This window comes from Aythya fuligula, chromosome Z (genome assembly GCF_009819795.1).
Source record: "Aythya fuligula isolate bAytFul2 chromosome Z, bAytFul2.pri, whole genome shotgun sequence".
In the NCBI taxonomy this organism is placed as follows: Eukaryota; Metazoa; Chordata; class Aves; order Anseriformes; family Anatidae; genus Aythya; species Aythya fuligula.
In genome coordinates this window covers 36,595,714-36,850,607 of record NC_045593.1, presented here as the reverse complement: position 1 = coordinate 36,850,607, position 254,894 = coordinate 36,595,714, and the positions used below count along the sequence as shown (strand labels likewise).

At 38.8% G+C, this 254,894-nt stretch overlaps 2 protein-coding genes across 4 annotated transcripts; one reads left to right on the top strand and one right to left on the bottom strand.

Annotated features, from left to right (window-relative positions):
* The first annotated feature begins 7,031 nt into the window (after positions 1-7,031).
* Positions 7,032-15,412, top strand: SAXO1 (stabilizer of axonemal microtubules 1). The gene is made up of 3 exons (XM_032205298.1): positions 7,032-7,201; positions 10,014-10,216; positions 14,466-15,412. Exons 1-3 carry the CDS (start codon positions 7,095-7,097, stop codon positions 15,410-15,412), a joined length of 1,257 nt encoding a protein of 418 aa, XP_032061189.1. The 5' UTR covers positions 7,032-7,094.
* A 12,537-nt stretch (positions 15,413-27,949) lies between these two features.
* On the bottom strand, positions 27,950-222,494 carry ADAMTSL1 (ADAMTS like 1). 3 transcript variants are annotated; one of them, XM_032206478.1, is made up of 30 exons: positions 222,092-222,494; positions 204,443-204,570; positions 188,209-188,254; positions 176,760-176,996; positions 159,473-159,599; positions 153,330-153,404; positions 150,204-150,361; positions 142,896-143,007; positions 141,053-141,191; positions 130,980-131,030; positions 127,825-128,029; positions 125,938-126,085; positions 121,732-121,816; positions 112,479-112,499; positions 111,323-111,624; positions 106,604-106,733; positions 85,397-85,607; positions 78,970-79,149; positions 76,765-76,918; positions 74,301-75,441; positions 67,392-67,519; positions 60,112-60,240; positions 53,573-53,752; positions 51,726-51,860; positions 40,478-40,678; positions 38,265-38,445; positions 33,621-33,828; positions 30,682-30,791; positions 29,266-29,486; positions 27,950-28,161 (listed from the first exon to the last, which is right to left on the bottom strand). In XM_032206478.1, exons 1-30 carry the CDS (start codon positions 222,146-222,148, stop codon positions 28,055-28,057), a joined length of 5,307 nt encoding a protein of 1,768 aa, XP_032062369.1. In that variant the 5' UTR covers positions 222,149-222,494; the 3' UTR covers positions 27,950-28,054. The 3 variants fall into 3 exon arrangements, with proteins under 3 accessions (XP_032062369.1, XP_032062371.1, XP_032062372.1); XM_032206480.1 differs by lacking the exon at positions 112,479-112,499; XM_032206481.1 differs by lacking the exon at positions 176,760-176,996.
* Between the last annotated feature and the right edge of the window lie 32,400 nt (positions 222,495-254,894).

Sequence of the window (254,894 nt, the reverse complement as noted above, 5' to 3'; positions counted from 1 at the left end):
TCGTCCATCTAATCTGATATCCTTAAATGTGGAGTGAGCAGCTACAGGGTAAAGCTACAAATATCCTTCTGCCTGTAGCATGAAAATGTGCACCAACCCATGACAACAAGTTACACCATCACTTGTGGAAAGAACTTTTATTTTCAGTTCTGAATGTTTTGCTTTCCAGACTTTTTATCGAACCTGTAATCAGCTTGCTGTGTGGGGTAAACAATGTTGTTTGATTTGTTTCTTTTTATTTGTCTTTTTAATGTATAGTTCCATTTTTTGGGGGGGATTTTTGGGGGGATTCTTTACTCAATCCTTTCTCCAGGCTTGCATATATTTTTTTATCTGCCTTTGAAACTGCCGTTAATCTGAAATAGTTTTTCTGAAATGGACTATCAGAACCACTTACCACAGATTATATATGATCATTGTCTTTTTTAATGTACTTCAAATTCTTGGCTTGCTTTTTTCTTGAGCATACAGAAGTTATGTTGGTGTTAGTTTTTGCTTAGAAAAACTGTGGCTAAAAATGTTTTCCAACAATGGAGCTGTCTGAGATGAAGGGAACCAGATACTGACTATTGACTTGGGAAGCAACAAAAATCTGCCATGCTCATTCGCAACATCTGTTTGGGACCTCATATATAACTTAAATAATAAATATTATTTATTGTTATACATACATTATGTCTATTATTGATATCAGTATTGTATCTGCCCTTTGCTAGGAAACCGACCTCAAAACCTTTGTTGTGCTAGGCATGGGAATAATGTAAGAGACGAAATAAAATTTAAGGAGGGACCATAATACCTTTATTTGTGTAGCCCCAAAGCCCAATAAATACAGGATTCCCATCACTAGAAAAACCTGCAGGCTCTGTATTAACTCTATGAGACCTCAGGACTTCACTAGAGTTTGAATTTCTCTTGGCTTGCCTGGGGCTTTGTTTTATTCTTTTTAACTTAACAGCAATTCTTCTAATGTCCAGGTGGCCATCACCTTATTTATTTTAGTTCTGCTTGTCTCTGCGCAATCATGTTCTATTGCCACAATTTTATATAGCTAGCGGTAACCTGTATTTCTGTGCATAATGCAAAGCTTATGACCCTATCATAGTAATGCAATGCAAGACAATACAGGCCTGGTGTGATAACAGAGGCCTTGAAAATGTAGACATGGGATATAGCACAGAGGTGTACATGTGTGGGGTGATATGAGAGAGGGAACAGGTAACGGCAGAACCAAAGACCCCATGGCTATAAACAATTAGACTTTTGTTGAGCTGAGAGTATCTTCTTCTGACTGCACAGACTGGTAGGTGAGTTACATGCTATTGCCTAGTTATCCACACTCTGCTAACATAGTTTCAGAACATATTATGTCTTCTCATACTTAACAAATTTGGTACAAGTCTGTCAAAAATGGTCTATAACAAGTGGGCTGAGTTTCAGCAGCAGCTTACACTTGCTGATGCACCTCAACTAGCTTAATCACAATACAAGTTACATCTTCTCCAGTTGTAAGCTGAGAGTGCTCTTTTTAGTCAAAAAAAAAAATCCTGATGCTTAACCTTAAGGAACACATGCCCATAGTATTTTCATATGATACAGTATTTCATCTGTATGAATGTTTCTGTCTTTGTCCCTATGTTTCTCCACAATGGCAAGGTCCTGATCATCTTATTTTCATATGGACAACACATCTGGAACCTTTTGCCTGGATGAAATTTCAGAGCAAGTGTGATTTATTACTGATGCTCTTTTGAATTCTTGGCTTTCTTGTTGTGGACTAGCAGGACATGTTGACATACAGTAATTTCATTTTTCTTCAAAGACAGTGCCTTCTCATGAGATCTGATGTCAGCTGGTGTAAAGTTTGTGTTTGGTGGTGCTGTTGGGAACTAACTGAACTACACAGAACACATTACTTGTTCATCTACAAAGCATAAGATCCAAATCTCAGACAGCTGTTGCTTTTGTGGTTGAGAGTGTAGCCTGGGGAATAAGAGGTGTAGGGTCATTTCCCACATCAAATGTATAAACTGCAGAATGTGAATTTTGTCACTTTTTTCCTACATAGATGTCCTTTATACTAATATTCTGATTTACATATACAATAATGTATATAACTGCTAATTTTATGCTGGAAATATGGACAGCACATTATATGGAATTAGAAGGCTCAGTTCTGCCAAATGGAAAATGTTTTCAGAATGTGTCCAAAACTTCAGCAGTGTAGGTTCCCTTGCTGGGAAATATTTGCTTGCAAGATATCATTGTCTGCTTCTAGGCTACTGGAAATCTAAATGGTTCAAAATGGAAATTCTCTAGCATTCTACCCCTCCAAGAGTCTGGTGTTCTTCCATAATTCTTAGTGGGCCTAAAAAACCTATGCATTTCCTTGTCATACTTGATTAAGAATACTGGCCAGGTTAACTCGATAGACCCCAATCAAGTAAAGAATAATTTGGACAAGTGAAAATCAGGGTACAATTAGCCAAAAAAAACACCAAAAACAATCAAAAAACAAAAAAACAAAACAAAAAAAAACAAACAAACAAAAAAAAACAACAAGCATCTAAACAGGCAAGCCTAAGAAATGTCAAAATCGAGGTCTCATCAGCATTTAGAAAAAGAGGTACAGTTTGACATATGCAGTACTAAAACAATAGTGACTATAAGGTAACATACCATTTTTTATGACTTGAGCTGTTTAGTTCCGACATTAGTGTGCCAACTTGCAGCAGACACATAACAGTGAATTCAGTACTGGAGAATTATGCAGTTCTTTTATAAATATTTATCATGCCAGAAGGAGTAGTAAAGTGTAGCAAAATGCAAGGTCTAGTGTTCTTCCATTTCTTTTATTTAATAGTTTTGCTCTGTTATTTACATTATTCTTCAGTAAAATATTTTCAATAATATCTCTCAGAATGCAGAAGTGAAGCTTTTATTATATCATATGTTGGTGGTGAGCTATTAATCGTGATCATATTCTGATTGTAGGCTTATAGAGTGTGTTAATCTAATATCTGTGGGCACACATTGTGATTTAGTGCAAAATAACAGAACACAGAAGATTCAGATTTGTGTTTCTGTCTAATTGTGAGAGGTTTATTTTTGGGAAAGTGTGTTTCTGAAGAGCTAGCTCTGAAAAATCTCCTTCTGTTGTTTTGTGCCTGAAAACAGAGAAAGGAGAAATGTACACATGAAGAGTGGGTGAATAGTTGAGGTATAAAGCACTGCCAGATCATTCAGGTCCCTGATGAAGGCTTAGCTTTATCACAAGGCAAACTACTTGGCACTCTAGGGCTGCTACTATCTGCAGGAGATGCTGTCCTTTTTTTTCCAATCCCGGGTTCTTCAGAAGACCCCTAGTGTTCACAGAACCAGATGTCTGTAAGGTGAAGAATATAGATTCAGCAAACTGTTCCCTTCCTACTTCTGTGTGGTCTTCTGGAGCTATCTGGGCTACCCACCCTTGCCATGTTGATCTGCAGGACCCCTCATGTCTCCTACTCCTAACAGGGCCGTTGGGTAGGCACAGGCCTCTGCCTTCGGTACGTGTCAGGATACAGGACCAAATGCTTGTGACAGAGAGCCTGTCTGACACAGGCAGGGGGAGGCACAGAACCTCTGCTCTGGAACACTTTGGGAGCTCAGTGTTGGAAGAGACCCTCTCCAAACCCTTGTGTGCAGGTGAGCTGTAATGGGATACTACCTGATGATGTTAATGAAGTGTCATTAATTCCTCATTTGCAAAGTGCTACTACAGGGCCATGGTGAACGAGGTGGTATAACTATTTCCTTCACCCTGTTTGAGTGAATTCTGTCATAAAAAGCTAACATAAGGGCCTCATCAACACATTCCAAAGCCAAACTTAAGACTAGCTTGCTGTGTTAGAGACTTTAAGAGAGCAGTGGGAAGAAAGTGCACTTAAGGGAAGTGTGAAGCCAACAGATTTGAAGCAGAAAGACTGGACAGATCATTTTCCCTTGGAGGATGAGGAATAATTCCTAGGAATGCTAAAAGACCACAGACGTGGCCAGAAAGTGTCAGTGCAGCCTATGCTTGGAAGGTTTTTGTCACAAAGTGTGTTTCAGGAATGTCATGTGGACAAGCAAGAGTAATCAGACATTGATTGACCCTCAGTTGCTCAACATCTGATTTAACAGTAATTTTGCTAAGTATAGAAGTTCTTTTAAATGGATAATTCAAATCTGGACTAGATGGAGCACTGGGAAACATACATTCAGAAGGGAACACTCTGACTTTGACAGGAATGATGTATGAGACATAAAACCAGAGGCCTCCTCTCACTGTGAGTCCCGTGGGCTTGTTCCTGAAGTCCTTAATCAGCAAAGTTCACATTGACTCCAGCAGGTTTAAATCAAACAAGAAAGGGACATAAACTGTTATGTCTCTGGGAAGAAATCTGAGGGTGAAATCCAAAGTCTGTCTTTGACAGGATGAGCCTTCTGCACGCTGCTCTGGCCTGGCCACAGCATGGAAAGAAGGAGGTCACCAGTGCTGGATGATCCATGGTGATATTTTAGTTACAGTCAGGAGTGAGCTTCTGCAGAAAATTTGCTAGTTCTTAGTGTCCTCATTCTGCTGCACATCCCAGTCTGAGCTCCATACAGAAAGAGAGATGACCTCTGGTAGAGCACTGGACTAGAGCTCATCTGGGATAAACCTACCCTGAAGTGTCTGTACAATGGATGCTGGGCCTTCAAAGCTTTTTTTGCTTCTATTAAGTTGCACAAATTGCTGGTCTACGGATACACAAATATTTTCTGTTCCACCCTTTGCTTGAGGCCACAACTGAGCCTGGTTATGGCTACACTGCTCTTTCTTTTGTTATGGAGAAGCATCCAGCATTGAGAGATCTTGATTCTGTAACAGGACTTATTCTTGCTATTGTAAACACCTGTAATGGTAGTGATCAGTAGAGAATAATACCGAATCTGTTTCAAGAAATGATAACTCCATAGTTTAGCTCTGCGAAGTCTCTGGAAAGCATCTGAGTTTTAACAAATCTAGCCTCATCATGTCTAGGTTAGAAGTCCGAACAGTAGCTCAGCTTTAATGTTATACAGTTCTGCAAAGAGGATTTTGTATACAAAAACATAATGCAGGAAATGCTGAAGACAATTAGTAGCAATCCTGTAATGAAAAACACAAACTTGTTTTATACACAGCCCTCTTTCATTCAAGAAGAAAACAAAAAATGTCACTTCCCTACCAGTTCTTTCAGTAACACAACCTTTGGAAAACGCTTGCACACTGGTAAATAATATGTTGCTCAGACAGGGTCCAGACTTCTCAATAGATAACTGCTTTGGACTAGGATGCAGTATTAATTAAGAAATTTGGTGAGCCCCCGAAATAAGTATGGTATGTTTTCAATGATTTAGATGATTTCCATGTTTCTAAGATTTACTCTCACTGAAAAAATAAAATGCATATGACTTTGGTTTTGTATAATTTAAGGGAGTAAGCATATATTAATCAACACTAATTTTAAGAATTTTTAGCTTCAAAAATAACTTTACCTCAGGGGGCCATACTGAGAAATTTATTGTTTACCATGTCAATTGGCCTGTATTGGCTCAAATCTGTAGATAAGTAGGAGGATGCAATGCTTTTTGTTGTTTTGAAAAAGTCACTTCAGGATAGCTTTCTGATCTCTAGGAGCTATAGTACTTCTATGTGCAAGTAGCAGTAGAAATTGACCCTCTCCCGGGAGAGCATACAGTGACGTCTAGTGTACACAGCTACATAAGTGAAAACAGACTGGAAAGCACCACAGCTTTAGTAGTGGTCATATGGCTTCATACGAGACCATTTCCAGAACTAATATACTTACTGTGGTGTAGAGGTTTTAGAAGCTTCAGCTGGCATAAACAATGATGTCCTCAAAGTCAACACCAGCAGTCAACAACATATGTAACTGCTTTGGGAATTAACAAATTACGTTTTCCGTATTTTAGGTGCTGTCCTCCAGAAAATCTTCACTAGAACCAAAGCGTGGATTGTTCTGTTCACCCTTCTGTTGATTCTCTTGTTCACGTGTCAGCCGTCATTCCCCTACCCTGACACCTTAAGTGTGCCACACTATGGCTTCTGCTTGCAGATGTGCCCTCTCACCAGCAGCAAGGCTTGTACTGGTGCATCACATTGGTGGTCTACGGGAGCTGATGGAACTACTTTAATCTGAAGGCTCTGGCTTACTACAGAAGTGGCATTTTCAGAAAAGAAAGGATTTTGTGAAGCATTGAAAGAACAGCAAATAGCAAAAATGTGATGAAATGATTCATATCATTATTTTCATCTTTAGAGCTGTTCTGTAAGTTTTCAGTAGCCTGATCATACATAGAAGGCGCATACATGTTTATCAAGGTACAAACATCTGCTCTCAGCATGTATGCTCAGAATTTCATAGGAGATACTTCCTTGGTATTGCTCCTGCTGATCTCAGAACAAATGTGACTAGTTATGGCAGGAGGACATCTAGATCATTATGGCTCATGTCTCTATTTTTCTGCATATGTGCCATTTAAATCCAGAGCAGAGGAGTGAATAGAGATTCCCAAACTGTCACCTTTTTTCTCACTTATCTACTCAAGTGAACTCAATAAGTGTACAGAGTAGGATAATAAATTAATGAGAAATTGAACAAAAGGAACATTAAATGGAGTTTCCAGTCCAGCACAATATGGAGTACTTGTCTCTATTTCAGATTATTATTTTTTCCTTCATCTAGGTGAACATGATTTTCTTAGACTCTTTTTGTTGGCTTCACTGACTTTTTGTGACTGCAGGCTATAGACTAAGACAGAAACAACCCATTTTTTGTGCAGGGTGTGATTTTGGACTTGGTATAACCAAAGATATAGCAGTCATTGCAATGCTCAGTTATCCACTGTTTCATAGTTGCACCCTACATCCAGGTTATAGAAGGTATTTTCAGTCAGCTGTCTAAAATGACCTGTGAGGCACTAAATCCCCTGTTATTTTTTTCCCTTGCAGATGCCACCATTGTCCACATCTGCCCACCAGGCCTTATGACAAGAGCGAGAAGCCATGTGTGCTATCGGAGTACATGGAGAAATATCCTCTTTATCCCTGCACACTTCCCAGAGACTCATTCAAACCAAAGAATGAGTACAAGATGGCACAGATACCCATGGAAGGCATCTCAACTACAAAGTATGAAAAGTAGTGAAAGAGAATGAGGGCTGTGTTTTAGAGAATGTGTGTTTTAGAGATGGGCAATAGAGAAAACAATGATTGCTTTCCACAAGGGGAACCCGAAGACAACAATGCTGGGGTTGTACAAGCACTGGTGGGGAGTGATGGATGTCTGAGGCCAGTAGTTGCAGTGGAGGGCAGTAGTTATTTTTCTTGCACTTCCAGGAGGTTGAGATGTGATCTGATTGAAGAAAACACAGGCCATAGCAGCACGGTCATGGCCCTGCTCTTTGCTCTCTTCCTGTTTTGGGAAGGCTTCTGGGAAAGAAGCTGAAATATTGCCTGGGAAACTACAGATGATATTTGAGGAGTATTTTTCTTTTGTTCTGTGCTTTGAGTGGCATTTTGTACACTGCAACCTGAGTGACTGGTTTGCAAGGACGTATGAATATGGTAAAGCGTGGTAAATTGAAGGGGGGTGTGGGTGTGCTCCTCAGGGTAGTCCCTATGTAGTGCTGGGCAGTTTTTCTTCTTGGCTATGCTGCAGCCCAATGCTGGTGTTCAGCAGAAATCCTCACACTTGCACTGTTGCCTGATGTTTGCTTTCTTTGCGCTCAGAGGCACAGTCACAAACAACCTCACAGTTGCCTTTGCTGAGCTGAGTATGAGACTAAGGAGATGCCAATGGCTATTAACAAACTCTTAACACCACCTGTACATCCTGATCCTGACAAGCTTTACGAACTCCTTCCCCTCTCTATACCTTCTTAAGTTTTGTCAAACTAAAACACAAATATTGCAGATGAAGGCCAAAATGTCTGACTTCCGCTCATATGTGGGATGCCTCTCTCTATGTTAGAGGTTTCAGCAGGGACTCAGAGGGCTTCAACGAGACTTTCTCACACATCATTTCTATGTATGCCTTCCACTTCCAGCTGAAGCAGCTAGATGTCTTTGTGTCTGCCCATACATCCTGGGCTCATTTTTATCCTCTCAAGGACAGTAAGGAGGGGCAGCCACCATGGAGTCAAGAAATCCTGGAAAATTCTTGGTCAATCAGCAAAACTACCCTTGCTCAGACAAGGATGTTGATTCCTGTAATAACTATTACTCCTGAAGCTTAATGAAAAGCTTTTGAAAAGAAGAAATTAATTCTACTTGCTTCTTTAGAGCATGCATTTTATCAAACAACTAAAACTCACGTTCCCTAGTAAGAGCAGAAAATGGAGCTTGAGCTGCTAGCCATTGGATTGCAAATCTTGTTGTCTTCTGGGCAGCACTCACAAGAAAAGACATCCACCTGAAAAGTACTAAGGCCTCATGTAAAGGTGTCACCATTTGTTAGATTTCTGCTAGGATCTCTACTTCTGTGTGATTAAACACCCCTCAGGCAGAGTGAATTGATGGAGTGAACCCTCTGCTGAACGTCAGATGTTACAGGGAAGCAGTAAGCCTCCTGGACAACGTTCAGAAGTTGTAGGCAGTACCATTTTTCACAGTGTCTTGGATGCAGGTTGCCACTGACTTACCAGCCCATCAATCTGTCCTCTGTCTGACCTCTCCACTGCAGGTTCTGTTGCAATGCAATGGACAGAGTGAGAGAAAGTTCTCTCGCTGCCAGGAAATCACATAGGTGAAGAATCACCTGCCTGTGGTACAGGCTTGGCTGCTTCAAAATTGGGTTTTATTGTGCTCTGTGAGTGGCTTGGGAAAGATCATGTCTGTTACTGAATCCTCCCTGCTACTGAGGTTGCTGCATGCCTGTGTAGTTTCTGTTTGCCTTTTCTTGTCCCCTTAAAAAAGAATACCAAGTGGCTACAACTTGTGTGATGTCTTTATGAGGAATTCTTGATACCCTTGGAATTATTTACTTTTGCATTTCTGTTTTTACCACTATAATTAAAAATTTGCTATGTGGATGTTCCTCCCTTCTGCTCCACGCAGTCTTTTGATAACCTTGTTCATTTCCTAAATTATGTGACTAACATGTTAAATTCAGAGCCCCAGACTCAAGAAGAATTGTTCCTGATGGAAAATGTAATGTTAATATCAGAATAGCTCCAGTACTGACTGTTTCTCCTGCCCAGCTGCAAAAGGGGTAAACAGATTAATATACCATCGGAATGTTATTCTGACACTAGAAACTGAACTCTCCGGTGCCAGGAAGCAGACTGTCTGCCCTATACAAGAGGATGTGGGTGGTGAAATAGGTTCAGGTCAGATGCTGATGTAATTTTCTTCTCCATCTTTTTTCTGTAATGTTTAGTTAAGTGACACTACCCCAGTATCTTCATATAGTTATTTTACAATGGTGCATGAGAAAAAGCTGCCTGTCTTGTTGAGGAAAGTTGAGTTGAAGAAAGAAACCACATTGTTTCTTTCCTCAACTGGTGTCTTGCTGTAAAAATGTTTTGTTGTTCTCTCTCCATCTGGGGTTAAACGGCTGTGCAATCCATTGTCTGAGAAGGCTGTTGTTCCATTTGTCATGCATAACAGATAGTCTGATGTAATTACTGGGCTTTATAAAAGGAATTATGTCTTCTGGTATACCTTCCCCGAAGAACAGAAATAGCTTTGAGTAAGACCATTAACCTTGCTGGGTGAAGAGAAGGGGGAATCTGTCCTGCATGAGCTTTTCCAGAGCTGCCCAAGTTCCTTTTTCAGAATCTGGATTTCCAAAAATGAAGGGCTAGTGTGTTTCATTAACTGCTTGTATCCTATCCAAACTTGCTTAGGTTGTGAAGGTAAGGGGAATTATTAATTTCTGCCTATGTCCAGAACCATATTTTTGTCCTTGATATGAAAGACATAATGAAATTATTATTCACAGGAGAGATTACATAGCTCATGAAGTGTTGCCACTGAAACTTAAAGAACCCAAAAAGCGTGTCAAGAGTGATGAGAGCATGGATTTGACCTCCACTTATAGACAAGATTATAACCCCCACCCTATCTGTCAAGTACTTCCTTGCCTCCCCCGTGAGATGAGAGACATCTCTGGTGCCAAGATGGACACAAAATCCACTTATGAAGGTATGTGCCTTTGCTTCTCATTTCAGGAGTTCACAAGTAGCTTTGTTTTTGAAGACAGATCAAATGCAACTGTAATTCCTTCTGTGCATATATACCAATGAGTTGGGTCTGCAGGAGCCACAAAAATTGTGAGGAATACCTTGTGGGGCTAAGCTGGTCCCCTATTAATGGAAACTTTGGGGTGTCTCTGAATTCACCGCCTGGCCATGTTTGGCTTGCCTACAGGCTCCCAGGTAGAAACAGGGCCATCTGAACTCCTGAATGTAAGTCCAGCAGTATTACCTTTAGGCTATACTGACTATACTCTTGGTGTACTGCATGGTTGAGCCACACAGTCAGTGGATCTGATACATCTAAAATGTGAAGAATTCAAGAGGTCTGAGCAGGTCATGAAACATGGGACCAGTTTTGTGTGTGCTTCAGGGTTAATATGTGGATATACGAGAGACATGTATGAGAATTATGGACATCCAGAAATTCCATGCAAATGTCCAAAGCACTCAAGCTCTCCTCTTGGTAAAACATGTGAACTATACCTTTATTTTTTAAGTAGCAGTAGCTTAGTGTAGGTGGTTTGGCTTTGTGGGGCCGTGTTCCTTCCTTTCCACCAGCATTACTTCCTTGTCTGCATGCACTGGAGGAAAGCTCTCAGTTACACTGTCACAGTAACTATTGGTTTTGGTAGAAGGACTTAAGGAGAAAATTAGAGTTGCCCCATTTTTGCACAGCAGCAAAATGTTGCTAGGCAGATAGCTAGTATAGCTGTATTTCTTACAATATTTTTAATGTCTTATTTTTATTGTGCTTTACAAATACGAAAACTTGTGATTGGTGCTGGCATTGAGATTTGTCCCACTGCACAGAAACAATTTTTCTCAAAACTCAAAATGATAAAGGAAGTAAGGAAACAAGAGGAATGTGAATGCGGTGCTAAGATCACCCAGCTGAAATGACTACAAGTTGGACTTAACTACAGCTGCATATTTGCAATGGCAGGAACTGGAATTTTTACATTAAGGATACAGGAAATACTGTCCATTTAGAATGACTTGCCTGGTGAAGACTATGACCCACAGGTGCAAAATACCCACATATACACAATTTTGAACATTTTGCTTTGCATAGGCTGTGTAACCAGATGGTATTCATTGGAATAACCTCACTGTGTGCAACAGAGGAAGGCTGCTTTGCACAAGCAGAGGATCTTTCATTCTTTATTTATGTATCTGTAACTATGTATCTGAACCAGATGTATCTTTTATCAATATTTAGGTCAATACCTTAACTGTTACTCCAGAACTCCAATAAAATGTAGCATATATACATTTGGTTATAATTTGCAGTATTTCAGAAAACACTGCAAATAGAAATCTTCATCCAAACCACCTGAAAGATCAAGTTGCATACTGAATTTGTTCACTTTTAAAGGCTCAGGTTCACAAAAAGAGTTTTCATTGTGCTATTCTCTAAGCACTCCTAGGTTTTACTTATCAACACTCCAAGTATGAAATTTTGTAACATGCTATTTCATTAATTATTGTAATTCAAATATTTAAGCAGATATTTAAAAGATGTACAAGTGCTGCTTTTTTGTTAAACTGCCTTTCCTACTGTATTGTCCGATTCCTTCCTACTACACGCACCACAAGTCAAATAACATTGTAAGTTTAAGATGTTGATATTGTATATCACAATTAATGTCAGATGACTTTGCAACTTGAGGTATCAAGAGTCTTATTTATTCTCAGATACACGCATGGCTGTTTCTGTTCATTTGCAGGTATGTAATCTAATTTTAGTGTTGTCTCACTTGTAGTGGGATGTGTGTAACCCTCCAATAACATATGGTTCATATACTCTGCTCCCTCCTGTACCCCCTAATGTTTTCAAGATTGTGCTACAAGGGAAACTATTAATATCTATGGGAGAAGAATTAGAGTTACAATAAAATTGTAACATATTTTGAAGGAGTAGTAGCACTGCTGGCTTACACTAAGTAACATAAATTCATAATGCGTATGAGGTCTCTGAATGTGTAGAGTTTGTAAATTTTTTAAAATTGAAGACAGATGGGCTAGCTTGTCATATTTTGAATATTTAAAAGCCATGCTTACATCCAAAACACACTGAGTATCTTCCAGCAAGGATGATGGGGGAACCTAAAAGGATTTTTGTAGCTCTTGATTGGCACCTTAATTGTCAGATCTCTGAACCAGTCCTTGTGCAGGCATGGGCTGAGTCTCATCAGCTGTCATTTTTTATCAGTGTATTAATACATTCCCTGTAATGTCACATTTGTATATGCTCTTGGTTCGCCCTGTTGGACCATCTCTCCAGGACAATAAAATGCCCTGGGCAGAGGCTCGAGATAAGGATCCCACCAGCGGGGCATTGCCTGGATGTCTCTTATTGCCCCAGCAGGAACATGAGCTTGAACACCCCTCAGGCTAGCAGAGCATGTAGCCTGGCCTTCAGTAGCACCAACAACAGCAGACAAGTATCTATGCTGGCACACATCACCATGTTCATAGATGTCTGTACTAATTAGCTGCACGAGGGCAGCCCTGCATGCAAGTGCAGGTTTCCATTGGGCCAGGCCTTCTCCTGTGGACTCAAATGGCTGTCTCCACCAAATCAGGCATGGGCTTCTGTGGGGGAAGGCTTTCGGATGTGGCATTCAAGAAATTCCCTGTGCTGCAGGCCTTGTCTCCCTTGCACAGGCATCCCTGCGGCTCTGTGTGCCTTGCAATGGGGCCTGGCTGCTGGCTGGGGGCAGCATGGCGCCTGTGGCTTCTCCTTGCTCTCCTGTGCCAAGGCAGAGCAGCTTGATTTAAACCAGAAGGACTTCAAATGGACATCTAATTGGGGGGGGGAAAGACTTTGTTTTTGGTAAACTTCATATTGTAATGAACATATCCTTTGTGTAATTGTGTTTGTGTAGTACTGTGGCCGCTATTCAGAAGGAATAACTCTGTTTGGATTGGAGAGTTCGAATATCCTGATACCTAATTGCATCATTTACTCTCTAGTACTTTGAAATCCAGACTTCCTTCCTGCGCAGAGTCAGCTGGAAGCTTATTTGCCTCATGACTCTCAATGTGGTTTGAAAGGAGAGAAAACTGGGGAAAAAAATAAAAAAATAAAAGAGACTTGGGTTAGCTCCAAGACTATTTAATTTCAACTTCCTACCAGTAACCATAATGCTCTCTAGGGGAAGTTGCACAAGATTACTAGGAAGGAAAAAAGAAGGGCTTGTGGCTGCTATACGGGTTTGAGAACTAGGCAGCTTTGCAACAAACTTCTAGTGTGAATGGGTGCAAATTTTTAAGTTTCACTGCTGCCTCACTTTGCCTGGTATCCTGATGAAGAAGGAAGATATTGGTGTCCCTAAACCATCTCCTAGAAATTTTCTTAGTCGTGAATTTAGATAGCAAGATTTCTGGAGTAGGAACCCTCTCTGTGATATGATACAATCCTTCAGATCAGTGCAGATGTGGCCTGCAAATTCTAGCAGTTTTGCTATAATTTGGAGATGAAGAGATAAGCTCCTTCTTGGTTCCTGCTTGTATTGAGAGCAGGAATGCCATACAGAGAAAGGCCAAGAGCAGAGGAACTGCCACAGAGCACAGCTTGCTGACACCAAGATCAACTGCAAAACCCTGTGCATTTAAGAAATCAGGTCATTCTCAGATGAGAAGGTGCAAAGAGGAAAGACAGCTCTGCAACTTGGCCTTCAGGGTGGAGTGGTGGACATCTGGTTTTCCTTGACCCAGAGATACTGGGTGAGACACCTCTATGGTCTCCTGCAGGCAAAGGCATACCCTGCCTGTGCTCTGAACCAGCCACAACATAGCTGCAGAAAATTAAAGGAAAGCATTCAAAGCCCTTGCCATGGTACTCCATGTTTGTGATTTCAGGTTGACTGAGCATGAGGACAGGATTCACAAAGTTACCTGCAGAAAATGTTTCTGCAAGACTTAGAACATTATCTGATTTTCTGAGATTGCATTTCACATCTCTGTAGGCAGGGGGTGGGCACAGCATTATTTTCATGAAACTTGTTGTCTCCTCTGTGTATTTGCTATATTTTTCCAGGGGTTAGCACATTGTTGTACAATGTTTTCTACTGTGACTTTTTCAGTAGGTTTCCAACTGGATATGTCAACATTACACCAGCAAATACTTATAGTTGAACAAGTACTTAGATAGTACTTACAAGTACTTATATAGGATACCTCTTACATTTCAGATGACTATGTGCTGTGGAATGAACCAAAGACAGAGATGATCAGACCAGACGATGGGTATCACCCATCAGAAGCAAAATTTGACCACAGAACTGTTGTCCAAGATGACTATCTCTACAGGGGACCGGTTGCCACTCAAAGCTTCAAACCTCTGAATCTGAATCAGAGAAGCAAGAATCCCTTTGAAAGTATGACAAATTACAGAGTGAATTACGTGCCACACCCTCTGGAGAAACGTTACATTCATCAGCATGAGAAATACAAGCCCAGTGAGGTCCCATTTGATGGCCTCACTACTCACAAAGTTTCTTACAAGGGGCTGCCTGCTAAGCCAGCCAAGCTGGCTAAACCATACCAGCCAAAGCCTCTCCATGATTGTCCATTTTCCTCTACAACTGAGTTTCAGGAAAAATACCAAGCTTGGCCACTTCATCCTATATTCACCAAAAAAACTGTTGAATATGTACCTCCAGTAGAGAAAATGGACCTTCATACCACCACTCAGTTACACTACAAACACCTAAATGGCAAGCCAGCCAAGATGTGCCGATCTCTGGCCCAGCTTAAGAAAAACACCGGGCCATTTGATAGCTCTTCTACAATGAAGGAAGATTATAAGCCCTGGGTATGCAAGAGAGTAAAGCCTATCACTCATGCTCCAGAGCTGACTTTTCCAGATGAACCAATGGATTGCTTGAGCACCTTTCGGACCCATTATCTGCCTCATCCTCTCACAGTTACAAAGAGCTACAAACCTGCATGGTCAGGCCCTAGGCCTCACACTCTGCTGGATGCAAAAACCATCTACACTACCAGCTACACACCAAAGGGCATTGTTAAATGCTTGGCTTCTTACAAAGACCCACCTGGATACACCTTTGAGGGAACCAACGCTGATGGTCACAAACTCTATATCCCTGCTTCTGAAGGTGAATGCTTGAAAGGTTGACACAAGAAAAGAGACTGGAAGTAGCCTTCTTGTGAATAGATTCAAAGCGCAGGGCCTCAGTGAGCTAAAAATGACAGCTTTATTATTATTATTATTATTATTATTATTATTATTATTATTATTATTATTATTTTGGCAATCTTCTTTAAAACCAATCATTGATTTTATATTTGAAAAAAAAAATAATACCCAAATATTGGCTTTTTCTGGGCCAATTGTATAAATAAAAAACATAAGACCCAAGGACACGACGTATGAATTCTTGTTTCTCTGTATTTTTATTTTTGTTTTCCCACCTAACTTCTGCTCTTTAACTGACAGAGATAACCCTTTCATGAGATACTAAGAGAGATCTCACAGTGGTGTATGCTATTATAGCAGGGGTTCAGCCACTTCCATGATGACAGTGGTATAACCATCTCTTCAGCTTGATTACATACTGTGGACTCACAGCTAAAAATAACAGTTGGCCAATAGGGTCTGAGACCTGGCTGTGTTCTTCACTTCCATCAAAAAGACATAATGCCAGATACTACTATCAGATAAAATCATAGGAGGTGGCACCTTCATTGTGTCACCATGCTGCCCAGAGCTAGGCTATCGGATGTGAGGTTGTCATTCCAAAGACAACACCTTAGCCTACAACTTGCAAAGTAGCCTGGCTCAGTCTTAGAATAGGACAGGTGTCAGGAGCTCCTTGCTGAAGGATGCAGTGAGGGTGCCATGAGTGTAACAAGCATAAAATTGCCATATGTTGTTACCTTTCACTCAGCAGCTGCAGTTGTATTATCTTTTGGAGAAGGTCAAGGTTAAACTCCTGATCAGAAATTTTCCTTTTCCACATGCTGGGTGCTGTTATCTAGACTTACAAATTTTACATTAGCACTGTGAATCTTACTGGTTTTAGTGCAATCTACTTTCCTAAATATTTTTCCCTCTTACTCCCGCCAGCTGTGGCTGTATTCTGAGTCATTAGCTCAAGAGCTAGGGAAAATTGTTGCATGCTGGAGAAAAGGCATGTCTTTTGCCACTCAAAGCGTTTGTATTCAGAGAGGAATGGAAGACAGTTTTCTGTATAAATGTATTTTAAAACTTCTGAAAAGCTTTGAAACGCTTTGGGATATAAGTCTTCCATAAATGCTTGCAAGCTAAAGCCAAACAAATTCCATCTAGGAATGTAAATGTTTAACCCTGAGGGTGGGAAGCCCCTGGAGCAATTACCCTGGAGACACAGTGGTTCTGCATCACTTGAAGTCTTTAAATCAGTTCTGGAGGCTTTTTCTAAATATATGGGCTAGTTCAATGACAACTTGTGGGATTGCAACAGGGGCAACTAGGCACTTCTCGGCCAGTTACACTATAAAAAGGGGCCAAACTTCATAGTCACTGATAGAAAAACACAGCGTTCAGAAATTCAAGATTCTGAAAAAATATTCACTCACCTGTACTGAGGTCATTACCTAGGGTATGTTCCGTATTTCTTTCAGCCCCTGCTGCCTTGGCAGCTGCCTTGAACCTTCCTGTCTTTAATGTAAGGCTTTGACAGGAAAATATTTTTTCTTCCCTATCTCTCTTTAGTTACTAATTTTCCTGATTTTATTCATCAACTTGAATTCTGTCTGTTCTGAAACAAAGTTTATCTGAAAGAAATAGATAGGCCTGTGACTGCAAAGGAGATTGATCATTGATTACCCCTGAAAGCTCCTTGACTGTTCTTTCAACTCCTTGATGTGAGACTGGCAGTGAATGAAGAGCTAGGCGCTAGGAGAGTCTTGTCTATCACAATTCTTTTTTTTCTTTTTTCTTTCTTTTTTTTTTTTTTTTTTCTTTTTCCCTGGGTGGAAGCTAATCTTATCAAAATGAACAGAAATGTAATATGTTACTTAGCATCAGTAATATCTGGATTTTGAACCTTAATAACAGAAGTCTTGATTTTGCAAATAGTGCACCAATTCACTGCAGTGTCAAGTAGACAGGACTGATTTAATTCCAAGACTTTCCTGGTATGTGAACACACATTTTTTTTTTTTCTTCTGACATGTAGCTGAAGTGTGTAAGAAATTTATTAAAACCATCATGTGATAACACTGAGGAATAAAATGAGTTCACTTAAGTGATGAAAGATATGGTTCCATAGAAATTAAAGCTGATTAAAGGTTGGGCTGCTAAAGTTTCACCTCCAGTTGCACATTTCTCCTGCTCTCTCTTATTCTGGCAACATTAACACTGAGTGCATGACCAGGAGATCATCCTGGCTGAAAGCAAGCCAGTGTTTTAATGGGGTTAAGACTTATTTATTTAATTTTCCCGAACCAATTCATCACACAGCTGCACAATTACCAGTGTTGATGCAGGAGGTCAGTGCAGGAAAAAATACCTGGCCCTGGGAGGCCAGGCTTAGCTTGGCTGTACTAGCTGTGGAAGTACACCACCATGCATTTATAATCTCTGAGAAGGGCTTCACCCAGTGCTATACAGATTGCCAGAGGCAGAACATGAATTGTCAGTGTCCCATACATTTCAGAATTATGAAGAAAGTGCCAAAAGATAAATGGTATGCTTCAGCAAGGACTGAGGATATTCATAGCACAGAGAGAAGCAATATTGATCATGGGCATGGTACTCCAGAGACAGGAGGCAGCTGGTCTTAATGTATTTCCACTGTGAAAGGAAAAAAAATGACCTTCCTGAGGCATGGAGAGAACTTCCCTGAGGGAGCCATGCTGTTTCAGCTGGAAAGAGCCATTTGGGCAGAGAACTTCGGAGTGGGCTCACTGCAATGGGAAGCTTCCACAGAGAAATTTTCTGAGGTACCACCAGCAGATTTTGCTTTTGGCTGATCCTGTTACAAATCCCACTTTCTCCCCATTCTCTGCCTCTTTCCCACACAGGAAACAGTAATTTGATGGTTTATGCTGTTCTCCTTGTTTTTGAGGGGAACTGCTGCTTTGGAGCAACCTGACTTTCTCCGTCTGGCTCTGTATCTGTCCCACATATGTTTTAGCCTGCATTCAGCATGGAAGGAAAAGGGTAACTATCAGAGAGGCAGCAGTGTATTTGGCTTTACATTCCTGGCTTTCTCCAGCTCACTAGTGCTGTGTTTGCTGGCTCGGAGAGCTGTCCTCAGCGAGGCTCCAGAGGAGGACCTGAACAGCAGGCCAAACACCACCACGTAGGGTCAAGAGTGTTGCTTTGCCCAGCCTGCAGGCCCATGCTCTGCTTTGCTCTCTGCTGAAGAAGAAAAGTGCCCATGGGATCCTGCCAGTGCACAGCTGTATTTCATTTGATGGGATTTGTATGTAGTGAGTTAACAGTGAGGTTTTTTTTTTTTTTTTTTTTTTTTTTTTTTTTTTGTTGTAATAAAATCACTAGATTATATGCTATTAGTTGAAAAATGACTCCATCGGTGTTTCAGGAGGTGAAGTATTTTAACAAGCATCCACCAACCTCATGGACTATTTATAACCAATAATTTATGCTTAAAAAAACAAACGAAACGAAACAAAATGAAACGAAACCAAATCAGCCCAACCCAACCAACCAACTAACCAAAAAACCCAGCCTGTTGGAATGGCGTGTGTGTGTGTGTGTGTGTGTGAGTGTGTGTGTGTGTGTGTGTAAATCTCCATGTTGCCCAAATCAAATTACTCCTCAGCCCAACCACTAAGCACTTCCTTAAAAGAAAAGAAACCTGCCCTGATCCTCACTTGCAGGATCCTCACTGTTAAAGAGTACTAGCAGGGAGTGGTTTCCCATGCCCATGTCATCCTAAGCATGTGTGCATAACTAAGTGCTTACTGTGCAGTTGCTCACATCCTGCCACTGCTTAAACAAACAGTATTTATATGTAGCCAGAGCACAACCCTCCAGTACCCCATTCCCTTTTAGCCACATAAAACTGCATACTTTTTATATTTTATTTTATTTTATTTTATTTTATTTTATTTTATTTTATTTTATTTTATTTTATTTTATTTTATTTTATTTTATTTTATTTATGTCTACACAAATCTAAAGCTTCTGGGCTTAGAGGCTTAAGGAACACTCTCATTTTTCCTTTTTTCCCTCTCTCCTAAGAGGCAAACAGATTGTTAGCAGGAAGAATAGGGAACTGCAATGTGAACAAGTGGTAGACTGTGTTTATAGTTCTGGTTTTACTTTGCAAACCAAAGTCATCCTGGTTTGCACAAACCTAGTTGTCACAGTTTCATAGACCTTACCCCTTGCTTGAGCCAGCTGAACTGCCTCCCTGTGCCTTCCTGGCTGCAGAGCACTTGATCTGCCTGCACAGAAGAGTCTCTTGCCTGGGCTCTGTGCAGTCCTGCCCACGACACTGCCCCCTGTACACTCAGGGACTGATCCTGATGCCTGGTCTTTTGGTTGCTTCATGGGAATTTGTGTGCCAGGGGAATTGTGGAAGCACTTTTCTGAAGAAGAACAGGCATTGCATGGTACCAGGGTTGCTTCTGTTATGTGAGCTTTGTGTTGATGCAGTGCCCACACTGACATCCTGTGCAGATGAGCCTGGCCTTTAGGAACATGACGTCTGACTTCCTCAAGAGCTTTGTCTCACTGACAAAGAGGCAGTCATTTTGAAGGGAGTGTGGACAATGATAGGATGGAACTTCTTGCAAAGAAGTGACATTTAGTAATTAAATCAGATCCTCAGAACTGCTCATTGGTCAGGGCCAGAGAGCTGCAGAGCTCTTTGGAGCTATGTAAACAGGTGAGGAGGCAGTGTGAAGCTCTTGTCACTTGGCAAAGTGAGATGCCAAGGAGAAATGGATGTGTGATGGGTGACAATGCTGCGTTGCTCCTTCCCATCTACTGTGCTTCCTGGGCTGATCAACAGTGTAATTCAAAGCAGCTAGCAGTCAAAATAACTTACATATGGTACAGACTGATACAGACTAAGGGAGGCATTAAAGGCATTTTCCTGTTTCTGTGTGTAAGCAGTGCATGCAGGTCTCCCAGCACATGCTCATCAGTCACAGTGCCAAAGGCAGGCACCAGGGCAAAACTGGAAAGTGTGAAAGGTGAAGAAACTCTGGTGAGTTTTCTGCAACAGAAATGAAATGAAATGCACTGGCAAGACTCTCATGTGAATGAATTACATCTGATTGTTTTTGTGGTTATATTTGGTGGCATTAGAAACAAATATTTCAACTTTCAAACTTTTATTTATTGCTTTATGCTGTCAGATATTTTCCACATCAGTGAGAGGACATATCATTTGCCATCAATATTTCTAGCAACAGTACTTACAAGTTGATTGCCTATGGTATTTTGGATTTTTATTTTTATTTTTAATTGATGAGAAAATGTTTTATGCTGTGTTAGGTGTTAGCCTTATTTCTCCATGCATAAAACCTTTTTAAGAGCACAAGCTGGTACACGAGCCCAGATCAGTGAGGAGCCACTGCTGATGGTCTGTTTAAAGTACATTCCATGAGTTTGTGCTCAATTTTGTCTTTTTTTTTTTTTTTTTTTTTTTTTAATTTGAAAAAAAATCTCTTCCAGATGGACCCTGCTGTAGTACTTCTCTAACACTAAGGCACTTGTCTATTCTCACCCTTGCTGCCTCTGGCATCCAAAATGAATTGGATGGCTGTCGTGTTAAGGGGTGTAGCTGATTAACCTTTACGGGCCCGGTCAGATTCAGGGTACTGAACCAGTCGGACATTCACCAAAAAGACATTAACCGTCTGGGGGTCCAGTCAGACATTCACCATCAACGCATTAACGGTCTGGGGGTCCGTTCAGACATTCACCAAAAACGCATTCACCGTCTGGGGGTCTGTTCAGACATTCACCAAAAACGCATTAACCATCTGGGGGTCCGTTCGGACATTCACCAAAAATGCATTAACCGCCTGGGGGTCTGGTTAGATTCAGAACACTGAACTATCACGGATAACCACCCTCACCCTCGTTGCACTTAATGAGAGTTATCACAATGCAATCAAGTATGGTTTATTACAGCAACAGATAATCAGGTTCTTTTGGATTGCCGGCGATAGTGACTGTCTGCAAAAGCAAGCTAGTATGCATAAAATACACAGGTGTTATAGGTGTTATAGGTGTTACAGATGTTACAGGTGTGCAGCCTGGAAATAAACGCGTTAAAAGGATCAAAGACTCTATAGAGGTTTATAAGCAAGTATTCAGATCTCACCCAAAGGCGTCCCAATGGGGGGGAAGAGAGGCTCAGCCCGTCGACTGATCCCAGGAGTCAGGAGGTCCTAAGGATGTTGTCCTCGGGATGGTACCTCCCCTGACGGTGGTATCTTCCCTAACATCCCCTTTCTCTTGGGCCAATTTATATTATTTTCTATCTTTTAGGTGGAGCTTGAGTGGCTCTAGTCAAGCATATCTTAGTTATGATTGGTGTAAAGTTTTCCCGTCTCCGTTTAAAGTAATAGGCTCCGAGAAATTCAGAGCGCATGCTCAGTGAGGGGTGGTCGCATCTTGGAGGCAGGTAGCTTTTGGGATGGAGGTGTGTTTTGGTATTATAATGATATTATAGTGAGCAAAAAGTACACTAGGGTACAGCATTTGTCAAAACATGACAGGTCTTTGGCTTAGGGTGGCAAAAAGTGCAGCTTTGTGCACAAGAACAATCGAGGCCCCACCTGATTACAGAGCCTAGCCGTGGTGTCTCCACTCCACTCTACGCTCCATGCTGTTCCTTAGGGCTAGCACACCAAGTTTCCCCAGCGCGATAGCATCTAAGGTTGGGAGCCTAGGGAACGCTCAGATAATGCAGCTATGCCCTACCCTGAAAGCCTCTTCAATGCTGTACCTTTTCCTTAAAAATGGGAATGTTAGTTTTATTTTCCTAGTTACTTCAGGCATTTACACCACAATGGCTTAGTACAGGCTGTTCCAGATTTCATAACCATACTGGCCAAAGAGAAGGGCTAGACTCTGTGGTTTCATTAAATTTTTAGTCTTAGTCTTCATCAGTGATCACTGAAAGAATGATAATGCTTAGCATCACATTTGCTTCTCAGAGTGACAGAAGCAGAATAAAATTTACTGTTGCATTGATGTCTCCATATGTGGGATTGAGAATGGGAGCAATTCAGTTTTATCTCAGTGAAAAGGCAGGGGAAGGCAGAAACATATAATAAGAGAAGATGCTGTAACTTTGCTTTTTTCCTTATAAATCTGGGTAGATAACATTTAGGTTGTGTATTATCAAACTTCATATCAAAATATATATTAAAAAAGTAAGAACCTTACAGCAAAATGTGATGAAAATAACTTGGTATATGCCTAGGTTTTAGATTGGATTTTTATCAACTGAAAACAGTTGGGTGGAGATGGTGAAAAGCAATGAGGGGGGAAATGATGATAAACCAAGATGCTTTTAGTGTGAGAAATATGTATGATCAATAGAAAAAGGATATCTGATTGTCTCTTCCCCTGCTCTTTTGCCAACGAAAGTATTAGACATTGTCTTTGTTTTAGTATCAACAAATAAAAACTGAGACAGTTAGTGTATAAGACCATTGCTATACTTACATATACTTTTAAACAAAAGCGTGAAGAAAAAGGTTAAATTGATTATTTCCATACTGTATTCCACAGCTGTTATGTAGGGCCATAGTAAGCATTAGTGACTCCATGCTTTCCATCTGTATACACTATGTGTGTATACACATGTGTATATACAGTATGTGTGAAAATCTGACATTCAAAACAGTTTGAAAACTTCGATGTTAAGAATCAGATAACTGAATGAATAAAGTTAATTTTATACAAACTAGCTGAAATAATTAGTGACTCACTGACAGTTATCATTAAGAACTTGGGAGGACTTTAATGGTCTTGAAAATCTGGAAGAGAGTTAGCACTTGGTTCACCTTTGTCTACAAATTGAGGTGTCAGATTACACTGACAAAGAATTAATCAAATTTATTTATGAATCAGTGTTTGGGCACAAAACAAATAATGTGATCATTAGCTTTTTGTTTAATAGGATAACTTGCAAGGAGGGTCAGAAGAAAGCAGTAGATACATCTTGGTAATAATGTTGACAAAGTCACATGCATCATTCTTTAAGCACACCATCCACTAGACTGTATTTCATTAGCCAAATTGGTACAGTAGGGGTCAGGAAACCTGTTTATAAAAAGCTGCAGCAGCTATTTCAGATGTTGATGTCACAGAGGCCACTATACTTCCTGTACTATTTCCAGGACTTTAAAGCTGGAAAAAAGACCATATTGAAGAGCTCTGCGGGTTATGCCATGCTGGTGACCTGACAGTACTTCCAATGGCAAAAACTAGGATTCAAGTCTTGCTAATGTTAATAGACTGGATAAGAAATGCAGTGCCTAGTACAGAGGAGTGCAAATACCAGGCACCAGATGGATACAAGCAACATGCAGTACAAGAAATGATGTATATCTTGTTAGCAGTTATACTGGACTATGAAGTGACCAAGCCAAATGTGAAACAGGAGTAGTCTTGATCTGAAGTGTGGCTGCAAAACATTCAAGACTGTTTTCCAGCTATTGGAGTGTGTACCCAAGTATAAGAACCCAAAATGAGAGAGGGTGCAGATAAAATAAAGAGATGGGAGGGGAAGAGTAGAGAGTCAGATTTTGGAGAGAAGCTGACAGAATGAGTTCATATAGAACACAAGATGGAAGAGGAAGGATTGGCCAAGTGTGAAAGAAGGGATCTTCTGATAGGTAGAAGTCAGCTAAAAAGAGCAACAAAAAAGTGTAAACTCTACCTACAGAGAAGTTAGCTTAAAAAGAACAAAACAAAACAAAACAAAAAGCAAAGCAAACAAACAAAACCTTAATTTACAGTTTGTATGATTACAGCCATATAGTAGGAAAAAAAAATCCAGCTAATGGCTACTTTGGAAAATTCTCCCTCATGGTTTCTATGGCTTTTAAAGGCATGCATGTAGACATACATGTCTGGAGTAGCTTAGTTGTGCTTACCTTGCCACAGAACAAGGGCCTGGAATGGGTCTCCTGTTGGGAACCTTTCAGCACTGCATTTGTCTGCTTGTTGCACAACTGTTTTTCTTTCTCAGTGAAAATTAGTAGGGAGAAACCTGGAAGCTTGCTTTGAAGGTTTTGAAGGCTTTTTGACTTGACTGGTAACTAGAGCCATATGCATGAAAAAAGAATAATTATTCTCTGGAGAACCTAAGCTGGTTTGCTGTTCATTTTATTATCAACGCCAGCTTTTATATTTGTTTTACTCAAAATGAATGACTGAGTTCCCATTACCTTCAGTGCAGTTGCTTGGAAGTTGCAGGGGTTGTCTTTGGCCTGCATCTGTGTGTGCATGTGCTTATATGAGGTATTCACCTGCAGTGTAGGGGTCTAAAAAGTGTAGGAGGGAACACCATACTGGGGAAACTGTCAGTAAATGACAGCAAAATCATCATTCCCTTTTAGAAGAGGCATTATAACATTTGTTCGAAAAGGGGCAACAGCAGAACCAGCTTCACATTCAAAACCTGATTTTGTCTTTGTTAAGAGAAATACTTTATTCATGTTTTCTTCCTTGTCATTCTGCTCATGAGTAGGATTCCTTCTATACACTTGATGCTTTAATGAGTTGCAAGTTCTGTTAATGAAAGTAGTGGGAACATATAAGAAAAGACTGAATAATAGGGGTAGTATGCATTGCTTCAGTCCAGGAGTTGCTGAGAAGAGTTATAAGATGTTTTTGATAGTTTCTGTGTACAAAAAAGGAATATACTTTTATGAGCCTATATACTTGCCATGAACTTAGGACCAGCAATGGCCTTATGCCTCTAGAAGAAAAACAGAGGCTAAAAAGAATAAAGCAAGGCAATTGAAGAGTTCAAACAGATCTCCGAGACAAGGCACAGAATCTTAATGACTGGAGACTTTTAAAAAGAAATTAAGACAGGGTTGATCCTGTCTTGGGGAAAGAGGATGATGGTGGATCATGTATGTTTCATGTAACAGCTGTTTGCTGCTGTGGTAATACAGAATAAGGACAGAGTACTTCAAAAGCTTTGCTACTTTGGCTTTTTTTAAAGATTAATAAACAACACATCAGACAGCAGTAGTTAACTAAGTATCCTGCATTACCTGTACAAAAAATATATATAAATACAAGTTTGCTTGTTTGTTTTCTTTTTAGAGAAGGAAAGTGTTATTTTGGAAAATATTCAGAAATCTTACTGAGATGTTGCCAAGTCACAATTCACAGAACAAACACGTGAAATTAGATTCACACTATGCCGAGATGACACAGTGGCTCCTCCAGATCTGATCCTTTTTGTTTATCCTCAGCATGGTTACATAGCTACCATTCAACACATGATCATCTGAATATGCTTAGCTATCAAACAAATGTAAATACTTCCCTGTGCTGCTTTTTGTTAACTACAGTACTAGAAATATCCACCACATTATTATTAGTATTATTGTTATTGTTATTATTGCTATTATTATTAAGGAATTGTCCTTCATTCCATGCATAACTATCATTTCACAAGTTAAAAATGCCACCCCTCCATCATGTCATATTTTATAAAGCACTCAGTGCACAGTGAAGCAGATCCTCAATTAAATGCAAGTGAAAAATACACTATTACCATTGATTTTAGAGGAACAAAATTCTGGGGAGATTTAAAAAAAAAAAATAGTTTTATCTCAACAAAATAATGTACAATTATTAATATTGCACTTTTTATACAAGAAATCCTAATAAATATACACAAAAGATATACATTTACATACATAGAAAGACATTCTTCTTTTTTTTTTTTTTTTTTTTAAATAAAAAGTTACACGGAAGCTTAGCAACACTATTTCTTGAAGACCCCTTCGTAGTGAGAGCATCCACTGCCAGATGTGTTTTGAAGCAACCAAACTGAAGACAGTTTAATGTCATGTATCTGACACTGACCTCAGAATTAGATTCCCAGTTTTGCTGAAAAGTCCACGTTATGGAATCTGTAACACAGCAGTACTCGAACAGCCTTTCATTAATGTACCACAAGGCCTGAGCCCCACTGGGGTGAAGCACAGCCAAACCTTTGATTTAGAGATGGTCTCAAGTCAAAGCCTCAGTTCCAGATAGATCTCCTTTAAATTTTTATAATGCTCAAACCTCCTACTTTGCAAATCCCTTCTAATTTTAAAGCCCTATTCAGAGCAGAGCAGGAATTGCCCAGGAACTAAAAGGATGAAGTACTTCAATGGATGAATAGTCACTGCAATTGGCTAGGGAGAAAGACTCACAGACAGCCTGCAATGTGTGATGTTTGAGGCTCACTTTTTAGATCATATTTTTAGGGTGTTAAACCCAGGCTTAAAAAATATGCTGTTTAGTAGTACCCATTTTCTTGTGGGAGGCAGCCAGAGAGGAGCAAACTTATCAAAATTTATTGGTGTTAGCCCTCTGGGACGGATGCTGAATCTATTCTGTTTCTACTGAGTAGGAACAAAGCCAAAGATATCAGAAATTTTTTCTACTACTTGACTGAAAGGCTTGGCTGTCAGGAGAGAAAATATTCATGTTAGCAGGAAAGGAAAACCCACTTCCTCAAATTTCTTACCCAAACCTCAGCTCTCAAAGAACCTGAACTCTGGGAACTAGTACTCCTATTTATTCCTATGAAGTGTTAGTAGGATGTAGTATGTGAAGCAGCTCTTGTTACCACAAATGATATTTTCCCTGTCTGTGTTATGCACAGGACAGCATTTGCAGGTTTGTGTTACAGTCTGTTAGTAGCAGATCATACTTTCTTTCCTTCTCCTAGATAATAGCTAACATCACCACCTCATCTCTGTGCTGAAGCAACCCTCCCAGTGCTGAGTCTCCCTCACAAATACACTCTGGGAACTTTTTCAGATGTCTTCTAGACTCACTCACATTACACAACATTGTTCAACTTTCTCAGACATGACTCTAGATCCTCAAAGATCAACAGCTATCTCTCACTGAGATCATTTGAAGGCCTGGGAGGCGAAGGAGAGAGGGGTGTAGAAAGGTATATAACCAATCTTGGTTGTAATAATAGGCTTATAAAGCAAAATCATATGCTTATATTCCCAAACTACTCTAAGATAAATGGTTGGTATACTGCACAGATGAATGTTTTGTTTAGTATTTTTTTTTTAATTATTTTTATTTATTTTTTATTTTTTTGCTTTGTTTTGTTTTGTTTTCTGCAAACCCTATGATCTGTCAAGCTGTTTGATTCTTTGATTCATGTTGTGGTGGTTCAATGTGATGCTAGGTTTACATTTTGATCCGCTTCCCCATCTATCTATTGGTGTATCCTCAAGTGTGTACAAACATTTTGGGGCAGCCCCACTCCTCTCAGGCCCTTTGCTGGTGGCATGGGATTCTTTGACTTTTTGTTATCTAACCTCATGATTATTTTGCTGCATTCTGTCTCCCAGATTTATAGGAGGGAAAACTTGTCAGGTCCCTTTACAACATCAATTTGTTAAAAGGTTTTCTTTTTCCTTTTTTTTTTTTTCCTTTTTTTTTTTTCTTTTAAAGGGAAATAAATAAATAAAATGAAAAAAAAATCCATTCCATTTATATTTTCTGTGAAAGTCCTTGCCTCAGTGAAGCAAAGGCTGTGATCCCCTTGTTCCTCCATTTTCATTGCATTTGTCTTCAAGCTTTTCCACAAGTCCCACAGCAGCGTGATTTGAACTGGGTGAGCTGGCAAAGTTTGAGTTGCTTCACTTTCTCACAGTACCTTGTGGTGTCTCTGCACTCCACTACCAAAGGAGAAAGAAAAAGGAGAAATGGTGATGAGGCAATGAAAGAAGGGCTTTTTTACCTAAGAACATTTCATTGTGTTGCTGAGAGAGGGGACAAAAACAGCTTTGTACTGGGAGGTCTCACAGCGAGCACGACCTTGTCTTGCTGCAGAGGTTGAGTGGGGACTTCGTGCAGCCAAAGGCTCAAAGGAGAACATGGTGGGCAGCCATTTCTTTCAGAGCATAAGGAGAGCATTTGAGAGAGCTTTTGAACCTTCTCCAGCACTCCTGTGTCATCTACTGGCATTCTAGGGAAGCTCTAGGGTTTCCTAACAGCTGTTACATTGAAGATGCAGTTGTAAATTAAATGGAAACTTCTCTAACAGAGTAGCTCAAAGGCACTTTGTCCAATCCCATGCATTTCAAAAGAGTGTGTGGGAGTGCCTCCACGGTTGACCAGGTGTTGTATTGTGCTTTTCAAATATGTGTCAAAGAACACAGCCCAGGGTGGAGATGTTTAGATACTTTAACCTATATTTCAAATTCCCTAGGACTTTGGTCCCTAGTATCATTCAGAAAGCTTTTGAGGCCTGCAGCCTCCTGCTTTTGAGTTGCAGGTTGGAAAACTGTCCAGTATCTCAGCCAGACCTTGTGTGCATTTTTTTATCTGATGGTGTCCCGCTTTCCATATTAAGGCTGCAAAAAGGGATCACCACAGGGCAGTTATACAGCTCATTGCAATAACATCTGTGTTTTTCTTCTTTTCTGTACCACTAATGGACAGTTGGACCACTTTACACGGTTAGCAAGGAGATACAATCCCAGTCAGCCCCACTCAACACCACTGCCAGCAAACTGCAGTGGGCACCTTGTCCCCTGTGTTGGGATGCTGAGGTTTGGACACTGCATTTTGCATCTGTTCAGGTTGGAGGATACCCAGAAAGTCCAGCTGTGATGCCAAGCACCACAGTTCTGGGAGATGGCTCTCTTTAGAGGACAGATAGGCCTCCCCCTGCCTCCTCCACCCCACTCTTCACATCCTCCCCTGTACTGGGTCTGGCTGGAATGTTAACTTTCCCTGCACACCACAAACCACCACATCCCCTCAGCTCAGGAACGTACTGTTCTCACAGGGCGTGATGTTGCAGCGCTGCCAGTTGGCTGGCCGTGGTCTCCAGGAGCAGTAGTGCTCCAGCATGGGCTTGTTGGTGCGGATATGCACGCAGTCGACGCGCCGGGACTGGAAGCCATAGTTTCCGCAGGTAGCCGTACAGACGGTCCACAGGCTGACTCTCCAGTGCACACCACAGATGTCAGTCCAGCAGTTCTGAGTGCTCAAAGGCCTACGAGCAGAAGGGAAAAGGGGCCCTGTCACTCACCATGCTGCACGAGAAGGAAGCGTGTGCCACTCTGGGCAGCATGCAAGCTCTGGGGACTGCAAACCTCACATGTTATGAATATAATTTGTTCAGAGCACTGTTTGGAACAAGTCTTCACTGGGAGCAAACACAGGCAAGCCTCATGCACTGAAAGGCAATCCTGTAACTACGCTCAGGGATCAGACCCTCAGGTGTTGCCAGCTGGTATAGCACAACTGGAGTTAAATGACAATTTGAACAATTTGAGGGTTTGACCTAAATACCACTTCCCATTAAATGCCAAACCAGAGCTTCATTGAAAAGATGTAATGAAAGAAGTTACAGCCAGTAAAACCCATCAGAGGTTTATTACTTGCTGATGTCTGTAATCAGTGGGAAACAAAGCCATTTCTTAGAAATCCTCCTTTACTCTTTAGCCCTCTCTTAGAAGTGAAGATCATAGAAGAACATTTGGTTCTCTTCTTTTCATCATAAAGACAATTAAAATACATGATGGGGTGCCAAAGAGCCTCTAGCAGTAATTTTCAGCCATGTTTAGGCTTGATTTACATGGCTAAATCTTATGGAAAATAAATGTTTTTATGATGTCAATAGTGGAGCTTATCTTTAGGAACACAAAAGCCGTGGAGTCCATTTTATCCAATGAGCACTTGTGTTTAATTGAGAGATAATTGAATATTTCAAATATATATATTTTTTCTAATTTATTTTTTAAATATTTTATTTTTTAAATATTTTAATTTTGTTATTTTAATATTGTTAATATTAATATTAAATATGTTAATATTAAAATTAAAATAATAATTTAATTGAGAGAAGTGAAGCTTTGGCGGTTCTTTCATTACCAGTAGAGCTGAGGTAACAAATGTGCCCTTGGTCTAGGAAGAAATAGCATGGCCTTTCAGTTAGGATTTGGCATGCCTAGAAGGCTCTTCTGTTGTTAGCTAGCGTGGTTTTTTTTTCGTTTTTTTTCCCCTCAAATGAATGAATACTGAAGTCTGGCCTTAAGCTTTCTGAGATTTATGCCACATAATTAAACAGGTTGCACTGTTCCTTTTTGTTACATACAGAAAACACATAAAATGTCAGTTAAATCACTAGTCCATTCAAAATCTATGTGAAAGACAGTGGATTCAGTTGTATGAGATTCCTGTCCTACCTTGGCAAGGTACTGCATTGATCAGATGACACAGAAGTCCCATCTTTGGTCTGGCAAAGTATCTGTCTGTGTTGTACAGCCAGTCGTGGTCCAATGCAAGGCCCATTACACTGTGAACACAGAAAAACACTTAAGGAGGTAAAAGGCAATGTTCCCCTCATATAAGACTGCTGGTGAAATAAAATGCATACTGCTATACAGTGACTATGAAGCTTTCAAGCGGTTCCTGCAGCTCTGCACACTTTAGAGGCTGAGCACGCAGTCATCTTTTGTCCCAACTCACTCTCCTCCAGCAATATTAAAACTATATTTCGGTATCTGCTCTGTAGATTTATTACCTTCTCCTCTTCAATAGTTCAATCTTAAATACATCTGTTAGGGCAAATAAAATACTCTCACATCATTAGCAAAGAGCCTATGATCCATACAGGAAATCTGAATACATTCATTTTACTGTGCATTTTGCAGCTTGAACTATCACAATTTATGGGTAAATTGTTAATAACCAAGAACATATTGAAACAAGGACATATTCCACTACAAATAACATTTTAAAAGCATTGCAGAACAAGAAATGAAACCTGCAAACACAGCAGATCTGCAAGTTTGCTCCAAAAATGAAGTTATCCTAACCAGTTCAAGTGTCTCAGCTGCACGCTTGCTGTTTAACTCTTCTAATCCTCTCCTTCGATTAAACTGCAATTAGTTATTGGTATGTAGCATGTGTTTGTGTTCTTTTAAAATTAAATCAAATGTTAGAAAGCAGATTGTTTATTAAGTATCTGGAAATTATATTCTGGAACAGACTGGGGATTTGTTAATGTGAAGAAGGAGGAAGTTTTGGCAGGACAGGGCTACTCTCTCTTCCACACTTCTATCTTTCTCCACTGCCCCTAGAAGCCCCATTTCACACTATCATGCACTCCTCACATAATGTTCACTTTCTGCTGCGATTTCTTCCCTTCCTGGTAATTGGAAGAGAGAAGAAAATGACTCTACTCTTTCCCATGTCCCTTGTTGAGCAAGGTAGGTGGAAATGTCATTCATTGGAATGTGTAGAACACTTCTGCATTACCTGTAGGACAGGCAGTCATCATCAGCAATCTTGAGTGACTGCTTTCAAAACATTACGTGATACATAGCAGAGCTCAAATAGTCCACGAAATGCCACTAATATTAAATGGAAGGTGGAAGGGAAAGAAAAAGAATTAGTTCTGGAGGAACGGGGAGGGTAAGTCATCTGTTTTTCTCTGTTCTTTGGGAAAGCTAGTCACTGCACCTAGGCAATGTGGACCTGATGGCCTATTCAGAGTATCCGATGATACTACTCAGACAGTAATTGAGACACAGAGCCACTGATCCAGTGGTACATTCCTAATTGTAATTAGATAGCAGGTAGTCTCCTGGCTTAGAGACTGAGCTGTATAGGCCCATGTGGGACATCATTTTTTTAAGTAGAAGAAATACTATATCATAATGCATGGAGGTCAGGTGCAACAAATGAATTCAGATCTCTTTGATCATGTTGGCTGAGTATGGTGTCATGGGGAACTGGATAAACCATAATGATCTAAAAGCAAGAATGAGGCAATTGTTTTTTTTGAAAGGATAATCCAGTCCTTACCTGGAATTCCACAGGGACTGAAAATTGGACAGTTTGTTTCCTTCATAAAGAAGGATATTTCCATGCTTACTCATAAATGTAATACAATAACTGGCTTCTCTTTCATGAGAGAAATTTCCAAAATACACAAGCAAGAGTTTAATGAAGATGTCTTCAACTAGTGAACAAAAATAAGTTCTAGTCGCTGAAGATTTTTTTTTCTAACAACATCATAAGAAAACAGATGAGGCATACTGTATTGTGCATGATACTCTAAGCAAACACAGAAAGCATGTGGGTATTAATAACAAACTATTTTGTTACTTTAACCTCTAACACAATGAGATAGCATAATATGAGATAACTCTCTCTCGTTCATTGTGGTATGGTATAACCCTACATGAGAGTCACCACTTCGGAGATCTATGGACTAAAATGTACAAGTTTCTACCCCTCAGTCTGGACTGTCATGGATTCATTGACCTTCACATATGTCTCAGTCATGCTGGAGTGGAGAGAAAAGGGAGGATAGTAATGACTGGTTCTAGGTTATAATTGAATGGGTGTTGGTGAGTATCTTTTCAAGAAATCTCAGCTCACAGGAAAAACAAACAAAACAAATATAAAAAACAAAACAACACAACAACAACAACAAAAACAAACGAACAAAAAGACAAAAACAAAACAAAGCAAGCTCTTCTCTGGATTCCCACGACAAGGGGATTTAACTCCAAATACTTGGAACATTTGGTATTTATGTAAAGAAACTTTTTAACATATGATCATTTTATGAAGCTGTAAGGAGAGAATTTGAAGATCTGAAAAACAGCATGAAGTAATCTGAAGGTGCTTGTATCCTCCTATTCTGCGTTTCATTGTGAAGCTAATCAAGAAGGCTCATAGTTTATGAGGTTCTGAGGCAACATCAGAAACATTTTAAAACTGTATTGTTATACAAAAACCCCAAACCTATCACGACCATCAGTCCTGAATCCTGACAGGCAAAAATGAGACATACTCCATGGGTGTTAAGGGCAATTTTAGACATAGAGAACGCTATTTCCCAGACTTGTAACCTGTCATTATAATGAAGATCTGCAGACATTTCTACTGTGGACAAAGAGGGGTCTGCAGTGGAAGTCCTATTCAAAAGCAGTTCTGGGGACTGCAGGAAGCTACAGAAACCCAAATATGCAGTGCATCAAAACTGGAGTTCAAAGAGCTGAGCAAATTAGTTGCCTTCTCAAAACCATGCAGACCATAGCCTCTCATCTTCTGTCAGCTTTCCTCACCCCACACTATGAGGCTGTTTTCAGACTGCTGGCATGCTTCTTACCTGGCCCCAGGAGGAGGCCACCCACTCGACACAGGGTTGCTTGTTACAGTTCTGAGTGTCCACGGGGCGCTTGGACACCTGGACACAAGTCTCGTTTGACATCGGGACAGAGCTGCCTTTTGCTGTCAGTCGCTGACATGTCACTCTCCGCGTCTGGATGCCTCCACCGCAGCTCCGCGTGCATGGAGACCATGAAGTTACCATCCATCTGTCAGAGAAAGGCAAGGAAGTCAGGGAGCACATACATGCTGTGAGTGCGCTACCTGAGGTATCATCAGTGCCAACCAGAGTTTATGTGTTGGCTCAGAGAAAGGCAGCAATAGCTTGGTTCATTTGGGCCAAGACCCTGGAAAGTGCTGAGTGCCTCAGCCTCCTATATTAGTCACTGAAAACTTCTTATAGGATGAAAGCTGGGAAAATATTATATTTTTTATCTAAGTATCTCTCTGACAGTTCTTTGGGACCAGAATAATTTTTATTTTTGCCCTTACAGTTGTTTTTTAAAAGCCTGGTAAATATTTCTAGCCCAGTCACAGGGCTTGGACATGGCTGCTCTCACACCACTATGCCACAGGAGCCTTAATCACAGGCAACAATAAGAGTCCCAGCAATGGGTCACAGGGCTTGATCACAGGTTACAGTCACAGGCTGCAGTCCATTTTCAGTCCTCAGCAGAGAAAACTGTCCACATAAAGCTGATAGAGTAGCTTTGAGGGCACTTTGAACTCGCTGCTGACAGAGGAACCAAGAATCTGCTAATATGTGTCAGTCCCTGCCTGCTGTTACCTCCCTCACAGCTGGGATAATATAGTAAAGCCTGATGGTTGCTCAGGGATGGAGTTTGTGAATGGACAGCACAGAGACAAAGAACACATTTTTTCTTTCCTCTTGAGCTTGGACTGTGCATTTAATTGCTGAGGGTCTAATCCCATATGCTCTGGGGTTTAATAAAAGACCTGTAACAACAAAAAATAATTGTCCAGGCCCAAAATCTTACCAAGATGGACAGTACATCTTGCCTATTTAAAGCTGATTAGGTGAAACACCCATGCAGTTGGATTTGGGAAGGAGATATTGGTAGGAACAGGAAGAACACAACTGATTAGTAGTTTCCTGAAGAGACTTATGGTTGTCAGCAGTTTGCTTCATTAAGTTTCAGGATACACAGCAGGAGCTGTGTAATATTGGGGGTGGGGGTGGGGGTGGGAAATAGTGCCTATCTCATCCCTCAATGACAGTGTTTCTGGTTACTTTGCAAAATAGGCAATAGGTGTTCTCAAGCCCCATGGAGAGGCATCCATTACTACTCTTCAGTTTCTGCAGGTGATTAATTCCTGTGGTCACAGAAACAAGCATATAAACAGACACATTCCTGACAAAGAAAACAAAGACACAACTTTTTTTTTTTTTTTTTCTTTTTTTTTTTCTTACAGTTGAACACATCTCCCTCATAAAGCTCTGCCCTGCATTTCAATCAACTTTTATTTCCAAGCATACATCTCAACAGTTTCTCAGGACCTGAGAGAGAAGTGTGGGTGGCGGTACTGTTCAGGAAAGGGATAAAAAGACATAAACCATTCCCATGGAATTTATGGCCATCACTGTAGGCAAACTACTGTTAATGAGTGCATTTCATATTTCATCAAATCTCTTTTGGTTTTCTTCTTATGACTCAGCCTGCAACTCAGAAAATAGTTGCCTGCAAAAATGGGTAAGAATATATTAAGAAAAGATAATTAAACAGGACCTTGCCATATACCCAAGACACAACTGTAGTGGTAAATCTGGCTCGTTATTTCTCATCAGGTTGCTTAGCACCTCTCCTCGCATCAGATTAGACTCTTTTAATATAAGTGCCAGTCCCAAATCACCCTGTTGAATGAGGGAAATTGTACTAAATTTCTCTTGAGATCCTGACTACCTTGTGTTTTCTTACTCAAGAACACCATGTCCACAATGGACATAAGGTAGTGGAGGGAATAAAAAATCCAGAAAAATACAGAAAAACACTTACACACATCTCAGCTAAGGAGCCACTGGATTAGAGAATGGGGGCATTTTTAACACGGACAGAGTATAACACTAATTGGGCTCTCTGGATAGACACTGGGATGTATTCTTTTTTAGACCAATGGGTGGCAAAGGAGGAAAGTGTGTTCTGCAGGGAGAAAGCTGCAGAACAAGGGAAAGACCTTAATGTAGTCAGAAGTCTTTCAAGCTGTCATGATTCCACTGTGTTTATCAGTAATAGAAAGCAAAAGATTACAGGGGCACTTAAACTGAGACAGTCTGTAAAAGGAGGCAGACCTCTGTCTGACCCCCTTCATGCCCACAAAGTCCAATGGGATGTGCTAATTTTACAAAAGACATTTCCGCTCTGTGAAGGGAATTCAGTTTTACATCTGCAGCTGCATTTCTGCCTGTTTTGACATTCAGGAAGCTCAGGAACTCATATAAGAAACAAAGAAACAAAACCTACTAAGTAAAGTAGCTGCTAAGTCTAGCTTCTTTGTCTGTTCTGCTGTTGGAATCAAGTCTTATGACGCTACGTGGAATACAAAAAAACATATGACCCTGCAGTTCTTGGTTGATGAAACTCCTGTGTGTACAGCGCTGTGTACAGGATAGGCACCAAATTTACAACCAACACAGCCTAGAATTACCCAAGAAAACTCAGCCCATAGAAGTGTATGGGATGAGATGAGCTATGTGTGAGGATGCTGAGAGAGCTTGTCCATGTCCCTTCAAGGCTGCTTGCTATCATTATTGAAAGGTTATGGATACTAGAGAGGCCCCTGACAATTGGAGAAACAGAAGCATTGCCACCATCTTCAAAAAAGGATGTAGGGATGACGTACATGTATAGGGAACTGGTCAGCCTTACTGGGGTGCCTGGGAAAATCCAGAAGCTAGTCCTTGTGGTTTGTGTTTTTGTGCAAAAGCAGATGACTGTGAACAGTCTGCCCAGACTGATCAAAGGTAAGTCATGTCTGATGTACCTGATTGACTTCTGTGATAAAATGACCATATCTGATGAAAAAGTGAGGGACATGGAAAATATTTACTTGTCTCCATCAATAGTCTAATATCCAAGCTGTGATCTGGATAGGTTGACATGGGTTGAGTGAAAAATGTGTTTGATGATGAGGCTCATAGGGTGGTGATGAATTGTTTTTACTCTGCCTGAAGGCTGTTAACAAACAGGGTGTTACGGGGCTCAGCATTTGTCCCTGTTCATGTTCTTGTTGGGTCACTTCTGTCAAGCTCCCCTTGATGGCAGCTGCAACCTTGGGCATACTGAGAGTTTCCCTCAAGTTTTGTGCCCTGCCTAGATGAAGCCCTGAGCAGCCTGGCCTGAGCTCAGCCAGCCCATGGAAGCCTGTGATTCTACTTGGCCATGATGGGCATTATTAATGAGTCATAAAAGGAAAAGCAGAAAAGGTAGACTTAAGCAGAAAATATAGACTTCTTGGACAAGTTTTCCTGTAATTCAAGATGTTTCTCCATCATCCAAAATGACAAGTACCAACAAATGTCTGGAAAATACTTTTCAGCCTTGATGTACCATATTTCTTGTGCTGTATTTTGATCAGTTGTGAAACAATGCTGAAAACTGATAATCAAAAGCACTGATCTTCTGGGGAGCTTTGGCTTCTGGGGAGCTTTGGCTCTGGGAGCTTTGGTTCAGATTTGAAATTTGCAGCTTAGACCTCTCTGTAACTTTGATTTGCATATTATTATTATTTTTATTATTATTATTATTATTATCAGCCACCATATTGTTAATCACACACAAAACTCAGAGAAAAACTGTACAGTGCTGGCCCTAAGACATGATGTCTTTTCAGAGTGAGTTGATGTGAACTCTAGGACAAGCATCTTTTCTAACTAGTCAGTTACTGGGACAACTTTATTTTGAAGGGTCCAGATTATTACTTCTGGAGCTTACTTTCTTCTGTTCACTTTCCAGTCATTGCTATTGTATGTGGAGAGTATTGAATTTATATTAATAAACCACAAAGATACTAGATCAGTGCTTTTTCTCTAATGAGGATCTGGCCTTGAAATGTCTGAAAATCTGCTAGTTCTTAATCGGAGGTAGGAAGACAAGTACATTGTGTTCTTTTACTTTACAGTTTCAACATACAGTAAATACTGTCTGAAGGCCCCATTTAGGGTGAAATCTTTCCTTTCATGAAGTACAGCATTGTGCTCCCTCTCCCCATGTAACATCAGCCCCCAGTGAAGTTTACGAGTTTGAAGAACTGGTGAGGCTTGAAATGGAAATGAAAATTTTCTACCTCATTGTAAAAATGCTGATTATTCCCACTGTCAGGGAAGAATTCAAAAGTACCATGAAGCTGTGACCTTAGCTGATAAAGAGTAAGCAGTAACTCTTCCATCCATTTCTAACATAACTACTGAAGGAGTAAACACTGTCCGTACCATTTACTGTCAACATTTTCCAGAAATCTTGCTACTAATTCCCAACTGTCAAGGCTAAGCACTAAAAAGTTCCCTTTTAGCCATGACTTTTCCCCAGACAGGCAGTGGCAGGGCTACAATGGCATGCACTCCAGCACCAAGAACTTTACAAGTGCACTTTAAAAGCATATATGACATTTTAACATGGTAAGGACAAACCGTGAAGGGCAGTCTCTCCTGTTGCATGCAATGGGCTTTAGGGATGGCTTGGGCTTCTCTTTGCAGTGGGATATGTTGACTTCAGACCCATCCAGTAAGCATCTGAGCTGGGGCAGCTGCACCCCTTTGTGGCCACAGGAAGCAGAACAAGCCATCAGCTTGTCCACTGACCACTGGTATTCTGCCAAAAAAACATGGGAGGGACACATTAACACTTAAAAACTGTCAGCAGGAGACTAACTCTCTTTTGTAACCATTCCGTTCCTCCTCCTCCCCTCCCTCCCCCCCCCTTTTTTTTTTATGTTCTCAGAAGCATCAGACATGGAAATCGAATGACGCTGTAGCACAGTTCAGTGATGCCAAATGACAGGTACATGGGGCATCAGAAATCCTTGCATTTATGTAAACTTGGATAATTCATTGAGCCTATTAGCTGTCTGTGAATTAGTCAGAAACTTCAGAAGGCCATTGGGAGAATGAGACCAGCAGGTACCATGGCAAGCATGTAAGCTCCTGGTATGCAGGCACTGCAGAAAGCCTCGCAGCTGGTATTTGTGGTAAACATATCTCTAATTTAAAAGATAAGAAAGTAGTATGTGTGTGAAAATAACTACCTTCTCAAAGACTTGTTAAAAAATACAAAAAAAGGAATTTTACAGTGACAAAGCAGTATGGAGCATCATTAAAAGTAATATAAGAATGATTTCATAGAATATTAAGCTCTTCAGATTTTTTTTCCTTAAATGATATTTTTAGTTCCCAGTGATTTCTTCCTATTCAGTCAGATTTTTTTTTTTTTATTTAATTTATTTAATTAATTATTATTATCAATATTATTATTATTTTGCATTGGTTCATGAAAAAGGTGTTATTAATCCTTCTGGCGATACATCCTTTATACACTTTTCAGAAGTGTATAAATTCACTTTTTAAGGTCCCTAGATAGTTCATAAAGCTTGATCAGAGTTCTTGACCTTTGATAAAAATCAAACTCGTGTAGTCTGACTAACTCCCAAGAAGCCCCCTGGTTCGTTCATTCCAGTTGATTTTGTCAAGTCATTTCATACTATGAACATTTATTACAATGCAATTCAGTGGATGCAATTACAGAGGTCAGTAAATTTTTCATATTCCTCTTTGCAAATCTACTCTTAAAACATATTTTAAACGAACTTTTAAACTCAAATAACAAAATAGTGATGGGAAAACATGGCACCTGCAAAGAAGACACAATTTGGCCTTGCCTTTCACTTTTGTGAGAGCTTTGAGACTGAGATAGAACTGAAGGCACATGCTCAGTGTATTGCCAAGCATTAAAAAGACCCATCCATTTTCACTTGTCATGTGAAGGACTTTCTGAGTCTTCTAGAAAGCCCTTAGACTCCCTCATTGAAAAGTTTGGATCACCCCAAAGTAGGAGAATGAAAGGAAAGAATGGGCTTATAATCTGTTTTAACATCTTAAAGGTACACTTACAAATTCAGAGCTATGTATTCAAAAACACAATATACATTTTCATTCTTAACCATTTATAATTGCAAAGGGGTATGATTTAGTGAAGGACATTTCTTACCATGTAGATTACAGAGATCATTCATTCTGAAAGTGAATGAAGGAGTTGCAACACATTTTAAGTTTTATTGCAAAAATTAAGAAAAAGTTAAATTATTTTCCACTCCACCACCGACAACTGCAGAAATGAAAGATGCATATCCTTTTCCAACCCATCCACACTGCTCTGTTCAGTGACTTTGTCACCGTCACTTTATTTCTAGGATAAAAATAACAGTGACAGCAGTTTTACAAGCAAAGGGTTTTCAAGCAAGAAGAGACTGTGTAACAATAACTTGAGAAGATTAACAGCAGGTTTTCTAATTTTAAAGGTTTGATCTGTGGAAAACCTGTCTCAAATTTCTAGTTGACACAGCAGCTATAAGTATAGCTTGAATTATCAAGGTGTGCTACATGCTCAGCAGGCCAGAAACATCAGATGTCGTTTTGGAAAAGTGACACTGCGGGTGAAACCTAAGACATTGCAAGTTATTTGCTAGGCCTGAAAATCTGTATCTATGGTGGTAAAACATCAAAACACCTATTTCCTGCTGTGCTTCACAGCCCTGGATTCAGAGACAAGAAATACAGGATAAGAAAAGCAATGCAGGGAAGTCAATGCCAAGAGCTTCATGGGGGAGAAGGACTGAAACCAGAGTTACCTTGAATTGTCAGGGAAGTATTTTGTATGAGTGAGCCAGCCTCATTCTGAGCAAGACAGCTGAATTCACCTTCAGGAGCATCACTAATGTTGAATATCTGAAGAACTCGTCCTGCTGCCAGGAGGTGATGCCTCAGACTGAGAGGCTTGCCGGAGTAAAGCCAGGTGATGTTTGGGGTTGGATGGCCATCCACAGCACAACCTGAAAATAAGGATATGAAATAAACCTGCTGAGTATTGAACTTGTTGTAAAATTATGTGCTCTGAAGAGAGCAAAATTAAAGGAAAAAAACACTTCAATTCATTTTTTTCCTAATTTTCTCATAAGGAAAAATACAAATATTGTAGTAGTGAGTACCTTCTCATCAGCTTAAAAAACAAAAAGAGACAAACAAACAAAAAAAGCAAAACAACATCTCCAAAAAGCCAGTTAATCAGCGATATGAAAATCTCAGATCAGTTTAGAAATATTTATATCAAGCTTTCTAAGGTTCCCATTAATTTAAATCATTCTCATTTCAGTATTCGGGAAAGTGGCAGATGAAGTTACACACCTAGCATAAGCTCAACAAATATTTTTGAGCAAGCAGTACGAACAGAACTTGCCCTCCAACTCCTCTATTTTAGCCACAGGACCACCTTTCTCTCTCTCTCTCTCTCTCTCTCTCTCTCTTTTTTTTTTTCCTTTTTTTTTTTTTTTAATTGTAGTGTTTTAAACATTAGAAGTTTTATTTACACAAAAGTTATCACATTTTTTTTCATACAATTTTCATTAAAAATGTTGAGAAAACAAAGACAGAATTCAGCTTTTAGAGGTTGTTTATCTCGGTGATGAGCAATTCTTCAATCCAAACCAACCAAACCAAGCAACTAAAGAAAATTGGCAAATCTGTAGCATCATTTGGGAGTGCATACTGATCATCAGATAAACTAATGAGGTTTCATGGTGAATTCTTTGCCTTTTGAGCTAATGGAATGGGTGTATCTGTAAGTTATTGTTTCCTGTAGTCCTCCTACCAGCTGCACACTTTGCTGGCTTCAGTGATGAACTGTACACAGCAGAAATTTTGTGAGACTTGATAATGGAAAGATAGATGTGTATCAGAGGACAGATAGATAAGTTACCTTGTGTATTTCCTGGGGGAAAAAGAAAGAAATGGACAATTGCCATGATGTAAACCATCTGCATCGACTTCAGGGATGGAGAACCAGAAAAGCCATGCTGAAGGGAATCTGTACATTATTTGGACTGCTTGAAAATTATGCTCGTCCTGCACCTCCAGCATCTCTCTGATACATAAAAGGTCTGGCTAAGTTTCTAGGGGTGCAGTCTACACTGGTTGTTAGCTTGTGGTACAGCAGCTTTATGCTGTTCTGTTCATAATACTTATGTATAATGAATCTCTTTTGTCCTTTTGTCTCTGCAGTGAGGACCCTTTCTACCCTTGTTTTGACCTTAGTCACTACCCTTCAGTAACACTAGGAACTGGGCTGCAGTATTCTTTACTTATTTGCCTTTTGGCACTGATCATACCTCCACGTACACTAACTCTGTAGCAGAAGATGCTGCCTTGCACATGAGAATCAAAGTTTGCTTGCTCATACAAACGAGAAGAATTCATTCAAGGTGGAAAAAGCCAGTGGTGACTGACCCATGCATGGCATGTCACAGATGCTGAGAGACAGATCCAGGGGCTGCAGAGGGGGTCTTCACAGTACCTACGTCTACGTCTCAGGCTGTCTGCCACTCAGAAGGATGAATAGTGGGCCTCTCACCAGTACACTAGCCACACGTGGCTCTGTTCCTCATGCCCTGCCTGCAAGCTCTGTGAGGCAAGGCATTGGTTAGACAAAACTTCCCTTTTGGGCTGGTTCACTCTTTATGAAATACATATTAGTGAGTGCAAAGATTCCCCAGCAGAAGGCACATAGGGTACACATTAGCCTGTGCAGTTGCAATGGTAATGTTTTACTGTCAGAAGTCAGGTTAATACAGCTAAATCTCAAAAAAGAAACAAATAAAGAAAAAAAAAAATGAGATGAAAAAGGGAGAATGAGAGACTGCTCATTGCTCACAGAGATCACTTCACTTCCTGTGTTCCCCTTTTATTTATAAGGGTGAAGAGTCTTTGCTTTTTCTTTCAATTTCCTTGGCAAAGTCTAATGTAGTTTTATCCTTGGCAGCTCTCTTCCTAACATTACATTTCCACTGCATTTGCTTCATTTTACCTTACGCCTTTTGTCCTTTCTAAGTACTGATGTTTTTTCCTTCTCTTGTTCTGAGAAACAACTTACCCAGTTTCCACGAGATATTCATTCTCCACTAAATGAGAGATGTGAAAGGTATCAGCCCAAATGGTTTAAGGTTGTGTGAGTTAAAAGCAATAGAAAACAAAGCAATACTCAGGAAATGGACAAACAGTAAGTGGCCGTATTATTTTTCCCTACAGTATTCTAATTTTTTATAGTTTGCTCAACTTGTAAGATAATTGAAGCGGTTTTCACAAGTCAGCATATAGCCATGACAACTGAAAAAGACATGCTGTGAATTCAGTTTTACTGTTGGCATTTGCAAACGGTTTGAGCAGGATAAATGAAGAAAGCAGAAAGGTCAGTTTGACATTAAATGCAGAGGACCTGAAATTGATTTCAGTGTGCAACTAGTTCTAGTTCATGCCTGTTTTTCTTTTAAAAATTTTATTGCCAAGCAGACCCATATAATCTTCCTGTTACTATTTCACTGGTCTTGGATACTATTTATTCTTTCAAAATGTGTAAATAGAATACTAGCTAAAGGATCAGCCAGCAATTAACAATACGGGGGGGGGAGGGGGGGGATGAGGGAGAGGGGAGAACAAATTCTGTTCCCTCAGTATGTTTTACCAGTAAGTAATTATTACATTTTTTTCACATTTAACAATAAAACTTTACTAACACCTAAGAGACTCATATGTAATGGATACTCCTTATTTGTCTATGCAGAACAAGAATCATTCACATTTCACAAGTGACATTTTCTATGTTTCCCACATTTAGGGATGCATAAGCTATGGGATAATGTTTTATTCATATTAAGTGAGAACCACAGTACAATAAAAAAAAATATCTTCCATTAATACCCATTTTAAATCTCCCAGGAAAAATTTAAATGCAACTTAATGCAGATTAACAACACATATTCTCTACTTCCTTCCATTCCTGTGGACACTGATGGCTTTATCCTTCCAAAGCTCAACACTCAACATCTGCCCCTATAATAAAACAAACAGCCTGAGGAGGAAAAACTGGCTTTATTTCCAAACAGCCCAGCTATTGAAGAGTGCTAGTATGTCAAGACACCTAGAGAGATGGGGAGGAGAATTTTTTTTGGGACTAGTTCTGAGCAGTGGAAGTTGTAGCATGAGAGGGACCTTCTTCAGTTCTTACCTAGAGAAAGAAAATACTGCCTTCACCCTTCCTTTCAAAGTCTGCCATGACTCTGAACTCATTCAAAGCCAGAATGAGTCACAGATGTGCAAAATTTGGACAAACAAACAAAAACCTAATACCAATTGCATCTTTTAGCAGGAATTATGTTAATATTTCAAGGTTAATATTATGTTAATATTTCAAGGAATTATGTTAATATTTCTTAACAAGGGTGTATTTGGAAAAGGAAGATCAATGTTTCACAATTCTAATAATTTCTCGAGAGGAAAGAGCAAATGTAAAGTGTAGAAGAAATTGAAGTCCCCATTATATATTTGTGACTTTCATTGTAGGACTTTAGCCACAGAAAGACTCTGGGCTACTGCACAAAGAACAAAATATGTAGCATGCATACTCCCATTGCTCACCCACACACTTGAATGACAGAGACAAAGAAATGTGAATGCTGTTGACTCTAGAATTCCTTTTAGCAGGCTGCTAACTTAAGTCAGCAGAATTGCATGACAAAAATGGCAAATAAGTTATGCACTAACCTAAACACAGTTTGTAAAAGAAGGAAAAAATACAAAGCTGTGTTTCAGAATTATACCTATTCTTTTAAGAATAGATTTTTGTCATGCATTTGCATTTGTCTGACAAATAGTTCTGCAATTTAATTAGAGAAAAAGAGAGAAATTTGTTTCCCTCCTGTATCTAACATAAAGGGCAAAATTTGATGGGAGTATTGGAAAAGGTTCTTCATGGAGTGGGTGGTTGGGCACTGGAACATATTTCACAGGGAAATGGTCATGGCACCGAGTCTGCTGGAGTTCAAGAACTGTTAGGACAATGCTCTCATACATACGGTTTAATTTTTAGGTAGTCCTGTGTGGAGCCAGGAGTTGGACTCAATAATCCGTGTATGTCCCTTCCAACTTGGGATATTGCATGATTGTATGAAATTTTAAGCAAATGCAGGTAAGGTAAGATTACGTCTGAAAGTCTTACAATCCCTAAGCAAAATCTGTTTGCTGAAGTGGCAAAACTAAGAGACAAGCCTTTACACTTCTTCTTAAATAGTAAAGATTTGTTCATATAGTAAGCAGAAAGTGTAAATTTAAACTGACATTGTTAATTCTGGTTGTTATGAAAATTGTTATGAAACATAATTCTCAATGCTTTCATGCAGTGTATAAAATAAAACTCACAAAGGGTAATGCGATCCTGCAAACCCCCAGAAGAAAGGGTCAAGGTTAATGTAAGTATAACCTTTGTTTTTAATAACTTAAAGAAATCCAAATGAACAAGAATTTATGCTAGACAAGGAAAGACATGTATTTAGGAATTCTTGAAACATGCTAATTCAATTAATGACAGTAGAATTAAAAAAAAAAAAAAAAAAAGGTATTAGGTATTTTAAATAACTATTTAAGGCTCCAACGAGCAGTTGAAACTTACTATATTAAATATATGACATGGCTTTTAAACTGTTTTCAAAACACCTAAACTAGTTACCCAATGCCACACATGTTGATGTTATTAGATATCATTTACATAGCATTTTAAATCTACACCATATTCAACAAAACCTGAGATAGGCCCATTCCTTGCCTCAGAGAAGCTGTAAAAATGTTCCCAAATATACGTGTTGAGCCCATTAAAAAAGCAAGGGAACTTTCAGACTTCAGTAAAAGAGCTTGTTTTCTAATAAGAACTCTGAAAATTATAATCCTACACACTAATAATCTTGTATGACTAAGAATTGGGATGAAAATAATTAGGAATGGTAAAAATAAAAATAAATAGAAATTATGAAAACAGTGCCTACAAGAATGGACACAATGCTGAATAACTTAGATAACTTTGGTGGGCTTATTCAGTGCATGGCAAAGACTGAAATGAATATACTTCAGATTAACATTTTGCTCCACTGATGCTACTGCTCCAAGTTAACTGCACAAATATACTTGTGGGTGAAAAACAGCACTCGGTCAGGTGGAGCATGCACTGAGCAGTAGTGCAGCTCTAGAAGTCTGACAAGGAGACAGAGCAAGAGCTAGCACAAAACATGATTAGCAGCCCAAGCTGCGAAGGCCAGTGCTGCTGGAGAAACCTTTCTGTATTTATTAAGCTGATATAAACTTGCTGCATTCTGAGACTTCATCAGCTCAGGAAACTTCCTGTGGTGCAAGGAAAATAACAAACACAGAGCAGAGGAGGTGGGGGCCAGATCGCTGCAGGGCAGCAAGGGCTGCCTGCTCCAGAGGGGACTGTAACTTTTGTCTGATTAACAAGTGCTTTAACAGTTTAGGGGAGGTCTTGAGAACCAACACGGAAGGAGAGAGTGTTTCAGAATTGAGAATGGATAAGCCCTTTAGTCTACAGGTTAGGAATCCCATGGTGTTTGAAACTCTCTTAACACTTACTCTAGAGCAAAGCTTAAGTTGTGCAAAAGGCACAAGAATGTTTTATGTGAAGGAGTTGGCAGATTGACAGGTAAGACTGGGATACCTGTGGTGAGTCTCATCACCCTAGCTCTCAACAGAGTATGCCTTAGTGGGTATTTTAGAACAGAATCTAGGCCACTGCTCCTGGAAAAGCCATGAGCTGCAGCTTTTGCCACAAAACCAGAATTATACAGATATTTCCCATGAAGCCAGTGATACTATTTTACGTGGCAGTATTTTGGACCACTGCTGGATCAGTGGTTCTCATATTGGCTCATTCATGGTGCCAAACTGAAGCAGCAGGGTGTCTTGAGGACCTTGTTCTTTTAACTCTGCTTTCAGAGCTCTGCAGCAGCAGGACCAGAGCATGACTGCCTGAAGAACAAACACTATATCAGCATGGTCAAAGTGTTTGACCAGGCAGACATGGTTTACATACCATACACACTGTGAACTGTACACAGTAGTCATGTTCAAATGAAAATCTACACTTTTCAACAAAAGGCTAGTAGTGTAGTCTGATGCAGAAGGAAGATACAGCAATGCTATGTGAACCTTACGTAACTTTTAGAATGGAAAAGAATGTGACAGTCTCTGACTAGGGAACTGGAAATAATTATCATGGCACACCTATGATACTCATTTTAATTTTATCCTTACAGAGATGTAACTTATATGGGAATTCTCAAAGTGTGATGAGGCAGCGTTTCCATGGAGACAAAAATGGAAGGGGATGGAAAACAAAATTAACTGGACAGATTATCTCATGGATGCACCTGGTACTTTATCCTCAACACAGTGGAAATATTATTAACGTAATATAAAGTTTCCCCAAAAAACATTCTTTAACATTAGAACTACTTTTCTAACGTGGTGTCCAAGTTATTACAGAGCGAGAGGAGATGGGAAAAATGATGTTGTAGCAAAATAACTTCCTAGATGGTCAAGATTTTATCTGACTCCTACTGCACAATTTCTGCAGTTGCCTCATTCCTTAGGGGAGCACAAACACTGGTTTAATCATAATTACTCATGAGTTATATATTTACTGACTTTTTGCACAGATTGTAAGTTACTTCTACAGTAGAAGAAATACTAAGGTATTTCTACATCCCATTTCCAACTGCAGCACTAATTCACAAGAACTAGGGAAATTTAGAAGAGGCTTATGAGCCTTATGAGAGAGGAAAGGGAAAAGGGAACCAAGGAAAATTTCTGAAGTTTCAAACAGATAGTCTTCCTTGAGTATACCATGAAACATGGCTACAGATCCATACTGGTGGGTTCAGTCATGTTCATCAGGTTCATTTATTACTTTTCATAGTGATTTCAAATAAATAACAGTTTTATGTTTACAAATTCTGTCTCAAAGCAAGACACATAGCAACAAATTGCAGCACTAACTTTTTTCTGTTCTACTTAGAGAGTTTGATTGTGATCATGGCATTAGTTTGAACTTCTTCTTCTCATAAAGTAGACAGCTGCATAGCACTTGACTCACAGCAAAACACCCCAGAAAATATTAAAAAGTTTTAGGTCAATTCTTCTGTTCAGTGCCACACCAAGACTCTCAAATATGCAGAGAGGCAAATACTAGCCAAAGGTTTGTACAGGTCCTCTAGACTGAAAACCCAGTCTAGGGCTCGGCTCTTGGTTCTTGGTTCTTGGTTCTAGGGCTTGAACGTCAGGGCTTGGTTCTAATGCAGTTGCCCTTTTCAGAGAAAGTCATTTATTCACACTAAAAATATGGCCATTGAAGGCAAGGTGGCTACAAAAATGCTTTCACACTCTGCTTTCTGAGGTCTCTTCTGGACATTTAAGTGGCTCTACTGGAAAATAAGGGGAGTATACTATAGCTGGTAAAAGGAAAATGAGAGGGAAATACTGCTGCTGATAACTGGAATCCAAACTTGATATGGAACAACAATATATTTTTTTAATTTTTTATTTATTTTTTATTTATTTATTTTTTTTAGTTGACTGAACTTTTCTGGTCATAAAACTTAGATGATACACTTTATCATCTAACTTTACAGTTATTTTTAGTATCTCCTACCTATATGGATTTATTTCCTCGTAAGGGGGTGTCGAGAGGCAGGAGACCTTTTCTCCATTAACACCAGTGACAGGACCCGTGGGAACGGGATTAAGCTGAGGCAGGGGAAATTTAGGCTTGACGTCAGGAGGGGGTTCTTCACAGAGAGGGTGGTTGCACACTGGAACAGGCTCCCCAGGGAAGTGGTCACTGCACCGAGCCTGTCTGAATTTAAGAAGAGATTGGACTGTGCACTTAGTCACATGGTCTGAACTTTTGGGTAGACCTGTGCGGTGTCAAGAGTTGGACTTGATGATCCTTAAGGGTCCCTTCCAACTCAGGATATTCTATGATTCTATGATTCTATGATTCTATGATTTATTTATTAAGTTATTTATTAGTATATAGATACAGATGTAAGCATAGCCTGGAAAGATGAAAATTCAGAGTCCTAAGCTGGGGATGACATTATGGAAAATATGATAACTACACAGTCACAATACTGGAAGAGCTGACTGGATCAGTATCTTTCCATGTCTTCATCCTCATAATGTCTCTGTAAGGTAGAGAAATGGTGTTTATCCTATTTAGAGTTGCAAAAGCACAGCTCAAATTCCAAGGAGACTAGAGCAGGAAATAAAAAGGGTATGAAAAGCATTTTTCAAATAAATGCCCTGACTTTTTCTAATAGGGTTAGTCACATCTCCAGATTCACTAGAATAGCCATAGTGCTCCAGTACTTGTACCAGTTTCATTTCATCCAAAGCATAAAACCAGAATAAAGGCCAAGAATTTGCATAATGATGGTATCTTCCATTTTGATTTAAAAAATTAGAAAGCTGTTATATATATATATATATTTTGATCAAAATATGAACATCTCATCAATGTATAGTAAGCCTTAAAAGTATGCATTGCAGCTATACATAACAGATAGCCTAACTTCCATTCTTACAAGTCTAATATTTCTGAGTTGCTTTTTTTTTTTCTTTTTAGAGACATTACTTAAGCCTTGCACTGTGCCAAGTAAGAGTTACATGTACTTTTCATTTCACGTCCTAGCTATTTTACATATTTATGCTTCACTTTCTTTCTAAATTCATGAGCTTGTCTTGCATTCTCTCCCTCCCTCCCTCCCTCCCTCCCTCCCTCCCTCCTTTCCTTCCTTCCTTCCTCCCTCCCTCCCTCCCTCCCTTCCTTCCTTCCTTCCTTCCTTCCTTCCTTCCTTCCTTCCTTCCTTCCTTCCTTCCTTCCTTCCTTCCTTCCTTCCTTCCTTCCTCCCTTCCTTCCTTCCTTCCTTCCTTCTCCCTTTTTATTTGGTATTAATTTGCCTTTATCTCAACTACAAGTTTTTTTTTTTTTTAACTGATTATCTCCCCCATCCCACTGTTGTAGTGGGAGAGTGGGTGAACAACTGTGTGATCCTTAGCTGCTTGCAGGGTTACACCACAACTTCCAGAGGTCTGTGATAAACTCGCCCACTATACTGGAAGGCTGTGGGGAGACTAAGTATGGGAGAAAACACAGAATCTGTAACTGCGATTTATACTGATATGAGTACACTATAATCTAGATGTAGATTTAAAAATAGGTGACTTGAGTCTTATTTTTTTCAGTAATGGTTCTCTTTGTGAATGAAACCAGATTCTTTAGGACAGCTACAGACAATGTATTCAGGCAATGTATGTATACTTTCTATATTTGTTTTGATGATATTACTTGACAAAGCACACAATTTGTAAATCTGTAGCTTACAAATTGATTCCTAGCCCATCCCATGCTGATTTTTTCATTGGGAAAAATCTCTCAGGAGCTTTCCTCGGGTTTTAGTAATGTAGGCCTCAAACTCAGGTCAGTAAAACTTGAGTGAAGTGGAGGGAGTTGTGTCAAGAAGGAATCTGCTTTGTTATTTTGCTATTGAGATTCATAGAGATTTTTACCCCTGAAGTGGAAGGGCAAAGTACAGGGCAACATGGTCAAATAAAATTAGTTTAGAGGTTATACACAGGCAGGGAAGAACACCCTTTTCTATTTGATTGCTATTTTCAAACAGTCAAATATCCCTGCAACATAAATACCTCTCTCTGGAAAAGTGAGAGGAAATGGATGAAACATGAGCATGACCCAGTCTTAACAATAGTGAATACAATAAAACCTACTCAAAATGATTTATTTGATACTAATAAATACCTTCAGATATTCCCCACAACAAGGGCTATTTCACTGCAGTTTTTGTGCAAGCAGAAATGTAATCCAGAGCTGCATGCTGAAAGCTATTGCAAATGTACACAGATGTTAACACTAGGGTAAAGTAAACACTGCAAAACTAAAAACGTAAATAGATAGCCCCCATTGTGAAAAGAAAGTCCTAAAATTGCTAGTAAATGTTAAAAATAATGGAAAATACAGAGACCAGAACTTTAAACAACCAGACAGCTACAGACCCTTCAATGAAAGTTTCAGATTCTTACCTCTGAAAAGGTAAAAGATTGTTCTGAAACTGCAAAACCTGGTGAGATTTCTCCATATGCAATACCAAGAATGTTGGAGAAGCTGTTTGCCTATCTGAGCCTGATAGTAATTAGAAGCTGAAGATCAGTGTGAAAAAATGAAATTTAAAATAAACATGCCCTGAACTTTAAAAAAGGGTAAGATTCTCTTTGTAGACAAATCACGTTCACAGATATGAGAAGAGTTTGCAGCCTCTAACAGAACTTGGACTGTAGAAAAGAGAAAGCTATATGGAAGGCAGAATAAAATAGTGAAGACAGGGATAACATTTAATTGGAGATTATTTCCTTATATTGCTTTCTGCACACATTGGTTGTGTGATATAACAAAGAAAAGTGAAATGAACAGGATTAAAAGAAACCTTGTAAGAGAAAAAGCAAGGCTAGAGGGATAGGGAAAACAAGAAACTGCCTTGGAGAAGGATTACATACAATATGGATTAGCAGACATATGGGAAGACTAGAACACAAATGCAGAAGAAATAGAAAAACATATCCATAAGCATTTCTTCTCTTAGATCAACTGACTCGCCAGTTTTCCATGTCTTGTGTTGAAAGACATTGCCAGCCTTTTAGGTCACAGATTGCTTATTACAGGGTGTTATGAAGTGTGGCACAATGGAGACCTTTGCCTACAGCATTGGGGTGTAACACTAATAAGAGGACTATTTTTTTCTTTCTTTCTTAATGAATAAAAAAGAGTTTCCAAGTTCTGAAAACAATTTAACAATTATTATGATGGCCAAAAGACTGTTCCAGTGCTCTGTGTGTAGATAATGTAAGCCTGTAATGTAAAGAAACCTCTTTAATCTAAAAAAAAATAAAAAAATCATAAGACACTTGACTTACCTATGAGAGCAGAGCTCCCTGGACTGATGGCCATTTTTGTTCCTGAAGGAGAAGTCAGCACTGAAGGAAGTCTGGTCCCAGTGCTGAAAAGCACTGCTGTGAAGTCTTCTAGGTGAGGAACGGGTCGCGGAGGCTCTAGTAACAGATTGGGAAACTGAAGTGATTAGCAATACTATAGCAGAAAATACCTCAGGGACTTAAAAAAACCACACCACTACCTGCTACTGCGTTACTGGCCATGCTGCAACATTATAATTTCAAAGGGGCACTCTAAGCAGCTTCAGGAAATTACTAAAGGTGTGCTTTATTTGATATTAGGTAAGACACTAGAGGAAGTATTAAAATAACATCTAGATAAGTATGACTACAAAATAAAAGAAATTATGTCTGAAGGCTACCATGGCATTATAGGTTGATCATTTTTTATGTACTGAAAGTATGTGGTATCAAGAGATAAAGGGCAAATTTATACAGCATAGCAGCCTAATCAAATGTCCATGGCAGTCACTCGAAAACTTTTCACGTCTGCTACAGACTGAATCATGCCATGATTAAATATGGTTATAACCCTGTCAAATCTTGTGGTATACTTAGGCAGAGCTACAAAGGACTAAGAGCTCAAAGAGCTCAAGAGGATCAGTCTACACTGAGAACTGCATGATTTAGTCCTTTATAACAGTAAAACTATTTAAAAAAAAGATTGCATTGCCTATCATTCCCAATTCTTTTTGTTGTGGAAATTATAGAATATTTGATTTAAGTGAATGGTGGCCTCATCACTTTTCGATAAGATCACAGCACAAACCGAGCAATATTTCTGCTGCTCAGCATATTCAACACCAGAAGTACATGGATGCTTGTACTATTTATTTCCACCAAGAAACTAAAAATGTGATTTGCCTAAAAGAAAAAGCTTATATAACCCACAGTAACTTTGAATCTTTAAAAAATAAGCCATTTTTAGAGGTCAGAAAAGCATCTAAAAATCTTGTGGGAGTTCTGATGTACAGCCTGAAACCCAGCTGATATTTATTGCAGATTTTTTTTCAACTCAGTTTCTAGAGCCAGTCGGGATTCATAGGGGAATCATGTGAATGCTGTTAGAATGCTGTGAAACTGTAAGAAATCTCACTTTAAAACTTCCTCTGGAAGCTCTATCATCCATAAGACCTATGCTCACTCCAGTAATGAAAAATGAGAGCTGTAGTGGCTGCTTTAGTGATTTTGTACCAATAGCATGGACTAGGTTTCAAAATTTGACACTTCACTATCAAATGTACTAAAGCATTTACATAGTCTGGTTGGATCATTCATCTTCCAGGCAGGGAGAAATAATAGAGGTGAGTTGCTCAGAAAGGAAAACCCTTTCCCACAGGTAACACTTCCACCCATATTTCACAACTGACATTGTCTTTTTAAATCACCCAGACAGGCTTTCTGCCTGTTATTTGGAAACCCAAGAAAAAGTAAACTTCACCGAACTTGGGAAGTGTTTTTTTGAAAGTGCACTGTGTTTATGCACCTGCTTGATATGAAATGGGTCAGTACCACACAGCCATGTACCAGGAAGACTGCCAAGCAGAAGCAGAGCACTTCACAGGGAAAAAAATGGCATCAATCTCATCTCAAGAGAGCCACTTTAAGAAATTGTTAATAAATGTTTTTCTTAGCCAGTAGGTCTGAAAGAGTGAAATTGGATATGTCAAGACTGGGAGGGGCTGTCCCTGGGTTCAAACATTTTGTCTGTATGTCATTCACTCTCTCCATGTTCTCTGACTAATTCTGAAGGCTAATTGTGCCATCGGCCATATTCCTGTGGCTTCAAATGAAAAATACCCTGAACTTACCAAGAACAAACAGCTGGGAGCTTTCAGTTACCTCCCCACGAAGATTGGCTGCCTTGCAGGAGTATAAACCCTGATCTGCCAGAGAAACATTCGCAATTAGCAGCAACCCATCATGCAGGTGGTGAGCAGAGGATAGCTTCACCTTATTTTTAAACCAAGTAACTTCTGCTTCAGGAACACCTGGAAAAACATTGACAACATATAACACACGTAAGATATAGTAGTTGCTGAACAGTGTCACAGTAGCTGCAGACAAAATGTTTAAGACAGAAAAATTAAAACAAGCTTTTAACATGACTTTCAAGTAACATTTTTTTTTTTTTTTTTTCAGTTCAGAACTGTTAAGTCAACTCCTTCAGACTGTCTACCTTGTATTTCTTAGATACCTCTGAGGCAAAGCAGAATTAAAATGCAACTGAAGTCTTCCTTTTTATACCCTAAGGTTGTACAAGAGAACAGTGAAATCATCACTCTTAAGAGCAAGTCTATATGGGATCAGAATGATGGTTAACCTAGTTTAGTATGCTGTCTCCAGCAGCAGTCATAAGCTGGTGCCTCAGGAAGAGTAAGAAAAAGACAAACATATACAATGCTTCCTGCTAACACTCTCCCAGCATCCTCCCATGTTCAGCTTAGGAACTTCCTAAGCCAGAAGTAGTTTCTGTGCATTTAGGAAGCCTCCATGGATTTCCTTTCTATGAATTCATCCAATCTTATTTTCTGAATGTAGGCAAATAATTGGCATTTACATCTTCAGAAAAGCAGTTTCACTGATCTAGCCAGGAGTGTTCATACAACACGTTGTTATAGATTCATAACCCACTACAGGAGAAATTGCTTCCTTTCATGTGCTTTGATCTAAGGTCCCTCTCTGTTTGGTGCCCTCTTGTAGAAAGAGGCTCTCATCTGTAGCTATCAAGACTGCTGCTCTTGCAGTAAAGAGCATTTCCTTGATATACTGATATTTAGTTCAATTTAAATGCGTGTTGTATCAGGCAATTCAGTGTCACTGACTACTAAACCATTGGTTTATGTGAACAGTACTGGAAGCTTTAATAGATGGGATAGATCTATGGAGTTGTGCCTGGGAGAAACAGTTACTATGTGCTACTGTAAAGAGCAGTACATACCTAATCCTGGTAACTGACGGAGTGTACAATATCCCAGTTGCTGTATCCTCTGTAAGTGGGTACCAGTTAACCACTTTTGCATGAATGTCCAGTTTCCTTGTGTTTAAAGGAATGTTTTTGGGCAACTATTCTTAAGCATGTGTTTCTCACCTAAATCTTTCCCTGACTTATTTCACAGCAACATGTTCCTCTGCCCACTGCCACTACTTCATGAGTTGTATATCCACATTATAAAAGAAAAGCCACTCTATTTGTCTGTTTTGTGATCCTGTCACTAGAAATACCTCTGGCTGTGCTCACTAAGAATGACCACCCATTTGTCTGTATTTATAGTGACTGGTTGATTGTAGTTTCCTCACTAAGCATGTGCAGATGGAAGTGGGAAAGGGTTTTCCCTATTCTTCCACATCAAAGTATTTTGCCCTTTTTTTCCACCTCTTCCAGAATTACCTGTTGACTTTGCCAAGACATCTGGAATGAGTACATCTGAGCTTGGCAGCCAGGAAGGTCTGTGAGGGCAGAGAGTCTTATCCACATTCATAAATTAGAAGAAAATAGTCTGTAAAAGACTGTAAGATTTTTCTCATGTTTGGTAGTTAGTAATACATACTAATCTGAAACCTTCATGGCATACTGAGAGTACCAATTGTTTTTGTCTGTGATGCTGTTTTCCAAATGCTTACCTTTGCTTATGTTTCCATACCTCAACTTTTTTTTTTCTTTTTTCTTAAAGCATGGGTTATTGGCCTGTTTTTGAACTCCCAGCTGGGACATGACCTGTACACAGCTCTCCATCTGGCTGCTACTCTTTGACCTGTGTGGCATGGGTGGGCCGACCACCACTTAAAAGCTCACTTTGATTTTTTCCAGATTATCCAGGCAGAGTCCTCAAGGGAGTTCCAACAACCACAGGATAGCAAACAACCCCAACCCTTAAGTTTTTCAAGCCTGTGTGTTTATTGTGGTTCCTTTGCAAGGAAAGGAAGTATGAGAGGTGAGTTCTGGAGAGATGAGAGAAAATGGAGACTTTTCCAGTTCTGTAGTCCCTGAGATTGTACACACACATACCAGAACTTTTCCTCTCAGTGTCACACTAGTCAAGGGATGATCAGTTCTTTCTTGCAGTTTAAATTAGTTACAGTGCACAGATTTTCATATTATGGCTATTGTCCTACTTAGGCATGGAAGCAATAGGTACCTCAGAAATAAACAATAATAGGCTTATAAAATTATAAAACTGAGATTTCTTCCATTCCCAGTAAGGTTCTTCTTTCTTTCCTTTGAATAGGAAGACATGGGTAGAGCTTTCAAGTTCTTCTTGACAATAGGTCAGTGGAAACAGTGTGAGAATAGGGGGGATGAGGAATGCTGAGAGAAGTAAAGAATTAGGTGAAGGGGTAATGAAAACTGAGGATCTCGTATAATCTCAGTTCCCAGGAACAGGGACTTAAAATTAATAAATACAGACAGGCAGACAGAAAAATAATTTGCTCATTGCAGAGAGCTGCTCTTAGAAGCTTACTCCAGGAAGGTAGGTTCTTCTTGTATTCACTTCACTAGAAGAACCAACAAGGAGTTGTTGTTGGTTTATTACAGCAAGGTAAGGTTCACTGTATTTGTGTTCAGTCTATGAAAGCATTATACCTGCAAGATGTCCAGCATCCCTACAAAACCATTTCTCTGGCTGCTAGTTTAAAAAGGGACTTCTTCCTCTGCCTTTTATGTGAAGTTTCTACTCTAAAATGAGATGTTTTGAAACCAAACCTTACAGCTTTTCCTACAGCTTGTCTTAGGGAAGATAATAAGTGTTGTATGTGTCAGGGAGCAACAGACTCATTTTCTATTATGCTTTGACCTTTACTGACACATATAGACCTAAAGTATTTCAAGACAAAAATAGGAGGCAGACAGCACAGGCATGAGCAAATGCATTATTGCACAGCATTGCCACAAGGGGTAGCAAGAGCATTTCAATCAGTTTTGTTGGATAATGGTGAATGAGAGAGGACAGAAGGCTGAATGTGTTCGCTTTGCAGAAACAATCACAGAGACTGAAAGTCTGAGAACTGCCAGCTGGAAACAAACCTCACTTTGCTGGGCAGACAAAACTTTAGGCAGTGAATAGTTACTCAATATTTATTTTTCTTCAGCTTTCCCCTCCATCACTGTGCAGGCATCTATCACAACAAAGGTTACCTTTGCTTGTATGTAACAAGCAGAACTGTGCGCACCAATCAAGATGATTTTGCTAAAACAGGAGTTTTTCGGGAAAGGAAGCATAACAATGCAAGAATCTAGCAGTGATTACTTGTTTTCTGTGCCACAATATTCTGACATATATCAGAATCTGGCACAGTTGAGGAACAAATGAGTCACAAAGCAAGGCAAGAACTAGAAAACTGCAACCTCCAGCATACAGATGAAACACAGAAGAAAGAAATGCTTAGGACAGCTGAAAAATCTGATATCAGAAGGAGAAGGATACACAAGGAAAGAGACATAGGGAAGGATGGTTATGTATTTTAAGTCACTCTTTCAAATCTATTCTGATTCAACAGTGGTTAATGGTACATGACACTTTGCAGACAGGGGCCTCTGTTAGAAGTTTTATGCCTTAAAGGATACCATGGAGAAATGCTCTATGAATCAGATTTTTAATATAGATTCCTCCTTTCACATCTAATTGCATTGCCAATAACAACCTGGGCCTTGCTGATCAAATCTTCTAATCCTAATGTATCCTAATGAATATCTCCATACTTTAAGTGTTGAAGTCAACAAAAACCTTCCTAGTGTTACTGATGTGATCCAAATTGCTCCCACATCCCATTTGGAAGTGAAAGTGCCTAGAGCATTCGAATTGCCCACACGAAAAAGTCTGTTTGCTTTCTTAAAATTGGAGAAGATTCTCTAGCTGGAAGCCATAGGCTCTGCAGAGTTGCCAAGTGATTCTGGAAGGGAGTTTCTTTAGGCTCAGTTTTGGAGAAGTCTGGGCTTGACCACAATTTCCTATGTTTTAAAAATATCCTTTCACCTCCATAGACAGAATAGCAAAGTCATGTCAAGTTAAATGAGACTGATTTTTCAAGCTTGAAGAAAAGCACAGCACCTTTTTCCTCAAGAATTAAGTCTGAGATAATTCATATCAGAGGCCAATTAAACTGTAATATACTCAGATGATTCTGCCTTCCCTTGACTTACAAGTAACATCTTTACATTTCAGTCCTGAACACAGACTTTAACAATACTTATGCTTTTCATAAGTTAAATAGCAATATAAAATTATTTCCTAAGGTCTGGAAATTTCATTCTCTCTTCTTTTTAAGGAACCTTCTTCAGGCTTATCAACACCTGTTGGCAGCAAGTGTATATTTCCGTCCCTTGCCCACAAGAGCAGCGTTAGAAAATGTAACTGACCCTTACATTTAGTATTTATCATATAAGTACTTATTCTGCTGTCCTGCTGACTCTGTAGCTCTACAGAGATTGTCAAGTTGAACTACCTGACCACTTCAGGGCTAACCAAAAGTTAAATCGTGTTATTGAGGGCATTACCCAAATGCCTCTTGGCCACTGACAGGTACAGGGCATCAACTATCTCTCTAGGAAGTCTGGTCCACTAGAGACATACCATCACAGTTAAACATTTTTCCTAATGTCCAGTCTGAATCTCCCATGGCGCACCTATGTGCTGCTCTCTTGCATTGTGTCATGGTCTCTGTCCCTGGTTATCAGAGAGAAAAGACTGACAAAAAGTTCTTTATATATAAACTATCATCATGAATCATACTGATGGCTATTGATATACTGATGACTAGGAATTATGTTAATTGTTAAAAAACTAGATACACAACAGGAAGACAGGAAACACAGGTTCTATTCTTAGCTTTGACATGAACACCCTGACTTTGAGGAAGCCAGCTAACCTCTTCCACTTTGTATGTGTGGGAATATATATGGGCTTAATGACCATAACGTTTCTATCTACTTCTTCCTTGAAAAGCATTGAGTATCAGTCTGGTTGCAATAAAAGTGTGAAGAGTGGACAACAGGATTGTTGCACTTATTCCTTCGTGAACCTCTAGATATTGTACTTTTCTTTCATTAATCGCACTGAGAATAATTAATACGTTGATATCCCAGCCTAGTGTTTGCACAGCTATCATGCACGCTTTGCTAGAGAGATGACCAAGTAGTGCAAACTTGATAGGGGTGTGGTTGGCAGCACTTGAACAAGGAAAACTCACAACCATTGTGTTTAAAGTGAGCAGGAAGTTTAAGGAAAGAGGGACATTTCTATGTTTGTAGTGCAGATGCTTATTTGCAATCATCTGAAGTAGCTGCTAGAGATAAGAAGCTAAAGCAAGAGACTTCCTACAAGCCTCCACAGATATTTGTGTAACACTTAAAACGGCTCACTTTGGGTTTTGCAAGCCACTCCCTTCTCCTCCTTTCCCCTCTCTACTATGCATGAAAGTTTAATGAAAGTTTAGGTTGGATATTAGGAAAAACTTCTTTACCGAAAGGGTTGTTAGGCATTGGAATGGGCTGCCCAGGGAAGTGGTTAAGTCACCATCCCTGGAGGTCTTGTAGAGCTTAGTGATGTGGTTTAGTGGAGGACTGGTTAGTGTTAGGTCAGAGGTTGGACTAGGTGATCTTGGAGGTCTCTTCCAACCTAGGCAATTCTGTGATTCTGTGAATAAAAGATCTGTCCTTGTTTCTTTAGAGATTTCCCATCTCTCGCTCTCTCTTTCTCCACCTTTTCATCCCAATACCATTACCACTAACAGGTCAAGACAGCTACAGACAGGTAAGGTCAGTCTTTTTTGGTCACCATTGAAAAGAGGCAAACTGCCATTCTAATAGTGAGGGGCATTCAGTCTCTGGTTGGAAAAAGTTTCAGGGAAAAGCCTGTTTCAGTGGGATTACTCTGAATTCTTGCACTCTAAATTGAAGGAAAACCAAAACAAAACAAATCAGGAAAGGACTATATTATTATGTCCTTCACTTGAAAAAAAAAAAAAGAAGGAATTTGGCAAGAAAAGAAGTAGCTAACTGAAATGTACTTGGAGAGTCCCATCGCTGAGGAAATGAGTCAGATCATGCTTCTATATTCTCACCTTACACCCCCAACAATTGAGTTGTATCCTCAATACACTGTGTATCTCCAACAAAGATACTTGTCATTCCATCTCAGACCAATTTTCTTAAGTCCCTACACTTGGTGGGATTGATAAAAGGAGGACAATTTCTATGCTAAAAATTAATGAAAGCAAAGAATTTCATCTGAGGATTAGGAAGAACTTGTGGTTTCACGCAGCTGCTGTACCTGGAGACACTGATTTAGCAAACAACTCCACAGAAATTCATAGCCGAAATTGTGGTATGGAAGACCAAGTCATTTCTCACCTGCAACCTGGCAGTTAATGGTAACATTTGCTCTCTGGATTGTTTTCACCGTGCTTCCAATATCAACAGTGACAGCAGACAACTCAGTGTTGATAACAGTAGCTCTTGATGCCTTTATTAGTGGCTTTCCTGTATAAAAGAAGCACAAGAGTTTATCAGACCTTGCACACTTGACTCACACAGGACAGCTGGACTTGTATACTCCATATGAAGGTAGCTATATAGGGCAGGTGGATAAGGGAAAACACAGAAGTATGTGACCATCTGCTCTTTATAATATTATAATGGCACTGCATTCTATGGGAAAAGCTGTCGAGAGAAAAAATGAAAAAAAAGGGTACTTAGTGCAGAGGCAGAACAGCATTAAAGACATGTGGACACATGAGAACCAGCTGAATCAATAAACAGCAGTACAATTGGAACTGCAGCGTGATGTTTGCCTAATACTGTACCCAAAACACCACCCTTTGCCAAAGGCCAAACACAGCACAAAGAAGCCTGGGTGATGGCTACACACACATTAGCAGTGCCGGATTTTTGGAGCAACATCAAAATTATTTCTATACATCAATCATATTTACTTTAACCTATGGTGGAACCAATGGCACTGGGAAGACTTGACCAAAAAAAAAACCAAAAAGTTTTATCATAATGGTTGGTATAAGAAGACAAGCAAGATCTTCTCCATCAAATTACCAGTTTGCTCTATCTAAAGCCTGTAGTAACAATTTTATGCATTGTATATCTCTAAGAAAGATACCTGCTTCACCTGCAAAAAACATTTCAGATTGTTTTCATTGTGCTTCTGACACTGGTAACTGTGAACAAGTGGGTCAAGGTGTTGCCTTGCTGTTGTGCCTGTCTGTGTGGAGTTAGCTATGGTGACGCCATCAATGACTCTAGAAGACTTATACAGCTTATACTGTAGGTGCACTGTAAAGGCATGCCACAATATGACACAAAACTCAAGAGATACCCAGGCTTATCTCTAAGAGAGGGGAATGAAGTAGCAGAGGTGGCATACTTGTGTTAAGGCAACCCTCTCTCCCATCCAAAATGCTTTGCAGGAAGGATGTTGGCAGAAGGGGAACAGCATGACAACATTGTTTTAAATTGTGCGGGGCTGTGCTATTTTTGTCTCAGTGCTGTATTTTCAAATTCATCTTTATCCAAAAATCTAGAAACACATTTTCCCCCTTTTAAATAGATGATCAGATACAAAATGGGATCAAAAGTTTTCATTTGACTCTAGAAGTTGGAGGTTTAATGCTAATGTCTCCCCCAGGTTTCATTTATCCATTAATTTGGAGGTAAGCAAGGAAGAAAAGCTGGAGGTGAGGAAAAGAATTTGGTTTCAATATCAGACAGAGTCCTGAAAGTTTAATTCAGCCTAAAGTATATATATATATTTTTTCCATAGAGCCATAGTTCCAGGACTTTTAAAAGATGCTTTTCACTTGGAATTCCTGTCATATCAATATATATATATATACGTACATATTTTACTTTCTGTGCCTTTAATGATTAAGAATAGTAAAGTAAAATATTACATTTTATTGCTGAAATATTTCCAAAACTTTTGATGTCTAAACCATAAAGGAAGAAAAATTCTCCAGTTATTCTCCAGTTATCCTTCAGCCTTTTTTCTTTTTTTTTTCCTGATTGCGTTCCACAATCTCATCAAAAGATTAAAAGTCTGTTAGCTGCTTAACCAATAAAAGAGTATCAAACTATTGAGAAAAATGGAAATACAGTCCACCGCTATTCTTCCATGCATGTGCTAAACTAATCAGTACATTCTTCAACAAACTAAGGTTTCAGCCCCAGTCCTGATTCATCTAAAGGTGGTCTCAGCTTTCCAATTTTTCTTTGAAAAAGTATTCCCATTATGCCAAAACATTTGTGTTTTGTTCCAAAAACTATTCAGTATCTCATTTTGATGTTTATGGCCTAATTTTATAAGATGTTCAGCTCTTTACCTTGGATGGGAGATGAAAATGTATAGCAGCTCTTAAGCAGAGTTCAGCTCAAGTCTGGGATGCATGAATATTAATTCATCTAAGAAAGTTAAACTACAGCTTTGACAATTATAATACATGTAGAAAAGCTATTTGTCTTCCTCTGCCACAGCAGCAGGAGACAGTGAGAAGGCTGTGTATCATCAGGGAGGCTGAGGAGGAGTTAGCTGGATCTAGCACAGTCTGCAGTGGACCTGCAGCCCATTGCCAAAGAGCCTGAAACTCTCTCACCTGCACTCGCTGAAGGGAGGGGGCCCAATAAAGAAGGAGAGCAGAAGCTGGCAACAACAAGGACCAGCAGGAGCAAAAATCTTCCCCCAAGGCCTGAGGTGCCCTTACAGAACTGCTTCACCCCTCTGCAGACTGAAAAGGGAATTTTCATTGCTGGATGAGTGGAGCTGAGTAAGACAGCCCAGTCTGCTCCCTGCATAACAACCAATGCAACTAGGAAAAGAAGATGAGTGATAGTTGTAGGAGTCTTTCTCCTGAGACGTACAGAGGCGCTGATCCAACTGCCTGCTGGATCTACTCTTGAGAGAAGTCTGTTGTTTACCAGGGGCTTGCATTATGGGTGTTACCAACAGACTACCAAGTACAGACAAATGACTATTATCCTGTCAAACTGAGGTGCAAGAAGTAAATGCACAGGCAGTTGAAGCAATGACATGTGGCCTGGGAAGAGTACAGAGATACTGTCTGGATGTGCAGGGATGGGATCAGAAAAACCAAGGCAGAGATGGAACTAAGCATTTTGAGGGATACAAAAAATAACAAGAGGGGATTCTATGGGTTCTTGGACCAGAAAAGAAGGCCAAGGAGAGTGTGTGCCTCCTGACAGATGAGCAGAGGGCTCTCTCTGAGGTGCTCAGCAACACGCTTCATTGGGTTAGAAACTGGCTGGTGTCCTGGTTTCAGTTAGAACAGAATTAATTTTTTTCCTAGTAGCTGGTGGAATGCTGTGTTTTGGCTTAGGATGAGAAGAGTGCTGATAACACCCCGATGTTTTAATTGTTGCAGAGCAGTGCTTATACCAAGCCAAGGACACCTCAGACTTTTGCTCTGTCCTGCCAACAGGCAGGCTGGCGGTGCAGTAAGAGCTGGGAGGGGACAGACCCAGGACAGGTGACCCAAACTAGCCAAAGGGGTATTCCATACCATCTGACGTCATGCTAAACAATATATAGGGGTGGCTAGCCGGGGGGAGGGGGCCGGACTGCTCGGGGTTAGGCTGGGCATCGGTCAGCGGGTGGTGAGCAATTGCATTGTGCATCACTTGTTTGTACATATTATTATTATTTTCCTATTATCACCATTGTAACATTATTGTTATTATTGTTATTATTATTTTGTTATTATTATTTTCCTGTCTTATTAAACTGTCTTTATGTCAACTCACGGGCTTCACTTTCCATTTCTCTCCCCCGTCCCAGAGAGGGAGGGGGGAGGGTGAGCGAACGGCTGCGTGGTATTTAGCTGCCAGCTGGGTTAAACCACGACAGCTGGATAGCCGGGCCCAAAGAGTCGTGGTGAATGGAGTCAAATCCAGTTGGAGGCCAGTCACTAGTGGCGTCCCCCAGGGCTCTGTGCTGGGGCCAGTCCTCTTTAATATCTTAATTGATGATCTGGATGAGGGCATTGAGTGCACCCTCAGTAAGTTCGCAGATGATACCAAGTTAGGTGCGTGTGTCGATCTGCTTGAGGGTAGGAAGGCTCTGCAGGAGGATCTGGATAGGCTGCACCGATGGGCTGAGGTCAACTGCATGAAGTTCAACAAGGCCAAGTGCCAGGTCCTGCACCTGGGGCGCAGTAACCCCAAGCAGAGCTACAGGCTAGTAGAGGAATGGTTGGAGAGCTGCCACGCAGAGAAGGACCTGGGAGTGATGGTGGATAGTCGGCTGAATATGAGCCAGCAGTGTGCTCAGGTGGCCAAGAAGGCCAACAGCATCCTGGCTTGTATCAGAAACAGTGTGACCAGCAGGGCTAGGGAAGTGATCGTCCCCCTGTACTCAGCTCTGGTGAGGCCGCACCTCGAGTACTGTGTTCAGTTTTGGACCCCTCGCTACAAGAAGGACATCGAGGTGCTTGAGCGGGTGCAGAGAAGGGCGACGAAGCTGGTGAGGGGTCTGGAGAACAAGTCCTATGAGGAGCGGCTGAGGGAGCTGGGCTTGTTCAGTCTGGAGAAAAGGAGGCTCAGGGGAGACCTTATCGCTCTCTATAGGTACCTCAAGGGAGGCTGTAGCGAGGTGGGGGTTGGTCTGTTCTCCCATGTGCCTGGTGACAGGACGAGGGGGAATGGGCTTAAGTTGAGCCAGGGGAGTTTTAGGTTGGATGTTAGGAAGAACTTCTTTACCGAAAGGGTTGTTAGGCGTTGGAACAGGCTGCCCAGGGAAGTGGTGGAGTCACCATCCCTGGAAGTCTTTAAAAGACGTTTAGATGTAGAGCTTAGGGATATGGTTTAGTGGACGACTGTTGGTGTTAGGTCAGAGGTTGGACTCGATGATCTTGAGGTCTCTTCCAACCTAGAAATTCTGTGATTCTTTGATTCTTTGCTTCAGTCTTCACTGGTGGTCAGGCTTCCCACATCTCTTGTTTCCCTGAACCCGTAGGTGAGGGCTGGGGGAGCAAAGTCCCTCCCACTGTAAGTGAAGAGCAGGTTTGAGACCTCCTCATGAAATTGAACAGGTACAAGTCCATGGGACCTGATGACATGCATCCCAGAGTCCTGAGGGAACTGGCTGATGGAGTTGCCAAGCCTCTCTCCATTTTATTTCAAAAGTCATGGCAGTCAGGTGAAATCTCCAGTGACTGGAAAAGGGGAAATATCACTTCATTTTTTAAAAAGGGCAGAAATGAGGACCTGGGGAACTACAGACCAGTGAGCCTCACCTCTGTGCCTGGAAAGGTCATGGAACAGATCCTCATGTAAATAATGTCAAAGCACCCTGGGGCAGATCGTTTACAAAAAGCTCAACATGAGCCAGCACCGTGTGTGCCTGCAGCCCAGACAGCCAACTGTATCATGGGCTTCATCAAAAGCAGTGTTGCCAGCAGGTCAAGGGAGGTGATGCTCCCCCTCTGCTCTGCTATTCTGATATCCCACCTGGAGTCCTGCATTCAGCTCTGTCCTCCCCTGCACAAAAAGAACATGGATCTATTACAATGAGTCCAGAGGATGGTCATGAAGATGATCAGAGGGCTGGAGCATCTCTCTTATGAAGACAGGCTGAGGGAATTGGGGTTGTTCAGCTTGGAGAAGAGAAGGCTACAGGGAGACCTTATAACAGCCTGCCAGTACCTAAAGGGGGCCAACAAGAAAGTGGGAGAGGGACTCTTTGTCAGGGAATGGAGTGATAGCACAAGGGGGAAAAGCTTTAAACTAAGAGAGGAGAGTTTTAGATTAGATGTAAGGAGGAAATTCTTTCCTAAGAGGGTAGTGAGGCACTGGCACAGGCTGCCCAGAGAAGCTGTGGATGCCCCCTCCCTGGAAGTGTTCAAGACCAGGCTGGATGGGGCGTTGGGCAACCTGGTCTGGTGGGAGGTGTCCCTGGCCATGACAGGGGGGTTAGAAATAGATGATCTTTAAGGTCCCTTCCAACCCAAGCCATTCTATGATTCTGTGATTCTGTATATACATAATGTCCAGGTTATTTTTCTATAGCTTCACATGAACTTGTCTCCAAAAATTACCTTGTGCAAAGACTACTATTTTTAAAATGACTGGAGCAACATGGACAGGATAGCAGTTTTGACTGACTATTTTTTGTCTTCATCTTCAGTTTCTTATTGGTGCGACACAAGCAGTTTACTGTGGAGTTGCTCCTTGTAAAACACTACAGTGCTTTAGCAGCAGCACCATTGCCCTGCTATTCTGGCTTCAGCTAAGATATCCTGACCTACAGTAGTGCAAAAAGGATCACTACCTGGGTTGTCCACATGTGGTAAGTAGCTCTTCCTTTTCTACCCTGCAAGATTCAGATGTTCTTTTTCTATGGGGCAGACAAGGTCTCCTTCTTGTTGGTGTGTTGTTCACGAGAGCTTCACTTCTGGCCATTGATGCATACTTATATTGTCTTTATGCTTTTCTGGCCCCAGATTCTCTATTTGCTAACAACAACAACAAAAATCAAGCTCATTAACAACTATTTCTCCCTCTAAACATACATGGATACAGGTGATTGTCATGGCCTGCACATTGGAACCACTCAAATGCTTTCACATTCTTCAGTGGGAACAGTGAAATGGAGAGGTCTGAACAATCAATAAGTTTTCTAGCATTCCTGATCATAGAATCATAAAGGTTGGAAGGGACCTTCAAGGTCATCTGGTCCAACCATCTCCCTACTACCAATGTCACCCACTAAACCACATCCTTAGGTGTCAGGTGTGTCTCCTTTTAGCTTTGTAATAAGTAGGATCCCACTTCTCCAAAACCTCTCTGTCTTGTCACAGTCCTTAACTGTAACTCCCTTCTCTTCCTTTGTCTTTACCCAATTGTCTCTCATTCATGTTTGCTGTTGAGTGCCTCTCCTGTTAATCCAGATGTGGTTGTGAGCCTGCTGACTCTGCCTACCAATCTACTTTAAAGAAGCTGGATTCATGCGTCACTTCTGATTTTCCTTGAGTTACATTTGGGTGTGATTTCTTTGTAACTGAAATCTAAACTTACAAAGTATATTTAGTCTGCTGTAGAACTGAACTGTTACTAGAGAAATACAAGTATAGAAGTTAATATATTCTGAACCTCTGTTTGACAGTGATGGAGAGTGCCAGCTATGCAGGTGTCATAGTGGATCAAACACAATACAGAGCCTGGTCATACATGGGACTAGTTCTTCATCTCTGGTATTTTGTAGACTTTTTAAACTTTCAGTCAAGTAAGTTCTTGGATCAGTCTGTCAGATTTGAAAAGACCAGCAATAGTTTTAAAACAAGGCATACAAATTGGAGAGCTTGAACTGCACTGCCCATAAGTGAGAATAATGAGCATATGCAGTTTCTTGAGAGTGCGTTTCAGTTTTAGCAAGTGAGAAAAAGTACTGATCACTTGCCTAAAGACACAAATGTCATGAACCGTCTGTGAAAATTGGGCTATGCCTCAGGGCTTTCCAAAACACATTCCCTGAACTTTCACTGACTTGTACCTCTGTCAAACCACCTTCCTCAACCACCTTCCAGATCCAGCTGTTATCCTGCAGACTATTTCTATCCAGAAACACAAAAGTGGCAGGCACCATTGTGCAATCACAGACAGTGAACCATTACCTGCTAGAGTGACTGCAATGGACACAGAATCAGATCCCAGAGCATTAGATGCATTGCAAGCATAGAAACCCACATCAGCCTCCACAGGCGCTAGAATCTGCAAGGAGTCATCAGGCTGAAGAAGCATCCTGGAGTAAAGCAGAAAGAAGGAGATAGAGGTCTCTTAGTTGGTGTGAGTATGAATATATTTACTAGGATTTTTACAGATTAAGGTGATCTTTAATTTGTTTATTTATTTTTAAAGTTCATTTAAGGTTATATTTGAAAGTCTATTACGAAGTTCAAAGTCTTACATAGTGACTGTAAGTGGTTATTTAAACTATATTTTAATCTAATTCCCATTTCTGCTGATGTTGCTATGTGTATTAGAGAATGATTTCCCCGCATCTAGAACATCTGTCTATGGCAAGTAAAACCTATTCCTTTGCTTTGTCAGGTCCTATGTGATGTCGTCAAATGACTAGCCTATCTTCTGCCTCCCAGTTCTGCAAAGCAGAAGCAGCAACAGCAAAGAAAAAGACATTGCATATAAAAGTCATAAAACCTGCTGAAGCTGGGCAGAAAGAAGTGAAGTGTCTCATCGGCTGAGTATCAGAGCTTGAAATAGACTCCAGATTCTTAGATTACTAGGCAGTTTGTGCAAACTTAGTTTTGTTGCTCCCCTAGTAGTCAGTGAAGACAAAAAAGAATACTCAGCTCCTCTTTGGGCTGAGTCAACAATCTCTGCCAATAGGAAGAGCTGACTGTGATCTCAGTGCACTGCCCACAGTTAGATGGGATGAATACAGTCTTAACACTCTGATGTTTCTGTTCATAAACAATTTTTATGGTGGCGTAACTCCATCAGTTCATGTTCATGTATCCTCATTTTCTGCATGGTGTATTTCATTGTTAGTGTTCCTCTCTTAAATTTTTTAGCTGAAACTGATGATAAAACCTAAAGACAAATTATTTTTCTCATCAGAAACTTTCAGCAGCTGTTCTACGTAAAATTCTTAGCTGGGGCTGTCATTGGCCTCCAGGGTGAAAGTAAGGGAGGGGTATGCCTGTCAAACACTTGCTAAAAAAGACTGCTTTCAGATACTGGAATTGATGAGTTCCTTTCCCTCATCCCCTTGACTGAAAACTGTTGTCTCATGGGCTTAAAAGGAGAAGAAGAATTCCTTCAAAACACTGTGGGTGGTAGCTGTCTAAAACAAACCACATTAGGGCCACCCATCAAAATATATTATAGAAAAAGATTGAGCTGAATTTCTTTTTTTGACCCTTTTAAAGTAAGAATAATAATAATTAATAATTAAAGGAGAGAGCTGTCTTACGTCAAAGGAATTTTGCAAGTGCCTAGTAAAATGCATATTTACAAAACAAACATTAATCATCTTTAAATTGCATCTTTGCTTGCATAGCAAAAAAGAAAACAAAAAACCCCACAAAACCAAAGCAAACAACAACAACAAAAAAATCAAAACCGCACCCACACTCAAAAAACAAAAGAAAACAAAAATCCTCTACCCACCAACCACAAAAAGAGTGCTTAGAAGAATCTCTTCCGCACTTCTGAGTTTAAGGTTCTTTTAATTTTTACCACTTAGCAGGGCAGATTTCTAGTTAGCTGCTGCTAACAATGGTAGCACCCAGAAAATTTATTTATTTACAAAACTTCTTTCAGCATGAATCAATATCATGCATAAATTTGTTTTAGCACTGACTTACTCAGTCTCTACATGGAATTCATTAGAGCTTCAGAATTTGGCCCAGTTATACCAGCACATAATAGTTAAAACTATGTGTATACTGCTTGCATGTGTGCTAATACAGTATATGGGCTGATCAGTCAGTCCAACATCAAATATGCATGCACATTAAAAAAAATGCTTTTAGAAATGCTTCAGTCACCTTCAGGTTGAGAAAAGAGCTTTCTTAATATTATAACATGTAAAACACAAAAAATCATAATTTGTTTGCTGTTAATCTTTTTTTTTTTTTTTTTTTTTTTTTTTTTTTCCTTTTTTAGGAATAGGCCAGGTAACTAATTTTAAAAATAAAAATTCCAACATAGATCCATCATCTCACCTTTTCATTTCACCTTTTAATGTCCTTCTCTAGAAAGCAAAAATCCTCTTCTCAATAATTCTATTATTTGTGTGTCACAATTTGGCATAGCTGCTTTTCTTGAAAGTAGATACTTCATTATCCACTTTTGTATAGAAAGATTTTGGCTGGATTCCCTATTTGCTCATAGATTACTATTTTTGCTAGGTTTTGAGTTGCTTGTCAGCAGTGAAAAAAAATACCATCTGTAGTAATTTCTTCTGTCACCAACATGTCTTCAGAATCTCATTTATGGACTTAAAATAATACAGCTTAATGTTTAATCAGCCTCATCTCAGTTACTTCATACTGCATTGTCTCCAAGACACAAATATATTTTACATGACCTAGATCGGTGACTAATTCAGTGACTAATTCAGATTGGTGACTAAACACCTACCACAGACTCTGTAGCATCCACTGTTTAGATTCTGTTTCATGTCTGCTAAGAAAATACATTGCCTTTTTAGAAATGTTGAATTATCAAGTACTGAAGGGTTTCCACTGATGAAAGTCACAGCATACTTGGAAAAAAAAGATATTTCTTGATGGTCTTATCGAATAAAGCATAAAATCCTCAAAAATTTTCATGTTTAAAATTTCTTCCTAGAGAAGTGAGTTTTTTTTGTTGTTGTTGTTAATTAATTAATTAATTAATATTTTTTTTATGAAGCATTTTTCAGCATTTATAGAACTCTCCAGACTTTGGGATGGATATTGGCAGGCTCTGAAACTGTACTCAGAATCCGTGTTGGTATCAACCCAACATTTTAACTTTAGAATAGAATAGGAAAATTGATGTTAAATATGCATTCAAGTTGAACATATAGACACAAGTCAAAGATCTTTTACTTCAACCACAAAGATATTTTCAAATTCTGCAGCTTTTTGTATCATTTAATTTCATTCTACTGATAACTAAAAGCAAACATTTTTGTTAGGCCTGTGTTATATTTTGTTGTAACAGTACACAGACTGAGGCTAAACAAATTCATTTTTTTTGCAAGTAGAGCTACAGAGCAGTAGACATAAATGCTTTTCAGTGGATAACATTGCTCATGGAAATAGGCAATAGAAAGCCATTCATTTCTATGACACCTTTCTATGATGTCCATGGCACGATGACAACATCCAGACAACACCCACAGCAAAGATATGTGAAAGTGACTTTATACCAATATTTGGTAATAGACAATTCAAATAGCCATCACCCAACCTAAACCCAATAGTTTACACTTTAAAAATACAAAGCACCTACAACCAGTCTTGGCATACTTAATAGGGCATAAGTTGGACTGCAGCATGACTCTTTTGACTCCCCTCATTGAAAGCACTGCTCTACCATACTGGTAGAGGAAGGCACATCTGTATTTTATTCCCAGTAAGACAGAGGTGGGGTGGAAAACTGCTTATTCTTTTACTTTTTTTTTTTGTTTTTTTTTTTTAACTTTATTTTATTTTAATTTTTAATTTTAATTAATTTATTTATTTTCATTAAAAGGATGGCAAAGTAAAAAACAAAACAAAACAAAACAAAAAAACACACACACAAAAAAAAAAACACAACAAAAAACAAAAAAAAAACAAACAAACAAAAAAAAAACTGTGGAGCTGAAAGACAGCTCAAGCATACCACACACAGATGACCGTGCAGTTTACAGCAATACACTGGGAGACTACTTAAACCATGGCTTTCATTTACACAGCTGACTGGCAACCAGCAAAAGCATTTTGAACCAAAGCCAGAACATGGCTGTCAAGAACCCAGACAAACATCTGCAAACCAACTTTTATATGCACCATAATTTCTTAGCTTCTATTAACTCCAAAGTTACAGATTCTGAGCATCTCTGAAGCTCAGAGCACTGCTTGTTTCCTTCCCTACCCATCAACCTGGAGGAAGCATGAATGATGAATACAGAAGGAATTTGATAGAGTGAAAATTGCCTCAGCCATTAAGGAAGAGGTGTCAATGACTAATGCTGCTAATCAGCAAATAAAATGCACTTTCCTGAGTTTTTCTGACAGAAAATTTAAGCTAACACAGTTGCTTGATAATTCAGAAATACAGTATATCATTTAAGGCCAAACTGAGTGGAAAAGAAAAGTTGGAAGCCATTATAAAGTAAAAGGTGTATGTATATAATATAAACTAAAATTTCAGAAATTATAAGACTGTTTTATTCTAAACTAAATGAATCTGCTGCTACACCATGACTGCTTATGTGAGTCAAATTTGTAATTTTCTCATGAGCACAGGGGCCAGCATTAACCATACAAGGACTTCATGTAACTTCACTTCCCTTTCAAGGATGCTACAGAAATCATAGTCATTTTAAATAGAGAAAAAATTAATCACTTAAAGGCATAGTGCCAACAGGATGTAACCACTGGCAATGAAAATCTACATATGCAGCTTCTGGGGGGCCAAGAAGATATTTTCACAGGAGTATGGCCAAATAATGATATGATAGGCTCTAGTCTTCATTAAGACTGCATAAGATTTCTATAAGAGATACATTTGTGCTTTTAGTCTCCCCTCCCCCTTCAGAAGTCTCTACTTTTTATGTGAATGCCATGATACATAATAGCCATCACACATAGAAAGAGAGAAAAAAACAAACAAACAAACAAACAAACAAAAAACAAAACAAAACAAACAAACAAAAAAACATAAAACTTGGTACAATAGGGAAAGCAATGATTACAGAATGGTTCAGTTGCCAAAGTGACAAAGTAGTTCACCTAATTGTGTAAGTACACAGAAAGAGTAATGTATCTTCACCAAATCAAGACTTCACTGTCAGTCCACAGGCACCACAATAGAAATTAATTTTTACCTTGACTCTGTGTCTTCTCATTTCCAAAGCTCACCTGCTAACTACAGTCAGATGTCTTAACTGAGGTCACTGTCTTGTGCAGAAAGAGTTGCTAGCAAATCCTTGGACTGTTTTGTTGTAGTATGTCAGTTAACATGTCTGCTTCATCCACAACCTATTCTTATATACCACTTCCTCACAGAACAAGACCAAAGCATAAAATCTGAAGTACACACATGAGAAAAAATGAATGTTATAAACACAGTAATGTATGTGACTGGCATTGAAATAGTCTCTTTTTGTGTACTCTTGCACACATATAAATGGAGTGATCTGTATGTAAAGGCTACCCACAGGAAAAAGGTCATTATTATTGTGGTACATTGAAAGAAGTATTTTGTTACTCAAATTCTCAGGCTACATTTAGGGGCAGACAGCTCCACACAGAGAGTTTGTACAAGTGAGGATGTAACAACTCACATTAGATGACTAATGCTTAGACATCAGTATGTTGAGGTGACTGTGATAGCTCCAATTAGCCACAGAATATGGTTCCACAGTAATAATCATTAAAATGACCAGCATTCATTTTCAAATGAAAGTAGCCAGTTCATTTTATGCCCTTTAGCACAGATACAGCTTCATTAAAATACTAGGTTATCTGTAACCATCCTCAAATTCAAATGATGTTTCCCTGTTGTAGCTTTACCATAGGATATCCTGAGTTGGAATTATCAAGGATCATCAAGTCCAACTCATGGCTCCATGCAGAACTATCTAAAAATTAAACCATGTGCCTGAGAGCATTGTTCAAACACTTCTTGAACTCTGACAGGCTCAGTGCTATGACCTGAGGAGCCTGTTCCAGTACCCGACCCCCCTCTGGGTGCAGAACCTTTCCCTAACACCCAGCCTGACCCTCCCCTGTCCCAGCTCCATGCCATTCCCTCAGGTCCTGTTGCTGACCCCAGAGAGCAGAGCTCAGCGCCTGCCCCTCCGCTCCCCTCCTGAGGGAGCTGCAGGCCACCATGAGGCCTCCCCTCAGCCTCTTCTTTTCTGGTCTGAGCAAACCAAGGGACCTCAGCTGCTCCTCATACGTCTTGTCTTATAGACCCTTCACCATCTTCACTGCCCTCCTGTGGACACTCTCTAATAGTTTAATGTCCTTTTTATGTTCTTAACATGGTTTCCAGCATCTATCAGAACATACATAGGGAATGGTGTTTATAATGCCCACTGAATTTTATCCAGGGGCATTTTTACACAGGGATACATGCGTGGAAGACAGAAGCCTCACTACCTCCACATTCTGATACAATAACCATGTTGGAGAGACCCTGATGGAGCACTGTAAGAAATGCAGTTCATTTCTCATGCAGAAGACTCTTCCCCAGGGAACTATACTGCACACTGCTTGACAGAAAACTAAATTTCATATTTGTTCTCGGGTATCTCTGTGATCAGTCACAAAAGTGTGTATTGACATAATTCCTTTCATGAACATCCCTCTAAATTTGGAACCAGTCTAAAATAGTAAAAGAGAGAGTCACAAACTTGTTCTACCCATTGAATGCATTAACTTTGAAATCTGAAGATAACACAGATATACTCAATCTTTTTATATCTAAACCAGTCTTAACAGAAGAAACCTCCACCTTCAAATAGGGAAATAAACTGAAGCTCCCAGCCTCCAGACATGGAGTGGTCTGTTGACTACATTACGTACGTATCTATTTCAGTACTTTACAACCTCTTCTTTTCATTTACTGAAACAAAAGTAAAGCTTCTCTTTGCCATACCAGAGTGACTCGGCATTCAGACCTTGCTGCAGAGTTGTAGTGCCCTGTTTGCCACTTCACATGTGATAGCTCTACTTTCTGCTGTGAAACCAGACTACAGCAAAATGTGTTTTGGCATATATGGTTGATTGGCCTTAAAGCATGGAAACTGCAGAGTCAAAATGTTAACTGTTTTCTTAAAGTTAAGTAATTTATTTTACCTATCATTGTATTTCACCTCCTCTCCATTCTTAGCCCAGCTGATGGTGGGCTTTGGGTTTCCCACTGCTTCACAGTGAAGCAGCACACTCAGTGTGCCACTGGCTAGGACCACTGTCTGTCCCAGGTGGGTGACAACCTCTGAAGCAGAAAGCTGTTGTGCTGCTGAAATCTTTCGGAGGATGGCAGGCTTTTGATGAGGTCTGCGCAAGCTGTTTGTCATGTCCATGGAAGTGGGAAGAAGTGCTTCAGCAGATGATGTCCTCAGGGAGCTAGTAAATCCAGAAACTCGTCTGTGGAAAGGGTATTCCACAGAAGTTGAGTCAACTCTTCGCCTTGATGCTTTGAGGACAGATTCCTGATGCTCCAAGTGACTCCTAAAAATGTCATGAGCCAGCTGTACAACAAGCTGCTCAGTGTAAATGTCTTTAAGCTCCTCAGGTTGCTGAGATAAATTCCTTATGATATCATCTAAACGTTTCTGCTCTGTGACCATAGTAAATGGCAGGTTATATTCCCGGCTCTGGTCTTCCTCTGAGGATACGTTTCTCTCCATGGATTCCTGGGCTTCCCAGGACTCCAGACTTTCCCCTGGCCAACCCCTGTGCTGTAGCAGCCTTGAGACAATATCATCATACCAGCTGCTAGGGTCAGAAATGTGCCCTCGCTTTTCAGCCTTGCTTCCATTGAAGAGAATCCCATTGACATGTTTCTCCTGTGTTCGCAAGGCTTCATTTAGGCTGGCCTTTCTCATGGACTCTTCCTCCCTAATGACAGCTGGCTGCCCAGGAATGAGCTTCTTGTTGCTTCCTATTAGTTTAATTACAAAACGTTCACGGGATGGCCCCGCTATGCAGGTGTATGTCCCAGTGTCCGAAGGCTTCAGACGATGGATTTTCATGTAACCATAGGGTGCAATAGTGATGTGAGCTGAGGTGATGAGCCTCTTATCATCCTTCTCCCAAGTGATCATCGACTTCCGGAACCTCCTTGTGGGGCAGCGGAGAATAACGGAGGTTTTGGGTAGCAGATATGCATACCCACCCACAATAAAGTGTAGCTTCTTCTGCTTCCTTGTCTGGATGTAAACTTTCTTTACGGCCACAATATGGGGACTTTGCTTATGAGTTGGCCTGTTGTGCCCTGAAATATCATTAATACTATTAGTATGTGGTACCATTATAAAAAACAAGCAGTTTACTTTGGTGCTGGCAGTGTTTGACCCATTAGATGGTAATGGGAGAAATTGGCCACCAGCTGCTGAACGTTAAGCTGGACCAATCACAGTAAAAGGAATAACAAAGCACACTTTAGGAATGCAAAAGTAGTCCTGTCCAGGGTACATACAGGAACCTAAGTGCCAGGAAGACAAACTGTTTGTGAGGGAGAAAAATCCAATGGAAAGGTAGTTCTTGTTGTTAAAGTATTTAAATAAAGACTATTACTTAATAAATACATAAAAAAGAAAAGTGTTTACCATCCCAAACCTCAAATGCAATGTGATCTTGCAGATCACAGCGGTAAGGAGGAGTGAAAACAATGCTAACTCAAGGAATAACATTGAACATAACAAAACTGTCTGGAATAGGCTTAAAAATACAGGGTATATACTATTAAAGTGGAAAATTCCAGTTTCCAGATCTTTGTGACAGGCATTTTTGTTACAAAACACTAAACCAAACAGCACAGGTATACTATTATTGAATACCATGCCACATTTGGCCCTACCTTTGGTTTTGAATATCACATCTTATTTTCTCCCTGACATACCCAACATTTAACAGGTTTTAGAGTTCATAATCTACTCTAAGCTAAAGCTAGGCTGCCGTTCAATCTTTCACATATCCAGCTGTCTTGCTGCAAGCCAGAGAAGGGCATACAGGGGGGCTATTGCTTTTGTGAAAGGCAGCAGAAAATGCATGAAATATCATCATAAAATACATCCAACTTATGTTGCACGGTTCCTTACAAATCCCAAGTTACAGAGAATTCCAAGTGACAAAATGAAAAAAAAAAAAAAACTTTTAAAGTTGATCTTCCGCAAAATTCTTTACCAACCGTTTTCTTTGTAGCTATCCTAGCATAGTGATTGTTTGTAGCTCAGGCTGCTGTCCTATATCTCTAAGTCTCTATGTTCCAGTTGTGAAATTTAGATCTAGATTTGGGTCAGAATTTTGATCCATTTCTTCCAGAAACCAGTAACTCCCTTCTGGCACACTGGATTAGAACCAGTTCCACAGTAAGATTTATAGCTTTTATCCACTGACTTGTCTTATTCCTGAACATAGCATGCTTGCTCAGAGACAGAAAAACAACAGCAGCAGCAGGAAGAGCCGCCACCACTCTGCAATACTGAGCAACCTTTGTGCAAGAGGAGGTTATGGAGCATATGACAGCATGAATTCCTTAGCAGTGGATATTCAAATCCCCTTCCCCCAGACACTCCTAAGTGTCTTTTTCACTTACTTGCACAGGCAGCTAGTGCACAAGGCCTGATCAAGGATGAGAATGGCAAAGGTGGGCACAGTGAGGAATTGATGATGACAGAACCCCCAGTTTTCAGCATCTTTCTGCAAATAGCGTTTCGACTCTGGGTTCCCTCTCCACAAGTCACTGAACACTAGGAACAGAATGAGAAACATTAGAAACAAAGTTTATTAAAAGCAAAGAAGTGCTCTTTGTCCATCACCCTCACCCTTACATCCAACCCCACTTTGCGTACTCATATCACCATATGGGTCAGTTACAGCTTTCAATATATCACAGGGGAAGAAGTCAGAACAGCACTTGGCCATTCAGCTACAGATGATGCAGGCACAGTAGGGAGATGAAATAACAGGTATTTCTATCCTTTGCGGTTTTGAACCTTACTGTCCCCCCTTTTTTCTATCTAGTGGTTTTAATACTAGAACCTTCTTTTAACAGTATACTGCACTATACTGCATAGCTTGTCTTTGCATGTTGTTTCTATTTATTTGTGCCTGTTGGGTTGACAAATTCCTGGTCATAGCCAAGAGCAGACCATGTTGAGTTGCACCTCACAGATGAAATCTGTGAGCAGGAAGTAAGCAGGTATATTTTACATATACACCTTTTATATATATACATGTACTTGTGTAAACAGAATCACAGTAATTGAGGATATGGGCCATTGCACTGGGACACCAATGGTGGCCTGTGAAAGAGCTGGAAAGCAGGCTGATCATTGTAAGGTTGGTAGCTCAGAGACGCACCTGTTGCACTAGATCCCATGTGTACTGCTATAGTGCAGTACACATGCTGGTTGGAGGTGGAGTGAGGGGGAGAAAACAAACTGAGGGTGAAAAGAGCAAAAAGACAGCCTCCAAGTGAGATGGAGAGGGAAGAGTGAAGTCAGATTTGATTTTAAAAAGTGCCAGAATTCAGAAATATGAGTAATATGATGTCAGTTAAACCATGTAGCAACTTGTGAAGGAAGAGAGATTAGGAACAGAGTTGCCACCTTCACTGCCAGAATGGATGTATCCCTTCCAACCCCTACAATTCTGTGACTCTGCGATTCTGTGACAACAACCATTTATTTGAGTGAAATGTGGATAGATCACCACAAGAAGACTGCAGGTAAGACAGCTCTATGAGGTGACAGGTGTTTCCTTTACAATTAAGGTACTTTCTGCCTGCTGGCATGAAGGAGAACCAAGAGAGCAGAGGTAGAGATTGCAAGAGCGGGAATGGTTTTCTTTTTACTGGCAATAAAATATTAAATTGTATTTTCATTAGTGCTGTCATAAACATAAAGAAATTTTTTCTTAAGCCATGTGAGACTGGAAAGGGAGTCTGGGGAATGCTAGAGACTTCAGCAGAATTTGTTTTGCCATTCTTAAATTGAAGGAAGGAAGTAACTAGCTAACATTGCAAAAGCAGTATCCTAGAGTGAGAGAGGCCTGGCATCTGTAACGATATTTAGGTTGGATCTTAGGAAGAACTTCTTTACCAAAAGGGTTGTTAGGCATTGGAACAGGCTGCCCAGGGAAGTGGTGGAGTCACCATCCCTGGAAGTCTTTAAAAGACGTTTAGATGTAGAGCTTAGGGATATGGTTTAGTGGGGACTGTTAGTGTTAGGTCAGAGGCTGGACTCAATGATCTTGAGGTCTCTTCCAACCTAGAAATTCTGTGATTCTGTGATTCTGTGATATGCCTACAGCAGACTGGACTAATTCCTCCTTTCTCTTCTCTGCATCATAGGGAAAGGCTGGAGTGGCCCCCAGCAGGAAAAGATTATTGACAACTGAACTGCCTTCACAATGTCAGACTTTGGAAAAAAAAAAAAAGCATTGAGCCTGGTGGAGTGAATATTACTCCTCGTGGATGCCTTGCATGAACAGAAGCAAAGGCTGTGCATGGACAGAAGCAGGAATTTATTGTTTTGAGCATGGGTTGTGTTTATGCCAGAAGGAAGGTCTTCGTGCTTTGGCTGGATGGAAAACCACATCTGTAGAGGCAACCTCCAGAGACACACATTGAGCTAGTGGTCACATCCCCTACCAGGATGATAAGCACAGATTATAGGACAAAACTGAGCACAGTAAACTTTTTGCAGTCTGAGCACATTTGGCTCCTTCATCCCAAGTGACTGAGAAACTTTGTCACCCAGAACAGCACAATCAATACTTATGCATACAAAGAGCATACCTGTGACCAGTCAGAGAGAAGCCATTCATTGGGACAGTCCTCATTTTTGCAGGCTTGTTGGGTAACTGGCTTCGGAATGGAGCAGAAAGTTTCTGGCAGCTCTAACAAGCTTCCATCTGCCAGACGCTGCTTGCAAAGCGTATCTCGCTTCTGGACACCACCTCCACATGTCTGTGAACACTGTGGGAGATGAGAGTCAGTCAACTTGCATCACATTTGCACCATGGCAAATGACAGCAAAAATTACTTGTGAATTTTGGTAGAAATCAAAGTCTACTTTCAGCCAAGAGGAAAATATAACAAACAAACAAAAACAAACAAACAAACAAAAAAACAAACAAAAAAACAGGGATGTCAAAGCAGACTTTAAAAAATGTCAGAAATATTTTGGGAAGTAGAAGCAACATTTTTTGATAATAATCCAAAAAACAAACAACAAACAAACAAAAAACAAACAACCAACCAAAACAAAACAACAACAACAAAAACACCAAACTTGCTTCAGCATTTTGTTGAAACATTTTGTTTTCAGAAATTTATACAAAAGACATGGAAACAACAATTTATAATTACTGTATGGAGGTTGAAAAGCTGTCCCTTCCTACACCCTACAACTGGAAAATAAGGTACTTGCACATGATGTGGAGGATTTAGGTTTAAGTGTCTGCCTGAGCTTTAACTGTGCTACTGGCAGTGTCAGATAGTATGGAAAAATCTTCACCTGCAGAAAATGATTCAAGATCTTCATTTACAGGATATTATTATGCATATTAGATATCAGCAGCTATGAATTATTTAAATATTTATCCAAATGTAAATATTTATCCAAATTCAGCTTATTAAAAAAGAGTTTGTATTAGTGAGAAAAATGGTGGATATTTGAGTGCAGTAGATAAGAATTTCTCCGGTTGATTGCTTTGTCTTTTCTTCCTTTTGTAATTTTCATATTTCTCTTTTCTGAGCAGCATGAGGTCTATTCCTAGTGCATTTCAAAACTTAACTGTTCAGTCTTGAATTCCTGTCCTTCAAGACTTCTTACAGTATGACATTCCACTGATTTTTAACTCATGTGAAAGCTGCATAACAGCTGCAATCTGCTTTTGGCCCCAACAACTGGTTTATAAGATTAGTATAATAACCCATTAAATAACCTTCTGTATTTATGGCTGTCATGACAGCAGTGTGCTCTCTTTCCAAAAGGTAAGGAGGAAGGTTTATTTGAGTTAAACTAAAACTGGCTGATTAATATCCAGACAACCCACCTCCTCTCTCTCTTTAATGTAAATACTCCCCTCTGTATCTATTTTCTAGCTATGCAGGGCAGGAAATTTTAAACAAGCAGATGAAGTCTCCTGCATCTTTTTTATTTTATTTTATTTTATTTTATTTTATTTTATTTTATTTTATTTTATTTTATTTTATTTTATTTTATTTTATTTTATTTTATTTTATTTTATTTTATTTTATTTTATTTTATTTTATTTTATTTTATTTTAACTTATTTTATTTTAACTTATTTTAACTTATTTTAACTTATTTTATTTTAACTTATTTTATTTTTTGTTTTGTGTCTCTGCCCAATTTCTGAGATCTTTTTTGTGGTGGCTGTTAGTTGGCTCTCCATTCTTCTGCTTAGTCCAGACAGTTCAATTCCATTTCTCTCTTCTCCTAGTAAAGGAGAAGGGGGAGGTTGTGCTATGCTGAAATTACTAGGAATTGCTTATAGTTTGCAACAAAGAATTATGTCTGAGAAGTAGTAAACCACATGATGAAATTTTAAAACATATACTATATACTTGAAGACATGAAACGCCATTCTCTCTTAGAGAGAGGTAAGCATAAACTTTAATGAGAGCCTTATTTTTTTAGATATAAGTTTTTCTTGAAAGACAGAATGGAAGTTCAGACTTGAACACTGCAAAGAAAGATGTATTTATGTTCTGTTTGGATCGCTCTCTAATGAGTAAAAATAGTTTTTTGTCCCAATTAGAATGTTATGAAGCTCAAAAGCTTCCAAAAATTTAAGCAAGTAAAACAATACTTTAGTTTTCAGCAAAAGAAAACATTTATCAACCTTTCATTTAAGAACAATTCATTCCTGAGGAGAGAGTAAATCAAGAAAATGTAATTAAAAGTATTATTTCAAAATTGCCTAAGGACTGAGGTCATATACCAGAGCCAAAATGAGTTAGGCACTGTATAAACACAACAAAAGCATGTTCCCGTTGTCAGTCATACAAATCCAAGGGAGTCTCTCTGCCCTTCCATCATGACCAGATAAAAGAGTAAGACAAAACAAATCTTTTCTTGCTTCTTGTCCTTCAGTCATTCACACAGTCACTCACTACTCAGTGTCAAACGCTATTGACAAATGCCAAAGAAAGCCAAACACAGGAACAAGATTCCTTCTTGTCCAGAGGAACACTTTCCTAGTGTACTGTATTACTGCAATGGAGCTGTGCCTGCACCTGTCCTTCACTCCTGGAACCATTTCACTGGTCTGGAATCTCTGCTGACTTTTCTCCAGCGGAACCTTCCAGCTCCCACATTATTTCAGGGAAGCGGGTAGATCAATGGCAGCAAAGTCCACTTGGATTTACAGACAATAAGAAGCAATAATTTTGAGAGGAATTATTTTTAGACACATTTAGACACATCTTATTTAGACACATCCCATCTGAATAATGTGCTTGCTGTCTCTGTGTTCAGAAAGGTCTCACAATGCTGTTACAACACAGAATTGTGCTTGTGTCACAGGCAGGAGAGATATACCATGGTTTCACCTCACCCACCCATGCATGCAAAGTGTGACATTCCTGCCTCCCACAGTTGCTGAGCAGAGCCAGTTCCTATATCCCCCAGCACCCCTTTAGAGAGGATCTGGGACTTTGCGAGAGTACTGACTTAAAGAGATGCATCTCCCCACATTGTTACCTAATTATGCCTGGTTCAGCAATAAGCTTAAGGAAACATAGGGCAAGACTGATACTAAAGAAGACAATCCATACACCCAATTCTGCCATTTACTCATTCCTGTTTTTTATTGTTTTGTTTTGTTTTGTTGTTATTATTGTCTTTTTTATTTTTATTTTTTATTATTTTTTTTTTCTTTCTGCTTTTTGCATATATAGGCATAAGTATTTGAGCACCTGCACGGTGAGCCAGAGTGCAAAATTAATCTAGGCTAAACCTAATTGCACTTCAGGCTAGCTTTAACCAGGATCATTGTGTGATTGCACAGCACCTCTGGAGATTCAAGGAAAAGGGTGTTACAAATAAGGGCAAGAAAGAGCTCCCCACAGCAGCTATTGACTCCTCTGGTAGAAGCTTTTGAGGTCCCTTCCAACCCCTTCAATTCTGTGATTCTGTGAAGTGCTGGAAAATGCCATCTTAAACTGCTGGTGGTACCATGGCATTGGCTTCTCCTACAGCAGTCATCACTTTGATCTCTTCTATTCATACAAAAATCTGCAGACAATAATTAACACGAAGGATTGATGGTCCCCACTGAACGCAGAGGGAAAGCCAACTTTCTTTCTGCCTCAGCACATGCTTATGAGCATCCATGCACATGCATACACTGTACAGGATTCAGGCAAAAACACCAGTTTCATTGTTTGGGAGTCAGGGAGGCTGGTCTTTTCTAAAATTTGTGGAAAGAAGTTTCCACTTGTGGAAAGAAGTAAGTATCACTTACTCAGTAATAAAACAAAGAAGGATGAAGATTTATTAATGGATGTCTCCTATTTGAGGTCTACAGAGTAGATATTTATAGTGGCTTGTAAAAATGAAAGCGTATATCCACATTCCTCCAGAAACACACTACTGAAAACAAGATAAACATCCTAATGGATTTAGCTAAGGAATATAACAGTTTAAAAATAAATAGCCTTGAATCTGCAAAGAGTTATTTAAAAAAATTGCTTGGAATGTTACAACACTGATAATTATCCTATGTTTATCTGCCAGGAACACTGGGTCTCTTAAAGGCATTTAATTCAGAGAATTCTCCCTTAACAAGCATAAAGAGCCTTAGAAAAGAAAAATACTGTGCATTGCAGCTTTGTTTGGTTATTTACTTAAAATTATTTTGAGAGAGTGCTTGGAAAAGCATGATGAACACCACTGATGAGTCCAAAGAAATGGCTTCAAATGGTGCCACAGCAGATGTTGCCCTCCACTGCCTGTGAATATTTACTGGCACCTTCGTGCATGGCCCTCTGTCTCTCCACAGGTGGGAACATCTCTCAGGGACTCAAGATGGTGTGGAGACCTCTGTAAGGTCTGTAGGTTTATATTTTCAGATGCCTCCTGCAGGATTTGGGCTGCTGGAGACTCTCTGCAGAAAAAACGTGCAGCCATGCTGGCTACACTCTGACTTGGCAGCCCTGCTGTGTGGCTGGAGCTCTCCTCCAGATGAAGTCTCAGTGACCAACATCCCATCCAGATGGTCTCTTCCCTTGCACATCCCAGGAGTCAACCAGCGGTAATAAGCACAAAGCGCAATGCACTGGCCTGTTGATGCAGGCTTTCACATGGAGGTCATCCACAGGAAACCTGTGTGAGACAGAACTGCCACGCCTGGCTTTGCTACAGGGTGGACTTCTTATATACACAGGTTGGTGGTGCAAAGAAGGAAGACAGACGTCTTTAAAAAATGAGAGGATGGAAGTTCATTTTAGTGGATTAGTCTATTTTTTCTTGCACTACACTGTTCTCAACAGAGGCAGATAACTACGTGTAGAGAAGTGCATTGTTTACGCAATTTTCTCCTGGTAAAAGGGAATCACAAGAACTATTCAGTGGCCACATAACGAGTAGCTGAATATACAGCTGTCCTTCCTGAAAAGTGCAGAGGACCCTAGTTAAGCCACAGCAGTGAAATGCAGCAAAAATTCTTTGTCTCCACCTAGTCCAGAGAAGGCAGCAGTTAACACAAGAGGTGCAACCCGGACAGTCTTATTTAATTCCTGATCAATATGCTTGTTAAAGCCTTAACACTTAATTGAGCACCATCCTTCCTAAGATGTGTTTCACCTTTCAACAAGATTGAGAGCCTCTGTGCAGATATAAAAAATGCCTAAAACACTACTTTAGACAGGTAAAAATGTGTATGATTACACTGTTGAGGAGGACATTCAGCATCGTATAATGAATGTCTCTTCTGACTGTTCAAATAAAGTTGCAGAAAATTGCGTTCTGTAAGGACTATGGCCAATTATGGGCTTTTTAACTAGCACAGGCACACCTTTGAACATATGCTAACTTTATTATATTATGTGTTAGTAAAAATCTATTTACAAATACAGAATTAATGAGTGGATACAGCCTAGCAATATTGAAAGGTACAACTAAGCAAATACATGTATGTGAGTATCAGTAGACAAATTAATGTTAAAACATGAAATACAACTTAATTGTTTTAAACAAAGGATTAATGTCACAGGCTAGTTATCTAGTTTTGACAGAATATCAGGCTGGCATAAATTTTGGTTACTGAGAAGGCTGCCCAAATCCAGAGGTCTCCCATGAAGTACAGCTTCACAGACTTAGCAGCTTCATTAAGTAAGTACATTAACATCTTCTTGGCTGTTAAGTCAAAGGCAGATTTTATAAAGGGAGACTGGGAGTTATATGTAAGCACAGTGCCAACTGCTCTTGGTTTTCTGGTAACATGGAATGAATCCTTACATCCAACAGAACTGAAGGTTCAAATAGACATTTTGCTTGTACCTCCACTGTACAGTGAATTTTCCCATTCCTTTCAACAGCGCAACAGTATAATTTCTTCCTTCTGCAGTATCATATCCAACATAAACACCGTTAAGTCTTTTGAATCATGTGTTTGCATTTGCAACCAGATTTAAGCAAATAACCTTATTTCAGGTAGCCTACCAAACACAGAAAGCCTTGTACAGATCCATTGTGGGATTTTCAATATTCGTGTAAAAAGGCATGCATTTCATGAAGTACCTCACACTTATTTGTGACTTTGAAGGATGAGGAGTGTTTCTTGCCCTAAACTAAATTCGTATTTGAGAATAGAAGGAATACTCATCATGCTCCAGAGATCTTCTCCTCCCTGATAGTTGTAGCTCTGTATTCCTAGAAACCTAGAAATTCACTGCTAACTGAAATCCAGTGACTTCAGCTGATGATTACATTCCAGATCTTTCTGTTTGGAACCTATGGTCAGCCATTAAGAGTTTTCATAAATCTTGCATTAGAAATAGCACTGCTCATTATTTGCCTCTGAAAATCCTGATTCAGTTCTCACTAAGGAACAAAAAGCCACATTTTCATTTTTAATAGCTCATTAGAATGATTAATGAATCCTCCTAATAGGCTAACACAAAACAATCCACTGATCATGCACGTAATGACTACTTTAATGATCATAAAATGAGATTAACTCATACATTCTTACCTCTTGCCATTCTGTAGGATACCAGGAGGGTGGGCAGTCAAAGCGATTACAGGCTTGCACGAGGGATGGTTTAGGCTTATGGCACAATTCATCTGCCAAGATCACGGTCTCATTAGTTTCTCTTGATAATAGGTGAGAACAGAAGACATCTCGTGTCTGCAATCCGACCCCACAAGTAAGACTGCAGGTGCTCCATTTCCCAATTTCCCATCTGTGAAGGGGTCAGGAGAGAAAACCTTAAGCACAAAATGAAGTAACCTTAATTCTCCTCTTTTCAGAATGATGGAGTGAAGAAGCAGTAAATGAAAGCGATTTCTCCTTCTCTGACAAAAGTGACCCTTCTTGTAGCTGCATGATGAGGTTCCTCTGCATTTTTGGTTATTGTTAGAAGCTCTTGGGCTTCAGGTCTCTTGAACATCTGCAATATCACAAGAATAAGTTTTGTGTTCTACATTAAAAGTTTTTGATGGGCAGGAGCCTGGCTGTTGAAGACTGAAAGGACTTCATTAGCTGGTTATTTTCTGTCTTTAAGCAAAAGAAAAAAGCTAGTAACAATATTAATCAGAGGAATATATTACTGAATTCCTGAGTAGGAATTTCTTCCAGAAGATCCAGGGGAGCTGGATCCTGACAGGCTTTTCCTTGTTGTTGAATAGGGAGTGCTATGGCCTTGAAAGATGCAACAGGAGAACAGAAAGACCCTCTTTATCTTCTGGGTAAACAACTGCTACTGACCCAACCTTTCTCTGTGCTAGCTGTATAAATTTTCACAGAATCACAGAATCACAGAATTTCTAGGTTGGAAGAGACCTCAAGATCATCGAGTCCAACCTCTGACCTAACACCAACAGTCCTCCACTAAACCATATCCCTAAGCTCTACATCTAAACGTCTTTTAAAGACATCCAGGGATGCTGACTCCACCACTTCCCTGGGCAGCCTGTTCCAATGCCTAACAACCCTTTTGGTAAAGAAGTTCTTCCTAACATCCAACCTAAAACTCCCCTGGCGCAACTTAAGCCCATTCCCCCTTGTCCTGTCACCAGGCACGTGGGAGAACAGACCAACCCCCACCTCGCTACAGCCTCCTTTGAGGTACCTGTAGAGAGCAATAAGGTCGCCCCTGAGCCTCCTCTTCTCCAGGCTGAACAATCCCAGCTCCCTCAGCCACTCCTCGTAGGACTTGTTCTCCAGACCCCTCACCAGCTTCGTTGCCCTTCTCTGGACCCGCTCAAGCACCTTTTTTTGAATCAAAAGGATTTCTTTTTGGATTTTTTTAATTTTTTTTTTTTTTTTAATCAAAAGGATTTCTCATGGCTAGTTTCAGTGTCCATCACAAGAAAACCAGATTTCTGTTGTTTGGCATACTGAGAACACCCTCTAATTCTGTCAGCAATATGTTGAAAATTGCTTAAAATGTCAAGTCTCACTCTTGCACTCTACTAGAAATCAATTCAGAGATATACAGAAACACATATACAAAGAAGTCTTGTATCTAGAGTGAGAATATAAGAGAATAGTCTTCCCATCCACTTCAGACAAAACACTAGACTGATGTGGGCATACTCCTACATCCAAAATGAAAGTACAAAAGCCAGATACTGACACTTTTTCTAATCCTGAAGAATAGCTTTCTTGCCTGCATGATGTTACTGAAACCAATTGTCAGGGGAGTAAATTAAACATTCAGGACAAGGAAAGCTCAGACAACCTGCCCTTGTAGAAAGCAAAGCCAGGCAGAAACTAAAAGGAGTGATTATGATGAAAGACACCCTCTGGCTCCAACAGGACTGAGGCAGACAATGAAGGAAAGTTATGAAACATGTCAGCAACAAGAAGCAGAATTTATGAAGGAGCTATGGGGAAAAACTCGGATGTTTTAGGATCAGCAGTCAATGGAAACGGCTCAGCATGTTTAAAATGCACCATGTTAGTAAACATTTTATGGAAAAAAAACACATCACGGACTCTCACAGAATTATTCTAACTTCTCTTTTTATTTTATAAAGTTGTTCTGTGTATTTGTTCCTTCTCTCTCAATAACTTTCATAAACAAATTTAAAAGATTGTAGGTAAGAAATACATTTTCCTCAGTAGATGATAATGCAAAGGCAAAAAGCCACTCTGTTCCCCTTCTGAGCTCCATCTTCTGATTACTTTTTCTGATTTTATAGTAGGACAGGATGTGCCCTGAGCACCACTGTATGCAATATTAATGGCACTCTAGTTTACTTTTAGACAATAGCCTTGGTAGTTGTCCTGGTTTCAGTTAGAACAGAATTTTCTTCCTAGTAGCTGGTGGAATGCTGTGTTTTGGCTTAGGATGAGAAGAGTGCTGATAACACCCCGATGTTTTAATTGTTGCGGAGCAATGCTTATACCAAGCCAAGGATATCTCAGCCTTTTGCTCTGTCCTGCCAACAGGCAGGCTGGGGGTGCAGTAAGAGCTGGGAGGGGACAGACCCAGGACAGGTGACCCAAACTAGCCAAAGGGGTATTCCATACCATCTGACATCATGCTAAACAATATATAGGGGTGGCTAGCTGGGGGAGGGGGCCGGACTGCTCGGGGTTAGGCTGGGCATCGGTCAGCGGGTGGTGAGCAATTGCATTGTGCATCACTTGTTTGTACATATTATTAGTAGTAGTACTATTATCACCATTGTATTATTATTATTATTATTGTTGTTGTTGTTGTTGTTGTTGTTGTTGTTGTTGTTGTTGTTGTTATTTTCCTGTCTTATTAAACTGTCTTTATCTCAACTCACGGGCTTCACTTTCCATTTCTCTCCCCCATTCCAGAGAGGGAGGGGGAGGGTGAGCGAACGGCTGTGTGGTGTTTAGCTGCCGGCCGGGTTAAACCACGACAGTAGTGAAATCCACCTTCTCTTTCCTAAATGCCACAGCACTATTCTGCCATTAACAACCAGAAAAATGTGTTTAACCCTTTCTAAAAATTAATACACCCTGCATAGTGAGGAAGAAATTGCTATGGCCACTTTCCAGGCTGTAATACACTGAAGGCCACTTAAGTCTGATACTGGGAGCTATTTAGCAGTAGAAGAAGAGTGACATCTGGCAGCCAGTTAAACTAATCTGGAGTATGTTCTCCATATGAATGATTTGGGGGGATAGGTCTTCCCAGATTTTCCCATAAAATTGTCAGTCAGAATTAATGTGGATATCAGCTACCCTTCAGTTTTTGGCACAATCTAAACTGAGATATTTGAGTAGGTGCTGAAAAGAAGGCATTTTCTTATTTCAGAATCTATTTTCATACATGGTTAGTTGCCAAAAGTTGCTTTTATTCAAGTGATGGTAATAGCTGTTGCCTCCAGCAACTCATTGTTTGTTATTGGTATAAGAGCACAATGTTTCTTTTGGCAGTTCACATCTCAGTGGCCAGCAGGCCACATAAACTCTTTGGAGATCTTGGCTTCTGCAGAAGAGGGTGACTGTTTCTTCTTCCAGAAAGAAATGTTGAATTTCAATAAAGAGAAAGGATTTTTTTTCCTAATGTTTGAATTTTCTGTTGCAGGTTGCATCTGTTGCCCTACCCATAATATAATTTTATTCACAATTCCTTCCAGCTGCTCTAAACAGGAGAGTTCTCAGAGGTGCTCAGGAAATATGAAGTCAAATTCCCTCTTACCCTTGCGTTTTCATTGACTTTTTGGGCTTTCATAGACACAAAGCAAAGAATGTAGAATAGAGTAGGGATATACAAAGTAGAGTAGGGATATGCAAGTAACCAAAATAACAGATGATATGGATTGGCAGAATTTCACAGTCCTACAAAAATAGAGAGAGATCAGTAATAATCTTATTGAATAGAATCACAGGACTATAGGATTATTTTATAATAGCTATAGGTGATTGCACCACTTTGTAAAATAGGTAGGAGAGTACTACTACAAGTAGTTTATAAACTATCTTTCTTCTGTTGGAGATAGTATTTTTTTCTTTTAATACTGTCTCACTTCAATAATACAATTTTATCCTTACTATAGAGTGTTATGAGATGTGAGCTCAAATAATTTGTCTCTTATTTCATATGGTCTTTATGTACACATTCCTCTGTCTTTTTATTTATTTATTTATTTTTATTTTTGATGATTTGGCCACACTGAACTGACTTTTCCAACCAAAAAAAAAAAAGGAAAAAAAAAAAAAGGAAAAGAACATCATGATATTCTGCATGTAACTGATAATGTCAGAATTAACATTCAAGTAGGATAATCTTACACTTAAAAAGGTAGTTACAGGATCAAGCTAAGGAAAACTCACACAATTGGGTTTGGCAACTTTGTATGCTGACTGTGGTTGTTGTTATGGTGTAGACTTCAGGAAAAATTTGCATTCTTACTAGTTTATAGCCCAGATGAAGTCATTGGTTTGGTACTTCCTGTATTCCTTACCAAAGCCCATTGAAGAGATTGCATGGTTTTTTTTCTGGAATATTCTTTTGATCCCTCCTTCTTTCTCCATCACTAGTGCCCAAACCTATATGAATATGTAGCAACAGAGAAGCAGTAGCTTTTTAGCCTTTTCCACAGCAGAACTTTGGCATATCTCGTCCCCTAAGCCCCTGGCTTGTCCTAGCTCTAGGTCTATCAGTTCATCACTTGTCTGTTTCCATCTCCTAAATACCTAAATAGCAGTTATTTAAGCACAACCTAGTCTTTAAAAATGTCAATTGCTGTATTTCATGAAAACAAAACAAAACAAAAAAGACAGAATTCAAAAGGTGAAAGGAAGGTGTAATGAGCAGAGGATGGTCTTAAAACTCAGATTATTTCAGGTATCATCATAAATTCAAAACACTAAACTGATCATAGAAACATGGCACTTTCCAGATGAACAGTCTCCTGCTTCTAGCAGACTGGTGCGATGCCTCAGTATTTTTTTTATTTTATTTTATTTTATTTTATTTTATTTTATTTTATTTTATTTTATTTTATTTTATTTTATTTTATAATTGGTGATTTGGACACACACATTTGTCTGAATGAACTAGTGAACCTGATTTGGCTGCTCAAAGCAGTGGTTTTCCTTTATTTATTAATTTTTATACACAATGTTGTGTGTGATCTAAAACTCAACAGAAGACTGTGAAAAGCCAGTCCAACCTGAGCACTAAATTTCTTGCACCTCCAGCAACTATAAACTAACAAAACTGAATCAATAATAGTCAGATTTTAGGAAAAGATAACACCCATCTAGGAAATATAACAGTTAATTCATATTATGAATTATAATTATAATCTGTAATATATTATGAAACACTGATTTTCATTGATTTTTATTGATTGACATCAATGTAATTTTTATAGGTAAATGAGTAACTGTAATTTTCTGGAACATACTTATTGAGTAAGTCAGGCTTCACTGGGCAGTGCTTATGCATGTGCTGTTTCAGGTAAACATGCACTTTTCACAATTCATCATGCTCAGTATCTTTTAAAATGTGAGCATTTGCAGATCCTTTAAATTAAAGAAAGAGAACAATTGTGAAGCTCCAGTTTGCCAAAAAAGGGGTCAATGATCTGAAAATCTATATTTATATCACAACAAAATTACTCCACCATTAGAGTAAAAATCACAGAACCACAGAATTTCTAGGTTGGAAGAGACCTCAAGATCATCGAGTCCAACCTCTGACCTAACGCTAGCAGTCCCCACTAAACCATATCCCTAAGCTCTACATCTAAACGTCTTTTAAAGACTTCCAGGGATGGTGACTCCACCACTTCCCTGGGCAGCCTGTTCCAATGCCTAACAACCCTTTCAGTGAAGAAGTTCTTCCTAACATCCAACCTAAAACTCCCCTGGCGCAACTTAAGCCCATTCCCCCTCGTCCTGTCACCAGGCACGTGGGAGAATAGACCAACCCCCACCTCACTACAGCCTCCTTTAAGGTACCTATAGAGAGCAATAAGGTTGCCCCTGAGCCTCCTCTTCTCCAGGCTGAACAAGCCCAGCTCCCTCAGCCGCTCCTCATAGGACTTGTTCTCCAGGCCCCTCACCAGCTTCGTCGCCCTTCTCTGCACCCGCTCAAGCACCTCCATGTCCTTCTTGTAGCGAGGGGCCCAAAACTGAACACAGTACTCGAGGTGCGGCCTCACCAGAGCTGAGTACAGGGGGACGATCACCTCCCTAGCCCTGCTGGTCACACTGTTTCTGATACAAGCCAGGATGCCGTTGGCCTTCTTGGCCACCTGAGCACACTGCTGGCTCATATTCAGCCGACTATCCACCATCACTCCCAGGTCCTTCTCTGTGTGGCAGCTCTCCAACCATTCCTCTCCCAGCCTATAGCTCTGCTTGGGGTTATTGCGCCCCAGGTGCAGGACCCGGCACTTGGCCTTGTTGAACTTCATGCAGTTGACCTCAGCCCATCGGTGCAGCCTATCCAGATCCTCCTGCAGAGCTTTCCTACCCTCAAGCAGATCGACACATGCGCATAGCTTGGTGTCATCTGCAAACTTACTGAGGGTGCACTCAATGCCCTTGTCCAGATAGAGGTGCTCTAATAAATATTAGAGGTGCTTTTAAAAAATAGCTAATCATGCCATTTCCTTATAAAGAGAATTCTTTTGACATACTTAACAGAAATCTTGCCTGCAGATGATAGATTCAAGTTTATCACGTTATACATCAAGGAGTTTCAAGTTTTGTGAGGGCTCACATATTCATCAGCCTGGACACTTGAACCCAACATTAAGCTCTTTAAAGTGAAACCAAAAAAGCCTCTAACACTTAACGTGAGTATGAGCTTCTAAATAGTTCTATCTGGTTATTTTTATTTATAAATGAGCTTTCCCTTTTTCTCGTGACAAGACAAAAAGTAGCAATGCTATATAGTGGCTAAGCAGTTAGGGTGAAGAACCGAGGGACTGTGTGAACAGAACCCTTCTCCTGGCTCCTCACTGGGCTCCAGTGGTGACTGAGACCAGCACTGCTGAGTCTGCGAATAGCCCCTTTGAGTACAATGAGAAAACTCAAGTACTGGACTTCATGCTCTTCTCCCACATTTCCCAAATTCACATTTGCAAAGTCATAACAATACTTTTCTCTTGGGTTTCATCTGTGCTGTCTGCTTAGGCTGTAGTTCTGCAACAGGGATGATCTCTTCCTCTGTCTTTATCTACTGCCTAGCACAATGGGACTCCCAGCTAGACAGGAGCCTTCGGGCATTAGTACATGTATGTTGCAAATAACAACAGCGACAATAATGTACTCTTGCCTCAGTTTTGAAACTTCCTTCTCTTTTCTAAACAAACTGGACCCCACGTAATAATTCTGCTAGCTGGCTAGACCAGAAAATGACACCAGTTATTAACCAGCTACTCATGTCAGGAGAGGCTGCTAGAGTCAGAGAAGCTGCCCCTGTGGAGCCATTACCTCTCAGAACGAAACACTCTCGCACCCCCTTAGTCAGCCTGGAAAAAGTAAATGATGTATGCAGAACTAAAAATATATATATATAATCTTGAACCAAATCATCCCTATGGAGAGAATGGCTTTGGATCAGTCCCTATATGCATGGCATATATGGTAGAAACAAAGCATTCTAAGCTGTTAGGTGTTATAAGTGAAGGACATTTTCTAGAGATACACAATGTTCATCCTGACAGAATCCCTTTAAGAGCTGCCAAGAAAATTGAACACTGCACAGGAGAAGTAAATACCCTTCTACACAAAGACCTCACAAACTAGCTAAAAAAGTGAAATTGTTGTCATTTTTATGTGGTTAAACCATATGAAAGTGAAACAAAAGAACTTTTTCTTTTTCTTTTCTTTCTTTTTCTTTTTTTTTTTTTCTTTTTTTTTTTTTTTTCCTAAAATAAACATTCATCAGTGTGGAGAGAGGTTCGCCTGGAAGCGTCTTACTTAACATCTGACACCTGCCTGCATAGAAACATTACTCAGTGCACAAGGGAGTGGTGGCAGCTGTGTATATGCACATGCAATGGACTAAATCCCATACCACATTAATATTGGCTGCCTTCTGTCCTCAGTCTGTGCATCTTGCATTGGATGCTGCATAGTGAGAAGAAGTCTAATGAGAGCACATATTTCTCCATTTCTTTTCTGTTATTGATCTGGAGCTGTGTTTGTGGCACATCCTCCTATTTTATTAGTGATAAAAGCTTTCATGAGAGTTCTTTAGCAGATTTTTCTTGGGTTGAGTAAGTATCTTCAGTGTCAGGTCTTAAATACCATTCAGAAGGTGATCTTCAACTTTGGGCAGCAGAGAGAATTAGCGTTAATCCTGGATGGGAAGCAGTGTTTCCTGTGAGGCTTCAGGACTAAGATGAGGACTCAAAGGTCAGTTCCTGGTTTTATAATTAAACTAGTTTCAAAGAAAAGGGTATAAAAGATAACAATTTAAATACAACAAATTTTCCATTCAGCTGTTAACTTATTCACTGTAAAATCAGACTCCTTTGAAGTGAAGTGTGAGAGTTAAGAATGGAAGGTAAAACACTGAGTTGTGTATCTAGGAAGTAATCTCCCTACTTCCATGACTCAGTCTGTGTTAGAGATTAGAAATAACATTAGAAAAGTATGCACACATCTCAGAGGAAAGGTGAGATGTAACTAATACTTGAAAAGGTCGATACTTTATTAAGAAATAAAACTTTAAAGGCAAAGTTATTTTTAATTAAGAGTAGCAACAGAAAAATAAGTCATGCTTGTTGTCCAGTGCTAGTCTGACAAAATTCTACAGCCTGATTTTAAGTATTTCTAATGTGACAAGGGAGCAGAACTGCTCTGTGCAACAGGCAGGGTAAGTTTCATGGGGTTGCTGTGCACAAGAAAGAGTAAGGATCATTTCTTCTAAAAACATCTTCCTTGCAAGTGAAGGCAATACATTTAAAAAGAAACCTATGCAGCCAACACATGCAAGCAGATCAAAGGCTCAATGAGAGTGCTCTGGGAGATGACAGAAGTGGCCTGCATTCACTCTCTAGGCTTCTTGGTATCAATGAATATTGCAGCTCATTATAGCTGAAAGTGGCAGAGAGCCAATATTTATATAACAGAGCCAAATGGAGGAAAATACAGGAGGAACCTGAGAGGTCAAAGAAGAACAGAGGGTAAATGGAATATGCAACAACTCTACAAACGGCAATTTTGGTTGCTGACGTATTTCAAGCAATATATAGCTCCTTACAGTAAATAACTCTTGCTGCTCCTTGAACTGAAGGCAGAGTTCATCAACCATTAGATCAGGTCAGAAAAGAGGGTTTGTGTTTTTATGCCAACATTGTGAACAGCCGGAAGTTATCCAGTGGGTCTGTTGAGGGACTACAGCAGATGCAGAATGCATCTGGGGCAACATGAATGGCAACTTCAGGTAAGTGAATTTGTTTGGCAGAGAACTGTTTTGAGAGATTATCAGGCATACTGACTACAGAAATATATCTCACAGAAGAATTTTATGTTGTGTGATAATTGAGACACTGAGATAAATGATAGCAATGGCTGTGTTTGATATAGGTGCACAGACCAGATGAGGCATGATAAAGAAATGAGTTGTTTTGGGCTCAAACTTAGACTTGGGCCAATGTTCAAACTATCAAGTTCTTACAAGGATGTTGTTCAGTGCTTTACGTGTAATACATTGAAACTAGGTCTTCTGTAACCCCTTTCAAAAATTAAGATAGTAAACAGTTGTGAAGCAGGGTATATAGTGTAAAGGTGGAAATGTAGTTAGGAGGTAATACAGGAATGTTTGAGGCATACGACAGAAAATGCACAAATTGCACTTGTTGTTATGGCAGATGGTCCTCATGAATGAGGACTGCAGGGTGGAACACATATTTTGGAAACTACAGTAGAGCAGGATAATATCCCGTGCCGTAAACCTACACAAAAATAATGTAAAAACACAGGAACCACTAATTTGTCAAATATACCGTGCCTACCAGTTTATGAAGTACTCTCACGCACTTCTTCTCTGAAGAAGCAGGGGGAGAGTATAAGTTAAAACCCTGCTACCCAGACCAGAGCTGTGTTATGTCCAAAGCTCCCTGGCTCTGTTCACACTGGTGCACTCCATGCTTGACTCTGTCTTGTAAGCCAACACCTTTTCATAGGCCTAGGTTTATACCATATGGAAAATATTAAAAAACAGCTGTTCTTGAAGAAGAAATCAACAAGGTTGCAGATACCAGAAGACAAAGAAAGAAAAAGCTCAGCATGTGAGAAAGATGGGCAATGAACTGATCACTTGTAATCTGTAATATATCCAAAATAAAGCATTTTAAAAATGAGATTGTTGGAAATACATATAAATGGCTTGGAAAGAATATACAAGAAACCTGACTTGCCAATCTGTAAGATCAACATTCATGAATATGCGGTTTTGTTCCACTGAGTAATAGGACTCTCCTCAAGCCCAAAGATGCCTTTCCTGAAACGATCAATGCAGGAAAGAAGAGAAGGAGATGTCACTGGACTGAATGGACAAAGAAAGCAGATTCATGAATGAGGCAGTGTTCAGACAACAGTGAGTGGGCTTAAGTAATTCTCTAACAAGTCCAAGTTTTGTGAGCAGTACTGCCACAGAAAAAGCAGATAACATGAGCTTCTTGCTGACCTGGCTGGCAGTATTACAGGGATAATATTTTTGTTAGGATGAACTGTTCTTGAACTGTTCCGCCAGTGCAAAAGGTACAAAAAGGCTGTCTTTCAAAATCAAGCATACATCTGTCTCTCTCTCTCTCTCTGTCTCTTTCTTTCTCAGCAGGGGAAGAGGAGTATGTATATACTTATGGTACTGTGGCTGAACTTGGGAAACTCCCAGTGCCTGCTTATGTTTGAGTGTTCTTTTTCTTTGGGGTTCTTTTTGCAACACCCAATTTTTGCAACAGTTAGGCAATGCAAGAATCTTGATCCAAGGGCACATCCAGACCCAATATTGTTTCTTTAACTTCCCCTTTGAGACCCTGATGCTCGTACTGATAATCTATTTAGTAACTTACTCATTTTTCTGCAATAAAAAATGGAGCTCCTCATGCAGAGTGAGAATGTTCTAAACTCATTTGACACTGAAATGAACCAGACATAGTTAAGTTTTTAGATTCATGGGAATCTACCAAGATTTGAGTCTAACCCAAAAATACATGAAAGGAAAGGTTATAATATATTTAAAATGATGGTGTCAGAGAGGTTACTATGTATAAAATCAAATTTCTAATAAAACATTCTGTATCTCCACTCAAATAGCTGTATCAATACAGATCTGTGTGTACAATGCAGGGTCTATAGAATGGCAGTTTGATACACTTCTCCCCTAAATTTCTCTGAATGAGAAACTGTTTCTTAGATCTTGGAGAAAATCTTGGCTTTAGACTGTACAGTCTGATTCCTCATGGGAAGAGGAATAAACTTGTCTAACATATAAGAACAACTTTTTTTTTTTAGATCTGGAGCAGTGACAGTGCGACTTCTATAAGTGGTTGTAGCAGGTTGTAGTGGGGTGGGGGTCTGCACATTCCCTCATGCAACAAGTGATAGAACATGAGGAAATAGCCTCAGGTTGCACCAGGAGAGGTTTAAGTTGGGTATTAGGAAAAAAATATTCTCTGAAAGGCTTGTGCAGTATTGAAACAGGCTGCCCAGTGGAATAGTTGAGTCACCATCCCTGGAGGTCTTCAGAAGATTTGTAGATGTAGAGATTAAGGACATGGTCTAGTGGTAGACTTGGCAGTGCTAGGTTAGTGGTTGGACTTAATGATCTTAGACATCATTTCCAACCTAAATGACTCTATGATTCTATGATTCTCATTAAATTAAAAACAAAAACGAATCCTCTGTCCAATATAGTTAAAACAAGACAAATCTGTGGATAAGCTGGGTAGTAATTAAATACATTGCCATTCACCTCTCTATAAGTGTTTCAAATTGTTCCCAAGGCTGTGAATGACTAAGATCTATATACAGCTGGTGACATTGTGAAGTCAGCTTAGTTACATTTCTAATGAGTAATTGCACACCACAAAATCCTCTGTCAGTGAGCTTTTGAATGCCTAACAACATTAGCAGAGAGACTAGGAAGTGATCAGGAATGGATCACTTAATTAAAGATGGAAATTTTAATGGTCAGAAATAGAACAGCTTACTCTGCTACTGCAGATACAACAGACCTACTTGACAGATTCAGCACACTTTGTTTAATCAGTCTCACTCCTTCTATAGGTAGTTAATTCACTCCAAATCAAACTATAAATGAAAATGCCTCCTCAATTTATTTCAAGTATAAATCTTTACTGATGTGTAAGTATTGTACAGAATTGTACAGTACATTTTCAGCAGTTAAGGCCATATTTTTATGCTTCTTTTACACATCTCATCTTCTTGTCATTCAATATTTATTTGTTAAAAAGTATTGGGCATTCCTTTTAAACTGATACAGTAAGTTACTTCAACAGTACTGTAAATGGAAGATATAATGATTGTTTCCTTTTCCCCCTTTTTTAAAAAGAAAGCGATGATGCATAGTAAAACAATCCATTTATAAGTAGCTAATCTCACAGGATAATGCTACTGTGAATAAATTAATCCTGCCACAAAACATTTGACCTATCATTGAATTTGGCTCAAGAACAAAGGCATACACTTTATCATTATTCTTGAGAAAACTTTCTCTTGAGAATGAAATACTGCCATTGAGGCAGTGAATTAATACTCTCAAGAAAATTAAGAATACATTCAGAACAAGCTAATAATTAGAAATTAATATCTGAAATGCAGAAGTAATATTTGTTCAAAATATAGAAAAATATCAAGTGGTAGCAAATATTAAGTTCTAGTTTATACACACATTAATGAAGAGAAAGATGCAGAGAAGTGGACTGCATTAAGGTGACTAAAACTAACAGTGCCAGTAAAAAAAAAAAAAAAAAAAAAAAGAAATGGAGGAAAAACAGTCCAAAGCAGAACTCAGTCTCTATCATGGCTTTAAGCTCATGGTTATCACAAACCAGATTATGAAAAGCCTGTGATAGGCCATCATCAAATTGTGTTTCAACTTAAGGATGTACCATCTTGGCAAACTCCAAGCTTTGGGTAGAAGAAATTCATCTATATATCTATGTAGGACACTGAATAAGAAGTGTGGTCTATAATTGCTTGAAGTAAGAAAATATCATTACTAAAAATGTATTTACAGTTGCATTCTAATATTTTATGAGCTAAAATGGAGAAAAATGTCTATGAATGAAATCCTATCTAATGAGTTAATTCTTATACTATTAGAAATTTAAATGACTGGATTAAAATAAAATGACTGATACAGAGACTCCAGAGCTAACCACTGATCCTAGCAACCTGAAAGCTGCCTCGTTCTTCATGTTTAAATGTGCTGAAGAGGTGCTGAAAAGGGTCCGCTTGGTGACTCCATTGTAACTGCTGTTGAGAAAGAGATACGAAGGAACATGCAGTTCTCCACCATCGTCAGCACACCCAGCAAGAACAGGGAAGGATGGGCTGTCAGGCACATCTTGGACAATCTCTTAACAACTGAAAAAAGTATCAAGTGAGATACTTGATACTTTAAAAACAGGAGGGAGAGAAAAAGAAATGCTTTTGGGTCACATTAATACCTTTTAAGTCTGGGGAAATATTGCAGTAGTGCAGGATATATATAGTGCAGGTGTACAGGTAATGCAAATATAGCATAACAGAGTGATAGCTCAGGACAGCAGCCTGTTTAGATGGCTTTGTACAGCACTGTCTTTAGCAAGGAAAAACTAAACAAAATGTATGTTTGAGATTCTCCCACAGACTCTTTTTTAAGCTTTTTCTTTACCGTAAGTCTTCAAATATGGGTGAAGCTGTCCAGTCTGGCATCCCATTACTTATAATATCTGATCCTCCAACCTACTTTGCCAATGGTTCAAGTTGTGGACTGCAGATCCTAGGAGACTCTCTGGACTACTTAAAAGACTGTGAAAGACATTCTCAATGCACTTTGGTTCAGAATAGACTGAAACACATTCCACTGGAGAAAAAGGCTGGAGTCTGTTAAAGACTGAAAAAAAATATTGAACAAGTCCGGGACAAAGACAGGGTTCAGAATCACAGAATGCCAGAATTGTTTAGGTAGAAGAGACTTCCAATATCACCTAGTCCAAACTCTGACCTAACACTAGCAAGTCCTCCACTAAAACATATCACTAAGCTTTACCTCTAAATGTCTAAGACCTCCAGGCACGGTGACACAACCACTTCCCTGGGCAGCCCATTCCAATACCTAACAACCCTTTCAGTAAAGAAGTTTTTCCTAATATCCAACCTAAACTTCCCCTGGTGCAACTTTAGCCCAATGCCCCCTCGTTCTATCACTGGATATGTAGGAGAATAGACCAATCCCACCTTGCTACAGCTTCCTTTAAGGCACCTCTAGAGAGTGATAAGGTTGCCCCTGAGTCTTCTCTTCTCCAGGCTAAACAATCCCAGCTCCCTCAGCCACTCCTTGTAAGACTTGTTCTCCAAACCCCTCACCAGCTTCGTCACTCTTCTCTGGACTCGCTCGAGCACCTCAATGTCCTTCCTGTAGTGAGGGGCCCAAAACCGAACACAGTACTCAAGGTGTGGCCTCACCAGAGCTGAGTACAGGGGGACAATTACTTTCCTAGCCCTGCTGGCCACACTATTTCTGATACATGCCAGGATGCTGTTGGCCTTCTTGGCCACCTGAGCACATTGCTGGCACATATTCATCTGACTATCAACCAGTACTCCCAGGTCCTTCTCTTCCAGGCAGCTTTCTAACCACTCTTCTCCCAGATTGTAGCTCTGCTTGGGGTTGTTGAGCCCCAGGTGCAGGACCCAGCACTTGCCTTTGTTGAACTTCATACAGTTGGCCTCAGCCCATCGGTCCAGCCTATCCAGATCCTCCTGCAGAGCCTTCGTAACCTCAAGCATGAGGTTACAGAAGCATGAACAGAAGCATAACCTCAAGCATGAGGTTATGAGATGACACATACACTTAGTTTTGTCATCTGAAAACTTACTGAGGGTGCACTCAATCCCCTCATCCAGATCATCAATAAAGATATTGAAGAGAACTGGCCCTAATACTGAGCCCCAGGGGAAACAACTAGTAACTGGCCTCCAACTGGATTTAACTCCATTCACCATGACTCTTTGGGTCCAGCTACCTAGTCAATTTTTAACCCAATGAAGGGTACATCAGTCCAAGCCATGAGCAGCCAGTTTCTTGAGGAGAATGCTGTGGGAAATGGCGTCGAAAGCCTTAGATGCATCTAGACTCCTTACTCCTTCAGTTCAAGGAGTTTATAAAGGACGGGGGTCCACCCTGTACCTTGAGACTCAATAGGAGGATCTTCTCAACCTTTAGACATAAACTGTTCATCAAGTTTGGAACTATGTTTGGATCCAGCTGCGCCTGGGCTGCATTCTGAGGAGTTCAGCGTGCAAGGGTGTCCATTCTGAATCTTGCGACTCAAGGGGAGGATCTCCTGACAGTTCGTCTGACCCTGTCCTCTACACAGTAGATATCCAAGTGTATATCAACATCCTGAATCATGTTGAGTTGCTGTTTTATTTATGATTAAGCTTTGCTAGATCATTATATCAGCAAAATACATTGCTGCTTCTCTCTCACAAGTGAAATGCATATCATTTCCATCCATGACACTCTCATGTACAGAAGTCATCTTTAACGGATTAGAGAATACTCCAGCCCTTCTACAGATATTGAATTCATTTCAGGTTGTAGATGGGAGCACAGACTGCACTACATCTGACCTAACAGCAACCTGATGCTTCCCATCTCCAAATGCACAGAAAAATATGTTGATTTTTTTCTCCTTTATACTTTGACTTAATCTGAGAAATCAAATAGAACAAAGAAGATGGTAAATACTGCATCCCTCAAAGAAACATTCAAATCATAAAGGTAATCTATTACTTAAGCACACAAAAAAGCAGATACAAGGGAAAAAATGAAGAAAAGAAAAAGATACCAAGCAATGAGCTAGAGCACAACCCAAGTTATTTTGATCCATCAGTCAGGTATCAGAACCACTCAGATGTTTACCAGTCTTCTCTTGCTAAATACAAAGACTTGAAGGAGTCAAGGGAGAGTCCTGGGGTGAAATCTTGTGCTATCCTATTCCTAGAACCATCTGCTTTTTCTTCACTGTTTATCGGTTCCATAGCATTCAGCTGTTCTTTGTTGCAAAGGAATAAAAGTTCAGATTTGAAAATATGCAAGAACAAAGCTGTAGAAATTGCCTGGAATTTCCTCCATTTTCAGCCATCTGGCTTTCATTGCTTTGCTTCTCTTCTCACTCCTCCGTACATGTTTACTAAATCCTTTCAACACGCATTGACCAAGCTATTGAGCAGTTATAATTAATAACACAGTTACAGCATTTTCATTCCCCCCTTTGGTAGATCTTTTTGGCTCACCAAGAGCTGCTCATGCGGCTGCTGTTATAAACAAGAGCAATTATATCTGATTAAATTATGTCTGCCTCTGTATTTTGGATAGTGGATACTGAAGAAAAGAGACTCTTTGGACTTGAGTCATTTTGTTGTTGAAAACAGTAAAACCAACATTACATTTTTATTTTTATTTTTTCCTTTTTCTCTTTTTTTTCCCCCTATGGCTATTTTTGGAGTAATTTAGAATGCAAACATAGAAATTAGTGAAACTGAGTAATCTGCCCTTTCATTTTAGAGCTGAGAGAATAAACTTCTAGAATTTTAACATCTATTCTGCATTTTATTCTGGGAAGACTGCTCTGATCAAATACAGCTGTATAATTCTGAAATCGATATAGATTGATTGACACAAATTAAGTGATTTCACTATCAGAGTGGTGAGACACTGGAACTGGTTGCCCAGAGAAGTTGTGGATGCCCCATCCCTGGAATTGTTCAAGGCCAGGTTGGATGGGGCTTTGAGCAACCTGGTCTAGTGAGAGGTGTCCCTGCCCATGGCAGGGGGGTTGGAACTACATGGTTTTAAGGTCCCTTCCAACCCAAACCATTCTAAGTTCCTATGATTCTATGACTAAATTAAAATAGTCATAGTCTTCATTCCTCTCCTTCTGGGAGAAACCATCCTGGTATATTAAAAGAAACTATATCCTTTTTATAGAAAAAGCAAACAAGTCTATACCAATTAATTAATATGAAATTTTACTCTGTATGTATTGTGCCGAAAATCATTTATTAGCTTCCAACTTAGGAACAAGCTCCAAGGTTCTTCACTATTTTTCAGTTCAGTGTCCAATGGGACATTTTGTAATAGTGTTTTCCAGGAGAAAAGGGACTGGGCTCTTTTTCTGCCATTGTTCTTGAAGTAATAAGCAAAAACCTCTCAACAAAGTCTGAAACCACAGGAAACTCAGCTGCTTTAGGGTTTGAATATGGATTAAATCTTCCAGTTTTTGTGTGCAACCCATTGTGGTTTTGAAAAACTTAAAATTAAAAAAATGAGATTTTGCTGACTCTATATAGCTGTGAATATTTGAAGACAGATTTCCGTGGTTTAGTTTTTCTGTCTCTCTTCAATGGACTTGGAATAGGAATGTGCTAAGATGCTAAGCTAGAATTTCAGTGGAAATTATAAAGCTCTCTCAGGTACTATACCAGCACCATCGCATTTCAGTGTTTTCATAAATCTGAAATATTGCCAGTATGTTCTAGTTTTTACCATATTTTGTTCCAGGAGAGACCAGAATAATTAGGAATTAAAAAAGACATTGATACTACAGACTAGTTTCAAAGTGAAGCATTAAGCACATATTGAAGTCTTTTAGTTTACCCACCTTCATTCTTGGTAGGGAGCAAAAAGAACAGCAACAGTGAAGATCTGCTTAGCATCATTTATCCTAAGTGTCCCAAAAGAATGAAATAACACAGTGAGAAAGAAATTACTCTTCATGGATTAATCTTAAGGTATTTGTCCTTAGATGTGAGCCTTCTGACCCTTTAGAAAGTCTGCCAAGATTCTGTTGTTCAATGCTTTTTTTTTTTTTTTAAATCTGCATTAAACTAACTAAACAAATTGTTGACCAGGAAAGGCGTACACAACTAAAAGGCATACACAACTAACACTTTGAAAGAGTATGGAGAATGTTGCATGTAAGAAAAAGTGCCTGCAGCAGAAGCAACATTAAGATTGGAATTTCTAATTTTTAACTGTTCTCACTCTTAAGCTAAACAAGGTCTTGAACAGTATTAAATTCTAGATATAGACATTAGATTCTAAGCATGTTTTGAGGTTCTGGTTCAAGAAATGTCACTGGAGTAATTTCTCTAAATATATCAGGAAGGAATTTTTGTTCTCTTGGGCAAGATTTCTCAGTTTTTTTTTCATGGTGTGGACAACATTGCCTTGTATTCTGAGACATTTGTCACCAGCTCAGCTGCCTTTTCAACATACTGCCTCTTCTACCCACCACAACTACATGCTCCAACAGTCACTTACACATCAAGGCCATTTTAGGAAAGTGTTTTTTATATTTTTAGCTTCTGTTAATGTAGTTTAGCAGCTGGAAAATAGAGAGAAGAGCCAAAACTATGAGACCAGCCAGCTTTTACTATAAGCCGTCAGCAAAAGCTCTGGGAAGTATCAGTGATTCACAGATCACATTTTGGGAACTTCTGTAAGTTCATAGCTGCAGTGTATTACATCTCAAGTTTTGATCTTGTCATGCAGAAGCAAAACCTTCCTCAACATTTATAACAACAGAATTTCACTCTAACCTATCTGATTCCTGGATCAAGATTTCTTGAATTGGAATCCTGAACCATCTTCTTAATAATCATAACACAGAGAAAATCCTAAGCCCTTTTTCCTTATCAATTATTCTATTTCAAAATCCTAAGATTGTTTTAATTAATAATTACAAAACAATAATCTTTATATACCCAGTGCTATCACTTTAATGACTTTAATACACCTTTGCATTTAATATAGTGCCACTAGTATGTGTAGCACCTCATAAGCTTGCAGGAAATGAGGGCTACCCTGTCACAGCCTGCCTGGAGCTGTATGGGAGACACATCAACTTCTCTTCTTGCCTCCTTTTCCATTAGTCATACTGCTTGCTGTCTGCAATCTTGAGTTTTAAGCTTCCTTGCTCTTACCAGAGGAACCATTTTGCAGAACACATGCTGTTCTTCCTCCTGTGCCACTTAAATCTCTGTAGACAGGCAATTTCCTCCAGACTGAAGGGGCTGGAGGACAGGATTTGTGTATACCAGGAAGGGAGCTATTTCCCCTTTTCTCAGTTGCAACCGTAGGAGTGGATGAAAGGTTCTTAATCTAAGCCCCTTTTGCTCCTTCCCCTCCCCCACAGCTATTGCTCCATGTCCTGATCCTCATCTATGTTGATCACCTTATAGTTTTGGGGGTGAACTACATACCCGGGGCAGCTTTAAAACAGCTCCATTTTGGCAGCAAGATTACCACGGTGGTATGGATTAACACACAGAGTAATTCAGCAAATATTTACCAAAATCCTCAGACAACTTTTGTAACAGCAATTACATAAATACTGGCCTATGTGAGTGTAATTTTTTTTAACCATCTAATATTTTCCGTGTCAGAAATGATGGATCGTCAATCTCTCACCATGCACTCTCACCTCCAGTGATGCTGTTGCCTGTCAATTAAAAAGAGATTTCCATCCACAAAGTTATTTAAAAAAATTAGTAACATATTTCTGTCCTAGCACCAGCAATATAGACATTTGTACAAAGTTGGGGTTGTAATATTCCCATAAGTAACTCTTGCAATGCTTTGGTGAAATGTGTCAGCCTGTTTGGCTATGCTTGTCAGACTCAAAATCCTTATCTTCCAATCAAACCATTATTTTTGTCTTTATCATTCTTGGATACTGGCCATGTTTGATTTTTAACATCAACTTTCTCTGTGTAGCAGGAATCTTCTAATACACAGAAATACCTCTGTATAGCCTGCTGTCATATAAAGCATACATACACCTACCAAAACACACTCTAAGGAAAATCTACCACCTGGACAACATTGCATATTTTAAACAGTCCAAAGTTATAAATAAGTCTCTTTCAGATCTGCCGCACTACCACAAGAGAGTAAATGCACCTGTGTACAGCTGGAAATAAAGACAATATGTATACAGTAAATCTTCAAGACTTGACAAGCCTAGGTCTATTTAAATAAACCAGGAGAACCTCATGACAGATATTTTCTGTTGTAGAAGGTACAGATGTGAATCTCCACAGACCAAGAATTGCTATTTTTAGTGTCAGGATAGTGGAAGCAATCTGAGATCAGGGAGGAATAGGTTCTGCAAGCCTTCTGTGAAAGTGGAAGTTTTAGAAGTCTCCCTAAACTTTATATGACTCTGGGTAAAGTTAAGCTAATCCATAAAATATCTGGCTGAAGGACCTTAATATGCAAGCAGTCTGAAATCTGGCCTTTGGTTTCACTACTGCTTTGCACTTCCCAGTAAATAAGACTGTGGCCTGAAGAGGTTGTAAGCCCCTGTAATCTGAGAAATAGCATGTGTGAGGCAGGGCACACTTCCAGACTGAAAGGCTATTGGGTCTGGAGTCATGGCTTATTTAAAATTATTATTTATTTTTTTTTCCCCATACTGCTAGCATTGTTTAATGTTAGCATTGTTTAGCATTGCTCTGGACAACATACCAGGCTACAGTCACTTCACACTTGTGTAACTGTTTTATTTTTCTCATGGAATCCTCAAATCCCCCTACTGAGGTCCAAACAGGATCAAACACCCCTGACCTAGCTATCTTCACCTCCACTAACAGGATCATGCAGCCTCAGGTGCCACTGGGGACTGTATTCTCTGAGGTACTGTATTATGCAATTTTTCTCACTTTCATCACTTTTTCTCACTTCACATTCACTACAAGGAATCGCAGGGGGTGTGAAACAGATCTGATGAGCCTAGACAAACTGACCTTTGGTTCTACAACCTAGGGAGCATCTCAGGCTCTTATCTACATGTTGTGCTTGCAAGCTTCAGTTTTTAAGTAATGTTTCTACATTAAAATTTCCAGACCTAGCATCTAAGCATCCTAGCCAGATGGAGCCTGGTTGCCCCAGATTCATGATTCATTAGTTTGCCATCTTCACTGATGATCACACTCCCCTATGTCCTGAAAACATATACTCCTGGTGATAAGATACAAGACACATACCTTGGGGGGCAGGGGTCCAGGCTACAGGCTTTCAGTAGCTGTGGAGGACGGCGGCTCATTACGCACAATGTTTCATCTGCAATCTCCCTGGTTTGCTTGTTCAGGCAGGTCACCACAGCCTCCTGGACACCTGCACACAAAAATGCATGGTCACTGCCAGCTCCCAGTACCCAGAGGGGCATCCAAAGGCAGAGACAGCCCCACAATTCCTTTTCTCTCCTCTGTTGGGATCAAGCCTTCAACTGTAACTCTTGTAATTTTCCTGTAACAGTCACATATTGCCTACTGTACCTTATGTATCTGGTTTCACAGCTGACAGGTCTAATCAAAACTCTGCATAGGATGCTGGGCTTGTCCTTGCTCTCATTCCCATTATGTGTCTCAACAGCATTGAGAAGACTGTAGGTTCATTCACTACTTACTTTGCCTGGACAGAAAAATGTACAGTGCTCTCCAGTGATGCCTCCATTCATAGTAAGTGCAGTCATGGTGTTTATTTGTCAGCCAGGCAGGTTAGGTGTAAAGATAGCCATGATGCTATATTTTAAGAAACTAAGATTGCTCTCAGTACAAAAGTAATACAAAACAAGGTCAGGTCACAGCTATTTTTCTATATCCTCAGACTAACACCTGCACTGGAGATGCAAAACTGCTGGGTGTGTCTGAGAACTGGTACAGAAGAGGGGTACCTGTGAGGACTAAGAGAGAAGTTGGAAGACTGGGTGATTAGGCTACAGCTTGGAAAATGCTTGTTGATACCAAATTTGTCATGTACTCTTACACATACCAGTTACTCTGTCTCAGTTTTCCTGTAAAACAGGCATATCAAGATTTTTTGGACCACATGGCTAGATAATCAAGCATTGCAGCACTACACATTATAGGAAAGACTACATAGTGAAAGAAGTTTGCTGGATCTACTTCTTCCCTGGGGGTTGTGTGGATAATTATTTGCCTAAATTCCCTAAAAATCACAGTGGTTCAAGCAAAGTAGAAGTATGCTCTTTACATTCATCTGAACTTCCTGAGTTGGGAAAAGGTTAGCTGAACTCACAATTGCATCATCTTTTCAAAATCAACAATTAGTTTTTCCAAAATATTTTACAATCTTTTGAAGATACTGGGGGGAGGGGGGGAGGGAAGGGGGGAAGAGGAGGGGAGGGTGGTGTGCGTGTGGAAGTATGAAGCTCAGACAGCTTCATGAGCAGTGTAACAGAATTGTCAATGCCTTTAGCTATTTCTAACACCAGAACACGTGCCATGAGGCAAAAAATGACATCATTATTACTCTGCAGGACCAATGAACTGCACTTCATCATAGGTTCTGCACTCCTGAAATTATTCATAGATTCATTCCTCTTATTCTCAGTACAGGCTGAAGAGGTCCACAGAGAAGTGGCATGCTGAACAATTACTATGTTTTTATGTGCTTGTGCAAGCTTATTCAGGACATGCCTGTGACCCTATCCCCAAGCATTATCCCTGCTGTACTCAGGTGCTGAAAAGAAGAAAGAAACTTGACAATTTTGGATATTTGGACTTTTTTTCAACATTATAATTACTGAAGACTCTTAAGTCAGCCAACATTGCTATGGGTTTCATTCTTCAGAAGATGGCCATTTTTCAATTTTCAAGCCATTTTTCTGTTCAAATAATCTCCCAAAACACATTTATACATAAAAAATATGCTCTCTGCCCTGTCTTGTTCAGTATCTTTCCAAACCAATTGTTTTTCTGTTGAGTGTGTTGCAAAACAAGGTGTATGGACTTCCCTGGGACAGACTGCTGCTGTCTGCAGAACAGAAGCAGTTCTCTAGCTTGTGGGAAATGGCACTGTGTTGAAGTTATTGGTCTCTACTTCGCATTGATCACTTGAGCAGACTTAATAGCAAGGCCAAACTGATGGGGAAAAGGAACACTAGCTCAGAGGAAGGGAAGTGTTGGAAAGTACTTCTCTTAACTGTGTGGAAAGAAACCACAGAGTTCTGCACATGGATGATTTCATTCTGTTTGATAGGGATAAGGCTAAGCACATCTGTTATGTGTTAGATATTTTTCTTTTCAGATCAGAATTATTTTGTAAACTAGGTCTATTTCCACAGCTTCAATTATTTCTCCTCTCTGAAGTGTGTCACTAATAAGCTGTTGACCAATGATTATCAATTACCACAGTGGTTTTGCATTGCCTGGTTTGGAGCTGACTATCCAACACTGATTGACTGTAAGCTCTTCAATTTGGCCTCTCCTCCTTTTCTCCATCCCAACCCATATAATTTGGCTTTATCAGGGTCATGGAGTCAAGCTCTGAAACTACTGCTCGTCAGCTATACAACTGTCCCCAAATCCCACAGTGTGCTCATTAGGACCACATCAGGAGTTGAACTTCACCCTTGTGGATCCCTTAGAACTCTGATTCTATGATTCTATTACCCATGCTTCCTCCTGTCACCTAAATTATCTCTGACTGTATTTCCAACAATTTTAGTCTATTATACCAGCATTCTACTCTGCTCATTGTCAGTACTATTCAGAAATTCAGAAATTCTTGCAACTTTTTACCTTATAAAGATTCTAACATGACCATTAATCCCATTAATCCTGTCTGATGACCTGGGTATTGAAGAAAAAGGCTCCTCCTGAATTTAGCTAGTCTGTTGTGCCTAGATCAGGTAATGACAGAGATTGCTGGCTATAACAGTATGTGCCAATGACTAAAAAAAAAAAAAAAAAAAAAAAAAAAAGAAAAGAAAAAATCTAGATTGCTCTAGCAGCAAACAAATGTGCTCAAAAACACTTTTTTCAGATTCTCCTTGAATCTCACATGGAATTCATCAGCATATTGATAGCATCTATCCTTTGTTTTTGATAGGTCAATGAGGCGATTGGTTACAAGCTTTAAATCAACATAGGGATCACCGTATCTTTTGAGAATATAAAGAGCTACTATCTGTCAGAAGCTCCACAGTATGGAGATCATTAAAAAAAAGTGTATGAACTTCAAGAAATATGCTTGTCAAGTAAGTGAATTCTAAGCTCTACTATGGACAATATTACCAGAACAAAAGCTGTTCTCTTTAAAATTGCTTTCTCTAAAAAAAAAAAAAGAAATCAGTTTTGAATGGGAAATTGCAATACAAAAGGGTGTAAGGGTGGGACATGAATCTAAGCAGTTTAAGTTAACTTTCAAAATACCATCAAATGAGATTTTCAATGTTTATATCTACCAGAATAGAATAATTGTTACATGATATTTGATGACAGCTCTGGGAAATGCAGCCACTAACAGCAGACTAAATGACTAACTAATTCCTTCTGGTTGCTACTTCTAGGAGGTGAAAGGTTACTTCTGCATCTATCCAATTTCTTCTCTTGAGATTCCAAAACCAATGAAATTAGTTTGACCTGTCTTGTGCGTATGGCTGCAAAAGTATCTGACTTAGCATCTGCTAATCTGCAAAATTTGGAGCTGACATCAGACAAAAAGAAATCTTGGCTAAAGGTTTTTGCTGACAATTGAAAGACTATAAAGCAAAATGTCTTTGTCATTTCAGTCTATGTTGGAAAAATATGCACATAATCACTGTATTTAGAGAAATGACTTCATTTCAACAGGACATTTCTAGAAGATATTCAGGTTTCAGTATCCACAGCGCAAATACGACAAATCATTAGTGCTCACTAGTAGACTCAATATGTGGCAGATACTCCTGTAAAGTCAGTGTTCATCATCACTTAGTATACATTAGTGTCAGATTTTTTATGTAGGAATCAGAGCAATAGGGGCAATGATACAACAACTCATTGTGAACTGGTCTAAACACTGACTACCAGCAGCAAGATAAAAGTAAGCGTAGAAATCCCTTGCATTATTTTTCATTAATTATTATTGTTGTTTTTAAGTTTGTAACTGATTACTGGTAAATCTGTGCAGATCAAACTATTAAGCATTCATGAACCATTGAGTGGTTTCCGGTTCTACAGTATTCATTCTGTATTTAGGTATATAAGTAGCCTGAAACTTCTCACGTAGAAAGAGGACAGTTAAAAAAATCTAGATTTAATTTTAAAATAATGGAGAGAGATAATTTTTTAGAACTAGCAAGACAAAATGATGGGAAAAATGAATATCAGAGAACTGCACATTAGCATTCCCTAACATGTGGATCCTGTGACCTTGATTAACTCTGAGAAGCTTCAAGTGTCAAGTCTGCTAGCTTCAGGCAATTACACCATTAGTACTTTTTTACCATATGTTTTCTTAGCAGTGAGATCAGAGCTAGTGGCACTTAGTGGTAGGAGTTACAGAACCAGCTGAGCCCTTAGAATATCAATAATCAAACGCATCTGCTATGGGAGGACCATTTGTTTCCACATGTCTATATTTGCACAGCACAAGTCAAGAGATAAAAACTAAAAAGGACACATGATTATTGCCTGTATCACAAGATCACTTCAGTAACTTTTGTGTGAGTGCACTCTGAATGATCTGCAGATACATGAAAACAGTAATACATGATACATTGATCATTCTTGGTGACAGCCAGAGCATGGAACCTCAAAGTCCTGTGTAAAACATGTCATGCACTTGGGAGTTTTACAGTTTTCATCCAAGTCTTTTCAAATAGATATATCAAAGGAACAAGCCCATGGGTGTTCTCACTGAAAAGCATGCACTTAAGCAGAGAAAGCATGTGCAACACAGAAACATTTTGCACTTACCTCCTCCACAGGACTCTGAGCACTCAGTAAAACCCTCGTATTCCCAGTCGTAGAGCTCGTCAAATTCCTGCAAGCTGCCATAGAGCAGGTCGGTTTCCTCTGGAGTATATTCAGTTGCCTCTCCACTGCAAGGGCCACTGTAACAGGCTCTCTGAGACACAGGTTTTGGACCTTCACATTCGTCAATGGGCAAGTCAGCAACAGACTGAGAGAAAGACAGGAGCACTTGACATTTCACAAGTCGCACCTGGCTGCCCACTCCACAGGTGACACTACAGGAGGACCAAGCCTCAGGAATAAACCTGTGAGGGAAAGAGTGAGCACAAGGTGAGCAATGTCCATAAACAACCAGGCAAGCAAAAGTAGTATAGGCCTGTCCAAGCCAAAGTCTGTTTAATGAAAAATAAACGCTTCACCTTATCATTATGCTATTAGGAAATACACATAAAAACCTTGATGTAGGAGTTTAGCTGGCAACTAACCAGCAACAGTAGAAAGGCTCTCAAGAACTTTTGGAGTATCTCATCTCCAGAAAGGAAGACAAATGCTGAGAACATCTATGCTTATCCTAAAAGCTGTCAATGTAAGGAATCCTGGAAACTCCTGATATGCATCACAATCCCACTAACTATTTTTTTTTCTAGGATTCAACCTAAAGCACCTTTGCCTTAGGTGATAACACAGCTATATCATTAAAACTTACTAAATAGGCTGTTATATACTAGGTACAGTGTTCCGAGGAAAATAATGTCAACCATTGAAAATGTGCTGCAGAAACTGTCTTTAAGACTTAATTCAAAGCCATGAAAAGATAAAAGCCCACTATCTCTTTAGCTTTTTACTATTATTATTATTTTTCCTAGTGCATTTCATTTCCCTTCTCATTATTAAAAAAGTGTTCCATTTCTATTCTGGATTTTTTCTGACTGTTACTCATCTCTCTGATTACATACCCCAGAGTTTTGCCTCTGAAAGTCTATATATACTTTAATCAAAACACTTTGCAGCTATCCTTACAATAAGCAAAACAGACTGAATTCTATACTTTTGGTGCCATTTTCCTCAAGAATTGCATTGCCTTCCAGGGCAGAAGACAATACATCTGTTTGTTCCACGGAATAGGTCTACCTAAAACTACTGGAAATTCATTTCTTACCTTGAGAATCCTATGAGCAGCCTGATAGAGAGAAAAAGGAAATTTAGTTTTGTGATTATCATCCTTTACAGTTTTTCTATGTACTTTTTAATGTACTTTTTATTTATTTATTATTATTATTATTATTTTTAAATCTACTTCCTTTCTCTAGTTGACGAAAGGACCTTCCCTTCACTAAAGAAAAATCTGAATCCAAAACCAAGAGGGGAACTTGGTGCCCCCACAGCCTGTATGTACCAGAACCCCTCACTGGAATAACTTGGTCTCTTAAAGCAGATACTGTGCATTTCTCTACCCACTTTTTTGTGGGTGCTTATAACATGTTATAGCCCTTGTATCCATTGCTAGCACTATACATGGGAAATAATACAATGGAAATAAATGGATTGTATATATTATTGGAACATTTGGAACTGTTCTTTATACTGCTCTCAAAACTGCAAGATTTCATTCTGAAGGAAAACCTTTGAGAAACTAACAAAGAAAAATGATTCAATTTCTCTATCCTAAGACATTCTATCTTGCAAATGACAAAGATTGGTTTTGTTTCAAAGACCGTTAGAGTCCAGCGGAGGGCCACAAAGATGTTATGGGGCCTGGAGCCTATGAGAAAAGGCTGAGAGACCTAGGTCTGTTCAGCCTTGAGAAGACTAAGGGATCTTATGAATGTTTACAAATACCTGAAGCATGGGAGACAGAGGAATTTGGCCAACCTCTTTTCAGTGATTTGTGGGAACACAACAAGGGACAACGGCCACAAAATGAATCACAGGAAGTTCCACACTAACATGCAAAAGAACTTCATGGTGAGGGTGATGGAGCACTGGAACAGGCTGCCCAGGGAGGTTGTGGAGTCTTCTTATCTGAAGATATTCAAGGCCCATCTGGATGCCTACCTGGGCAGCCTGCTGTAGGGAACCTGCTTTCGCAGGACCCGATGATCTCTCAAGGTCCCTTCTAACCCCTACAATTGGTGATTTTGGTGATTTTTCATTTTGAAGGGATTATAGATTTTAACAGTACAGGTGGGCCACTCATCTTATTTTCTCTCTGCTATTATTATAATACTATTTTGATGCAGAAAATCTGTCACAGAGTAAACAGTCTATGTCAGCCACTGTGATTTAGATACTTTGATTAATTTGAACATAAAACTTGGCATGACAAACTAAGATGTAAAAATCTTAGGTTACACAAAAAGTCATTGTGGATGCCTTCATCAAAAGCCCTATTCCCTGTATTTTTTAACATTCAGAATTGTTGTGTAACTTTGCTTTCTGCAAGGGCTGCTGTATTCCAAACCAGAAGGGATTATATTTTTCCAGACATTAAAATTACTCATTTAGAAAAACAGAGATACTTTACACACTCAGAATATTTACACATGATGTATATCACCCATACAAACACAAGAACAAAAGAGAAAGGAAACAGAAGAATATTAATAAAGCATACTGGATTCTTTTTGAAATGATACTTAACCTACAAATGCCACATATTACATTATTTTGCCCTTGTCAGCAACTCATAATGCAAATACTGGAATACCTTTAGGAAATTGTATTTTATTCAGCTTTCCAGGCCCAATTTCTACATTTTAAGTAATACATTTGAAAGTCAACTTTATTCAAATATACCTGCTAGCTGCTGAAGTACAGAGTGAATTGGTAGAACCAAGAAGTGAAAGCAGGAAAAAAAAAGGGGGGGGGGGGGGGGGGGGGGAAGAGAGGGAGGGAGGGAACAAAACAAAACAAAACAAAAAACAGAAAAACAAACATATAAAATCTCCAAACAGGAATTGTCATTAGATACTGAACATTTATGTGATGTGAATGTATAGTATAAATATACACTGGTTCTGAATTTTCCATTATCCTTATTTTAATTACAAAGGAAATTACAAAGACTTTGAGATATCTTTGTGAGGTCATTAATGATAAATGTTGCCAAATGGTGAGCACAGAACATAAAAAGTATTTGAATAATAAGCAGTCAATTCCATGGGTTTAAAGTTATTTGTTCTGCATATAACATATCTTCCACTGCACACTATTGTGCTTTACGGTATGCTGACAACTGTGTCTTCTTTGAAAACTAAAGTGGTGGAGGTTTATTGAGAAGTGGATATTTTAAAAAACAGGAAATGATGGAGGTGCTTCAGATGTCATTGTACATTTAATTTAATTAAATCCTACTTTAATACCAGTCTCTGTAATAACAGCCTTAATGAATAAGACAAACATAATGACTAGTTGCTGTAATGTTACAGTAGTAGTGTCAGCCAAAGCCCAACTGGGCTAATTGCTGTACAAATAAAAACAAAAAGATGACTCTTGCCTCAAACAGATTACTTTGAATATTTTATGGCTCATAGCAAACTTCCCAGTGTTATGCATGTTACTATTACATCAAAAATCATCTTTTATTCCTCTGCACAGCAAAAATAACACTTCTTCCATCACAGAAAAATGCAGCATTGAGTGTATTCTGAGAGCTCTTTCAAATATTTTAAAGAGAAGTCTTTTGCTCCCACTTTAGAGAGAGCAGTACTTGGTGAAGTGAAAGATGGTAGGAGGGAACATCATGACCTTGTTCTGTTATTATTGACCTAACCATGCCTGCTGCTACGCAACTGCGTGAGTGCTGCCTATGTTGTTGCACGAAGCTGTGCTATGGCTGAAGGGCACCTCTGCCTGCCACCCCTCTGGGCATCTGTGTAGGCAGCAGTTTTCTCAAGCTTGAAAGCAAACAGATTAGAATGAAAGGTGGAAAACTATTACAGGGAAAAAAAAAAAAAAAAAGATTTTAAAATTGATGTCTCCTGTAAACAAATGCCTATGTTTGTTTCCTTGACATGGAGACACTTATGGTGATGGACCAACAACCATTTCCCATTACAGAAACATGCTGGCAAAATAGCAAGTTCTGGGTTTAAACAATGAATTGCATTTTTGGATGTTCTCTTTTGTTTGATAACTATTAATGTTTCACAATGTGAGCAAAATTGATGTTAGCTGAAAGAAATGGATTGTTGCATGATTTACCATGCGCACAAAAGCCTACAATGGGCCACACAGTGCTCTGTGAACAAAGGAAAAGAAATGTAATGCCACTGACATTAATGGACTTCTACAGGATTCACTCAGGTGTGGTACAGTGCAGGTTTAAGTTCATTGCTTTTGTAGGATGAGATTTATAAATACATTTTAATGTAACAGCAAAACTAAAGTATGGGTGTTTGTACATATACCACTTAATACAAATGCATTGGTCAACTTTTGAAACAGTGCAGTCCAGCATTCAGGCTGTACACATACAATTTACCTGCAAGAACAAATGAATTTCAGCTGTTCACAGAATTGCAGGCATGTGTGAATACTGGGTAGGTACCAGTTGCCCAGTTCAGTTTTGAAAGGACCGTTTGCATTTGTCAGTATTATTAAGTATTAACATACAAATAAATCAGGGTGTTAAAAACACTGAAACCCATCTCTTAAATCTCCTAAAACCAGATACTACAGGTGAAATAAAGTTATCATTGGCTTGTTTAAAGGCTTAGTAATCTTCTGTGCCAGAACTAGTAACTGAACTCAGACTTTCAGACTCCTTGTCTTGCACTGAAATGCAAGCCTGTCCTTCTTCAGGAGAGGCCACCTTTCTATGGGATTTAACATGTAGGTAATACCACAGGACACTCACACACAGCATTGAGGCTGTTGTTCCAAGAAGTGTAACAGAGGTCATGACCACCTGTCAATAAAATTTCAGGGCTCCATCTGTAAGAGTAATGGCACCAGAGGCACTTGTATAGGTTCAATTACAATTGGAGTGATTACGATCTATCCCTCTATAGTTTCTCTTCAGTTTAGTTTGAATATGGTCTTTTCTTTCCACTTTGTGTCAAATCACTCTGTATCATTGGTGATCTCCATAAGTTCACCACTGTCTCAATACCCAGGAAAAGGTAGCCGAGTCTGTGATTTACAGATATCAACCAATTATTCTAAGCAGTGTTTATTCTCTACAGGGGTGTCTTGAATGAATAGTAAAAACTCATTAACTAATATTAGGTTGTTGCACTGCTCATCTCTGTCAACGATCATGTGGATAGTTTAATTGTATGTAATTAGATCATAATATGGAGAAGTTTACCTAAACTTGCTTCTTTGTCTTTGTCATATAACACTGATAAGGAGGACAAAAACCAGCATAAAATTTTATAGCATCTGTGTGACAACACTACTATTTTGGGAATGCAATAGTAATAATGTACCTAATTCTTGAAGTGAAGCTTTTGGAGGCGGTTTCAAATTTACATATTAACCTGTGAATTTGGTATAGACATAACTGTGGAAACTATTTAACAATGAAAACCAGAATGGCACAGATTCCATGTCTCTGGAAACGTATATATGTTCTGGAAAGTAAGAAAGAGATATTGGGTAACTCTGCCACACTGGCCTCTCTATCCAAATCCAGTTCCCAGAGGGCTCTGCCCCCCCACTGATGCATGTCAGGAATTTTCTTTTGTTTCATACTGAAGTGGCCCCATCACTATGATGGTGCCATCTGGCATCCAGATATTATTGTTTGTCCTCTTTTTTTCCCCTTCTTTTTACAGCTAGTATGAGGGTTATTTATGGCAATATGTTAGAAGCTGGGTATGGTGTTAACATACAAAAACATTTCTCAAGAGTTAGCGACAGAAATCTTTTAAACAACCCCTCCACCACCCATAAAACCAATCTCATTACACACAGAAAAACCCATGCTTTTTAAGTCATGACCACTGTTCTTTCTGACTCCGCTGTACTGCTGTGCTGGTGTAATCAGCTACAGTGCAAGAGGTCAGACAGAAAGATACTGTGACTTCTCTCTTTGAGATTTCTCTCTTTGTATTTCTAAGGTCTACTGAATGGTTGCTTCAGAGATGGACAGCAATAGGAGAACAATACATACAACGCCATAAGACATTAAGGACTTCTCACCTTGCACCTTTGTCTTAGCTGAGATTACAATACTTGATTACTGGTCGGGAGTATTTCCTATTAGTTCTGTCAAAAATTAAGTTTTAATTGACTCTGTGTAGGGATGCAGCAGGTCAAACAACACAAATGTAACCATCTCCTCTAGCCTCCAAGTGGCTGAACTGGTTGTAATTCTTTGAGCAGCAGAACCAATGAAGACCAATTTAACATGGACTTGGATTTAAGGTTGAATGTCTAGGTGGATTCTCTGATTTCTCTTGTGGACCAAACTCTGTTAGAAAGTGTTCCTTCACCTGGGGAATTAGCAGGCTGACAGTTTTCTACCTAACCATCTATTTCAGTGAAACACATGGGAAGCACTACCGCTGAATTTCCTGGTGAATATTAACCAAATTTGACAGAGGGATAAAGTTCTTTGTGATAAATTTATATCTCTGTCAAATTTTGTTAATAGCAGTAAATTCAGACATAACTGAGGGAAGAGGAAGGCAAATGACAGACAGACATATACAGACAAAATTAAACTGAAGACTTGCTTCCTTTGGAAAATCCTGAAGAAATAAAAAATGGAAGTCGTTATACGCAGACGGAATAAAAATGTGGCATCTGCTGTCCTAGCAGCACAGTTTAGAGAATGATCACAAATTACAGGTGGAAGGACAGTGCAAAAAATGTACGTAGCTTTATGACTCATAGTTTCCTAACAAAAAAGTATTCAATAGAAAGTAATTATAATCACAAGACAGCATGAGACCTCAAAATATACAAGAAATTTTGTGGAAATTTTCTGCTTTTACTTTTAAATTTCCAATCAAAAGCAAACTTTGAGAAGGACAAAACAGTTGCTTATAGATGGGAATTGCTTTCTTTGCCTGAAGAATGATAATGAAGAAGAGATGACTGTGTTAGGGGCAAAGAGTGGTCTGCTGGCTACAGAGAATTACCCTGTCTGTAGAGGAGAAGGGGAGCAGTGACTTTATGGCATAAGAAAGCTCAGGAAGAACATTGGATGCCATGTAGAAGGATGAGTCCTTACTGACATCTACCTATGTTCAGTCATGAAATCATCTGCTATTGCATCAGAACAGAGCAAGCAGGAAAATCATGTAAACGTATCTTGTCTGAAGAGACTTCCAGGACTTCAGCTTCTAGAAGATACACTCATGAACTCAGAACTGCCTTCTTAGCACTTGGCTTATCTAGGCTTTCTCTGGAGGTCTCCTCTTTACAACTTTTCCCACTCCCCTCTATGCTGTCTCTTCCCATCATTCTTTCCCTGACAAAGTGAGGAGTAAGGTCTCAGAGAAAGTCTGTCCTGGCTTCCTCAGCTCAAACCAGGTCCACTCTACTGAATTAGGGCAAGGGGAAGACCTGCTCAGAGAAGGAGAAATACACAATTAGAATTAGTTTTTACAAGCATAAAAACTAAACTAAAGCGTAAAACTAAAGCGTAATTTTACAGATGTGTCTTCTGAAAATATTTACAGCAAAGTAAGACACTACAAAGAAATGAGATGCTTAGGTAGATAAACACTAACAAATAGGTGGTCATGTTCTAATTACTCAGAAAAAGAGCTGGCAACATTACACAGTCTCACACCAGCTGGCATTTGATCCTGTATCTAAAAAATCTCACAATTTCTGACACTTAGATTAGCATGCAACTACACTCCACACTGATGATTTATCAGTCAATATGCGTGGGTGATAGTCCAATATCTGTCAGCATGGTGAGCCATGGGAGCCTTGTGTCTCTCTAGCTATGGAAGTAGAGGCCAAAAGATGTATTATCATGTAATTCACCTTACTTTTCAACATATTGGTGTATTTGCAATTGCTATGTAGTCAAGTGATGCTATAAAACTTGGCACCAAAGTTGATTGCTAACTGTGTCTTGGTGAGCTCTGAAAAAAAATTAATATATATATATATCATATATATATACATATATATATAAATGTCACTATATACCTTTAAAAAATCTAATAAACAGGACTTAACTTGAATATGCCTTTAAATCTAGACATTAAATAAAAACACTATTAATAGTGAAGCACTGAAACCTATTTTCTGGGGAAGTTCACCACTCAAGGTCACTGTCAAGAGATTAGATAGTCTGAAACAATGTCCATATGGCTGTTAAGGTTTACAGACAGGGATTGCATGGATATGCCTTTCAGCACAAGCTTTTTAATTTTTTATTTGGCCTTTCTTGCTCATGCCTTATCACTAGAAATCATTCCAAGCTAAACACAAGACATTGATATCTCCAAGCTTTGGGAAAGTTTGTACAAAAAGTCTGACTTTTCACCCTCTATTTTAGCTATTAGTCAACACGTATAAAAATCTATAGTTGAATTAAATTTAATGTCATATCGATTTCTCATCAGCCTAAAATAAAGACTATTCATGCTTGCTGAGTCGTGCTTTGTAAAGAGAAAGAAATGTACAAAATGTTGCCCCATGGCAGAATGAACTTAGACTAGACAGTGCTCCACTGTATTAGTATCCCACTGGTATCATTGAACTGTTGCATGAGATGGGGTAAAAAGATAACAAGACCTTTGCAGGTCAGGGCTTTTATTGCAACAGTAAAATTGTAAAGTAAGGAGATGTCATAGATACTATTATAACTATTTAAAATTATTGAACTCCTTCTTTCCCCATTAGAGCACCACAAGTAATACACACATAAGTTTTTCTAGAGTATTGTGTTAAAACGCATATGTTTATTCTATACAAATCCCTTCTTGCTATATTTAAAGCTACATACAGTCATATAAAACACTACTGCACTCTTTTTCTACAGTACTGACAACAGTCTTCAAAAAATTTATCTAAAACTTTGCCACTGTATGAAATTGCTGCAAATTTTTCCAGATATGACCAATTATCAGCATGATTCCATTTGGTAAAACTCCTGGCAATACATATTTTTATTTACGCCTTCAGAAATTAATTGCAGTTTGCTAAATGCACTTTTAGTTACGTGGTTTACTACAGTGCAGCAAGCCATAAGCACACATCTAGAAACACAGAATTTTCTAGACTTTGCTTGTGAAATAATCAACTTACAAAGTTTACTCTGGAAACAGTATAATGTCTTATTATATTATATGCTATAGCTGCTACTAATATACATATATACACAAATATGAATATGTGCAGTTGTATAAATGTGTGTATATAAATGCATGTGTGTATACATGTATGCATTCATGTACACGAGAGATGGATTACTATATTTATTATTCATGGGTGCTTTATGTATATCTCTTACTCTGTTTCAACGTTCCAATTGCACACAAATTCAATTCAGAAAAACTGTATTTGTGCCAAAATTGCAATTAAATTGCTTAATGAATAATATTTGTCCACTACACAGCTGCAGTTGCAACTAAAATACCATGTACTCAGCCATGAGGAACTGATACTGATTAAACTATGAACACAAGTTCCGGTTATAGCACTCATTTTTCATAGTTCCAGGATAAAAAATCTGAAACATAATCATAATAGTATTTGTAATTTCTCAGTCTTATTGGTAATGGCTTATTATCTTGTTGGTAATGTCTTATATGATATGCCATTCTTACTGCAGTGTTCTTTTCATTGCTATTTTATTAGGCTAAGGATGATTAATTATTCATAAAGTGCAATAAAACACAACCCTAAAGGAATTTCTGAGAGTTTTTTAGGTCACTTCATTTTTCTAAATTCTCCTGCGCTTCTGCTGTTAATGAAGTGGAGTGTTAGTGGAAACTGCTAGATCCTATTTTCAACAGCACCATGTCGTGAATTTGGCACACCAGTTCAGATTCCTACAATTAGATTTTTTTTTACTGATATGTTAAAAAGACAGCTATTATGTCTATGTGGAAATATTCTATTCCAGTTTTTTTTATTGTAAGCTTCATTTTTTCTTCAGCACTAACTGTTACTATTTTATGCCCTCCATGTGTTCTGGCTTAAAATACACAAAACAGAAGACAAATGAATAGGAAAAAAAAAAAAAAAAAAAAAAAAAAAAAAAGAAGAAAAATAGGGACAGAATGAATTAATTCTATATACCCAAGAGAAGAAATGTAGTTTCCACTATTTCAGGCAGCCTAGGGCATGCAAGGGCCCTATGTATACATAGGGCCTCAATGTATACACAAAAGTGACACAACCTTAAGCGCACTAATTTCCACCACATCAGTTCAGTATAAGCTCCAAATCCTCATCTCACAAGCAACTGTTGTGAACAAATTTTTAAGACTTACGATGGTTCTTCAGACACCACTGTTCCTTCTTCCAGCTCTTGAGCCTGTTTGTACCATGGCAACTTTGCTTCCACAGGAAGTTTCTCTACAGAACAAACACAAGCACATCAAAACAGAAACCATGCAGCAATGCTCCTATGTGTGCCTGCCTCTCCTCTCTCTCTAAGCCTTATGTGTGCCTTCATTAACATGGAGGCTGAGCACAAGAGAAAGGGGACAAGGGACAGAATTATGGATTTCTTATTATGGAGCTGGATTATAATATATTTCTTATTATGGATATATTTCTTATTATGGACCTGATTATAAAGCTCACGAGATTAGTTATATGACCAGATAGTTTATTATTGCAGCTAAAAACTCTGTGGTGTTCTAAGGTGAATTAATTCACATTTCAGAACATGCAACTGGGCTACAAACTAGGCACATTTAAAAGTATTTTTTTGGAATCAGACTTGAAAGTGTAATGACTCTCTACTGAAATCTGTGAAGGCAAAATGTATAAAATCCTTGTGCTCACTCTTGAATTTTAGAACTTCAGAAGACACATTAATCTTGTTTTTGATAGATTACAAAAAGGAAGAAAATCCTGATTTGATGAGTGATACCACAAAACCCAGAGAAACCGTAATAAAATGGTCAAGCTATACTTTTCAACTTTATCAGTTCATCAGCTATGTGGGTTTAAAAAACAAGCTTGATACTTTTTCTGTCATTTCTGATGGAAAACAGTGGAGCTGCTTTTTCTCCTCTCCAGGATATGCACACAACATAAAGAGTTGCTCTGTTCTGGAGAGTGCAGGGCCATTCCATTTTTTGAGCCAAATTCCACTCTCATGCAGTGTCAAAGTGGAGCATTTCAGCTGAAGGCAGTGGAGCTGTTTTAGCTCTACAGGAGTATAAAGAAAGAGCAAATTTGGCACCATAATTTGAAAATGAGCTCTGCATTTTAACAAAAATATTTTGGGCCAGGATCAGGATAAAAACATAAATAAAGCAAAACTCAGACCACTGAAGAGAACAAGGTCTAGGCTTACTTGCCATTCAGAAGCCACATAAGTCTCTCAAGTTTAGATCATGTGTAGATATTTATTTGCCAATAAGAGCAGATTAATGTCATTCAGAATATTTGAGAATTTTCTGTAACTTTGTTGTGAATAAGGATGAACTTTTCATATATGCATGTGAAATTTCCAAACTGTTAGATGTACATGTATCATCAAGGAACAATAATTTACAACATTATTTCACAGCTACTGCAGCTTTTCTTGGAGCGAGATATTAACTGGGGAGGAAAGGGACGGTAATATAGTTACTGTGCCTGTCTCCCAGAAATAGCTTGCCAAGTTCTTACTCTAATATATTTATTAGTGCCATTTGAGGATGAATATTTGCCAGCACAGCTCTTAGTTTAATCCATATTTTACCGCTTTTGTTATCCAAAAAATGTAGGAGATATTTCTATTTATATGCATTGCAGTTTGTTTTATGGATTTTGGAAATCCAGATCTTGCTTCTACACTTTTTTTTTTCCTTGGATCCAAGTGCTTGTAAAAAGAAAAAGCTCTCATGTACAGTTGTATGTTACGTGACTTTTTAAATAAGATTTCATTTTTAGAGGTGTGTATTCGACAGGAGAGACAGGTAAAGTCAATTATAATCCACATTGTAAAATGATTTGGAGGATCAGAAATGTTGATGTTATATAGTGTGCTTAGACGAAAGGAAAGGAAAGGAAAGGAAAGGAAAGGAAAGGAAAGGAAAGGAAAGGAAAGGAAAGGAAAGGAAAGGAAAGGAAAGGAAAGGAAAGGAAAGGAAAGGAAAGGAAAGGAAAGGAAAGGAAAGGAAAGGAAAGGAAAGGAAAGGAAAGGAAAGGAAAGGAAAGGAAAGGAAAGGAAAGGAAAGGAAAGGAAATCACTTCTAACATACGCTACTGAAGACATTTTAATTTTGGACAATAAGGTAAAATATCTTGTTATAAGGGTTCCAGTGAAAAACACTTAAATCCTATATTATACATAAAGTTCTATTACATGAATGTACATTTTCTATTAAAATTGAAAATCATTTCTTAGTCCAGGGTTATCCTATCTTTTCCCATTATTGGTGTAAGACAGAGTGCTTGAATAAACTAAAATGAAATAAATAGCATTGCATAAATAAATAACTATTTGCATTTTGATTTTCTTTAGGAAGTGCATTAAAGTAAAAGTGTATTCCACAGGTTTTTTTTTGTCTTGATATTTTAATCAACTAGGAACATTATTTTCCTGCTTTATTTTAATCCAGCTCCAGAAGGAAAAAACACACTAAGATTAAAACATTCAAAAGAAGTGAGGTACTTTACTACAACCACTGCTTTAAATTCATAATGCTAGATTCATGACAAAAAAAAATAACAAGCTTCCATCATATAAATGGAATAATTTGGATTGGAAGAGACGTCTGGAGAATGTCTGGTTCAGCTTTCTTCTGAAAGCATGATATAGCCTTCAGTTACATGGATCTTCAAACATTACCACCTGCATTATAGAGAAAGAACTGAGAGGGAATTGCAGAACTCAGATGAAGAGTAAAATTAAACCCAATCAAAACAGTATTCTTCACATAGAGCCTGCCATCCCATGTGAGAAAATGGAAGAAAGAAAGAACCACCTACAACTGGATACTAATGATATATTTACTACAAAGTGCAGCACAAGAATTCATCTAGGGTAAAGATGCCACTCTGTTGCAAGTCTGCTTCCGGCAAGCAGCCATGTACAGCAGCCATTTGTTCCCAGACAAATCCCATTGGAAGAGTCTTCTTGACGCAGGCAAGAATAGCTTTCCTAGCTGGTCTTTCAGCTTTTCCCAGGTTCCATAGGCAGAAGTCAGTTGTGGGTGGTATACACCACCTGATTTTTGGCATCTTACTGCATTTTGCTTACACTGCATGTTGCAGGCAAACAGGAGTTTGCTTTACCTGGGATCTGAACATTATAAATAGATAAAGACCCATAAATGTGGCTGTTTCACTGAGCCCAAGTCCACTGCATCTCAGAGTCATGATAGTGCAGCCAGCATGAGCCTTTTATTCATCCTGGAACATGGATTGATGGAGCTCATGTTGTCTAGTAGTGTGCAATGTAAACACACCCATTGCTCCCTGGTGGCCCTGCATCTTGGTTTTGCCACTGGGTGGCTGGTAGATGCAGTAAATTCCAATGTTCCAGCCAGACTGAAACCTTGCAGCTTGACAAGCTTGTCTAATACAAGCCAGTGAGCACAGAAACTAAAATTCCAAATTTCACTCTTTCACCTCAGATCAGTATGAAGTCACAGGTCACTTCATAATAAGGTTTCATAATATGGACCAGGATCGCAATTCATTTTCCAGAAGGGATTGATTTTTTTCTTATGTTGGAGTTTAAGTCCCTAATTAAGTTCAACTACATTGCTGGAGCTCAGAAATTACCATCAATTACTTGAAGGTACAGACACAAAAAAGTTTCATCAATAGAGATGTACATACACACAAACACATAAACACTGATATACCATTGGAAACAAATTCTTGTGACTGGTGCTACTGGCCATTGCCCATTTACCTAGTCTCCAGGACTGATAGGACTTCTATCCCATAAGAACATCCAAAGGGCTAGAGAAGTTTGTCCTTATCTCAATAATCTGTTGGGAATTTACCTCAATCTTACTCAGTGAAGCCCAAGTCAAGAAATCATACCAATTGTGAGTCCCCCTTGTACAAAGATGCTTCAAGTATTTTTGCAGCCTTGCTAGTAAAAGGAACTTCATGGTGCAATACACAATGCTTGTTTCTGTCTGATTCAAGCAAACAACTTGTGAACAGGCTCTTCAAAATTATGGCTACATTTATCTAATTTGAATGTTGTTTACATATTTAATTCCTTTAGAATACAGGGCAAATTTAGCTTTGATATGATCAATGTGGTTTAAACTGCTTATACTGTGGCCAAATTTACATTTAGTTTTGCTTGCTGGATCGCAAATTAACAAAACTCTAGAGCTTATGAGAATGATGAGCCAGAATTCACCCTACCTGGCTACCAGGCAAACAGGAATGGCAGGCCTTAAATATACAAATTCAGAATTCATTGCAGGTGGAGACAGTGCTAGTAATGACAAAACAAAATTGCTCAACATGGACAAATGCTGAAAAATTTATGAGAATCATTCTCTCATTACCTTTGGGTTTGTAGCAAGGAGTGGGTACAATGCATTCTTCTTTTATGTGTGGCTTTGTTTTAGAGCTACAGCCTCCTGTATGTATCCCTCTGTGATCAATGCAAAGAACCACGCGGTATCTGAGCCCTTGCCCACAGGTCACAGTGCACTGCAAAAAGGAAATATAAGGAGGAATGAGGCAATGATTGCGGTAGGCCATGAGTGTGACAAATAAAAAGGGAATGTGCAATAGAAGTACATGTACAGCAGAGGTCAAAACATGATGCAGAAACACTCAACCCTGATTATAAATTATTCATAATATTTGGTAGTTACGGTAAGGCATAAAATTGGCATATATATTTACCTTTGTGTTCTTCACATTTATTTGGTTTAGACATTTAACCCCTGGAACCATTCTTTTTTCTTTTTTCTTTTTCTTTTCCTTTTCCTTTTTCTTTTTCTTTTTCTTTTTCTTTTTTTCTTTTTCTTTTTTCTTTTGCTGTGTCACTCTTTCAGCACTGGCTACTTGGCTTGTGGCCATCCATTCCAGGTTGGATTTGCTCAGTAACACCCTGTCAACTTCATCTGAAGCCATTCTGCTTTGCTTGGACAAAGTATTGGAGCTTATGGGTTACCAGGGGTGACACAGCTATTTTGAAACATAGCACCAAACAAAATGGGAAACTATTTAGGCTTTATTCCCTCAGACAATTAAGTCTTTATTTATTTATTTATTTATTTATTTATTATTTATGGTAAAGTATGTCATGTTTTCACCTCCCTCTCCATCCTTTTTATAAGCGCTTTTTAAGTATTGAAAAGCTACAATGAGGTCTCCCTGGAGCCTTCTCTTCTTCAGGCTGAACAGACCCAGCTCTCTTCATAGGAGAGGTGTTCCAGCCCTGTGATCATATTTGTGGCACTCTAAAAGAACACATCCTTCATGTGCTGGGGGCCCCAGACCTGGACGCAGTGCTCCAGGTAGGGCTTCATAAGGGCAGAGTAGAGGGGAACAATCACCTCTTTCTCCCTGCTGCCCACCCCTCTGTTTATGCTGTCCAGGATGCAGTTGGCCTTCTGGGCTGCAAGCATGTGCTGCTGGCTCATGTCGAGCTTTTCGTCCACCAGAACCCCCAGGTTCTTCTCTGCAGGGCTGCTCTCAGTGAGTTCTTCTCACAGCCTGTGCTCAAGCCTGGGATTGGCCCAACACAGGTGCAGCACCTTGCACTTGTACTCGTTGAACCTCATGAGGTTCACATGGGCCCACTTCTCCAGCCTGTCCAGGTCTCTTCGGATGGCTTCCCTTCCTTCTGTAGTATTGACTGCACCACTCAGCTTGGTGTCATCTGCAAACTTACTGAGGGTGCACTCAATCTCACTACATCATTGATAAAGATATTAAACAGCACCAGTCCCATGACAGACCCCTGAGGTACACCACTCATCAATGGCCTCCACCTGGACATAGAGCCATTGACCACCACCGTCTGGGTGCAATCATCCAGCCAATTTTTTATCCGCTGAATGGCCTACCCTTCAAATTCATCTCCCTCCAATTTGGACATCAGGATGTCGTGTTCACAAAAAGCTTACGGCTTTTGTTTTGTGCATTTCATTCATGTTCTCAGTCTATTGTTAGCAGAGGATCACAAATCAGTATTACAAATCTGATTTATTCTTCCATGATTCTCCTTAATCATACTAATCCTATTAGTACACTAAACCTCAGTATTTACTTTGTAAATAGACAAATAACATCATTGAAACAGAGGTCATGGTAATGAGGAAGGACAATAATGGAAGATAGTAATTCAGCATGCTTACTAAACTATTAGCATTATTCTCTGATTTTAAGATGTATTCTTAATACAGTAAATACAAAACCGTCAAAGCAAAACTCATTACCGGTGACCACTCCTGAGCAAGCCACTTTGGGCAGTCAAATATATTGCAAGGTTGGACAACAGGCATCTTCAGAGTATACATGCATTTCCATTCTTCCACAGGGCTAATATGCCCTTGAATGTCTTCCTCCACACATGAGACACTGCGGCTTTGAATGCCCCCTCCACAGGAGGAGGAACAGGCAGTCCAGGGTGTACTTTCCCACCTGTGACAAAACCAAAATGTAACAGAGAAGTGTCAGGAAAAGGAACCCTTGCTGCCCACATCACAGCCCCACAAATGCATGAACTGTTAACTGCAGTTGGTTTTCTTTTATTTCTGGTTACTGTCAGTAAAATTGCACATGCATGGTTTTGTAAATGGTGAAAACAAAAAAGGACTCCAATGGGTGCTGTCTTTAAGTCACAGACTAGTAGTGTGAAACTTCCTCTCTCCACTAAACCCATAACTACTACCATAGAAACTAAATACTTTTAAATTGATTCCTTTTATTTAATTGATGGGATTATCAAATCTCCCCAATTTGCCAAATTCTGAGAAATCTTTGTTACAGATTACTAGAGAGTCAGTAAGCTCCTGAACATATGATGTTCCTTTTGCTAGAATATAGAGGGAAAAAGAAGTTTTTTTTGGGGGGTGAAACAACTGAGTTGAGGGAAATAAAAAGAGAAAAAAAAAAAAAGCGAGGAAAAAAAAAGAGTAGTGGAAATTATCAAAGAAAAGGAGAGGAGGCTATACTGACAGGTTACATGGTATAGACCACATAGGCCTTGTTTCTTTGCATCTGAGACAGTGGGAGGAATTCAGAAACCATCTTTTCTCAACAGGTGCCATTTGAAAATGTAATGACAAATTCCCAGAACAATGTGTATGTTCTGAAAAGTCATGCATATTTGTTTTTTCTTTTTTTACGATGCATATATATTAATGTATGTATCATTTTATATGTGTGTATGTCTGTTTGCATAAAATGCAGACTGGTATTTCCTCTCTCATATTCAAACCACTGTCATAGAGAGGACACAGAATCACTGCCATGATAGCCATAAATGTGGTTATTCCTTTTGACAAGAAAATTTGAAATAATATTTGAAAGATTGATTTTGGTCACAATTTTTCATTTTTGACTTTTTTTTTTTTTTTCCTTTCTAATCACAGCAAAGGAATTATTTTTAAGTAACCCTGAAAGGATCACCAAAATTGTTAAACAAAATTAAAAATACTTATCTTTCTCTCTGACTTTTCATCATATCAACCCATCTTATTCTGACCAGCTCCAGTACGTTTAAGCACAATCCACAGTTGGCTAATGGCTAAAAGTGTAGTAAAACCCTGTGTGAAATGGTTTATATTAATAGCTGTTTATGAATGGTAAATCCACTGACTGGTAAGTTACCACAAAGAAGTGGTGAAACCACATTTACACCATGTCTTATCCATCATCATGTGTTCTGCATAAGCTCTGTATGCCACAAATGGATAACTGGACAACATTTTTAATTCAAATGTGTTATCTGTGGCTCTTCTGGACAAATTTCCCAACTAAGGTTTCTAAATATGAAAAATCTAAATGAAGAGGTCTCAAACTGAATTTTGGAAGCAGCAGAAACTCTTGCCACCAGCCTGAGCTAGGCATAGGAGTGGTGTGGCTGGAACTCCATGGGACATGGAATGTTGTTCCACTGGGACAGGCTACTAGATGCCTTGTGCAACCTTGGCAATACAAATCAGCTTAAATCTAGGCCAGCATTGGTCTTTAGGTTTTATATGAGTATAAGGCAGAAAGGTAAAAGTTGTCTCTGCCGTACAGCTCTTCAAGAAGGAGTCACAGCTCCTTCTGAGTTACAAAGGCTGCAGCACTGAGGATTTGTGAAAGGAAGTGGTAATGCATTAAAGTAAGCACTGTATCTACTGAACTGTACCTTTCCTTCAAGATAAAATTTAAGGCAGAGGGAACAATAGGTAAATCTTGCAAAAACACTTTCTCAGATTTCATCTCTACTTCTTCAGTATTGTTTGTCATTCTCCTCTGCCCCTGGTATTAGGTGCTACTATCAGACAAGTTCTTGTGTGTGTGTGTGTGTGTGTGTGTGTTTGGTTGGTTGGTTGGGGGGATTTTTATTTTTTCTATTTTTATTTTTTCATAAACTCTGCTGGTTGGGAAGAAAGAAATATTTTGTCCTTCTGGCTTAGCCCTCTCTTACGCTAGCCTCATATTCTGTTCAGTGTCTGTTGCCTCTGTCTCTGAGAGAACTGATCTGTGGCTGTGTCTTCCATTAGCTCTCACTGTGGTCTGAATATGATTTCTTCATATCAAACTGAGACTACCATGTTACCAAGGAATATATATATATATATATTTTATTTTTTTTCCTGTTGCCTGATACTATGGAACACAATAAATTAACAAAGGAAGAAACAAAGCACAATACCATTGTGTGTCCAGGCAATGTTTCAAACCCAATGGGTTATTCTCCATCATTTTTATCAGCATGAGCCTTATTAACTGCTTTAAAAGTAATTACTAAGGTAATTATTTTAATAAGAATCTCATGTTTTACATTAAAGACATTTTAATTGTGAGATATTAAATAACATAAACCAGGCCTTGACCCTATTCCTGTCCCTGATCTCTGGGTTCTCAGAGGAGCGAATGGATTAATGACCCTGGGAAGGCATTAGCATTGGTTTGCTGGATCAGGACATATCACACATGTTATGTAAAATGAAAATTTCACAATTTGTAAGCATGCAGGAAACAATACTGTCAGATAGAGAGGTCTGATGGTTCATTGCAAAGCCATGGATCACAGTGTTGTTCACAGATGAATAAAGGGAGGGAAAAGGAAAGGTGAGACAGAAGATGGAGGGATGGGTAGGGTGGGGATGGGTGGGGGAAGAGTGAGAAAGAAAGGGTCCACACACTTAATAAAGCTACATTACTGCTTCAGCTAGAATACCATTTCAGTTCTGCAGCAACAGAATTTATAACAGGTCAGTGTTTGAACATCTGCAGGTTAATGTGCAGCTGTTCAGAGCAAGAGGAAAGATGCATCTGTTACCTTGATTTGAGAGGAAAGCAGGAATACAGAGAAGACTAAAAAAGCCATAAATGTATTAGATATTTCTAGCATCTGGTTGATTGTTTTACATACCGAGGAAGGGGATGGTAGAGGTCATAGGGCATGATCTGCTTGTATCCATCACTGTTAGGAACAATAATGCCAACCCTCTGAGTAGAAGGTACACATAATAAAATAAACACTAAATGATTACATTATACAACTTTTTTTCTTTTTCTTTTTTCTTTTTTTTTTTACATAATATTATATCTATCTCTCTATATATAAAACACAACAAAGATATTTTACCTAAGTTTCACATTTAAAACATTTCCTTTCATCTGTTTCCGAGGCATTCAAAGATCAAAACACCAATTACTACTTTTTTATTTTTATGTTATGAAGATACTATCCTTTGACTAAGAACCAGCCTATTAACATAAATGATCCAAATGAACTGTTCAAATATTACTTAAATTTCTAAAGTGACTATCTGCCATAAAGAAAAAAAAAATCTACATGTAATACTTTCTTAGAGTTTGGATCCAAAGTCACTCATAGGAGAATTGTCCATTTCAGGGAGCTCTAGATCAACCCCTTTTTTACCTATTATATGGTTGTTTCTGCCCTTCAGATAAAATGTCTACTTTTAGCGGGGCTGGGATTAGAAACGGAGAATACCACAGTGTGAGTACGCCAATCTGCGATTCATATCTCTCCACTTTAAAACTGTTGCATTTCATTCATCTTCAGAACCTGTCTCTTTGTTTGAGCTTTACTGGAAGCCAGAAGGAACTGGAGAGAAGAGTAACATGTCAGGGATTGCTATTTTTTCTTTGGCATTGACTTGACTGATTGGCTTGGTTAGCTAAAATGTAATTAGCACAACATCTAAAGCATATAACATCTATTATAACAGGCAATAGTGTAGCTCAAAATTAGTAATTATCTGAACCATTGTCATGCCCATAACGTGTGAGATGGATATCATTTGCAATATTGGCAACTCCAGGGACTCACTGAATCGCTAGCCTGGAATTTCATACCTTGTCTGCACTTTTTATAGATTCTGACAGAGTGACTCTCTTCCCACATCCTCTCCCAATTATTAGGCATGTCTATTAATGTGAAACATGATCCCAGAGCACCTCATATATCAGTTTCATCAGATCCAATGTGCAACAGGGGACTTAGATGGTGCAGGTGGACAGAACTATCAGAGAGTGAATGCCAGTTGTAGTAGAATAGAGAGCATGTCCCTACACAACTAAGAACGAGAGGAAACTAGCTGAAAAGAATAAGGGTGGTGTTTGAGAGTCTTTTGTAGAAAAGAGATGATATATACGTTGCTGTGTATTTCTGTAAGGAGGAGAGAGCAAAGGGTGGGGGGAGAGGGAAGGGGGGAAGGGAGAAAGTATTCTCCATCCTCAAAACAGTTCCCTGAAAAGTGGTGTAAGCATTCAAAGGAAACTTGACATGCTAAGTCTTCTTTCAGTCAACAGGGTTTTTATGGGCAATTTGACTGTGATAAGAGAATGGATCCCATTGTGTTTTCACAGTGAAAAGTCAGCATTAGATGAGTGTACTGGAATTTTCCAGCTGTTTTTCCAGGATTTTTTTCAGTGGTGAGTTATGGACAACTCCTTCTCAGGTTATCAACCTTTGCAGTCACAAAAGTCTTCTGTGCTGGTCTGCTAAATATTTGTATCTACAGAGAGCTGCCCATCTCCACAAAAACTAAAAATCTAGGGCAGACAGATCTGGTATTGGGAAACTTTGGAAAAGAGAAATGTGTTACTTATGCAATGGCCAGTGAGAAAGTCTTCTCAGACTTTGACTGACTGATAAATGCCTGCAAAAGTTTGAGAAATAGAATTTTTTTTTCTTTCTTTTTGATACTTTTGGGAATCTCTGCTGTTTCCCTGACTGCCCTACCACTGCTGCTGAGTTCTCTGAGCACTCCGAAGCCTCTTGCACTTTCCAGCTCATCAGCTTGCTGAGGAGTGGTTGGAAAAAAGATTAATATACCGTGTTCAGAAATGCAATAATTATACTATAAAAGCATCTACTGCCTAAGAAAGAGATTTCAAAACATTCTTCTCTCATTGCAGTGAGGAATGTTTTCTTTCTAATAAACACAGTCTGTATGCATAATCCAGGTCTACATGCATTAGAATGCATAATATCCAAGGCCATTCCAGTAGAAATAACCGTACCACGTCCAAACACTGTTGTGAAGATTAAATAACATTTACAAAGCATTAAATTAATATTGTCATTGGAAAGGCTTGACCCTCAAAGAATTCTGCACATATAAATTGCATTTCTGTAAATGGTATAAAGCGCCAAAGGATTATTGACACTGTCCTTGTGCATGTGAGAGGCTGCCAAAGGCTCTTGTAGTACTACTGCAAAATGGTGATTCCCAGAAAGGTAAGCCCCATGGTCACAATGAAGAAAAAGACCCTCACACTAACACACAAAATTTAAATGTATGACTTTAAACATCAGCTTGAAGATACAACAGAACAGCAAATGGGTATTGTACCATTAATGGCAACTGGATTTTTATTAGCTAGTGTTATTGGTTTTGTTTGTTTGCACACACAAAAAAGGCAGACCTAAGTGAACTATAAAAAAAGAAAACAAAACTCTCACATATGACTTGGGTGAAATGTACTTTTTAAGTGGACAGAGTGGCTTAAATTCCATGAACCTATCAATCCATCATAATCCTACAAAAATACAGAAGAGATCTAGGATACAGGATTTGATCACTGTTCATTACTCAGACAATGTGATGAGTATAATGTGCTAAAAGAGCAGAGCAAATAATAGTTCTCCTACTATACTGAAATTTCTGGCTGATGTGGGAGTAGCAGACAAGACTAATTCACACAACACCCAGAAAAAAACCTACTCTGGAAGGAGCAGCAGAATGAAGCAATTTTGAAGACATGTTGTGTCTCTTATGCCTGAAATCTCTCATTTCTCTCTGACCTACAAGTTGTGTCACATACACTGCAGATTTGTTTTCCTCCTGAGTGCTGGCAGCTTCAGTACAACTGCTCTTCCAAGGCATCTGTCCAGCTGGAATGGGAACTCCACATGCCAGAGGTGGGTGTGCAGCAGCCAGGTCTGCCATCTCCACAAATATTTGGCTTTCCCCTGGGACAGGTGCCTGCAGCGGCTTTTCTTGAAAGTCATGTTCAGTTTTGTCTTCCTCTGTAGCTCCATCTCCTCCTCAAGCTACCCCCTTAGCACAAATGGCAGGCTCAGTTGCCTTTCTCCTGTAGCTCCCCAATGATTCTCTCTTGGACAGCATGCCAGCCCTTCCTGCCTCCCTTTCCTGCATGCCCACAGCTCTTGGGTCAGGAGCCTGCTGAGCTAAGCAAGGCATGGGCATCTATGCACGGCTGCGCACACTCCATGTTAGCTGGAGCATCTCCTCCTACTTCTTGATGGGGACTCATACATTGAAGGTTTAGGCATTTGCTGAAATGTACTAGACTAGGAATCAATGACTAGGGCAGGGGCTATGCCATCTAAGAAATGGCCTGAAGTGTGCTTAGGATATTAACAATTGGTAGATAATAATAAAAAGTTGAAGCAGGTAAGCTGGTTGTGGACAGCTAATTCATGAAGTGAAAGGGAGGGAACACTTGGAAGACATGAAAAAGTTCATCATATAAGACATGGGTTTAGCATCTAAGCCAGAAATCCACAGAGAATTGTGATTATCACTGGACAGGCTCGTGAAAAGTCTCAAATTTAACAACACTACAAATCCTGGCACTAAAGTGTGTGATGCTGCACCCTCCTTGCACAGTGTTCAGTGAAGATACCACAATGTGATGTTATCACCTTTTGCTACAAGATCACTTTCTGCCCTGAGAAACAGATATTGAGACACTTAACAATATGGTACCTGTTAAGATTTTCCGTGTGTTACTATGTAAAATTACCACTATTTCTATTTAGAGCTAGGGTTGATGACATGTACTAATCTTAGTTACTGGTAACATTCATTCTTGAATGCCTGCTTTTGCAGGTAGTGTACTGTAATTCTCAGCCAGTATGAATTCCATTTTTGTTTTCTTGATCACTGTGCTTAATCCTTTAGGTACAGAACATGTTATGATTAGTTCATGATAATGCACTCAATCAGTGCGGAACTTGAAGAACTACCATATATTTTGTCTTTAATGATTAATAATAATTCTTATGCTTATTATGATTAATAATAATTCTTAATGCTAATGATTAATAATAACTCTTAGCATTTTGTAGGTTGGTGAAAGCCAATGTTCACTACCTCAACATTTTAAATGGACTCAATGGGTACTTAAATAACCTACTTAAATTTATGAAGGATTGCTGAGAAAGCTATACTTCTCTGTCAGCCTCTAGAAACCTCACACTTCAGACAATATGTCTGTTAAGCACAGTATCTCATCTTTATGATAGATGAGTTCTTCGTGGTATATAGACTTGAAATTCTAAAAACCATAGAGATTACTTATCACTACCATAAGTTGCTAAAGACTAATTTCTTTACAGAACTTGAAATAGGTGTTATCAATTGGAAGCAGTGAGAATGCTTCCTTGTGTTTTAATGTGTTTTAATGCTCTGATGGATGTTTCCTGGCCCACCCTCCCTACCTGTTCTGACAAAATTATTTTCTAGTTTAATTTAAATGCCTTTTGCCCTACCCAGTAATTCTAGCTTTTGCCAATTTGTCTTGAGAATAAAATTGCTTCTTTAGGCATTAGGAGTACCTGCAACTCATCTTTACTCTACTCTTGCACTCAGTTGACCCTCATTAAAACTATTAAAACATAGCCAGTGCTGTCAGCTCATTCTTCAGCTACATCTGTATCTAGAGACATATATGCTGCCATTTCTACTTGATATATCACTGGTTCCAATTTAGTCTTCCCAAAGACTTACCGAGTGATTCCTTTCCTGCTGCTTTGAACTTTTTTTTGTTGTTGTTTTTTTTTTTTTTTTTTTTTTTTCATACTAAAATTCTTCCCCATTTCTTGTACATAATGCATCACTTTGGCTCCAGCAGCTTAGGTAGTACCTCTGTAGTTTTTTGTCTTGTCAAAATATCACCCTTTACATTTACAAATGGAATGACTGATGTTGACTGTGCTCTCTAATTTGCAGGCAGCATACTTTTTGCTATTACCAGTATCTATTGGTATTAGTTTCTAGCATATGCATATTCAGCCATGCTGGTGCAAAAGGCTTTTTTTTTTTTTTTTCCCCCTCCCCTTCTGTTTTAAAACCTTCATGTCCCATCTACCCATGGAACTGCTGGCTCTAGCTCATAAGCCTCTCTGTTTTTAGGAACTTTCTTATGTATGTGATTGGCTGTGAAAATTCCAACCAGATCCAGCAATTGGAGGCAACCAAAGTTCAGACAAAACTGCAAGACAGAAAGTCTTCCTAGCCCCCCTGTAACAAATTAAGAATTTAAGTAAGAATGCAAATCCACAGAAATGACCATTTGCCTGAGGCAAAAATCTGGAAAGGGCATTGTCATGGCCTGTGTCCTACATCCATGCAAAAAGCTGGGATGTTGTCAAAAAGCCCAGTATCTGCAGTAAGTATGGGATATTTTATGTGAAACAGTATTCAAAACAAAATTAAAATCTTTCACATGTCTCATTTGAGGGCAATAACAATAAATGAGTCATCTCAGACCCTTCGCATCATTTCAGATCTATGGCTGCTACTGTGTAAATCAGAGTGCTGCCCATCTTTTAAGAAACATACCAGCACTCCAGTTTCATTCATTTTCCAAAAATAATGTATTGAAAATAGGAACCCTGCACTGATGCAATACTTGTGTCTTAACTGATGTCTACTTTAATACCAATGAGATGTTGATAACAAGCTAAAAATTATACAATTGTCAATTTTCTGCTTCAGCTGCCAATTTGTAATGACGTAAGGAGACTTCTGTTACTGAATAAAAGGATACTTAGTGTTGCCCTTTTAATCATACTTATTTACTCATTGCTACTTCTTTTTCTCTTTAATGAAGTATATAAAAGTTATCATTTACACTTCTGTCCAATAAACTTTATATAATTTACTTCACTAAGTGTATTGGACCTTAGGATCACTGACGACTTATACTATGAATTGATTTCTCATTCCTCTGGATTAATATCCAGATTTTTGTGTGCTTTGACTTATACTGCATTGCCCTTGTTAGATCAGCTAAAAATTAACAATTAAAAAAGTAAAATTTTATTAAAATTTAAGTTTCTTTTTGCTTAGGCCTGCCTCTGGCACCAGCTAAAGGTGGTGTTAAGTAAGAATGTTCTGTGATAGTTAAGTGAGAATGCCAAAAGAAAAACTTTCATGGGAGGAAAACGAGTTTGCAGTTTTGCTACAGGACTACACAAGCTATTCATATTTGAGAATTCTTTTAGATTTTTGGGTGTACAGTTTTGCTTGAGCTAGAGATTTAAAATATATATATACATATATGTATATATATATATATATATTTCCAGAAGCTCTAACATTATTTCTGGTAGTAGGCTTACAGATAGTGTTCTAGGCAAATACTAGGATTTATGGCTGTGCAGATCAGACTAACATTTACTGTAAAGTGATAAAAAGAATCCCACATGTTACAAGCTTGCTAATATGAAGGTTTTGAGACAGCTGCTGCATGAAATTAGAATCTTTGCTAAGTCTTTACACAGTATTGAAAAAAACATCATTAGAATTACGTGACTCAGAGAATCCCACATTAATGTGCTGCAGAGATAGGCAGGACATAAACAATAGATCCCATTGGTAAAAACACAGAACAATGTTGCTGGAAACATGACCTCAGACCTGAAGATGAAATCTAGAGGAGGAGATGATGTTGATCCAGAGAGTATCACAGAATGGTGAGTGGCATAAAAACCTTTCACATCTTTGTGAAAATTTCTTTTTGGAATTTCTTTTTGCTTTTGAATTATAAAAGGAATGGCATGTTCAGTTTACAGCATATGAGATTTGTTCTGTGTAAGTGTTCAGCACATCCAGTTAAGTAAAGTCTAAACAAACTTTTTCTCAAAGCAGAACAATAATCCTTCACCTTTCATTAGAAGATACCAGCTGATACCAGCAGATACCAGCAGCCAAAAACCCTCCCCCAAACTGTCCACCCTGTGAAGTGTTGGATAGTTAAGACTTGCAATTCATTGAACTCCTGAAATGTTGGATTTTGCCACATCGAAGAGGGGGTAGACTAGACAATGTTGTTGAAACCTGCTTCTCCTCTGAGTATGTGAAAAACTGGGTTTGAAAAAAAAATAAAAATTATTTCCTCAATCATTCATTCATTATAATGCCAGCAATATTGCTAGTTATTGCCATGATGAGCACAATAATGCAAAAAGTTTCTATTGCTGGTTTACATGATAGTCCTGGTATTCATTTGATCTCTTCTTTCACTCTGCCCTTTGCTGAAAATTTTAATGTAACCTCTCCCCTCTTCTACAGTAACCCTTGGTTGCCTTGGTTGCTTTATTTAATGCCACTGTGGTCTTCCACAATTATTTTCTCTGGCATTCACTGACATATCATAAATAAGTCAGCAACCACTAATCAGTGATGCCTCACTGAAAATTGCGTTTGCCAGGAAAAAAAAAAATCACCATTTTATAGTGGAGGAGCAGAGTGGCTGACACATGGCAAATGCACTGCAGAGCTGAGACGCCTCCTCACTCATAGTCCCAACCCCATTGTTCTGCTTCACCTACCCTCTTCCTGACTGTAAGAAAGCATTGAGATTCCAGAAATTACCACAGATTTCCTTTGGTTTTCTGTCTGTGTTGTTGATTCTTGAATTCTTTTTAAAGACATTTTTGAAAACAATCTTTTTCAATTTGGCATTCTGGGAAGATGTTCCCAAAAAGCCAATTTCCTTTTGTTACTTCCTGTACCCTGGGATGGTATAGCTATGCTTCTAAATGACTCTCCTTCCCCTCAGGATCTTTATATCAACAACTTTGCCTTGCTATGTCTTATACAAAACAAAAATTATTTCCTGACATCTGTCCAGAGGCTATTTTTTCTCTCTTTCCCTCCATGCAGCATGCAGTTGTCTGTCCTAGCATTTAAGCATGTCATTTAAAATTATTGGGAAAAGTATGGAAAATACCCTTAGAATAAATTCCAGAGGCAAATTGCATACTTGACACAGAACTATATTAAAAAAAAAATAAAAAAAATCAGCTCAGTCTTTACAGAAAAAAAAAAAAAAAAAAAAACAACAACAACAACTTAAAATTGTTTTCTCATTGATACCATGGAGGATCTAAAAGAAAGGTTCCATATTAATTTGCATCTTTCAGCAATCATGTTTTCTGAGACATTCATATTTATGTCTCCTACCTGATCATACATGGCCATCTACCTTACTGAGATTACTTTCAAAAAATTCAAAGACAGTTTTTATTTTGAGAAAATCACTGAAGAAAACAAAACAAAACAAAACAACTTTATTATGGCAAAGTTTCTTTATTATAGTAAAGTTTCTAATTACAACTATTTATATATTTAAATAGCCTGAGCAATGAAATATGTGTTCTTTGTGGAATGCACTAGAACAAAAGAAGCCAGATATTGAATTTGACAAAACATTGTTAATGAAAAAAATAGCCTGGTTGCACTGTAGGAAAGCAATCCCTATGTTGAAAAATCTTTTCTGAGTACATGCTCAACAGGAAATACTTTCCACAAAGCCTTAGTAAAGCTCATTCTTAATATTATATCCTTAAGGCATTCTAATGAAATGCATGATAAAATATGTAAGTTAAAGAATGCACAATACTGCTGAAATGATATCAGATTCTGAGATTTGATATTTCCACTTCTTAATTCTGGGAGATTTTCACTCCAGATTTTGAACTGTATGTTAACATTTCTGCCTTTGATTGTTTGCAAACAGAGCTGCCTTTAAAAATGCATTTACCAGAGAGAAGTATAAATTTCCATATACTTTGGTTAAATGTATCTTCAATGATGAAGATATGTTATCTTCAGTTGTGAAAAGTCAAAGAAATTTAATGAACTACAGAAGAATTAAAAACCACTTTGAGCTTGGACAGGTTTGTTCTCTGGTAATGCCATTATACCTAGTCTGGCAAAAAACTCTTCTTAGTCGGGTACAGTCCCAGAGGTCCCTTAAAACATCCCTCTTCTTTGGCTAGGACAGCTTTTTTTTTTTTTTTTTTTTTTTTTAATTATTCTTTTTCTTTTCTCCCTCTCTCCTGTAGCAACCTCGAGTAATGTGATGGGCCACAGTAACTTTTCAGGTAACAGGTAACACTTGATTGAACTCTCTTGTTCAAACTTGGTGCAAAACTACTCTAGAGGCAAAGGAACACATTAGTAAATGGCTTTAGGGTATCCCTATGTGCATTCTTCTTGGGCTGCCCTCAGCTGTCTTTTAGCAAAGCCACACAAGAGGACCAAGAGGTTTAGATTACACAAATAAATGCTTGTGGTTACAGACTGACTTCTACTGAAGTTCAGGGGAGTCAGTCAGTGAAACAAAGGACTGGTCCTTTTTGTGGTTTTGTTCCTCCTCTTATAACTGGGAAATCTGACTCCATGATCTTAATATTTTTACTATTAATCTTCTGATGAAAATGTTTGACAGGGGAGCAGAGAGAGGTCTTGTGTACAAGCCCAAATTATAGCAAATTCCTGTGTTACTGTTTTACAAGCTGCCATGACTGCAAGTATGCCTTTTATCAAGCAGAAAATGAAAAAATAATCAAAGAAACAACCAAACAAAAAAAAGTTTCTCATTGTAATGACAGACATTTTCCAGCAACATTTAAACTCCATCTTGCTAACACTTAAGAGTCATGTTGATGATGGTCAATTTGTTTCCTGACACTTTATAATGCTTAAAGAAGGAAAAAGCAATCTGTAGGGAAGAAACAACCAATTTCAAACTAGTCATAGCAAAGTGCAAGTGCTAAACAAAGATATTTTTCTAAACAGCACAACCTCAGGATGTACGCTGAAGTCTTGAAGTACGCTGTAGGCTGAATTACACAGTAAACAGTAGCAATAAAATATTTTCCTATTGTATTGTACATCTTTAAAACTGGGCTCTTAATTAGAGCTGACTGACCTTGCAGGACAAGGATCCAAATTACACTCCTGAAGTTTTGGCTTTGGCTTGATATTTTCAGGGTAATAGTGACAGTATTGATCTGCTACTACCCGGTTGCTTCTCAGATCAAAGCATTCAGCAGAAGTCAGTTGATAACCTGCAATATGCAGTGGAAGAAATAATATGTGATGCAGTGCTTTTTCTGTCTCTGTCTGAAATGTATGTAAGTTTTGGTTATGTATAAACCTAACTGAAAATATCAGTGATTTTGGACAAAACAGCTACAGTTTTACAGATCAGATTGAAAACAACTTTATTTACAGAACAACTTCATGCACTCTGAGTCTTTCAAGAGGGAATCACCACCAGCTCTAGAATGCATGACTAAATGTGATCAGCTTGCTTAAAACCTGTATATACACTGACAGTTGACAAAAGTAGAATCTTTAGATTCTAGAGCAGAATCCTTAGCAAACTGTAGGTCCATAGGACAATGTAATCAAGAATTCACGTAGCTGTTGATACTACTTAACACCCACATTGCAGTAACATTTGCTAAACTGCACAAAAATGCCGTAAAAAATGGTCCTGACCCGATGGAATTACAGGTAAATTACATGACTCAGGAAGAAAAAAAAATTATTAAGTACACATGAGGAATAACTTTTCTAAGGTCACTTCTGAAACAAACAAAAAAAAACACCACAAACAAAACACAACAGAGAATGTCCAGAGAATTTGCAGTCCTACATGGGACACATCATTAGATATCAGAAGCTCTGCTTCTGTGTGGTGGGGGGTCTACATCTCTTACACTTCAAATACCTAACCTGCAAATGTTTGTCTTGCTTTTCTCTCTGGTCCAGAGAGAATCTTTTTCCTTCTTTCACTTCTTTCTTTGTCTTCTTCATAGAACATCACAAGAGTAAGACACAATCTCTTATTTCCAGAAGGATCCCAATTCTCCAAGAGGAAAGGGAGTGTTACACTTCTTTTGTGCAATAATTTATTCCCCTTGTATCAAATTTAATTAGTATTGTCAGAACAAGAAATAGAAAAATATAACCAGAAAGTAAAATAGTATATTTGCATAACTTCCTAGGAAAAATCATCATACAAAACTTACACATAGCAATATCATCATGGATTATTACCATCTACTGAAAACTGCAGTTTGTCTTTCACCTTGTTGCTGATCTTATTGCTCTTACTGGAATTTATGTTGGTATGAGTAGTCACTAACACTGATGACTTCTGTAGTTCCAGAACTCTACTGACTTGTCATAGAATATGTTAAAGTAATGCAAAAACTTGCATGCATCCTATTAGATGGTATCTTCTCCAGATACCCTGAAAATGCTAGCACAATCTAGCAGACATTGAACAATTGTCTTTCCCTACTACCATGTGTAGAGAGAAACTGAGGATAATCAGTATTGTCAAACATAAACTCAGAAGCCTAAAGCAAAAAGAAAAACAAAAAGCTGAAATTTCTTGGGAGCTGAGATTCTTGCATTAAGTTTCAGATAAGAGAAAAATTGCTGCTAGTGGGGATGGGTGGAAATGGAGAAAGGACATATCCTGTGATTTCAAAGTGGGCCCAAATCCCACGAGCCATGTTTGACAGCTGTACCATGACATGCAGTCACATGGATATCCATATGTATAAAGTACAGAGCTAGTATGACGCTAAAAAAATGCAAAAGCTACTACCATTGTTACTACATCCCTCCCCTCTTTAGGTATAACTACATTTATTCACAGATTTTTACATATTTTAAGGGTCTAAATCTCATCTCAGAAGCTGGAAAAGATCTTGCATGCAAATAACTGTTTCTGGAAGACAATGGTAAATTGTTACCTCCTCCACAGGATGCTGAACAAGGGAAAAAATCAGTTTCTCTCCATCGGTGAATGATAGGCTGGTAGAAGATAAACTGGACTGAACTGTCAGCAACACCAGCATAGCGGATCTGAAAAAGATGTAACAACAAAGAGTGAACTTGATATTAGTATCAAGTAGAATTATTCTGACATATGCATCTTGCAGCTATGAAGCATCTTGCAGCTACATAAATACCAGAGGAACTTTGCCATAGGAAAGTGAGATGCATAAAGCAGAGCATAAACTGGTAGGAAAATCTTTGCCACAAAATACAAATAAATTGCCATAGGAAAGTGAGATGCATAAAGCAGAGCATAAACTGGTAGGAAAATCTTTGCCACAAAATACAAATAAATTGCCCAGGCATGGTCAATAGAGGCATTTCTGACCCTCTGAGGCAACATTCTGAAATAAAGAAGAGGTAAGTGCTATCAAATATGGGGGGATATGGACTGATTTTTGTTCCATCAGAATATCACCTACCACTATCTACTGGCTCTCCCTGCCACACTGGCATGGGTTTTAGATCCTTAATGTTCCCCAAATACCTTCTGAAACCATGTATATTAGATACCGAGGATAAAAATGAGAGGCTGTGGTGTGAGAAATAGGAAAGTATAAAAATTCTAATTCCAGATTTTTTTTTTGTTTCTGAGGTGAGGTCTCTTTTTAATTCTTCTTTGTGGCACTGTCATTATTATAAGACAGTCCTTCTGCTTACTTTATTTTGGCTTCACAAATGGTCCTTTCAGTCACAGGTGTGGACTTTTGGCTGGAGCCAAGAGCTTGCTCAAAAAATTGTCTCCCAAGTCTGCAAGTACTGGCAACTTCTAAACCATCTGAGCTTCTCAATGCCTACAGTACCTTGTGTACCAAATGGATTTCCTTTGTAAACCAGATTGGAGGTGCACAGAATAAAATAAGAAAAGATTTGTGTGTGCGAAAGCAGCTCCTCTTGTACTTTGACGCCAAAATCTCTCCAGTGCAGCCCTTGCTTCTACCTCTATGCTCTTGAACAGATGTATGGGAATGAACAGTAATGCTGCTAAAACCTCTCCCAGTTGATAATTTGTCCTAGGGTTTGATGTGTTGCTTGGACATCTCTTCATCACTGACATGATGAAAATGCAGGACTGAAAACTGACAAATCATTAGCAGAAAATATGGATCCTTCCCCAATTCAGCACTCCTGCTCTCAGCACTTCTCCCTGTTCTTTTTTTTTTTTTTTTTTTCAGACAACTTTTAATACCGCCTTTTTTCCTGGATTTTCAACCAGTTTCCCTGTTTTGGAAACACAGTTTTTCAGTCTGTCCATCATTTTCACTCTTTCCGAAAGCTGAGAGACATCATCAAAGACTACACTGTGAAACAGAAGCAAAAATATGACAAATTGAACTGTACAGTGTATCCTAGGTTGTTTGTTTTGTTTCCCTCTGCAGATGGACAGAAATATGATTACAAATCTAAGTACATCTTGAAGAGAAGGAAGAAGATGAAAATATTGCACGATATGTAAGGCTGAAAGAAATCTGGCCCACTGAGACTAAGGCTGACCTTTTCTAATTTGAGTAAACAGTGACATAAACTCCCCAAACTAAAAAAAATACAGCTGTAGCAATACAGTTTCTTCAGAAAATGGGAGGTCTTTTGTATGGATTAATATCGTTTTGAGTCTGTGTGTCAGAGACAGGATATCTAATTCCTTATGTGGGGATGGTGCATTAATCACACACTTCAGAAGGGCCTTTCTGGGCTTGTGAAAACCTTATGTACTCCTGGGGAAAATATTCTGTTGTGCTGGAAGGAGGTCTCTGATCTGAATGTGCAGAAAAAAAGTTCACTGGGGAGAATTTTGCTCTTACTCTTTGTTTTTTAGATCATCAGTGATTCTTATAACTCAGAAGATATACTCAGCAGTAGGGTCTTCAGTGAATCATGAAGAACCAACTAAAAGCTCACACAGAGCCTACTATAAAAGGATCGGGATGAAAAAGGGTTCACATAAAAAAATTAGGAAGACAGAAGAATTCCTCCCCCTGCAGTCTATTCCTGTGTGTCTGCAGAATTATCTGTCTGTTTTGACACAGAGAAAAGGCAGATATACATCTTTCCCAGCCCAAAGTGGAAGTCACTCATACAGCCATGATAACAACATACATGTACATGTAGGTGGGAAAGAATTATAACGAACCTAAGCCATTATCTAAAATGATACAAAACAAAAAAATGAAAGAAACAGGCACAGTATCGTATATTATTTTAAGGAGTACTGTAAGCAGCAGAAGAACAATATATGGTGATTCCATACAGCAAAAATATTTTTATTTTATTTTATTTTGTGTGACAATTTGCTAAAGCTAAGATCTTGACCCAGGACAAAACATCAGCCTGAGCTTTGCAAGACTCAAAGTAAGACTTGATAACTATATGCTTTAAGAAATTTTTGCTGCAGAGAGCCAACTTCTACACATTGAAATACTCAGATCTGTAGTATAGTGAAATTTTTGACCCTTGCAGTATTTGCAACACTATGCTAGCTATGAGAAAGGCCAGTGCTGAAGTCCTCCAGCTAACAGTGAATTTGTGAATTCAGAAACAGCATAATGTTTCTGAATCATTCTGACCTGTCCTGTGACCTTGAAACTTATTTCTTCATTATATTGTGCTAAGCGTTTTCTATAGCCCTTAAATTCAATTGGTTCAAAATAAAGATGCCAAAAAATAAATAAAAAAAAATCCACCCCACAAAAACAACCACCAAACCCAACTCTCCCATGTTTGATTTTGGCTACATGTGCCTGAAGCATTTGTTTATGTTTGCTGAAGAATACAACAGACTGGCCTACAAAACTGCACTAAGTCTGCTTTGGTGGTTGCGAAATTTAAGCAGCAGTTTATAACAAGGAGGGATAACCATGCAATTATCAATGTTAATTGTAGGGTTAAATCATGATAAGCATATTCAGTAGTACATTCACATCTAATGAAACTGTTGTGTTGAGGGAGATATGATATCATTTGATAGGTGATATGATAGATAGATGATTTGATAGATAGAAATGATATCATTTATTTCTTGTGTGTGTTTGAGTCACAAATTGAAAGACAGGGAAAGGGAATTATTATTGCATGCTATCTTTTGTCTTATGAAATTTGATTTAGTATATTATGATCAAACTCCAGACCAACTTGGTTATTAAGAAAGTTCTAATAGATTTTTCCACATTATTATTACAAATACTTTCTGCAAGTGCCAACTCACAAATCAGTAGGTTTAATTTATCAGTGCTAAGTTCACTGTTGAAGTCTTCTAAGTAACATACAAAGAAACTGGCAATGAGGATGTGGAGAACTATCCTTCTGTGGCATATGTAATTTTGTGCTTTCATGTCAGTAAAAGCAAAGTTTTTGTATACTGTTTTATGTACTTAAAGCACTTTAATATTCCAGTTGTTATGTAGCAACATCTTACATTGAAAAAGAATGAGGATGTGCAAGAGATTTGTTGCTGTTCATATTTTGTTTATGAAGCAGAAAAAGGAGCAAGGGAAAATAATTATATAAATTTGTTTCAAATAACATATAACACACAGAGATGCCGAAGGTTTTCAAGTTTACTGTGTAACACAGTAATGCAGTACTGTATCATGATTCTTTTGAGCTTGTCTTTTAATTCCCCTGGAGTGCTAAAGGGACCTTTGCCTTTGAAATCCAGGGAATGTGTACTGTCCATTTCTGGATTCATGTCCCTTGATCATGACAGTCCTGTGTTGAGTCAGATGCTTTTTGGGGGTATTTTTAAATGCAAGACAGCTCCCTCTGCTGCTTCTCAATCCAGCCTCTAAATCATCCAGAGAAATCACAGTGAAATTACATTATCACCAGTTTACTATAGACTATGGAAATCATCTCTGAAACAAACTTGCTCACGATGCTCCAACCTTAGATAAAGCTGTGTTCCTTTATGTGAGTAGGATGACTATTAAAAAGTCTTTAGACTAAATCTCTCATAAAACTGAAGCAGAAAGCTTTCAAGGTTTATGTCTTTTCTCAACCCCTTCCATAAGAAAGAAACAGGCAGAAAAACAGTGCAATTAATTGGCTAGGATGGCTGGCAGCAATGAAGTCTATTGTCTCATCTACTGCTGCTGTCAGATGCAATAATCCATACAGAATCCACTACTACATACAACAGAAGCAGAAGCTTCTTAAACAAGGAAGACCAAGTTATTCCACAGCACCAAGGGCAATTCTAAACATACTAGAACCAGCACTGCTGCATTTCTTCTGTGCATACTACTTATAACACCCCCCTCATCTATGGAAAGACCTCTGCAGCACCAAAGACATGCTCCAAGATTAAGATAATGCAACTTTGAGCATGCTATTTTAATCCATAGTGCATATATTATATTAATTTTTAATATGGCACTTACTATTCTTTGCACTCTTTCCATCAGTAGATGGAACCAGTCCTTCTCTGAAACAGAAACCTGAGTGAAGCAGACTTTTTGTTTGACCTAGTATTAAAGTTCCAATGTCTTTTATGTGGAATTTATATATTAGGTGCAATATGCAGTTTAGGAGAATAATCATGTTCTAAGAGCTATTCAAAGAAATCATTTTTATTGAACAGGAAACAAAGGTGAGTATGAAACAGAATCTATACATTATTTTCAGAAGATTACTATATGGCTTCCCATAAATTTTGCCACATTTCTCATACCTGGAGAAAAAACAGAAATAAAGATACTGCAATATGTCATTTTTATGGCTATTCCAAAACAAACAAACAAACAAAATAAAACACAGACTTCTGAATGAAAACTTAAGTTGATAAAAGCTAGTGAGGCGGAGTACATTATAGAATTGCTTCCTGTTAGGTCGAACCGTCACTCTACAGAAGTGACCTCAGGCAAGTCACATATCTCAAGAGGTAGTATAGCTTTATGATGAAAGGACCATATTCCAATAAGCTCTCCTAGATGCAGCGAAGTGCTTTGATCATTTGCCGCTGATGACACAAAACTTGATTCAGTTACAAATAAATTTTAACTCTTATTATTTCTGTGTGTAGAGTCTTAACTCGAGCTCATCTACTTACAAGAGCACCATCCTAACCACCACCACGGCTTGCAGGACTAGATCCTTTGTCACTTCCTGTGTCCCATGCAGCCTTCTTCTAGCTATGAGGCACAACCTTCTTTGGAAACCTTTGTCAGCATGTCAGAACTAAAGGACACAGATGAACCTCACTGTCTTCAACCTCAGTATCTCTAAAATTCAGCAATAAACCAACTACAAACAAAAAAGTAATTTCTTGTTGCTAGAGAAAATTTGCATTTTTCAGTGTTAGCCCCAAAGGCAACACTGAAGTAATTTCTTATTCCATTCCACAGGGTAAATCACTCCATGCTCTTGGTTCAAAAGAGATTATTTAATCCAGTCCTGGCCCTAGCCTGACAGGACCCATCAGCATCTGCCAGCTGGCTGCCTGCACACGCACAATTTTCTGCATGCCCCTGCAGATCCCAGGAAGTCTAGGCTGAGCCCCAGCCTTATTTTCTTTTACTAACCTGGATTATAATCAAACACATTTCTCTCACCAGCATTTTCTGCCAGTCCTAGATCACAACTGAGATTAGAGTTGTCTGGATACCACAAGTGTTCTATGTAACTCCACATTCAATTTTGACTTCTATCTTAGCTATCGCTTGTTGGACGAGTGGCCAAAATCCTAACCCCAGCAGTAACTCTACTTGAGAGAAGCCAGCCTACATTACCTCTGAGTTCTGATACATCTAAAAATTCATCTGGATCTGTTTGCATAAAAGTTGCTGTTTTCCAGGCAAGTAAATCTTGACACCAAAGACATACTGCTGTGTAAGGGAAGCTTGCTAGCACCACAATGAAGCCTTTCATCTGGCTTTTCAGTAATGTACTTTACCTTGTTTTGGTAGAGAAGGAAATGTATGTTCGAAGGGATAAAGCTATTTTCCCCCTTATCAAGAGAACAGTGTAAATACTAGGATCACAGTCCAACCCTTCTGTCCTTCCCATTATCATTTCAAGGACATTGGTGTACACGCCCATGTCCACAACAGGTATGTTATAACTAGACAGGCTGCCTTAAATCTGTAGCTGGTATATATAATGTAAAGTAAGCAGTACTGTTTACTTCATTCTAATTTTCATCATCTGGATATAATCTGTAATACAGTGTTTTAGACATTTTGAGTTGACCAGCATCTGTTTCAATGAAGCATATTGAATATGATCTGCAAACACAGAAGGGATGCGTTCTTCAGGTCAGGCTTCTCTCTGTAAACCAGTTTTGATAACTTCTGCTTGATTTTTGTGCTGCTGTCATACCAAGAGGGCTAGAGGGCAGTCCACAGGGCTCTGCTACCAAAGTTAACCCATTCCAGGCCTGTCCAGTTAAACCCAATCCCATTACCTACTTAATTTTCCAGTTTACTCTTCAAGCTTATAGTTTCCATCTTCTCTAGGTTAAGGCAAATGTCATCTGCCTCTGGGGCCCAAGGTGAAAAATTTATGTAGTCTGGACGTGATACAGGTTTTACAATTTTACAGCTGAAATCCTTCAGGTTCCTTGGACCTACTGGAAAAGGATTTATTTTATTGTAATTCCCAAAAGCTCATTTTTGTACGTGTGCTTTCCTACAGAATGTGTCCGTTGCTTCCAGCAATGTGTTTCATATTACCTGGAAGAATAGAAATGGTCTAATGGGAGGAAACAATCTAACTCTGATTGCCAGTGCAACACAAAGCAGATCTTCAGAATGACACCATGACTTCTCAACAAGAGTCATCCCTCTTATTTTGGAGCTTGGGGACTTCATTCTTCACTCCTACAGTCTTCTGTGTAATTACACTGTCATAAATTTCACAAATTATGGACCAAAGAGATTGACTTACTTTCTTTTCGTCACAAACTAAGCAAGCTGCAAAGAGTACATAAAGTAATCTCCATATTCTTGTAATGAGTTCAACTTTACTCTGTGCAGAATTCATTGCATATGCTTTTATCTTCATACACTGTCTCTTTTGAGGAGTATCCAGTGAAGCCTTCATCAGATATTTAACTATAAGGAATTTAATGTAAAGTTCAAGAACTAACCTGGACTAGACTTCGTGGTAAATGCATATTGGCAAATTAAGCTCTCAAAAATTGTTTCTCATCTTCCTACTCCATGTTGGTAGTGACCTTGTGTCATTTTATATTGCTGCTTTATGAAGTATATTTGGTTGATGAGCCTCACCTTAACAGTGAAGTCTGCAGTGAGTGGCCCAGATATCCTCAGTATCTCCTTGTCAGGAAACTTCTGGAAGTCGATGCTAGAATTGTCCACAATGAAGAAACCTGTGGAACTAAGGTTATTTTCACCCTTCACACCCTGGAGAGTCTTGGTTTCCAAATCTGGCAAATATAAACAAATTAATAAGAAAGTAGGGCATTATAATTTGAAATAACAGAAAGATAGACTAGGTAAAAAGAAGAAAATAAAATGGTGGTGATGCAGATTTCCCTCCTAAATTAGCTATAATGTAGCTTCTCGTTTCTTTTCCATGTTTTATTAATATTTCCATACATCCCATTGTATTTTTTTTTCTCCTCCTTCTGCTTTTTGGTGTTGCTCAGCCCCCAGATTTCTAGCTACATATCTATTTCCTTACCCATTGGACATTTTTCTACTCTCTTCCAGACATATTAATCTATTCCTAGTTAGGCATATTTGCTGCTGTTTAACTTACTCTCTCTAAGTGACACTCCTACATGGAGCATGGCTCAGATGTTCCTCCAAGAGTGCTGGAATAGTTAGTTGCTCTTCCCACTCTCTGCTCAGAGGTGGGTCACTGATCACATGTTGCATTGACTGACAATTAACTGAAAGCAGGATGGCCACGAATGAAAGATCAGAACAATCCTGCCTCTTTTCCAGAAGTAGTTTGAACCATCCAACAGAATAGGAAGGAACAGGGAGTGTTAACCTCTCCCTCTGGCTCTCTGTGTGTTTACAGCTCCCCCATCCACATACCCAGAGGACTTTAATTCAGATACTGTTTGGTACTGAATCATATTAAGCACATCAAATCATTTATTAAATGGAAACCAACAATTAAGACAGTGGACCTATTTCATCATCTAGTTAGCCTCCCCACCAGCTCCAGATTATGCCTTAAAACAAGTTTACCAGTAAACTGTTTCATTATTAGCTATTCAAAATGCATGTCATCATGAAGGATTGCAAAACTGTAATCCTTCCGCATGTATTTGTGAAGTTATATACAAAATCTCCTACACAGAGAGGCAACTAAGTGAAAATCTGAATTAGATGGGGGAAAAGTATTAATCTGTGATGGAACCATGTTTTGAGAGAGAGTAAAAAGGAGAAATAGTTTTATTAGAATGTATTAAATCATTAATTAGAGGAAAGATAATAGCAGTAATTAGGCTGCTTTTCAGGGTGGGTCATGGGAATTAATTCAAGAAGGATGTTGCTGAGGCAGTACACTAAGAATTCGCTCTGTATTAATGAATTCCTTGGTTTTCAGTTAGACTAGTCTCTTCTTTTGTGATACACTTGGCCTTATATTTATTTCTGGACAGGGCGGCATGCATCAGGGATAAAGATGGTTTTAAGACTTGTGTATATATAATCGGCCTCCTGTTGACTTCTCCCACAACCAAAGTTCACAGGGCAAAATCCTCCCATCCCCAAACTGACTGTAGCTCATACATATATAAAATCCTTTGATGGGTGAACACAAAGATTCATGTAGACATGTGAAACAAGAAAGAGATGTATCTGGACTTATTCATGTTTACACAGAGCAGTTCATCTAAATTTCAAGCAATGACTCAGGCAGACCTCACTGATTCAAATCTTTTGTGTCCTGAAATGTGAAAATGTGATACGGCATGAGTGAAGACAGCTTTAGATTAGTCTCTCCTGCTGAAATCTCATTTCTCTCTAAGCTGTTTTACAGATCAATTTAATTGAAAAAAATAACAAATAATAAAAGTAAGAATTTTTTTCTGCCTTGGTAGAGAATATCTATCTAGAAAATAAGAATGCAAAAATTTACTGGGAAAGTAATAACAACTATACTAGATATAGTTGTTATACTGGTATACTATAACTTCTTCTATAATTTCTTATTAGTTTATAACCTGTAATTTGTTGGTCTTTATTCACAGCTCTAAATCCAAGCAATTATAAAAGGGTTATGGCATACCAATTGCTTTCTCAACACAAGCAGTGTACACTGAACAGAACAGTGTACCACCTCATCTTTCTACTCAATATAAGCACTTTAGGCAAAAGAAGTCTGGGGAGAGTGGGAATGATTTTGTGTTTCATGTCTTTGCTTACACTAATGACTATATTTACACCGAAAAGCACAGAGGACTCTAACTGGTCTATGCTGCAGGAAAGCCATTATTGCCTTTTAGAGAAGGAAAAGGGCAGCCCCACTTATCTGACAATAATTGGTGCTTCTGAAATACTATACAGTACTGCCTGGATATTTTATTTTATTTTATTTTATTTTATTTTATTTTATTTTATTTTATTTTATTTTATTTTATGACAGCAAATCCCTTTTACCAACATTATTGTGTTTGTTGCCAATGAAAAATGAAGCAGCCTTTGAGTAGCTACTGCATTGGAAGGTAAGAGTTTCTATTGCAGAGAGTCTCTGTTCAGAAACAAATGGATTTGCCTACAGCTCTTCCAGCATATTCTCAAATACTGAGACTCTTCTCCTAGAGGGGCTGCTGTGATGCATGTCTCCCTGTCAGGAGAAGCAGGGAAAAATTGTTAAAGCTACCAAGTGACTGGCTAGCAGCAGTCAATGGGTTTAATTCCCTGGAGCAATCTCTCTCTTAAAGAGCATGGTTTGATGTGTGCATGCTGTTTCTGATCTTCTCACTGTGGTTTTCTCTGTTTGTGTGTATCTACAGGAGTGAGTGAGACTATCATAACAGAAACATGTGTTAAAGTCATGAGCAGCTTGATGGCTAAGCTCAGTTGTAGGAAAGCTTATATTTTACTATCCTCAATATTTCTTCACTCAGTGGGATATATTTTATTAATTTTAAACAAAAGCACTAGGCACCAAGAGAGCCAGCCAAAGGATAAGCAAACAAAAATGATGGAAAAATTATGGAAGGGAGAGGGATTCTGCAATGCTGGCCAAGCTCTGCTCTGAAATAAGCATGTACCACTGATGCAGCTGGGTCTGGGGAGAGTTTCTGAGGGCAGGACTCATCCCTGTGTTGAAATCAGTGATCTGAGAGAGGGAAACCAGACACCACATTGTAAACAGAGCACTGTTTTAGCAAGGCTTTCTTAAACAAATCTGTACTAACTTTTTCTACTTACATAAATGATCAGGTCCTTTCAGCACGAGGCGAACATGCCTGCTTCCATAGGGAATAGCAACCACCGTATCATCCACTGTGGAGAATACAAAAATGTATGGAGTAAACAAACAGAAATTCTCATCAATTGCTAAATAACCAATAAAATAAGTGCTTAAAAGAAAGTCAGAAAAGCAGCTTCAAAAAGAACACTGAAAAATAACACCTATAAATTGTGAGAGAACATTAAAAATCTTCTGAAAAAGAACCCTGCTGTTAAACACAGTTTAAAACTTTCTACTTAGAAGAACACAAACATGCTGATTTGCTTTATTCTCATCTCCTTCACAACCATTTCTGGATTTCAAAAGTAACCAATAGCTGTCTGTTTTGCAATGGTTCCATTCAAACACCCAAGGCTTTTGAATTGGTGTTTATGTTGAAGCAGAGAAGCCTAGGTTTATTTTTATGTTTAACCAAACTACTTGCTTCAGCTGACTCTTTCTCAGTTGAACTCCACAACTTCTCTGTAACTCTTCCCGTTTGATATGGTGATCTCCAACTGCCCTTAGGCACACCATCCCATTGACACCTTTTATTATAATGACTAGAATTCCTATAATTCTGCTTCCCTTTCCATTCAACCATCATACAGTCCCTGGAAAAACAGAGGCCCATTAGACTGTCATGTAAATATGTCTTAGAGCAAGATCTAAGGGTTCATCTATGAAACCCTTGGGAACTTTGCAACTGGAGCTAAACTGACAAGTGAACTTGTTGCCCATTGCACACTGCTGTGAAAGTCAGTTAAGTCAGCATTTCTGAAGAGGCAGCAACCTTAGTAATGTCCTGAAGGGAGACAGAAATGGAAGGAGTGACATGACACTACAGACCTATGTTCAAATTCTGTGCTTGGTTAGTGCATTGGATGCCCAGAGTGAACAGACGTGGACTAACTTGCTGGCTTAAACTGTTCATTCACCTTTTCCCTCTCTGCCTTCTTCTCCTAATTCTACTACCTGTGAGAGAAAAAGCATGCATTTCTAATATCTCTGGGGGAGGTGGTATATGTGAGAGGAACAAAGCCACTTTCACTATCTGTTCATTAGAACTGTGCTCACATCTGCCATGTAATCCCCACTAACAAGAACTGTAGCTCCACATTCAAAGCAGTGTGTTACTTTGTCATGTAAGGCTAATTCAACCAATGCAAGTGCAGTATCTTTCATCCAGTATGGACTGGGACAATAACTTTCTGAAAATAAACCAGACCAAAGTAGGAAAACTACTCCAACCTAGACAAATCAGAATTCTCATTTATCAGCAAAGTAGTTACTAATTTTGTCATTTTAAGTTGAAGAGTAAAGAGAATCAACAGGAAAAGGGAAAACCACAGGAAACAGGGATTTTGAAATAAAATGTTTATTCATCCAAGTTTACAATATTTCAAATACATGAAGTAGAACCCTCTTAAATTTTAAACGCAGTCATGTGCCATAGGCACTTCTGAGACTCTTATACTGGAGAGCTCTATGGGGTGAAATACCCATGTACTTCTGTGGCCTCTTAAAATCCCAAAAGTGAAGAGATGCAGACAGTCTGATAAACTACTCAGTGTCACATGAGTTGGATAGAGGTAATCCCTGTGTTCGTGTCCCTACACCTTCTGAACCTTGTCTTCATTTTCAAAATCTGATTTACATTTATTCAAGCTATCCAGAAGTGTCATTGTCACCCAAGACTTCTGAAACACTGGAGTTAAACTTTGTTCAATACACATTATGCTCATATACATCTCTGAGAACACATTCATTAACAAAGATAGATATCTTTCATTTCTACACAGATTTCAAATTTTCTGTTTGAGAAGAGAAATACTCAGGTCTTACAAAATGTATACAACAGTTCTATTCTAATGTTGATTTTATTGTTACCACCCTGGTACTAATATTCAAGATGACAACAAATAGGACAAGTAATTGGGGGACAATCCATGAATATGACATCATCTTGTTGTATGTATCACATTTATTGGAATGAGTCTGGGAAAACAATGACTCTATTTTTTCAAAAAATGTGTTAATGGTCTTTTTACATGTCTTAGTTAAAAACAGCATCATATCTTTATTATATTTGACTGCTTCTCAGTTATAAGCCCTGTGCTTAACAACTCACTGAACTATCACACTACAATCAAACACTTTAAAAGATTATGTAGGCTTATATATCTTTACACGTCTCTTCTGCCCCATCATGTTGCAAGAGCCATATTTTATCTGATCTTGTTGTTGCTCTCATTTTAAAATCTTATCACACTTTATGTGAATAACAACACTCAATGGGATTTCTGTTTATTTCTTGTTTATTTCTATTGAGCTTCATGTTTTCACGGTGTCTGCCAGTGAGGGATAATTTCCTGAGGTTAACAGCGATAAGAAGGAGACATTTCTGGTGAAGATACATATGAAACTAAGCATGGGAATATTTAATCACAGCTCCATCAAACAATAAGTAGAGAGGCAAATCATGGAGCAGCCATGCAGAACACTCTGAAGAAGACTTACAAAGTAGGTTAACAAACAGTTGGTTTCATCCAGAGAAGATCCATAGGAAGGCAAAGGAAAGTCCCAGATAACTGAGAAAAGACAGTGTCTTTGAGCTGTGAAAGAGATGCAAGGATCTAAACAAAGTTTGTATGTCAGGTACAAGCATCAGGTTCCTTTGAGAGAACACTCTCTTCTGGTTTTGGATCTTGAATTCGGATTTTGTCCAAATAGTCTAGCTATCAGTTCCCATGGTGAAAAATATATTTATTTTTATTCTCTTGTGACTACTGATATTTAGCTGAAAGCCAGAACTGCATCTATTTTTGACAACCATGGCTACAGCAATCTGATAAATATCTATTCTGCCTCAATATAGCAACTTTTATAATTCACTTTTAAAGTAATCTACTTCACTTTTAGATGTCAATTCCTGTTTTAGAGAAATACTAACTCTGTACAAAGTGATCAGCAGAATTCATCCCCCACTTAAAGGAAGCAACTTTCTAACTACTTGGTAAATACAAAGATGTCTGCTTACAGCTCTGTAATTCATCTCCATAGGAAGACACATAAACTCTTTCCAAAAGGAGATATAAAAAAGAGTTTCACTTTATACAAACTTAGAACGAATGAACCACTCAGGCTTAGGACTACAAACAAAGGATATTGCTAGGATGATCTGTCTTTTGTAACATTTGAAAAAAAAAAAAAAAAAAGAACAGAAATAAGAACACTGACACAGGTGCTTCTCATTTCACATAAACATAGGTGAGAATTCAAGGTCCTATTGCCTCTTACCCTCCTATGCTTCTGTTTCTGAGACCACTGGGAGACATATACTATCTCTATAAATACCGAGGAAGCTGTTCCCATAACAAATGCTAAGTGTTTAAAAGCTCTATGAACTTCTTGTACTATCCTTTTCCTATGCCTTTGCATGATATAAACAACATGGAAAATGGAACTGGATATGAAAACCAAGAGAAAATTAATTCAGGATGATGAGCTCAAGACAGTGTCTGGGGTGGTTTTGAGATATAAACAACTTCAGAGACTATTGGGACGGAGCTGCTATAAAGATCACTGTTCAATTTCCCTAATACAGTCCTTGAAAATGAATGCCATACTCTGTTAGACAAATAAAAATCTAAGGTGATCCCACAGAATACCTTGGCTGATGTCTGGTCATGGCTGCATGTTTTCCTTCTGATTTTTCTTTTGTTACAAAGCAGTCTGCTTTCATAGCATTTTAGTGACTTGTTCGTACGAAGAAAAAAATTGGTATCATTCTTAAGAAACAAGCATCATTTCATAGAAATGACTTGTAACTAAGCTACTGGCAAGCCAAATGTAATTTGGTTATTTCAGGAAATAGATCAGGTCCTGATCCCAGAAAAGTTTATGTGGATGCACTCTCAGTGACAAATAAGCAAGATGCTAGAACACAGACAAAATGCCAAAGTGACAGATATTTAAATAGTCTTGAGTAGAACAAACACAGAAAATAAACACAGATTAGATTTTAAATAGCTCACAGAACTTAAATGCCCCAAATTTTCATAGAATGAACAAAACATTTTTTGAGGACTATCGCACAAAGAATTCATACTAACTCACATGTGATGTGGATCTGAAGCAAGTGTGCCCTTAAATCTGTGAAAAGCCAACTTAAATTAATATTTGTTTTTGCTATTTATTTATTTTTTATTGTATTCAAAATTCATACTGCATTGCATAATATCATATATCTTTACAAAACGGGGAAGAATAATGTCAAATGGCTAACGTGGACTGCGTACATAGTCTGATTATCTACTTCAGTTCTGTACAGTGATTTTTGCAAGTCAATGTGTCTGAGAAATCTATTTCTAACATGTTTTTTTCACATTTGTCTCCCTCTATGACAACGCTCTCTGCCATCTACTCTTCTATGTATATAACAATTTTTAACAGCAAACCACTGGGACTGGGACTAGGGACTGTATTTCACTAGCATCTTAGTATTGCGCATAGCATATTGGTGCCTTTATTCTCAGTAGAAAAGAGAGGAACACCATTTTACCACAAAGCAACTGAAAAATAATGAATTATTGCATAAAAAAGGCGTTTGCCAAAAAAATTTGCAGATACTATCAAGTCTCAAGCAGCCTGGAGCTTTCTAAATTTGTTCATGCACATTGGAGAAACAGCTACAGAGAGGTGAAATTCCATTCCTATATCTATGTGAAATATTTCCTTTGCTCACCAAATTCATTTCTGCCTCAGAAAAGAAACTCTTATGAGGATTATTTATATTCAAGAAAGAATACTTTTTCTTTCTCTTCCTTCCTTCCTTCCTTCCTTCCTTCCTTCCTTCCTTCCTTCCTTCCTTCCTTCCCTCCTTCCTTCTCCCTTTCTCTTTCTCTTTCTCTTTCTCTTTCTCTTTCTCTTTCTCTTTCTCTTTCTCTTTCTCTTTCTCTTTCTCTTTCTCTTTCTCTTTCTCTTTCTCTTTCTCTTTCTCTCTCTCTCTCTCTCTCTCTTTCTCTTCTATCTGCCTTCCCGCCTTCCTGCTTTCCCTCCTTCTTATCTCCCTCTCTCCTTCTCTCCCTTTTATCCATCTGTCATTTCTTGTACTAATTACTCTTCTATGTCCTGTCCTCTGTAGCTCAGCACAACAATTTGTAAAAAGCTCCTCTCACCACCCTTTACACAAGCTGAATGCTGTCTGTATAGGAACCCACAACTGTACATGCACTCTTCAGTAGATACTATGCTGTTACTTTAAGCTTTCAGGTCATGTACATTTTCATGGTAATGAAAGAAATACGCAAAAATAGTAAGAGCAGGTCTGAGTAAACTCTAATGCCACTGATTACAGATGGGGGCAGACTTACAGGCTAACGTTTTTTTTAGGTGTATCTACCTAGGTATAAGGGCATGCCAACCTTTCTACCCTTCCTTCAAAGTGACCAGACATGCTTCATCTCTCATACCAAAGCAGTTATAGTTCCCTCTGTGGTAGTGTAACCAGGCTGATAAGCCTACCTGGGGGTCCAGATAAATTAACCCCATCAATGGAACACACTCATGATACTTCATCACTTCCAGTCAAAGCTGGCTCAGACAGTTTGGGAAGGTCCATGAGTGTTTGTACCCTTTCAAGCAGGCACAATTTGACTGCTAGCATGCAGAAGAAGCTGTGCTTCTGGTATAGATTTTGGTATGGAGCATTGTGTCAGGTTGGCACCACCATCCCCACTCAGGATTCCTTTCTGCTTGGGGGCAGGATAAGACAATGCTTTCACTACAGCATGGACTGGGTCCTATGCAGTCAGCTAATACTACCAGAACAACGTGGGTGAAGCCAGCTCTTCTCTTTCCCTGGCTTTTCCCAAACAGCTAGTGAGGTAAGATAGGGAATACACTAGTGACACTTCTCCACAATCCTTTTTGCTTTAACAAAGCCAGAGCTATAGTCTGAACAAGTGTCACTTAACCCAAGAGGGAAGAAATAATGGGGACATCTAGTATGATGATGATCACTCAACTGCCTGAGAAAGAGTGGAGTGAAATATACCTGGCAAGAAATATACATTTCACTAAGGGGAGAGATGGCACTTTACTAGAAGGGACAGCTTACGTTTATTTGCTGAGAGCTGGGACTTATACTGGCCTCGAACCAGACGGCAGGTGGACCCATCGCCATTGCAGACCCCACAGTTATCTTCCTTGACAGCGCTTCCCAGCTGGCGGTCACAGCCAACAATCTGGCAAGAGAGAAAGATGTGCAGTTCAATGTGAACACCTACTGACTGACTGCTCGATCCATCTCTGCAACTAATTACTGCCAATTTCTCTCTCAGCATCTCTAGAGGGCCATAAAGTACATTAGCAATGAAAGAGGTTGAGCAAATCTGGATGGGAGTTTCAGACATGAGATAGTGAGCAGTTTAGTATTCAATAGCTTTTGCAGTCCACAGAAAGAAAAGAGTATTGTTGGAGATTGTTCTTTTTAGGGCACAGTCAACATGTCGTGGTCAGGATCCTATCAGAAGTTGTACTTCTTAAGAATTTCAAAATGAAAAATACCTGAAGTAGGTAGGGAGACAGATACTCAGAAAACAGACATAGATAAGAGAAAAGAGTAGCACAGAGCAGCACAGATAAATAATAGTAAAATGGCTGAGATCGCAGGGAAATTTTACCTGCTATACATTTGGAAAAAACATGTGGTTTTAATTATGTTTGACAATAACCCTACTCCACACAGTCAAAGCCTGTGTTCAGACTTAAAAATCTGATAAAGGCAGAAGGAACGGTTAAACAAAAGAACTTAGAGTCAGAAGTCTAATTACCTGCTTAGAAACTGGTTTTACACTTATGTGTAAATTGTTTTGTTCAAAATTTTAAAACTTAAATAAGTAAGCTAGGCATCTCAATTCATAAACATAGTTCCCAGGATAATCAAATACAAATTTATAATTTAATAGGTTTAAAATTAAATAAATGGAATATAAATTTATTTAGCACAGTGCTAATATAGGCCTTTTCTTTGAACTTTGAATTCTGGATCCATGTTATGAATTTTATACACAAATACTTGAAATTCAATAAATTAAGCAAGTCCATACAGCATTATAATTATCTTTAAATATATTAGAAAATGAAAGGCCACCTAGCATTCTGGCATGTAAAGTAAGCAATGAAAAAATAAATGTGTATAAGTTCTGCTTCTAAGGAGTTTGTGCTAACACTAAGCCAGAGAGTATCTATAAATGGGGAGAATTTTAAGTAAAGTGCTAAGTTCAGCTTTAAAATTTCCTCCATCAGTGAGCTTCAGTTAAAATCAGAAAGTTGACTCTTAGAAACTGTTAAGAGCAAGTAGGACACTTTTCCTCCAGGCTCATAAAAGCTGCATATGTAACTTGCCCACTTAAACAATCAGACTACCATGTCTTATTTGTGTGTGCCCAATTGCAGAACCCTGCTAGTGCTAGCTGTACTTGTCATGTTGACACTTCCTCTGTTTTCTGCTGTGAAAATGTAGGCCTTGATTAAGGCTTGGTATTTGCTTTCAGCAATTCAGTTCCCATTTCTAACATCATTATTTTACTAGTGAAAGAAAAACATTTTCCTTGGTTATCTGTCATACTGATATAATTAATTTAATTTCAAACATTAGAGGTTTAGATTAAGGGTTGATGAAAACAACTGCTAAATTTCTTTGATTTTACCCACTTCTACTGGGTTAGAACTGGGTCAGTCTACCACGCTTCTGCACTACATTATAATGTCTCCATGGGAACTAACATAGGCTAATGGAGTAATAGTCAAGCAATAATGATACATTTCTTTAAGAAACTGGTCACACCCAGACTGCAAGAGATATTTTATCACATTAAAACCACCATGGCAAATAATGCTTAGACAGCTGCAACAAAATTAAGATTATCTTGACAATGACTACTATACAAAGCTTCCAATTACAGATATACTCTATCAGTCATACCATGTAAGATTTAAACTGTCTGACACAATGCCTACAACTCAGATGACTTTCATTCAAGTGCACCACTACAGATCACTAACCTCCAGGGTGAGAAGTGTCCTGCTGAAGAATGCATACATAATTGGAAAGGCCAGAATTCCCTTCCATACCTGTCCATAACATATTTTATATTAATTCAATGATTCAGTCTAGAATGGTATCCATATCTATACGTTTCCACCTATTTTGAAAAGAACACACAAACTGCATGAATGTGAAAAGGGCTGAACTTGAAACTCAGAGATGAGGAAAACAATTTCAAAAACAGCCTTTACTACTTTAAAGCCTTTTTTAACTTTGTGAATCATCAACTTGCATGTTGCCATGGGCTGCATTCTGATTAAAGTAAATTTATAAATTGAGCAATCTGGGGCTAGGTCACAACTTGTAGAGGAAACCACCAGGAAAATCTCAGGTGTAAAAGGAAGACATACTGAAGTTCATTGTTCTTTTTGAGACAGACATTCATTGCCATTGTATGGCACAAAAATAATTATTTTATTGAAAATGCTGTATTTCAAATGGAAACATTAAATACAATGGAGGCCTCAGGTGAACACCAAAATTTAAATAGCATGCACAGAACATGTACATCTTCCTGTACTTGGTAACGTCTCTCAGATAACCGTATACTTTCAGAATCTTTGACAAAATTAAATAAATTTACTATTTCTCCGCAAATTTCCCAGGTGGCTTTTTGGTTAGCTATACTAGCTATCTGTCCTAATAGATATTCAGAGCTGTTAGAACATGTATTAAATTTTCATTTAAAATCCTTATGAGTGATTACGGAAGATTCCAAGCAACAATATATATAAATATATATATTTAAAAAAAAAAACCAAAAAAAAAAAAAAAAAAAAACAAAAAAAAAAAAAAAAAAAAAAAAAAAAAAAAAAAAAAAAGGAAAACTGTGGAAATGGTCAAAATGGTCAAATATCACCCTGCAGTGAGATGTTGACAAATTAGAGGGCTGAGCAACCACCAACCACATGAAGTTTAACAAGTGCAAGTGCTCAATTCTGCAGCCAGGACAGGGCAAACCTGTTCGTACATACAGACTGGGGGATGAGAAGATGGAGAAACACCCTGCAGATAAGGACCTGGGGGTTTTGGTTGATGGCAAGTTGAATGTGAGCCAGAAGCATACTCTGGCAGTCAAAATTGCCAGCTGTACCCTGGGGTGCATCAGGCGTGGCATTGCTAGCCGGTGGGGGGAAGTGATTGTCCTGCTCTACTCTGCGCTGGTGCTGCCTCACCTTGAGTACTGTGTGCAGTTCTGGGCACCACAAGACAAGAAGGACATAAAACTATTAGAGAGTGTCCAAAGAAGGGCTACAAAGATGGTGAAGGATCCAGAGAGGAAGACATATGAGGAGCAGCTGAGGTCCCTTGGTTTGTTCAGCCCAGAGCAGAGCAGGCTGAGGGGAGGTCTCATTGTGGCCTGCAGCTCCCTCACGAGGGGAGTGGAGGGGCAGGCGTTGAGCTCTGCTCTCTGGGGACAGTGACAGGACCCAAGGGAACGGCATGGAGCTGGGACAGAGGAGGGTCAGGCTGGGGCTTAGGGAAAGGTTCTTCTGTGATTAATTTAACTGATGCCTGAATGAAAAAATATTTACAAGTTCACTTCACTGTTCACTTTGTTTGTTTGTTTGTTTGTTTGTTTTGGTTGGTTGTTTTTCCCCTTTCTTACTGAGGGAAGTCCTTCTTCAGAGAAATCCTTCTTCAGTCTTTTGCAGATGATTACACTCAGTAAAAAGCCAGATAGGCTTTGCAATGGAGTCCTCAAAGCTTTAGAACCAAAAAGCATTACTCCTAATCTCTTGTGTTACTTTTTATTATCTCTTACATGAAAATAGTCTATAGGTTGGACACTTATAAAAATAAAAGATCAGACAAGTAAATATTAAAGTGCTCCTAAAAAAATACAGAGTTACTGAGAGGAATAATAACTTTTGCCTCAACAAGCAGGAGAAACTTAAGTTTGGCTGTGTTGGAATGAGAATATGTAACGTCCTTAACATTTCTGTCCAAATCTCTGCTCCAACAAGGCAGCAGAGAACTAACTCACAATGAAGGATGAAGGTCCAGGTAAAAATATATCACCACCACTCCCAAGGTCTGCAGAGAGTTAGCAAGGAAGGCAGAGGTGTTTCTTGAACAAAATGAACAACATGAACAAAATGAAGAACTAAAGGTTTTGGAATAGTCATTGCAATGGATTATGCTGAAGATACAACACACTAGCAGAGACCCAGCTTTCAGGAAAAGTAGGTTAACTTAGACTGCAGAGCTAGAAAACCTGTTTTTCTAGATGACCACTGACATACGGACATACTGACCTGACCAGAGTTGGTTAAAGATTCACCATGAAAATAAGCACCATGGAAGATACTGCTTGCCTGGGTCAGTAGGCAAGGAGTGAATAGGGATATTGTGCCTCTGACCCACAGCTCAGAGCAAAGGTTTGGTGGACACAGTTTGAAACAAAACACTGACATTTGTGAATCAAAGGTCTGGGGAATATTTCACTTTGAAAAGCTTTGAAATATCAACTCCTCATCTTAGTTTGTAACTGGAACCAATGTTGAAATTCTGAAGTTTCTGTGGGATGGAAACTTCCTTTTCCAATGCATTCTAGTGTTAATCTTAATATATCCTGGGGGGGTTAGGGAGATGAAGTCTGTTTCAATCCATAAAGTGTTGGGAAGGAAGCCCCTACCAGGAATGAAAATGGATTACTGCAACACATTGTGCCTAGAAATGTTCTGAAGTAAGCAGTTTTCATATTCATTTCTATTACACATTAAGTTTCCTCCACTTAAAGAAGGGTAATGAAGCACAGACTTTCCACACTGAAATCTTCAGAGTTTCAAATTGCTGAAGTGTGGTACGAGGCTTGAACAGCAGATTGGTACCACACAAAATGTCAGAGGCAGCTCCATTCAGTTCCCTGGCAGACTAATCCAAACCCCATTAAAATAAAGAAAACTCACCTGTAAGTTCAGTACACTTAGGATGAAGTTTTTACATATTCCTAAAGGACTTCCTATGAAGCATATTGCTGTTGTGGTTAAATGCTCATAAAGCAGCAGAGGCAGAACATGCAGAGCTCTGGAAGTCACTGGCTTTTCACAGTATATGGAAGATATCAGCTATGCAATACTAGAGTGAGGAAGGCACAGGTGAGTATCACCTCCCTGCCCAGTTTAGCATCTCATCCTATGACAATATATACTCTAAAGTGGGAAGACTTTTTATTATCTTTATGGGTTTAGCATAAAAAGCTAGCAACAAAAAGCCAGAATAATAACAGCTAATCCCTAGCTGGCAGAGCTTGTATTGTTTTCTGGCTTAAGATATCACAGTTCTGCTTAGAGGTAAAGATTCCATATTACATTTTAGGCTGAAGTCCCACACTTCATGCTGAGTTTGATTCTTCCCCACTCCCAGTTTTACTCCACTGACAGCCAGTGAGTTGGCAAAACAGAATAATAGGGATATTCCTGACTCTGAGATATATAAATAAAGAAATTTTTACAAGACCTTGCAAGAAAAAAAAAAAAATAAAAAAGGTTATCAAGTTAACAGAACAACTGCTTATGCATAATTTAAAGGCATTAGGTTTCAAGTCCAATGACGGGGGTTGGAACAAATTCACTGAGTGCGTGCATGAATGTTATGCGTGTATATGTTCCCTTTCTGGACTTGAACTCTGGCTCAGTTTAGCAGATTTTTCCAGAAATAAAACTGGACCAGCAATGACAGGTTCTGCTTCAGCCCTGCTAGCCTGGAAATGCCCTGAAGTAAGAAGTTTTCATAATCATTTCTATTCAGTATTAAGAAACCCTGGGCAGGAAATAATGTAATAAAGCGAGCTTGCAAATCTAGCCAATTATAAATAAATCTCCCTGTTTTTCAAAGGGCATGTCTGCAGTTCAAACACAAGGAGTTCTGAGATTCTGAGAAAAACAAAGTTGCCCTTCACTTGGAAACTAATGTGGGGCTCAAACTGGGACTTGTGTAGATTGTCACTGCTCAGCTGAAGAAAGTTTTGGATCCAAGCCACTCTTTCAGCTGAGTTCAAAACACTATTTTACAATCAGGGCGAAGAGCTGTTGTACTCTTTAAATTATTGTGGAGAGAACAAGCTTCAGGCTGTATTGCAAGCTGGAACCAGACTGGTGTCTGTGATATAGGGACGTACAGCCCCTGTTGCAGTGGTGTCTGCCTTCCAGTTCACTTTATGTTTCGTGCTGACACTTCCCAGCCTCAGCATTTACCTAGCACAGGCTGCCTCCAGACACGACACCATCCTGTGACAGGCATGCTCTTGTGCAGCACCAAGCACCAGGCTGGATCCTCTTACCCCACAGAATTTAGGTGGAGCCACACCACAAACAGCAACTGTAAGATGATTTTCACAATGGCAAGGCAATTTGTAATTGTGCTGGTAGAAGTGGCATGTGCTAGCTAGGCCTAGTGACATGTGCAGCCAATGGGCCTGTTTGACACTTGAGCCAAGAGCAACTTACAGCTGTTCAGGCAGCATAAACAAGCTTTTGTCACTGATCAGTAGCCAAATTGTTAAAAATAACCACTTTAGTGACTGAGATCCACCATCTAGCACAATAAGGATGTGGCTGGCCAGCTCAGTAATTCAGTGTAACTGATTTGCAGATCCTGTCTGGTATCTGCCCCATCAGCCTAGCATTTCAAGGCAGTCACAATTCTCAGCTATTACTATGTTTAAACCGAGACAATGACCCTCATGGAGCCTTGCCAGCATGTTGGACACAGTACTTAGGGAGTCAATGGTTCAGCCATAGCTCTAGAAGCAAACAGCAAACATCTATTAGCAGAAGAAACTCAAGATAAGTGCCTATTACTCAGGTTTCCCTCAGGGAAAAGAATAAATGTGACCTCATTCTGAAACCGCCCTTGATTTAAAAAGAAGTAATTAAATTCATTTAAAAGCTGCAACTTTTAAATGAGGATTTATAGATACATTAAAGTCTTGGATGTGGGAAAAAGGCAACTCCTATCCTTATAGGCAAATTTCATTAGAACTAATCTTCCTGCATTAAAAGGTTGAATTTTGCAGGTTCAGTCATACATACAACAAATTTACTGTTTGCGCCAACATAAGAAAGACCAGATATATGGAAACTAAGCCACATCTAGTTCATTCTCTGACGATACACAAATCCAGACTCTATCATTCTGTAAAGAGCAATATTTAAACAGAATTAAGTTCAAAGAGTTTATAGACAGATGACAAGAGAAAACCTGCTGCAGAAGAGGCTTTTGTAATCATTCATCTTCCCTTATCCATCTTATTCATGCTTTCCTTTAGTTTTCCTATATGTGGGTTCATATGCCGATCTTCTGCAAAAGTAAGAATGAGTTTCTGCTATATTCCTGCATACCTGTGCTCTTAATTCATGGAGGAGAATGAAAAAAAAAAAAAAAAAAAAAAAAAAAAAGACTTTTTCAAGGCAGTGCTCTATAGCAGGTTACTACTGAAATACTAGATTTTCTCTAAAAGATTCCCACATATCATCTGGTTGGATAGCTTATTTAGCATTTCCAAGGGAAAGATTTGCCATGTTTTGTGAAAGGGGGTAAGAATACTACAGCAGAAAGTGATTGCACAGGCCATTATAAATCAAAACTCACCAAGGCAATTCTCTGTAAGTATCTTCAGAACAATGTGCTTGAGAAACCAAAAGCAAATTCTATGAAGCCTGCCCTCTGGGCCCACTCTCTTCTCCCAGACTGTGAAGCACTAAACTGTAAAAGCATTTAATTGGCTCTTGTGACACTTTACATTTGACTGTGGTCCTTTGTCAGCTCTGGCATGGCTTTGTGGCGTGCTTGATACTGACACTCAGACCTCTCTTCTGTTGGGTGTACAAGCTTCCTACTCTCAAACAGACTTCTTTTGTTGGCAGGAGTCTGTTCTCCGTCGGTCTGGATAAAGGGGGATCCAGCTGCAGTGCCTTGCTACAGACAGAGTGCCAGCATTTCTGGTGCTTCAGGCAGTCATGGCATCTGTGTTATCAAAGGACAAAATTCACTCAGAGTTCAAATAATTAAGAGGGACTGCAGGCTCCCAAGCCACTGCTGAAACTTCTAGTTTATATGGTATTCTAGCCTGCTCCTCAGTGGGTAAGAAGAGTACATGCAGGCTCTATGAGAAGACAGGATGACAAAGGACCTAAGGGGTCTGCAGTACCACCTTGTCCTGGATCTTCATGAAAACTGTAAGACCCATGGTCTTTAGTGAGACCCATACAACAGTGTTGGTGGGAACATTCAAAACCACCCAGTCAGCATGGATATACTGCTGTCTTCACACAGCACTAAACCTCCTGGGCTACTCTACGCACCTCAGGTCTTAGGTAGGCTAAGGAAATACATACACATAGACAACTTCTTAGTATCTGTAACAAGCCTCCAAATTGATCTTTTTTTTTTAATTATTATTATTTTATTTTTTGTAAGCTCCTGAATTACAATGTGCTTTGCCTTGGCAAACGGATGTGCTCTGTATGCTGCTGGTCAAGTACACCATGCACAGTAGACAGTTTGTCTTCTTGGGAGTAACAGCAGGTATTGTTTCTGCTGAAAGACTAGAACAAAAAGCCTCTGCAATGGTGCCAATCTCTGTTGGATAATAAAGTGGAAAACTGATAGCTCAGGGCTGGGGAGTGAAGTTCTAATAATGCAAATGCAGATTCCTTCACACAATAAACATATCCCCATTTCCTTGCCACTCTCTGCCACAAAAATGTTGTTACCTGGCATAATAATAACAATTTAAGAATTTGACAATTACATTTCTGAGTCATTAGGTTCTCCATCCCACTCATTTATGTGTGTTGGAACAATGTCACATCAAAGCTACTTCTTTCATCTCAGAACAATGATAGTTATCAGCAACAAAACAAAATTCAGGTTTGCTATCCACATAACTTGAGATAGATGAAGATGAGAGTATTAAACAAAAGACTCAAGCAGCAGTTCAAGCTGTTCAGCCTGACACAGCTCAAAAGTACCTGACTGTCAGAAATCAAGGATTCAGTACTTTTTGAAATGCTTGGTTCCCCAGAAAACATCTAGGTTTCAATGTAGTCCCCCAAACGATGGATTACTTTTGAGTACTTATGTTCAGGAGTTTTGTGCAGACATAAGAAACTGCAAAGTAGTTTTAAGCATCAGGCCAAAAAGCTGGGCTAAGCTAAAAGACAACTTAGAATTGATCCTGTTGTAATACCTTCTGCATGTCTGGGGAAAAATAGCCACCTTTTTGCCTAAATAAAACAGTTATCTTTACACCTTTTGTACTTTTCTTCTGGAGTTTTTGTAGCTTAGAAAAGAAAAAAAAAAAAAAAAAAAAAAAAAAGCAACAAAAAGGAGCCAGAAATAACTGAATGACAGAAGACTGAAATCCCAGCAACATTTAATTACCTACACATTTTCCCCCCAATGCTTTCTTTTGCTTTAACCTGACTTCTGTCACAGTCTTGGCAGAAGAAAAATATTAGTGAAAGGTGTCATGGGGGACTGAATGTCTCTAAAAATGAATACATGCTAATACAAACACAAATGGTGCCTGTTTGCAGAGAATTAATGGCACAAAGGCCAGCATTTCTCTATTCTGCCATCAAATGGGCAAATGATGGGTATTTTCAGTACTCTTCTATGAATGTAAAACAGCAAAACAGGTAAGAACATCTTTTTGGAAATTTATCCCTCTGAGAGTTTTCAGAGTCAGATAATATGCCAAATTAAAGTGCAGGAAAATGGGATATTTTCAAAGGAAGAACCTGATCCCCTGTGTTAATGGTAGCAAGCATGGATGAGAATAGTCATTAAAATTAGAGCAATTAGAATTGTAGGGTAGAAGAAACACAGGCTATTTTCTTCCAGGGCTTCAGTCGGGACAGGATAGAATCCTGGCCTTCTCCTTCCTCAAATCTAAAGTTGACTTGAAATGCTTGAGGAGAGCATGCAAAACAATTGGGTCACAAGCTAAGGACTAACTAAGAACAGTCTGGGGCTCATGGGCCAATTTCTGCAGCTGTGCCCCAAGTGCGTCCCAAAGGAAGACATCTATGAACCTTCAAAAGCCTGCTGAAGTGCCTATCTAATCCACGTTCTTTAAAATCCATATTTTAGTAGTAAGCAGGTTTATTGTGTCAATGAATACAACATCCATGTACCAAATATGCTACCGCGTTAAGTGATACCCTCATCCTGATTAGCTGTGTATTGAGAGGTTGAGCCAGAAACAGGAAATAGTCCATAAAACAATACTCTGTATTTGGAAAGGGAGAAAGAGAAACTGTACATCCCTAAATCATGAGTTACTCTGAAGGTTGACAGGCAATATAGCACAGTTATTACTTAAAGCAGAGCACGTCACTGTTCTGACATTAAGCACCTGCAGCCACTGTCTCTGATGTACAAATTTAGAACCATAAGCATACGCATACATGTATATACATAACAATACAAGCTTGTATATATAAAGAACATAACAATGTGGTAAATATACAGTGGGAAAAACCATTTAACAAAACATCACTGCAGAAAAACCTGCAAAAGAGGATGAGGGAAAAGATAGGTGTGTAACTTTCATACTCTTGCATATACAGTAGTAGAACTACTGTTTTGCATTTTTGTAGGTCTGATTTTGGCCCATTTAGGGACCTAGTTGACAGGTCCTTTAGGAAGTAGTTCTAAAGGGCAGAAGGATCCAGGAAGACTAGACATTTTTCAAGAATGAAACCTTAAAGGCACATGAGCAGGCTGTCCCTAAGTTCTGAAAGATATGCTAGCAGGGAAGAAAAGCTTCTGGAACTTGAGAAAAGGAAAAAACAAAAAAACAAAAAACAAACAAAGAAACAAACAAGAAACAAACAACAAAAGGAGTCTATGAAGAAGAAGCAGGCAATTCAGGAGGACTATAAAGATGTTGTGAGGTTATACAGGAAGGAAATGAGAAGGGCCAAAGCCCAGCTAGAGCTTAACTTGTCCACTACAATAAAAGGCAATAAAAATATAACTACATAAAAGAAAAGGAGAACTAAAGAGAATCTCCATCCTTTATTGGATACAGGGGGGCAACAGAATGGCAAGGGATGAGAAAAAGGCTGAGTTACTTAATGCCTTCTTTGCCTCAGTTTTTATTAGCAAGACTAATTCTTCTCAGGGTACTCAGTCCATGGAACAGGAAGACAGAGGCAAGGGGCACAATACAGCCACTATGATCCAGGGGAAAATGATTAGCAATCTACTGGACCACTTGGACACCCACAAATATATGCAGCTAGATAGGATCCTCTCAAGGCTGCTGAAGAAGCTGGCAGAAGTGTCTGACAAACCATTTAAAAAAATTTAGCAGAGTCCTGGCTGACTGGAGAGGTCCCAGTTGACTGGAGGTTGGTGAATGCAACACCCATCCACAAGGAGAGGAAATACTATAGGCCCATCAGTATGACCTTGGTGCCAGGGAAGGTCACGAAGCAGATCATCTTGAGTGCCATCACACAGCACATACAGGACAACCAGGTGATCAGACACAGTCAGCGGGGGCTTATAAAAGTTGGATCCTGCCTGACTAACCTGATATCCTTCCATGACAAGATCACCTGCTTAATGGAGAAGAGAAAGTCTGTGTAAACAAAGACGTTGTTTACCTGGACTTCAGAAAAGCAATTGATACTGTTTCTCACAGCCCTTTCCAGGAGAAAGTGCTCTTGTTCTGGACAAATGTACAGTTCACTGGGCAAAAACATGTCTAAATGGCTAGGCCCAAAAGGTTGTTGTGAATGGAGTTAAATCTGGTTGGTGGGCAGTCACAACCTGTGATCTCCAGGTCTCAGTATTGTAGCCAGATTTGTTTAACATTTTAATCAATGACCTGGATGAGGGGATTGAATGCACCTTCAGTAAGTTGCAGATGACACCAAGATGGGCAGGAGAGTTGATCTGCTTGAGAGTACGAAGACTGCACAAGGATTTGGACAGGCTGGACGGATGGGTTGAATCCTTCCACATGACATTCAGGAAGGCTAAATGCTGGGTCCTGTGCTGGGCTCACAACAGCCCCATGAAGCCATATAGCCTTGATGAAGAGTGGCTGGAAAGCTGCCCAGCAGAAAAAGACCTGGAGGTGCTGGTCAACAGCTGGCTGAACATGAGCCAGCAGTGTGTCCAGGTGGCCAAGAAGGCCAACAGCATTGTAGCCTTTGTCATAAACAGTGCAGCCAGCAGGACTAAGAAAGTAATAGTCTCTCTATACCCAGTACTGGTGACTATTGTGTTCAGTTTTGGGCCCTTCACTACATGAAGGACATTGAGTTGCTTGGGCATGCACAAAGAAGATCAACAAAGCTGGTGAAGGAACTAAAAACACATGTGTTATAAGGAGCAGCTAAGGGAACTGGGGCTGTTTAGTCTAGAGAAAAAGAAGGCTGAGCGGAGACTTCATCATTCTCTACAGCTACCTGAAAGGCACTTGCAGTGAGGAGGGTGTCAGTCTCCTTTCTCAGTTGACAAGTGATAAGAGATGAGGCAACAGCCTCAAGTTGTGTCAGAGGAAGCTTAGATCTGATATCAGTGAGAATTTCTTGATGGAAAGGTTGGTAAGGCATTGGAATGGTCTCCCCAGTGAAGTGGAGGTATTTAAGAGATGCATGAATGTGGTACTTAGAGACATTGTTTAGTAGTGGACTGGTAGTGTTAGGCAGATTGTAGGACTTGATGATCTTTAAGTTCTTTTCCAACCAATTTTTTTTTTAATTAATTTTTTTTTTCTGTATTTATATGTTATTCATGCATCTATTATACATATCCAGGCCCTACTGGACAAAACAGCATATGAACATCCAGAAGATAATTTCTCACTTAATCAGAAATATTTTCCACTATCAATTTATTTGATCTATCACTCACTAGCAAAATCTTTTATCATAGATTTGCAATGATGAGTAATGTCAAAATATTAAGAATTAGCACTTAAGACTAATATTAGAGTGTTTTGTTTTTTTTTTTTGAGAAGTAGATGAAAAAACTATACAAAATGGACTTCTGGCAAAATATTCATAATCCAGTGCACTCACTGCCTCAGCTTGAGATGAACTATAGCTCTGGAAGTACAAATTTGTTTTGTTGGCTGCAATTCCATTGCAATACTTACTTCAAAAACAAGCAATACTTTTTGTTATTTCAAGCCGTGGCGTTTTATTAAATAATCTTTCGTAGTGTATTTATTTATTTTTAAGTCAGTGGTTTTCAGCCAGTGTCCATAGCATCCTGGTGTCCATAGACTGACCACTTTTACTACAGGTACTTATCAGAGTTTGTGAAAGGTAAATAAGGGGGCAGTAATCCTGCTATCTGATGACTTCACTATTCATCTTAGCAGGAAAAAGTCTTGTAAATCAATCAATCAGTCAGAGAAGATTATAAACTACCACTAGTACTATATGCTGATTGATCTGTAAATACAACAAATGAATACTACCATAAATATCAGACATTAAGATAAGATTTTATGAGATACAGTTCTCTTTAACTAACAACCCCCAAAATGAAAAGAATGTAATGGAGTGTATCAGGTTTACACAGCAAAGGCCCGTTAGCAGGGGGACTGCAGCAGAATCCAGCAGCTGCCCCGTGTCAGATCAGAGCCAGCTCCAGACAGCTCCAAAGGGACTTGCCATTGGCCAGAGCCCACACAGGAGCAGGGGGTATGGGGGGAGCTGCCGCCCACCCGTGGGGGACCCGTGCTGGAGCAGGTTGCTCCTGGGGGATGGATGGACCCCGTGGTACGGAGCCGTGTGGGAGCAGTGCCTGAGGAGCTGCTGCCTGTGGGCAGCCCCCGCAGGCTCAGTTCGGGAAGGATGTAGAGCTTAGGGATATGGTTTAGTGGAGGGCTGTTAGCGTTAGGTTGGAGGTTGGACTCGATGACCTTGAGGTCTCTTCCAACCTAGGAAATTCTGTGATTCTGTGATTCTGTGAAGGATGGCATCCATGGGAGGGACCCCACAGAGAGCAGGGGCAGAGAGAGGCTGTGAAGGAGTGGTGGAGACAAAGCAACAGAGAATGACAGCAGCCCCCATTCCCCGTTCCCCTGCACCGCTCGGGGGGAGCAGGTAGAAGGGCGTATACAGGGAAAAGGTTTTTAGTTTGCATTTAGTTTTTCAGTGCTCTATTCTGTTAGTAATAGACAATAAATTGCATTAATCTTTCTGAGCTGAGTCTGTTTTGCCCACGATGATAACTGGTGAGCTATCTTCCTGTCCTTATCTCAACCCTTGAGCCTTTTCTGTAGTATTTTCTCCCATTTTTTCTTTGAGGACGGGGAGTGAGAGCGCGGTTATGGGGGAGTTCAACTGCTGAGATGGGTAAAACCACGAGATGGAGAAAGATGGATAGTTCTGAAAGAAGAAACAAGTGTGCTTTTTCCAGCCCCATTCTTTTCAAAGTAGCAAGCTTCCCTGAAGGCCTCCTCAGGAATGACCAGCTTTTGTATTTTTGTGTCTAATCCTGCTATTAGAGCTATAATATGTTTCATTCTGCCATTCCAGTATAAACAGAAAATAATTTAACAGGCTTTAATAACAACAACAACAACTGTAGTGGCAGCAATAATAACAAACATACAATTAGTATCAGAGTTGATTTTTCAATAGCAGAATAATCTATGACTAATGTTAAATTATTCCTGGTTTAAACTGAAATAAAAGAATGCAAAAGTTTGCCCCTTTATTTTGATTCTTTAGAGAATTTTAAAGGAGTCAGTAGGTCTTATACACCTGCATGTGTAAGAAAGCAGTCAGCTTTTAACAAAACCCAGGCATACATCAAATCAGTTTTTATGGATTTTTTTAATAAGCACCATACTCCTAAATGTTGCTATTAATTGCAGCATAATTCTTTAAAAAAAAAAAAAAAAAAGTTTTTGCAAGCAAATTTATGCTATCGTTCAGAGCCAGTGGTTACAAGTTTTGCATTTGGTGGGAGAGCTTACTTAATCATGTCCCTGTAGAAGTTAGATAAAAGGGAATGTTCTAGTAATGGACATTTTCAAAGTTTAACATTTTAATATTAGAATGCTGTAAATTTGTGAGGGCTATCATGATTTTTCATGGTGAAGGAATGCTGTTGTCTTGTTCTGTGGCTAAAATGTTAAAAGCAAGACCTCAGATGGCACACTTCACTGAGGCTCATATTACAGGGAGAAAAAAAAAAAAAAAAAAAAAAAGAGAGAGAGAGGGGGAGAGAGAGAGAGAGAGAGAGAATTAAGTGAAAAGAGTAAGTGCCTGTGAGAAAGGAGGGGACACAGAGATCCTGTGTGAACTGGGAAACTGCTGTATTATCACTTTTCCAGTCCCTGTGAATCTGGGCTCCTTGGGCTGGGAAGGAGGAATGCAGAAGCACCATGCCACATGTGTAAATATAAGAGACTTCCCAGACTGCAAGCACCTGATCAGTGAATGTGGCTTCAGGGAAGTACTCATCTACATCAGGTGCAGTTTTGGCTACAATACTGATGGGAGCTGTTCTTTGGAAACACTGTATAGCACCTAGCTGCCTGGCAAAACATTTAATAAATAACATAATCATCCTGATCTGGTGGCACACAGCCACACACAGATTCTGCCATTAATACTGGAGACAGCAGAAGCCTTGGATAACCCTTGATCACCTGAGAAAGCAAAGACTGATACTCTTGCTCTTCCTTGCCAGAGTTAACAAAAGGAATATTTGTGGAATTCAGACAATCAGAAGACAAAAATTAAATTGAAAGTGAACCAACTATGAAGACTATGATAACAGGAAGAACAAGTGAAAATGGTCAGGAAAATAGAGAAAGACAGAAACAAAAATGGAATACTTCCCCTTCAGCAGAATCAGAGACAGAAAACCAAGGAGTCTGGTTTGTGGAAGGGAAATGTTAGAAGAAACTGGATAACAGGAAAGAGATTTTGTTTCCCTTAGTAAAAGTCCCAGAATTTTTATGGTTACTGGTGATTGGGTTACAGGCCTTTCAGAGCATATATAACCATGCTCCTCACAATCCAGTGCTGCATCCTGATCAGAGTTTTTCTAGAGCCCGAAGTATGAAAGTGTGAGGGAATAGAGAGAGCTGCACTAACACTCAGGTGGCTGCTTGAGTGAATAATCAAGGGAAAACACACAGCAAGAAATATGGCAGGCAGTCACAGGGACATGGCAGGGAAGGGCACAACCCACAACCCAGCAAAGCTGTCAGATCAGAGAGTATAAAAAATGTGATGGTAGAGAACAGAACAGATGAACTGTCAGTCAAAGAAAAGGGAAAGAAGTCCATGCATTTAACAAATTACAGTATGATTTTAGAGAGCACCACATAAGGCTGGCTCTTCATCAGAATGCAGTATAATAAAATCAATGAAATATGACAGAAAATTTGATAGAAAATCAAAGAGAAAAAAAAGCAGGGGAGAAAACTTCCTAAGGTACATAATGTGGCTGAAAATACATAGAAAGCCAACAATGTATAAAATCTACTTAGATTTGAAGGAAACTGGACATTGAAACATGAACCCAAACTTTGCCTTATCTAATATTGAAGTGTGCTTGGTGCTAACAGAGATAGCACAAATGTATCCATTAGCCTGTAGTCTATAAGCAGCTCAAGCAAATAAAGTTTGATGTAGATAGGTTCAAAATAACAGTAATATATATATAAATGCAATACATAAATAAAAGGTAATAGAAATGCAACTCAGTGAAATGAAGAAGACAAATTAGGATGTCAATAAATTGGCTGAATTTAGACGTGAATTCTAGACATGAATTTAAGGGTTAAAAAGTCTCACTTTTAACAAATGGAGAAACTGAGGCCCAAAGAGGTGTAGCAGCTTGCTCAGTTATGTTACAAACAACTGGTAGATTTTCCAGTTTTGTACTTCATCACCACTATGTGGTTTGTGACTTATAGGGAGCAATAATCCTCAAAGACAACATAATTTTCTAGACCTGGAAAGCTTTTGCAAAGCAAAATAAAAAGCTAAACTTATTTTTTTAGGATACTTTCAAACTTGATCTACTACTGCAGCTAACTACAAAACAGTTCAAAACCTGAGATAACATTCCTCCAAAAAACCCAAGGATACTGTATAAGTGAGAAAATAACTTTTGCTCATTGATTTTGTATACCTCTTCCAAACAAGATAACAGTAAAGACAACAAGACTATGAAAACAGATGACTAAAAAGAACCCTAAATGATACAGGTATGGAGAAGAAGAGAACATGTAAGAGAGAACTGAGGTAAGAAGTCATCAACAAAGGTGGCAGAGTACGGCTTCTCTCCTTACTTGGCACAAGCCGCTGATGCACATGTCCAGGGATTCAGTGTAGCACCGGGTCCCATCCAGAACCTTCGGTGCCAGTTCTACAACCAGAGCTGCCCCTCTGGCCTGGCACTTCAGCGAGCACGGGTTGTCAGGATCATTAGAGACAGGAAGCCACTCATAAAACTGCCCCTGGTACTTGACATCATTGTGTGCCGAGCACTGCTGAGCACGAAAATCACCTGCTTCTGGAGGGCAGTCCTGCAGAAAAGGAGGAGGAAAAGGTCAGTGAGTCTACTTGTGATGAGTGACCACAGTGTTGTGTAGCTGGCCAAACTTCACAGTGACAAGATGTACCCAAATTTTCTGTTTAGAATATTTCAGACTAAAATAGAAGAGACAGCTATAGCTACATATTTCAACATATACATTCAACATATACATTCAAAGTATAATTATGCCTTCTTTTCTTCTTTCCCCAGAATTACTGAAAAAACATCAAGACCACGTGTAAGTATGCAGGAGACACAAGAAACACACTTTATGTATCTTAACCACAGAACCTGTCAGTCCTCAAATGCTCTTACAAATTTTTTTCCACTTGTGCACAAATGTGCATATTTGTGTGAGCACAGCCATCCTGCCAACCAACTTTTCCTGTTTGAAGAAAAAGAAAACAAACAAACAAACAAAACTGGGTTCAGTTATGTGTTTAAATTTTCTTCACTGTTGTTTTCCCCTGTGGCTTAAATTGGTTAGTATGGAAATAGAAATAAGAAAAAATGTAATACATATTTATATTTTTCAATCTATTAGAGGCAAAGATTTTATAACTCACATAATTAGAAACTTATGATTTTACTGTGCTTTGCTAATCCTTTAGGAGGCTTGTGAGACATCTAATCTGACTCTGCACCCAGTACCCTGATATAAAAAAACAAAGATCACTCATAGTACTTCAAGTCTTTTGTTAATTTATCTTCTTGAGATTAGAAAGTTACTTTTTTTCTATCTCACAGATACTTTCTTGCTGTCATTTAACACTGAAAACCATGAGTTAACCTCTCAAGAGAACAAGAAAAACTTCAAAATCATGAGACTTCAGGCAAAATAAACATGAGCTCTTTTTATCTCCCTTCCCGTTTTTGATCCTTAAAGCCTGATATTTTCAAGTTTTCCTGTGCAAGCAACCACAAAGATTCATCTTTTTTTTTGTTTTATTTTGTTTTGTTTTTGTTTTTGTTTTTGTTTTTTTTTAGAAGTAATTTGAATTTCTTATAAAATTACAGGAATACAGGAGCTAACGTTTAGGAGAAACATCCACCATCATGAGAATTATGACAAAACAGCAAGTACTGGAAATACAGCTGCCTCAGATTATTAAGGCCCTACAGTCCTCCATCTTGCAGTCATAAGGAAATCTGCTCCACACTGGCATCTGGTCAAATACCAGACGAAATGAATACCTGCAATACTTTTGGTTGAGGATCATAACATTTATTTAGGGAGAAGTACTAATGTTGATTATATACTTGAAGGAGGGGGTTTTTACATATATACAACCAGATAATGTCCTTATAGGTTTTCCATTTTATCTGTATGTCCTCAAAATAACTACCTCCTCCTGTAGAAATTCTGGTGTTATTGATGACAAACTAATTCACATATCATCCCAGCTAGGAAAATTTTGCTGCTATTCAGGCAAAATAACTCCTCTGAAGTTTAAATGGCCACCTCTGTTTCTCAGACCTTTTTCTACATCTTCATTCACTAGCTCTTTCCTGCTCCTTTAGACAGGATTTAGAGGTTTGCATTGTTTTGTATTAAGAAAACCTCTCTTAACAATCAAGCTTTCAAATCTGCTCTTGAAGAAAACTGGCAGAATCTTGGCTATAAATTCATCATTTGTATACTCTTGGCACAAACCCAGGATAATGAATCTGGCCCGTCATTCACTGTGTAGTGGCAATGTGGTTACGCCCATTATGCTTGAATGTTGAATGATGTTAGATCACACCACTCCAAACATTTCTTACAGTGAACTATACACACATACAAGCCATGGCCATAAGCCACAGATTTTCAGTTAATTTGCTTTGTACCATGAGAGCAAATTTTCAGTTAGTTTGCTCTCTATTTGAGTGTGATGCAGCCTAAATATGACGGGTCAAGCTCCAGGCACAGTTCTGGTGTTTAAGTACAAGGAGGTAGTGCTCTTGCTACAAAAGGTTAAATGAATTAAGAAGAAGAAAAGGATTTGGGCCAAATCTTGCCGTAGAAAAATATGTATCAAATACTGATAATGTAGAGCTCATCCACTCTCTTTGGAAGCCAATACTGAAAGTCCAAGTTCATAACTGGAATCTTACTATGGGAGGACTTAAACAACATACAACTTGTCTCTTCATAACTTGTGGATGATATATATCTTTTTGAAGATAAAAGGTTGATTTTATTTGTTTGATTTTAAAATCTCCAGAAAACAAAACAAAGCAAAACAAAACAAACAAACAAAAAACAACAATCAGGCATTCAGGCCTTTTTTGTGATCTAGGCAAACTGTTAATACAGGAAAAACTTGGACAATAGCAGAGAGTGAAGAGAGCAGATTATGTGGGAATTTCATTATTCCTCCATAGTAATCTAAAAGAGCATAGTAGAGAAAAAGGGTCTTTCTGTTCTGCTTTTAAACAGACGATGAACAAGACAGTTACCACTTGACCCAAGATCTACTTTAGCTCTATTTTCACCAAAGAAGGGACAAGTAAAGAGGAACACTGTGGCCTTATTTTCTGCCAAAAAATCTTCTGATGCATGCCCTTCCCTGAATTTTTCTGTCCATAAGCAAATACAGTCAGGTCTCTCTGCCTGGCTTATGCTTGTTGCAGAGAGCCAAGCCAACTCTCTTGTTTGTTTCAAGTTTGGCTCTACCTTTGAAACTTCCTGGCTTGCAATAACTTTATTTTTTACAAAGACAGCAAGGCCCTTTAGAACACACAACATACAGAGCTCATAATCCTACTTTGTAAAGGATTCAATACTATATTTGTTGTGTCAGATTTTATTTTTAAATCAAAGAAATAAAAAATGTACGGTCAATGTAACAAACTTTCGGGACACTGCAGGTGATCAGGACCAATGTTAAATACTCCCACTCTTTGATATAATGATCAAAATAAAACAATGGATTTAAATAACAGAGCTTGCATTTAAAAAAGTTTGCATGTGAAACCTGAAGCCATTCAAGGAATTCATTCAAGCAGTCACAAAGGCAGACATCCATACTTATCCTGGCACACAGATATGAAAAAAGGCCACAGCCTGACCCACCACTTTTCTCCTACCGAAATCCTAAATGTTGAATCCTAGGTCTGCCTAAAGACCTTGAAGATCCCTTTCTCTCAAAGGGAACTTTCCTTCCAGTTAGGAAAGCACACGTACTTGCACCTACACCCATAACACCTGCATAGCCTCTGCAATGTTCTTTATAACAAAATGGTCAAGTTAAGAAAAGTTGCAACCCAAAAGTATTACCATCATTAGACACAGGTCACTTAGACTGAAAAAGCAGAAAATGTACTGAGATTGGTACTTTTTATTAATTTGTTGTCTGTGTTTTCATTGGCTTTTAAAACTCACTATTTATTGTTTGTATTACATGTCAGTGATGATCAAGGGGAGCCTTGTTCAGTCATATAATGGTAGACAGACAGAAGCTCACAGCTTACAAATGAGTATTCTAGTTGCTGAAATAACAGATAAGGCAAAGCCAACGTTTTATTTCATATTGGTTCAAACTGTAAGTTGCTATTTTCTTCTAAACACTTCTTGCATCTTTAGATAATAGCTTTTGCCTGTTTGAGTGCCCAATTTGTTCAGTGTTGGCTCCTGGTGAGGAGAAACTATAGAGTCTGATTTGACAAAATCTTTTCCATAAAGTCTTCTCCATTTTTAAAATTCAGACATCTTTCAGCATGTGTCTGGGGGTTGGTGGAAGGGGATCCTTTACAGCTGCCAGCTAGCACTGCTTCATTAGCTTGAGTGAAGTTGTATTTTCCTCTGCCAAGAGTCTGATCCTGGAAGCTATCTAACAGTATGTAGTTTTTCTACCTGTACAACAGAGACAAACAAAGGTGTGCCTACCTGTTGAACCATCCAGAAGTTACAGGCCAAGTTAGACTGGCAATGAGCCTGACGTATCCCGATCTTTGTATGGGTTATGTTTTTCTGCAAGGTATTTCACTGAATATATCTTCATGGCCTATGCTTGGCTTGGAACATGTGCCAGCACTGTTGTCTGGCCACAAAAGCACTAACAGTTATGCTTCAGGCTACTCTAATTTGGTGCTATATTCAAATCTTACAGTTTTTGCTTTCATTTTGAATATATCTGTGGGCACCTGTGGACATGAGGAACTGCTGCAATTGCACTCCTTGTAGAATCAGCAAGATCTTATAAACTTGAGTCTTGTATAAGCCCGTTTTCTTCAAGCATCCTATCCATTATCACAGAATCACAAAATTGTCTAGGTTGGAAGAGACTTCAAGATCATTGAGTCCAACCTCTGACCTAACACTAACAAGTCCTCCACTAAACCATATCTCTAAGTTAAACATCTAAATGTCTTTTAAAGACCCCCATGGATGGTGACTCCACCACTTCCCTGAGCAGCCCATTCCAATGCCTAACAACACTCTCGGTAAAGAAATTCTTCCTAATATCCAACCTAAAACACCCCTGGTGCAACTTTAGCCCTTTCCCCCTCATTCTGTCACCAGGCACATGGGAGAATAGACCAACCCCCACCTCACTACAGCCTCCTTTAAGGTATCTATAGAGAGTGATAAGGTCACCCCTGAGCCTCCTTTTCTTCAGGCTGAACAAACCCAGCTCCCTCAGCTGCTCCTCGTAGGACTTGTTCTCCAGACCCCTCACCAGCTTCATTGCCCTTCTCTGGACTCGCTCATGCACCTTGATGTCCTTCTTGTAGTGACGGGTCCATAACTGAACACAGTACTCGAGGTGCGACCTCGCACCTCGAGTGAAGAGGAAACAATTTTCCAACTCTGAGTTGTAATTGGCTGTCTGATGACCTTTAGTGTGTGAAGGCTCATGGGATATTTGTGAAACACTTAGCCTGTGCTTATGCCTATAATCTTTCTTCATCCTATCAAGGCAAGATTTCTTCTACCACAAGCAAAATACATTATCATCTTGAAGATGATCAGAAATCTGTTTGAAGTATGAAACCTATTTTAAAACAAACACAAGAGTTTCATCTTCACCTCTTAGACACTTAATCCTGGACATATTACTGTGGCTTTCCTCACATGCATTTGGTTCCTCACATACAAAAAAAAATTTTTCCAAGTTGACCTCCTATTTGACCCTATTGTAATTCATAAAGTCCGTGGAATTTTGCCATGTTTGAATGCCATTCAATAAAATTTCTATTAATCAACAAACCAGTGGAAAAGATAAGATGAAACCCAGATGTCCCTTGATGGTGATAGGTATGATTAGATTTCATGGGACAAAAGTGGGTCAGGCTTTTAAAAGTTTACTTAGTGAGTGAAATGTGGAAGATCATATCTAAGCTGTGATAGGTGGAAGCAGTTAAGGAACCTTCAAACAGTTTACAGTATGTGTGCTTGTATATTTGCAGAGGCCAAGAATGATTTACTATACCTGGAGCTTTTCCTCTGTGCAAAAAATGACTAATAACTGTGCACATTCTGTGCAGCATCTGACAGAACAGCTTATTGAACCAGTTCCATGAAATATGCACTGTGTTTCAGCGGCACCAATTTCTTTACTGAGTAAGAAATCCTGAAGTCTTCCAGTAGGGGTTTGCACAAGATTGAATGAGAACTTCAGATGCAAGTGCAAAGATTTAAGAGATCTATGGATTTAACAGCAACTCCACTCAACTTTGAAGACTTGTTGAGTGCCCTGCTTGGATTAAGTTTCTTATAACCAAGTTTTTCATTAATCTGCTCCTGTGAACTTTAAATAATTTAGGCACATCCCTAACTGCTTAGATCAAGTGTGGCTCACACTACAGCTTTCTCTGACAATCCCAAGACAAGGCAACATCTGACAGGACAACGTGTGAGAAATAATATGAACAAAGTAAATGAGGGAATATCAGCAGATACTTCTACTCTGTATTAAATAAACATGTACTGGAGATGAAACAGTCAGCGTAGAATCTATCCAAACCTCCAAGAGTATTTGTCATTAGAAATTATTATAAAATCAATTCTTAATAATGTATGTATATAATTTCAAATATGTTTCAATTTTTATCTAATAATTCAATATGCATTTTTCATATAATTCTATTTTTTTGTTTGTTCACACCTTTTAAACACTAAATGAAAGTGTTTAAAATTTATTATCATCAGAAATAGCAAATTTAAATGTGTGAATTATCTACAGGTAACAAAATCTTGAAATGCCACTGTGATGGAAGTGATCCTGGCTTACAAAGACTCTTGATGTTCTTGATAGCAGTGATTTTTGTTGTTGTTGTTATTGTTGTTTTTCTGTTTTTTAGAAGTCATGGACTCATGGGTCTATTTGCTAAGAAGATATACTGAGAAGTCAAAGCTGACATCACTAACTTCTTTTTTTTTGCAATACAGAGAAATACTTGCTAGACAACACACAATAACAGAGAGGTTTAAAAGAGCACCCACTCAAAAATAGGATAGCGGCCATTAAAATCCAACATTTTGAAGAACAGATTGGAGTCACAATAAATGACATGAGTTTGAAAGAATTTCTACTGAAAAAGCAAACTGTCATTAGGCAAATCTGGTGTTAATAAGGAGATATTTGTAGTTCTTCTAGTTGCTTCCCTCTTCCCGCCCGCCCACCTTCCCCCCCCACCCCCCCGGAATAAGAAAGAAAAGTTTTTTACACTGAAGATTACTTCATATAGTATATATACCCATTAGAGGGTAGAAAAATTAAATTCTGCTAACCATTTGTGTATATCTGAAAAAAATCTGCCTTGTAATAGTGCTTTTCATACTCACAAGTCAATGCTTCTAGAAGCAACTATGCACTTATTTGGAAGTTTAGGCGTAATGGTTTCCAACAGGTTAGGCTTTGGTATGTGGCAAGAATGTAGTTTCTTCTGCAAAAAGTGATAGGGACAATATAGGTACTGGTGTGTACAAAAAGCAGCATGAGATAATAAGAAACAGGCATGGAAGTAGCTTGCCTGAATGCAAGCCAGAAAATGGGGGATGCCACCAGAGTTGGTATTTTATACGAGTGAAGTATGTAAGTGAAAAAAAAAAAAAAAAAAAAAAAAAAAGAGTTGAAGGTGTTGTGAAGGTGTTGTTTGCAAGTTTTGATGATCTGATTAATGGGATCTACCATCCACAGATTCTATCTTAGACTTAATGGAACCTCTTAACAGAAGCACTTTCTGTGTAGAAAGAGCTAGTACTCTTGTGCAACTTGCAGCATTGTCTATTTTCATGTCAAACAGCAAAATCTCAAAAGCAGCTTTATTTGTAGTTTTTATCATCCTGTTGGCAGGTATAAGTAAATAAGAAAAGCAGATTCCTACAGGAATCAAGTGTCAGTCTCATGCACCTCAAGTGTCTCCTGATTTTATATAGGCAGCAGTGAAATAAGAGGAAAAATATCAGGGAAATTGAAGAAAAAAAAAAAAAAAAAAAAAAAAAACACAGAAAAATGGGCTGATAATTGCAGAGAAAGGGGAGGAAGATGTTATACAGTTCAGCAAACCTTCTTCAGAAAGATTTTTCATGTAAAAGGAGCTAAAAAACAAAACAAAACAAAATAGTGCAGTGGCAGTAGGAGTGAGAAAGGGCAAATGAGGTAGCATGATAGCCTGGTACAGAAGTTGGAGAGAACTTGGCAACTGAGAACATGCCTAGAAGAAGGAACAGGGAGCATGCTAGCTTGAAGAAAAACCTAGTAAAAAAATCCTACTCACAGTTTGGAAATATTTTTGTTTATTTTGCATAAGATTTAATACAGCAATCCAGACGGATACAAAAGCGTGCTTTCATTGCATTTGGAGTAATTTTCTGAAGAAAAACAAATGACTACTTCCCTCCCCCCATGATTACATTCTAAAATGGCTGGAAACATACTTGGAGTCAATATGAATAGCAAGAAGAAAAAAGACTGATGCAATTCAACCCTAAATCATCTTCAGATTCCCTCATTCTTTCTTTGACTATTTACACATGTGGCTTCATATCCATAACCCTTCTACTTTCTGATCACCACCAGGCAATGCAAGTGGTGAACATATTGGATTGGATTAATTCTTGTAAGGACTGCTCAGAAGCTTTATAAACAGCAGTATCAGTCTCTCTTACAGTCAGTGTTATTCAAAAAGGTTCAGCATCCCCAGGCCAATGAAGAAATAGATGTGCCACTCTCTCCCTTTGCCTTTCTTTTCTCTATCTCATTCTATTCTTTTAATGCTATTTAATTTCATGATGAATTAAAACCAGCTGTAGCAAAATCTTGCTAATGATAGTACCTACAAAAATGTGTTCATTGCCAGTTTCCAAGACATATTCTTCCCATTCTCCAGTTTCATCTCTGAAATATTTTGCCTTTAGTATATGTGACTACCCATCCTTTCCTGTGAGAGGACAGTCATATAAACAAAAGCATATCAATTCACAGAAAGATGTTTTGCAGAAAATAAAAAGACCAATTCTCTTATGAACAACAACTACAGTGCTCAAGCTATACACCAGCTAATGGCAATGAAAGTTTGTATTTCAGTACTCCCTGATTTCCACAGAAATCAAAAAGGAATTTTTCCACAATGCATGATAGCGAGCTTCATTTGGAGGGCTAGGATTTTACTCTCATTTTCCTTGAACACAACAGGCTGTCAGCCAAGACACTGAGTCTGGCAGTTCCCTCCTCCTGATTTTCAGTGTCTTTGTGGATGAAATCTTAAAAGGAAAATTCTGAGTAAACAAAAATATGCACACTACAGTGTGCATTTTTCAGAGCAGAATTCTGTGATGAGCCATGGGGTTAATTAAATATTTCCACAACCTAATTGTGTGTGTGTGTATCCTGTGATTTTGGAGACAAAAATGCCATTAAAAAGAAAGTTTATGATTGTTTGTATTACACTGAAAGAGTACACCATTCAGTAATGGTTTCGGTTTCTACTGGTGCTGCACAAGGTATTTCAAAGTGGCACCCAGCCCCAGAAACACCCCTGCTGTGGCAGGATCCTACCCCGTATTCTGTTGATAATCATGATGGCAGTGCGATTACAATGACAGATAATAGGAATAGTGGTGCACACTATCTTAGATTAATAAAGATGGTGAATGGAATGCCATAACATCTGAATCAAAGACTTAGTGTACTTTAAAAATAAATAGAAAATGTTTTCCACTGAGATCAGATATCTGCAAAGCAAATATAGCCAAATACCTTCCTTTTTACACAAAGCCATATTTGAAAAGCCTGGTCAAAGTCTGATGTAGTCAGTAGCTTTAGGATTGTTTGATTTATTGCTAGTTTTGCAAGTTTACTAATAAGAAACAAATGAAAGCTTATTTGAACTTTGTGTTAAGGAAAAGAGATCATGGCAGCACAATGCATTCTTTACCCCCTCCAATAAAAGGGGTTAAAATTTCACATGTAATCCTGGGTCTTCATCACTCAATGGCAAAACTCTCACTGACTTTAACATAGTAAAGCGCTTTCAGGGCTCCAGTTTGGGTTACTTGGTGTTAAAAATTGAGTGAGTTCTGAAGCTGGATGCCTCAGTGCTATGTTGAGAAGTCTGGAGCCTGTATCGTCAAATACAAGGTATGTTAAGGAATTGCCTGACAAAACTGTGCAAGGATTTATTTTGGAGGAAAACTGTCCAGATCCACAGTTGCAAAACAGAACCTAAAGCTAAAAATAACATTAAAACCTAAGCTAAAAATAATATTAAAAAAAAAAAAAAAAAAGTTCTTTGTCTTGCAAAGTTAAGCTCAGTGGTTACAGAACAAGGGTGGCAACAGAGGAAAAATGCCAGGGTCTTATCAGGATGATCCAGGAACAACTAATGGCAGCAGAGTGGTATGCTGGTACCTTTCACCGCATGAGACTGCTCGGCAGGAGGGGAAGCAGACTGTCACAATACACAGCAATGCATAAACCGAAACAAAGCTGATGGGTCTAATTTTAGCCCAATTAGCCTTCAACATTATCTCGCTACTCCTTCCCCCCCTCCTCCTCCCCCCCCCATCCTCCTCCCTTTCTTTATCATGTTACAGAGGGCTATAGCATGCAACCATGCAGCTTGAGTGACACAAATTAACCTTCCCATTCCTTCCAAGGTCACAGTGTAGCCTAAGTGCCTCACAGCTGGAAATCAGACTGTTAATCAGTCAGCAGACCTATTTATTGACTGTTCCAGTTGTTGTTAGTGAAGCAGATGTCTAGATTGATGGGTGATTTCAGTGACCCAAAGCATACAACCAGAACTGATTTCGGAGGCAGAAGTGTGAGAAATTCACTGCATGGGAGACTGTAACTCAGTCTGAGGCAAGCGATTTTTTTCATTGTGGTCTACTGAAGAGAATATCAGCCAAATATGAGGGAACATATATATGTATATTTTTTTAAACTTAAACTTTTTAACTTTTTTTCAGACAAAGCACCTATTGAAAGGCTTCTGAATATGTCCCTATCAGGCATGAGAAAGCTTGGCCCAGAGCATGTTTGATTTCATTTTCCATTTTCTGGTAAAACTGACATTGCTCCATGTAATTTGAGAGCTTTCACAATTCTTGGCACCCAATAAGACTTTCCATATGAAAGTCTTTATTTCCATTTTCATCAGTGAAAACACACTTTCACTTTGGTGAGTACAGAAGTTGAAGTTTCTTATTTTATTCCAGTGAAATCTACATTCACTGTAGGAAAACAAACAAACAAACAAAAAACAAACAGCAAAAGCATTTGGAAAGTCTGCAGCACTAGTGCAGGCTATCTAAAACTGCTTTTTCTAAGACATACAACAAAATTACAGTGCTGGGAGAGGGGAGAGCACAAGTGAATAGCAACACATATCTCTTACTAACTTGTCTTCAATCCTTAACATTTAATCCTCCAGCCTGACAGATGGACCAATGTGAACCAGAGCTACCAAACTAACATGAACAGTCTTTGAATCTGCTGTGAGGTTATAAAGAGCAGCTCTGAAATTTCATTGACAGATTACGTAGAAAGGTTGTGACTGAAATGCCATCCAGTTTTAATGTCATGCAATGCCATCATCGCTCCATTCTCTCAAGAAATCAGTAATGATTTGCCAGAGGTCCTGTGATATGAAGGCAGTTGAAACAGCTATAGTGTTCCCATTATCACACAAGCAAATTATTTTATCTTATATAGGCATGACTGTCATATGTGATGATTTGTGTTATATCAAAGCTATACTTCACTTACCACGTTGCTGCACGTCCTGTATCGGATGTTTCGCCCTTCACAGGTCCTGCGTCCAAAAATTAAAAACAAACCCAAAAATATTAATGGCTGAATACAACAAGCAAGAACACAATGTTTACTGCACCAGCATTTTTCCAATGAGAATCTCAAACCACCAAGCCCCCCACCAACTCCTCCCCAAGGTAAAGGCCTCTATGTACCTAAGTGGATGTTGAGGAATGAATTTTACAACTTTTCAGGTTCCTACTTAAAAAATGATTTTCTAGAAGGTGATATCAGTTTATAAACGAGGCTGGAAGCCAGTGGACAGAGCGTAGCTGGCAGGCAGCATCCAAAGCACATTCATAACATCATCTCTGTGCCTGCCTCAGCTGGGCCCTGGGCTGGGACACAGCTGGGGCAGCCAGACTGGGCCTGCTGGGGAGCAGCCTGTGCACTGGCAGGTGGAAACCCTCCAGCAGCGGCCTGCAGCAGCTGGCTGGTAGCCCTGTGTCCGTAGGGCTTCTTCCAGCTCAGTTCAGAGGGGGGAGGTGAGCGTAAAATTCCACCCCCAATCCTCCATGCCCTCCTGTGGAGTGGCAACCAAAGAGCAGCTGGGCCTGGCAGAGGTTGAGGAGTGCCAGTGCCTCCACGTGTGCTCTCCATGTCTCTCCTCCCCTCCCTATATATACAGACCCATACCAGCTTGGATGGTAACAGGGCTCCTGAAGGAAAGGTCAGCATCCAGGTATATTTTCAGCCCTCAGCAGTATGTGCTCTGAATATTTGACCTTTGGTTTTGTATTTTTCATTCGTTCAGACAGAATACTCCAAGGAGGCTTTAAAGATTATCCTTCAACAGAATAGAATTCCTAACATTTTTAATTTCTTAATTTCACAACTTTTTTTTTTTTTTTTTTTTTTTTTGGTCAGGATTTAACAAGCACACATTCCTTGAGGACTCAATGCCTGCCAAGACTGAAGTTTTAAATCCAAACCATTTTGAGCTATCCAAGAGAAAGGACAGCATCTGCATGCATTTGTGTGGGTTCTTTTTTTCCTTCTTCTTTTTAAGACTGAAAAACTTTTTCCATACTGAGTTAACTCTAGAATAAACTCAATAGTTTTCCTTTAAGTTATTGAAACCATTCTTCCTCCTAAACACATGAAAAGCAGGTGAGACTTAATTGTGAAATTCCTCCAGTAGTTATTTACACCTTCCTGAGCACAAAATCAGGACAAAAAACAGTTTTGTGAACATACCAAAATGGTGTGATTGCAAGAGAAGATACAAGAACATAAACAAGAAAACAAGAAAATTAAGTCAATCTCTTTTTCAGAAGAAAAATGTAAGAAGTGTAAGAAGAAAGATAATATAATCTCCACTGTAACATTTAACATATGAATTGAAAGCATAATAGGGATACCACAACTTTAATGTTTTTGCAATGTTATATAATTAATTCACATATAATTTTAGCATTGCATGCATGCATAGAAGTCAAAAGTGTGCACAGGGCATCCAGCACTAGGTATAACAGTTTTAGCAATACAATAGTAGACATCATATTCAATAATAGGCTATGAACTAGTAAAGCATACCAGGATTTTTTTTTTTAAAAAAAGGGCAACTCCCGTCAGTATGCCTTTCAGTCCTGAGCAACATAGATAGCTTGATGATATGCTGTTGCGTAGGCTAGACCTCTATTTACACTAGACATTTACTAGTCTTGATTTACACCTACAGAGAGCAAAGGAGAAAGTATATTATATAGCATGCAGGCAGTCTTAGTGCAGTCCTTGCTTACCACACTGAATAGCTTATCCAGCAGACTTGATACATGCCCCATCTCTCTCTTATAAATGCCATAAAACCCACCAAATATATCTTTGCTGTACGTAGATCTGCTGCTATTGAAATTTCAATTACCATAATTTATTAGCCTCAGAAATATTGAACTACCATAGAAATTTAAGCTTCCTTTCTGTCAGCTGCCTCACAATTTCTTTTTTTCACACTTTCTTCATCTCGTCTGTTTCAAAATTAAAAATATAATAATAATAATAAAACACAAACCAAACACATTTATTCTTTGCACTATGGAAAAGAATAGGTACATTTATTTAAACATATGCCACATAACAACTCAGATTTTTCTTCCAATTTCCCTCCTTTGGCTATTGACCAGGGTTGTTCAGAACAAAAGTTCAATTCTGGATGCAGCTAGTGCTGGATTGATGATTTATGAACACTAGCAACCACTCTTGCAAAACTCCCTTTGTCTCCTTGCCAGGATCAAACTTTTGATTTTTGTTGTTTAAACTCATTACTTTCCCAGTTATCACCTATCAACCAAAAGATTCTTTCATACTAAGCTGATACAATTTCATAGTAGGTTTGTAGAGTACTTTGTGTTTCAGATGTACTTGGCTTCAAAACAGTATTCCAGACTCTCTTAAACTGAAGTCCTCCTTTTTGGATTCAAAATTATATGATTTGTTGAAAATAGATGACTAAAAAAAATAAATAATAATTTAAATTCTGCTTCTGAACCTATGCTTAAAATGGGGAAGCTGAAACCTTCTTGAGAATTTAATTCTTCTGGAGACAAATACACAGCTCCTTGCACAACACTAGGCCAGGGCAGGTATTTTCCTCTAGGCAGGGTTTGAATTAATGGTATGGAACCTATGTCTTAGTGTGCAGCATTTCACCTCCAAGGAAGGACCTCAGCAGATTACTGAGACCACTTTATAAGACACAGTTATCACACATCCTCTGACCTTTGTGGGTTAAATAGAAGAACTATCATCAGCAAGAGCCACCCAGAAAAGCCAGAAGTCACCACAGATGGCAAATTAGTCCTAGAGGGCACATAGAGTGTGAGCAATAAGGGGTACTTCTGCAGTCTTCTCTGTCATCAGGCATACACTGTGGGAGATTATGCTGAGGAAAAAGGTGGATGGGGGTTTAGCTTGACAGACAATTATTATCATGTGAATACGCAAGAAAAGCAAGCTATTGGGAATCATGTTTCATTCTTCAAACCTAGTCACTTGTTTACAGTAAAGTTTATGAAAGAGGTTAACAACTTTTAATATGTTAAAATATTCACTCAGTTTAATGTAAACAACCCCAAACCGTGGTATTTATTTCTCCAGGCTCCAGTTTGTAGAGGGACTTAGTTCAAGTCCCCCCCCTCAAAGGTTTAAAGTAGATGTGTGTTTGTGCTCAGCTAGAGCTAGAAGATTTTCAATAATCCATGCCAGTAAGAACAGCAACCCCATGCCAAAGCTGCCTTTATCTGTAATTACCAAAAGTGATGAAAGAGATTTGCAGAGGCGGACCTCATCAACTCCTGCCACTCTCAGTGGTCATCAAAGTTTGAAGTGCTTTTCTTAAGAAACAAGCCTTCACATAAGCAAGCAACTAGGAGCCAGAGGTAGGTTATTTTTGTGGATCTGAATTTTGATGCAACTGTTCACCACAGGGGTTTGAAAGTTGATGTAATGCTGGACAATCTTCACTCTCCTTTATTTTCACACCCCTTGATCACCACTCTTCTGGGTTACGTTTTGGTTCTGGCACTGCACCTGTGAGAAAAGCATGCTGTGTGCCTTTCTCCTCCCATGGGATATTAAGAGGGGCTGAGTCAGCCCTCCACTTACCCTAGTGACAAGCATGCACAAGATAACACTTCACACACAGTAACACCATCTTGCATCCCTCTTTCCTCACTCTGTTACTCCTAACTCTTTTCCAAATGTTGTGCAGTATTATGACCCCCACCCATTCTCATTACAATTTATGTATTTGTCTTTTTCTGAGGAACAGAATCTCTTTTTTCATTCTCTCAGTTTATTCCTTTTCTCATAATGAAAACTTGATGAAATGCCTTATGTACCAAATTGTTAGGAAAAAGAAAGATACATCAGGACCATGCTGAATGTATGAGTTCACTTTTTCATTTTATCTGGTAAGATCTGCCTGAATGCATGTTCAAATCATTCAGTTAAGAACAAAATTATAAACAATATAAATTTTTTTTCCTTATTCTTTTGGTAACATGTCCCTCATCTGACAATGGGTTGTGCAGATGTGCTGGTGTGTTTTGACATGATGCTTGACTTTTTAACTGTAAAATCATGAAATGTCTTGGGTTGGAAGGAGCCTTAAAGATAATTTACTTCCAACCTCCTTGCCCTGGGCAGGGATGCCACCCACTAGATCAGGTTGACATCCAAATCATCGAGCCTGGCCTTGAACACCTCCAGGGATGGGTCCTCCATAGCTTCTCAGGGGAACTTGTTCCAGTGCATCACCACGCTCAGAGTGAAGAATTCCCTCATAACATCTAATCTAAATCTCACCTTTCAGTTTATAAGAGATTCTGCCTTGACCTATCACTGTCTGTCTGAGCAAAAAATAGTTCTCCATCCTTTTTATAAGACCTCTTTAAGTACTGAAGAGCTGCAATAAAGTCACCCTGGAGCCTTTTCTTCTCCAGGTTGAATATCCCCAGCTCTCTCAGCCTTTCTTTAGAGAAGTGTTTCAGCCCTCTGATCATCTTAGTTGCCCTTCTCTGGACCTACTCTAACAGATCAACATCCTTCTTGTGTTTGGGGCCCCAGAAATCTTTAATTCTTTCTATTTCAGTGACTAAGACACTCTTGCACCATCTTCAAATAGTGAAATACCAGAATTGTTACAGGAATAGTTAACCTTGGGACAAGAAAAGTGGGCCTGGATAGACAACCCAGCTTTCCCTGTCAAAATTTTTCACAGATCTTATCTTCTGCAGGAGATAAAGAAAAAAAAAAAATCAACAAAATGCTTGGAGGCAAAGTGCCAATTTAAGCCACTACGGGCAGGAAGCTGGCTAGTCAAATCAAAACATGAGCTTTAATCTGTGGCTGCTAAAGGCCTACTTTCTGCATAAATGTTTTCCACAATATTTTAATTAGGGAACTGTGTATTTTGAGGTAAATAATGTATCATAATTAGCATTAAACAAACAGTGACTCTCATGCATGTGAGAGGTGGGTATGGGACTAACAAAACACCAGCATACCAGGCTTTACACTCAGACTTTTCTGTAAATCTATAGTAAATTTACTGGAATCAACAGAATAGAATATGGCTATACACATGTGCAATACAACTATACCGTATATCAAAGTGATGTTTTTAGCAAAATCATAGAATGGTTTGGGTTGGAAGGGACCATAAAGACGATCTCATTTCAACACCCCTGCCATTGCCAGGGACACTTCCCACCAGACCAGGTTGCTCAAGGCCCCATCCAGCCTGGCCTTGAACACTTCCAGGGAGGGATGGGGCATCTGCAGCTTCTCTGGACAACTTGTTCCAGTGCCTCGCCACCCTCATCATAAATAATTCCTTTCTAATAGCTAATCTAAATCTCCCCATTTCTAGTTTAAAGCCATTACCCCTTGTCCTATGACTCCACTCCCTGACAAAGTGTCCCTCCCCAGCTTTCTTTTAGGCTCTCCTTAGGTACTGGAGGGACTCTATAAGGTCTCCCTGGAACCTTCTCTTCTCCAGGCTGAACAACCCCAACTGCCTCAACCTGTCTTCATAGGAGAGAGAGGTTCTCCAGCCCTTTGATCGTCTTCATAACTCTCCTCTGGACTCATTGTAATAGGTTCATGTCCTCCTTGTGCTGGGGGCCACAGAGCTGAATGTAGAACTCCAGGTAGGGTCTCACCAGAGTAGATGGGGAGAATCACCTCCCTTGACCTTCTGGCCATGCTTCTTTTAACGCAGCTGAGAATATGGCTGATTTTCTGGACTGTATACATGCACATTGCTGGCTCATTTTGAGTTTTTTGTCAACCAACACCCCCAGCTCATTCTTCTCAGGCTGCTCTCAATCCATTGTCCACAGAGCCTGTATTTGTGCTTGGGATTGCTCCAAATCAAGGTGCAGGACCTTACACTTGACCTTGTTGAACTTCTTGAGGTTCACACAGGCCCACCTCTCAAGCCTGTCCATGTCCCTCTGGATGGCATCTCTTCCGTTCAGCATGTTGACTGTACCACACATCTTGGTGTCATAGGCAAAATTTCTGAGGGTGCACCCAATCCCCCTGTCCATGTCACCGACAAAGATGTTAAGAGCGCCAGACTCAATACTTACCCCTGTGGAACACCACTCATCACTGATCTCCACCAGGACACTGAGATGTTGACCACAACTCTTTGAGTGTGACCATCCAGCCCATTTCTTACTCACTAAGTGGTCCATGCAACAACTCCATTTCTCTCCAAATTAGAGACAAAAAATATCACAGGATATTTTTTTGACAGTGCAAAGCACTGTCAAATGCTTTGCACAAGTCCACATAGATGTCAGTTGTTTTTCTCTTATCCACCAATGCTGTAACCCTGTCAGTGCCTGACAAATCTGGTGTCCTATCTTTCCTTAGTGAAGCCATGTTGGCTGTCACCAATCACTTCTTTATTTTCCATGCGCCTTAGCAGAGCTTCCAGGAGCATCTGTCTCCATGATCCTGCTGGTCACAGAGGTGAGACTGACTGGCACGTAGTTCCCAGGGTCTTTCTTTTTTCCTTTTTTAAAAATAGGGTTTATGTTCCCCCTCTTCTAGTCAGTAGGAGCTTCACTGGACTGCCCCATCTTCTCCTATATGATGGACAGTGGCTTAGCAACTACATTTGCTATTTCTCTCAGGATCCTTGGATGCATCTTCCAAAATACAAAAATATGGTCCAAAATATGGACCCTTCCAGAGAGGGTCCATATTTTCCATAGTCTTCCTTTTATCACTGATGTACCTATAGAAACCTTTCTTTTTGCCCTTGATGTTTCTGGACAAATTTAATTCTAACAGGACTTTGACTTTCCTATTCTGATCCCTGGCTGCTCAGACAATGTCTCTGCATCCCTCTCAGGCTACCTGTCCTTGCTCCCACTCTATGTAGGTCTCCTTCTTCTGTTTGAGTTTGTGCAGGAGCTCCTTGTTCATCCATACAAACCTCCTGGTGTTTTTGCATGACTTCCTCTTTGTCAGAATGCATTGCTTCTGAGGTTGGAGATAGCAATCCTTTTTATTAACCAGCTTTCTTGGGCTCTTTTTCCCTCCAGGGCTTTGTCCCATGGTACTCTACCAAGTAGTGCCTAAAGAGTGCAATCAACTCCCTCAAAGTCCAGGGTAGTGAGCTTGCTGTGCTGCCCTCATGATCTTCACTGCCCTCACGATCCTAAACTGCATCATTTAATGGTCACTGTGGCCAAGGCTGCCCTTTAGTTTTGCATTCCCCACCAGCCCCTCCTTGTTGGTGAGAATGAGATCCAGTACAGCACTTCTCCTTTTTGTCTCTTCTAGCACTTGGAGAAGGAATTTGTCATCAGTGTATCCCAGGAACCTCCTGGATTACCTGTGCCCAGCTGTGCTGTCCCTGAACAGATATCAGGGTGGCTGAAGTCTCTTATGAGGACCAGGGCCTGTAAACATGAGGCTGCTTCTCTGTCTGTGGAGGGCCTCATTTAACTGGTCTTCTTGATCAGGTGGCCTGTAGCAGACCCCCAATATAATATCACCTGTCCCTACCCTCCCTTTAATCCTGACCCATAATCTCTGTCAGCTGTCTCTTGGAGAAAAAAAACAAAAACAAAAAAGAAAAACAGTGGCTTTACTTGATACTTACCTAAACCAAAACCTGATTGATTGTTTAGGAATTTGAAGAACATGTGAACCCTTGTATCTCAAATACCAGATTCCTTTCATGGTGTTAGTAGAAAAGAACTGCTTGCTTCTGGCTATGCAGTGCTTGTTCAAATGAAGTGGTGAAATGTTGCCTGCAGAAAGCCATTAGACTTCTAAAATCTTGCTTACGGTGTAGGCTACAGTGCAAGAAATAGCCAAATATCAGTAACTGAGCTAGCTAGTTTTGGGTTACTTTGTCTATCTCTTGCAGTCTAGCTGAAATAGCAGTGAGCCAGAGAAACTTAATTTATCTATTGGTCTTGTAGATATACATGTAAGTCTTTCATTTCAAAGGCAAGACTAGTCTCAAGTCACAATTTCATTTTAAGTTCCAGAAGATATGAGAACGTTATACAAAAAACAAGCAGCTGCAGTTCCAGTGCTTCCACTCACACAAAGTTCTTACTCCAGATAGCTTCTGCTACTCCTGGAGTTTAAGGTTGGCATCATATTTACTCCAAAGTTAGGCAGACCTTGCACTTTGCAATACAAATTGCTAAATAGAAAAAAGTCTATTTCAATTTTTACTGTCAGATTAGTCTTTGCATTATTCAGAGCCACTAAATGTTACTTTCTGAGTAACAGCTGGCAATAGCACTCCTTAAACTCTCAGCAAAACAGAAACTGTCCAATCCAATTAAAATAAATTAAAAAAATCAATTTTGAAGAAAACAAAAGGAAAGACAGAGGATAATTTGTCAGAGAACTTCAGACTGTTGTTATTGTTGATTTTTATACAGTCATTCTCTGTTACTGCAGTTTTTTTTCCTTAAGAGTTTTTAAAATAACTTTAGATTTGCACATATGACAAATCACATATATACAGGAAGTTCTTACAGTTGCAAGTATTTTCCAGTTACTCACTAGCTGAGAAAGGCTGAAAAAAAAAAAAAAAGAATTAAATAATTGCCTTTCAGCAGAACACTGGTAAGGGGTCTCTCCACAGGCCAAGTGGAAAGAAAATACAACATTATATCTCACCTGGCTTGTTCTATCACAAAGATAGCATCTAGAACCTGTCACAGGACCCCAAGTACTTAAATCCCAAATGCGAACATGCCTGAGCTCAGATCTAGATCCAAGCTCTGCAGCTGGTCTTTACAAAACAAATGTGCTGAATATGAATCCATGGTCCCCATGCTTTGAGGAAGTCTGAACCACATGTGTTAGTCCAGCTCCAGTTAAATTCTCATGCTCTCTCATGTACAGCTTGTGGCTTTACAGTTTCACAACTTACTTTTTTTTTTTTATAGGTAGCAAGGCTTATAAAAACTCAACATCATGCGAAGACCTGGCTGATTTAATTATTTTTCATTTAAATCTCAGAACAGATTTATTGAAAGAATTATGAATATACAGGAACTTCTCCAGTGAACCTGAGTTTATGAACTGTATATCATACAAGTAAAGGGTTCACAGACATTTTTGCAAGGTAGGCTACATCTCAGTAGAGAGACAGATTTTATAGAGATCATATCCATCACTCTCAGCTGTAGGTACAATGCTGGCTGTTGTTCATTACAGCACAGATCACTTCCTCACATAAAACACCAGCATGTAGCATCCTTATAGCAAGTCTAGTAATTGCATGGGAAAAGGACCTGTATGAAAACATTTGATACTCTTTTTTTAAATTCTTTTATTCTTTTTTTTTTTTTTTATTGTAGCACAGCAGCTGGAAATTAGGACAGCCAACACAATGTAACTGTCTCTCCAGAGAGCACCAGTAATCACTCCACAGTCCACAGCACTGATCTAAATTCTATGATACTTGCAGCTTTCGATAGTATTAACTCAAATTTAAGATTACAGCTCAGTGTTTCTACTGACAGGTACTGCTGGAACTGTAATCTCTCTTGAAAATTGGAAATGCTTCATTAAATCAAAGCAGGAAGGAGTCTCATAAATACAAATTTGACTAATACTAAAGTATATAAAAAAATATCTTTTAAAATGCTGGTATATGGCACAATTTTAACCAGCAGTGTCCACAAACTAAATATAATCTAAATTTCTTACAAAAATTTTAGATCACCTAATATAGCAGGGAGAACACCCATGATAGAGTAAAGCAGGACAATCCTAGACAAGAGTACAGACTGGGAGAATCATAGAATCATAGAATATCCGGAGTTGGAAGGGACCCTTAAGGATCATCAAGTCCAACTCTTGACACCGCACAGGTCTACCCAAAAGTTCAGACCATGTGCCTAAGTTCACAGTCCAATCTCTTCTTAAATTCAGACAGGCTCGGTGCAGTGACCACTTCCCTGGGGAGCCTGTTCCAGTGTGCAACCACCCTCTCTGTGAAGAACCCCCTCCTGACGTCCAGCCTAAATTTCCCCTGCCTCAGCTTAACCCCGTTCCCACGGGTCCTGTCACTATTGTTAATGGAGAAAAGGTCTCCTGCCTCTTGACAACGCCTTACGAGGAAGTTGTAGACTGTGATGAGGTCTCCCCTCAGCCTCCTCTTCTCCAGGCTGAACAGGCCCAGTGACCTCAGCCGTTCCTCGTACGTCTTCCCCTCAAGGCCTTTCACCATCTTCGTAGCCCTCCTCTGGACACTCTCCAACAGTTTCATGTCCTTTTTATACTGTGGTGCCCAGAACTGCACACAGTACTCGAGGTGAGGCCGCACCAGCGCAGAGTAGAGCGGGACAATCACCTCCCTTGACCTACTAGCGATGCCGTGCTTGATGCACCCCAGGACACGATTGGCCCTCCTGGCTGCCAGGGCACATTGCTGGCTCATATTCAACTTGCTGTCTACCACGACCCCCAGATCCCTCTCTTCTAGGCTGCTCTCCAGCGTCTCATCGCCCAGTCTGTACATGCAGCCAGGGTTTCCCCGTCCCAGGTGCAGGACCCGGCACTTGCTCTTATTGAACTTCATGCGGTTGGTGATCGCCTAGCTCTCCAACCTGTCCAGATCCCTCTGTAAGGCCTTTACACCCTCATTTGAGTCCACAACTCCTCCAAGTTTGGTGTCATCAGCAAACTTGCTCAAAATACCCTCTATTCCTACATCCAGATCGTTTATAAAAATATTGAAAAGTACCGGCCCTAAAATGGAGCCTTGAGGGACCCCACTGGTGACCGCCCGCCAGCCTGATGCAGCTCCATTTACCATAACCCTTTGGGCCCTGCCTGTTAGCCAATTGCTCACCCATCGTATGATGTTTTTATTTAGCTGTATGGTGGACATTTTGTCCAGTAGGATCCTATGGGAAACCATGTCAAAAGCCTTGCTGAAGTCCAAAAAAATCACATCAGCTGGTTTCCCTTGGTCCACCATACGGGTGATCTTATCATAAAAGGAAATCAGGTTAGTTAGGCAGGACCTACCCTTCACAAACCCATGCTGGCTGGGACCAATGACTGCTTTGTCCCCCAGGTGCGCCTCAATAAGTCCGAGAACCAACTTCTCCATGATTTTACCAGGCACTGATGTGAGACTGACAGGCCTGTAATTGCTAGGGTCTTCTTTCTGACCCTTCTTGAAAATTGGCACAACATTTGCCAGCTTCCAGTCTACCGGGACCTCTCCAAATTCCCAGGATCGTTGAAAAATAATTGAAAGAGGTTCCGCGATGACATCCGCCAGCTCTTTCAGCACCCGGGGATGAATCCCATCCGGACCCATGGACTTGTAGGGATCCAGGTGGAGTAGCAAATCCCGCACACATTCAGGGTCAGTTGGGAGTTTGTCATCCCCACCGTCCCGGTCCTCCAGCTCAGGGCACCCTGGGTCCCGAAGCCCATCATCGGCATTGAAGACAGAGGCAAAGAAGGCGTTAAGCGTCTCTGCTTTGCCTACGTCATTGTCTGTGAGGAGACCTTCCCTATCAAGGAGCGGCCCTATGTATTCTTTAGTTCTCCTTTTTCCATTTACATATCTAAAAAAACCCTTTTTATTTTCTCTCACAGACACAGCCAGCTTCAACTCTAGCTGTGCTTTGGCCACTCGAACTTTCTCCCTACAAACACGAACAGCATCCCTGTATTCTTTCCATGACGCCTGGCCCTCCTTCCAGTAGCGAAACACTCTCTGTTTCCGCCTTATCTCCATTAGGACATTCCTGGTCAGCCACGCCGGCCTCCTGCCCCGCCTGCCTGACTTGCGATATTTTGGAATTGCCTGATCTTGTGCTTCTAGGAGGCATCGCTTAAAGAGTGACGAGCACTGGTGAGAACTCACTGAGAACAGCTCTGCAAAGAGGGACTTGGGGGTTTTGGTGGATGAAAAGCCCAACATGAGCCAGCAGTGTGCACTTACAACACAGAAGGCCAACTGTGTCCTGGGCTGCACCAACAGAGGGGTGGACAGCAGGTCGAGGGAGGGTATTATGCCCCTCTGCTCTGCACTTGTGAAACTCCTGTAGTGCTGCACCCAGGTCTGGGTCTCACAAACCAAGAAAGATAGCGGGGTCCAGAGGAGGGCTATGAAAACAATTAGAGGGCTGGATCACCTCTCTTACAAAGAAAGGCTGAAAGAGCTGGGGATAGGGTGATGCAAAATACATTCCAAAATAGATGCTCTGGGGAGAAAAATCAAGCACAGCACTGCTTCGTGTTTGAAGGAATGAACTGTCCAGCTGGGTTTGTTCAGCCCAGAGTGGAGCAGGCTGAGGGGATGCCTCATGGCAGCCTGCAGCTCCCTCACAAGGGGAACAGAGGGGCAGGCGCTGAGCTCTGCTCTCTGGGGACAGCGACAGGACCCGAGGGAACGGCATGGAGCTGGGACAGGGGAGGGTCAGGCTGGGGGTTAGGGAAAGGTTCTGCACCCAGAGGGTGGTCGGGCACTGGGACAGGCTCCCCAGGGCAGTGGACTCAGCACCAAGACTATTGGAGTTCAAGAAGTGTTTGGACAACACTCTCAGACACATGGTCTGATTTTTGGGTGGTCCTGGGTGGAGACTCGTGTTTGACTCGATGATCCTTGTGAGTCCCTTCCAACTGAGTATGCTCCAGCCTGAAGAAGAGAAAGCTCTAGGAAGACCTCATTGTAGCCTTTCAATACTTAGAAGAACTTACCAAAAAAAACAAAGACAGAACAACTTTTTGACTTGGGCAGATAATGATAGGACAAGGGGATATGTTGTTAAACTGAAAGAGGGGAGATTTAGTTTGGATTTTTTGAAGATATTCTTCACTCAGAGGGTGGTGAAGCATGCCCCATCCCTGGAGGTGTTCAAGGCCAGGTTGTGCAACCTGATCTAGTGGGTGGCATCCCTGCCCATGTCAGGGGTGTGTAATTAGATGATCTTTAAAGTCCCTTCCAACCCAAACCATCCTATGATTCTATGAAATTCACATGAATTTCAGATATCTAAAGAACATTAACCTTTTTTCTTAATCCCGTGTTTGCTTGAGTCACAGTTATTGAATACCTTTACTGACACACAGAATCCAAAGCATTCTGTGATTCTCTGACACACTGGTATTTTCACTGCAGCTCTGCTGAACCATAGACACCATAAAAATCTGAGGAGAAAAGCAACAACCATATTCCAGCATCTCTCCACATGCTCTGCCAATACATTTCCAGTGCCCTGTAGCCAAATACCTAATAGCTAAGAAAATTATGTTCTCTGTAGAAGCACAACAGTTGTTAGTTTGTCCCTCGAGAAACTGAAGTGTTTCTCCTCTTTACAGGTTTTGGCCAGCAGTGCTTCAGGACACTTCATGATGGAGAGTAAACAGATGAGGAGTATTTTTTTCCTGAGCTTTGTATCAATAAAAGGATGCTGAAACTGAAGAGCAAAACATTCTGAAATGACAAACAATACTTCTTTTACCCAAAATACAATTAGTCTGGGAGCTTCACTTCTACAAGTGCATTGAGGCAAACAACTGTAAATTCAAAAGGAGTTTGTCAAAGTGAGTTACATAGAGAGTTATTTCCAACAAAGAGCATTAAAAATATCATGCTTTGAGTTTTAGCCCAGTCTTCACCTACTTGTTACTAGAATGTCCTCTTCCTGCATCTGCTTCTGCCACTCAAGTCAGCCAGTGCTCCTCACTTTGATGCAGGATACGTAGTTGACTTGGGCTTATAGCTTGTCTCCTAATGCTACTGGCACATTTATTTATAACATTACCATACTAAATGTCCTTAGCATAATCAGGACCAGTTGCTGTAGTTACGTGATTTTTTTAAACAGCCTCTACCCTCAAATGTTTACTATCTAAAATGGTAGAAAATAGAATTTCTTCCTAACACTTTCCATTCTTTCGTCACAGCTGCACAAGCATAACACAAAACATGTTCCCAAAACAAACAACACAAGCACTAGGATAACTTTGGCAAACAAAAGCTGGAAATAAAACTGTTTTTCTTGAGTTAGCTGAGTACACTAATGGTGTTTAGGAATGGACAATTAGTCTTTGCATTTCTTCAAAGACAATACACTAGGCTTTTAATTTTCATTTGATGCTCTGAAAGCCATCTCATATAGAACTAAAAGGCATAAGGCATTACAAAAATCCATCCCAGGAGAACTACTTAGAACTACTAATTTGTTCCAAAACATCTAAATATGTGGTCATTTTTTCATTTGCTAGAAGCATGTAGTGTCTTCCTTTATTCTGCTGTGTAATTATACACAGTAAACACATGAGATAAATTGTATCAATCAAGAAATTGTTTTAAAGAGGTTGAATTTTTTCTAGCCTTGCCAGATTTGAAATACTCATGTACACAGGCCTATTTTCAAACCTTCAAAGTTTGGATGACTTTCTTTCTCCTGCTCCCTCTCTGCCTTTTCCTTAGCAACATGAACTGCCTGTATAGCACACACACACAGAAAATAATTAGTTAAAATCACTATTTCATTTGCAACTTCATGCAGGAAAAAGGAAAAACTACCTGAATGGACCAAAATTTGCATTTGTTTTCTTAAAGCAGGAAATATTGCTTATACACTGAATGGACAGTAGTTAGGTATTGTATGAAAAGCAAGAACTCTTATTTGTGAGCTTATTGACTGAGGTAGTTTCAGAGACCTGAACAATACAAGAATCAGATGGAGGAGTTGTTTGTATGCCCACATGCTGCAGAACACTTATGCTACTACTACCATGGGCCTCCAATACTCTTCTTCTGTAAAGAAGGTAGAGGTGTAGCAAGCCTTTGTATTAAAGATGCCCCAGATCTTCTGCAATGTCTGGCTTCATGCCCGCATTAAAGGAGCATGCACAAGATCTTAGCTTCCTAAGACTGAAAAGGATACAGTGACTGCAAACAAGCTCCCACCTTTGCAATTCACAAATTCAAGGTCTTTAAAGAACACCTATTTGCCATGGAGCATATAAGAGATGCGAATTTGGCCCCAAGTTTAAAAACCAAAGTATTCTTCTCCCCTACTCCCTCCCTGCCTCCCCTCCCCCACCGTGGGAATGATGTAGAAAAGTAGTGTTTTTCCACTAGTTGCAGTAGATGATTTTGCCTATCTTTTCCCCTTTTAGTAGACAGTTGCATACTATCAGCCCAATAATTCTTTGAACCAGGAAACCAAATTGTCCACAGATAGAGTTAAAATACACAATATTCTATTCTGACCTTATGATTATATGCTTTGTGCTGTTTCTTGTCCTCACTAAAAAGCATTATGTTTTAAAACATCAGATGTAAGAACTAATTTTGAATGTATTGTCACTATTTTATTAAAATCAGTTTTATAAGCACATGAAAGAAAATTACAAGAGAAATGCATGCAGGATAGAAAATTGTATTATATTTTTTATACTACAATATATGAGGTATCAGAGATGGCAGAAAGCCACAAGTTTGAGTCTGGAGTTTTCCTTTGTATTATTTATCAGATACCTGCTAATATTTATTGCTACTTACTGCAGGTGTTTTATCCTAAAGTAAGAAACAATATTTGCTGGAAATTTTTTGTCTTGCATATATTTTTGAGTGCAATTGTCAAGTGACTTGTCCATGTTCTATTGGAAGCAGGTAACTGTGGAGGAAGAAGTTCCTGGATGCCTGTCTCTGGTTGATTTCAACTTTGCACTAATCAATTCTACCCCTGCCTATTAGGAAGGCTTCCGTACCAGCAACTCTTCCTATCTGGAATTTAACTCCTAAGATACCCTGAGAAGAATTATCATTTCTTTTTTATAGTCTCAGTGTAGCTGAGATTGTGGGCCTCTAAACCTAGTGAATTAGTTTTAGTCTGGTACAAATATGTGAAAAGGCTTATTGCTCAAAAGGTGAAAGTCTAGGGAGGTTTCACTTTTCAGTAGCTGGCAGCCTTCATCATGGTAAACAAGCTGTGCAGGCAACTTCTGTATCTCCATAGGTTCCCACTTTATATGTTTGTTGCCTTATCAAACACATTGGCCACTTGCCTGAGTCATAAAACACGATCCATAATTTTCTAACACCAACGTAGAAATTTCATCATTGCTTGAGACCTATACTAGTTACTTATGATCTGACACATACCAGAACTTCAAATTCTCCCATCAGCACAGCAAAAAGCATTTACCCACTTACTTGCTGCTCAGGCAGCGTCTCAGTGAATATGAAGCCCCTCCTCCACAAGTACGTGAACATTCACTCCATGAACCCCAGGCATCCCACAGCGAGTCTCGGTCTTCCTCTGAGCGAGCTGTTCTGGAGCTCTGAGGAGAGGGAAAGAGAGGAAAAAAAATCAGGAAAAATCAATTCAAAGACAAAAAATACTGTTGCTAGCTTCACCTTTCTTTTTGCAGGACATCATTTTGGTCATTGAAGACACAAAATAAATCTTTCCTCTGGCATTCCCACTGGTTGGCATCTGGCTCTTGTTGTGAGGGTTTCTCTAGGAAGTTGATTCCATTTTTTGAAAATCATTGTCTCAGTTTGAGACTGGTATTGATTATTATAGAAGGCAAGGTATTTTTCCTGGTTAAGAGGAGGAGGGAGGAGTATTGTATACATTACAAATTGTACTTCAAAGTTCTGTTGCTATGTTAGAAACTATGAAATGGCATATTAAAAATTGCCTTCCAAGGCAATGTTCGGGAGAAAAATAATCACAGTGTAGTCAATCTACATGATACCAACACATTTAACATAAGATTTTCATACATTCACTATGGTTATTTTTCTTTGCCTAAAGATCTCCTATATGCTTTCTGGATTCCCAAATTGTGTTATCTCCATTTGCTGCATTGAAAAGAGAGAATGAATGCCAGGTGCAGGCTCAGGCAGTGCTATCACTAATGCAAGCAGCATGGCTAAAACAACTCTGTGGAGAGGCAGCACTGATGGAATCCGAAATGTTCAGATCTTCTGGGACTGACTTATGAATGTACAGCACCACCTGTCTCAGATAATTCAGTCATTCACATACCAACATTTCACTTTCATTCATGCAAATGTACCTTATGAACAGATCTGTAGGGAGACAAATAATTTAATAATTTAGATAGATATTGTCCTTCATGGACAACAGTTTTGCTAAAGGAAATGAATAACACACAGAAATATAGAGAGGTGCATGGAAAATACCTATGCCTGATGGTGACCAGGCAGTGTACTCAATCAAAACATGGCTGTGGGCAATCACATACTGAATACTGCATTCCTACTTGTATTTGGAATAAATGAGTAGACAAGAAAAGAATACAAGGGAAGCTTTGGTTGCACATCTTCACCATAGAAAAAACACCAAATATCATTGCTAGCCCTCGTTAGAGGCATCAACATCATCTGTCAACACTGAGGTATTATTTGAGATAACGCAGCTCAACACTGAAATCATTTCATCTTCACTGAACTTGTGTAGAAGTTTTGTAATGAAATCTGAAACCGTCTGAAAAACACAAATATTGTATACTGTTATTTGCAGGCATAAAACAACAACAACAAAAGAAGAATTGGTGACAGCTTAGAGCTGTGAGCAGTTTGTCACACAGCTGAGATCCAAAACTGAACACTGTGTCTGTAGAGCAAAGGACTTATATCTGACACTATGATATGAAATGTGTGTTAATTCAGATTTATCAAGATGAGAGGTTAACCATTCTTTTATTTTTAGGAGCCAAGAATACATTATACAGTCTAACCATTAATACTGAGAGAATTTTCCAACGTGGAAATCATTCAATCCTACAAAATTTTGCAAGGGCATTGCAGTACACGCACGAGTGTCACCCACAATGCTGAATAAACAGCCAGGCATTAGACTAACTGACGTGGAAGCCCATGGCTCTAATTAGTTGTCTCTATACTCAGCTCAGTAATGAGGCCAAAGTCTCACACTGAACTCTTTTCTCCAGTAAACAGAAAGCCAGTAATCTCAGTGTTGTACACATTTGCAACTTCTGACAGTCATTAGTTCCATACATCTGAAGTATAAAAACGCTGCCAGCACTGTTCATATAGTCCCCTAGGAGTCCTCTACCCCGAAGCGATTCATTAGTTCACAGATCAGTACTTAGTTTACTCAGGTTGACAGAGTAATTACATTGTTATATTCATTCCAAAAGTCTGATACTACTCTTAGATACACTGGCACAATAAACTAGGAGTAACTAAATGAAAGCTGATCATGTGTAAGTGAGCTCAGACTGTGTGCCAAATTGGCAAAGTTCTATGGATAAATAGTTTAAAAGAAAGAAAATTAAGATTTGTAGGACACCTGCCTAGCTACTTTCTCTTCATTCCCTCTCTTCCCATGGTTTCTTTCATCAAGGCACAGACCAAACCTGATCTTGAAATATAAGTCACCTGTTTGGGCAGAATGGGGAAAGAATTTTCCTCCCCTCAAAACACCAAATATAGCTATTTCTTTTGATGGGATGAGTTCAGCAAGTGGCAAGGGTCAGGTGCGAGATGCCAGCACAGCAGCACACCAGACTGTCCACCCAACTGAAGCTCCCCGGCATTTCACAATAGATGCCTGTGGCACTCCACATGTTACTGCTCATTTGCCCTTCAAAAGGCATGGATGCTCCTTTTTAAAACCAGATTATGCACGTTAAAGGGCAGATACCCAAATGTCACATACATATAGTCCTTTTGGACTTCTCACACAAAGAAGGCCGACCCTTTTGAATCCTTTAGGATCTGGTTGAAAGCATGCTGAGGTTGAGACTACCAAAAAAACTACAGGGATTCAGGAGCAGAACTTTAAAGATACATTGAACATTAAAAGATAAATTGAAAAGGGGACACAGCACAAGGTTTTTTTTTTTTTTTTTTTTTTTTTTTTTAATTATTTAGTAATCAAATCCTGTGAATGAGAAGGAAGTTAAACAGGCAAAAGGCAAGCTTTCCTCCAGCAGTTCTGTTGAAGTACCTCCACTCTGATCCTGCTGCCCCATTTTTGCACTTTTGTCAAGCAGACCTTGACAGCTGTGCTGAATAACTCGATTCTGTGTTGTGACCAGCCTCCATTCTCAGTTTGCTTAATGGCACGCAGTTTGTAATAGCATTTTAAACACATGCAGCACTTCCTTCAGCAGAACAGCTTTTGGAAGATGGTTTAGATGGGTAATTGAACCAGTTTTACATTGCTGTAACATTTAGTATGAGGTAATTTTGCTTTGGATCTACTGACAGGAAAAAAAGCCTGAATTAATTTGTTCTGTGACAGATAATACTTGATTTGTCTTCATGAGTGTACAACCATGATTTGACATTCAGTTTATCTTACCTTTATTAAAATGCAACATGATTTAATTTCAACGCAATAACCACACAGGTAAATATAAAATTTAAGGTAAGATAAGTGATCAAATTCAGAATATGGCTAATCCCCACAGCTGCAGAAGATCACATATGCAACAGTTTTACAGATGTTATCCATCATCTAGATACAATCTCATTAACATTTACATGTGAGACAAGAAGAACAACATGCCAATTTACTGAGTTTATTTCATCTGTTTCCTAAAGCATATTTTTAAATGACAATTTCTGTTTGCACGTTTACTCTGCTAAGAATAAAATGCATATCTACACTTTTAGTTTAGAATAAACTGAATATCTTCAAACTGAAAACTTGCCCTGAAGACTCAGCACTAGTTGAAAGCCCAGTCAACGACATAATTAGAAAACGTTGCAAGGTAAAGTTGCATGAACCAAGTACTCTTACCTCATCACAAATTATAAGCATCAGCACAGCTAGACATTCTAAGGGTCCAAATTTTTCTGAAATAAATTGTACTCCCACCCAGAGGAGAGTCATGTGCCTGTTATTTGCATTCCAAGATTTGTTATAAGACCTATATATTCCCAGAAAGCACGTGATCTCAAGCTGGAATAGGCTCCAAGTTTTCTTTTAACAAGTGGAATAAACATAATTCATGTCAACTCAATCCATGTTTAATGTTAAAGAAAGTAGAAGTGGTTTTCCCTCCTATGAACTACACAGTTAAGACTGAGCCTGAAATTCTAGCAATGCCTGAAAAGCCATTTTAAATCTGAAGAAGATTATGGATCTACTGCAGACTTAAAAAATATATACCATTACCAGCTAAGGACATGCTGTTTAGCACAGACTTTTCAGAAGCAGATTATACAACTAATTAATAGTTTCTACCCACTTTCAACAAAGTTAACTACATTGAAGAGCTTACATTAAAAATATTCATGATGATAGCTAAGAACATCTCACTTCTCTACAATACAAGGACTGCTACAGTACTCCTAAAAGCCCTAGAGTTCTTACTTACCATAAAGGGCAAGCAGGGGGGAAAAAAGAGGCAAAGAAGAAGAAAAGCAGAGGAAGGTACATACCTCGAAAGCTGCTAGGTAACCACCAGCCAAAGCTTGCTTTAACTAACACTTCTCTCTTAGAAGTCTTTTTTCCCTGCCAGAAGTACCACAGGTTGGTACTTCTCTAAACGTCATCATGCACCAAAAGAGGAGAATACAAATGCTCATCAAGGTCTGCTATACCCTACTGCTGATATATAAACAGCTTCCTTCCTTCTTCTGTTCATCCTAAGTAGATCTCAGCCTCAGCTTTCCAAGACGTACCCACCACTTTATTCTGACACCTACATCATCAATGGTAGAAATGTTCCCCACTGAAGGCAATTTGCTTATAAATGACCTATGTAAAACAAAGAAGTCTGTTAGCACTAATTGAAATCAGCTTGCTGTTTATACCTCATTACCCTAATACACACTTAACCTGAGGGTGATCCTTCAGCTACCACCCAAAACAGCAGCTGCAGAGAAAAGGGGGCCTGTGGATGCTCAAGGAGTTCTCTAACGAGAAAGAACATTCTATGCTTTTGGACAAGACAGCATGAAAAATCATGTGTACAAAATGAAAGAATGAAAAAAATGAACTCACTGTTAGTGGATTAAGCATGCTGTTGAAAATGCTTACAAAAAGAAAACAAAACCAAACAAAAACAAACAAACAAACAAGGGAGTGGGGGGGCTACACTATGAGCTGAACAAAGGGCTTCTTAGAATATAAACAGAGATAGTCTGATATAATCAAGTAAGCCTAAAAGAATTGTATCCAATTTTATAGTAGGAAAAATAAACAATAAAATCCAGTATCAGTGGTTAACAGCAATTTCTGAATTTATTAAAGAATTGTCAAGCATACATATTGTATTCAGACAGCTGAATAACGGACCTTTTCTACCCTCTCCACTAACATACAGTACACAGAAATCATTTAAACCATCTGGAATAGTATGTGAAAAACACAACAAGTGTCACACATCCTTAAATCACAACAGCTGCCTGGCCATCCAGGAGCTGCATCCCTGATGAGAAAACCATGTTTCTTCTAAGAGCATGTGTGTACACATGTGTGTGGGTGCACAGAGGGAGAAATATGAAAAGTAGCAAGACCTCTATTCATATCCTGAGACCTATAAATGCAGCTCAGCCTTAAGAAAATAAATCTCTAAGTTGCATACTGGAATTTAATTTAAAATTCTGATTGGAAATGGAGTATCCCTACAGAATCCAACTATTTGTCAGTGTCACACAGAGAGGAGTGCATATAAATGCAGATCATGTTCTTTCATTGCTCCTCAGTTACGAAGGATTCCAATCTGCCTCCTCCTTCAGCACGATGCTGCTAAAGTCATATTTTTCAAGCAACCAGTATGCTTCCTAGATTAAATAGCAACATAGATAGTGAAAACTGCAATTAACCTGTTGTTGGACTAAGGCAGTGATACAGAATTTAAGCCACAGTTATTTCCCAGATGATATGCACTACTGGGTTTGGTTAAGAATTTTAGATCATCTGGTTCTTATCATACCCCCACTGTTTAGGGGTATGATGAACTGTCAGTGACAATATGCAAGGCTCCTCTGAGGCCATTGGCTAACTTGTCTTTTGCTACTGTGAAAATGATATTAGGGACAAAAAAAAAACAAAAAACAAAAAACAACAAAACAAACAAACAAACAAACAAACAAAAAACTATTTTCTCTATTATGTGGGCTTTCTGCCCTTCCTTCTCAAATATATTCAAACAAATCCTTGTATGAATTCTTGCCAAGCCATACATTCTCCCTCTTTTGAGTAATCCTTAATCATCCTTTGATGTTAAATTGTCATTGAGGTAAAATTGATACACTGAGGTACTTCACAGTGTACTGAAATGCTGTTTGTATTGAACCACTTATCTAGTGCTCTCAGCACTTACCTAGGTGTGTAACAGTAGAAGACAAGTCCCTCATCCCTTTTTAGGAAACATATTTCAAAACTTCAACCAATGTAAATATATGGTTTGTAAGATTTAATTTGTACGGTGATGCATATCTTTGTTGCATTCCATCCAAAGTAATGGATGAATTAGGGTTCAAATAGGAAACTGCTTGGAAATTTCTGTCTTTTAAAGGAAGGCAAGACAGAAAAAAATCATGGCCAGATGAATTATTACGGGTATTTATTGTCAAACAAAATGTTTACATGCAAGACTGTTCTGACTAGCTATGGAAACTTTCCTGTGCTATTCTCTTGGAAAAGTCATGAGTAAAATATCTAGACATGTCCAGTTTGCAGTGCACAAAAAATATTTTTAATGTATCTAGGCATGAAGCTGCACATCACTTTAAACAGTACTGTATGTCTGAAGCACATCAGCTCTTCAAGTACTATGCTGAAAAAAGGTCTTATTAAAATAAGCCTTATCTTGTGAGGAGAATAGTTCCATGGAAGCACCAGGACTCACCACCTTAATAGTCACCCACCAGCTCCCACTATATATCTGCCCATTTCATGCACCTCATCCAAGCACAGCTCCACAGGATAGCCTTAGCAGCATATCCAATGATGGAATAGGAATGAATGGTGACCTGTTTTAATTTACGAAGGGGGCTGCTTCAGGGTCAGGGTGCTCATCTGGTGTGATAGATTGTGTTCCTTTTGTCCTCACCGTATCCCATGTAAAGATGACTTCACCCACCAGAACTGCCAGCCAGCCACCCTGAGGAAGGACCACACAAGCCAGAGAAATCTGCCTACCCACTAGGCATCCTTACCAAAGGAGATCATTTTGCTCTCACAGATGCCAAAAGATGAAAAGAACAAATGCCCTTCTGCCCAGGCTGCCAGAGCTGTTTGCTGCACCTGAGATGCTAAATGACCATGGCTGCAATTGTTCCTGTGATTAACTGCACACTGTTCCCTATGGCCGAATTAAAAGGATGCAAAGGATGCACTCCTACTAAAACATTGTATTCTCTGATAAGCAACCTGGAAAGAAAAGTAGCTGCAATAAACATGAGAGCTTTTGAGGTGTAAGTGTCTACACTGTCTCCTCTGCTCCTGGAGCACAGCAGCTCTCTCTGGTCTGGTGTGGAGCTGTGAGCAGAGTACCAGCCCACTTGCCCCTGGCTTCCAGTCTTGGAAATAAACTGAGGAATTTTTGCCTCCTTTGCAGTTGCAAGACCAGGCAAAAGGCCTGTGAGAGGATCATGAGAATATTTCCTATGGAAAGCCCCTGGCACAGGAAACACTAGATCTGAGTGACTCCATGCCCCAAGGAAGGCACTAGCACAGATGCACACGTGTGTGAGGGTATATCCTGTACTTTGGGTAATTACTTTATGCTTAGAACTTGCTACTACAGAAAAATGGGCCGGGAATTTTTTTATTTTTATTTATTTATTTATTTATTTTTCCTACTCAACAAAAAAATCCTAATCTTTTTTTTCTTTTCTTTTTTCTTTTTTTTTTTTTTTTAATTTGTCCTTTCTTCAGGATCTAAATCATCTATCACTTAGAAGAAATTGGATAAGACACCTTGATGAGAAGGTGAGAACAGGAAATCTCTCTAAGATCCTCTTTAGGTTTTTCAACATTTATTCTGCTCCTGCAAGCAGAGTCAAAGTGAAGAGCAATAGGTGGACATTTTTTCTTTATTCTGAGGGAAGACACCCAATAGGCAAATTGCTAGCTCAGTTCCCGGTGACATAAGAAAAAATTTGCTGTGGTAGTCCATTTTGTTCCTTTTTGTCTTCTCTTAAAAATCAGAGCTGTGCAGGAACTGTGGGAACAGAAAAAGGGAAAATTATGGCACTTTTTTCCTTTTGCACATGAAGGCAGAGGTTAATGTAGGGGGAAATAACTATATATTACCTGATATGGTTATTTTGTAAGTAATAAGGAGACAGTGTCACAGTGAACTCTGATCTCCTGAAAACAGAATGCCTGTAATCTCAGTATTGTACACATTTACACCCTACAACAGTCATTAGCTGTAGGCATCAAGTGTTCTCTGAAGGACAAAAGTATTGCCAGTGTCCCTTGGGATTCCTCCTGCCCTCAAAAAAGCCATATAGCTGTGCATATAGTATTTTAAAATGAATCCTCATGACCCATCATAGAGAGTACACAGCTTCTTGTCTGCAACAAAAAAGGGAAGAAAAGATAAACAGTTATGTCAGTACATTAAGAGCTAAACATCTATTCCCAAGGCTGGACTGTAAGTTGTATCCCAGGAGAAATGTGCCAAATGTGAGCTCATTTCTTCTAAAAGGGCAGCAGCCAGCCAGGAGGGTTGCTGGCAGAGGATGGAGCTGACACCATATCACTTCAACACACTGCACGCTGCACTCCCTATAACATTTTATAACAGTGCCTTGTAAAACTCAGATCAGTCCTAACTCTCACTGCAGTTACCCGTATGAAAATATACACCAGGGGAGCAATGAGAATACAAGAGCTCTCTTTCTTGCTTTCACAGACCCAAATTACAACACCCTGTTGTATTTAAATCCTGCTGTGCTGGTGTAAACACCAGGCATGGGTGATCCAATACAGTGCAGGTCCAAGCTGGCTCAACCTCAGGCTTGTCGCCTAATTGACTCAGAGCATTTTTTGAGGCTAGGACTTTTTCAGATGCAGGGTGGGTGAAATCACTTTCCAGAATTCGGAACCCACCCAACAGAATGGGTTCAAAAGTACATCTTGCACTTGAGGACTTTGGGTTTGCTTTCCACGTAGGAAGGACTGGGTGTGGGGAAGGAACTGAGAGGGGTACACAGAAAGGAAAAGAAAGAGAAGAAAAACTATTGTCTGTGACAATGCCTGCTACATGTTTTCTAAGTGGAGAGACATGAAAGCTGTGTGCTGGCTTGGCTGTGTCTGTTGGTCTCAAAAAATAAATTGGTCCACATGTGGCAGACAGCCCCATTTCCATGGGTGAACCATTGTCTCCCTCAAAAAGTCAGGGTAACACATTGAATAAGTGAGTATTAGCCATTTTCCTTCGGCTTAGTAAACTGACCTTAGGCTTCAGATATTTACAAAGATTAAACATCTGCACAGGCCATAACAGCTAACCGTTACTCCTTTTATATGCATCAACCCCCACATGGACTGGATTGAGAAACTATGGTTCTGAAAGTCCAAGCTAGAAGACCATGTCATGTTAACCTAGAAGGAAACAGGCCTGTTAGCTCCAGGGTGGTTCAGCCTCACTTGCAGCTGGTGGGAGCAGTAAGGCAAGTTGCCATGGGTTATGAGAAGAGATGGCACTCTCTGGTCAGGAGGCATTTCAGGGAAGGGAGGAGAACTCTCCAAGGGCTTGTGTAATTTCAGATAAACACCCATAATTATGAGGTTTATTCAAAATAAATGAAGACTCCTATCCTTCTGATGGTCTGCCATCTCGTTCAGTTACCTCATGGAGCTGTGTATGTGTTTATTTTCACAACAAGAGGCTATATAAAGGGTTGAAACATTGAGGAGCCTCAGTGGAGGCAGGAAAACTGAAAGGTAAATGTTTATGTAAAAGAAGAGAGAGCAAAAGAGAGGGAGAAAGAAGAGAGAGGAAGAGGAAGAGGAAGAGGAAGGAAACCAGAAATTATGTGGAAAGCTCAGGATCTCATGTCATAACAACAAAAAAAGGGAATATGTAAAGAAAGCTCACAGGATCTTTAGGAATTAATTGCAAATCTTAGGTATAGTCTAACATATTTATTCTCCCTTAATCACTAGCAATTGATTTCAAATTAATGGAGATGTTTCTTTAACAGAAAATGCACTTAGTTTTTAAGAGTTTGTGGTACCAACATGCATGAGTTTTCTCAGAGTACCAGATTTTTTTCTTCATTATTTTAAATTGTTACAAAGATGTAAAGAGTTCCAGGTTATAAACTGTTGCCGCTGTCATACTGCCCTCTCATATCACACATAATGAAAAAAATGTATTCTTTCCTCTCACCAAATAAAAAGAAAGACACATCCACATTTTGGAGCCAGCATGCTGCACAGAAGAGGCTGTGGCATTCCACCCCCACCTCCCGCCAGTCTTCATCTCTGGTAAGATGTGGTAAACCTTTTGCCCTGTTGCTCACCAGCACTGACGTGTGATTGAACTCATTACAGACCAAGACTGCTCAAGCTTGGAGCATCAGAGAAGAGTCTTACAACTCAAGCAGGGGATGTTTAAGTTTTTAGATTCAAAAATTTCTGTTGAATTACATGTTCAACCCCCCCTTCAGAACGTTCATCTTTAAAACGTGGCCCTGGATACATCTTTAAGGAACACACTGTTGATACCACAGTAACTTGAAAATCCCCCACTCTTTTTTAAACAGGAACTATGAAAATGTCATATCTAAAACACATCCACAATCATAATCCATCCAAATACCAAAATGAAAAAGAAAAGACAGTCCTGGGCTTGTTAAGGGCAGTTATATTAGCCCTCTACAACAGATGCTTTTAACAGTCCAGACTGAAAGAAATACAGGGATTTAAGTAAGTCAATAAGTAAGTAAGTAAGTAAGTAAGTAAATAAATAAATAAATAAACCACCAATTTGATGCCAGCACCAGAACAGTAGGAGACCTTATTGTTTCCTTTATTCCTTTTCATTTCTGTTTCTGTTGATATAGCACAGGAACTGAACAATACACTAACAAACTTCAAACAGGGACTGAGATTATATCCAACAAAGTTAGAAGAGGAAATATGACACCCCTACAGAACATTCATACGGAAAAAAAAAAAAAAAAAAAAAAAAAAGAGTTATATTTATTTTATGGGACAGTTTAAATTTATTATAAATTACATATAATTTCCTGTCTCATTTCTTGAGCACTCTTGGAATTTATTTCAGGATATCTTACATTATCATACACACCCTTCCCTCAGCCCTGACCCTCTCCCTGCTGGACTTGCTCTAAAGGAAGTCCCTGAAAGGCAGCGATCTCAGGGCAACCCCTAGAGTGTTGAAGCTTTGGAAGAAAATCCATAAAGGCAGTGAAGATGAAACTGGAAACTACGTGAAAATTAGTGCACTGAAGAATCAGGAGCATACCACTTTTTTCTTTACACAAATAGAAGAAGGAACACTCCTGTGAGATATATCTGAATAATTCACAGGTGGCAAAACTATTAAGATTTCAGCATACGTTTGCCTTGGAAGCAGAATAAAACTCACAAGCTGCCCTTGCTGCTTTCCCTTTCCCTCCCCCAGTAACCTGCCTCTGTTGCTTCCCAATTTCAACACTATATTATTTGAGAAAATGGGCTGTGGCAGCAAAGAAAAAAAAAAAAGCTCACATGTGAAATGAAATTCTAATCAAGACACTTAAAGAGAAAAAAAAAAAAAGGAAATAAACTGAGAGTTAGTAATCTTGGATATGGTGTCATCTCACTGTCAGTGAAGTAGAGTCAAGGTTCTGGTCTACAGTAGTCTTTAACATGAACATTCAGATTCAGGCCATAACAAACTCACAACCCTCAGCAAAGTTGTTCTGTTGAAAATAAGACAAAACAGTCACTCAGGTTTCACCCAAGGATATTCACGACCAGTGTTTTTTGGATACATTTTAATTGTCCCGAAGCATGACATTTAAATACCACATGAAAAAGTTCACAACAAAAACAGCTATGAAATGAAGGACTGTAATACAAAGTCTGGGCAGGTGAAATTCAATGCACCATTATTGCAGTTAACAGAGGCAAATTAATTTACATAGCTGAAAAATGTGATCTGAAATTTCATCTGATACTGTGCTTTTGAACCTTATATTAGAAGTTATTCTAAGAATAACATTTGCCACTTCCAAAAAATGGCCAAAAAAATGGCCAAACACTTAAATGCTGATGACTCCATGCAACTGTGGAAGAACCCTCTACAGAGACAGATAAAATACTGCATACAATCATCTTGAAAGACAAATAGAACATGTGAGAATGTCATCTTAAAAAATGTGATACCGACTTTTAAAAATTTCAAGTATCTATAATCCCCAATAGACAATCCTTTCTTCACTTCCCTTTTGAATATCAGCCTTTTTTTTTTTTTTTAAGTGATAAAAAATACAAGTCCAAATATGTACAATGAATCTTAGCATACATGATAGCAAATCTCAGGCCTGTGATGAAACCTAAGCATTTCTTGAGATATAAAGATATCTGAAGGACATTTACCATGACTGGGCTATGCTCAACACCCTACAGGTCCAGGAAGCTACAAAAGATTTTACAACACTCCATAAAATGTGTACCTCTTACTTACCTTCTCCAGTTTTCTTGAACATACACTTAAGGATTAGGAGATCAGAAGGCTGGAGCACCTCTCCTGTGAAGACAGACTGAGGGAGCTGGGGTTGTTCAACCTGGAGAAGAGAGGGCTTTAGGGAGACCTTATAGCGGTCTTCCAGTGCCTAAAGGGGGCCTAAAAGAAAGCTGGGGAGGAACTCATTCTCAGAGAGTGATAGGACAAGAGGTGATAGATTTAAACTAGACGAAAGTAGATTGTATTTTAGGAAGGAATTCTTTATGATGAGGTTGGTGAGGCACTGGAACAGCTTGTCTAGAGAGAAGCTGTGATTGCCCCATTCCTGAAAGTGTTCAAGGCCAGGTTGGATGGGGCTTTGAGCAACATGGTCTAGTGGAAGGTGTCCCTGGCCATGGCAGGGGGGTTGAAATGAGATGATCTTTAAGGTCCCTTCCAACCTAAACCATTCTATGATTCTGTGATTCTATGATCCTGTTCTCTAAGATGTCCAACATCCAAAACTGGTCTGCCATCCCACTGCCTACCTGCTGATATGAAACAGTGGCAATGCCAAGGGCAAATGTCAACCCTTCCTGTAAAACAGCATGGAATATGTTACATTCCATTCCAACATACAGTATTTTGATAAAATTAAATGTTTCACAACAACTTTTGATTAGTTACTATCCACCACATGAAAAGACTGCTTTCATAGCTGTTCCTGGCTTGGGCTAGAATGGGTTTCTTTCTCTTTTCTTGTTCCCTGTCCTGACACCACAGCATCTATTGGATAATACATTTTCACAATTTATTTTTTTCCCCTGCAGTTTCCCAGTTTTTATACATGTAATTGCTGCCTGTACAGACTTTTCTTACAAGCATCAGAAAATAACTATGAACATCAGCAACAGAGATAACAGGACTGCCTACAGGTTTAAGAAGACAACTCCATAACAGAAACTATGAGGATATATTTGGATGACTAACAACACAATTATAAAGGATACAGTTTTGGTTTGCTTCACTGAAAATTCAGTTATGCAGAGATTGATAGCCCTCTCCTAAATAACTATTAATCTGGGCATATAGGCTACTCAGGCTTCACATTAACTACTGATACTTGAGAATTTTTAGCATATGAATTTATTCAGGTGCCAGATCTATGACTACAGGTGACTGTACTCTAACCTTCAGAACTTCTACGGTGTTCTATTCCATAGTTTCATTATTATTCCTTGCCAGACCTATGAATCTAGCAAAAGTCATTAAAACAAATTGCACCTATCTTTAGTGACACTGATGTAGAAGCCCAACAGCTCAGCAGCCTTCATTAAGTAGTATTCACTTAAAACCAAAGGAAAAATAAAATACCATCACATGATCTTAGTATGGCTTCTGCAAGCAGTCTAACACGAAGTCCGAGAAGCTTTGTCACTTGGTAAAGAAAGAGTAAATAAATGATATACTTAAAAACAAACAAACAAACAAAACAACAACAACAACAACAAAAAAAAAAACTCTGAAGGAGGAGGTAACTTAAATAAGTCCAAACACAAAATTCTGGAGTAATGTGTGAAGAACGTTTTGAATATACACTCTTAGTAGCATTAGATGTTCATGTAAGCTATTGTGGCCTTTATAGATATCAGTCATGATATCTATAGTCTATGGTCTATGGTGGCACTGGTGGCAAACCACAATGGTGAGAAATTTTCCACCCTTTTGCACAAATAAATTATAAGTTTGTATAGTTAAGCTATGAAAGTCAGTGCATCCTTACCCAACTGAGGTGATCAAATGCCAGTCTGCTCGTAGACATGTCTATGCACAAAGATGTGCACACTTTGGACGCTGTACTGGAAAATCCTTCTCTGTACAGCTATAAATGTAGAAACAGATGAACAGACATACAGCAGTAGGTATACCTATCTACACGTGAAAGGAAAAACTGTCAAGCATTGTACTTTCAGATGTAAACAAGAAGCATCATATTCATTCCACTGCTAATTGTGGTTGTGGTCATCCAAGACAGACCCAGTAAGATAATAGGAGAATATGATGCCAAAGAGCCTGGAAGGAATGGACTATTGTATTTGACTATTTTCCATGTACAAATCAGCACAGCAAAAGAAAGAAATCCTGCAGAAAAAACACATGTACTTTATTACAGTTCATAGTGTTAGTTCTGTAAATAACACAACAGCAACCCAGAGAGCTAAAAAAAGCTGCTGAAAAGATGCAAACAACAAATGCAAATGTGATTAAATGCCCTTCTGACATGAAGTGATTTGACTTCAAGTTTAGATGAACACGCATGTCAATGGTTGGTTATGGTTTTGGCCACATTCCCTTTGAGTTAGACAACTGTGATTTGCTTGTGTTAGACTTTTATTTTTAAACCAATAGAAAGGAAAATCTTTGGAACAGATTGCCTGTTCTCTTTTGTTTCTCTTAAAAGTGGTGTACTAATATTTTCTTAGCATGCAAAAGTTCACAGAGCAATGATCAAAATTCTCCAAATACCTGCTTAGTCTGGGAAGAGAGAAACAGAGAGAGAAACAGTCTTTTCAAGTTGTTTTCAGTCTGATCTGAGTTTTTCAAGACAGGCAAGTAGAGTTATAGCTCAGATTTTTAAAAGTATCTGTGAAAGTACCTAACTGCCATTTATACCAGGAAAACTGGACGTCTGGGCATGGAGCAAATTCTAGGGCAGTTATCAAATAAAGTACAAACCCCACAGATCTTAATCAAGCAGCCTTCTATTACTCAACTGAAAATTATTTCTTTTCGAGAAGATTAAGAACCGTGATGGAGTACTACACTCACCACTACACTTGTCCAGGTGGTCTGCCTTGAAGCAGACTGTATCTGCTGGCTAATGAGAGGATGCCGCAGATGGTGCCTCTGGACTTGTCCTTCCCTTTAGTATTTTGTGTGTATGGGCTGGAACTGTGCCTGGGCTATGCAAGCTCATTACAAGGGCAAAGAAGCAAATCAAAGAGCAAAGGCACTACTCTTCTGTACAGTGTCTTACTGAAAATACAAGGGCATTTGATGAATGATTGCAAGATTAATCCTGTGAGCAGCTGCTACCAAGCCCTAGTGCTTAAAACTGCAAACACTTCCACTGATGTTACTGGAGTGCTTCATGACTGGAGGCTGCTCATTCTGCCCAGTGTAGGCAAGACAAAGATTTTAGAAACACACAAGATTAGAGAAACATGTAAATCCAGACATAGATTTCCATAGCTCTGAACTCATACACCTACTTCATTAGAGGCTGGTATCTATATGGCTAATAGCCATGTCATAAACCTATTTATGTATGTATTTATTTATTTATTTATTCAAAAACATCAGTGAGCCATACCCTGTAGGAATTCATGCTGCAATAAACTACAGTAGTAACATTTAGACCAGGGTATCTTAAAATTTATCTCTATCTCTATCCAATCTGGAAGTCAAATTCTTGCATATTTACCTAATCTCCTGCTGAAAGCTAGGAAGAGATTTTTTTTCTGACTGTGGACAGAGTAAAAGAATGGTCTGATTCAAAAAAGAAAGTTAGGCTTTCACATCACAATTCTTAAGGCCACAAAGAGATTTGGTAGGAGGTGTGGGGGGGAAATCTCTCGAGGCAGGATAAATCATGCAAATAAAAACTAGTATAGTATGGAATAGAATGAATAATAGCTGGCAGCTATTTATACACTATTTATTTTCATGAAATGGGGACTGAGAACTTAATTCACAAGCAGGAGAGTGAAGTATAAATGTTATGAGTATGAGCTTAATATGGGGCCAAATCCTACAGTCCTTACATAGTCTTGTTGAGTCATATCTCCTGTTGATCTTCTCTAAATTAGCAGTGCAGGATTGGCTCATAGTATATTACAGTCATCAGGTTATAAACTTCTCATTTTCATCTGTGAAAGAGAACCAATGCCTGACTTTATGCCACTTCTTGTGATTTCAGTGTTTTAAATAGAAAAATAGATCTTTCAACAAACTGGAAATTTAAATCTCAGCCTTGGTAGCTTTCTTATTTCTAGTAATGAAATGCCATTTAATGATTCAATATCTAAAAGATTAAAAAAAAAATCATACCATTGTTTTTATTAAGCATTTGGAATATGGTTATCCCACTAGTTTAGGTCCAGACATAATTAAAAAATTGGTTAAAAGTGTGTTAAGATTAGTTTGCAATAATTAGCACAGAGTGTTTCATACAAATAAATAGGAAGATGCAAGCAACTAAAAAGTTTTTTTTTTGTTGTTGTTGTTGTTTTTTTTTCCTTTAAGATTCTTTTCTATTTGGATATGTTCAGTTAAATCTTCAGGAAAAAATAAAATAAAATAAAATAAAATAAAATAAAATAAAATAAAATAAAATAAAATAAAATAAAATAAAATAAAATAAAATAAAATAAAGGTATGCCAAGACCCCTACAGTATCAAAAGTGTGTGTATACTAACATTCTCACTGCAGATTTCCTGATAGCAAACACACCTATAAAATTAAGTATGAGTCACAATGGAACACTTAATCTCAATCAAACAGCAGAACTACAGCATTCATCTGTAGAGCATCCTATCAGGATAATCAGGGGAATTATGAAAGAAAATCATACTATAATGATCAACATTATAGCCTTGAAGTATACCAGATATCACATAATATATCTTCCAAAAGTTGGTATAAACTTGTCTCTCTAACAAGTTACAGCAATAATAAGAGCTCATTTAAACTGGCTGTAGGAAGAAGTTCGGTACATGCTGTACCTGGTTTTTCTGCATTTCTGCATGTGCACAGTAAAAAATACTTTTCCTTGTCTGTTTTTTTTTTTTTTTTTTTTTTTTTTAAGGAAGGAAGAAAATTCCAGGAACATTACAGTGTGCTATATTTTGATTTAAAGGGGGAAGAACAGCACTTCGCCAAATCCCAAGCATTTAAATCACCGTTCACAGGTCATTGCTCTCCAAGTTTATAAAAGTGATGCCAACATCAACTTCTTAGCTCTACCTGCAGCAACCCACAATATAAAGCCTCAAAGTCTGCAGTACGTTAGCAAAGATAAAGTATACGTGATTTGTTCAAAACAAACTCCATCGGTGATCTTAAGGAATAAAAACATACCCACCCATATATGTACACACAGACACATCATCAGCTACAAGTGAGGCACATTTACATGAAAGAAACAGCATTTACCAGGAGGAGGGAAGCCAGAAGCAGGGTGCCAGCAGTGGTCCAGCTGCAGCCCTCCATGGTTGGGTCTGTCCGGGACCTGGGGTCGGACACCGAGCAAACTGTGAAGCGTTCCGCTGCCTGCTGTCACATCCAGTGCTGGTGCGAACTTCAGCCCTGCTTCTCCGCCTCCATCAGCTCTGCTCACATTTCCTGACCCAGGGGTGGGTGAGTGGGTTGGGGTGGGCTGCGGGGAAGTCCTCCCTGAGCCAGCGAGCAGCCAATCCCCCTCCTGCTAAACAGACGAGCAGCACAACAAAGCCAAGGGGTCTGGGGAAAGTGTAACAGGCAAAGGCAGAGGGAAAGAAAACGGAGGGAGAAAGGAGGAGGAGAAGGAGGAGGAGAGAGGCAGAATGGCACAGCTGAAGGGAGTGCTCTGCCCTCAGCTAGCCGTCCTCCAGGAGCTCTGCTCCACCACTTGCCACGAGCTGTTCGGGCGTATTGCTAGGTCACTAGCATTCCTCCTGAGCATGCATTATTCCAGTCAAGAGAGAAATTTAATCTGTTTCAATGTGTAACATACGCCATATAAGGCACCAATCAGAAAATTCCGAAATCTGCCAGGGAGAACGTATGTTTTATTGCAATTGTGTATTTACTACAGGTAAATTGCTCTCTGGAACTCTTTTTTCCTCCTTGTTCAGCAGTAAGGGAGTCTAACTGATCCCAAACTGTGAAGCAGGTATGTTTCTACTAGGACTGAGCGACAGTCTTTCTGTCATTACTTTTTTCCTTTTGGAATTAATTTAAAAACCACTCTATTCTACATTAGAAGTAAAGTGAGCTTATGGGAGGGAGGATTCTGGACAGAAAGACAGGATCCACACACCTCAGGAAAGCTGGAAACTCTGCCTTTGAAGTATTAACTTGACAGATGGGAGTTTCAAATCCTTGCTCTTACCCTGTTCAAGATTCATCCAGTTTGCATACCCATGCCCCTTCACTGCCTGAAGTCTCTAGCTTTTTTCCTTTTTTTTTTTTTTTTTTTTTTTTTCCTCTTTCTCTCTCTCTCTCTCTCTCTCTCTTTTTTTCTTTCTCTCTCTCTCTTTTTTATTTTTATTTTTATTTTTTTTTTTCATTTTCTTTTCTTTGTTGACTCTTATTTTCTAAAGCAGAAATTGTGAACTGGATCCAAGAAACTCTCAATGCAGTAGGCATTCTCCCACATGGGGCTGTTTTGGACTTCTCTTGCAGTTGCAAGATTATGGTGCTGCAGGGCAAGCTAGGTTCAGATGGGCATGCAGAAATCCTCCTCTCCAGTAAGCTCTGACCGTGAAGGAGAAAAATAATGTACATGTGTTGGGGAAGGAGAGTAATATGCTAGCAATGAACAGAGCATAGGGAAACTTTGCCAAGGGCATCAGGTCTGGGGTCATAGAGGAAAAGGGAGCAAGTGTAGACCACAGACCATTTAAAAGAACTGCGCATCAGTAGAAATGAATAACAGCCTGGAGGAAAAGCTTGATGAGCAGATGGGGAAAGATACAAAGTCTGCAAGAAGGAAGGAACTGAGAGGAAAAAGGGTTTACAGATGTTGAGAAGTCAGGAGGAAAGAAGAGGGTCTGGCTCAGTATTGCAGGAACAGGAACATAAATACCAGAGATATCTGAAGGCCAAAACAGAAAAGAGAGAAACTAGACAGAACTGGGTTTGGGAAATTAGGGTGAAGAGAGAAATTTGGAACAAGAAACAAAAATAATTAGGAACACTGGGAGGAACAGATTTCAGCTTGCTCTGGCCAGCAGCAGCCTGGTTGGGGACCTTTGAACTTGGCAGGCTAGGAAACACAATGTGGAAGACTGAAAAGCCAGCTAGGTGGACTGAGTGCAACAGGGGTGAGAAGAGGCTTAAAATGTATCCCAATAGTCCTCTACCATCAGTGAGTCCTTTATATGGCCAGATCCTTTCCCATAGCAAATTCAGAGACCACATTCTGTGGAAGACTGAAGGATAGACCACATTGCACCATGCTCAGCTCAGCAGCAGAGAAACCACTGTTTGTTGACACCATGTCAGAACTTAAGACGTCTCAGATTGCCTTTGAAAAACCCAGGAAACTAAACAACAAGAAACTTACACCCCCAAACGCTTTGCTTCACTGGCAGTGTCAACCAAAACCTAAGACTTGTACAAACTGATTTTTTCCATACAACTCCCGAGCCAACACTGGCTGTTTTCTCCCTTACTATGTTCCCTTGGCCCAAGAAGACTAACATATTATGAGAAGTAATTACAGCTAATTCCTGGAATTCCTGTACACTCAGTTCTCAAGGCCAAATTTTTATGGTGAACAACAAGGTTTGTGATATTTTGAATAGGTGAAATGATGACTGCTTTATTTGTAAGGACCAAACTGCTCCAGTTATGATTAGATGTGTTGCAGTGGTAAGACGATGGTAACTGAGAAGGACATATTCATAACCATATATAGTTTTTCTCTTTGCCTAGCATTAAACTCGATACATTGCACAAACAGTGCCTAAGACCTTTTCAGAATTCTGGAATTAAGGCATTTAGTATTCAACTTTGGAAAAGGCAGGGTTTTGAAAAGAAAGTTTTGGAGATTCTTACCAGTACAGAACTCTCAACAGTCAGCTAAGTCATCTAAACTAGAATAACCGGAGCCTACTTGTACCTGATGTAGAGCCTTGCCATTGTTTTGCTCACAGACCTCCAATTGCAGCTGATGAGTATTTTGTATGCAGAATAATGGCACGCAAAGGACATTAATGTTGCCAAATGATGTGGCCTTCAATGTTCAGACATGTAAAAATTATGATTTGCTATATATATTTTTGTTTTAAATTATGTTTAATCAGTATCAGAGCAGTAAGATGTTCATAACAGCACTTTAAGTTGTAGGAAATTCACCTGACCTGATATTCTGTCAGATTCCTGAATGCCTCTTCAATTTTGTTTTATTTTTCACAAGAAACTTAAGCAAACCTCATGATTTTCTCATGAAACCATGTGAATATCATACTTCCAACAGTTTGGCTTTGTATTTTCTGCACATATTTGAACCTAGAAATCAAAGCTAAATTCAGGGAATGGAAACTCATATGAATCAAGTCCAAAAGAAAAGTCTACTCAAATTCTTGCATACAGTTTTAATGAGGAGTCATGCCCAATATCTGCCAATTTCTACAGAGCCATGTTGCATCTACCTAAAGACTCATTTGAATCATTCCTAACTGAAAAAAAAAAAAAAAAAAAAAAAAAAAAAAAGAACTAAAAAAGTAGTCTAGATTACTGAAGAAGACTTTTAAGACATGAAGTACCTGGAAGTATTCTGGAGTTGCACTTCTCCATAGCCTGCTGTTCAGGTTTAGGGTTTTCTTTTACTTCATATACATATTTTGTATGGTGTTCATTTATTTGTCTTGCTAAAAGGTCAGTTTAGATATGGAGCACTAGTTTGGGGGTGAGGATATTTATTTCTGCATTGCACAGATACTCAATGACAAAGCCTATAGTAAGAAGGAAAATATGTCCCATACAAGGTAACGTTGACTGAAACATGCAAAGCATCGTGCCCTTATCATCTCTACATTGTATTGTACACTCAAAATGAATTCAGAGCACTGAAGACATCTACCTGCAGCAGAAAAAAAAATAGCTGAAACCTCAAGGGATGTGTTAGCCTATCTGAATTGTGCCTTCTGTGCCCAGCTTTTTTTTCACCAGTAAGACAGAAATTGTTGTCAGCAAAATCTTAATGCTACAGATAAAAGTCTTGGCTCCCTTAAGATCAATTTCAAAAACATATTTTGAAAAATGCTCGAGATCAGTGAGTTCTAGTGTGCTTTCAGTATGACTTGGTGAACGTCACCCCCAAACCCTGATATTACAAAAACAAATTCTTCATTACTTTAGGAAGGAGTGAATGTGCAATACAGGGCTACTCCATACCCTGAAAATTACCCCTTCTAGTTTCTGATGTGGCCAATAGCTCCACTTCTCCTCCACCTCTGCCAGGAGTTTAAATGAAATTGGTTTTCATCTGTTTGTGAGAAAAGCAGAACTGGTTATAAGTACTATACACCTATGGCAGATTATATGAAATGAAAGCAGAAGCAAAGGAGGGTGTCTGAAGCAGTATTTTAAGCTCTACAGATTTAACAATACTTAATTTGAAAAACACACATGCAAGCAGGAGAAAACTGTTAACATCAGTATACTTTATAGCAGGAAAGAGTGAACTCAGCTTTGGAGCTGATCTCCCAGGGGAATATATGTTACCGTTTTCACTCAGAAGCCACCTGTCTCTTCCTGGAGGTTGGACATTTTCATTTATTCATTTATTTATTTATTTTGCTATCAGGTCTGTAGCAACCAGGATTTTTTATTTCTTTTCACTTTTTTTTTTTTTTTTTTTTTTTTTTTTGGTTAACAGTTATTATTAGATTTTCTCTTATAAGCCTGGTTTGATTTCTGAGAACGTGGGAGCTTTCAAGTGTGCAACTTGAGAAGTGGGAGTGAGCCAGTGCTTTAGTTGAAGATCTGCATTTATGTGTGTGTGCCATTACTAGACATGAAAGAAAGTTATAAGGCCTGAGATATTCTGGACTGCCAATGTGAAGCTCATCCATATGCACACAGTTTGTGATTACTAAAGCATTTTTATCAAATATTAAGCTGCTGATGCATACTAAATCTTTGTCCAGACCTCTAATCTGAGATACAATTGAAACTCATAATATAGCTCTGACAAGTATGAACATCCTCACTCATAGCCTAGCAAGCCAGTAGACATATAGGTTAGCTTTCATACTCATCCAGACTCTGCCCTCTGTGAGAAACTGGCTGCCAAGAGCACTAGGGTCCAATGAGGTCACCTGGGGAATAATGGGCTGTGATCTTTCTGTCTGAGACATCCCCCTGACCACTACATCTGGTGTGAGAAGATGTCTCAAGAACCAAATGATACATATCACCACTCAATCTGATTTAACTGGACAGAAGACAGACTGGTGAAATACTTTCGCCTGAAACACATTTTGAATTTTTTGCTGGGCAATCACTTCCTCTGTAGGACTATTGGGACAGATGGAATAAATTCATGCATGAGCACTTTTCTTTCTAGAAATTTAACTGCACTCATTGAAGCAATATACTATAACGATCCTTCTCCCTCATGGTATTATACTGTCACCATTTACCTTACGAATTAGTAAAGATGTTAACTTGTGCTTCAGTAACAACCTTTAACCTTTGACAGATTAATCATATTTTATCACCAAAAAACAATCAAAGTATCAAATTTTATAGATTTTTTTTCATGCTTTTTGTAACAATTTAACACTACATGTATATTCACTTTTAGTGTTTTTTTGTTTTGTCCCCCCCCCACTGGAAGGGTGTGGTAGTTTAGTGGATGAGCCAAACATCTTGAACTGACATGCTTAAATTTGAGTTAAAACAAAAAATAGGGGAATTCTACAACAGTAGATGCAAAATTGCTTCCCTTTTCTGTTCTACTGGAGAATTCCAGGTAAGGCAGACAAGCACAGACCCACCATTTCTCCAGTGTTTCTCTCTCAGGCTTATTTTTTTTTCCCAGGATGCCATATATATAAACTCCTAATATCTCTCCTTGGCTTTTGGACATGTTCTTTATGGTTAGACTAAATAGATTCCTGTTATTAGAGTGATCCCTTTGCTCATCTCTGAGTGGGCTCACTCACACTCTCCTTCTGGAAAGTGAGACTGTTTTCTACATTTTCCTCTTCACACAAGACCGATTCCCCTACTCCTGTGTTGCTGTATGCTCTTTTTCAAGCCTACTTTCAGAACCATGTGCAATTTATTTAATTCCAGTCTTTTCATGCCTCTTACCTCCCAGCTAGCACTCTATCTCAGCTTTTTCTGACAGTTTCTAGCAGTAACACACCATACTCTCTAACCAATCCATAAAATAGAGGAAATATGGATTTTAGATTTCACAAGCAGGATACCATAGGTGCAGTGAGATTAACCAACATGACCGTGATTTTTCAGGAAGTCAATGACAGAGCACAGAGTACAATAACTCTGAAGGTGCAAATGAGTCGCCTTTGCTGCATGGACTGGTATGTTGATCATTTTTATGAGAAATCACATTAAAGTAAATTCTATTTAACTATGTATGGCAATAAACCATAGACTATGAGCAGCATGTCAGCAAATTGTCACTGAATGTATAACACTTTCCTGAATTTAACAGAGCACATCCACATCTTGCCACAAATGTCAAGCAAGCAAGAGAACTGTGCTATGCTGATAACTCTTAGAAATCCATGACCAGTTTCATAGTCATTCCTGGGTTTTTACCTCAGAGGCCCAGATTCAGAGGTCATGTCCATATGTAAGAGTTTCACATTTCATAAAAAGTTTCATAAAAGGTGTCTAGGCTTACTGGTGGAAAAACAAAACAAAACAAAACAAAAACAAACAAACAAACCAAAACAAAACAAAAAACACCATAAAGCATGATCTTTAAAGACTCACATACCAGAGAGCAGATATAAACAAATAGATCTGCATGCAATTTTCTTATAATTTTAGCTATCAAGCTGACCATTCTAGGGATATTTCACAACAATGCTTGGGGTTGGTGATGTTGCTTTTGAATATTATATGAATGGAGCCTATATTTTTGCAAACCATCTCAGCTGAAATTTAGTTGGAGGTTTACGAGTCACCAAACCAAACCAAACCAAACAGCTCACACACTTTTTGACCCCTTTGAAACTCTAATTTTTTACAAGTGTTTTGCCTTATACTATTTTTATATTGCAGTAGAGCATAGGTAATCCTTTATATATTTTTTGCTTTTTAAACGTGAATTCAATTCGATTTGATTGCACTTTCCTTTTCTTATTGCTAAAATTCACATTCTATAGGCAGACAGACCATCATGACCAAACCTAAAATCAATGAGGTGAAACTGCCAAAGTATCATCAAGGAAATAATACTCAGTTTTTACAAATCTTGCAAAGAAATGAGGACAAAAAGAAGACTAGGCAGTACATTTTGCATTAAGATTTGGAAAACCCCTGAGGTGGAGGGAGGTTGGGGTTTGGCCAATTTGTGATACTCAGCTCTGTGTCTGGATTCAGCTTTCCAAAGTTTCCAAAAGGCAAGGGGTGTGGAGGAAGGAGAGGAGTTGGATTCCGAGTTTTTGGGTTTTGGCCCATCTCTTGCACTAGCAATTAATGAGAATGCCTGGACAGCACAAAGCATTCTTTGAAATGTTGAGCCAGCAAGATATTCAAGCAGTGGAGTCATATTAAAGAAACCCTTTTTTCTTAGAGAGTTTTGGATATCAAAACACGAGTGAAGATGCCACGTGGACAGAACACCCATTCAGTCACACAGAGAATATTTGCCCACACATTGGCCATGTTAAGAAAGATGACATCAAATAGCAAAGATGATAGTACAAAAGCACCCAGTGATCTGTTTAAAAGCTGGACTCAATGCTGTTATTGTGACAATCACAGGGATGGAAAAGAATTGGGGGGTTAATGTTGAGGAAAAAAAAAAAATCTTTCATTTAGAGCACAAAACACCTTTTAAAATACAGAAAGATAAGAATATGTCATAAAACATGAGGTTAAGTAGTAGGATTTTGAAACACCACAGAGCTCAAATGGCTACAACATGCACAGAAGTGGAAAAAGGTATTCAGTGAAATATTTGAAACATATGGTTTTTGTTTATGTTTCTTAAAAATATTTGAGAAAAGTGAACAACTCCTACCTGTATACAATCGTGACCATGAATGCACTATTATATTGTAACAAAAATGTATTTATAAGCAACCAGTAAAATACTGGAAGAAATTATAATGTATTAACTAGGAGGCTATCATGTTCCATATTAAATTTCTCAGCATGGCAGCTCACTATGCAAAAACCAGCAATTTCTACTTGATGGATTAAACAGTTTCAATATGGTAGAAATACAGAAAGCAGTGAAATAAGATGGATAGTATTTGCCTTTAGAGCAAAGCAGAAATTTTTCTCACTGCCAGAGAAACAGGTGAAAAATGAAATAATTTTTGTTTTCTGTGTTTACATCTGTTGAGATCTACTGACCTCCTGGTTTGAACTCATGAGGGCTGGCAAGTGATAATTCAAATCCATACTCAGATTGAATCTTCACAGAAAACTTTCTTTTTAACCATACTTAAGAAACCATCATGGCTGGTAAATATATGAGTAGCTTGCACTGAGTGAGGCATACTCGAGATTATAGAATCCTCTCATTCATAGAGGAGATCAGGAATAATGAAAGTGAACTCAGTGGGATATTTTGCAAACTACAGCAGGTAAAAATTGAAGGAAAAATCTTTTTTTATATGAATTTTAGTCTGCATTATACTTTTCTTTTTCATGAAATCTAATGTGTGTTCATATCATCTGAACTTCAAAAATAAAAACCTTTCATATGACAATCAAAGATAATAAGCACCCAATCATGGCACTATTCAACACAAACTACAATTACAAATACTCACTGAAAAAAATGTCTGTTGAAAAAAACTAGCTTGACCAAGAGCATTAAACCTTCTCCTTGAATAAGAATCACGTGATTCTCCAATCAAATCAATTACTGGAGTAGACACAAATTTCTGAGCATTGGAAAAAAGGAATATTTGCTAGTAAAACTCACTGGCTTTTATCTTTAAAATCTGAGTCAGCCAAACAAGAACTTAACATTTAGCCTTAAACTCCATGCACAATCTCTTTTGATCAAGCTGGTCAACATACATTATCAAAACGTATTAAAGGACACGTGAAAAGACAGCAGATAATGTGGGACAGAAAATCATGAAGGACTTGGTTGGCTGAAATTACTCAGAGTCAGAAAGCAAATTATACAGTTAGATACAGATCTACATTTATGATCTCCAGTAACTTTGTCAGAAAATAAGGGAATAGTAGTTCTTTAATTGAATTTCAGGACTAGGTTCATTGTAGAACTGCCTTTTTTACACACACTTAATGGTACAAAGCCTGCCATGCCACATTTTTCATGGGAAAAGCATGTAAGATTGAGTCCTGCATCCTACAATGATTCAGATATTTAACCTCCGAGGACATTCTACAGATAATTCTACAGATAACTCTACAGATTCATTCTACAGAGTTTCTCATGAGAAACTACCATTGTCAGCATTGTTGCACCATGCATGTCTTATTCCTAAGGCACACAGTAATTATGAGAAATGTAAGAGAATGAAAGGATTTTCCTTTACCTGTGAAAGAGAAAATTACAGTCCCATCATATTTGTATGACACAGATTATCTGACAGCTTTTTACTGGCCCTTTTTAGTCACCTTTCTACTGGCCCTTTTTAGTCACTTCTTATGACAGAGTGGCCGTTATTTTTGCAACATCTATGATCTTGGATGAACTCATAATTATAACAGAAATATTGTCATATATTTTTAAAATAACCTCTTGAAACTACCATTCTAATTTTCCTGTCACTTTGTCTATTATTTTAATCTGGTGCCATTTTCTTTATTTAAGCAGTTTATCCACTGAAACATTTGTATATCATGCATATTTGTTTCCAAAAGCTACCTCCATGATGTACTACATAATCTGTTCTACATTTAACTTATAAACACTTTTATGGAGATATCTTAATGCAGTTTTTGGCTTCATCTTCCTTCTTTTATTTGAAACTTGATTCATAAAATTTGCTTTTATGCATCTTTGACATTAACAATTGTTCTGACCACTTAGGTTTGCAATTTTATTTGACTAGAGAACAACACTGGAGTTGATAAGAAATGTTCTTGCAATGGAGTATGTCTTTATTCAGAGAAAGAGTATTACAGGACTACAGGCTAAAAGTCATTCTTCTGGAAAAGCTTTGATGTAAGAACTGTATCTAAATCATGAAAGACCATGAAGTGGATTACCTACACAGTCCTAATTGCTTACTATAATTTTACAGTATTGTTTATACGTAAAGTTTTACATTTCTCTGGTATGTGTTACTTCTGCCTTCTCCCCTTCCCTCTTCTGACTTTGACCACACATATATGGACTTGTTGCTGTGTCAATGTGAAGAGTAAAAGATAAATTAGTGCAGACATGTCTGTATTGTGGGCCTGCAATTTATCTTCTCTGTGAATTGTTAGGAGAGGTTGGTTTCTTTCATTGGTAATTCTTTAACATTTATGAGTGAAGACCTTCATTACACAAAGAAAGAGTAAGTGATATGTGACTGGATAATAAAAGACTGTCAACACATCGATAACTTCCTGCCATGCCATCAGCAGCTGAAAAGCTAATGTGGGTGAGTTGTGGAGATAAAATAACAGCTTTCATACTAACCCAGCAATACAGTTAAATAGGCCCAATAGACTATACTATGATATATATTTCTTTATCTGTATGAAATATCAAAAAAATTCAACTTCCTGAAGTCTATACATAGACTTCTGGTGGACATCCAGAAGGGTGTATGCCAACTAAGGATCTGTATTTGATGGGGAGAGGAGAACCACTTAGAAATGCTGTGCACCAGCATTAGGTAATGTTTGAGTATTCTGTTTTTTAAAAGTCACTTAGCAACAGAGCTTATTAAACCAGAAGTTTTAGGTATCTCTAATACAGCTCCTACAGTGTCATCCATAACAATTACACTCTGTATTTCTAAGATATTTCTATCCAGTAGTGCTTGGATTCCATTACCTGATGTAAGCATTTAAAAGCAGTCTTGTCTTAGAGTCTTTAAAATAAAGATTGAGAGGCAAGATGTATACCATTAATCCCACTGCCGCACTAATATTCACAGTCAGAGGCACTACTCCCAAAGATACATCGACCTCAATGAATAAGATGGCACGTAAAAATGAGGAATGCCTAGTAAACATAATGCATATTTTAGAATCTCTATGCAAAGTGTTTGACAGACTATGAACTTAGGCAGTCTTTTCAGTGTTAGCCACGTTAAACTGAGGTTTTGCAATTTTGGGGGTATGCCTGTTCTTTAGTATATTTACCACCATGTGATCTTTTATTTTCTGTATTCAGATGTGGGAATCTGAGATACAGACAAGTTAGGTATGTGGACAAGTTAGTTGGCTTAAAATCACATGAAGATCCTCTGGAAGATTTGTGGTTCTGGTCAGTGATCACCAAACCACTCTGCACCTACTTGTTTGACTGGTAAATAAAGAAAAAAATTAAGCATATGCTCAGATGTCGCATATCCTCAGATGTCACATACTTTCTGTTTGAAGTAATGCTGCTTGAGGTTATTTTAATTAAACAGAACCCTTAATTATCTATTATGTCATACAAACGAAGTAAAATCCACCATTCCACCCTTTACAGTGATAGGGATAAAATAAAACAAATATATTTCATCAGGATACAAATTTTGTCATTGAAGGGTACCCAGAGCTCCCTTTAGAAATCTGGTGCACCCATCCAAGGACAGCATTCAATAAAACACTAGTTAAGTTACTGGTCATAATTTTCTCAGCCTTGGCTTTATTTCCCTCTCCTGAACCATGAATATAGCAGTAGTTCCACTACTTAAAATGAGGAAGATGCAGAGCTGGGTTAAGGCTCCCCTCTGCATTTTAATGTTTTTTAAAAAGTAGAAAAGGAAAAAGAAGTACTTTTTACTGCATAATAAAAAATAGAGACTTATTCTGCCGTAACAAATAGCCCAGTGATTCCAAAGAGAATGTACTGGGTGTTGGTCAGGGGTATCAAATTCTGCAGCTGAGATTCAGCACTTGAGGAAAAAGACATCCTTTTCCACCTATATTTTTCTTCCGCTCATTGTATGTTTTCTTTTATTCTTCTGGGAGACACTGAGTCTGAATATTTTAGTACAGCATCACCATGCAACATGGAGACTTGGAGACTGTACTGTCACTGTTTTGCAAAACACTGTACTGGACCTGCACAGACAGAGAGCTTGCCATTTCCCCAGTTTATGTACTACTGCACCACACATGAAAATACCTTACACTTTGTTCAAGGTTATTGCTAGAAGGGAAAGCAATTAAAGTGAGGCTTCATTAGGGAGAAATAAACATGAGTTTAATTAAACAGCATGTATTTAGATTCCAAATAATATTTTTCACAGATAAAGTTTTAATATTCTCCCCCCCTGTCCCTCCCTCCCCCCATCTCTCTCTCTCTCTCTCTCTTTTTCTTCTTGTTTCCATTGCAGTGAGCACTTTCACAACAGTGATTCTCACTGAATGTGAGGCTCAGGAACATGGATAATTGATTGCATTTCAGAGAATCATTTCCTGACCTTTAGCAGGAACAAGACATAGGACTTCATGTCAGGGATAATCCAACTGAAAACAGCAGTTTAAGTTCTGATGACTGACCTGTTCTTCATCTCACTAGTCTCATAAAGACAGCACAGGAGGTAGAGCACTATAGAGAGGATTCAATTGCCTCTACTTGGCAGCCATAAAACAATGCATCTTGGAATAAATAGTGCCAGATTTTTCACTGTTAGACACACAGTTACTGGCTTCTACATCACAAGATTTTTGAAGTGCCTTGTGTGACTGAAGACTTTTCATGATTTTTTTGCAAGCACATAAATACATGCTCCCTCAATGTGTGCTTGTGTCATCACTTCTGATTTATCCCATTTCCTTCCTATTTATCATGACTGGAGCAACTAATACAATTTCAGGGAACATAATTAGTCACATTCCCTGAAAATGTTCTGAGCCAAAGATATCAGGCACTTATATAATTAATTACAGGTGTTGGTGCCTCACGAGAGGGCTTGCAAAGGTACATTCATTGACACTGAAGTGCTTCTGTGAAAAGTGGATTTTTTATTTTTTTCTAAGAAGTGGTGGCCTGTTTTTGTATAGTTCCTTCTTTGCATTGACCTGACATGGCTGCCTAATAGTCTGAATATGAGATAGTGAACACTTCTGGCAATCCACCGAACAGCATAGAATCAGGTTTTTATGCTTGTTATACTGATAAGTATTTCCAGTTATAACCTTCTATGGAAAGAATGTCTCATCCTCAAAATACAGCCCCAGAGATTAACAACAAAGTACCCACTTTCATAAGCAGGATAAATAAGGCATTTGCATGAAAACAGATTTACAGCCACAACAACCAGAAATATGCAAACCAAATCATCAGTATTTTTAGTGCCATTAAGTCAGCACGTTATGTTTTGTGGGAAGAACTGTTAAATACAGTCATGATATTTAATGGCATGCCTGTAAGAAATAACATTCCTTATTGACAGTGAGGGGTCTGGAGCATGGGGCAGAGTTGTAGCAAAGAGCCTTCACGGTGACTGTTTTCATACTTTTTACAATATTTGTTCCATTTCTTATCTAAGAAATGCCATTTGAGCCAGATACTAATGAATATTCTTTCATATGGACTGCACACGCTTTTAGGTATAATTAGTGCCTTATAAGGAGCAGCTTATCTGTGCAAATTTTCAGTGATGAAGGCACTGTGCTTTGGCAGGGCAAGGTGTCCAGCCAGACTGCGGCTAAAATGGGGAAGGGAGCACAGCCTGATAAAGGTCTTGTCTTACCCGCATTCCCCAAAAGGGGACACCCGAAGCCCACCTACATGCAGGTGTACACATGATGTGCTACCAAGAGTCCCTCCAGGCCGACGGCTGGCTCAGAGCAAGATGAGTAGCCGACCGCCGCGGAGTCGCCCGCGGTGCGGCAGCCCCCTCTAGGGTATGTCGAGACGATCAGTCAGAGAACAGCAGCAAGACGGGAAGCAACTTGCAAAGGAGGGCAGGGAGACAAAATAAAGGACTAGCAAAGTCCCTCAAGGTCTCTTCGGGACAGAAAAAGGCTCACTCCAGCGGAGGGGTGTACCCTTAAGCATGCTGACAGTCAAGCTCCACTTCCACCACCAAACATACCACTGGGACCCTGGGACAAGGTGGTTACACTCTGAAGATGAGGTCTCCAGATTGGGGAGCAGAAGTGTAACAAGCAATAGATGACAGTATGCCTGCCATTGAGAATGTGAAATAGTTATATTAATTTAATTTTACTTTACTGGGTTAGTCCCAACTGTTTGAAATGAGTAGCAAGCGCTTATGCTATAGTCTTTCTGTATAAGATTAGTTCCTTTTCTTTTCCAGGTGAAAATAGCAGAAGTGTCCAAGATAAAAAGTGGACAGCATAACTGCTATAATGTGCTCCTTAATGAGCTCTTTTCTCCCATCGTTGTACTCTCTCAAAGAATTCAGTAATTCAAAGGAGATGGTGAAGTGCCCTGGAAATGACATCTGTCCCCTGATGTGAGGAGAGACTAGCAAAAATAACAGCTGGGAGCACATCATTTTGAAAAAGAGTTTCAGTGGCAATTTTTATGAGATTAGCCTGTGTTTCACATGGCTGCTGCTTTCTAAGCAGCACTGAGCAACAGAAATATCACATGGTCCTCTGGTAGTTATTAACATGCTTCTTATTGCACTGTTACTTCAGTGGCTGTGTTTCTAATTAAAAGATTGCTTCTGTGAATAACAATGTGAAATATTACTATGCGCTACCTTACTAACCTTTCAATATAGGCTATTCACTTTGTTCACAAAAATTGTCAGTACCTAGGAAAAAAATAACTGTTAGATTCTCAGTATGGCCCTACTGATTACATTTCTTCAATTGGATGATACTTGAAATATTTTTATTTTCAAACACTGAATAAGCAAGATGCTCACACAGTTTTATATGGAAAAGTAAAATATGCAAGATGCTCACATAAGTGAAAGAACTTATTTAGGCCCTTTGAATGTATTCAAAGCCTGCTCGGGAACAATATAAAAACTCTCATTCTTCTGCAACATAATGATACTTAATGCTGTAATATTCAATGGGCCAGATTAGGCCTTCAGATGAATTTACAGCTTCAAGTGAAGTCGATAGCCATACAAGTCCTGCAAACAGATTTTGTCCCTGTCAACAAAAGTGGCTTTTCTGCTTATACATCCTCCTTTGCTGAAGAACTAAAAACACTTGTAGAAATGCTTGTAGAAGATCGGAAAAAGCCTTTCTCGTGGGCATTCTGTCAACTCTTGATAACTTACATAGTGCAATTCCCTGAGAGCTGAGCACTGCATATCAAAAGCCCTGTGAAGCAGAATATTTTTTGGTCTCTGTCTGCAATGTCCAGCACACAGGACTGCAGGTTTACAGCTTGTAAGCATTAGCTGTGAACAATAATTATACTGTTAATTTAGAAGTTCACATAAAAAGTCTTTTACTTTCTGTTACACTTTAATCTTCTTTGCTTAGAAGAACAAATCTAAAAAAGCAACCCAAAAATAAATGTATGCAGAGAAAATTCAATATATCTATATCAAATCAATTTAAAAAGTCACAACTAGTTCTGTGATAATGCCAATGCCCAAGTTTATTGTCATAAGATAATGGTTTCTTGTGGCTTGACTAGTATTGTAGGACAGGATGTTTGTGTGCACAGCAGAAGACACAGATATTGTCATGGTGATCAATTAAAATAACTCTGTTTTTCTTCTAACATACGACAGATGTAGACAAAGCCATTATTATCACATGTTGTTAATGCTGATACTGTAGAAGAATCATTTTTGCTAATGGCCTTTGGGATGATGTAGACCATACATGGATGACAGGCAAGAAGACAGCAGAAATGAGTTTGGGGCAAGGTGAAAGCTCAGCCTGTAGGTGCATGGGGGTGGCACCAGCAAGAGGCAAGAACAAAAAAACACATCTCTTGTAAAACCATAGCTTTGGGTGGTCCCTGTATTTCCACCAGCATGATAATACTCTTCTTTGTCCCACAGACACAGGTCCCAGATGCCCTATCTAGATCTGTAAAATCCCTCAGCTGATGCCATCTAGATTCTGTATTTGTGTTGAGTACAATGCTTGTTTTGATGCCTAAGCAATAACCACTTTTTAGTATTTATCTGAAAATTTTAGTATTTAGCTGAAATTTATGTGAGACCAAATCAAGCTGTAACTGTAAGCACCAAATAACAACGTACGTTGAATCTAGGATTTTAAAATATCTACATATATATTTCACTTGCAATACCATTTTTATAATTTGAACAAATCATAACAATGTGTGGTATTAAGTGATCTATCAGGTATAACATAGGTATGAAAATAAATACATCAATAATTTAATTTGATAATATTTGTTCAGAACACTCAAGTGCACTAAAAATAACAAAGTACATATTTTTTTCTTTACTGAAGATGCCCATTTTTTAACCATGAAAGTTTCTATCTCCAGGCTTCATTCCATCTTCCTTAGTTATTTCTGTTATTGTGCTTAGGACTTATATATTTTTTTCTACTCATGGAACAGATCAGAAAGTCTCTAATGCCCCTTCCCCTTTGCCCCTCTGCCTTTCCCTTTTCTCTCTCTCTCTCTCTTTTTTTTTTTCCTTTTTTTTTTTTTTGGGGGGGGGGGGGGGGGGGGGGGGGGGGGGGGTAGGAGGAAAAGCATGTTTTAAAAGCATGTTTTAATTTTCTAATGAAAAGCCAGAAACAATAGATAAAATGTTAGTAAATAGAAAAATAACATTGTATACGTCTCTTTCTGAAAGAAGAAATACTTTCTCTACCTTTAAGTTATTTTATTTTAAATTAATGCCTTTTAAACCTACTGGCAAGCAATTGAAGATGGACTTTTGCTGTGTAGATAGGTGACAGACAATTATTTAAAATGTAGCTAGTTGGTAAAAATCAGAAACTACTGAAAGAATTGGTAAATTTAAAATTTATTCATATGAGGTATTAGTTCTGCAGAATCAAAATGGTTCTACTTTCATTGAAATATCCTGGAATCAATAGTCTAAGATTTTCCAAAATGACATTATACCTTTTAGGGGGAGAAAAAAATCCGAAATCCATTTTGTGTGGTGTTGCCAAAGATACTCAGTTACAACCAAAAGAAACCAAGATAAAGTTCAAATTGCCATTTATTGTTTTTATTTGCAGTATTTTATTTTATTTATTATTTAATTATTTATTTTGCTAGTTTGCAGCAGAACACATGTTCATGCTTTATAGGTTTTATTGTTTTCATAGATCTCTTTGCCACATCTTACAAACCACGACTTAAGTAAAATATTTTTATTTTGCATTGCAAAATATTCCCATAGTACCCATGCTGGAGTTTTGTGTTTTACGGCTTTTTTTTTTTTTTTTTTCCTTAAGCACAGGAGAGTTTGCTTCAGCATCCCCATCACAATTCCGTCTCCTGTCATCTTCTCTTTGGCAGAATCATTTTAATGCAATATTGCAGGCTGACTCTTTTCTACAGCTGAAACAGAAACAAGACCCTCAGCAATGTCAGACATAGAAGACAGGCCTGGTCTTTAGTTTTTGAATACTTTGGCCAAAAAAAAAATAAAAATAAATAAAATGACTAAAACAGTTCAGCTACCAAAATGCTAAGGTATATAAAAGTAGGAGATTCTCATGTTTCTCTGAAAAGCCATGTTCAACAAAATGGCTGTCTCACACTGCTTGTTGGTGTTTTTTTTTGAATAACATGTTACAAAAGCCTGTACTTACCAAACAAAATATAGTGTATTTGTGGCTGTCATGGTATCAGTATATTTAGAAACTGAATCTATTATCACAAAGAATTGTGTCAGTCACTGCATATTTCTTTGGCTGGTAGGAATAAGAATATGTTTGTTTGTTTGTTAGTTTGTTTTCCATTCAAAGAACAGAATAAAGGTAGGGATACAATATAGAAAAAGAGCATGAGATTGTATCATCTGTCTGGGTCACTGGACGATTGGAGACCTGTCACAGGTTCAGACTAGACAGATTCACCCACCTGGCATTCCCCCAAAGAACACAAACAATAAAGCAAAACAAACAAACAAAAAAACAACAATCAAAAAAGAGAAACCAAACCTAGACCTGTGTGCCTCAGAATGAGAGGTCAAAGACATTGATAACTGTAAATGTAGACCTTTTGTTGGCAATCAAATAATGATAAGTACAATTTTCTGAAAATAGGCCTTGTTTTGTCTGGATATTTTAACAATTTGATACCACTTAAACTGGCTCTTTCTGACTTCCTTGTAGGCAGATACGCCAAGTGGAAGTGATGCAGCAACAAGGCCCAGTGAGCAACACAGACTGTCCTCTGGCTGGAGAAGACTAGAAAGATGGCTGAACTCCAAGACTTCTCCATAGGAGACAAAATAGCTTGCAATGAAGAAGAGCTTTGGACTCTCATATTCAAAGAAAATAAGTCTGATAGACATGAAAAGCCAGAGTCTGAACAGCAGGAAATAAGGGGAATTATAGCACAAACTGCTATAGCCTAAGACTGCAGGCTAAAGGCAAAGGTTATATTGTTTTTTTGTAAGCTGCAACCAGAGATCAACCTCTCCTGCAATCTAGGTTTTAATGATCATGCTGCTACAGACAAACTTAGATGAAATCTTAGAGAAAACATTTCTTGTTAATTAATGACTCAAAAAATACTACAAAAATGTGGGAGATGGTTGACAGGAGACCCCTCAGTTTTACATGACTATATAGCTAAATACAACTGTTTAGCCTGCTGATGGTGCCTAGATCAAAGCAGTGATCTTCAGAAAAGAAATATGGAGTGTAAACTTTTTGCAAATGCTATTCTGCTTTTCTGCATATTTTGTTAAACTCACAAGACACTCAAAGAAAGAGCCTTATTCTCCTCTTGGCTGATAGTGACACAAATTTATTGGGTTCTACAAAATACAGGGAGCCTGTGCTCCTTGATGGCCAGCAGGAACTGAGATCTGAGAGTACACTCTTAGAGAAAGAGATCCTGTTCACAGTATGCAACTGGTTTTAATAGAAATGAGATACTTACTGCTGACATGATCTGCAGTTCCTGGGTGTATTATCCATTTTTTTAAGTTTATGAAATATCAGTGGGGGATCCATATCTACATATGTTATAAGATAATCTACATGTTTTATCTTCTCTTAGCCACTATAAGGAAAGCACAAAAGTTAAATAAACCTACTATGATAGCTATATGTTAACCTTACCAATGTGACTCGTAACAGGTAGTGATAATGGGATGTTCTTCTACTTCTATTTGATTAATATGAACTTGTTATTCTAGATACTGTACTTCCTGTTCACTGCTTCCAACAGCTGAAAATATTTAAAGTTATTATTCAGGTGTTAACCAAGGCAGAATGACTCTCCAAAATAATTGCCACATTACTCCAGACTTTTATTTTGTATTCCCAAAGAGTCCAAGGAAGGAAAGGGAAAAAGGAACAAGGACGAAAAGTTTTAAAACTCAGACTGGAGAGACAGATAAGCCATATTTTTCAGGCTTATGAATGAAAGCAATTTGTTTCAATCCAAGTATTTTCCAGCTGTTTCAAAGATATCTGTTGGTGATGTATTGCAGCCATCAATGGAGTTAAAATTTCTTAGTGTTACTCAGTACTATGTTCTTTCTCTGATGATCCAGTCAGAATTAGCTTATGCAGAGCTTCTTTAAATGATTGGTAACTTTCCCATCTCATGACCACTCACATTCTATAGTTTCAGATTTATTTGAAATGACAGTTTATGCATTAAATTGGTATGATCTGCACCTTAAGGAATATTCATAATTTAATGCCTACTCACTTCTGAAGGAAAATTCTGGTTGACAGGATACTTATGAGAAAATTTTGTGGGAATCTTCTGAAAAGGTTTGAAATGTCAGTCACACAGGCATAATATCAGTACGTATATCTTTAAAATTAAAGCAAGCAAAGGACAGGTATATTGACCATCTAAATAATTTGGCATTAAACATTGAGACAAAAAAATGTGGAAATATCATCCAGACAAATAAATAAATAAATAAATAATTCCCATGACTTTGACAATATGCAAGCCACAAACAGCATTAATTTAGTACTGTTGCACACCAGAATTATGAAATCATAGACTAGTATTTTAGTTAGAATACTAATTTTAGGGTGAACACCCTCTCCCAATGCTTACAGGTCTTCCTCTATTCCTCTGTTGTGACAATTCTAAGGAAGTGTCCAAGGCTAGACTGTCTCTGTCTCTCTCTCCCTCTCTTTTTTTTTTTTTTTTTTTTCCTGATTTGACACAATTCCACAATTCAATCTTATGGGAAAAAGAAAAAGAAAAAAAAAAGTTATTTAATATATTTAATAAATGTATCCATTTATCATTAGGTGGAATCTTTAATCTAACCACTTTTTTATTACCTTATTTTCCTTACAAATTTTACTGTGTTTCAATTTATGGAGTTGCCCTTTTACATTTTTTTTTTCCAAGTACAGAAGAATCAAGGGAGTTGAGGAGGGAGGGGTGTTGCGGGGGTGGAAAGTGTAAGGACAAAAGAGAGGCATGACTGGAGTCACTGACCCCTTGAAACCCTTTGCCCCCTGACTGACCCAACTTGGCTCTCCTCCTTCTCTTGCATCTTCCAGAACCCACTCAGCTTCCACAAGATAATCAAATTTTGCTGACCTAAGAAGGCGAATAAAATCATTCTGTCTTTATACATGAGGGATGGAAGGAGAGAAGGTTTTGATTGCACTGCTGAGAAGTCTGGAGCTGGCTCTGGAAATAGTCATACAATTTATAAAACACTAATACAATGCACACATTCCTGCATATTTGAAAGAGAGGGAAAAACATGTGAAAAGCAAGGGATTTGACTCTCCAGACCCTCCATATGTGGAATTTCCATCCACATCATTTGCAGTTCAGTATGTGAAAAGGCTTGCAGAAGCAAATCCAAAAGAATATGTAAAACCAGTAAAGATAGATACGTATTTTTTCATGTGAAACCTGAAGCATTTAGCTTACTTTACAGAACAGAGAGAGCTACCCTGAAGGCTTCTCTAAGTGTGATTCGACTAATCAAATTAGTGGTTGAATAACTATGAAAGCAGAAATGTCATTTAATTAAATACGGTACCCCCCATCTAATACCCATTTTTTCCTACCCCACCACAAAAACAAAACAAAACAAAACAAAACAAACAAACAAACAAAATTCCCAAGGAAAATGTAAAATGCTTTTCTGAAGATGGTAGAGATTTACAGTATACCACAATGTAGTCACTTATTAAGCAAGGAAAACAAAGTCTTTGCAAAAAGTAATACAATATGTGATGGAAGCTGCAAAAGACATTAAGTCAAATTTAGAAAGTCTAAACTTGTGAATTCCAAGCACAGTTGTGTAATAGTGCCCAGAATAGTTCCAGCACACTAACAGAATGGACACAGAATTTATTTATTAATATGCATGTGGAAAATTTATTTCAGTAAATTTCTATTCAATTTTACAAGATCAGAAATTGATGTGTGAGATATACCACTGAAGAAAATTATTAAAGGCCACTAAAATCATACAGTGCCATGATTTTTGTCACAGCTTCAAGGATCAGGAAATGCATATTACAAAGGCAATGGAGAGTAGCTGAACTATAAAGTCTTTGAAAGAGTATAACTATGTTTTCAGTTATATTTGGAGGATTAATGGCAGGAACAGGGAGATTTCATATATTACATGCAACTACAAAGTCCGAGAAAACAGACCAAAGCATAATTCAGCATAATATAATATAAAATAACATCATATTATAAAGGACCCTATGAGGCTGGAGCAAGGAGAAATGTATATAGTATATAGGAATATATCAGTAAGAAAACACAGGAATATATCTTCAAAAAGGAAACATATCTTCATCAGAAATGTTGTGCTGAAACACACAGTAATAGTGGCCAGTTGAAACTTTGGTTCTGCCAGTTTATCTCAAGGGAGGGTCAGTACCTTGGACTCTCAAAATTCTGATAGGGAGGAGAATTCCTGCCACCCAGACCACTGAAGACTGTACATTTATAAAAACCTGACACTACAAGGCAACCCTACCTGGCACACTGCCTCACACAGGGACCTCTCACCTGCCCCAGAGCAGCTTGCAAAGGGAAAGCAAGGCATCCGAGCTCAAATTTTTTGAATCTTCTAATTAAAACATTTATAATTCAAGACAAAATACATATTATATTTTCTATAATGAAATACAGCAGCTTTATCAAGATGTTCCAAAATGTAAAGTTTTAGAAAAAGTTATAATTTCCTGAAGTCTTTCTAACTACCTCATCAGTGCAATTCTGAGCAGCAGTACACTCAGACATGGTGCTAAAGGAAAAGACTCTTACCTAATAGTTTTGGCAAATTTTTCTCCTTGGGCACCACAGAATTTTGTGGGTGCCATTGTGACATAATCTCTAATATGTAAGTTACATGCAAGACATGCCATAACATCTGTGAAATTCATTTCCTACTTTCAATAAGTAAATCCCTTCTTGCATTTTTTGCCCACACATGGTGCTGTAAAACCATAAATAGAAAACAGCACCCGCTCTGCTCTTCCTGAAAGCTTTAAAAGATTATGACAGATTAAGTGTCATGAATATTTCTTTGTTTGTATCAGCTTTGAAGTGCCTTCTACCATTTGAAATATAGAAGTCATTTCTTCTGAGGAAAATGTGTATGACCTTCTTTTCCATACCTAATGGGGACTTCCGGTACCTAAAGGGGGCCTATGAAAAGCAGGAGAGGAGCTCTTTATCAGGGAGTGTAGTGAAAGGACAAAGACTAATGGGTTTAAACTAAAAAAAAAAAAAAAAAAAGGAGATTTAGATTAGATATTAGGAAGGAATTCATTTTGGTGAGGATGGTGAGGCACTGGAACAGGTTGCCCAGAGAAGCTGTGGATGCCCCATCCCTGGCAGTGTTCAAGGCTAGGCTGGATGGGGCTTTGTGCAACCTGGTCTAGTGGGTGGAGTCCATGCCCGTGAAAGGAGTTTGGAATTAGATGATCTTTAAGGTCCCTTCCACCCAAACCATTCAATGATTCTATGATTCTTTGACATATGGATACCAGTTTGTATCTGTCACAGAGGAAAATGATATATTCATGTCCCTGGGTCATTCACTACTTTGAAGGTCTAAAGTCCTCCAATGACTTTCAAAAATACAGATAATGCTTCTGCATGTTGTGTTTCATGTCCCGTGATTCAGCTTATAGATATGAAAAAAACAACTGTCACTTATATACACATATGCTGATCACTGTAGATTACTTTTTCATATTAATATTAGTTCAACCATTAATTTGAGATCACATTTTCTCTTGCAAATTGTGTAATGGAGTTTGATGTGCTTTATTCCACACCAGTTCCATCTACTTTAGTAATCCTTTCTTATCCTGACCTGGAGCTCCACTGGTGTGAACATCAAAAAACACTGACATACAGTATGCTCAGAAACCATATTATAACACAGTAGTGTATATCTAATCATCTTCATATAGGGAGAAAAAGAAGCAAATATTGTCCTGACAACAGAGAGTTATCCATTTCTTTTCAAGGTGGAATAGAAACTGAGAGTACTTAAATATTCTGCATTCAAATGTAAGTTTTGTGGTTTCCTGAGGTCAAAAATACCTACCTGCTTCTGTAAAAAATATGTCTTGCTCTAAAATGTCAGCCTTGTGTAACTAAAAATATTTTTTTAAAGTTATGTTTATTCACTGCATGTTAGACAATAACTCAGCTACATAGGCAAAATGATTTTAAAATGGGCATAATGAACCAGAGCAATGCAATAGGTTTGTGCTTATTACACAGTATAGAGCTTCCACAGACCCAAATGCTAAAAGGCAACTCACCAAGAAGTATGGTATGATTCTGAAGCTCACTTGTCATCAATTAAATGTGATCCTATAGAAAACTTCTGAACTGGACCCAACATTTCTGAAATAGCTATGCTTATTTTTTGCTACTGTCCCTTTCTCACAAATTCTAGAAAGAAAAAAAAAAAAAAAAAAGGTTAGAAATTATATATATACTCACTAGGAGATTCAAATGCTATTTGCAGAGAAAGAAGAACATTTGAATAGGTCTGTTCTTGCAGCCTGGGAGATCCACAGGTTTTACTAAGATTCCAAAATTTTAATTAACATTTGCCTGAAATAGAAGGGATTCTGTGACATAATTATAGGAATGTCATAATCCTTTATTTATAATAATCTTATGGAACTGCTAGCAGGAACTGTGGAAAGGCAAAAGCTGTATATGATATGATGATTATACAGGAACAGCTACATAGAAAAATACAGTGGTGAGCTGAGTTGCTTCAGAGATTCCCAGTGTTGTCTCTGATCATCTGTGATGCTTTTTTTCTTTGGAGATGGCCTTTCCCTGGCAAAGCCAAAAGACCACTGGTAAACTGCATGCCTGGGCAATACTTTGCCAACACCTTTGTAGTTTATGCTCATGTCCCCACCCTGTACTCTGTATTTTGATGTTGAAACTCCATCATGTGTTGCCTGCTTAGCCAAGCTGGTCTCCTGATACGTCTGTGTATTGCAACAGACTGTTCTGAAGAAGGCTGTCCTGAAACCCTTGCCAGCTTTCCCCAAGTTCCTTGGCACTTCAGAGCTGCTTTCCATATGAACCCACCTCACTTCCAGAGGATGTCCAGATCAGCTCTCCTTGAGTGCAGGATCTGTTCCATGTAGCTCACAGGATCCACTTTCAGGGCTGCTACAGCCAACACCACAACATCACACCCATTCACATCATGGTTTCTGCTTCTGGGCAGCAGATCCTCATCACTTAGATGGACCCACCTCACCCTCAGTATGTGACTCACAGACTTACTCAAGTTGTTTAAAGAAAACCTATTTCTTCATCCAACCCGGTAGCCCATAGTGCACACCCACAACCAGGTCACCTTCACTATGCCTGGGGATCCCACAGAGTTGTATTAAGGCTGCCAGTAAATAGGATGGTTCTCATAAAAGTCAGGCATGTACGCATAGTACTCTTTTCTTTATTACTGTTATTATTATTTTAAGTATTTTAACTACTTTTTGGAACTGCTTTCTGCTTTTAATAAATGTTATTTTAAGGAAGCTCTTCAGTTGTGGATTATCATTGTAATTAATCTGGAGGCAGTGGAAATGTAGAGCTCTCAACTCTAACACAGACAAGCTGAGATGATACTAGTTATACAGGGAGACTGCAACCCATATTTTACATGAGACTGGGAAAATTACTATTCTGTTCAGAGAGGCAGCTGGAAGTGGGACAGCTAACTCTAGAAGTGCATGGAGATAGAGTGATGGAGGGAGAGGCAGAAAGAAGCAAAGGCTTATGTTGCTCAGATGTCACAGCAACATAGCTCATCAAATGGCAGAACAGCATGCAAGGGAAGGTGATTCAAAATTCCCTTAACGAGGTCAAGGTTAGTACAATTTAAAAACCTTTAATCTTTTTGCCTCCCCTATAATCTTGCTTATTGCCCTTCTCCAAAGGGGAGGAATAGTATCTGTAGGCATAGGGGCTGAAAATAAATAAATAAATAAAAATCAGACTAAAAGGCAGGATGAAGCCAGAGAATCATGTCACAGACTCCACTTGTATAGTTACCTAAAAGTTGATTATTATTATTATTATTATTATTATTATTATTATTATTATTATTATTATTATTATTATTATTATTATTATTATTATTTTACTAGTCTTTCTTTCCTGGAACCAAAGCAAAAATTTGAATTCCTGTTTAAACTAAGCAGAAAGTAATTTCTTTCCATGAAGCAATAAAACCACCATGAAGATTGGGTATGTGGCCAGATTTGTTCCAGAAAATAAAACACCAGTTGGCCTTCAGGACACCAGAGAAACACCCTGGAAAAATTAGTAAAAGTGGGTTCCAGGAAGAACTAAGGAGCTGATACAGTTAGCCACCACCAAATAAGAAAGAATTCATGTACAACAACTTTATAAACATGACACTCTAGAGTCTGGAGTGAAGGCTGGATGGTTCAGTGACTCCAGAACAATACAAACAGTAACTAGCTTGACTTCTACCCATCCTTGAGCAAAGCTTTTTTCCCCTAAAATGTTTCCTGTCTTTTCTCAAAAGAAACATTAAAATTATTTTAAAATCAATAAAAAAAGAAACCACTCATTTTGGTAAATCTCTGTATTTTCTGTGTGATTGATTGTGAGGAGGAACTATTCAATACTACTGGATTCTGTTTGGCCTTCTTTTCCCCTTCTGTACAGGCCAGATTCCAAAATAGTTAAGTATCAAAATATTTCTTTAATACACAGGGTACTTATTTCAAACTGCTTTTTTATATATACATTATACGTACAATGATTTCACATAGCAATATTATTTGTTTCCTGTGAATGTTTATTTTTTATTTTAAGAATAGCCTTACTCTAGTTATTAAAATATGAGAGTAGCAGTGGGTAAGGAGTTTAGATGTTTGATTTGAGGAGGCAAATCAATAATTGTCTGATAATAATATATATGTTACAGAGGTATTTCATTTCGGAAAAGAAGGACAGAAAATTAGAAAGTTATTTTTCTGCTAGTAATGTTTTCCCTTTCTGGGAAGAATTATACACAGAAAACCAGTCATAGGTATTTAGTGCATATAATACAGTTGATGTTCACTTCAGTTTACGCAGTCTGCTGAGATACCACTTTTTCCCTGTCTATTGGTGGGAAATTATTGTGCTGTTCCAGTTATTCATTGATAACTGTGAGAAAATTACTTTTAACTATTACTAATTTAAGATAGTTTGTAGTTGAAAAGTCAAATGAGATATTTTCCTTCAATAAATAGAGAGTAGTGCATGACTATACAGGAGCTTTGGGAGATTGCACTAAAGTTAGGTTACGAAAGTAAAGCATTACTTACAGTATGTTACAGATGAATGTAGCAGCAGAGCTACAAGCTATGAGATATGACTCGTTTTTCTGTAACAGTCCAGAACAGTGTAGCTTTTTTTTTTTTTTTTTTTTTTTTTTTCTAAAAGTACTTTTAATCATGCAGAATAGCAAGGCATCAGTCCATTTGCAATGAAATAATGTAAACACGTGTGCATATGTATTTTCCAGTCTGCCTTTACCTTCAGAATATGATTGCCAAAACAATAACAAGAACGTCTGCTTAGACATACAGTATTTTTTCTCAGCATTTTTGTTGTGTTAGGAACATGTTCAAAGGTTTTCTGGGTCAGAACAAAGGTCCTCACTACCTGACTTCTAAAAGTGGCCAAAAGCAGATATGTAGGAAGGAAGATAAACACAGGAAAAAATGTAAGGATGAGAATAATCCCAAGCATGAGAATAATCAGCACTCAAAACAAACACTGATTATGAATATTTACTACTATTTTTTATCAATAATTAAATTATCTTTATTAACCCCAGCAACATAAAATTAAACAACACACTAAAATACACAAAAATGTGCTTGAACAGTCACTTTTCCATATCCAATCTGATCTTTTCAGCTAGAAAATGGTCACAGAACTTGATGGAAAACTCAAATTTTTAACCTTTTAAAGAGGGAGCAATAACCAGAATATTTTCCAGTTTGAGCACATATACTACAGATGGGACCAGCTCATTTAGTTGGCTTTAAATCAGAATTTCCTGAAAGTTTGTATCTGGTATTCTGCTCTCTGCTTCCCTATATTTTTGATTTATTCCTTTAGATGTTGCAGCCCAGAACACTTCTTAAAGTTCCTATGCATGCATATGCATGTAATCATTTACAAATGCAAAATCTGAAATAAAGACAAAAAAGAACTTGTTCATTTTAAATTAGACATTTAATTAGATGTTTGGCAGTGTCATTCTGTTTTAATATAATTCCTATGGATGTGGTTTATGAAAGACATGCATATTTTATTTCTCAGCATTATATAAGAGTTGAAAGCTTGTAATCGCCATATATCTTTACTCATAATGGGAAAGCAACTCATATATAGCAGCTGAAAACCTGTCTGTCTAAGAGCTGAGCTATAGCTAAAGTTTTAAGGGAAAACTAGTAGACTGTGTTTTAAGTAGCCTGGGTGTCAAGGAATGTAAACTTTAAAAGAAAACCTCAAGGCCTGACTCTCAGCTGATGTAAATCAGACTAGTTGTTTTACAAACTGATACAGGATTACACCAGTTGAAGACTGGCTCTGATTCTTGATCCTTAATTACAGTCTGATCCAAAAAACAAAGTTATATGGAGAGTAGGCTTCTTAGGAGACAAAGTACAGCATTTTTATTAATCACATGAATACACAAATCAACTGGTCTTTGCTTACATTTAAATGAGAACATCCTTATAGAGTGCAAGCAAGTTTACACTTAGCTAAGTCACACCATTACTAATGCGAAATCCACTTTACTCCAACACAGGTATCTTCCTTTCTAAACATGGATGACTAATGTCCTTCAGCTCAGCAGCAAAGTTACTCGAGTCTTTTGGGTAGACCAGGGTATACAGCAGCATTGCCCAATTTCAAGTTGCAGTGATTTCACTTTCTCTTCTGAACTTCTTTTCTGTTTCTGTATGACATACTGACCTACAATATGGTTCAATAAGTTTGGCAACCAATGAAGCCTACTGACCCCTAGGAGTTTAGTTCTTTTTGATGCCAGTACCAATGCCAATTTGCATGCAAAGAACAAACACTGGGAGTCACCTCCAAATTCTACAGGGAAATCAGGAGCCAAAGAAACTCATATTTTCAAGGCTCTACTGCACCCTTCAAGCCTGAGATATAGTGGTTAGAATGTGAGTAGCAGCCAGCTTCAAAAGGAGATAACAGGTAGAACATTTTTGTTATGTATATATATTTTCAAATTAAATGTTTATTTTCAAAAATAAAAATACTTTTCAATAGTCAGGAGACTTGCTATCACTTGAAGTATCATTGGTTGTCTCTCAAAATCTGGATATTACAGAGTTTCTGTTCCAATTTTTAAACAAAATTTAGTTTTGCTGAAGATTAATACATTCACAACCCAGCACACCACAGTTCTCTAAATATAAAACAAATGCAATGTCTTCATGTGCAAGCATGAAGATGCTCTCTGCTTTCAGCTGTTGGGAGGATGGGTCAAGTTATGCTTTCTTAACCCCCCCCCAAAAATGTCCCGCTTACTTCAATGTATGTAACATTTCACTCCATCTTGGGATGCCTCTCTATCAAACTAATTGGTTGTTGGCCAATTTTCTTAGGCTACCTTCAAGGATGCTGACTGATTTCATATCTCATTTTAACGTAATTGAGAACTGCCTTTATACGTGGACGAAATCCATAATGTGTCATCGAAAATGTTATTTTTTTCTGTTCTTTAAAAATGTTCTGGCTTATATTGGAGAAAGAATCTTAAATGAAACAATCAAATTATTGACTGAGTTCATTCCTTGTTGAATGATTCAGATCCTTAATATTAATTCCATTGAAGCCCACTGGTGTAATGCCTAACAAATTCAGTTAAAATAAATTTTAGTATGTTGTATATACTAATATAAAATACTAATGAAAGCAATGGAAAGGCAATACTGTAAATAAATGAATACTCTAAGAAATTATGTTGCTCCATGCCCTTAATAGATAATTAACAAAAGACCATGTTAATGATACTGTTACTTCCAAGAGGTTATTGACATATCTTTTCCAGTTTCTTAGATCAGAGTTCAAAGAAACCTGTTTTTGTTGTAGTTGTACTGTTTTTTGTTTGTTTGTTTGGTTGGTTGGTTTTGTTTCTTAGTGGCATGGTTCAGGAAGAAATGCTAGCCATGATACTTCCCCCATGGCCCACAGGGCATGACCTAACCATGGGCTCCTAGGAAATACACATTGTCTGTGGAATTACAACTGTTTCTCAATAGATTCTTCTGCAAGTATTTCTTCTGTAGTCTGATAAGGTAGATCTGCTCCTGCTGAGTACTGAGCATGGCAGAAAATATCACCTATACAGAAGGTCAAAAAGGGACAGACTCCTTCATACCAGACTGTCTGAAACTAAATATTGTCTGAGCGAATGGATACATATTATTCTGTCATTTTTGAGTCATTTTCTGTCTGTGTTTAGGATTTTGGATGCCTTTGAATGACTCTAGAATACACTACACAGAGTTTGTTGTATTAGTTTAAAATAGTTAATTTTTGAATATATTCAAAGTGAATTCTGTGTATAACAGTAGTAACTTAAAATTCCCTGGTTTGATTTATGTAAGATCTGTACAACTGATGTCCTTGTCTAAATTTTGGGAAAATGAAGGAAACTTAGTTAAAAGTAATATTAGCCTCTAAATATTAATATGGTAAAAGAGGCCACCAATGAAAGAAATCCATATGTTTCCAACCTGTCCAAAATGTAACATGTGGACTTGTATAAGCAATGAGATGGTTTTGAGTTGTTCAGTCTGCAGTCTGAACAACTGGGTAGTATTCCTGACTTTATATATTTATTCAAACCATGTAAACTCTCTACACTTCAGTTTCGCTTCTTAAATAATAACAAAATTACCCATTTTGTTTTGTGAGAAGCTAAAATATTTTTATGTCAGTTCAAGGATCCTCAGCATAAAATACACATGAACTTGAATTCTCATACAGAACACAGAGAATATATTAGAAGAATAACATGAGGCAAGATGAACTGTAGACCTGTAAATGAACTAGAGATATAAGCTACATAAGATTGAGAGAAATAAATACAGAGGCAATGAGGCCAGCACTGTTTTCTGGAAGCGTGTTTCTGCCCAATGTTTTCTAGCATGTGGCTGTCTTGTGGATCTTTTCTCATTAGATACTGTGTTCAGCTTTGGGCCCCTCATTACAGGAAGGACATAGAGGCCCTGGAACATGTCCAAAGAAGAGCTACAAAGCTGCTGAAGGGCCTGGAACACAAGTCCTGTAAGGAGGGGCTGAGGGAACTGGGGTTCTTTAGTCTGGAGAAGAGGAGGTCCAGGGGAAACCTTATTGCTCTCTACAGCTACCTGAAAGGAAGTTGTGGGGAGCTGGGGGTTGGCCTATTCTCGTAGATAACTAGTGATAGGACTAGAGGCAATGGCCTTAAGTTGTGCCAGGAAAGGTTCAGGTTGGAAATTAGGGGAACTTTCTTCTCAGAAAAGTAGTCAGGCATTGGAATGGGTTGCCCAGGGGGATGGTAGAGTCACCATCCCTAAGGGCGTTTAAGAAAAGGTTGGATGTGGTGCTTAGGGACATGGTTTAGTGGGTGATATTGGCATTAGGGGGAAGGTTGGATTAGATGATCACAGAATCACAGGATCATCTACGTTGGAAGAGACTTCCAAGATCACCTAGTCCAACCTTTGTCCTAACACTAACAAGTCCTCCACTAAGCCATAACACTAAGCTCTACATCTAAACGTTTTTTAAAGATCTCCAGGGATGGTGACTCAACCACTTCCCTGGGCAGCCCATTCCAATGCCTAACAACGCTTTCAGTAAAGAAGTTCTTCCTAATGTGCAACCTAAACCTCCCCTGGCACAACTTTAGCCCATTCCCCCTTGTCCTGTCACCAGGCATGTGGGAGAATAGACCAACCCCCACCTCAATACAGCCTCCTTTAAGGTACCTGTAGAGAGCAATAAGGTCACCTCTAAGCCTCCTCTTTTCCAGACTGAACAATCCCAGCTCCCTCAGCCACTCTTCGTAAGACTTGTTCTCCAGGACCCTCAAAAGCTTCGTTGCCCTTCTCTGGACTCGCTCGAGTACCTTGATGTCCTTCCTGTACTGAGGGGCCCAAAACTGAACACAGTACTCGAGGTGCAGCCTCACCAGAGCTGAGTACAGAGGGGCAATTACTTCCCTAGCCCTGCTGGCCACACTGTTTCTTATGCAAGATAGGATGCTGTTGACCTTCTTGGGCACCTGAGAACACTGCTGGCTCATATTCAGCCAACTATCAACCATCACTCCCAGGTCCTTCTCTGCCAGGCAGCTTTCCAACCACTCCTCTCCCAGCCTGTAGCGCTTCTCAGGGTTGTTGTGCCCCAGGTACAGGACCCGGCACTTGGCCTTATTGAACTTCATGCAGTTGACCTCAGCCCATCGGTGCAGCCTATCCAGATCCTCCTGCAGATTTCCTTGAGAAGATTGACACACGCACCTAACTTGGTGTTGTCTGCAAACTTACTGAGGGTGCACTCAATGTCCTCATCCAGATCATCAATAAAGATATTAAAGAGAACTGGCCCCAGTACTGAGCCCTGGGGAATGCCACTAGTGACTGGCCTCCAACTGGATTTAACTCCATTCAATGCGACTCTTTGGGCCCGGCTATCCAGCCAGTTTCTAACCCAACAAAGTGTACGCCAGTTTCAGCCAAGAGCAACCAGTTTATCTTAGAGACCTTTTCCAACCCTAATAATTCTATGATTCTCTATCCTCTCCACAGTTGCCTATAATTACAGGGGAAGAGGCTGATAACTCCAATGATTATTCTGGACCTGGTTCCAAATGTGCCCTAATTCTGTGTTTTGAATGTACCAGATAAGGAAAAAAATATCCATTCAGCATCTACGTTGGCTGGCCTTAAGGAAAGAATTCAACCATGACATGTATGCCGTAAGAGCTGAAACAGTTATTTCTGTTGAGTCATATAATGCTTAACAGATATTCCCTTGCTTATGGGGTTATTCCTGACTTCCTTACTTGTTTAAAATGTATGGATTCTAGTTACTAGTATGAGGAAAGTAAATAATCAGGAAGGTAAGGAAAAACCTGTTGTAACAGCAAAGCAGGAGTAGATCCTTACATGCCCTGAGTGTTTGATTAGAAATGTGATTGCCTTTATTTGAAACTTGTGAACAAAGTCCCATTATGATCTGGATCCTTCAGCAGCTTTGCAAAGTATAAAAAGATTTGAGTGTATG

Bases quoted from the DNA above. Each gene is read 5' to 3' on its own strand.
- ADAMTSL1 (XM_032206478.1), bottom strand. From the start codon at position 222,148: ATGGAGGGCTGCAGCTGGACCACTGCTGGCACCCTGCTTCTGGCTTCC. The intron at 204,571-222,091 runs GTAAATGCTGTT...CCCTCTCCTCAG, and splicing joins TTCTGGCTTCCCTCCTCCTG to AGCTCCAGAACAGCTCGCTC. The intron at 188,255-204,442 runs GTAAGTGGGTAA...TTTTGGACGCAG, and splicing joins AGACGCTGCCTGAGCAGCAA to GACCTGTGAAGGGCGAAACA.
- SAXO1 (XM_032205298.1), top strand. From the start codon at position 7,095: ATGGAGAAATATCCTCTTTATCCCTGCACACTTCCCAGAGACTCATTC. The intron at 7,202-10,013 runs GTATGAAAAGTA...TATTATTCACAG, and splicing joins GAAGGCATCTCAACTACAAA to GAGAGATTACATAGCTCATG. The intron at 10,217-14,465 runs GTATGTGCCTTT...CTTACATTTCAG, and splicing joins CACAAAATCCACTTATGAAG to ATGACTATGTGCTGTGGAAT.